General features: G+C 46.9%; 6 protein-coding genes, 4 long non-coding RNA genes and 19 other non-coding genes across 31 annotated transcripts; 18 read left to right on the top strand and 11 right to left on the bottom strand.

Moving 5' to 3' along the window:
• The first annotated feature begins 1,900 nt into the window (after positions 1-1,900).
• LOC140422264 (uncharacterized) lies at positions 1,901-6,450 on the top strand. The gene is made up of 2 exons (XM_072507312.1): positions 1,901-1,936; positions 4,331-6,450. The coding sequence occupies exon 2, from the start codon at positions 4,687-4,689 to the stop codon at positions 5,386-5,388; it is 702 nt and encodes a 233-aa protein (XP_072363413.1). The 5' UTR covers positions 1,901-1,936; positions 4,331-4,686; the 3' UTR covers positions 5,389-6,450.
• Positions 6,451-12,948: 6,498 nt separating this feature from the next.
• LOC140420334 (uncharacterized) lies at positions 12,949-20,293 on the bottom strand. The gene is made up of 2 exons (XM_072504352.1): positions 20,131-20,293; positions 12,949-18,684 (listed from the first exon to the last, which is right to left on the bottom strand). Exon 2 carries the CDS (start codon positions 18,317-18,319, stop codon positions 17,306-17,308), a length of 1,014 nt encoding a protein of 337 aa, XP_072360453.1. The 5' UTR covers positions 18,320-18,684; positions 20,131-20,293; the 3' UTR covers positions 12,949-17,305.
• Positions 20,294-45,612: 25,319 nt separating this feature from the next.
• On the bottom strand, positions 45,613-53,008 carry LOC140422291 (uncharacterized). Its single transcript, XR_011947365.1, has 3 exons — positions 52,828-53,008; positions 52,633-52,709; positions 45,613-46,087 (listed from the first exon to the last, which is right to left on the bottom strand). It is a non-coding gene; the product is annotated as an uncharacterized lncRNA (long non-coding RNA).
• On the top strand, positions 49,065-174,604 carry LOC140422266 (uncharacterized). The gene is made up of 4 exons (XM_072507313.1): positions 49,065-50,322; positions 67,069-67,881; positions 152,622-152,634; positions 167,134-174,604. The coding sequence occupies exons 1-4, from the start codon at positions 49,466-49,468 to the stop codon at positions 168,154-168,156; spliced, it is 2,706 nt and encodes a 901-aa protein (XP_072363414.1). The 5' UTR covers positions 49,065-49,465; the 3' UTR covers positions 168,157-174,604.
• On the bottom strand, positions 86,014-93,107 carry LOC140422286 (uncharacterized). Its single transcript, XR_011947360.1, has 2 exons — positions 92,909-93,107; positions 86,014-88,355 (listed from the first exon to the last, which is right to left on the bottom strand). It is a non-coding gene; the product is annotated as an uncharacterized lncRNA (long non-coding RNA).
• On the bottom strand, positions 126,043-126,114 carry trnae-cuc (transfer RNA glutamic acid (anticodon CUC)). The gene has a single exon. It is a non-coding gene; the product is annotated as a tRNA-Glu (tRNA).
• On the bottom strand, positions 131,080-131,151 carry trnae-cuc (transfer RNA glutamic acid (anticodon CUC)). The gene has a single exon. It is a non-coding gene; the product is annotated as a tRNA-Glu (tRNA).
• trnae-cuc (transfer RNA glutamic acid (anticodon CUC)) lies at positions 136,107-136,178 on the bottom strand. The gene has a single exon. It is a non-coding gene; the product is annotated as a tRNA-Glu (tRNA).
• Positions 141,137-141,208, bottom strand: trnae-cuc (transfer RNA glutamic acid (anticodon CUC)). The gene has a single exon. It is a non-coding gene; the product is annotated as a tRNA-Glu (tRNA).
• On the bottom strand, positions 145,597-145,668 carry trnae-uuc (transfer RNA glutamic acid (anticodon UUC)). Its single transcript has one exon. It is a non-coding gene; the product is annotated as a tRNA-Glu (tRNA).
• Positions 146,812-146,883, bottom strand: trnae-cuc (transfer RNA glutamic acid (anticodon CUC)). The gene has a single exon. It is a non-coding gene; the product is annotated as a tRNA-Glu (tRNA).
• Positions 174,605-180,724: 6,120 nt separating the features above from the next.
• On the top strand, positions 180,725-186,303 carry LOC140422289 (uncharacterized). The gene is made up of 2 exons (XR_011947363.1): positions 180,725-180,827; positions 182,091-186,303. It is a non-coding gene; the product is annotated as an uncharacterized lncRNA (long non-coding RNA).
• Positions 186,304-190,806: 4,503 nt separating this feature from the next.
• LOC140422252 (uncharacterized) lies at positions 190,807-193,509 on the bottom strand. 2 transcript variants are annotated; one of them, XM_072507284.1, is made up of 2 exons: positions 193,417-193,509; positions 190,807-192,819 (listed from the first exon to the last, which is right to left on the bottom strand). In XM_072507284.1, exon 2 carries the CDS (start codon positions 192,461-192,463, stop codon positions 191,546-191,548), a length of 918 nt encoding a protein of 305 aa, XP_072363385.1. In that variant the 5' UTR covers positions 192,464-192,819; positions 193,417-193,509; the 3' UTR covers positions 190,807-191,545. The 2 variants fall into 2 exon arrangements, with proteins under 2 accessions (XP_072363385.1, XP_072363384.1); XM_072507283.1 differs by lacking the exon at positions 193,417-193,509 and adding an exon at positions 192,970-193,354.
• A 16-nt stretch (positions 193,510-193,525) lies between these two features.
• LOC140422246 (uncharacterized) lies at positions 193,526-215,430 on the top strand. Of its 2 annotated transcripts, none has more exons than XM_072507271.1 (2): positions 193,526-193,633; positions 213,874-215,430. In XM_072507271.1, the coding sequence occupies exon 2, from the start codon at positions 214,232-214,234 to the stop codon at positions 215,180-215,182; it is 951 nt and encodes a 316-aa protein (XP_072363372.1). In that variant the 5' UTR covers positions 193,526-193,633; positions 213,874-214,231; the 3' UTR covers positions 215,183-215,430. The 2 variants fall into 2 exon arrangements, with proteins under 2 accessions (XP_072363372.1, XP_072363370.1); XM_072507269.1 differs by lacking the exon at positions 193,526-193,633 and adding an exon at positions 207,881-207,972.
• Positions 215,431-232,894: 17,464 nt separating this feature from the next.
• LOC140422259 (uncharacterized) lies at positions 232,895-235,107 on the bottom strand. The gene has a single exon (XM_072507304.1). The coding sequence runs from the start codon at positions 234,281-234,283 to the stop codon at positions 233,462-233,464; it is 822 nt and encodes a 273-aa protein (XP_072363405.1). The 5' UTR covers positions 234,284-235,107; the 3' UTR covers positions 232,895-233,461.
• Positions 235,108-240,498: 5,391 nt separating this feature from the next.
• Positions 240,499-240,570, top strand: trnae-uuc (transfer RNA glutamic acid (anticodon UUC)). The gene has a single exon. It is a non-coding gene; the product is annotated as a tRNA-Glu (tRNA).
• A 1,185-nt stretch (positions 240,571-241,755) lies between these two features.
• On the top strand, positions 241,756-241,827 carry trnae-cuc (transfer RNA glutamic acid (anticodon CUC)). The gene has a single exon. It is a non-coding gene; the product is annotated as a tRNA-Glu (tRNA).
• A 1,185-nt stretch (positions 241,828-243,012) lies between these two features.
• On the top strand, positions 243,013-243,084 carry trnae-uuc (transfer RNA glutamic acid (anticodon UUC)). The gene has a single exon. It is a non-coding gene; the product is annotated as a tRNA-Glu (tRNA).
• A 1,186-nt stretch (positions 243,085-244,270) lies between these two features.
• trnae-uuc (transfer RNA glutamic acid (anticodon UUC)) lies at positions 244,271-244,342 on the top strand. The gene has a single exon. It is a non-coding gene; the product is annotated as a tRNA-Glu (tRNA).
• Positions 244,343-246,797: 2,455 nt separating this feature from the next.
• Positions 246,798-246,869, top strand: trnae-uuc (transfer RNA glutamic acid (anticodon UUC)). The gene has a single exon. It is a non-coding gene; the product is annotated as a tRNA-Glu (tRNA).
• Positions 246,870-248,082: 1,213 nt separating this feature from the next.
• Positions 248,083-248,154, top strand: trnae-cuc (transfer RNA glutamic acid (anticodon CUC)). Its single transcript has one exon. It is a non-coding gene; the product is annotated as a tRNA-Glu (tRNA).
• Positions 248,155-249,339: 1,185 nt separating this feature from the next.
• On the top strand, positions 249,340-249,411 carry trnae-uuc (transfer RNA glutamic acid (anticodon UUC)). Its single transcript has one exon. It is a non-coding gene; the product is annotated as a tRNA-Glu (tRNA).
• Positions 249,412-251,865: 2,454 nt separating this feature from the next.
• Positions 251,866-251,937, top strand: trnae-uuc (transfer RNA glutamic acid (anticodon UUC)). The gene has a single exon. It is a non-coding gene; the product is annotated as a tRNA-Glu (tRNA).
• A 2,466-nt stretch (positions 251,938-254,403) lies between these two features.
• On the top strand, positions 254,404-254,475 carry trnae-uuc (transfer RNA glutamic acid (anticodon UUC)). The gene has a single exon. It is a non-coding gene; the product is annotated as a tRNA-Glu (tRNA).
• A 2,466-nt stretch (positions 254,476-256,941) lies between these two features.
• Positions 256,942-257,013, top strand: trnae-uuc (transfer RNA glutamic acid (anticodon UUC)). Its single transcript has one exon. It is a non-coding gene; the product is annotated as a tRNA-Glu (tRNA).
• Positions 257,014-259,475: 2,462 nt separating this feature from the next.
• On the top strand, positions 259,476-259,547 carry trnae-cuc (transfer RNA glutamic acid (anticodon CUC)). Its single transcript has one exon. It is a non-coding gene; the product is annotated as a tRNA-Glu (tRNA).
• Positions 259,548-264,598: 5,051 nt separating this feature from the next.
• trnae-cuc (transfer RNA glutamic acid (anticodon CUC)) lies at positions 264,599-264,670 on the top strand. The gene has a single exon. It is a non-coding gene; the product is annotated as a tRNA-Glu (tRNA).
• Positions 264,671-278,019: 13,349 nt separating this feature from the next.
• trnae-uuc (transfer RNA glutamic acid (anticodon UUC)) lies at positions 278,020-278,093 on the top strand. The gene has a single exon. It is a non-coding gene; the product is annotated as a tRNA-Glu (tRNA).
• Positions 278,094-278,557: 464 nt separating this feature from the next.
• Positions 278,558-280,315, top strand: LOC140422293 (uncharacterized). Its single transcript, XR_011947367.1, has 2 exons — positions 278,558-278,831; positions 279,913-280,315. It is a non-coding gene; the product is annotated as an uncharacterized lncRNA (long non-coding RNA).
• The last annotated feature ends 7,150 nt before the right edge of the window (positions 280,316-287,465 follow it).

Below are 287,465 nucleotides of genomic sequence, written 5' to 3'. Positions count from 1 at the left end.
ATTCCAGACATTATTGACATCACTATACATATTGCAGACACACATTTATTCATCTTTGATCACAGAATCTCACCACACAGGTCATTCGGCCCATCGTGCCTGTGCTGGCTCTTTGAAAGAAGTACTCAATTAGTCCCACTATCCTTCCTTTCCCCATGAACCCTGAAAACTAGTCCCTTTCTAATATTTATCCAACTCCTGGTGTTGAATCTGCTTCCACCAGCCTGTCAGATAGTGCATTCCGGATCACAGCACCTCACTGTGTACAGATTCATCGTCCTCATTTCCCCTCTGGCTTTTTTGTGAATAACCTTAAATCTTGTCCTCTGGTTAACAATCCTTTTGTCAGTGGAAACAGTTTCTCTTTATGTACTCTATGCAAACCATTCATGATTTTGTCTGAACTCAGATATTAGAAAGATCCTGAACAGTCCCATTATTCTGCTCCATGGAACAATTTACATCAATGGTTAAATCCAATAAAATTAACCCAGTGACAATCATGACCAATTGTCTGATTACAACAGGTCTTATTCAAGATGAGGTCATGTTAATTCAAGAGGTAAAAGTGGGATTTGTGAGTGATCCTGGGTTTTGTAAGTTGGACTCTAGTCGCGGAGACACTGAGTGCTCCTGGGCAGGAATTTAGGAAATCACTGTTGGGTCAGGAACCTGAAGAAGATTCACACTTCTACCAGAACAGGTTACCCAATTTTGGTGGTGAACGTCACTTGTGTACTTCATCAGTATACTGCTTTAAAAAAATAAACATTGACATTTCAGAGTCCTCTCTTGCCTGATTGTTAAGCCTCTTTCGAATTGAAGCATTTTAGAGGGTCAGTTTGGAACTGAGTAAATAAGGCACCTTCAACCAAATTAAACCAAATCTAAATATTAATTATATACCCTTTAAAACAGAGATAGGGTCTCCAGGATGTGCAAGAAAGATTAACAAGGATGATATCAGAACTGAGAATGTTTAAGTTTCAGGAGATATTGAACAGGTTGGGGATATTTCCCCTGGGGAAGAGAAGGTTGAAGACTGACCTGATAGAGACTTTAATGGGTGTGATAGGATTGACATCATCAGGGTGGCATAGTGGTCAGCACTGCTGCCACACGGTGCTGAGGACCCGGGTTCACTCCCGGCCCTGGGTCACTGTCCATGTGGAGTTTGCACATACTCGCCGTGTCTGCGTGGGTCTCACCCCCACAACCCAAAAAGATGTGTAGGTTAGGTGGATTGGCCATGCTAAATTGCCCCTTAATTGGAAAAAAATAATTAGGTACTCTAAATCTATATTAAAAAATGTTTTTTTTAAAAGTCATCGCTGTGATTACAGAATAGAAATTCACAACTGACAATTCTAGTTGTTACGGAAAATCCTTCTTCCTCTCAAACTATAAATATTTGACCCCCACCCATGCTCTCCTCATTATTGATTTTAACACTAATTTATCCTTCTGTCCTCCTGCTTTCCCCCAAGTCTCCTCCCGTGAAGATGCTGACTCTCGGATTCAGTTTCACACTCACCTATTCCCCTCCCCAGGTGCTAAGGGCGAACGTTACAATCAATCCCCGTGACTACTAACATGTACTTTGTGTCAGGGTGAGGTCACTGCCCCTCCTCCACTTTTCATCCCAGTCCCAGGAGTTTGGACAGTGTCGGCCGCAGCTCCCACAATCCCCGCGCTAGGGAAACCGCTCTATTCACCGCACGGGCGGGTGATCAGGTACTGCGCATGTCCAAGGCTGAGGGGAAGCTGCGCATGTGTGGAGGAAAGCCCGCCCCTGGCCTTCCTGCTGAGGTATTAATCAATGGGAAACTGGGAGGACCGGAAGGACTCTGGTCCTCCAGCCAATCAGAAGGCAGACGTTGTGTTAATGAAGATTGACCATGACACTGACTGAAACCTCTTCCTGTCTCCAACATCTGTGAGTAAAACACTTTCCTTTCTCCCCCTTTCCATTTCTTTTCTCATTCTCACCTTCAATTGGTCACTTGCAGCAACTGAAGGGAAAGGAAGTGAATCCGGGGAGGGTGCAGACTCTGGAAAGCTTGGCCCAGATCTCTCTCTCTCAAAGACATTGACATCCTTTGCTCCCTCAGCTTGACACATCTATTTGTTTGGCTAAAAGGGTGGTTTCTTTCCTAATGTTCACAATTAAAAGGGTTGGTTTCCCCTGTGTCTATGCGGGTTTCCTGCAAGTGCTCCGGTTTCCTCCCACAAGTCCCGAAAGACGTATGTCTGGTAATTTGGACATTTTGAATTTTCCCTCTGTGTACCGGAACAGCACGGCAGCATAGTGGTTGGCACAATTGTTTCACAGCTCCAGGGTCCCAGGTTCGATTCCCGGCTTGGGTCACTGTCTGTGCGGAGTCTGCACGTTCTCCCCGTGTATGCATGGGTTTCCCCTGGGTGCTCCGGTTTCCTCCCACAATCCAAAGATGTGCAAGTTAGGTGGATTGGTAATGCTAAATTGTCCTTAGTGTCCAAAATTTCCCTTAGTGATGGGTGGGGTCACTGGGTTATGGGAATAGGGTGGAGGTATAGCCTTGGGTAGGGTGCTCTTTCCAAGAGCCGGTGCAGACGCGATGGGCCGAATGGCCTCCTTCTGCACTGTAAATTCTATAACAGGCGCCGGAATGTGGCGACTCGGGGCTTTTCACAATAATTTCATTGCAGTGTTAATGTAAGCCTACTTGTGACAATAAAGATTATTATTATTATTGGAGATGGCTAAAATTTAAAGGAACAGTAAATACATGTCGGACAGAGATATGTCGAGTGTTTTTACATGGTACAGATTAGATATATTATGAAAATAAATTACTGTGGATGCTGGAATCGTAAACAAAAACAGAAAATACTGGACAATCTCAGAAGGTCTGACAGCATCTGTGGAGAGAAAAGGGAACTAATGTTTCGAGTCTGCATGACGCTTTGTGACAGTTAGAGAGAACTGGAAATGGGGTCAGATTTGTACTGTAGTGGGGGAGGGGTGGAATGGAGCGGTGGGGGTGGAATGGAGCGGTGGGGGTGGAATAGAGCGGTGGGGCTGGATATGGACCAGCAATAGGTGGAGATATAGACAAAGATGTCGAGAACAGAAGATAAAAGGAATGCAAATGGTGGTAATTAAGGCTAAGAAGGGTGCTGATAGTGGTACATAAAAAGGTTAGAATGTGTGAATGGCAGAATAAAGGTGAGCAGTGTGTAAAGGGCAACTTGAAATAATTCGAATGGGGGAGGGGAGAAGAATAATGGGGAGGGAAAAAACGATCAATGGAAGAAATTAAAACAAAAATAAATTGATAGATAAAAATGGGGTAAAGGTGGTGGAGAGTCTGAGGTTGTTGAACTCAATGTTAAGTCCGGAAGGGTGGAACATGCCTAATCGGAAGATGAGGTGCTGTTCCTCCAGTTTGCGCTGGGCTTCACCTCAACATTGCAGCAGGCCAAGGACGGACATGAGGACTGAGAGCAGGGCGGTGAGTTGAAATGGCAAACGACAGGAAGGTCTGAGAACTGCTTGCGGATGGACCGGAGGTGTTCTGCAAAGTCTGGAAAAATATATTCATTTTGCTTCGGTTTGCACCCCTCTATCACCTCCACATGGTCTGTCTCCGACACTTCCCTTTCCTTCCTTGACCTTTCTATTTCAATTTCTGAGATAGACTGTCCACTAATATCCACCACAAACCTACCGACTCCCACAGCTACGCCGACTACAGCACTTCACATCCCACATCCTGGAAGGACTTCATCCCATTCTCTCAGTCCCTTCACCTCCATCGCATCTGTTCCGATGATGCCACTTTCCAAAACGGTGCTGCTGACGTGTCTTCATTCTTCCTTAACCGTGGCTTCCCACCCACTGTGGTCGACGGGGCTCTCAACCGTGTCCGACCATCACCCACACCTCTGCCCTCCCCCTCACTCCTCTCCCAGAACCAGGGAGTGAAGGTATCGAGAGATATGGGGGATAGTTTTGGAAAATGATGCTGAGGTAGATCGGCCAATGCTCTCATTGAATGGTTGAGCAGGTTCAAATGGCCGACTGCAGCTCCGATTTGTTGTGGTCCCTGTGTCCAGGCCAGGAAGCAGTGAGCATGGATCTGTCAATCAGCCTGAATCAGCACCTTCAGGAGAATTGGGAGGGTGAATATTAGGTACAGCAGAGTGAGAATGGAGGGAGAGTGTGTGGGACGGAGATTTACAGATGTTGCGGAATGCAAGAGAAAAGAAAGTTCCAGAGAAACTAGAATAGTTTGTTCTGAATTTCTATCCTGTACTGACAGTGATATCTTTGTAAATTGTTCAACAGGTGATTCAAAGAGGCCAAATTACAGACAGAAATCTAATACATGTCGTCTGGATCTGACAGTCCCTCAATTCCTTGGGACCTGAATATCATTGGCCTTCGAATCTAAAGGAGAAATGTTTGCCTCATCTGTCAACTTGAAAAGATTTTAAACACCATTGTGACTGGAAAAGCACCGAGACACACACACCCGAGTGAGAGTGTTCCAGAGCACTGACTGTGGAAAGAGCCTTAACCAGTTACACAGCCTGAAAAAACATCGCACCATTCACAGCGGGGAGAGACTGTACACGTGTTCTGTGTATGGACGAAGCCTCAACTGATTGGCCGAACTGGACAGACATGAGGAGACCCAAAACATGGAGAAACCATGGAAATGTGAGGACTGTGGGAAGGGATTCATAGCACCGTCTGTGCTAGAAATTCATCGACGCAGTCACACTGGTGAGAGGCCGTTCACCTGCTCTCAGTGTGGAAAAGGTTTCACTCTATTATCTGACCTGCAGAGACACCAGCGAGTTCACACTGGAGAGAGGCCGTTCACCTGCTCTCAGTGTGGGAAGGGATTCACTCAATTATCTGACCTGCAGAAACATCAGCGAGTTCACACTGGGGAGAGGCCGTTCACCTGCTCTCAGTGCGGGAAGGGATACACTCAGTTATCCCACCTGCGGAGCCACCAGTGGGTTCACACTGGGGAGAGGCCGTTCACCTGCTCTCAGTGTGAGACGGGATTCACTCAATTATCTGACCTGCAGAGACATCAGCGAGTTCACACTGGTGAGAGGCCGTTCACCTGCTCTCAGTGTGGGAAGGGATGCACTCAGTTATCCCACCTGCAGGCACACCAGCGAGTTCACACTGGGGAGAGGCCATTCACCTGCTCTCAGTGTGAGAAGAGATTCTCTCGGTTATCCACCCTGCAGCGCCATCAGCGAGTTCACACTGGGGAGAGGCCATTCATCTGCTCTCATTGTGGGGAGGGATTCACTTGGTTATCCAGCCTGCGGACACACCAGCGAGTTCACACTGGGGAGAGTCCGTTCACCTGCTCTGAGTAGGTGAGATATTCAGTGATCCATCCCAACTATGGAGACACCGCCAAGTTCTCAATGGGGCGAGGCCGTTCTTCTGCTCTCAGTGTGGGAGAGACTTTGTGTTTCATCGCACATGCTCACACACCAAGTTCACAATTGATTACAGGGGTTGGATTCCGCTGGTCTGCTCTCAATCGCATCCAGGACTGCATTTTGTTAATTGTGTCAGTTGATCAATAGGGATGGGCGGAGGGTTTCTTCTTGCTGGACTGGTTTGTCTCACAAAATTGCCTCCAGTCGGCTGATGATCATTGAGCCATGTTGTGAATTCCTGGCTTCAACTTTCACGAGGATCACAGAGCGAAATAGTGTTTGGTGGTGTAGCCATCTGGGATGGCCACTTACAAAGAAACATGGACATTTGCAAAGCCTCAAGGGAAATATGGCCAATGTAAGATTCAGGCAGGCTCAGAGCCTAAATGTATATTTGTAAGCAGAAGCAGACGGGATCGAAACCCCCAGCCGATTTGCATGCTAATGACCCATTTCCCTAAGATAAAGGAACTGGTACTCAGGTATCCAATACAATTCCAGACATTTCGGTGCCACTCCCTTTACTCGGGAAGCATAAACTCAGGACCCGCCCAGCCATCAAAGCACCCGCCCCTTTATTGGCTCAGATCGAAGGCAGTGATCGAGGACTGCCGAATTATTGGGTCCAAACCGGAGGACCGCCCAAAAGAGCGCAAAACCCCCCCAAGGATAAAGAGAGACACTGCCATGTGTTCGGTCTCTTTTGGACCTGGCGCTCCGGCAACGTCGGACTCCATCTGCAGCACCACGACCAGAAGCAAGTTCAAGTTCAATGCTCGCTACCATGCGGATGAGCCTAGCTGAACCACAGTTATTTCTCCAGACCCAGCAGATCCAGATTCGAACAAAGACCACTGTTCCTCTGACCTAAGCCGGATGCCTGAAGTTAAGTACAGGTTGTCATAGTGATAGGTGTAATTTAGCTCGTAGTGTTTATGTTGCATGTGTAAGTTAATCTTGTGTGTAAATAAAGTATTATTGATCTTGAACTAACTAACTGGTTGTTTGGGTCTTTGATCGATATCCGATTGAACCTTGTGGCGGTATCATTTGATACCTGGTGACTCTGAAAGCATATCCTATTCATATCTAGATTAAGAAGGGCAACCTTATTAGCTGCCATATTTATAGCAAGTAAATATAGCAACAGTGGTTGGAAGATATTTAGTTCCCATTTCTGTTTGGATCCCCCTAAAGCATGCCACCTTGCCATGGAGATGGGCAATGGAGGGTACATGGATCTTTTGTTTAATTTATCTCGGTGTTTCTCGCAGAAGAAAATTATCAAGCTATGGGGCAGGTTGTCTGACATGGACTGAGAAACAACATTAAATGGTGTGATGGGAGACAGGCAATAACTAATATTACAGGGATTGGTTAGCTCAGTTGGCTGGATGGCTGGTTTGTGATACTGAGCGACACCAACAGCGTGGGTTCTACTCCATACCAGCTGAGGTCATCCAAGAAGGCCCTGCCTCCTCAACATTGCCCCTCGTCTGAGGTGTGGTGACCCTCAGATTAAATCACCACCAGTCAGCTCTCTCTCTCTTTCTCACAAAGGGGGATGCTCTTACGAAATACTGACAGTGGTACCAGCCAGTAACAAGGTTAAGATAAGGGAGTTATGTATACTCAAGACCCAAGGACGGTCGATGAGGGGGTCTGGAAGGCATCATGAGTTCATGAGTAACCCCCTAGCTGTCCATGAGCTGATCACTCAGTTCCCTGCTGCCCAGTAACCACTTTCATTGGATCTACCAGTCAATGTGTGCAACCTACAATCATTGTGATTGGATCGTGTCCGGCTGAGTTGGGCTGACTAACTATTTGAAATTGTATAAAAAATGATGATTCCCTTTGTTCAGTGGAGAGGTATCTGCCTTTGCCCAGAGAATTACTCCCCGCCGGCGTTACAACAATAAACTGTGATGTTTGAAGCAGACCTGAATGTCGAGGGATTCTTTTGGATTCATTCATGCAAACAGAAGCATAACCTACTTTTGTATTCAATTCCCCCACAATAAACAATAACATTCTATTAGCTTTCCTAATTACTTGCTGTACCTGTATACTCGCCTTTTGTGATTCATGCTCTTGGACACCCAGATCCCTCTGAATCTCAGAGCTCTGCAATCTCTCACCATTCAGATAATAAGCTTTTTTATTCTTTCTGCCAACATGGACAATTTCACATTTTCCCACAATGTTCTCCATTTCCCAGATCTTTTCCCACTCACTTTCCATCCTAAGTGGCTTCCCCCTTATTTTGAAATTGTGTCCACTGGTTCCAGACTCCCCAACCAGGGGAAACATCTCACCTGCATCTCGCCTGTCTATTCCTTTATGGATTTTGTAGGTTTCATTGTGATCACTTCTCATTATTTGATACTAGAGAACACAGGCCAGGTTTCCCCAATCTCTCCTCAAAGGGCAGTCCTGCCACCCCCGGAACAAGTCTGGTGAACCTTTGTTGCCCTTTCCCTCTGGCGACCAGGGCAGTAAAACTGCACACAGTCCTCCAGCTGCGGTCTGACCAAGGTTCTATACAACAGGTACATTCTGGACAGTCTCATGACTTTGCATTTATTTTATCCTGGATAGTATGGGGGAGGCGGTGGCCTAGTGGTATTGCCGCTGGACGAGTAATCCAGAGACCCAGGTATTATTCTGGGGTTCGAATCCCACCAGGACAGATGGTGAGATTTGAATTCAATAAAAATTTGGAATTCAAAGTTTAATGATGACCATGAAACTATTATCAATTGTTGTAAAAACCCATCTGTTTTACTAATGTCCTTTAGTGAAGGAAATCTGCCATCCTGACCCGGTCTGGCCCACATGTGACTCCAGAGCCACACAGATGTGGTTGACTTTTAACTGTCCCCCACTGTAATGACCTAGCAAGCCACTCAGTTCAAGGGCAATTATGATTGGGTAACAAATGCTGACCCAGCCAGTGATGCCTACATCCCAAGAATTTTTTAAAATCATACTTCTACAGGTAGATCTAAAATAAATACATTTGTCTCTGTTCCATTGAGTCTACAGCACAGGGCCAGGCCAGTCGGCTCAATTGGTCTCTGTCAGTATTTATGTTCCACATGAGCCTCCACCCAGCCCTCTTCATCTCCCCCCATCAGCATATCCTTCTATTCCTTTCTCCCTTGTCAAGATACAGGAGTATTCATGTTGTTCACCTCAACCACTCGCTGTGGTAGCGAGTTCCACATTCTCACCACTCGCTGGGTAAAGAGGTTTCAGTTGAAATCCCTATTGGATTATTGAACCCCTGAAAATGGATTGAAAATGCACGCAGCATTTGACAGAGTTTGGATGAATTGTCAGCGCAGATGGGGCAGCACGGTGGCGCAGTGGTTAGCAGTGCTGCCTCACGGCGCTGAGGTCCCAGGTTCGATCCTGGCTCTGGGTCACTGACATGTGGAGTTTGCACATTCTCCCCGTGTTTGCATGGGTTTCACCCCCACAATTGAAAGATGTGCAGGCTAGGTGGATTGGCCACGCTAAATTGCTCCTTAATTGGACAAAATGAATTGGGTACTCTAAATTATAAAAAAAGAATTGTCAGCACAGAGAGAGATAAATGTGTGTCCCGATAGACATTACAGAGACTTGTTTGAAAGGTGACCAAGGCTGAATCTAAATGTTGAAGGGTATTTGACATATTGGAATGCATGAAGCTCGGAAAAGATGATGGGATTGCTCCTGTTCATTAAGGATTACATTAGTTCAGTACTGAGAGATCAACTTAGCCTGAAGGTTCAGGGTGTGGAATCAGCTTTGCTCGAGATAAGAAATAATAAGTTACAAGGTCTCATGTGAGTAGTTAATGGGCCTCCTAACAGTAGTTACATTGTAGCTAGAGTGTACAGGAAGTATTAAATAAGGCTTGTAATTAATGTACCACAATAATCATGGGTGACTTTAATCGAATATAGATTGGGAGAGTCAGATAGGCAGAGATAGCCTGGAACATCGGTTAATAAAGATTTTGGGGGAGAATTTCTTGGAGCAGTTCCTTCTGGAGCCAACCAGGGAGCAGTCTATCCAAGACCTCCGTGTGCAGTGAGACAGGCTTAATCAATAAATATGTGGTGATGGAGCATCTATGTAACAGTGATCATAATACTGCACATTCTCCCCGTGTCTGCATGGGTTTCGTCCGGGTGCTCCGGTTTCCTCCCACAAGTCCTGAAAGACGTGCTGGTAGGTAATTTGGACATTCTGAATTCTCCCTCTGTGTACCTGAACAGGCGGTGGAATATGGCGACTAGGGGCTTTTCACAGTAACTTCATTGCAGTGTTAATGCAAGCCTACTTGTGACAATAAAGATTATTATGTAAGTCAATGTTTATTCATTTTAATAGTTTTGTTTTAGTTATGTTCAGTTATCGCAGAATCAAAGTGTATGAATCAATTCACTCAATACGGTATCTCACTCTGAGTCTCTGTATTCAGGTGCACTCGTCCTTGACAAGTGACTTGTGCCATATTGTCTTCGGCCAAAGTAGGTTTAATTTTATGGTTTTACCACAAGACTAATGATGAATGAGAATCTCTGTTATTGCAGGATTTGACTAAACAGCTTGCTTGTAATGCAGAACAAGACCAGCAGCGCGGGGTCAATTCCCGTAACGGCCTCCCCGAACAGGTGCCGGAATGTGGCGACTAGGGGCTTTTCACAGTAACTTAATTGAAGCCTACTTGTGACAATAAGCGATTATTATTATTATTACTACGTGTCGATGCTAGAGAAATGCTGTCTTAAATTGTATTTGCTTTTTAACTTATTGCAAAATAGTCACTTTCCTTCAAATTGTACAACAGATTTTCTGCATTATTGTGGTTTTATCAGTTCCTGTAATGGTGTTGTAGTTATGTCTTTTCTGTGACTTTTATTTCTTGTGAACATGTAATTTATGAACAGAAAATGATATTTTGTAACGTGTATCTTGCTGCTCGAACTTTAGCACACCGATCACCTTCACAAATTTATTTTGTGTTCAGTAGGAATTGCTGTATTAGTTTAAGTTTGTGTATCTTGTGCACTTTCAGTTATTTGTATTTAAGTAACTTGCTTCAGTCATTGACAATCACGAAGAAGTTACACTTGACACCTGAAGATGTATCATCTCGGCACAGTGGCACAATGGCTAGCACAACCTCTTCACAGCACCAGGGATCCGGGTTCAATTCTGGCCTTGCGTCAATGTCTGTGTGGAGTTTGCACGTTGTCCCTGTGTCTGCGTGGGTTTCTTCTGGGTGCTCCAGTTTCCTCCAACAGTCCAAAGATGTGCAGGTTAGGTGGGGTTATGGGGATAGGGTGGGGGAGTGGGCCTAGATGAGGTGCTCTTTCAGAGGGCCGGTGCAGACTTGGTGGGCTGAATGGCCTCTTTCTGCACTCTAGAGATTCAGTGGTGCTATGGTATCAGTTAGGACGATGAGCCTGACGAATATTAATCATGAGAAAGTGACACCACAATGAGAAAGTGACATCACACATCAGCAAGGTGACCGATATCCTTCAGAGACCAATCAGACATTGATCGTACCCCATTTAACCAATCAGGGACTGATCATGGGCTGCTTGGGCCAATCAGAACCACAGGATACTACCAGCCATGCGTAGAGGTAGGTACTAGAAAGGGTTAATGAGCTACAATTTTCTGGAGCTCGGTGCACAACACAACATGAAGCAAGAGGATAGACTTCAGCCAATAGAACAAGAGACAGCTCCACAGTCACCTGGAAGCTGAGAGCTGGTGATCCAGAGTGAACGGACTGATCCACTGCCTTTGTTAATTATTGTGATTTTGTACTTATTACAATTAACTTAATAAATTCTGTGACAACATTCTTGTACCCGGAATGGTCTGCAACTAGTCAGGATCTGCAGGTAACTTTCACAACACAGTCTGACGTGTAATTGATTTGAGTGTTACAATTGAGATTGGAGCTAAACCCGGATCTTACAATAGGATCGAATTTCACATTCCTGCACTAAGTGATGGCTTTTGTAAACTCCTTTTACAAGATATTAGAAGGGGAGGAGTTACAGACAGAAATTTCACACCAAACATCACATCAAGATGTGACAGAGTCACTCGATTCATGGGAGCTGAATATCATCGACCTTTGAATTTAGAATGAGAAATGTTTGTCTGTTCTTCTGCTGAAAGAGATTTTTAAACATCACTCAGTGTACAGGCACTGAGCCAGGCTCATCCGAGTGACGCATCACTAAAAAAATCCATTTTATATTTTGCAGCTCACCCAAAGATGGAAATTTCAACGCACATTTCTCCATCTTGTATTTTTTAATGTTTTGTTCACCCGTTAAATATCCTCGACTTCTGGACGTTTCATTACAGAACTCAGCTCGAAGACATCAAAACTTGTATCCGGCCTTGTCTGTGTGCCCCATTCGTCAATTCAACTTTGCAGCAGCTCAGTCCCGGCTTTGGAAACATCTTCATCTTTCTGTGAGGCCCCGGCCCCATTGACTGTGACAGGGTTCATACTGTCTCCATGAGATTGTTGATGTAAAGCCACGTCAGACCCACACTGCCCGTTTTTCAATCCAATTTATTTAAAGGTCCTAGAAGCCTGACTCCAGCCTTAAATGTTGTTCTGATCCTGTCAGTAACATTGTTTTGGAACTCACTAGTACCACCACATAGGCAGTCATCAACATGCATCATAAAGTTGCCCGAGAGTTTCCTGCCATGGTACCAATAAAGCATGGCAGCTTCTGCCTTCAGGTAGAGACAACCCGACTTGAACAAAACTGATCTAACTGAGAAGCGCAAATGCAGCTTTTATGTTTCTTGACTGAAAGTTCCGGGAAAATGTCACGAAAAGGGCCAAAGAAATTTCAAAATTACCTTTCCCACTGTGGGCGAGTCCACTCTGACCTCTTTATCTCCCAAAGCTTCTTCAAATCCCCGCGCCACTAACCTCACCTTGGGCCTTATAAGCGCCATCCGGTTGGACCTTTTCTGTGCAGATCCATTGATGTGATGATGCTGGCTGACCCCGATCTGGGACCTCTGAACACACGCCAAACTCTGTCCAACTGCCAAATCTTGCTGTTTCACCTCCCGTACGGCTTTATCCCCTCATTTTTCAGCAGCTACAAAACCCTCTCGGTCACGGGGACTTCAGTATCGCCCCCAAACACATCCTTGGTGTAAAAACGACAATTCCCTGCCTGAAATGTTCCAATTATTGAAATTACATTGAATGAATGTCAAAGAAACAGACCAGAAACAGATCCCTGAGGTTCTGAGGTGTCCCCAGTGGTCAGTCAGACTGAACTAAACACGGGTGGTATAAAACAAACAATACTGTATCTGCTGTCCACTCACCCCGGTATCTGCTTTCCACGGGGACTTTCCTTTAATCAGAGCCGTCAGTGGATCCTGTTCCTGACACCAGACTGTTGTGGGACAAATGTCACTCGGAGTCCAGAGTTGGTCAAAGTTTGGGAATCTTTATTACAAACATGCAGGGAATGCTTCAGCGAACCGAAGCATCTCTGGGAGTAGTTACAATAACACACGTTTATACACAGTACAGTTGCAGCTGTTTTGTCTGTAAGTTAGTGGGAAAGTACAGGACGTCAAGGAAACAACTCGAAAACAGCTCACTTATTGGCTATAGTGACTTCATCTCTCACACAATACATCTCGGGAAACAATAGCCAGACCAGTAATCCAGAGACCCAGGGTAATGCAAGAGGGATCCAGGTTCGGCAGGTGGTGAAATTTAAATTAATTATAAATCTGGAATTAAAAGTCATCGCTGACCATGAAAGCATTGTCGATAGTTGTAAAAACCCATCTGGTTTCTTTTAGATCCACCTGTAGTGGGGGAATAACACTATTTACTATCCAGGATAAAATAAATGTACTTCAGCCTTTGTGGATCATTCCAGTGGAAATGTGCTCCCACCCAGGCTCAAAGAGCATCAGCCCACTGGAAGCAAAATCGTGAGACCGGCCAGTCCAGCAGAAAGAAACCCTCCGACCCTCCCACTTCACCAAGTGTCAGAATGAACAAAGTTTGATTTGATTAAATTTATTCACGTGCACCGAGGTACAGTGAAACATATTGTTCTGTGTACAATACAGACAGATCATTTTGTACAAGAAAAAACATAGGACATATGACAAATACACATAAATACAGAGACATCGGGTGAAGCATATGGAGTGTCGTGCTACTCAGTAGAGAAGATGTGTGGAGAGATCAGTTCAGTCCATAAGAGGGTCATTCTGGAGTCTGGTAACAGCGGAAAGAAGCTGTTTTGAATCTGTTATTACGTGTTCTCAGACTTTTGTATCTCCTGCCCAACGGAAGAGATTGGAAAAGAGAATAACCTCGGTGGGAGGGTCTTTGATTTTGCTGCCGACTTTCCCACAGCAGCGGGAGGTGTGGACAGAGTCAATGGATGGGAGGTGGGTTTGTGTGAGGGACTGGGCTGTGTTCACAACTCTCTGTAGTTTCTTACAGTCTTGGGCTGAGCAGTTGCCATACTGAGTGTCATGGGAGTGGCCCTTTAAGAAATGTTTTTGTCTTATCACATGGCTTCAGTGATGTCATTGTGTGGGTGGAGCTGGGCTGTGGCTCTGGGAGTTGGTTTTACTTCCGCTTTGGTTTGGGGCTGTTTTGTGGCTCTGAGTCTTTTGCTTTCGTTTTCACATTTTTGGCTGCTGTACTCAGAAAGAGGAGTATTTTGGCCTCTCTCTCTATCTTCATTTTAAAAGCTGTTTCCAGACTGCTTGATAACTTGAAAAGAAATAATTGCTTTCTGGAAGGAATTTAAACCTACTGTTTTGGAAAGGAAACAAGAGCATCCATACCAGGTCTTGAGTGCTGTGCGCTGGACCACACCTTTGAACAGGAGGTACTGGTTTATGGGACCTTGTTATTAAATTGGAACAGTTAAAGGGGGGAATTCATTCAGGGTTATACATAGATTACTGTAGCTGTGTGGGGTATTTATGTTTGTAATTGAGAAAAATGCTTACTGTGTGTGTTTATAAAAATGTTAACTAAATTCGTAGAATAAAGCTTGTTTTGATTAAAAGTGGTTAAGGCCTCTGTTGAATAACCCCTGAAAGGCAGGCCCTTGTGCTTATCGGAACCAAAATCAATAAACAATTGTAGGTCAGGTGAACTCCATGATATACTTTGGAGTTTTCTAAACCCTGGCCCATAACACAAGCGGTGATGCAGCCAGATAAGATGTTTTCTATGGTGTTCCTGTAAAAATTGGTAAAGGTCAATGGTAATAATCTTCATAATTGTCACAAGTAGACTTACATTAACGCTGTAATGAAGTTACTGTGAAAATTCCCTAGTCGCCACACTCTGGCGCCTGTTCGGGTTCACTGAGGGAGAATTCAGAATGTCCAATTCACCTAACAAGCATGTCTTTCGGGACTTGTGGGAGGAAACCGGAGCACCCGGAGGAAACCCATGCAGACACGGGGAGAACATGCATACTCCACACAGACAATGACCCAAGCGGGAATCAAACCTGGGACGCGGGCGCTGTGAAGCAACAATGCTAACCACAGTGTTACCGTGCCGCCCATGTGGCAATCAGTGTGGGCATGCTGAATTTCCTTAGTTTCCTGAGGAAGTATATGTTTCTTGGTCGTAGCGTTGATGTGGGTGGACCAGGACAGAATGCAGGTGATGGGCACACCTCGGAATTTGAAGCTGCTAACCATCTACACCTCGCCCCATTAATGCAGACAGGGGTGTGTACGATACTTCGCTTCCTGAAGTCAATGACCAGCTCCTTAATTTTGCTGATATTGAGGGAGAGATTGTTGTTATTACACCATGCCACTAGGTTCTCTATCTCCTTTGTGGACTCTGACTCATCGTTGTTTGATATCCAACTCATTACGGTCGTGTCATCAGCAAACTTGTAGATGGAGCGGGAGCAGATTTTGCCACACAGTCGTGTGTGTATAACAAGTGTAGTAGGGGGCTAAGTACGCAGCCTTGTGGGGCCCCGGTTTTGAGGACTATCATGGAGGAAGTATTCGAGATCCGAACCACTACGGTCGTGTCATCAGCAAACATGTGGATGGATTTGGAGCCAAATTTTACCATGCAGTCTTGTGTGTGTATAGGCAGTGCAGCCTTGCGGGGCTCCTGAAGTGAGAACTATCGTGGAGGAGGTGTTGTTGTTTATCTTTGCTGATTGTGGTCTATAGGTCAGAAAGTTGAGGATCCAGTTGCAGACGGAGGAGCCGAGTCCTTGGTTTTGGAGTTTTGATATGAGCTTGGCTGGGATTATGGTGTTGAAGGCGGAGCTGTAATTAATGAATGGAGTCTGACGTAGGAGTCCTTGGTGTCGAGATGCTTCAGGGGCGAGTATAGGGCCAGGGAGATGGCATCTTACGTGGACCGGTTGTGGCGGTATGCGAATTGCAGTAGATCAAGGAATGCTGCGAGTATGGAGTTGATGTTCAACATCTCGAAGCAATTCATAATGATCGATGTCAAGGCCACCGGATGATAGTCATTGAGGCACGTTGCCCGATTCTTCTTTGGCACCGGTATGATGGTGGTCTTCTTGAAGCAGATGGGAACCTTGGAACGGAGTAGGGAGAGGTTGAGGATTTCCGCAAACACACCTGCCAGTGGGTCAGCGGAGGATCTGGGTGCACGACCTGGGATCTCGTCAGGACCCATCGCTTTCCGAGGGTTCACTTTCAAGAAGGCCAATCTGATTTCAGAGACTGTGACGGTGGGTATGGATGTGTCCAAGGCTGCTGGGGCAGTTGACAACGGTTTGTTGGTTTACTGCTCGAAACAAGCATCGAATACATTGAGTTTGTCGGGAAGGTGTGCGCTGTTGCTGAAGATTCTACTCGGCTTTGCTTTGTAGCCCATTATGTTGTTTGAGCCTTGCCACAACCGACGAGAGTCCCTGTCGTTAGTCTGCGACTTTAGATTAGTTTGCTATTGTCACTTGGAGTCCCTGTTGGCTTTGCGGAGGTCATATATAGATTTCTTGAATAGGTCAGGGTTGCCTGCCTTGAACACCTTCAGTCGGGAGTGAATCTCCCAATTAAACCATGGATTCTGGTTGGGTAATGTACAGACTACCTTCTTTTGCACGCAATCTTCTACACATTTACTGATGAAGTCTGTGATGGTGCTGGCATACTAGTCTAGGTTGGCTGCTTGAGTTCTTGAATATGGATCAGTCCACTGACTCCAAGCAATCACGTAGGAGCTCTTCTGTAGCCTCAGACCAGCACTGCACGACCTTCTTAACCTGATTCTCCGCTTAAGTTTCTGCTTGTATGCCGGGAGAAGGAGCACCATCTTGTGGTCCAATTTTCTGAAGTGCGGTCCGGGGATGGATCATCAGGGCCCTTGATGTTTGTGTAGCAGTGGTCAAGGATGATGGGGCCCTTGTCGGGACAGGAGATGTGTTGATGGAATTTTGGTAGTACACTCTTGAGGTTGGCCTGGTTAAAGTCTCCGGCCACGATGAACAAGGCCTCCGGGTATTCTGTTTCATTGTTATTTATAGCGGTGTACAATTCATCAAGCACCTTCTTCACTTCCGCCTGGGGTGGGATGTAGACCACCGTGATGATGGCAGAAGTGAACTCCATAGAAGGTAGTATGGACCGTACTTCACAGTCGGGTATTCCAGGTCCGGGGACCAGTAGTTTGCCAGGGTCGCCACGTCCGAGCACCAGGAGGGGTTGACGAGGAGGCAAACCCCTCCACCCACTCCAGGTTCAGTCCTGGATGTGATTAACAGCAGGAATAACAGCAGAATCTAACCCGTCATCGCTTGTGAACCCTTTGGTGTCTGAGCATGTTGGACGACTGAGTGAATCCCTCCCCACAGTGAGAGCAGGTGAATGGCCTCTCCCTGGTGTGAACTCGCTGGTGTCTCAGCAATATGGATGATGTTTGAAACCTCTTTGCGCAGTGAGAGCAGCTGAACCGTCTCTCCTCAGAGTGAATGCACTGGTGGGACATCAGTAGCTGTAAGCTTTTGAAACCCATCCTGCAGTCAGAGCATTTAAAGGGCCTGCTCTTGGTGTGAGTGACATTGTGGCTACGCAGGCCAGATAATTGAGCAAATCCCTTATCACACACAGAGCAGATGAACGGCTTCTCCCCGGTGTGAAGTCGCTGGTGTGTCTGCAGGTTGGATAACTGAGTGAATCCCTTATCACACACAGAGCAGACGAATGGCCTCTCCCCGCTGTGAGCGCTCTGGTGTCTCTTCAGGTGGTGTAACCGAATGAATGCCTTATCACACACAGTGCAGGTGAATGGCCTCTCCCCGGTGTGAACTCGCTGGTGGCTCTCCAGATGGGATAACTGAGTGAATCCCTTCCCACACACAGTGCAGGTGAATGGCTTCTCCCTGGTGTGAAATCGCTGGTGTCTCTGCAGGTTGGATAACAGAGCAAATCCCTTATCACACACAGTGCAGATGAATGGCCCCTCCTTGGTGTGGACTCTCTGGTGGCTCTGCAGGCTGGATAACCGAGTGAATTCCTTCCCACAGTCAGAGCAGGTGAATGGCCTCTCCCCAGTGTGAACTCGTTCGTGTCTCCGCAGGTGGCCAATGTCAGTGAATCCCTTTTCACACTGTGAGCAGGTGAAAGGCCTCTCCCCAGTGTGACTGCGTTGATGCCTTGCCAGCTCGTGTGGGGCTCTAAATCCCTTCCCACACACAGAGCAGGTGAATGGCCTCTCTCCAGTGTGACTGCGTTGATGCCATTCCAGCCCGGAGGGGCCTTTGAATCCCTTCCCACAGTCCTCACATTTCCATGGCTTCTCCATGGTCCGGGTGATCTTGTGTCTCACCACGTTGGATGATCAGTTGAAGCCTCGTCCACACACAGAACACCTATACAGTTTCTCCCTGCTGTGAATGGTGTAGTATTTTGTCAGGCTGTGTCACTGGTTAAAGCTTTTTCCACAGTCAGTGCTCTGGAACAGTCTCACACGGGTGTGTGTGTGTGTCTCAGTGCTTTTCCAGACACTGATGTTTAAAATCTCTTGAAGCAGACAGAATAAGCAAACATTCCTCCTTCTGGATTCAAAGGCCGATGATATTCGGTTCCCAAGAATTGAGTGACTCAGTCAGTTCTTGACGTGATATTTAGTTTGAGATATCCACCTCAAACTCCTCTCATTCTAGCTTCCTGCAAAAAGATTTTACAAAAATCATCATTGTCAGTACAGGCTAGAAATTCAGAACAGACAATTCTAGATTATATTGAACATTATTTGCTCTCTCTCTTTCCCTCAAATGCTTTAAATTTCCATTCCACACACTCTCCTCCATTCTCATTCTGCTGTATCTAATATTCACCCTCCCAATTCTCCTGAAGGTGCTGATTCAGGCTGATTGACAGATCCAAGCTCCCTGCTTCCTGTCCTGGACACAGAGACCTGAAAATCTTCATGCAGGCTGCCAGACAGATATATATCTATATTACTGGATGAAAAATGTGTGTAATATACAGATTGAATTCACTTCCTTTCCCTCCCAATACTCGTGAAGGTGCTGATTGATGCTGATCAACAATCTAAACTCATTACAACCTGTACAAGAGTAGAAAATCTACATCTAAGTATATTTACTGATTAGAGATGGGGTGATTCTGAGGAAGAATTTTATTTAGTCATGGAGTGGTCATGACAGGGAACTCACTGCCCACAAGGGTTGTGGAAGTCCAGATGATCAATAATTCAAAATAAAATAGGATGGTCACTTGAAGAAAATAAACTTGCAGGGGAACAGGGATATCGAGGGGGAATGGGACTGACTGGATTGCTGTACAGAGAGTCAGTATTGACTTGAGTTACCAAATGGATTCGGTCGGTGCTGCAATGACTATGACTGGAAACACACCTCTTCATTCACCTGAGGAAGGAGCAGCGCTCCGAAAGTTAGTGACATCGAAACAAACCTGTTGGACTTTAACCTGTTGTAAAACTTCTTACTACGACCATCCTTTGTGCCAGGTATGACTCCAACCAACAGAGAGTTTTCCCCGATTCCCACTGACTCGTTTACCTGAGGCTCCTTGATGCCATACTCGGTCAAATGCTGCCTTGATGTCAAGGGTAGTGACTCTCACATCACCTCTGGCATTCAGGTCTTTTGTCCATGATTGAACCAAGGCTGTAATGAGGTCAGGAGCTGAGTGACCCTGGTGGGACCTAAACTGAGCGTCCGTGAGCAGGTTTTGCTGAGTACCACTTGATAGCGCTGTTAATGATTCCTTCCATCACTTTGCTGATGATGAAGAGTATTCTGAAAGGGAAGTCATTGGCTGGGTTTGATTTACCTGTTTACTGTTCCCTTTAATGTCAGCCATCTCCTGGGGAAATCAGCCCTTTAATTGTGAACATTGGGAAAGAGACCATCATTTTAGCCAGACAAATAAATGTGTCAAGCTGAGGGCGCAAAGGACATCAATGTCTTTAAGGCAGACAGAGAGAGAGAGACCTGGGCCAAGCTTTCCAGAGTCTGTACCCTCCCTGGATTCACTTCCTTTCCCGTCAGTTGCTGCAAGTCACCAATTGAAGGTCAGAATGTGACAATAGATGGAAAGAGGGAGAAAATAAAGTGTTTTACTCACAGATGTTGGAGAATGGAGTCTGTGTGCAGCTCAAGCTCATTCAGGGTTGGAAGTACAACAGCTTTGCTCGGCAGAAACCTCCATGTCCAACTTCCGCATTGAGACAATGGGGGAGCTCTGATTGGCCGAGGAGCAGAGTCCTTCCGGTTATTCAATCTTCCTATTGGTCAACACCTCAGCAGTAAGGTGAGCGGAAGTGAGCTCCCCTTCACATGCGCAGCTTCCCTTTTCCCTTGGACATGCGCAGTCCCGGGTCAGGGCAGATCACAGACGGCTGGAACTGTCAGCCGGTTGCTTGGAAACCTTGTCTCGAGGATGTGTGGTGGAAGGGGATCAATGGGTGGGGGCGGGGCTCCCGTGTCCGCGCGCTGGGCAGTGACGTCACCGCGGAGCGGATGTATTCTTATTGGCTGATTTAGAGGACGAGTTCCTTTGTGATGTCGCTATGTGGAGGTTCGAGAATGGGTTTCAGACTAAAATTTCCTCCTTCAGTGAGAAGTCTTACAACACCAGGTTAAAGCTCAACAGGTTTGTTTCAAACACGAGCTTTCGGAGCACAGCTCCTTCCTCAGGTGAATGAAGGAGCAGTGCTCCGAAAACTCGTGTTTGAAACAAACCTGTTGGACTTTAACCTGGTGTTGTAAGACTTCTTACTGTGCTCACCCCAGTCCAATGCCGGCGTCTCCACATCATTTCATATGTTCATAAGATATAGGAGCAGAATTAGGCCATTTGGCCCATCGAGTCTGCTCCGCCATTCGATCATCGCTGATCTCATCCTGGCCTTAACTCCACCGTCCTGCCAGTTCTCCATAACCCATCAACCTAATTAAAAATCTGTCTAACTCCTCCCTAAATTTACTCACTGTCCCAGGTCTACCGCACTCTGGGGTAGTGAATTGCACAGATTCACAGCCCTTGGGAGAAGCAGTTTCTCCTCAACTCTTGTTTTGAATTTGCTACCTCTTTTTTTCAATAATCTTTATTGTCACAAGTAGACTTACATTAACACTGCAATGAAGTTACTCTGAAAAGCCCCCCCACCCCCAGTCGCCACATTTTGGCGCCTGTTCGGGCACACTGAGGAAGAATTCAGAATGTCCAAATTATCTGAAAGCACGTCTTTCGGGGCACGTGGGAGGAAACTGAAGCGTCCGGTGAAATCATAGAATTTACAGTTCAGAAGGAGGGCATTCAGCCCATCGAGTCTACACCAGCCCCTGGAAAGAGCACCCCACCCCAGCCCACGCCCAACCCCAGCCCCGTAACCCAGTAAACCCACCTAACCTTTTTGGACAAGAAGGGCAATTTATCATTGCCAATCTACATTTTATCATGGCCAATCCACCTAACCTGCACATCTTTGGACTGTGGGAGGAAACCGGAGCACCCATACAAAACCTACGCAGACATGGGGAGAACGTGCAGACTCTACACAGCCAGTAACCCAAGCCGGAATCAAACCTGGGACCCTGGAGATGTGAAGCAACTGTGCTCACCACTGTGCTACCATGCTGCCCATCTTACCCTAAGAATATTACCTCTCGTTCTAGAATGCCTGAAAGACGTGCTGTTAGGTGAATTGAACATTCTGAATTCTTCTTCTGTGTACCCTAACGGGCGCCGGAATGTGGCGACGAAGGGAGAATTACAGTAACTTCATTGCCATGTTTTTAAAAAAATTTAAAGTACCCAATTCATTTTTTCCAATTAAGGGGTAATTTAGCTTGGCCAATCCACCTGGGCTGCACATCTTTGGGTTGTGGGGGCAAAACCCACACAAACAAGGGGAGAATGTGCAAACTCTGCATGGTCAGTGACCCAGATCCTGGATCGAACCTGGGACCTCGGCCCCATGAGGCGGCAGTGCGAATCACTGTGCCACCGTGCTGCCCCATTGCGGTGTTAATGTAAGCCTTCTTGTGACAAAAATGAAGATTATTATTATTAAGAGGTAATAGCCTCTCCAAGGCAGCCTTCAGGACGTGCGACAATGCAGAATCGCCAAGCAGAAACATACAGCCAAGTTCTGCACACATGAGTACAGCCTCAAGGGGGACCTTGGATTAATGTCGCATTACATTCACCCTCCCACCATCTGGCCTGGGCTTGCGAAATCCTACCAACTATCCCTGCTTGAGACAATTCACACCTCTTCAACCTGCGATTATCCCTCTCTCCAGTCACTCTGTCTGGACCTGTAAAGACTTAATTAACTGCAAAGACTCGCATTCAAAAGTATCGTCTTGCATCATTGACTTTATCTACATATATGTTTCTGGAACCCATCTCTTCATTCGCCTGAGGAAGGAGCTGTGCTCCGAATGCTGGTGATTCGAAACAAACCTGTTGGACTTTAACCTGGTGTTGTCAGACTTCTTACTGTGCTCACCCCTGTCCAACGCCGACATTGCCACATTAAAGTAAAAGGGCAAAGAGGGCAACGTGGTGGCACAGTGGTTAGCATTGTTGCCTACGGCGCTGAAGACCCGGGTTTGAATCTCGGCCCTGGGTCACTGTCCGTGTGGAGTTTGCACATTCTCCCCGTGTCTGCGTGGGTTTCGCCCCCACAACCCAAAAGATGTGCAGGATAGGTTGATTGGCCACGCTAAATTGCCCCTTAGTTGGAAAAAATAATTGGGTATTCTTAAAAAAAAATTTTAAAGTAAAAGGGCAAAGTGGCTGCACGGTGGCGCAGTGGTCCCAGGTTCAAACCCGGCCCTGGGTCACTGTCCGTGTGGAGTTTGCACATTCTCCCCGTGTTTGCGTGGGTTTCACCCCCACAACCCAAAGATGTGCAGAGTAGGTGAATTGGCAATGCTAAATTGCCCCTTAATTGGAAAAAATAAATTGGGTACTCTAAAAAAAATGTTTTAAGTAAAAGGGCAAAGATGTTTATAGTTTAAGAGATACATTCCTAATAAAAATAATGTGTAGGCATTGTTGCTTCTAGTTTTTTTGCAGTAAAAGTCATAAAACATGAAGTTTTTGCCTTATGAGTCTTCAATTTGTTCACTGGGTTTAGAATTTATCTTTTAAAGTTACTGATCTTTTCAGAAATCTTACACAGTTGATTTAGAGCTACAAGTTTCAACTTCCCATAATGCCTCAGGCAACTTCTGTCTCTCTATTGCTCATGTCATGACAGCCCAGCAACAGAGCTGAGGGCTGGAGATGCCGTCACTCCTCGTAGGAGCTGGAATCAGTAGAAAGAAGAACCATAGTTTCTGGTTGAGCTTTGCGTTAGCTGTCTGACCATGATGACCATATATAAATAGCTAACCAGGTAATATGTTGTGATGAGGATTTAGAAACAGACCCTGGGTAGACGAGTTCACTGAAGCTGTGGGCTTATCAGCTGTACAGTGACACCAGGCATCCAACAGCCAGTGAGACCTGTAATATTGGACACTGGGTTTAACCCTGTTCTGTATTAAACAGACCTATCTGATACTGGGGGTGATATAGATAATCTGACCCTTAATTAATTCAATTCCAAAAGTGAATAACATTGATTCAAGTACAGTGAGTACTCTGTTAATCTGTGAACAAAGTGGTGTCAGTTCATGCAAATCTGTCTTATTTCATTACTTATTTTTGTTACTGACTAGGGTCTCTCCCATTCTCCTCTCACCTCTCTGTCTCTGGTGCCTCGCTCTCCCTCTGTCTCTCTCAGCTGCCTCTCACTCTGTTATTAGTGCCTCGGAAGACAGGTGGGATAGTTTCCTTTGGTAGCCAAGGGCCAAGAATATAAGAACAGGGAGATTGTGCTGGAACTGTATAAAACACCAGTTAGACCACAGCCGGAGCACTGTGGACAGTTCTGGTCACGACATTACAGGAAGGATGTGATCACTCGAGAGAGGCTGCAGAGGGGATTTATGATGATGTTACCCAGGATGGAGAATTTTAACTATGAGGAAAGATTGGAGAGGCTGGGGTTGTTCTCATTGGAACAGAGGAGGCTGAGGGGAGATTGAATTGAGTTGTGTGTAATTCTGAGGGGCTCACATAGAGTGAATATTTCCATCAGCAGAGCCGAACCCCTGCAGTCAAACATGAAGTCGCTGGTGTGTCAGAAAGTGGGATGAGTGAGTGACTCTCTATCCGCACAGAGAACATGGAAACAGCAGCTCCCCAGTTTCAACTCGCTGGTGTGTCAACAGGCTGGCGGATTGGCTGAATTCCATCCCACTCCTGGAACATTTTTCAATGTCCACTCCCCAGTGCCAGCAGGCTGCCTGACTGAGAGAGCCTGTCGTTAATATGTTGATGGTGGTGTCATATTGATATTGTTCATTCCGGGGACTTCCGGTGACAACATAGGTGGATGGCACGCGTTAGGTGGCTCCTGCGAGAATCTCGGATTTTTGGACATTTATGTCCAGTTTAGGGACAGTTTTTAGATGAGTTGTTGAGGGAAGTCATAAGGAGGCTGACGAATGTCGAAGTCCGAGAGGAAAGGTGCTGGAAAAAAGGGGGTGAGCGAAAGTGCGCCGGCGAGTGCTGCTGTGAGTCCTGCAGGAAGGAAGATGGCCGGGGCTGGGTCATCGGGTGGGGCCGCTCCCCTCACCGGGGAAACTCTGACCGAGGTGATGTCAGAGCTTCAGACATAAGTAGATATTACCCCTTTGAACTGAATTGGCCACATTCCTCTTGGAGGTCTGTTCTATTCTCTGAGCCATCACCCATTTGTCCCGACCAATCCTCGGTCGTCGCTGAAACGGAATCTTCGATGCTTGGTTCTTATACTCCTTCTGACCAGTGTCCCAGACAGGTCAATTTTACTCTACTTCGAACTGTTGAATGACATCTTTCTTCTAACCATAGATCCATTCTTCAGACATTGTAGTTAAAGGTGTCAACTCAGGTTCTGCTCGGCATTTCACCATCTTTTCCATCAGTGCATTGCAGACTCTAAATAGGTCACCAGTCAAAAGGTACCAGGCCTCATTTCAAATTGACCAAAAGCTTCCCATCATGGCTGCAATCAGTCATTTTAGCACAAACAGGGTCTTATCGCTACAGTGGAGTTGGAAAGGCTGTTTGCCAAGCATTTAAAGGTGCTTCGGAGGGGGATGACAGCTTCACTTTAGAGTGGGTGAAGGAGGCGATTGCCCTGGTAAAGACAGCAGAGATGAAGACGTCTGTTGAAGTGCGGGAGCAAGGACAGAAGTTGAAGAGGGTGGAGGAGACACTGTCGCAACACAGTGACCAGTTCACCTCGATGGGTGAGGAGCTGTGGAGGGTGACGGAGGTCAACAAAAGGCTCAGAGCTAAGGTAGGGGACCTGCAGAACTGGTCAAGGAGGCAATTTTTGGGAATGGTGGGCCTGCTTGAGGGGCGGAGGGCCTGAGGCCAACCGAGTACTTTGCAAAGATTTTTGCTGTGTTGATGGGGGAGGGGGGAGAACCCTCCGCTCTGAGTGGGACAGGTCACATTGGTCACTCAGGCTAAAGTCTGGAGTGAATGAGTCACCAAGGGCGGTTACAGTCTGCTTCCACAGCTACCACGTGAAGGAGAAGGTTTTGAGCTAGGCACCCGAGCAATGCCATGTAGGCACCCTGGCAGTGCCACCCAGGTGCCAGCCTGGCACCCTGGAGTTCCCAGGTAGCACTGTCAGGTTGGCAGGGGTATTGCCAGGGTACCACACGGGCAGTGCCAAGGTGTCAGGCTGGCATTTTGCTCGCACCGGGGATCAAGCCTGGGGGTGCACTGCCCATGTGCGGTGGTATGGGGAGGCCCGAGGAACCCTTATAGGTGAGTTGGGACATTGGGGGTTCCAGGAGTCAAGTCAGGTGGTCAAGAGCTCGGGACACCATTTAAAAATGGCATCCCAATATCATCCTGCACTGAGGAGATCCTTAGTGCAGGAATAATGCTAAGTGCAGCCTCGGGTGGCATTCCCCACCAGAGCAGTAAAAGAGCAGAATGCCATTAGTTAGCGGATATTAAGTGGGAAGGTGTTGGTAGATGCAGATACCAAGATCTGACGGAGTAGTTGACGAGAAGGGGGTGGCCTTTGGACGGGTGAAGGGGACATTGGACGGCAGCAGAGTGAGATTTGGAGTGGTCTACTCAGCAAAGCTGAGAGTCACTCATAACTCGAAGGACTTTTATTTTGAGATGGCGGATGCGTTCGTTAAGGCTGAAGGACTGAGACTGAGATGAGAGTTGGGACTTGGGCTTGGTTGGTGGGATGGGGATTGTGTTCTCTTATTGAGGGTTTTCTGTTTGATTGGGGTTTTGTTTCTGACTCTTGAATGGGGCGGGGGAGGGGGGGGATGGGGGTTGTGGTTTTTTTCCTTATGTGTGCGGTTCTGTATTGTTTCTTGGCTTCAAGGAGGTGGGTTTTGAGCACGTGGGGCTGGGTTACTGAGGAAGGGGTGGCGAGGAGGGGGCTCTGGCAGGGATTACCACACGAGGAAATGTAGGGTGATTAGTGAACGGGAGTGTGATGGGAGCCTGGTCAAACAGGTTTCAATGGACCTGGGAGTTGTGAATAGTGGGGGGAGGGGATCGATACTGGGTTAGGTGTTTACAAGAGGAAATGGATGGGAGGATTCTGGGAAGGGGTGAGGGGACTACCCACATGTTACTCCGCTCGCCCCCGTTCCATCCCAGTACCAGGCGTTTGGAGACTGGGCTCTGGATGAGTAATGGCGCCCGGGGCTCCCACAATCCGCCGCGCCCTGGAAACCGCATCCATCGGCTGATCGGGCCTGTGGCCCGGTACTGCGCATGTTCAAAGGAGAGGGAAACTGCGCATGTGCTGAAAGAACCCGCCTTCTGACTTCCGACTGAAATCTTGACCTTCACACAAACTGAAACCTCCTCCTGTATCAAACATCTGTGAGTAAAACACTTTCTTTTCTCCCTCTTTCCATTTCTTTTCTCATTCTCACCTTCAATTGGTCACTTGCAGCAACAGAAGGGAAAGGAAGTGAATCCAGGGAGGGTGCAGACTCTGCAAAGCTTGGCCCAGGTCTCTCTCTCGCTTAAAGACATTGCCATCCTTTGCTCCCTCAGCTTGACACAATTATTTGTCTGGCTAAAAGGATGGTTTCTTTCCCAATGTTCACAATTAAAGGGCTGCTTTCCCCAAGAGATAGTTGACATTTAAGGGGCAGTAAATTAATGTCGGACAGAGATATGTCTCGTGTTGTTATGGTACAGATTCTTTTTGGATTCTGGAATAAAGTATATTTATTAATATTTCTAGTATTGTAATATAGTACTGTAGCTATGTTATATATTTCCAGACATAGAATCTGAATTCTCTGTTCCGCTACACCCGTTTTCTGCTGTGGTGCACCCCCGCTGGCAGCGGGATGCTCTGTCCGGGCAGACGGCCAATGGGGTTTCCCATTGTGAGCACCCCCATGCCATTGGGTAACCCGCGGGCGTGAGTGCGCTGCCAGCTAAATGGAGGATCCCGCCCAGAGTCATTACGGCACAGAACAGGTCCATTCAGTAACTTGTCCATTCCGATTCAGTAGACTGATACAATCAGTACCATTTCCCCTTGATATTCCTGTTCCCCTGAAAGTTTATTTACTTCATGTACATATCTAATTTCCTTTTGAAATTGTTAATCATCTCTGCTACCGTCAGGGCGGCATAGTGGTTAGCACTGCTGCTTCACGGCGCCAAGGACCCGGGTCATTGACCGCATGAAGTTTGCACATTCCCCCCCATGTTGTGTGTGTCTCACCCCCACACCCAAAAAGATGTGCAGTGTAGGTAAATTGGCCATGCTAATTTGCCCCTTAATTGGAAAAAACTGGATACTCTGAATGTTTTTCATTTTTAAGATGTGGAGATGCCGGCGTTGGACTGGGGTGAGCACAGTAAGAAGTCTTACAACACCAGGTTAAAGTCCAACAGGTTTGTTTCGATGTCACTAGCTTTCGGAGCGCTGCTCCTTCCTCAGGTGAATGAAGAGGTATGTTCCAGAAACATATTTTTAAATCACTGCTACCATCAACTTCAGAGGCAGGCAGTTCTATGTTTCGTGCAGAAGTTCTCCCAAGTCGCTTTGTGTTGCAGCTTTCTGCAGTTTTTCATCATTTAAGTAATACTGTTCTTTTGTTCTCCCTTCCAAAATGAACTTCACAATTTCCCACATTATGCTCCATGTGGCAACTTTTTGTCCACTTGCTCAACCTCTCAATATCTCTTTGCAAACTGTTTATATCCCCCTTGCAACTTGCCTTTCCACCTATTTTTGTCTTCAAATTTGGGCACAGTACATTCACTTCCTTCCTCCAAGTCATTAATATAAATTGTACACAGTTGCGATCCCAGGACTGATCCCTGTGGAACCCCACTGGTTACAGGTCACCAACCTGAAAAAGAACCCCTTATCCCCACTCTCTGTTTCCTGCTCATTAGCCAATTCTCTATCCATGCCAACACCATGGGTTCTTATCTCATGCCTTAACGTTTTGAGATACCTTGTCAAAGGCCTTCTGGACGTTTAAATACAACACATCTACTGGTCCCCCTCTATCCACTCTGGTTGAGACTTCCTTGAAACACTCTGATAAATTAATCAGACACGGTTTCCCTTTCACAAAGCCATGCTGACTCTGCTTGATTAGATTATGATTTTCTCAATGTGCTGCTGTTACTTCCTAATAATTGATTCCAACATTTTTTCAATAATAAATGTTAGGCTATTCGTCCTAGAATGTCTCGTTGTTTTCCTCCCTCCCATTTTGAATTGGGGGGCTGTCACATTGGCAGTTTTCCAATCCTCTGGTACTTCTACAGAATCCAAGGATTTTGGGAAAATTACAATCAATGCACCCACTATCTCTGTAGCCATTTCTTTTAGGATCCTAGGATGCAGCCATCCAGGGGACTAATCTTATTCGATTAGTTTGTCCAATACAACTTCTCCAACGATGGTATTTAATTGCTTCCGCCATATTCTTTAGTATTAATGGGATATTCGAAGTATCTTCCACCGTAAAGACTGATGCAAAATATCTGTTTAACTCCTCTGCCATTTCCTTGTTCCCCATAACTGACACAGTGGCATGGAGGCACAGTGGTTAGTACTGTTGCTTCACAGCTCCAGGGACCCGGGTTCAATTCCCTGCTGGGGTCACTGTCTGTGCGGAGTCTGCACGTTCTCCCCAAAACTGAGTGGGTTTCCTCCGGGTGCTCCGGTTTCCTCCCACATGTCCCAAAAGACGTGCTTGTCAGTTGAATTGGACATTCTGAATTCTCCCTCCGTTACCTGAACAGGTGCCGGAGTGTGGCGACTAGCGGATTTTCACAGTAACTTCATTGCCGTGTTAATGTAAGCCTACTTGTGACAATAATAAAGATGATTATAATAAAGAATATTATTACGACCTCCCAAGATTTATTTTCTAAGGAGCCTCTGTGGAGTTGAGGTTTCAATCAGATCAGCCGGGAACTTATTGAATGGTGGAGCAGGTTTGAGGGGCCGAGTGGCCTACTCCTGCTCCTAATTTGTATGTTATCACATCCTTTATAATAGATTGTAGCATTTTCCCTCCTACTGATGTCAGGCTAATGGGTCTGTGGTTCCCCATTTTCTCTCTCTCCTTAAATAGTGGGGTTACATTTACCACCTTCCAATCTGCAGGAACCATTCCAGAATCTATAGAATTTTGAAAGATGACAACCAATGTATCCACTACAGCCGCCTCTGTCAACACTCTGGGATGGAGAGAAGCTTTTGGGGATTTATTAACTTTCAATCCCATTATGGGCAGCAGGGTAGCATTGTGGATAGCACAATTGCTTCACAGCTCCAGGGTCCCAGGTTCGATACCGGCTTGGGTCACTGTCTGTGCGGAGTCTGCACATCCTCCCCGTGTGTGCGTGGGTTTCCTCTGGGTGCTCCGGTTTCCTCCCACAGTCCAAACATGTGCGGGTGAGGTGGATTGGCCATGATAAATTGCCCTTGGTGTCCAAAATTGCCCTTAGTGTGGGGTGGGGTTACTGGGTTATGGGGATAGGTTGGAGGTGTTGACCTTGGGTAGTGTGCTCTTTCCAAGAGCCGGTGCAGATTCGATGGGCCGAATGGCCTCCTTCTGCACTGTAAATTCTAAGATAATCTATGATTTTCTCCAGTCCTGCTTTTTCACTAATACTAATCTCTTTCAGTTCCTCGTGTTCACTAGTCCCTTGGTTCTCTCGTGTTTTTGGGACAATTTCTGTATCTTCCTCTGTGAAGACAGACACACTGTTGTTTAGTTTCTCTGCCATTTCCTTATTACCCATTATAAACTCTCCTGCCTCTGCCTGGAATGGACCCTTTTGTCTTTGCTAATCTTTTCCAATAGGAACTTTTCCAGTTCTCCCCAATTTGCTCTCATATTCTATTTTCTCTTTATCAGATTCTTGGTCCTCCTTTGCTGAATTCTAAAACAAGTTCCCAATCCTCAGGCTCCCTACTATATTGTCCCCTCCATTGATCTAATGGAATCTTTAACTTTTCTTGTTCGCCACGATAGCTTCACTTTTGCTTCTGAAAGGAATCTATATTTTATGTAAATAAAATGCGAGTGGTTGCCTATCTATTGTCTATCGTCATACAAAGAACAACAAAGAACAAAGGACAGTACAGCACAGGAACAGGCCCTTCGGCCCACCAGGCCTGCTCGGATCATGATGTCTGTTTAAACTAAAACCTTCTGTGCTTCCAGGGTCTGTATCCGTCTATTCCCATCCTATTCATGGATTCGTCAAGATGCCTCTTAAAACGTCACTGTCGTACCTGCTTCCACCACCACCTCCGGCAGCGAGTTCCAGGCACTCACCACCCTCTGTGTAAAAAATGTCCCTCGCACATCTCCTCTAAACTTTGCCCCTCGCACCTTAAATCTATGTCACCTGGTAATTGACTTTTCCAACCTGGGAAAAAGCTTCTGACTATCCACTCTGTCCGTGCCACTCATAATTTTGTAAACTTTTATCAGGTCGTCCCTCAACTCCGTCGCTCTAGTGAAAACAATCCGAGTTTATCCAACCTCTCCTCATAGCTAATACCCTCCAGGCCAGACAACATCCTGGTAAACCTCCTCTGTACTCTCTCCAAAGCCTCCACATCCTTTTGGTAATGTGGTGACCAGAATTGTCAGCAATATTCCACGTGTGGCCTAACTAAGGTTCTGTACAGCTGCAGCATGACTTGCCAATTTTTATGCCCCGACCAATGAAGACAAGCATGCCGTCTGCCTTCTTAGCTCCTTATCCACCTGCGTTGCCACTTTCAGTGATATGTTTCTTGTAATTTCCCAATCTACCAGACAACTTACCCCTCATACCATGACAGTTTCCTTCTGCGAGAAACACCCAGATAAATTAGACAAAAGAACCCTGTAACCACCATAGCCCATCTTCATGGCAACATGGCTGCTTTGGGAACTAAATATCTTCCAACGTGCAAACACCTTTTCATTCTGTGCTCCTCGTCAAATTTGGAACCAGGTAATCGCAACTAGCCTCAAAAATGGTCAGCCCACCGGAGGCAGAGGTGTTAGACCGGCCAGTCCAGCAGAAAGAAACCCTCCAATCATCACCATTCACCAGATGTCAGAATGAACAAAATGCAGTCCTGGCTGTAAGTGAGAGCAGAAACAATAACAACGGAGCCAACATCTGTAATTTATTGTGAACTTGTTGGAGTCACAACAGGTGTGATGAATCACAAAACCCTTCCCCACATTGAGAGCAGATGAATGGTCTCTCCCCAGAATTAACTCGCTAGTGTCTCCGGAGTTGGGATGGTTCATTGAATGTCTCCCCTGCTCAGAGCAGGTGAATGGCTTCTTCCAGGTGTGAACTCGCTAGTGTTCCTGCAGTGTGTATGGATATCTGAATACCTTCTCTCACTAAGAGCAGGTTAACGCCTTCTCCCCTGTGTGAACTCGCTGGTGTCTCTGCAGGTGACATAACTGAGTGAATCCTTTTTCACACTGAGAGCAGGTGAACGGCCTCTCCTCAGTGTGAACTCGCTGATGTCTCCGCAGGTCCGATGATTGAGTGAATCCCTTCTCACACTGAGAGCAGGTGAACGGCCTCTCCTCAGTGTGAACTTGCTGATGTCTCCGCAGGTCGGATGATTGAGTGAATCCCTTCTCACACTGAGAGCAGGTGAATGGCCTCTCCCCAGTGTGAACTCGCTTGTGTGCCAGCAGGCTCGATGAAGTAGTGAATCCCTTATCACACTGAGAGCAGGTGAACGGCCTCTCCCCAGTGTGAACTCGCTGGTGTGTCAGCAGGCTGGATAACCGAGTAAATCCCTTTTCACATTGAGAGCAGGTGAATGGCCTCTCCTCAGTGTGAACTCGCTGATGTCTCCGCAGGTCCGATGATTGAGTGAATCCCTTCTCACACTGAGAGCAGATGAACGGCCTCTCCCCAGTGTGAACTCGCTGGTGGATCTGCAGGCTCGATGAAGTAGTGAATCCCTTCTCACACTGAGAGCAGGTGAATGGCCTCACCCCAGTGTGAACTCGCTGATGTATCCGCAGGGTGGATGAATCACCGAATCCCTTCTCACATTGAGAGCAGGTGAACGGCCTCTCCCCAGTGTGAACCCGCTGGTGTTTCTGCAGGGCGAATAACCGAATGAATCCCTTCTCACACACAGAGCAGGTGAACGGCCTCTCCCCAGTGTGACTGCGCCGATGAGCTTCCAGCAGAGATGGGGCCCTGAATCCCTTCCCACAATCGACACATTTCCACCGTTTCCCTAGGGTGTGCGTCTCCACGTGTCTCTCCAGGCTTGTCGATCAGTTGAAGCCTCGTCCACACACAGAACACGTGTAACGTCTCTCCCGCTGTGAATGGTGTGATGTTTTTTGAGGCTGCGTAACTGGTTAAAGTCTTTCCACAGTCAACGCTCTGGAACACTCTCACCCGGCTGTGTGTGTGTCTCGGGGCTTTTCCAGTCACACTGATGTTTTGAAGCCGACAGAAAAGACAAACATTTCTCCTTCTCGATTCAAAGTCCGGTGATATTCAGTGCCAAGGAATTGAGATACTCAGTCAGATTGACACATGACGTTTGAGATTTCTGTCTGTAATTCCTCCTCTTCTAATATCCTGTAAAAACAATTTATAAAAGTTACTTTTCTTCTCCTCATTTTGGAGAAGGTATCCTGAGGGGAACGACAGTCTGGCCGTGGGGTTAATCCTCCGGGTCCTCAGTCTTATTGAGGAATGTCCCCTTGGATCTATGGTGGTGGTGATTCTTTTGTATTTTTGTTATTATGGGAGGGTTTATGTGTTGTTGACTTTATCCTACTCTGGTACAGACGGGGCTTTTATCTGTGAAAGGAGCAGGTTGGGGAGACTTTGGTAAAGAGAGTTGGAGGAGGGGGTAATGGCGCACGTCCAATTGTGGCGTGAAAACCTGTTCCTGTCTCTCTGTCGCCTAACTAATGGCGGCAGTTAATCTGCAAATTTTCTCAGGGAATGTACGGGGCATCCATCACCCTATCAGAAGGAAAAAGAGCCTCTCCTTTCTGAAGGAGAAAGTCAATATAGTTTTATTACTGGAAACGCATCTGGATGATGAGGAACACTTTAAATTGAGGCGGGATTGGATGGGCAGATTTTATCACCTCTTTTTCATTGAGTCGCAGACTTGTGGCAAACCTTATTATACACTATCCAAGCAGTCAGGGTAACTCTGCCGATTACAATGTGCATGTCAATTTCCTTTGTGCCGGTCCCCCCCATCTCCAGTCCCTCCCATCCGCCCCCTTCACTCGTCGTTTCTGGGTTCTTTCCTGCGCCCTTCACTGTACAATGGGAGTTATCTGCTATTTACAAGTGGACGGTGCCCTCCCTTCCCCCTTCCACCCTGCGCACTCCCTGTCCTGTTTTAAACCTTCCCTTGGGGGTTCCTCTTCTTGTATTTTTGTTCTAGGCTCTCTGGTCTCTGTGTCAGTTGGTTTCTGGTTCTCCCTCCTTTTCCCAGTAGCCCCCACCCTCCCCCACTTTTCCTGCCTGCTCCGTGATCCCGTTGGCCCCCGTATGCCCACCTCCCTCCCCAGTGTTCCATTGGCCGCTGGCTTCAAACAGGTCCTGGAACAAGTTGGTGAATGGCCTCCACACTTTGTGGGAACCATCCTCTGACCCTCGGACGGTGAACTTGTTCTTCTCCAGGTGGAGAAATTCCGATAGGTCTGCCAGCCAGTGTGCAGCTGTGGGCGGTGCTGCTGATCACCAGCCGAGCAGGATTCTCCAGCGGCCGATGAGAGAAGCAAAGGCAAGGGCGTCGGTCCTCTTCCCCATGAATAGTTCTGGCTGGTCCAATACCCTGAAGACTGCCATTTGTGGGCACGGCTCCACGCTCATAACCATGGACATTGCGTCTAAATAGTCTGTGCAGAATTCGACAAGTCTGGGGCATACCCAGAACATGTGGGCACGGTTTACCAGGCCCCGTTGGCTCCATTCACATTTGTCCTCCATCTCCGGGAAGAACCTGCTCATTCGGGTTCTTGTCAGGTATGTTCTGTGCACAACATTCAACTGCATGAAGCTTCGCCTTGCGTAGGAGAAGGTGGAGTTGGTCCCGTTCAGTGCTTCGCTCCAGAGTCCCCACCCTATTTCCGTCCCTCGCTCTTTCTCCCATTTGTCCTGGGTTTTGTCAAGTAAGGAGCGCATCCTTATTAAGAGTTGTCTGGACAGGTCCCCACAGTTTCCCTTCCCCAGACTGTCTGCGTCCAGTAACTCCTCTTGCATTGTGCTTCTCAGGGTTCCTGGGTATGCTGGTGTCTCCTTGCAGAGAAAGTTTTTGATCTGGAGTTCATCCCTGTTTGGTAGGTCCAGTCTCTCTGTCAGCTCCTCTAAGGTCACTAGTCTATTTCCTGTGTAAAAGTCCCTAACCATCAGTGTTCCCCCATCCTTTCTTTACCTCTTGAAGGTGGCGTCGAGAATGGCTGGTGCAAACCTATGGTTGCCGCAGATGGGGGCCATGAAGGACACATCGGTCAGACTGAAATGCTGCCACATCTGGTTCCAGGTTCTCAGGGTAGCTACCACCACTGGACTGGTGCTGGCGGGGATGGGAGTGTTGCCATGGCGAAGGCCCGGAGGATCATTCCTGTACATGAGGACTCGTCCATCCTCACCCATTCCATGTCAGGGTCCTTTACCCATCTCCTCACTCTTTCGGCCATGGCTCCCCAGTGATAGTATTGCAAGTTCGGGAGGGCCAGGCCTCCCATGTTTCTTCTCCATTGTAGTACTGTTTTAGGGATTTTTGAAATCTTGCCCCTCCGCACAAACGATGTTAGGTTAGGTGGGTTGACCATGATCAATGCACCGGATTATGGAAATAGGATGGGGAGTCTGCCTCTGTGAGTGCTTTTTCTGAGGGTCAGTGCAGACTTGAAGAAGCGAATGGCCTCCTTCTGCACTATAGAGATTCTATGTCATCTATGTTATTTTAATTCGACTATGCTTTAGTCTGTTTTGCAATATTTTGGGGTATGCGCACTGCATTGTTATTCTTCTGTTTTTATATAATCTTACCATCTTTCCCCACTCACTATGTTTACCTGTTAACTGATCTGGCATTTCAACTAGAGGCTCTGGTCGCTCAAATATCCTGCTATGAATTAATTCTGCAATGTGTTGCTTGTATTTATGCTGGCAGTATCAGTTGTTCTACACTGTACCCATTTTCCATCAATATTTCTGTAATTCAGTTGCATTCATTATTTAAAAAATGGTTAAAAAAACATAAAAGAAATATTAAAAATATGTCCAACTCATCCTTGAATATATTCAGTGATCCACAGACTCCACTGATCGCTGTGGAAGAGAATTCCATAGACTAATAGCTTTTTGAGGGAAGAGATGACTGGAAATATATAAATAGCAACAGTACAATATTACACAACAAGAAATAATAGTAAATGTACTTTATTACAGACCATAAATAATATGTCTAGTATTTTTAAACTAGATATATCTCTAGCCGATATTAATTTACTGTCCCATTAAATGTCAGCCATCTCCTGGAGAAACCAGCCCTTTAATTGTGATAAAAGAAAATTACTGTGGGTGCTGGCTTCTAAAACGAAAGAGAAAATGATGGAAAAGCTTTGTCAAAGAGTCATCGGACTCGCAACGTCAGCTTTTTTCTCTCCCTACAGATGCTGCCAAACCTGCTGAGATTCGCCACCAATTTCTCTTCCTTTAATTGTGAACATCAGGAAAGAGACCATCCTTTTATTTATTAATTATTTTTTTAATGCATTTTATTCAAACTTGTATCAAAGTAGGTAACAGCAAATAAACACCCCGGAAAACATTCTTCCCAACAATCAACTATACAGTTTGTACAGATTTTTCTCCTTTTTCACTCCCCCGCCCCCGGCGACAAACAGCTCCTCAAACATGGTCACAAACATCCTCCGCCTTTTCTCAAACTCCACTGCTGCACCCTTAAGTCATACTTTATCTTCTCTAACTGCAGGAAGTCGTGCAGGTCACCCAACCGCGCTGCTACCCCCGGTGGCGAGAGACCATCCTTTTAGCCAGACAAATAAATGTGTCAAGCTGAGGGAGCAAAGGATGTCAATGTCTTTAAGAGAGAGAGAGAGAGAGAGACCTGGGCCAAGCTTTGCAGAGTCTGCACCCTCCCTGGATTCACTTCCTTTCCCTTCAGTTGCTGCAAGTCACCAATTGAAGGTCAGAATGAGAAATGGAAAGGGGGAGAAAAGAAAGTGTTTTACTCACAGATGTTGGAGACAGGAGTTTTTTTCCTTCACTTCCGCTGTGACATCACAATAGGGCCCTGCCTGAATCAGCCAATAGGAATTACTCTATTCCGCGCTGTAGTCACCGGGTTCCAGTGCGCAGGCGCGGCGCTTCCCGCCCCACCCGTTGTTTCGCCCGCCCCCTGAACAAGGCAGAAAAAAACCCGACAACAGAACCTCCTCGAGACAAGATTTCCAGGCAACCGGCTGACGGCCAGAGCGAGAAGCCGCTCGGTGATCTCCCCCTGCCCACGACTGCGCATGTCCAAAAAAAGGGGCGGCTGCGCATGTCCAAAAAAAAGGGGCGGCTGCGCATGTGCAAAGGGTAGCCCGCCTCCTGACCTTTTACCTGAGGTATTGACCAATGGCAAGAGTTGGAGGACAGAAGGACTCTGGTCCTCCAGCTAATCAGCGCGGGCTTTGTGTGACTGCCCAGCTTGTAATGTAATTAGGAGCCAATTTAGCTCAGCTGGTTAGTGATGCAGAGCGAGGTCAGACTGGTCCTCCCTCATGATTATTGGAAGGAGGGCAGCACGGTGGTGCAGTGGTTAGCACTGCTGCCTCACGGCGCCGAGGTCCCAGGTTTGATCCCGGCACTGGGTCACTGTCCGTGTGGAGTTTGCACATTCTCCCCGTGTTTGTGTGCGTTTCACCCCCACAACCCAAAGATGTGCAGGGGACGTGGATTGGCCAAGCTAAATTGTCCCTAAATTAGAAAAAATGTATTGGGTACTCTAAATTTTTTTAAAAAATGATTGTTGGAAGGATGCCCTCAAGATTTCTTGCCAAAACTTTAGATAGCAGTTTCAAGTCAGCATTCGAGAGATTGGCTGATAAGAGACACGCTCCCGTGATCCTTGTCCGCTTCAGAATCAAACAGACATAAGCCTCACAAAGAGTCGATGGCAGCATACTTGAGTCAAAGTGATAATACATACCCACAAATAGATCCAACAGTAAATCCTCAAATCCCCTGTAAAACCCACACGCACAGCCATGTGGTCCCAGCGCTTTACCTGGCTGAAGCTCCTTCATGGTCTTTGACATCGCTCCCCTAGAAAGAGTAGCATTAAGAGCCTCACGCTGGCTTTCTGAGGCCGCCGGGAGATTCAAGGAAGAGAAATAATGCTCCACACCGCCAATACATCACCAGACTGCTCAGACTTGTATAATCCTGCATAGAATTCCCAACATTTCGGTTTATTTCCTCCGTCTACATGACCCTTTTCCGTCCGCCAAGCCGCACAGAGAAAACCGCTCCAAAGTCAGCGTTTGTATTTGCTCGTGTTACTCCCAAACTCGTACAACTTCTACCTCGCAAAGTTTCAACTTTCCCCAACCTGCTGAGTCTTACTGCGTTAACCTCCTTCAGCAATAGCTTACTTGGGCCTTATAATGCTCCTCGGCCTTCGCCAAACAAACCTCCAGACGCCGATGGTTCTCCAGCACCTGGACCTTTTATTAGCAATGTAAGAAATGAACCCCCCCTGCCGCCCCCCCCCCCCCCCCAACCCCCCAACCCGGCATGAACTTCACACGTCTAGAGGGTGAAATACCAGGGGCCGAGTTAAAGAAAAGGAAGAACTCAAACTCTTCCTTAAAATGTGTAGTAAATTAAGTACCTCTTATCAAGAAGGCATCAAACCTCCACCTTCTTGACCTGGGAGTGAGCCCTCGAGCAGAAGTTCATGAAAAATGGGGGGGTGGGGGTGGGGGGGGGGGGTGCTGGTGAGGTGGATTGGCCCAAAATTATAATGTTTTCTGTGGTGCAGCAGGACACCAGGTGTCGGATCGTCTTTGGCAGAAAAAAGTCGTTGATTCTAGTATGACATTGATGTGGGGCTGGAAAGAACGTAAAAGCTCCGCCCCTCAGGTGCAAAGTTCTCCAAACATCCATATAACCCACCTCCTCACAAGCCGAGGCTATGCCCTAGCTTGAAACATGGGGGGTTCTTGGTAACGGGGGGCTTATCTACCAGAGGATACAAGTGGCAGTTGAAGTCGCCAACCACAAAAATGTTAGTTGAAGCTAACTTTTGAAATCCGCAAAAGCCTTCGTAATTAACTCCGGGAGTAATTCGGGGATCCATAAACATTCATTATTGAACCAACATCTCCATGCACCGAACCTCTAATGATCACATATCTATCTGCTTTGTCCTTGGTGCAGGTTTCAACTTTAAAAGGGATATTTTTATTAATAAAGATTGCCACACCTGTTACTTGATGAAAAAGAGGCGAAAAAAACCAACCTCACCCAATCCCTCAATTTAATGTATTCCTCATTTCAGAATCTTGACAGTGCAGGAGGCCATTCGGCCCGTCAAGACTGCACCTGCCTTTGAAAGAGCACTCTCCTTGAGCCCTTGCCTCCAGCCTATCCCAGTTACCCAGTAATCCTACCAAATCGTTTTGAACACTAAGGGGCAATTTAGCATGGCCAAGCCACCTAATCTGCACATCTTTGGACTGTGGGAGGAAACCGGAGATCCCGGAGGAAATCCACAAAGACACTGGGAGAATGTGCAAACTCTACACAGCCAGTCACCTGAGGCTGGAATTGAACCTCGGTCCCTTGGAGCTGTGATGCAGCAGTGCTAACCACCGTGCCACCGTGTCGACCCCAATTGAGTTTAATCTAGATGCATTTCCTGAAATGAAGCTATGTCAACTTTCTCCTTAAGAAGGGAGACAATCATTTTCCTTCTGATAGGGCGATGGATGCCCTATACATTCCCTGAGAAAATTTGAAGATTAACTGTCACCATTAGTTAGGCGACAGAGAGAACAGGAACAGATTTTCACCCCACAATCGGGCATGCTCCATTACCCCCTTCTCCAACTCACTTTACACCAGAGGCACCAAAGTTTCCCCAAACTGCTCCTTTCACAGATAAAAGCCCTGTCTGTACCAGAGTAGGATAAAGTCAACAACACATAAACCCTCCCATAATAACAAAAATACAAAAGAATCACAACCACAATAGATCCGAGGGGATATTCCTCAATAAGACTGAGGACCCGAAGGATTAACCCCATGGCCAGACTGTCGTTACCCTCAGGATACCTTCTCCAAAATGAGGAGAAGAAAATAAGGGCCAACAAAGGATTGGGGATCGAATGTCCCTCTCGCATTTTAGACCCATTTTAGTCCGGATTAGAGCCTGAATTAGTCCGAGCTGCAAACCATCCCTCCAAATCCTTGTCCTTCATGAATTTAACAAAGACCAAGGCAGTAGTCAGATTATCGATAGACTTGACGGAGTTGTCGGATACAATTTACAGGGTCTCAGGATAAAGCGACAGAATTCACTCCCGCAGCCTTGAGTTCCCTTCAAACTTCATCGAAGCCTCGATGCTTCATTTTCTTCGCTGCCGAAAAGCCCTGGAAGAAGGAAATCCCTCATGGAGCCAGGTCCCACCTCGTCTTTCCTGTCCCCAGGACCTTCTGGTGATCTATCAAGTTGTGGAAGTGAATGATTACAGGCCTGGGATGAAAACTATCCCTCGGCCTCAAAGACAGGACCTGATGTTCTTTCTAATTGGAATCGCCCAGGCTTCACATCCAGCTTAGGAAAACGTGGCAGCCGGTCCTCGAAGAACTAACGGGAGCAACACCTTCTGGCAGGCCGACGGCTCGGATGTTCTTTCTCTGACCCTCGGTTCTCCAAGTCCTCCACGACTTCTGCCACTGGCCAGTTTTCCAAGGTTTAAATTCTTGCCTCTGTCAAGGAGGCAACTTGCTCAACGTTCAGGATTCTCTCCTCGGGATCATCGAGCCTCTTCATGGTGTTTTGCAGCTCGGCCTCATGAGTTCACAGATATTGAGTCAGCACACTCAGCCTCTGGTCGGTAACACGGATGATAGTAATAATAATAATCTTTATTGTCACAAGTAGGCTTACATTAACACTGCAATGAAGTTACTGTGAAAGTCCCCTAGTCGCCACACTCCAGCACCTGTTCGGGTACACAGAACGAGAATTCAGAATGTCCAATTCACCAAACAGCACGTCTTTCGGGACTTGTGGGAGGAAAACTGGAGCATCCAGAGGAAACTTACACAGACACAGGGAGAACGTGCAGACTCGGCACAGACAGTGACCCAAGCTGGGAATCGAACCCGGATCCCTGGTGCTGTGAAGCAACAGTGCTAATCACTGTGCTACATTGCCTCAGTCGTCAAGTATTTTCAGGACCAACATTGATCCATTTCTAGATATTGAAGATATCGACGAATATGGGGATTAGTTTGGGAAAATGGTGCTGAGGTAGATTGGCCAATGAGCTCATTGAATGGTTGAGCAGGCTTGATGGGCTGAATGGCTGACTGCAGCTCCTATTTGTTATGGTCTCTGTGTCCAGGACAGGAAGCAGTGAGCAGGGATCTGTCAATCAGCACCTTCAGGAGAATTGGGAGGGTGAATATTAGATACAGCAGAGTGAGAATGGAGGGAGAGTGCGTGGGATGGAGATTTACAGCTTTTGGGGAATGAGAGAGGAAAGAATGTTCTCTAGGAACTAGAATTGTCTGTTCTGAGTTTCTATCCTGTGCTGACAGTGATGTCTTTTGTAAATTGTTTTTACAGGATATTAGAAGAGGAGGAATTACAGACAGAAATCTCAAACGTCACATCTCAATCTGACTGAGTATCTCAATTCCTTGGAACTGAATATCACCGGACTTTGAATCGAGAAGGAGAGATGTTTGTCTTTTCTTTCGGCTTCAAAACATCAGTGTGACTGGAAAAGCACCGAGACACACACACCCAAGTGAGAGTGTTCCAGAGCACTGACTGGAAAGAGCTTTAACCAGTTACCAACATAGCGATGATAAGGAAATGGATGGTGTGTGTGGGGTCAGTTTGGGAGCGGATGGAGGTTGCTTCGTTCAGGGGCACTAGCTTAGCAGCCCTGGTCACAGCACCTCTGCCGCTTTCGCCGGCACGGTACTCCACCAGCCCGATAGTGGTGGCGGCTCTTCGGATCTGGGGCCAGTGGAGGAGGCATGTAGGGGAGGTAAGAGCATCAGTGTGGACCCCAGTATGCGGCAACCACCGATTTGCCCCGGGGAACATGGACGGGGGTATCGATTGTGGAGGAGGGCGGGGATTGTGAGGGTGGGGGTTCTGTTCCTGGAAAGGAGCTTTCCGAGCATGAGGGCGCTGGAGGAGAAGTTTGGGCTGGCGAGTGGGAACGACTTTAGATACTTGCAGGTGAGGGATCGTGTACGCAGACTGGTGCCATCCATCCCACGTCTCCTGCCGAAGGGGAGGCAGGACAGGGTAGTTTCTAGGGGAGAGGTGGGAGAGGGTAGAGTTTCAGACGTCTACAAGGAGCTAATGAGAGCTGAGGATACGCAGACTGAGAGCCTGAAGCTTAAGTGGGAGGAGGAGGAGCTCGGGGAGGTGGGGAGGGAGGGGGGGGGGGGGGGGGATGCTGGAGGATGGTATGTGGGCAGAAGCCCTGAGAAGAGTAAACCTGACCACAACATGCGCCAGGCTCAGCCTGATCCAGTTTAAGGTCGTGCACCGGGCCCACATGACGGTGGCCCGGATGAGCAGATTCTTCGGGCTGGATGAACCGGAGGGCCGGCTAACCATGTACACATGTTCTGGTCATGCCCTAAACCCGGAGGGTATTGGCAGATGTCATGTCCTGGGTGTTGAAATCTGGGGTGGTAATGAGCCCGGAGGTGGCAATCTTTGGGGTTTCGGAGGACCCGGGAGTCCAGGAAGAAAGGGAGGCCGATGCTCCGGCCTTTGCTTCCCTGGTAGCCTGGCGACGAATACTGTTAGCATGGAGGGACTCAAAGCCCCCGAGGGCTGAGGTATGGCTATCGGACATGGCGAGCTTTCTTGGCCTAGAGAAAGCCAAGTTCGCCTTGAGAGATTCGCTACTATTAGGGTTCGCCCGAAGGTGGCAGCCATTTATTGACTTCTTCGCAGAGGAGTAAGCGTCAGCAGGGGGGGGGGGGGGGCTGGCGGCTAGGGTAGAGTAGGGGGATATTGAGGCAGGTCCGTGCATGAACAGCGCCGTGGTTTGCAGTATGTAATTTGCGTCGACTTCTTTTTTTGTTTGTACTGTACAATGCCATTTTTTCTTTCTGCTTAAAATACCTCAATAAAATTGTTTGTTAAAAAAAAAGTAAATCAACCATTCTTGAACACCAGCTGATTCTGTACAGTGGGTCGCACTCTCGCCTCTGAGTCAGGAGGTGGGGGGTTTGAATCTCCTCTCCAGAGACTTGAGCCCCCATAGTCCACTCTCCCGGTGTCAGTATTGAGGGAGTGTTGTCCTGTCAGAGGGACCATCTTTAGTGTGAGACATTAACCGTGCCGCCCCTTTAAAATATGCCCCTCCTTCAAAACTGACAGAGGGCCTCAAGAAGGTGCAAGAAAGCTTCACAAGGATGATAGCAGGACTGAGTGTTTAAATTACATGATAGCTTGAATAGGTTGAGGATATTTTCTCTGGGAAAAAGAAGGCTGAGGACTGACCTGAGAGAGACTTTAATGGGTGTGATTGGATTGACATAATCAACTCATCACTGTGATTGCAGGATGGAAATTCAGAACTGACAATTTTATTTGTCACAGAAAATCCTTCATCTCAAACTATAAATCTCTGTCTCCCAGAGACTCCCTCCTCCCTATTGACTGTAACACTAATTCATCCCACTATCCTCCTCCTGCTTTTCACCCAATTCTCCTCCCCTGAAGATGCTGACTATGGGGTTCAGTTTCACTCGCCCCTGTTGTCGTCCTCGATATGTCACCCAGGTGCCTAAATCTTTACACCTGAAGTTAACAAACTGTTTTGCTCAGGGGGACATCACAATGAAATCCAGTGACTATCCACATGTACTTTTCCTGCAGTCCAGATGTGGAGGTGTTGTGGGGCAGGGTTGATGAGTTGGATATCCCGCCTCCTCCGAGTCTGTCTGTGTATTTCTAACGGTTGTGTGAGATTGGTGACGGTTACTAATGGCGATGACATTACCCATAATCCGTTGCAGTTCAGAAAGCACTCTTTCTGTCACATTGAGGGAGTCTGTGTCGGGGCCGTGGTGTGGGGTCGGGGAGGGGGTATCACTCTGGTGGCATCATCAATAATGTCACATGAACCAGTGACTCCGCAGGTGTCTCTGCAACTTGTGATTCAGAGGCCGGTCTGGGATCCTCAGTTAGGGTTATCAGAGGCCAGTGTGTATCCAGGGTTAGGGTTGCTGTTGGTTTAAGGTTGTGTTTAAGGTTAGAGTCATATTTGGCATTAGTATATATTCGGTTTGAGGGTTTGGGTTATAAGGAGTTAATGTTAGGTTATGGTTCGGATTTGTTTATGCTTGTATGGTTATAGGCGATTCGGGGTTAGGGTTTGGATTATAAAGAGTTAGGGTTAGTTGATAATCAGTGTTTGTTTTAAGAATTTTTATGATCAGTGGATACTTCAGGTGATGAGTGATTAAAGTGAATGGATATTTACAGTGGTGATAGTGGGCATTCACAGGTAAAGTTATTGAGGATGTTAGTTAATTTTAATTAATAATAATCTTTATTGCCACAAGGAGGCTCACATTAACACTGCAATGAGGGCAGCACAGTAGCATAGTGGTTAGCATAATGGCTTCACAGCTCCAGGGTCCCAGGTTCGATTCCCGGCTTGGGTCACTGTCTGTGCGGAGTCTGCATGTTCTCCCCGTGTGTGCATGGGTTTCCTCCGGGTGCTCCGGTTTCCTCCCACAGTCCAAAGATGTGCAGGTTTGGTGGATTGGCCATACTAAATTGCCCTTAGTGTTGGGTAGGGTTACTGGGTTGTAGGGTGGAGGTGTGGGCTTGGGTAGGGTGCTCTTTCCAAGAGCCAGTACAGACTCGATGGGTCAAATGGCCTCCTTCTGCACTGTAAATTCAATGAAATGAAGTTACTATGAAAAGCCCCTAGTCACCACATTCTGGCGCCTGTTCGGGTAAACTGAGGGAGAATTCAGAATGGCCAATTCACCTAACAAGCACATTTTTTGCGCAGTGTGGGAGGAAACCGAAGTACCCGGAGGAAACCCACGCAGATACAGGGAGAACGTGCAGACTCCACACAGGCAGTGACCCAAAATGGAATCGAACCTGGCACCCTGGAGCTGTGAAGTAACAGTGCTACCCATTGTGGTTGTTATGATTAGGTTAAGAGTATTCGGTGTTATGATTTGGATTATTAGAGGTTAGGATTAGTGTTGTTAAGGTTAGTGCTATTATGGGTTCAGGTGATTTTGGGTTATCAGAAAGCATTGAGCTTATGGTTTTGGGGACTGAGAGTCAGAAACTGTGATTGGCAACATCCAACATCACTCTATGTTGTTTCCCCTGTCATTGTTAACCATCCTTTTCACCAACAATATGTATATAAGAACCATACGTGCTGTAAATATTGAACATAAAGTGTTACTGTGTGTCAATTGAAAATGCGAATAAAAATATTTTTTATAAAAAAACATTTTTACAATATGTGACTTCTAACTAATCAGTTTCCTCAAAGCCTAATCCTAATCACTGAGAGTCACAACTTGTATCTATTGAATGTCTTTAACCAGTAAATGTTTCAAGAGAAATTAAAACACCCAGTAGTTAACTGAAAGAGCTAAACCACAAGGCTTAATGTCTTTAAACAAAATCAAATTTTAATGTGATTTTTTTTAAAAGCACATAATGAAACACTACATTTTGTAATTACATAAGTTGTAAAGTCCGAACTGTATTGTCGTTCGACCGAAGAGATTCTTTACACATTGTGAGATCTTGAAGGTTTGTTTACTTTTTCAGGGATTAACCCAAAGGTATGCCACAGCCCTCTGGAATACACATCATTTTCTTCTCAATATTTCAGCAACTCTTCTCAGGCCCAACGATTCGTCCACATCTTTCCATTAGCTTTTGGTAAATTGAGCCTCCAATACTTGATGTCTCTGGATTACTCAGCACAAGATTGAGCCTCACTGCCTTGTTGTGACTTTGGGCAGACAGATTTCTTTTTCCAACCAGCGCCCAGATCTTCTTCACTCCTCATTTCAAGCTCACTGTTGAAGCTGATTGCTTCCACAACCAGAGAAACCAACTGTGCCGGTCACTGTAGGTTTCTTCATCTAGCTCCAAGCTAGGTAAACCTTCCAGCTTTTTTTCCCCTCACGAAATCCAAGGAAACTTGAAAATACAGTAGACCAAATCTTCAATTGCCTTCTGTGAGAAATGCCCAGATAAATCCAACAAAAGAACCTCCCAAACCCTACAACCCACCTTCATGGCAATGTGATATGTTCATAGAGGTTCCAAACACAAAAGCAAAGTAAATATGATTTACCTTCAAAGCAACCTTTCATTCTATGATCCACATTAAATATGAATTAGATTTTCACAACAACTCTCAAAGAGAATAAGTGGGCTGGAAGCAAACTTATGAGATCAACCAGTCCAGCAGGAATGAACCGTCCCACTTCTATTAGCTGTCAGATTGAACATGATCCAGTGATGGGAGTGAGAAACAACAGAAATAACAGCAAAATTCGAACCCTGTAATCACTGGTGAGCTTGCTCAGGTCTCAGTTCAGATAACCGACTGAATCTCTACCCACACAGGGAGCTGGAGAATTGTCTCTCCCCAGTGTGAACTCGTTGGTATGTCAGCAGACTGGATGACCAGGTGAATCCCTGCCCCCACACATAGGCAACTGGTCAAGAACCTCTCCCCGGTGTGAACTCACGGATGTGTTAGCAGATTGTACGAACTGTTGCTAACACAATTATATCTTTGTTTTTCAAACAAGGTGAAGAAGCAGTGCACAATATTTTAGATGTGGCCTCGCCAAGGCCCTGCGCTGCTTCCATTCCCCTTCTACTAGCAAACCAACGTTTTGTGATTCCTGTACCAGGACACCCAGATCTCTCTGTACCACTTAGTATTGCAATCTCACTCCATTTAAATAGGATGCTGTTTCTCTACTCCTCTTGCCAAAGTGAAAAAGTTCATATTCTCTCACATTATATTCCATCTGCATTTTCCCCCACACACTTAACCTGCCTGCATCTTTTTGTAGACATAGCATCATAGAATTTACAGTGCAGAAGGAGGCCATTCGGCCCATCAAGGCTGCACTGGCCCTCCGAAAGAGCACCTACTTATCCCCACCCTTCCACCCTATCCTTCTAACCGTTCTAACCAAGCAGTTAAACTGGGACTCACTAACATCTCATCTGAAAGATGGTACCTCCAGCAGAGCAGCACTACCGCAGTGCTGCACTGCAGTATCAGCCCTGAGTTTTGTTCTACAGTCCTGAATGGGAAGATGAGCTCAGAACTTTGGAACTCAAGAGGTAGGAGAATTACCCACTGAGTTCTGACTGACAGTGAAGGTGAAGAGGACTGGGAGGAGGTATGTGTGGAGCATCAAAACCATCGCAGACCAGGTGGGCCGAATGGCCTGTTTCTTTGATGTCCATTCTATGTCATTTCAACCAGTGGAACATTTCAGACACGGAATGATCAATTTCATATTAAGGATTGTTTGGGTGTAATGCTGAAAGCAAACTTTTTTTGTAAAATAATTTCAGCTGAGTTGCCCTGAATGAATGAGGAGAGATCACAGGCAGCAGTTCTTAAAGAGACAGCAGTTCTGAAAGAGACACCTATCACCCAGAAAATCTGCACTCAACTGATCCCACATCAATGATATCACGCAGGTTGTTCAATCCAAATCTGGTTTATTTGACCTAAATCGAGAATATTAAACTCCAGTCCAGTTCCAGTCCTGTAACTTCAGCAGAATGAAACTCCAAGTGGCAGACTGAATATGGTTTGGTCCTGAATAGCAGCAACAACAGTAAAATCCTTCTCCCTCTCAAATGTTTGTTCCCCACACACTCCCTCTTCCTTGTTGATTTTGACACTGATTCATCCGAATATCCGCCTCCTGCTTTTCCCCAATTCTCCTCCCCTGAAGGTGCTGACTCCCTGGTTCAGTTTCACTCTCATCTATTGCCCTACCCAATGTGTCACCCAGGTGTCTAAATCTTTACACCTGAAGTTAACAAATTGTTTTCGAGGGGGAACCTCATAATCAAATCCAGTGATTTCATTTTCATTTCATTTCAGTGACTACCGACATGTGCTTTGTGTCAGGGTGGGGTCACTGCGTCTCCCCCTCCTCTCCCCTCCCGCCCCTTTCCATCCCAGTCCCAGGAGTTTGGAGGCTGGGATCCGGGTGAGAAATGGCAGCCGTAATTCCCACAACCCCCCGCGCTGGAGAAACCGCTCGACCACTGCGCGGGCAGCCTGGAACTGCGCATGTCCAAGGGTGATGTAAAATGGCGCATGTGCAGGAATGGACCTTTTACATTGGCCAAATGGTCGGCGCATCTGGAGGTAAATGTGCTTCCAGTGCCACATGACTTCCGTTGCCCATTGTTCTTTGGCGGCGCGGAGCCAATAGCAAGCTTTGACAGACCGGAAGGACATTGGCTCTCCAGCCTATCAGAGCGCGGGCATTGTGTGAATGAAGATTAAGCTTCACACAGTCTGAACCCTCCTCCTGTCTCCAATATCTGTGAGTAAAACACTTTATTTTCACCCCCTTTCCATTTCTTTTCTCATTCTGGCATTCAACTGTGGCCTTGCAGGAACATTCTGCTGTATCTTAACCAACTGAAACATCTATTAGATATATTTGTATTTTGATGGGGGAAGAGCTAACTGGTGGCGATTTAACCTGAGAATCACCACACCTCAGGCGAGGGGCAAAGTTGAGAAGGTGGGCCCTTCATGAATAACCTCAGCCAGCACAGGAATTTAACCACCTCTGTATCACAAACCAACTGTTCAGCCAACAGATCGAAACAAAATATCTAAACATGTATCAGTCTGGCAGCCTACATGAAGATTTTCAGTCTGTGTCCAGGACTGGAAGCAGAAGCATGGATCTGTTAATCAGCCTGAATCAGCATCTTCAGGAGAATTGGGAGGGGTAATACCAGAGTGAGAATGGAGGGAGAGTGCGTGGGGCGGACTTTACAGCTTCTGGGGAATGAGAAAGAGGAAAGAATGTTCCATAGAAACTAGAATTGTCTGTTCTGAATTTCTATCCTGCACTGACAGTAATGAATTTTGAAACTCTTTTTACAGGATACTTCAAGGGGAGGATTTACAGGCAGGAAACGAAGACGAAATATCACATCAAGATCTGACTGTCACTCAATTTTTCGGGTCCTGAAAATCATCAGTCTTTGAATAGAGGAGAAATATTTGACTGTTCTGACAAAGGGTCATCTGGACTCAAAACGTTAGCTCTTTTCTCTCCCTACAGATGCTGCCAGACCTGCTGAGATTTTCCAGCATTTTCTCTTTGGTTTTTGGCTGTTCTGTGTTCTTCAAAAGATTTTAAACATTCGTGTGATTGGAAAAGCAACAGGACACACACACACACCCGAGTGAGAGTGTTCCAGCTTTAACCATTTACACAGCTTGAAAAAAACATTATCATATGGAGCCACATTTGTTCGGTGCGTGAAGACTTCATTTGATGGTCTAACATGGGGAGACACAAGGACACCTGCACCATGGAGAAACCATGGAAATGTGGAGAATGTGGGAAGGGATTCATATCCCCATCGAAGCTGGAAATTCATCGACGTAGCCACACCGGGGAGCGACCATTCACCTGCTCTGACTGTGGGAAGGCATTCACTCAGTTATCTAGCATGCTGATGCACCAGCGAGTTCACACCGGGGAGAGACCATTCACTTGCTCAGAGTGTGGGAGGGGTTTTGCTCAATTATCCAAACTGCAGAGGCACCAACAAATTCACACCAGGGAGAGACCGTTCACCTGCACTGAGTGTGGGAAGGGATTCAGAGATTCATTCACCTTGTTGGCCCACCAGCGAGTTCACACTGGGGAGAAGCCGTTTACCTGTTCTGACTGTGGGAAGGGATTTACTTATTTATGCAACCTGCTGACACACCAGCGAGTTCACACTGAGGAGAGACCATTCAGCTGCTCTCACTGCACAAAAAGGTTTAGAACGTCATCTAACCTGCTGGAACATCAGCGAGCTCACACTGGGGAGAGGCCATTCACCTGCTCTGACTGTGGGCAGGGGTTTACCCGGTCATCCAAACTGCAGAGACACCAACAGATTCACACTGGGGAGAGACCATTCACCTGCGGTGATTGTGGGAAGAGATTCAGAGATTCATCTGCACTGCTGACACACCAGCGAGTTCACACTGGAGAGAGACCGTTCACCTGCTCTGAGTGTGGGAAACGATTCAGAGATTCATCCAACCTGATGAGACACCAGCGAGCTCATTCTGGGGAGAGACCGTTCACCTGCTCTGAGTGTGAAAAGGGATTCACTCAATTTTCACACCTGCTGAGACACCAGCGAGTTCACCAGTGATTACAGAGGTTGGATTCTGCTGTTATTGCTGCTGTTGATCACACCCAGGACTGAACCATGTTCATTCTGACACTTGGTGAAGTGGGAGGTTCGGAGGGTTTCTTCCTGCTGGACTGGCCGGTCTCACAACTTGGCTTCCAGTGGGCTGATGCTCTTTGAGCCTGGGAGAGAACATGTCCACTGAAATGATCCACAAAAGCTGATAAAGGATATTTATTTTATCCTGGACAGTAAATAGTGTTTTTCCTACCACAGTTGAATCTAAAATAAATATATTTGTCTCTGTTCCATTGAGTCTGCAGCACAGGGCAAGGCCAGTCGGCTCAATTGGTCTCTTAGTATTCATGCTCCACATGAAAAGACAGCACGGGTGAGTACGGTAGCATAGTGGTTAGTACAATTAGTTCACAGCTCCAGGGTCCCAGGTTTGATTCCCGGCTGGGTCACTGTCTGTGCGGAGTCTGCACGTTCTCCCCCTGTGTGCGTGGGTTTCCTCCGGGTGCTCCGGTTTCCTCCCACAGTCCAGAGATGTGCAGGTTAGGTGGATTGGCCATGATAAATTGTCCTTAGTGTCCAAAATTGCCCTTAGTGTTGATTGACTGGGGTTACTGAGTTATGGGAATAGGGCGGTGTGGGCTTGGGTGGGATGCTCTTTCCAAGAGCCGGTGCAGACTCGATGGGCCGAATGGCCTCCTTCTGCACTGTAAATTCTATGATTCTATGAACCTCCACCCATCCCTCTTCATCTCCTCCATCAGCATATCCTTCTATTCCTTTCTCCCTCATGTATTTCTAGCTTCCCCTTCAATGTATTCATGCTGTTCACCTCAACCACTCGCTGAGTAAAGAGGTTTCTCATTGAAATCCCTATTGGATTATTGAACCCCTTCATCATCTTAAAGACTTCCATCAGGTCACCCTTCAGTCTTCTCTTTTCTAGAGAAAGGTAGCTCCAGCCTTTCCTGAGGGTTAAATGCTCTCAGTTCTGGTATTATTCTTGTGAATCTTTGGTGTACCTTCTCCAGTGCCTCGATTTCCTTTTACTATCTGTGGGCTCCATATTTGAGGAAAGATGTGATATTCTCAGAGAGGATGCGGAGGAGATTTACGAGAATGGCACCAGGGATGAGGGACTTCAGTGAGTTGGAAAGACTGGAGCAGCTGAAATTGTTCTCTTTAGATTTGAGTCATGAGGACAGAGTAGGAGGCCATTCAGTCCATTGATTCCCTGTTGGCTCTGGAGCCAGCGAGTCAGTCTCATTGCCCCGTTCTAACCCTGTAGCCCTGCAAGTTCATTTCTCTCAAATGTCAATCCAATTTCCGTTTTAAATCCTCCCTTGTCTTCATTTCCAACCCCCTCACAGGCAGCGAGTTCCAGGTCATTACCATTCGCTTCATCAAAATATCCCCCCTCCCCACCACCTCCCAGCATTAATCTCTTACCTGAGACCTGAAATCTGGCCCTTCTATTCCTTTCTCTCTCATGTATGTATCTAGCTTCCCCTTCAATGTATTCATGGTGTTCACCTCAACCACTCGCTGTGGTAGCGAGTTCCACATTCTCACCACTCGCTGGATAAAGAGGTTTCTCATTGAAATCCCTATTGGATTATTGAACCCCTTCATAATCTTAAAGACTTCCATCAGGTCACCCTTCAGCCGTCTCTTTTCTTGAGAAAAGCAGCCCCAGTCTTTCCTGAGGGCAGCACGGTAGCATAGTGGTTAGTACAGTTGCTTCACAACTCCAGGGTCCAAGGTTCGAGTCCCGGCTTGGGTCACTGTCTGTGTGGAGTCTGCACATCCTCCCCGTGTGGGCGTGGGTTTCCTCCGGGTGCTCCGGTTTCCTCCCACAGTCCAAAGATGTGCAGGTTAGGTGGATTAGCCATGCTAAATTGCCCCTACTGGGGTTACTGGGTTAGGGTGATGGACTGGAGGAGGCGTGTGCTTGAGTGGGGTGCTCTTTCCAAGGGCCTGTGCACTCGATGAGCCGAATGGCCTCCTTCTGCACTGCAAATTATATGATCTATGCATACATGATATGATCTGAGGGTGAAATGCTCTCAGTTCTGGTATTATTCTTGTGAATCTTTGTTGCAACTTCTCCAGTGCCTCTATTTTTCTAAATGGAGATGACAAATGTTGACAGTGCTCCCAGTGACCCTGGTTCTAAACAAGTTGAACATAACCTCCCTGCTTTTCAAATCTATCTCTCTAGATTGGAACCCTTTTGATAACCCTACACCCCCTCATCCTTGTCCCATCAGCGAATGGGAACAGCTTTTCTTTATCCGTCTTACCTAAACCTGTCATAATCTTGTCCACCTCTCTCAAATCTCCCCTTGACCTCCTTTGCTCCAAGGTGAACAATCCCAGCCTGACATGAACAAACAAACAGAATATGTTAATAACTGGGATCGGACGGGACTGTTTAATTTCTGTTTTAAAGATACTGGGAATATTGTTCTGGACAATAAATGAATTGGAATATTTACCTTGGGTGTGAGTGAATGGAATCAATCTGGTATCCTCCTACGTTCTATTCATAACAGGGCAGATAAGACAGCCAGACACTCCCTTTGATCTTTTCATCAGCGTATCTGAGAGTTAAGAATATGTGACATGATTTTGGGATACCGGTGTGGGTGTGCAGATGTGATTTGTTACATGTGAAAAATAACAAGCCTAAATTCATGGTGAAATGGAATGAAGACTGGGTCCCAAACACACACAGCTACTGGAGACACAGCAGGAGATGAAATGGTTAATGTGGCCAGGGGATTGAGACACCATTGTGACATCATCAAGACATTGACACACTCCAGAGAGAAACTGACTTTAAAACAATCAGGATAGAATTAAACACACTGGACATGGTCAAAGTGGGAGTGAAATTAAAGCGATGATGGGATAAGGAAGGACTTGGGAGAAATAATACTGAGTAAGAACTGTCCACAAAGAGAGAGCTGGAGAATCTTGTACATCCATGCTTGATCTGTTGCTTGAAGCATCTGTCCTAATGTGCCAGTGACCTAGAACTCACGGTGTTCCTTCAGGAGAAGAAAATATCAAGTAGATGTTACCCCAGGCGGAGCCAGAACAGAACTGGAAAATAATGCGTCAGAGAGAGTGTTCTCCTCCCCCTCTAGGTGTGGACTCTAAGAATCCTGGGGGACTCCCTACTTCAGGTTTTCTTGCTAATTAGCGAACATTAAATTAAATTCTATGACTGGCTGGATTTATTATGAATTTGATTGTTACACTTCTCCTGTTTTTATTCCTGTTGTGATTACGCTCTGGGTAAGGATGGTTGACAGGTGACAGGATGGGAAATTGTGGTTTGGGTCTTCACTGACCAAATGTTTTATTGATCCGAAAGGTGTAATAAGGACCAAACTCCAACTGAATTAGAGCAGAGCTGAGAACAGACGACTTGCTGTGTGGGAAGAGGGAGATCAACAGCTCCCAGAGGACAGAGAAAACAAGAGTGCCTGGAATCCTAGACAACACCTGGCTGTCAAGGCCACCATGTTTTCACTGCTTGGCATGGGAATGCTGACTCCCTGTACCGGGGACGGAGCGTGGGGAAGACAATTGTTTGAGAGTTGGACGTGGCTTGGGTGGGTACAGATGGTTCAATGACAGGCTTTGTAATTGGTCTGTTCAAATATTAGTTCGGCAATGATTGGGTTAAATCAGTCTCCATAGACTTTGTGATGTAATAAAGTATAAGAAGGGATTCCCCGAGCACAGAGATTTGTTGAGGTTTTACATATTCCACTGACTGGGACCATGGCATCTGGGGCAGAACAGGGAGCATTAACCTGGAGATGGTGCTTCTACCCAGAGTGTAATGGGAATGCTGCTGCACTTTGATATTACTGCTCAGACATTAACATGTGTCAGCTCTTATTTATACGGAATAAAATCTAACCACGGTCACCAATAAAGGTTATGTGAATAATTTCAGAGTTTGGGGAAGCGGGTGTTAAGGATCAAAACATTCAAATTAGGAGGAGTAGGCCATTCGGCCCCTCAAGCCTACTCCACCATTCAATAAGATCAGGGCTGATCTGATTGTGGTCCCAACTCCACCTTCCTTCCTCCACCCTTTCTCTCCCACGTCAATCAAGAATTTATCAAACTCAGCCTTAAAACGTATTCACTGCCCCTCCACTCTCTGGGGAAGAGAGATCCACAGACCCACAGCCCTCAGAACAAATATCCTCATCAGCATCTTAAATGGGAAACCCCTTGGGCTGGATTCTCCGCCTTGCCAACAGTGCACCCATGCTGGGGATTTCCTGGTGGCATGGGGCTGCCCACAATGGGAAACCCCATTGACCGGCTGGTGAGACGGAGAATCCCGCAGCCAGCGGGGCGCACTGCACCAGAAAACAAAATCACAGCCCGGTTTTTAAACAGTGTCCCCGAGCTCTAGTCTCTGCCACAAGGGGAAACATCCTCCCAGCATTCTCTCTGTCAATTCCACTCAGGACCTCGTGTTTCAATAAGATCATCTCTCATTCTTCTCAACAGCAATGGATACAGTCCAAAGCTGTCAAACCTTTCCTCAGAGGATAACCCCCTCATTCCATGAATCCGGGGAGTCAACCTCTAAATTGTTTCTAATGCAACTATCTCATTTCTGAAATAAGGAGACCCAAACTGTACACAGTGCTCTAAATATGGTCTCTCCAAGGCCCTGTACAACTGCAGCAAAACATCCCAACTTTTATGTTCCAGTCCCCTTGCAATAAACAACAATATTCCATTGTGCTTCCCAATCACTGGCTGTACCTGCAAACTAATTTACTGAGATTCCTGTATCAGGACACCCAGATCCCTCTGTACGTCACAGTTCTGAAATCTTTCTCCATTTCTATAATATGCTGTTTTATTTAATCCTTCCTGCCAAAGTGGACAAGTTCACGTTTTTCCACGTTATGCTCCATCCGTAACATTTTTGTCCATTCACTTAACCTATTTGTTGTCCTTTGCAGACTCCTTAAGTCCACGTCACAAATTACTTTCTGGCCTATCTTTGTGTCATCAGCAAATTTCGTTGTCAAGGACGTCACGGTGGTGCAGTGGTTAGCACTGCTGCCTCACAGCTCTGAGGACCCGGGTTTGATCCAGGCCGGGTCACTGTCCTTGTGGAGTTTGCACATTATCCCCGTAATTGCGTGAGTCTCACCCCCACAACCCAAAGATGTGCAGGGTAGGTGAACTGGCCACACTAAACTGCCCCTTAAGTGGAAAAAATAAGAGAATTGGGTACTTTAACTTTATTTTTTTTTTAAATTAGCCGCCATGCATTCGATTCCATCGTCCAACTCATTATAACTAGAAACAATACTAACTAAACATTACTTTTGTCGGAAACCTACACATTAAAGTCTAAAATAGAACTTTGCCCTTTACACAATCAAAAACTGCACTTCACAATTATATTTTACTCTACCCCGGAAGTCGAAACTTAATCGTTTCAGAATCAGTCCAAAGTGATGATTCATTCCCCAGGGTTCCATTCTTTTCTGTCTGGCAGCCTTTAACCCCAGAACTGTCTTTCATGGTGAATGATTGGCGAGATACCAGAAAACCGAGAGTAGGCATAAATCAGTCATTTTCTGGTTGGCAAGATGTAATGAGCTGTGTGTCACCGGGATCAGTGCTGGAGCCTCAACTTTTTATAATTTATATCAATGACTTGGACAACGGGACCGAAGGTATGGTCATTAAGTTTGCTGATGATGCAGGCAAAAAGGAAAAGGAGGTGATGCTGTGCTGATAATAAGGGATGGAATCAGTACATTAGTAAGGGAGGATCTCAGTCAGGAATCTGTTTGGGTGGAGCTAAGAAACAGCATGGGGCAGCAAACATTGGTAAGAGTTGTTTATAGACCACCAAACAGTAGTGGTGGGGCATGAGATTAATCAGGAGATCAGGGAATCTTGTAGCATGGGTAAAACAGTTATCATGGGTGACTTCAATCTGCATATAGACTGTGTAAACCTAATGAGCACTGATGCTGTGGAGGACAAGTCTCCGGACTGTGTAGGGACGGTTTTCTAGAACAGTAAGTTGAGGAACCAACTAGAGAACCAACTGTTTTAGATCCAGTATTATGTAGCAATAAAGGGTTAATTAATAATAATAATAATATTTATTGTCACGGGGCTGGTATAGCACAGTGGGCTAAGACATCTGGCTTGTAATGCAGAACAAGACCAGCAGCTTTGGTTCAATTCCCATTCCAGCCTCCCCGAACAGGCGCCGGAATGTGGCGACTGGGGGCTTTTCACAGTAACTTCATTGAAGCCTACTTGTGACAGTAAATTATTATTATTACAAGCAGGCTTACATTAACACTGCAATAAAGTTACTGTGAAAAGCCCCAGGTCGACACATTCCGGAGCTTGTTCGAGTACACAGAGGGAGAATTCAGAATGTCCAAATTACCTAACCGCACGTCTTTTGGGAATTGTGGGAGGAAACACGAGCACCCGGAGGAAACCCACACAGACACGGGGAGAACATGCAGACTCCACACAGACAGTGACCCAAGCCGGGAATCGAACCTGGGACCCTAGCGCTGTGAAACAACAGTGCTACCCATAGTGCTACCGTGCCGCCCAAATAATCTTGCTGTAAAAGAACTTTTTTGGATGAATGACCACACTGACAGAATTTTACATTAAGTTTGAACGTGAGGTATTTCAATCTGAAGCCAGGGTGTTAAATTTGAACAAAGGAAATGATGACGGTGTGAGGGACAAATTGGTTGAGGTGGATTGGGGGAAATACATTAAAGGTGTGACAGTACACAGGAAATGGAGAGACTTTATAGAATTATTACACAGTTTACATTCTTTCAAGGCACAAGAACCCCAAAAAGTCAATCAACCGTGGCTAACAGAGGAGGTTTAAAAAAACATTAAAAATTTAGAGTACCCAATTCATTTTTTCCAATTAAGGGCAATTTAGCGTGGCCAATCCACCTACCCTGCACATCTTTGGGTTGTGGGGGCGAAACCCACGCAAACACGGGGAGAATGTGCAAACTCCACATGGACAGTGACCCGGGGCGGGATCAAACCTGGGACCTCGGTGCCGTGATGCAGCAGTGCTAACCACTGTGCCACCGTTCTGCCCGCTGGTAGAGGAAGTTAAAGACAGTATAAGATTGAAAGAAAAGGCCAATAAAGTTACCAGAAATAGTAAAGCTGAGGATTGGGAGGATTTTATAATTGTGCAAAGGAGGGCGAAGACACTCATAAAGAAAGGGAGAATAGAATATCAATGTAAACTAGAAAAAAAACCATAAAAATGGACTGTAAAAGCCTCTGTCGGTACATAAAAAGGAAACATTTGGTGAAGATAAACATGGGTCTTTTATAGGTAGAGACAGGAGAATTTTATAATCGAGCATAGATCTTTAAAATGTCATAAACAAGTGCAGAAAGTCATCGAGAAGACTAATGAAATGCTGGCCTTTATATTTAGAGGACTGGAGTATAAGGACACAGACGTTATGCTGCAGCTTTACAAAACTCTAGTTAGACCCCACTTGGAGACTGTGCGTAGTTCTGGGCACTAAACCTGGAGGTGACCAGCTGTGTAGATGAGGGAAATGCATTTGACGGAGTCTATTTGGACTTCAGCAAGGCTTTTGATAAGGTCCCACATGGGAGACTGATAGCGAAGGTAAGAGCCCATGAGATCCAAGGAGATTTGGATCCAAAATTGGCTGAATGGCAGGAAGCAGAGGGTGATAGTTGAGGGGTGTTTTTCTGACTGGAAGACTGTGTCCAGTGAGGTCCCACAGAGATCAGTGTTGGGGCCCTTGCTGTTTGTGGTTTATATAAATGACTTGGACATGAATGTAGGGGGGTTGATCAGTAAGTTTGCGGATGACATGAAAATTGGTGGGGTGGTAAATAGTGAGGAGGATAGCCTTTCATTACAGGGGGGTTGGTCAGATGGGCTGATCAGTGGTAAATGAAATTCAATCTGGATAAGTGATGCACTTGGGCAGGTCAAACAAGGCAAGGGAATACATGGTAAACGGCAGGACCCTGGGAAGCACCGAGGATCAGAGGGACTTGGTGTGCATGTACACCAGTCTCTTAAGGTGGCAGAGCAGGAGGATCCAGTGGTTAAGAAGGCATATGGCATACTTGTCTTTATTAGCTGAGGCATAGAGTTTAAGAGCAGGGAGGTTATGCTTGAACTGTATTAAACATTGGTTAGGCCACAGCTAGAGTATTGTGTGCAGTTCTGGAATCCACATTTTAGGAGGGATGGGATAGCACTGGAAAGGGTGCAGAGGAGATTTACCAGGATGTTTCCTGGGATGGAGAGTTTTAGTTATGACGAGAGATTGGATAGACTTGGATTGTTTTCCTTGGAGCAGCGGAGACTGAGGGGAACATGATTGAGATGTAAAAAATTATGAGGGACATAAATAGAGTAGACAGGAAAAAAACTTTCCCTTTCGTGGAGCGATCAGTGACCAAGGGGCATAGGTTTAAGAGGCAGGAAGTTTAGAGGGGATGGGAGGAAAAGTTTTTTTACCCAGAGGGTGGTGGGAGTTTGGAACTCGCTGCCTGAAAGGCTGCTGGAAGCAGAAACCCTCATAACATTTAAGAAGCATTTAGATCGGCGCTTGCGATGCCCAGGCTATAGGCCAAGTGCTGGAAAATGGGATTAGAATGGTTAAGTGGTTGTTTTGGACTGGCGCAGACTCGATGGGCCGAAAGGCCTTTATGTGCTGTATGACTCTATGACCTATGTGAAGTTGAGGTTACAATCAGATCAACTGGTGTCTCTGATGGTGCCTGTGAAGGTTGGATAACTGAGTGAATCCCTTCTTACACTGAGAGCAGGTGAACGGCTTCTCCCCAGTGTGAATGCGTCGATGAGCTTCCAGCAAACATGGGACTCTGTATCCCTTCCCACAATCCGAACATTTCCACGGTTTCTCCATGTTTTGGATCTCTTTGTGTCTCCACAGATTGGATAATTGAAGCCTTGATCACACACAAACACGTGTAGTCTCTCCCCTCTGTGAATGGTGCAATGTAACTGTTTAAAGCTCTTTCCACAGTCAGTGCTCTGGAACACTCTCACTCGGGTGCGTGCGTGTCCCGGTACTTTTCCAGTCACACTGATGTTTAAAATCTTTTGAAGTCAACACATGAGGCAAACATTTCTCCTTCTAGATTCAAAGACTGATGATATTCAGGTCCAAAGGAATCGAGTGACTCTGCCAGATTGAGACGTGACGTTTGAGATTTCTGTCTGTAATTCGTCCTCTTCTAATATCCTGCAGAAACAATTTACAAAAGACATCACTGTCAGTACAGGATAGAAATTCAGAACAGACAATTCTAGTTTCTATGGAACATTCTTTCCTCTTCCATTCCCCAAAAGCTGTACATCTCTGACCCCCACAGACCCAAAACATGGAGAAACCGTGGAAATGTTCGGGTTGTGGGAAGGGATACAGTGCCCCATGTTTGCTGGAAGCTCATTGACGCATTCACACTGGGAAGAAGCCGTTCACCTGCTCTCAGTGTGAGAAGGGATTCACTCAATTATCCAGCCTGCTGAGACACCAGCGGATCCAATCCAATCCATATTTTCTCAGAGAATGTATAGGGCATCCATCACCCTATCAGAAGGAAAATGATTGTCTCCTTTCTTAAGGAGAAAGTCGACATAGCTTTATTCCAGGAAACTCATCTAGATTAAACTCATTTGGGGTGACACAGTGGTAACACTGCTGCCTCACATCTCAAGAGTCCCAGGTTCAATTCTGGCCTTGGGTGACTGGCTGTGTGGAGTTTGCACATTCTCCCAGTGTCTGTGTGGGTTTCCTCCGGGATCTCCGGTTTCCTCCCACAGTGCAAAGATGTGCAGATTAGGTGGATTGGCCATACTAAATTGCCCCTTAGTGTTCAAAAAGGTTTGGTAGGGTTACTGGGTGAATGGGATAGGCTGGAGGTGTGGGCTTAAGGAAGTGCTCTTTCAAAGGCAGGTGCAGACTTGATGGGCCGAATGGCCTCCTTCTGCACTGTAGGGATTCTGTGATGAGGAACACTTTAAATTGAGGAGGGATTGGGTGAGGCAGGTTTTTTCGCCTCTTTTTCATCAAGTAGCAGGGGTGTGGCAATCTTTATTAATAAAAATATCCCTTTTAAAGTTGAAACCTGCACCAAGGACAAAGCAGATACATATGTGATCATTAGAGGTTCGGTGCATAGAGATGTTGTTTCAATAATGAATGTTTATGGATCCCCGAATTACTCCTGGAGTTAATTACAAAGGCTTTTGTGGATTTCGCAGAGTTAGCTTCAACTAAAATTTTTGTGGTTGGCGACTTCAACTGCCACTCCTCTGGTAGATAAGCTCCCCGTTACCAAGAACCCCCCACGCTTCAAGCTAGGGTGGAGCTTCGGCTTGTGAGGAGGTGGGTTATGTGGATGTTTGGAGAACTTTGCACCCGAGGGGCGGAGATTTTATGTTCTTTCCAGCCCCACATCAATGTCAGACTAGAATCAACGACTTTTTTGTGCCGAAGACGATCCTACACCTGGTGTCCTCCTGCAACATCAGAAACATTATAATTTTGGACCAATCCACCCACCTCCCCCATTTTTCTGGAGCTTCTGCTCGAGGGCTCACCCCCAGGTCAAGAAAGTGGAGGTTTGATGCCTTCCTGATAAGAGGACTTCATTTACTACACATTTTAAGGAAGAGTTTGAGCTCTTCCGTTAACTCGGCCCCTGGCATTTCCCCCTCCAGACGTGTGAAGTTCATTCCGGTGGGGGGGGGGATGATCATTTCTTACACTGCTAATAAAAGGTGCAGGTGCTGGAGAAGCAGCGGCGTCTGGAGGTTTCTTTGGCGAAGGCCGAGGAGAATTATAAGGAGGCCTGAGTAAGCTATTGCTGAAGGAGGCTAACGCAGCAAGACTCCCTATTTACTCAGCAGGTTGAGAAACGTTGAAAGTTTGCGAGGTAGAAGTTGTACGAGTTTGGGAGTAACCCGAGCAAATACAAACACCGACTTTGGAGCGATTTTGTGCGGCTTGGCGGAGGGAAAAGGATCATGAAGACGGAGGAAATAAACCAAAATTTTGGGAATTCTATGCAGGATTATACAAGTCTGAGCAGTCTGGTGATGTATTGGCGGTGTGGAGCATTATTTCTCTTCCTTGAATCTCCCGGAGGCCTCAGAAAGCAAGCATGAGGCTCTTAACGCTACTCTTTCTAGGGCAGCGATGTCAAAGACCATGAAGGAGCTTCAGCCAGGTAAAGCGCTGGGACTACATGGCCGTGGGTGTGGGTTTTACAGGGGATTTGAGGATTACTGTTGGATCTATTTGTGGGGATGTATTATCACTTTGACTCAAGTATGCTGCCATCGACTCTTTGTGAGGTTTATGTCTGTTTGATTCTGAAGCGGACAAGGATCACGGGAGTGTGTCTCTTATCAGCCAATCTCTCTTTTGAATGTTGACTTGAAACTGCTATCTAAAGTTTTGGTGAGAAAGTTGGAGGGCATCCTTCCGACAATCAATTTCTCCTTTAAATTTACAGTACACAATTCATTTTTTCCAATTTAGGGACAATTTAGCTTGGCCAATCCACCTACCCTGCACATCTTTGGGTTGTGGGGGTGAAACCCACACAAACACGGGGAGAATGTGCAAACTCCACACGGACAGTGACCCAGACGCCGGGATCAAACCTGGGACCTCGGCGCCATGAGGCAGCAGTGCTAACCACTGCACCACCGTGCTGCCCTCCTTCCAACAATCATGAGGGAGGACCAGTCTGACCTCGCTCTGCATCACTAACCAGCTGAGCTAAATTGGCTCCTAATTATATTACAAGCTGGGCAGCGGCAGGGTTCATGAATGTCGTATTTGGGCTTCTGAGAAGATCTCGACAAATAAATGTGTCAAGCTGAGGGAGCAAAGGATGTCAATGTCTTTAAGAGAGAGAGAGAGACCAGGGCCAAGCTTTGCAGAGTCTGCACCCTCCCTGGATTCACTTCCTTTCCCTTCAGTTGCTGCAAGTGACCAATTGAAGGTCCGAATGAGAAAAGAAATGGAAAGGGGGAGAAAAGAAAATGTTTTATTCACAAATTTAGAGACGGGAGGAAGTTTGCGTTCTTGTGAAGTTCAGTCGAGCAGTCACACAAAGCCCGAGCTGATTAGCTGGAGGACCAGAGTCCTTCTGGTCCTCCCACTCTTGCCATTGGTCAGTACCTCAGGTAAAAGGTCAGGAGGCGGGCTACCCTTTGCACATGCGCAGTCGTGGGCAGGGAGAGATCACTGAGCGGTTTATCGCTCTGGCCATCAGCCGGTTGCCTGGAAACCTTGTCTCGAGGCGGTTCTGTTGTCGGGTTTTTTTTCTCCCCTGTTCAGGGGGCGGGCGAAACAACGGGTGGGGGCGGGAAGCGCCGGGCCTGCGCACTGGAACCCGGTGACGACAGCGCGGAATAGAGTAATTCCTATTGGCTGATTCAGGCAGGGCCCTATTGTGATGTCACAGCTGAAGTGAAGGAAAAAAACTCCTGTCTTCAACATCTGTGAGTAAAACACTTTCTTTTCTCCCCCTTTCCATTTCTTTTCTCATTCTCACCTTCAATTGGTCACTTGCAGCAACTGAAGGAAAAAGGAAGTGAATCCAGGGAGGGTGCAGACTCTGCAAAGCTTGGCCCAGGTCTCTCTCTCCCTCCCTTAAAGACATTGACATCCTTCGCTCCCTCAGCTTGACACATTTATTTGTCTGGCTAAAAGGATGGTCTCTCGCCACCGGGGGTAGCAGCGCGGTTGGGTGACCTGCACGACTTCCTGCGGTTAGAGAAGAGAAAGTCTGAGTTAAGGGTGCAGCAGGGGAGTTTGAGAAAAGGTGGGGGATGTTTGTGAACATGTTTGAGGAGCTATTCGTTGCAGGGGAAGAAGGGGGGGGGGGGGTGAAAAAGGAGAAAAATCTGTACAAACTGTATAGTTGATTGTTGGGAAGAATGTTTCCCGGGGTGTTTATTTGCTGTAACGTTGATACAAGTTTGAATAAAATGAATTAAAAAAAAATAATTCATAAATAAAGGGATGGTCTCTTTCCTGATGTTCACAATTAAAGGAAAAGAAAATGCTGGAAAATCTCAGCAGGTCTGGCAGCATCTGTAGGGAGAGAAAAAAGCAGACGTTTAGAGTCCGATGACTCTTTGACAAAGAGTCACCAGACTCGAAACATTACCTCTTTTCTCTCCCTGCAGATGCTGCCAGACCTGCTGAGATTTTCCAGCATTTTCTCTTTCGTTTCAGATTCCAGCATCCGCAGTAATTTTCTTTTATCACAATTAAAGGGCTGGTTTCTCCAGGAGATGGCTGACATTTAATGGGACAGTAAATTAATATCGGCTAGAGACATGTCTAGTATTTTTAAATTCGATATATTATTTATGGTCTGTAATAAAGTACATTTACTATTATTTCTGGTTGTGTAATATTGTACTGTCGCTATTTATATATTTCCAGTCATCTCTTCCCTCAAAAGGCTATTAGTCTATGGAATTCTCTTCCACAGGGATCAGTGGAGTCTGTGGGTCACTGAATGATATCAAGGATGAGTTGGACAGATTTTTAATATTTCTTTTGTTATTTTTTTTTAAACCATTTTTTAAATAATGAATGCAACAGAATAACAGAAATATTGATGGAAAATGGGTACAGTGTAGAACAACTGATACTGCCGCATAAATACAAGCAACACATTGCAGAATTAATTCAGAGCAGGATATTTGAGCGACCAGAGCCTCTAGATGAAATGCCAGATCAGTTAACAGGTTAACATAGTGAGCGGGGAAAGAGGGTAAAATTATATAAAAACAGAAGAATAACAATGCAGGGCGCATACCCCAAAATATTACAAAACACACTAACAGCATAGTCGAATTAAAATAACATAGATGACATAGATAGTGCAGAAGGAGGCCATTTGCTTCTTCAAGTCTACACTGACCCTCAGAAAAAGCACTCACAGAGGCAGACTCCCCATCCTATTCCCATAATCCGGTGCATTGATCATGGTCAACCCACCTAACCTAACATCGTTTGTGCGGAGGGGCAAGAATTCAAAAATCCCTAAAACAGTACTACAATGGAGAAGAAACATGGGAGGCCTGGCCCTCCCGAACTGGCAATACTATCACTGGGCAGCCACGGCCGATAGAGTGAGGAGATGGGTAAAGGACCCAGACATGGAATGGTTGATGATGGACGAGTCCTCGTGTACAGGAATGACCCTCCTGGCCCTCGCCACAGCAACACTCCCATCCCCGCCAGCACCAGTCTAGTGGTGGTAGCTACCCTGAGAACCTGGAACCAGATGTGGCAGCATTTCAGTCTGACCGATGTGTCCTTCATGGCCCCCATCTGCAGCAACCATAGGTTTGCACCAGCCATTCTCAACACCACCTTCAAGAGGTGGAGACAGGACGGGGGAACACTGATGGTTAGGGACTTTTACACGGGAAATAGACTAGTGACCTTAAAGGAGCTGACGGAGAGACTGGACCTACCAAACAGGGATGAGCTCCAGGTCAAAATATTTCTCCGCAAGGAGACACCAGCATACCCAGGAACCCAGAGAAGCACAATGCAAGAGGAGTTACTGGACGCAGACAGTCTGGGGAAGGGAAACTGTGGACCTGTACGGACAACTCTTAATAAGGATACGCTCCTTACTTAACGAAACCCAGGAAAAATGGGAGGAAGAGCGAGGGACGGAAATAGGGTGGGGACTCTGGAGCGAAGCACTGAACGGGACCAACTCCACCTTCTCCTACGCAAGGCTAAGCTTCATGCACCTGAATGTTGTGCACAGAACATACCTGACAAGAACCCGAATGAGCAGGTTCTTCCCGGAAATGGAGGACAAATGTGAATGGTGCCAGTGGGGCCCGGCAAACCATGCCCACGTGTTCTGGGTATGCCCCAGACATGTCGAATTCTGGACAGCCTATTTAGAGGCAATGTCCATGGTTATGAGGGTGGAGTCGTGCCCACAAATGGCAGTCTTCGGGTATCGGACCAGCCAGAACTATTCATGGGTTAGAGGGTGGACGCCCTTGCCTTTGGTTCTCTCATCGGCCGCTGGAGAATCCTGCTTGGCTGGCGATCAGCTGCAGACTGGCTGGCAGACCTATCGGAATTTCTCCACCTGGAGAAGAACAAGTTCACCGTCCAAGGGTCAGAGGATGGTTCCCACAAAGTGTGGAGGCCATTCACCAACTTGTTCCAGGATCTGTTTGAAGCCAGCGATCAATGGAAAACTGGGGAGGGAGGTGGGCCAACGGGATCACAGAGAGTAGGCAGGAAAAGGGATGTGGGGAGGGTAGGGTGAGGCTACTGGGAAAAGGAGGGAGAGGCCAGAATCCAACTGACACAGAGAGCCGAGAACAAAAACACAAGAAGAGGAACCCCCAAGGGAAGGTTTAAAACAGGACAGGGAGTGCGCGGGGTGGAAGGGGGGAGGCCCATCAATGGGGGGGAAGGGAGGGCACCGTCCACTTGTAAATAACAGATAACTCCCATTGTACAGTGAAGGGCCCAGGAAAGGACCCAGAAACGACGAGTGTCGGGGGCGGTGGGAAGGGACGGGTGATGGGGGGACCGGCACCAAGGAAATTGACATGCACATTGTAATCTGCAGTTACCCTGACTGCTTGGATCGTGTATAATAAGCATTGCCACAACCCTGCTACTCGATTGGAAAAAAAACTGCCCCAACCAATCCCGCTTCAATTTAAAGTGTTCCTCATAATCCAGATGCGTTTCCTGTAATAAAGCTATGTCGACTTTCTCCTTAAGAAAGGAGAGGATCTTTTTCCTTCTGATAGGGTGATGGATGCCCCGTACATTCCCTGAGAAAATTTGCAGATTAACTGCCGCCATTAGTTAGGCGACAGAGAGAACAGGAACAGATTTTCACACCACAATCGGGCGTGCGCCATTACCCCCTCCTCCAACTCTCTTTACCAAAGTCTCCCCAAACTGCTCCTTTCACAGATAAAAGCCCCGTCTGTACCAGAGTAGGATAAAGTAAACAACACATAAACCCTCCCACAATAACAAAAATACAAAGGAATCACGAGCACAATAGATCCAAGGGGACATTCCTCAATAAGACTGAGGACCCGGAGGATTAACCCCACGGCCAGACTGTCGTTACCCTCAGGAAACCTTCTCCAAAATGAGGAGAAGAAAAGTAACTTTTGTAAATTGTTTTTACAGGATATTAGAAGAGGAGGAATTACAGACAGAAATCTCAAACATCACGTCTCAATCTGACTGAGTCTCTGAATTCCTTGTAACTGAATATCACCGGACTTTGAATCTAGAAGGAGAAATGTTTTTCTTTTCTGTCGGCTACAAAACATCATTCTGACTGGAAAAGCACCGAGACACACACACCCGAGTGAGAGTGTTCCAGAGCACGGACTGTGGAAAGAGTTCGAACCAGTTGCACAGATTTTTTAAAAATCACACCATTCACATGGGGGAAAGACCGTACATGTGTTCTGTGTGTGGACGAGGCTTCAACTGATCGACAAACCTGGAGAGACACGAGGGCACCCCCACCCTGGAGAAACAGTGGATATGTGGGGACTGTGGGAAGGGATTCAGAGCTCCATCTGCACTGGAAGCTCATCGGCACATTCACACTGGGGAGAGGCCGTTCACCTGCTCTGTGTGTGAGAAGGGATTCATTCAGTTATCCGCCCTGCAGTCACACCAGCGAGTTCACACTGGGGAGACACCGTTCAATTGCTCTGTGTGTGGGAAGGGATTCGGTGATTCATCCAACCTGCGGATACATCAGCGAGTTCACACTGGGGAGAGGCCATTCATCTGCTCTCAATGTGAGAAGGCATTCACTCAGTTAGTTCACCTGCAGTCACACCAGCGAGTCCACACAGGGGAGAGGCCGTTCACCTGCTCTGTGTGTGGGAAGGGATTCGGTGATTCATCCAACCTGCGGATACATCAGCGAGTCCACACTGGGGAGAAGCCGTTCACCTGCTCTCAGTGTGAGAAGGGATTCACTCAATCATCCGACCTGCAGAAACACCAGCGAATTCACACTGGGGAGCGGCTGTTCACCTGCTCTCAGTGTGAGAAGGGATTCACTCAATCATCCAGCCTGCTGACACACCAGCGAGTTCACACTGGGGAGAAGCCATTCACCTGCTCTCAGTGTGAGAAGGGATTCACTCAGTTATCCAGCCTGCGAAGACACCAGCGAGTTCACACTGGGGTGAGGCCGTTCACCTGCTCTCAGTGTGAGAAGGGATTCACTACTTCATCGTGCCTGCTGATACATCAGCGAATTCACACTGGGGAGAGGCCGTTCACCTGCTCTCAGTGTGAGAAGGGATTCACTACTTCATCGAGCCTGCTGACACACCAGCGAGTTCACACTGGGGAGAGGCCGTTCACCTGCTCTCAGTGTGGGAAGGGATTCACTCGGTTAGCCCACCTGCAGAGACACCAGCGAGGTCACACTGGGGAGAAGGCGTTAACCTGCTCTTAGTGAGAGAAGGGGGTTCAGATATCCAGACACCCTGCAGGAACACTAGCGAGTTCACACCTGGAAGAGGCCATTCACCTGCTCGGAGCAGGGGAGACATTCAATGATCCGTCCCAACAACGGAGACACTAGCGAGTTAATTCTGGGGAGAGACCATTCATCTGCTCTCAATGTGGGGAGGGGGTTTGTGATTCATCACACCTGTTGTGATAGTTCACAATAAATTACAGATGTTGGCTCCATTGTTATTGTTTCTTCTCTCACTGACATGCAGGACTGCATTTTGTTCATTCTGACATCTGGTGAATGGTGATGATTGGAGGGTTTCTTTCTGCTGGACTGGCCGGTCTAACACCTCTGCCTCCGGTGGGCTGACCATTTTTGAGCCTCGTTGCGATTACCTGGTTCCAAGTTTGACGAGGAGCACAGAATGAAAAGGTGTTTGCACGTTGGAAGATATTTAGTCCCCAAAGCAGCCACGTTGCCATGAAGATGGCTATGGCAGTTACAGGGTTCTTTTGTCTAATTTATCTGGGTGTTTCTCGCAGAAGGAGACTGTCATGCTATGAGGGGCAAGTTGTCTGGTAGACTGGGAAATTACAATAAACGTATCACTGAAAGTGGCAACGCAGGTGGATAAGGAGCTAAGAAGGCAGACGGCATGCTTGTCTTCATTGGTCGGGGCATTGAGTATAAAAATTGGCAAGTCATGCTGCAGCTGTACAGAACCTTAGTTAGGCCACACGTGGAATATTGCTGACAATTCTGGTCACCACATTAACAAAAGGATGTGGAGGCTTTGGAGAGAGTACAGAGGAGGTTTACCAGGATGTTTCCTGGCCTGGAGAGGTTGGATAAACTCGGATTGTATTCACGAGAGTAACTGAGTTGAGGGACGACCTGATTAAAAAAGTGGATAGTCAGAAGCTTTTTCCCAGGTTGGAAAAGTCAATTACCAGGTTGTGGTAATACCAGGTATGGCAGTACCTGAGAGGTGAATCACCATTGGCTAGACCTAGGAGTCTACCATTGGCTAACGTACGTAGCTCCGCTCTGAGAGGCGGGGTATAAGAACCAATGCCATCCCAGCAGCCTTCACTTTCTGTATCGAAGCTGCTAGGTACAGTTCTAGCTGATTAAAGTCGATTAGTATGACTCTCCTTGTCTCGAGTGTAATTGATTGTGCATCACAGGTGACAAAGGTTTAAGGTGCGAGGGGCAAAGTTTAGAGGGGATGTGCGAGGGAAGTTTTTTTACACAGAGGGTGGTGAGTGCCTGGAACTCGCTGCCGGAGGAGGTGGTGGAAGCAGGTACGATAGTGACGTTTAAGAGGCATCTTGACGAAAACATGAATCGGTTGGGAATAGACGGATACAGACCCTGGAAGCACAGAAGGTTTTTTTTTAATGTTTTTATTCTCCATTTTCACATTTTCCTTCAAAATTTACACCCCACCCACAAACAGTAAACGTAACATACAAAATCAATCCCCTTATCAACAACGATTTCATCCTCCCACCACCCCACCCAATGGCCCACCTGTCAATATATGCATCCAATAAAACAAACCCTCCCACGGTGGCAACAAAAAACTAAGGAGAAAAAGAAAATGGAGTCCGGGGCCGCCCATGGTCACCACTAACCTATAGAGTCCACTCCCCTCCCCCCCCCTTATACTCAACACCATCCAACCTCTGAAAGAGCAGTACATGATACCTAAGAGTTGTAAACAACGCCCCCCCCCCCCCCCCCCCCGCACCTCTCTCTCTCTCTCGCTCTCTCTCCAACTCCTTCCATCCACTGCCTTCTGTAAAACTCCTCCCCCCAAACTCGGTTCCTTTCCCCCAACTTTCCACCCCAGCTAGACCACTCGGACCCTGTTCTGCCAGGCTCCGATGGCCGCAGCCCCTCCCCCCACCTCACTCCCGTTCACTGGCCAGCTTAAACCGGCCAGCGCGGAGGCCCCCTCCCGGGTCCCTTTCCCCTTGCTGGCCCTAGGAAAGCCCAGAAATCCCCTTTTAGCACACAAACCCCGCATATCCACCTACACCCCAAAGAACCCTCATTACGACTGAAAGTCCCATTTCTTCTCTTGTCCAAATATATACAACATTGGCTCCTTTAGCCCATACACCCGCACGCAGTGAAACAAAAAAGAAGAAAATACAGTCATGAGGTTACATCGGCACATGGCCATTCCTCAGTTTGTCAGTTCTGCCACAGTCCTGCCTTCGCAAACTCCTCCGCTGCATCCGCCATTCCAAAATAAAGGTCCTTGAGCTTGTAAGTCACCCTCAGCTTCGTTGGATATACAATGCCACACTGCACCTTGCTAATGTACAGTGCCCTCTTCACCCGGTTGAAGGCAGCCCGCCTCCTCGCCAGCTCCACCGTAAAGTCCTGGTATACACGTATACCAGCCCACTGCACCACCCGCTTCTGCTTGGCCCAGCTCAGGACCTTCTCCTTCACACTGTACCTACGGAAGCACAGAGTCACTACCCTTGGCGGCTCACTCGCCTTTGGTACAGGCCTCCACGACCGATGAGCCCGATCCAGTTCATATCGGGAGGGATCCTCCCCCTCCCGCAATAGGTTCACCAGCATCGCGGCAAAATACTCAGTCGGCCTCGGTCCTTCAACTCCTTCGGGCAGCCCCAAAATCCTCAAATTCTGTCGCCTGGATCTGTTTTCCAGGTCTTCCATTTTTCCTCGCAGATCCTTGTTAATGTCCATCACCTTCCGCATCTCCTTCCCCATCGAGGTAAGTTGATCACCGTGCTGCAATAATGTCTCCTCCACTTCCTTCAGCGCCTCCCCTTGCTCTCGCACCTCCGCCACTGCATTCGTCACCGGGGAAATCGCCTCCTCCACCAGCACACTCAACCTCTCTCATCTCCTTTCTCATTGTCTCCATGTATTTTGTAAACTGCCTTTCGAATTCCACAGCCATCACCTTAGTTATTTCTTCAGCCGTAAGCAATACGGCCTCCCTTGGTGCTTCAGCCTCCATTTTCCTTAGTGACCCCGCGGTGACCTTTCCACTCCCTGACGGACCTTCAGCTGTTTTCTTTACGGCCGTTATTTTGCTCACCCTTGATATTTTTCTTCACTGTGCCTTCACTGCCGCCTCTGTGCCTTCTCCTTGCTTTTGCCGCCTCCGTGGACCCTGGGACCGGGCTTAAAGCCCCGAAAATGCTGTTCCCAAATGGGAGCCCTCCATTGTGCGGCTGCCTCCCGCCCGCCATCACCGGAAGTCCCAGAAGATTTTAGTTTATACCGCTATCACGATCCGAGAAGGCTTGGTGGGCCGAAGGGCCTGTTCCTGTGCTGTACTGTCCTTTGTTCTTTGTTCTTTGTATGACAACAGACAATAGACAGGTAACCACTCGCATTTTATTTACATAAAATATAGATTCCTTTAAGAAGCAAAAATTAAACCGCAAAAGTGAAGCTATCATAGCTAACAAGAAAAGTTAAAGATTCCATGAGATAAATGGAGGAGACTCAGAAAGTGGCCCAAATAGTAGTGAGTCTGAGGATTGGGAACTTGTTTTAGAGTTCAGCAAAGGAGGACCAAGAAACTGATAAAGAGAAAATAGAATATGAGAGCAAACTGGGGAGAAACATCATAACCAACAGGAAAAGTTCCTATAGGAATGTGAAAAGGTAAAGATTAGCAAAGACCAATGTGGGTCCATTCCAGAGACAGGAGAGTTTATAATGGTGGATAAGGAAATGGCAGAGAAACTAAACAATGTGTGTCTGTCTTCATGGAGGAAGATCCAGAAATTGTGCCCAAAACACGAGAGAACCAAGTGACCAGTGAGCACGAGGGACTGAAAGAGATAGTGGATGCATTGATTGTAATTTTCCAAAAATCCTTGGATTCTGGAGAAGTACCAGAGGATTGGAAAACTGCCAATGTGACGATTAGCCTAACATTTATTGTTGAAAAAAATGTTGGAATCAATTATTAGGAAGTAATAGCAGCACATTGAGAAAATCATAATCTAATCAAGCAGAGTCAGCATGGCTTTGTGAAAGGGAAACCGTGTCTGACTAATTTATCAGAGTGTTTCGAGGAAGTCTCAACCAGAGTGGATAGAGGGGGACCAGTAGATGTGTTGTATTTAAACTTCCAGAAGGCCTTTGACAAGGTACCTCACAAAACGTTGTCATGAGATGAGAACCCATGGCGTTGGCGTGGATAGAGAATTAGCTAATGAGCAGGAAACAGCAAGTGGGGATAAGGGGTTCTTTTTCAGGTTGGTGACCTGTAACCAGTGGCGTTCCACAGGGGTCAGTCCTGGGATTGCAACTGTGCAATTTACATTAATGACTTGGAGGAAGGAAGCAAATGTACTGTGCCCAAATTTGAAGACAAAAATAGGTGGAAAGAAAAGTTGCGAGGGGGATACAAACAGTTTACAAAGAGATATTGAGAGGTTAAGCAAGTGGACAAAAAGTTGCCACATGGAGCATAATGTGGGAAAATGTAAAGTTCATTTTGGAAGGGAGAACAAAAGAACAGTATTGTTTAAATGGAGAAAAACTGCAGAAAGCTGCAACACAAAGGGACTTGGGGGAACTTGTGCACGAAACACAGAAAGCTCACAGACAGGTGCAGCAGGTAATCAGGAAGGCGAATGGAATGTTGGCCCTGATTCCAAGGGGGTTGGAGTATAAGAGTCGGGAAGTCTTGCTGCAGCTGTACAAGGTGCTGGTGAGGCCACATCTGGAGAACTGTGAGCAGTTTTGGTCCCCTTATTTAAGGAAAGATATTTTATTGGAGGCTGTTCAGAGAAGGTTCACTGTGATGATCCCCATTATGGAGGGATTGTCTTCGGCTCAAAGGTTAAACAGATTGGGACTCTACTCATTGGAATTTAGAAGAATGAGAGGTGATCTTATTGAAACATCCAGGATTCTTAAGGGGTTTGACAGGGTAAATGCTGAGAGGATGTTTCCCTTCGTGGGAGAGTCTAGGACCAGAGGGCATAGTCTCAGAATAAAGAGATGTCAATTTAAGACTGAGATGAGGAGGAATTTCTTCTGAGAGTCTTTGGAACTGAGAGAGTTGTGGGGACAGAGTCCTTGTGTATATTTAAGGCTGAGATAGATTATTATTTTTTTTTTTTAAATGTGAATTTGGAGTGCCCAATTCATTTTTTTCCAATTAAGGGGCAATTTATTGTGGCCAATCCACCTACCCTGCACATCTTTGGGTTGTGGGGGCGAAACCCATGCAAACAAGGGGAGAATGTGCAAACTCCACACGGACAGTGACCCAGAGCCGGGATCGAACCTGGAACCTTGGCGGCGTGAGGCAGCAGTGCTAACCACTGCACCACTGTGTTGCCCAGCTGAGATAGATTCTTGATCAGTGAGGGAACCGAGGATTACGGGGAAAGGGCAGGAAAGTGAACGTGAGGAATGTTGGTTTCAGTCATGTCCTATTGAAATGTGGAGCAGGCTGGAAGGGCCGAATGGCCTACTCCTATTACTTATAAGACCATAAGACATGGGAGCAGACTTCCGGGTGCGGCGATGACCAGCTGAGTCGCACGTTTCGGCAGCTCCCGGTGAAACGGACTTTTGGGCTCTTGATAGGAGCCCCAACGGCAATTTTGACGGCTAAAAACACTGTACGGTAAACCAGAAGGGAATCCCCCCTGGATACGGATGAAAAAAGGAGGAGAAAGTGGCCGGATTGCAGTGGATCCTTTAGAACAGCGGCAAGGAAGGCAAGCAAAAACCAAGATGGCGTCGGAAGGTGGCAGTTTAACATGGGGCCCTGAACAACAAGAGTTCTTGAAATGCTGTGTGGAAGAGCTCAAAAAGGAAATGAAGAAAGAGCTGTTGGCCCCGATACTACAGGCGATCGAAGGGCTAAAGGAGGAGCAAAAGACCCAGGAGCGGGAGCTTCGGGTCGTGAAGGCAAAGGCAGCCGAGAATGAGGACGACATACAGGGCCTGGTGGTGAAGACGGAGATGCATGAGGCACATCAGAAACGATGTGTGGAAAGGTTGGAGGCACTGGAGAACGCAAGGAGGAACAACCTGAGGATTCTTGGTCTTCCTGAAGGTGCGGAGGGAGCGGACGTCGGGGCATATGTGAGCACGATGCTGCACTCGTTAATGGGAGCGGAGGCCCCGGCGGGTCCGTTGGAGGTGGAGGGAGCATACCGAGTGATGGCGCGAGGACCGAGAGCAGGAGAAATTCCCAGAGCCATAGTGGTGAGATTCCTCGTTTATCAAGATTGGAGTGCGGAGGTGGCGAGAAGGAGGGCGAGCTTTAATCGGGCCAAGGCGGTGCTTCATAAAAGGAAGATAAAATTTGGAATGCTGCAACCGGCAAGACTGTGGGTCACATATCGAGGGAGGCACCACTACTTTCAGACGGCGGATGAAGCGTGGACTTTTATTGTGGAAGAAAAACTGGAATGAGCGGGTTATTAAAAAGAACGTTTGAACAAAGTGGTGGGGCGAAAAGGGGGGAAAGAGGAGTTTTATGTACTAATCCTGCGATGTGGTAACTTTTCTCTCTTCCACAGGTGGTGATGGGGGGAGGAGGGGAGGTGGAGGAGATGGGGTGTTGGCCATTGGGGGCGGGGCCAAGGGAGAAGCGCGGGCTTGGTTCCCGCGCTATGATAATCATGGCGGGAATAGAGAAGCAGGAAGGACGGGGCGTCGCACGGTGCGAGCCGAGGTCACGGGGGGAAGCCGAGGTCGGCCAGAGTTTGCTGACTTCTGGGAGCAACATGGGGGGAGTAATTACGCTAGCGGGGGATCTAGCGGGGGGGGGGGGTGGGAGGGGGGAATTACTGGGCTGCTGCTGCTGGGGAGAGGGGGGAGCTGGTATGGGAGGGGATGGGCGGGGGGGGGCACCGCCTGGGGGAGATACAGCTGCGTGGGAACCGGGTGAGGAGCTGGAAAAAGGGGATGGCTAATCGACAAGGGGGGGGGGGGTAGGAAGCCCCCCAACCCGGCTGATCACGTGGAACGTGAGAGGGCTGAACGGGCCGATAAAGAGGGCACGGGTACTCGCACACCTTAAGAAACTTAAGGCAGATGTGGTTATGTTACAGGAAACGCACCTGAAACTGATAGACCAGGTTAGGCTACGCAAAGGATGGGTGGGGCAGGTGTTCCATTCGGGGCTAGATGCGAAAACAGGGGGGTGGCTATATTAGTGGGGAAGCGGGTAATGTTCGAGGCAAAGACTATAGTGGCGGATAACGGGGGCAGATACGTGATGGTGAGTGGCAAACTACAGGGGGAGACGGTGGTTTTGGTAAACGTATATGCCCCGAACTGGGATGATGCCAATTTTATGAGGCGGATGCTAGGACGCATTCCGGACCTCGAGATGGGAAAGCTGATAATGGGGGGAGATTTTAATACGGTGTTGGAACCAGGGCTGGATAGGTCGAAGTCCAGGACTGGAAGGAGGCCGGCAACAGCCAAGGTACTTAAAGATTTTATGGAGCAGATGGGAGGTGTAGACCCATGGAGATTTAGCAGACCTAGGAGTAAGGAGTTCTCGTTTTTCTCCTATGTCCATAAAGTCTACTCGCGAATAGACTTTTTTGTGCTGGGAAGGGCACTGATCCCGAAGGTGAGGGGAACGGAGTATACGGCTATAGCCATTTCGGATCACGCTCCACACTGGGTAGACTTGGAGATAGGGGAGGAAACAGGAGGGCGCCCACCCTGGAGAATGGACATGGGACTAATGGCAGATGAGGGGGGGTGTCTAAGGGTGAGGGGGTGCATTGAAAAGTACTTGGAACTCAATGATAATGGGGAGGTCCAGGTGGGAGTGGTCTGGGAGGCGTTGAAGGCGGTGGTTAGAGGGGAGCTGATATCAATAAGGGCACATAAAGGGAAGCAGGAGAGTAAGGAACGGGAGCGGTTGCTGCAAGAACTTTTGAGGGTGGATAGACAATATGCGGAAGCACCGGAGGAGGGACTGTACAGGGAAAGGCAAAGGCTACATGTAGAATTTGACTTGCTGACTACGGGCACTGCAGAGGCACAATGGAGGAAGGCACAGGGTGTACAGTACGAATATGGGGAGAAGGCGAGCAGGTTGCTGGCACACCAATTGAGGAAAAGGGGAGCAGCGAGGGAAATAGGGGGAGTGAGGGATGAGGAAGGAGAGATGGAGCGGGGAGCGGAGAGAGTGAATGGAGTGTTCAAGACATTTTATAAAAAATTATATGAAGCGCAACCCCCGGATGGGAGGGAGAGAATGATGGGCTTTTTGGATCGGCTGGAACTTCCCAAGGTGGAAGAGCAGGAAAGGGTGGGACTGGGAGCACAGATCGAGGTAGAAGAAGTGGTGAAAGGAATTAGGAGCATGCAGGCGGGAAAGGCCCCGGGACCGGATGGATTCCCAGTCGAATTCTATAGAAAATATGTGGACTTGCTCGCCCCGGTACTGACGAGGACCTTTAATGAGGCAAAGGAAAGGGGACAACTGCCCCCGACTATGTCTGAAGCAACGATATCGCTTCTCTTAAAGAAGGAAAAGGACCCGCTACAATGCGGGTCCTATAGACCTATTTCCCTCCTAAATGTAGATGCCAAGATCCTGGCCAAGGTAATGGCAATGAGAATAGAGGAATGTGTCCCGGGGGTGGTCCAGGAGGACCAAACTGGGTTTGTGAAGGGGAGACAGCTGAACACGAATATACGGAGGCTGTTAGGGGTAATGATGATGGCCCCACCAGAGGGGGAAACGGAGATAGTAGTGGCGATGGATGCCGAGAAAGCATTTGATAGAGTGGAGTGGGATTATTTGTGGGAGGTGTTGAGGAGATTTGGTTTTGGAGAGGGGTATGTTAGATGGGTGCAGCTGTTGTATAGGGCCCCGATGGCGAGCGTGGTCACGAATGGACGGGGATCTGCATATTTTCGGCTCCATAGAGGGACAAGGCAGGGATGCCCTCTGTCCCCATTATTGTTTGCACTGGCGATTGAGCCCCTGGCGATAGCGTTGAGGGGTTCCAAGAAGTGGAGGGGAGTACTTAGAGGAGGAGAAGAACACCGGGTATCTTTGTATGCGGACAATTTGCTACTATACGTGGCAGACCCGGCGGAGGGGATGCCAGAAATAATGCGGATACTTGGGGAGTTTGGGGATTTTTCAGGGTATAAATTGAACATGGGGAAAAGTGAGTTGTTTGTGGTGCATCCAGGGGAGCAGAGTAGAGAAATAGAGGACCTACCGTTGAGGAAGGTAACAAGGGACTTTCGTTACCTGGGGATCCAGATAGCCAAGAATTGGGGCACATTGCATAGGTTAAATTTAACGCGGTTGGTGGAACAAATGGAGGAGGATTTCAAGAGATGGGATATGGTATCCCTGTCACTGGCAGGGAGGGTGCAGGCGGTTAAGATGGTGGTCCTCCCGAGATTCCTCTTTGTGTTTCAGTGCCTCCCGGTGGTGATCACGAAGGCTTTTTTAAAAAGGATTGAAAAGAGCATCATGGGTTTTGTGTGGGCCGGGAAGACCCCGAGAGTGAGGAAGGGATTCTTACAGCGTAGCAGGGATAGGTGGGGGACTGGCACTACCGAGCCTAAGTGAGTATTATTGGGCCGCTAATATTTCAATGGTGAGTAAGTGGATGGGAGAGGAGGAGGGAGCGGCGTGGAAGAGATTAGAGAGGGCGTCCTGTAGGGGGACTAGCCTATAGGCTATGGTGACAGCCCCATTGCCGTTCTCACCGAGGAACTACACCACAAGCCCGGTGGTGGTGGCTACACTGAAGATTTGGGGACAGTGGAGACGGCATAGGGGAAAGACTGGAGCCTTGGGGGGGTCCACGATAAGAAACAACCATAGGTTTGCCCCGGGGGGAATGGATGGGGGATATGGAATGTGGCAAAGAGCAGGAATAACGCAACTGAAAGATCTGTTTGTGGATGGGAAGTTCGCGAGTCTGGGAGCGCTGACCGAGAAATATGGGTTGCCCCAAGGGAATGCATTCAGGTATATGCAACTGAGGGCTTTTGCGAGGCAACAGGTGAGGGAATTCCCGCAGCTCCCGACACAAGAGGTGCAGGACAGAGTGATCTCAAAGACATGGGTGGGGGATGGTAAGGTGTCAGATATATATAGGGAAATGAGGGACGAAGGGGAGACTATGGTAGAAGAACTAAAAGGGAAATGGGAAGAAGAGCTGGGGGAGGAGATCGAGGAGGGGCTGTGGGCAGATGCCCTAAGCAGGGTAAACTCGTCGTCCTCGTGTGCCAGGCTAAGCCTGATTCAGTTTAAGGTATTACACAGGGCGCATATGACTGGAGCACGGCTCAGTAAATTTTTTGGGGTGGAGGATAGGTGTGCGAGGTGCTCGAGAAGCCCAGCGAATCATACCCATATGTTTTGGTCATGCCCGGCACTACAGGGGTTTTGGATGGGGGTGACAAAGGTGCTTTCAAAAGTAGTGGGGGTCCGGGTCGAACCAAGCTGGGGGTTGGCTATATTTGGGGTTGCACAAGAGCTGGGAGTGCAGGAGGCGAGAGAGGCCGATGTTTTGGCCTTTGCGTCCCTAGTAGCCCGGCGCAGGATATTGTTAATGTGGAAAGAAGCCAAGCCCCCGGGGGTGGAGACCTGGATAAATTACATGGCAGGGTTTATAAAGCTAGAGCGGATTAAGTTTGTTCTAAGGGGGTCGGCTCAAGGGTTCACCAGGCGGTGGCAACCGTTCGTCGAATACCTCGCAGAAAGATAGATGGAATGGAAAAAAGAAGGCAGCAGCAGCAGCCCAGGATCGGGGGGGGGGAGGAGGAGGAACCAGAAGGACTCTCAGGGTTGTTAATATATACTGTATAGTATGTATAGGTCGTTGCTACAGATAATTATATATTGGACTGTTAAATTATATTTTTGGAGAGTGTTACTTGTGATAAGGCAGTTGCCAATTAGGGTTAGTTTTCATTTTTGTTATTTATTATTTATTCATTTTTTTAAAAAAAATTTGTTTGTTTATAAAATATGTCATTGTTATTTGTGTTGTTATAATATTGTGTAAAGGATGCACAATGTACTGTGTTGGTTGACCAAAAATTTTCAATAAAATATTTGTAAAAAAAAAGACATGGGAGCGGAAGGCCATTCGGCCCATCGAGTCCACTCCACCATTCAATCATGGCTGATTTCAACTCCATTTACCCGCGCTCTCTCTCCATAGCCCTTAATTCCTCGAGAAATCAAGAATTTATCAACTTCTGTCTTAAAGACACTCAACGTCCCGGCCTCCACCGCCCTCTGTGGCAATGAATTCCACAGACCCACCACTCTCTGGCTGAAGAAATTTCTCCTCATCTCTGTTCTAAAGTGACTCCCTTTTATTCTAAGGCTGTGCCCCCGGGTCCTAGTCTCCCCTGGTAATGGAAACAACTTCCCTGCATCCACCCTATCTAAGCCATTCATTATCATGTAAGTTTCTATTAGATCTCCCCTCAACTTCCTAAACTCCAATGATTATAATCCCAGGATCCTCAGACGTTCATCGTATGTTAGGCCTACCATTCCTGGGATCATCCGTGTGAATCTCTGCTGGACCCGCTCCAGTGCCAGTATGTCCTTCCTGATGTGTGGGGCCCAAAATTCCTCACAGTATTCTAAATGGGGCCTAACTAATGCTTTATAAAGCTTCAGAAGTACATCCCTGCTTTTATATTCCAAGCCTCTTGAGATGAATGACAACATTGCATTTGCTTTCTTAATTACGGACTCAACCTGCAAGTTTACCTTTAGAGAATCCTGGACTAGGACTCCCAAGTCCCTTTGAACTTCAGCATTATGAATTTTGTCACCGTTTAGAAAATAGTCCATGCCTCTATTCTTTTTTCCAAGTGTAAGACCTCGCACTTGCCCACGTTGAATTTAATCAGCCATTTCTTGGACCACTCTCCTAAACTGTCTAAATCTTTCTGCAGCCTCCCCACCTCCTCCATACTACCTGCCCCACCACCTATCTTCGTATCATCGGCAAACTTAGCCAGAATGCCCCCAGTCCCGTCATCTAGATCATTAATATATAAAGAGAACAGCTGTGGCCCCAACACTGAACCCTGCGGGACACCATTCGTCACCGGTTGCCATTCCGAAAAAGAACCTTTTATCCCAACTCTCTGCCTTCTGCCTGACAGCCAATCGTCAATCCATGTTAGTACCTTGCCTCGAATACCATGGGCCCTTATTTTACTCAGCAGTCTCCCGTGAGGCACCTTATCAAAGGCCTTTTGGAAGTCAAGATAGATAACATCCATTGGCTCTTCTTGGTCTAACCTATTTGTTATCTCTTCAAAGAACTCTAACAGGTTTGTCCGGCACGACCTCCCCTTACTAAATCCATGCTGACTTGTCCTAATCCGACCCTGCACTTCCAAGAATTTAGAAATCTCATCCTTAACAATGGATTCTAGAATCTTGCCAACAGCCGAGGTTAGGCTAATTGGCCTATAATTTTCCATCTTTTTCCTTGTTCCCTTCTTGAACAGGGGGGTTACAACAGCGATTTTCCAATCCTCTGGGCCTTTCCCTGACTCCAGTAACTTTTGAAAGATCATAACTGATGCCTCCACTATTTCTTCAGCTATCTCCTTTAGAACCCTAGGATGTAGCCCATCTGGGCCCAGAGATTTATCAATTTTTAGACCTCTTAGTTTCTCTAGCACTTTCTCCTTTGTGATGGCTACCATATTCAACTCTGCCCCCTGACTCTCTGGAATTGTTGGGATATTACTCATGTCTTTTACTGTGAAGACTGACGCAAAGTACTTATTTAGTTCCTCAGCTATTTCCTTGTCTCCCATCACTAGATTACCAGCGTCATTTTGGAGCGGCCCAATGTCAACTTTTGCCTCCCGTTTTTAATGTATTTAAAGAAACTTTTACTATCATTCCTAATGTTACTGGCTAGCCTACCTTCATATTTGATCCTCTCTTTCCTTATTTCTCTCTTTGTTATCCTCTGTTTGTTTTTGTAGCCTTCCCAATCTTCTGACCTCCCACTACTCTTTGCCACATTATAGGCTTTCTCTTTTGCTTTGATGCATTCCCTAACTTCCTTTGTCAGCCATGGCTGCCTAATCCCCCCTCTGATAACCTTTCTTTTCTTTGGGATGAACCTCTGTACTGTGTCCTCAATTACTCCCAGAAACTCCTGCCATTGCTGTTCTACTGTCTTTCCCACTAGGCTCTGCTCCCAGTCGATTTTCATCAGTTCCTCCCTCATGCCCCTGTAGTTACCTTTATTTAACTGTAACACCTTTACATCTGATTCTACCTTCTTTCTTTCAAATTGGAGATTGAATTCGACCATATTATGATCACTGCCTCCTAAGTTCAGCCTTACTTTAAGATCTTTAATCAAGTCTGGCTCATTACATAACACAAAGTCCAGAATGGCCTGTTCCCTCGTGGGCTCCATCACAAGCTGTTCCAAAAAGCCCTCCTGTAAACATTCGATGAATTCCCTTTCCTTGGGTCCACTGGCAGCATTATTTACCTGCATATTGAAGTCCCCCGTGTTCACTGTGACCTTGCCTTTCTGACATGCACTTTCTATTTCGTGGTGCATTTTGTGCCCCCGGTCCTGACCACTGTTAGGAGGCCTGTACATAACTCCCATTATGTTTTTTTTGCCTTTGTGGTTCCACAACTCTACCCACACAGACTCCACATCATCTGGCCCTATGTCGTTTAGTGCTATTGATTTAATTTCATTCCTAATTAACAAGGCAACCCCACCCCCTCTGCCCACCTCCCTGTCTTTTCGATAGGTTGTGAATCCCTGGATGTTTAAATGCCAGTCCTGAACCCCCTGCAACCATGTCTCTGTGATGCCTACCACATCATACCTGCCAGTCACAATCTGGGCCACAAACTCATCTACCTTGTTCCGTACACTGCGCGCATTTAAATATAGCACCTTTAATTCTCTATTGACCGTCCCTTTTTGTTTTCTTAGTGTGGTGGACCTTGGTTTACTGAACCTTTCCATACACTGTGTCATATTTTGTGGGATGGGGACTATCGTAACCTCTCCTGAGTTTTGTCTTTTCGTGCTTTTTTGTATTCCTAAGCAGCTACGCTTCCCACTGATTACTTCACCTCTTGGTTCCCTGACTTTCCCTTCCCCCCCAATCTTTAGTTTAAAGTCCTATTGACCACCCTATTTATTCTTTTCGCCAGAACACTGGTCCCAGCTCGGTTCAGGTGGAGACCATCCCAACGGTATAGGTCCCCCCTGTCCCAAAACTGATGCCAGTGTCCCATGAAAAGGAACCCCTCTTTCCCACACCACTCTTTCAGCCACGTGTTAACTTCCCTTATTCTTGCCTCCCTATGGCAATTTGCACGTGGCTCGGGCAGTATTCCAGAGATTATGACCCTTGAGGACCTGTTTTTAAAATTTGAATTCTAGCTCTTTATAATCTCTAAACAGGTCCTCTTTCCTAGACTTGCCTATGTTGTTGGTACCGACATGGACCACAACAACTGGATCCTCCCCCTCCCTCTCCAGTATCCTTTCAAGCCGGTCAGAGATGTCCCGCACCCTAGCACCGGGCAGGCAACATACCATGCGGGACTCTTTATCCTGCTCACAAAGGATACTATCTATCCCCCTGATTATGGTCTTAGTGTGGTCTTATTCCCACCTACCCCTGATAAAGATTCACCCCCTTGATTTTCAAGAATCTATCCAGCTTTGCCTTAAAAATATTCAAAGACTCTGCTTCCACTGCCCTTTGAGGAAGAGAGTTTAGAAGACTCCCAACCCTCTGAGAGATAAAGTTCTCCTCTGCCTAAATGGGCAAGTTATTACTTTTGTAGTGACCACAATTTCTAGATTCTCCCACAAGAGGAAACATCCTTTCCACATCCACCCTGTCAAGGTCCCTCAGCATCTTATACGGTTCAATCAAGTCACCTAAACTCCATCGGCCACAAGCCCAGCCTGTCCAATCATTCCTCATAAGACCAGCCTCCAATTCCAGGTATGAGTCCAGTAAACCTTCTTTGAACTGCTTCCAACACATTTACATCATTCCTTAAATGAGAGTAATACTGTACACAGTGCTCCAGATGTGGTCTCGCCAATATAGTACATAGAACATATAGTGAAGAAGGAGGCCATTCAGCCCATCGAGTCTGCACCGACCCACTTAAGCGCTATCCCCGTAACCCAATAAGCCCTCCTAACCTTTTTGATCACTAAGGTCAATTTATTGTGGCCAATCCACCTAACCTGCACGCCTTTTGACTGAGAGCACCTGGAGGAAACTCACGCAGAAACGGGGAAACGTGCAGACTCCACAGACAGTGATCAAGTGGGGAATCGATTCTCGGACCCTGGAGCTGTGAAGCCACAGTGGTATCCACTTGTGCTACCGTGTATAACTGAAGCAGAACCTCCCTACTTTTGTATTCAATTCCCCCACAATAAACAATAACATTCTATTAGCTTTCCTAATTACTTGCTGGACCTGTATACTCGCCTTTTGTGATTCATGCTCTTGGACACCCAGATCCCTCTGAATCTCAGAGCTCTGCAATCTCTCACCATTTAGATAATAAGCTTTTATATTCTTCTGGCCAACATGGACAATTTCACATTTTCCCACGTTCCCCATTTGGCAGATCTTATTCCACTCATTTAATATCTACCTTTTTAACCTCCTTATGTCCTCTTCATAATTTCCTTTCCTGCTTATCTTTGTATCATTGGAACATAGGAGGAGTTGGCCATTCAGCCCATCGAGCCTGCTCCACCATTCAATATGATCATGGCTGATCATCCACTTCAATGCCTTTCCCCCCACACTATCCCCATATCCCTTTGTGTTATTGGGATTTAGAAATCTGTCAGTCTCTGCTTTAAACACACTCAATGACTGAGCTCCCACAGCCCTCTGGGGTAGAGAATTCCAAAGATTCACAACTTGTAGATCTCTGTAGATCAAACCATTGCCCCGTTCTATCCCCGTATCCCTGTCAGTTTATTTCCCTTAAAAGCCCATCCAATTTCCTTTGGGTAACATGCCATCATCTCTGCTTCTACCCGCATCGTAGGAAGTGGCTTCCAGATATTTCCCACTTTCTTCAAATGCAAACGAGTCTCAGTCAGCACAGAAAGAGGCCATCCCGCCCATTGTTCCCATGCTAGCTCTTTGAATTAACTAATTAGTCCCATCGCCCGGCAAGTTTCTTTTCCTCCAGAATCTGTCCAGTTAACTTGTGAAAGTTACAGTTGAATTTCCTTCCTGCACCTTTGTCAGGCAGTGAATCCCAACAACTCGTTCTGTTTTAAATCTAATAATTTCACAATACATTGTGTTTGGATTTTCACAGGGGATTTGAAATGGAGAGAAAGACAAGGGGCGAAATTCTCCGATATCGGCGCGATGTCCGCCGACTGGTGCCCAAAACGGCGCAAATCAGTTGGGCATCGCGCCGCCCCAAAGGTGCGGAATGCTCCGCATCTATGGGGGCCGAGCCCCAACCTTAAGGGGCTAGGCCGGCGCCGGACGAATTTCCGCCCCGCCAGCTGGCGGAAAAGGCCTTTGGTGCCCCGCTAGCTGGCGCGGAAATTACATCTCCGGGCGGCGCATGCGCGGGAGCATCAGCGGCCGCTGACGGCATTCCCGCGCATGCGCAGTGGAGGGAGTCTCTTCCGCCTCCACCATGGTGGAGACCGTGGCGAAGGCGTAAGGGAAAGAGTGCCCCTACGGCACAGGCCCGCCCGCGGATCGGTGGGTCCCGATCGCGGGCCAGGCCACCGTTGCCCCCCCCCCCCCCGGGACCAGATCGCCCCACGCCCCCCCCCCCCCCCCCAGGACCCCGCCCGCACCGCCTTGTCCTACCGGTAAGGTAGGTGGTTTAATCTACGCCGGCGGGACAGGCATTTTAGCGGCGGGACTTCGGCCCATCCGGGCCGGAGAATCGCGGGGGGGGGGGGGGGCACGCCAACCGGCGTGATTCCCGTCCCCGCCGAATATCCGGTGCCGGAGAATTCGACAACCGGCGCGGATGGGATTTACGCCAGCCCCCGGCGATTCTCCGACCCGGCGGGGGGTCGGAGAATCTCGCCCATGGTTGTTGCACAAAATCAAGACTCAGTCTTTATGAGTGATCTTCATGAATGGGCAGAGTGTGAAATACCCAGGTTTGCGGTGCCAAGATGCACACGTCCCAGGGGCTGTGCCGTGGGGCACCTTGCCCTATCCCTGACCATTCGGGGGCATCCATGGCCCAGGAACCCCTCGGGTACCGTGATGCCTGGCCCATGTCTGTGTGGGGCCAATACTCATCGGCGTCCATGTGACCGACTGGGGAGTCGCTTAAATCAAGCTTTGCCTTTAGATAGGGGGTCCTTCCCGTTAACGGGATGGAGATTGGCCTTCATCCGGCCAGTGGGAATAGGCCGGTTAGATCGGAAACCGATTGGCGCTTGGTGCCCAATTTCGGACTCTCCTGCGATCTAACTGGTGCCCTTGGATTCGCGCCTTGCGCATCGTGGCCATTCGATCGTGCCCCGATTCTCATTTGCTGTAAAAATGTCAAAGGTTAATTGCTGTGTACAAAGAAAGTGCAATGAGGATAAATGTACTGGCAAGAGAGACCTTCAAACTCTGATTAGCCTCAACATTTGAAACTGTATGAATAAGGGTTTGTATGGAATCAGATAAAGTAATAGTATGAAACAGTTCTATTGTATTCCTGTCTGAGATAATGAGAAGGTGGAGTCAGTAATTGGGGATCCAATTAAATTAATCTAGTGTCCAAATTGACCAATTATCATGTCACAACAGACCCAACTCTGACGTGAGGTAATGGTCACTTTGGGGATAAAAGTAGAGGTTCTGAAGATCTTCCTTGTTGGCCAAGTACTGAAGACTCCTGAGGCCGAGTTCCAAATAAATTACTGTGAAAGAAGGAGCTAGACTCCCGAGGCTGAATTCCACAAGAATTACTGTCAAAGGAGCCAGAGAGGGTTACGCTTCTACAGACTGATCACCCACATGAAGTTGGAAAAGTCAATGTCTTAAACTTGTTCAGTAAACATTTTCATTTAATAAACTTATTTTTAAATTTACTATCCAGACAATTCTGATTTTGTCTTAATTGGTTAAAGTCTTGTCTGAACCAAAGTGAATTTATTAAATCGCAAGTTGGGTGTGGCTCAAATCAATAAAGTTCCAGATAACAAGATCAGAAAACATAAACCTTCAATTCAAAAAATTACATGTCTATAGCGCCTTTCACAACCACAGAACGTCCCAAAGTGCTTTACAGCCAATGAAGTTCTTTTAAGTGTAGTCACTGTTGTAATGTAGGAAGCGCGGCAGCCAATTTACACACCGCAAAATCCCACACACAGCAAATGATAATGAGCAGATGATCTGTTTTTAGTGATGTTGATTGAGGGATAAATATTGACCAGGACACCGGGGATAACTCCCCTGCTCTTCTTCAAAATAGTGGCTGTAGGAACTTTTGCATCCACCTGAGAGGGGCAGACAGGGCCTCAGTTTAACATCTTGTTTGGAAGACAGTGCAGCGCTCCCTCCGTGCTGGGACCAGGAATGTTGGAATTGGTTTTTGTCCACAGGTCCCTAACTGGGTCTTAACCTTCTGATCCAGAGGTGATAGTGCTGCCCACTGACCTATGACTGACACTAGCTAGAAAGGAAAAGTTACGCTTTAAAACCCTCCACCCTTTGCCTCCGATGCCTAAATCTAATAATTAAAACCCAGTATAAATAGCATATATTTCACTGACAAATGTTGAAGTGTTGATTTTGAGCCACAAGTTTTAACTTCTCATTTCCTCCTCTGCCCCTTTCTGTCTCTGTCGCTTGTATCAATGACAGCCAGGTGACGGAGCTGAGGGCTGAATTTAGCTGAGAAATACAGGAGCTGTGCCTCATTTGGGAAACTGCCATGGACGTCGCACTAATAGAGAGACAGGAAGGTGCTGGAGGACTGACTGGGAAATGGACCTCCAACCAATTGTTACATTGGTCACTATTCCGATCCCAGACCAGACCCCAACAGAGGCTCGGATACTGGACCAAAGCCCCAATATTTCAGTTTATTTGTCAGACTGTGCGGAAAGAATGATTCGCTCCAGGAGTGATCGCATGAAGAAATAGGGCTTGGTTGTTTTTAAAATAAAACTTTCTTATGACTACAATTTAAACTTTTTAACTTCACACCCAAAAACAACAGCTTACAATTACCCATTTAAACGTCACTACTCAATCTCCCATTAAACAACAGGAAAAGAAAGATACAGCTCTCAATCTATCTTACTGTGGGAGAATTGTGGACCCAGAATTCAACTCCTCTCTCCAAATCTTTCTCCAAAAACTGCTCTCTAAAGACTTTTTAAATGTCTTTCTGCCTTCCTCGGTTCCACCCAGCAATGCCCTCATCTCCCCAAGCTGGAAAACAAATGAGCTCTGACGGTTGCAAAGTACAGTAATTCCACAAGTACTTTCCCAGTCAAACCACAGTCCATTAGCCCAGACTGAAAACACATTCCTTTGACAATTTCACCTTCTGGCTACTAAAAACACCCAGGCCCTGCAAAACAGGATCCTTCTTTAAAATAAAAAAAGGGCCAATGCAGTGAACCGCACTCTAACCCCACGCTTTTAACCCTTAAATTGCCCAATACATTTATAATCAAATTTTCCTAAAATCTTCCAATCGTCACACCTCCCCCTTTAAAAAGATGAACCAGCGATGTACGCAGATGGCTTTATTTTTCTAAAAACTTTTTGAATTTTAAACATTTCTTATGATTACATGAAATGAAATGAAAATTGCTTATTGTCACAAGTAGGCTTCAAATGAAGTTACTGTGAAAAGCCGCTAGTCGCCACATTCCGGCGCCAGTTCGGGGAGGCTGGTACGGGAATTGAACCGTGCTGCTGGCCTGCCTTGGTCTGCTTTCAAAGCCAGCGATTTAGCCCTGTGCTAAACCATGCTAAGCTATGTGCTAAACTAAACATGCAACTTATACTCTGTAATATCGTTTTACATTTTTCAACAGGCAAACATACATGCGAGTGTAGTAAGTATAGTCCATTTTAGTCTTCTCACATGTCACCATCGCGAGCATAAATTTATCCACTCCTAGATTTCCAAAGACTGGGACGCCCTCCAAGATTACACAAGAAAAGCTTCAACAATTCAGTGATATGTAGTTGCCTGGCTCTGACAGCAGAATTCTTCACTTGATGGTCAGACAGGTTGCTATCGATGCTGCAGCATTCATCATCTGTTCTTCACATTTATCAGCTGCTTTGTATTCTGTGTCTGTTGAGGATAGCCAAAAATAATTGGCAATAGATGCAGGTGAGATGTTTCCCCGGGTTGGAGAGTCTAGAACCAGGGGACAGAATTTCAAAATAAGTCACTTTGGATCGGTCTCGGAGGAGACATTTCTTTACTCAGAGGGTTGTGAATCTTTGGAATTCTCTACCCCAGAGGGCTGTGGAAGCTCAGTCATTGAGTGTGTTAAAAGCAGAGGCTGACAGATTTCTAAATACCAATAACATGAAATGAAAATCGCTTATTGTCACAAGTAGGCTTCAAATGAAGTTACTGTGAAAGGCCCCTTGTCGCCACATTCCGGCACCTGTTCGGGGAGGCTGGTACGGGAATTGAACCCTCATTGCTGGCCTTGTTCTGCTTTACGAGCCAGCTGTTTTAGCCCACTGTGCGAAACCAGCCCCTACACAAAGGGATATGGGGATAGTGTGGGGGAAAATGCATTGAAGTGGATGATCAGCTATGATCGTATTGAATGGTGGAGCAGGCTCAACGGGCTGAATGGCCAAGTCCTGCTCCTATGTTCCAATTATACAAAGATAGGAAGGAAAGTAAATTGTGAAGTGGACATAAGGAGACTAAAGTGATATAGATAGGTTAAGTGAGTGGGGAAAAAAATCAGCTAAATGGAGAATCATGTGGGAAAAGGTGTAATTGTCCATCTGGGTAGAAAGAATAAAAAAAGCTTATTATCTAAATGGTGAGAGATTGCAGAGCTCAGATTCAGAGGGATCTGGGTGTCCAAGAGCATGAATCACAAAAGGCGAGTATACAGATACAGCAAGTAATTAGGAAAGCTAATAGAATGTTATTGTTTATTGTGAGGAGAGTTGAATACAAAAGTAGGGAGGTTATGCTTCAGTTGTATAGGACATCGGTGAGACCACATCTGGAGCACTGTGTACAGTATTACTCTCATTTAAGGAATGATGTAAATGTGTTGGAAGCAGTTCAGAGAAGGTTTACTGGACTCATACCTGGAATTGGAGGCTGGTCTTATGAGGAATGATTGGACAGGCTGGGCTTGTGTCCAATGGAGTTTAGGTGAGTTGATTGAACTGTAAAAGATCCTGAGGATCTTTGACAGGGTGGATGTGGAAAGGATGCTTCCTCTTGTGGGAGAATCTAGAAATTGGAGTCACTTTAAAAGTAATAACTTGCCCATTTAAGGCAGAGGAGAACTTTTTTTCTCTGAGGATCGTGAGTCTTTGGAACTCTCTTCCTCAAAGGGCAGTGGAAGCAGAGTCTTTGAATATTTTGAAGGCAGAGCTGGATAGATTCTTGGTAAGCAAGGGGGTGAAAGGTTATCGGGAGGGTGGCCGGTATGTAGATTTGAGGTTACAATCAGAGCAGCCGTGAACTTATTGAATGGTGGAGCAGGCTCGAGGGGCCGAGTGGCCTACTCCTGCTCCTAATTTGTGTGTTATCACATCCTTTATAATAGATTGTAGCATTTTCCCTCCTACTGATGTCAGGTTAATGGGTCTGTGGTTCCCCGTTTTCTCTCTCCCTCCTTAAATAGTGGGGTTACATTTACCACCTTCCAATCTGCAGGAACCATTCCAGAATCTGTAGAATTTTTGAAAGATGATCACCAATGTCTCCACGATCTCTACAGCCACATCTTTCAGCACTCTGGGATGTAGAGCATCAACTTTGTGGGATTTTATTAACTTTCAACCCACATGAATTTCTCCAATACTACTTTGTCACTAATACTAATCTCTTTCAGTCCCTATTGCTCACTAGTTCCTTGGTTCCCTTGAGTTTTTGAGAGATTTTCTGTATCTTCCTCCATGTAGACAGACACACATTGTTTAGTTTCTCTGCCATTTCCTTATTCCCCATTATAAACTCTCCTGTCTCTGCCTGGAATGGACCCACATTGGTTTTTGCTAATCTTTTCCTTTTCACATTTCGATAGGAGCTTTTACAGTTCTCCCCAGTTTGCTCTCAGATTCTATTTTTTTGGTTTAGCAGTTTCTTGGTCCTCCTTTGCTGAATTCCAAACAAGTTCCCAATCCTCAGGCTTACTACTGTTTTGGCCACTTCAAGAGGCGCTTCCTTTGATCTAATGGGATCTTTAACTTTGATTTGTGTTCCTTAAAGGAATCTAGATTTGCTGTATTCTGGAAAATGAAAGTCACCAAAGGACCATGGGCTGCTCTCCCCTTTGAGAGAGAGAGAGCTTACTGGTGATGACTTACTTGAGGGTCACCAGACTTCAGGTGAGGGGCAATGTTGAGAAGGCTGGGCCTTCATGGATAACCTCTGTACGGGAATTGAACACATGCTGTTGGCGTATCTCCGCATCATGAACCAGCCAACTGAGCTAACTGACCAGCTGGTAAATATGTAACATTTCCTTTAATATTAGCTATTCTCTGTTTCCCAATCCACCTCAAACAACTTGCCACTCTGCAGGGGCTGTTTAGCACAGGGCTAAATCGCTGGCTTTGATAGCAGACCAAGGCAGGCCAGCAGTACAGTTCAATTCCCGTAACAGCCTCCCCGAACAGGTGCCGGAATGTGGCGACTAGGGGCTTTTCACAGTAACTTCATTTGAAGCCTACTTGTGACAATAAGTGATTTTCATTTTATACCCTCGTAGTTTTCTTCTGTAAGGAACACCCAAATAAATTAAACAGGAAAAAACATTTAACCACCACAGTCCATCTCCATGGCAAGGTGGCGTGCTTTGGGGGTTCCAAACAGAAATAGGAACTAAATATCTTCAAACTTACAAATACTCTTTCAGTCTGTGATCCTCGTGAAATTTAGAACCAGGCAATTGCAACAAATATCAAAGACCATCAGCCCACTGGCGGCAATGTCGTGAGACCGGCCAGTCCAGTAGAAAGAAATCATCTGACCATCTCCATTGACCAACTATCAGAATGAACAAAATGCAGTCCTGGATGTCATTGAAGCAGAAACAATAACAGAATCCAACCCCTGTAATCAATTGTGAATTTGGTGGCGAATCAGCAGGTGCGATGAATCACAGATTTCTTTCCCAGGCTGAGAGCACGAGTGGCCTTTATCCAGTGTGAAGTCGTTGGTGTGTCCACAGGCTGGATGAGTGAATGAATCCTTTCCCACACTGAGAGCAGGTGAACGGCCTCTCCCCAGTGTGAACTCGCTGATGTGACCGTAGGCTGGTTGAAACTCGGAATGCCTTCCCACACTGAGGGCAGATGCATGGCCTCTCCCCAGTGTGAACTTGCTCGTGTGACTGCAGGGTGTCTGACCGAGTGAATTTCTTCCCACACTGAGAGCAGGTGTATGGCCTCTCCCCATTATGAACTCGCTGGTGTTTCTTCAATATGGATAGCTCAGTAAATCCCTTCCCACAAGCAGAGCAGGTGAATGGCCTCTCTCCAGTATGAACTCGCTGATGTTTCACTAGTACGGATGAAACACGGAATCCCTTCCCACACTGAGAGCAGGTGAATGGCCTCTCCCCAGTGTGAACTCGCTGATGTTTCTTCAGGCTGCATAACTCAGTGAATCTCTTCCCACACTGAGAGCAGATGAACAGTCGCTCCCCAGTGTGAATTAGCTGATGATTCCGCAGGTTGGATGAATCACTGAATCTGTTCCCATATTGAGAGCAGGTGAATGGCTTCTCGCCGGTGTGAATTCGCTGGTGTGCCCGCAGGTTGGATAACACAGCAAATCCCTTTCCACACAGAGCAGGTAAAGGGCCTCTCCCCCATGTGAATGCATCGATGAGCTTCCAGCACAGATGGGGATCTGAATCCCTTCCCACAGTTCCCACATTTCCACGGTTTCTCCATGTTTTGGGTCTCCTTGTGTCTCTCCCGGTCGGACAATCAGTTGAAGCCTCCTGCACAGAACACGTGTACGATCTCTCCCCGCTGTGAATGGTGTGATGTTTTTTTCAGGCTATGTAACTGGTTAAATGAATGAATGAATGAAAATCACTTATTGTCACAAGTAGGCTTCAATGAAGTTCCGGTGAAAAGCCCCTAAGCTCTTTCCACAGTCAGTGCTCTGGAACACTCACTCGGGTGTGTGTGTCTCGGTGCTTTTCCAGTCACACTGATGATTAAAATATTTTGAAGCCAACAGAACAGACAAATATTTCTCCTTCTAGATTCAAAGGCTGATGATATTCAGGTCCCAAGGAATAGAGTGGCTCCGCCACATCGAGAGGTTACGTTTGAGATTTCTGTCTATAATTCCTCTTCTAATATCCTATAAAAGGAGTTTACAAAATGAGTTTACAAAAGTGTAGGATAGAAATTCAGAATCGACAACTCTCATTTCTATGGAACATTTTTTCCTCTCTCATTCCCCAATACCGAGTCTCCAAAAACTACCCCATACGTCATCTTCAGGGAGCGGATTCGGAGGGGCGGAGTGACAGAGCTGTGAGCATTGAGAAAGAGACCATTCTTTTAGCCAGACAAATAAATGTGTCAAACTGAGGGAGCAAAGGATGTCAATGTCTTTAAGAGAGAGAGAGACCTGGGCCAAGCTTTCCAGAGTCTGCACCCTCCCTGGATTCACTTCCTTTCCCTTCAGTTGCTGCAAGTCACCAATTGAAGGTGAGAATGAGAAAATAAAGTTTTACTCACAGATGTTGGAGACGGGAGGTGTGAAGCTCAAGCTCATTCTGAGTGAGGAGCAGCAGCTTTGCTGGGTCGGAATGAGCAGGTTAACAAGCTCAATTTCCAAAGTCCGCAGGCAGACAATGAAGGAACTCTGATTGGCAGGCGGAGAAGAGTCCTTCCGGTCCTCTCAGTTTGCCATTGGTCAATACCCCTGCATGTGGGTCAAGGGGCGGGGCCTCCCCGCACATGCGCACCTACACCGCCCTTTGAACATGCGCAATCCTGGACCTCGGGGGAGATCACCGAGCGGCTTCTCACTCTGGCGGGAGCAATCAGCCAGTTGCCTGGAAACCTTGTCTGGAGGAGGTGTCGGGGGAGGGGGAACAATGGGGACGGGACTGCGCACTGGAACCCGCAGACGTCACCGTGGAGCAGAGTGATTTGGTATTGGTTGATTCAGGCACGGCTCCGTTGTGACGTCACAATTCGGAAGTTGGACAATGAGTTTCAGACTAAAACTTCCTCCTCATCTGGGAGCTCAGTGTTTCCCCCTTTCCATTTCCTTTCTCATTCTGGGGAGACATTGGTGACTTGCAGCAACTGTAGGAAAGGAAGCGAATCCAGGGAGGGTGCAGACTCTGAAAAGCTTGGCCCAGGTCTCTCTCTCTCTCTCTCTCTCAAAGACATTGACATCCTTTGGTCCCTCAGCTTGACACATTTATTTGTCTGGCTAAAAGAATGGTCTCTTTCATACTGTTCACATTAAAGTGATTAAGCCATTTATTATTATTTCTTGTCTTCTGATATAGTTCTGTGAATAAGTTCTCTATTTTATTACAGCACAGAAGGAGTCCATTCAGTCACTTGAGTCCATGCCGACTCTCTGCAGAACAATTCAGGCTGTCACATTTCCTCTCGATATCACCATACCTCTGCAAGTTTATTTCCTTCACGTGCCCTTCTACATTCAGTTTCAAATAATCTTATCGTCTCAACTTGCACCACGAGGTAATGAGTTCCAAGTCATCAGCACTCACTGCTGAAATAAAGTTCTCCCCCACTGCCCCATATGTCTAATCATGGGTTAATATTAGATACAGCAGAGTGAGAATGGAGGGAGTATGTGGGATTGAGATTTACAGCTTTAGGGGAACAAGGGAAGAAAAATATTCCATAGAAACTAGACTTGTCTTCTGAATTTCTGTTTTATTTGACAGTGATGATATTTATAATCTCCTTTTCCAGTACATTAGAAAGTGAGGATTTACAGACAGAAATCTGAAAGTAAATGTTGCATCTGGGTCTGACAAAATCACTCGATTCCTTGGGACCTGAATATGATCGGACTTTGAATCTAGATGTAGAAATGTTTGTCTGTCTCAAGAGATTTTAAAGCACCAAGACACACAGACACCTGGGTAATTGTGTTCCAAGGAACTGACTGGAAAAAGCGTCAACCAATTACTTTGTTTTATAAATTTAGAATACCCAATGATTTTGTCCAATTAAGGGGCAATTTAGTGCGACCGATCCACCTAACCTGCACATCTTTGGGTTGTGGGGGTGAGACCCACGCAGACATGGGGACAATGTGTAACTCCACACAGACAGGGGGCCGGGATTGAACCCGGGTCCTCAGCGCCCTAGGCATCAGTGCCAACCACTGCACCACCGTGCCGCCCTGATGTTAACCAATTACACAGCCTGAAAAAACATCGCACTATTCAGAGTGGAGAGAAATCCTGCATATTTTTGCTGTGGACGATGCTTCAACTGATTATGAAACCTGGAGAGTCTCAAGGACGCCTGCACTATGGAGAAACCCTGAAAATGTGGGCACTGTGGGAAAGGATTCAGATCCCCATCTGTGCTGAAACTCATCAATGTCGTCACACTGGGGAGAGGCCACTCACCTGCTCTGTGTGTGGGAAGGGATTCACTCAGTCATCCCACCTGCTGCCACATCAAAGAGCTCAAACCGGGGAGAAGCCATTCACCTGCTCTGAATGTGGGAAAGGATTCAGTAATTTATCCACCCTGCAGACACAGTAGTAAATTCACACTCGGGAGAGGCCTTTCAAATGATCTGCATGTGGACAGGGATTCACTAAGTCATTCAGCCAGATGATAGACCAGTGTGTTCACACTGGGGAGAAAGTGTTCACCAGGATGTGGTGTTCACCTGCTCTGCTTGCAGAAAAGGATTCCGTGATTCGTATAGCTTTCTGATTCATCAGCGAGTTCATACCAGGGATCGGATTCACTCAATTATCCAGCAGTTGACACTCCAATGAGAGAGTGTCATTGGAGAGACCGTTCACCTGACTGACTGCGGGAAGGGATTCACTCGGTTATGGGAAGCGACTTTTTGTGGATCATTTCAAAGGAGATGTACTCTCCCAGACTCAAAGAGCATCAGCCCACTGTCAGCAAGGTCGTGAGAACGGCCAGTGCAGCAGAAAGAAACCCTCTAACCATCCCACCTCACCAAGTGTCAGAATGAACATGGTTCAGTCCTGGGTGTGATTAACAGCAGCAAAAACAGCAGAATCCAATCCCTGTCATCACTTCTGAACACTCTTCTGTCTCAACAGGATGCATAGCAGAGTGAATCCTTTTCCACAAATAGATCAGATGAACAACCTCTCTCTGCTGGTGTGTCTTCAGGGTGGATGAATCACAGAATCCATTCCCACAATCAGAGCAAGTGAATGGCCTCTGTCCGATGTGGATTCATTGGTGCATCTGCAGTTTGGATAATTGAATAAATCCTTTCTCACACTCAGAGCAGGTGAATGGCCTGTCCCTGTGTGAACCCGCTGGTGTTCCAACATGTTGGATGACCTTCTAAACCTCTTCCCAAGGTCAGAGCAGCTGAACGGTCTCTCCTCAGTGTGAGTGCACTGGTGGGACATCAGTTCTTGAGAACTTTTGAAGCCACTCCCACAGGCAGAGCATTTAAAGGGACTCTCATTGGTGTCAGTGACTTGGTGTATTCACAGGTTAGAAGAACGAGTGAATTGCTTCCCACACACAGTGCAGGTCAAAGGCCACTCCCCGGTGTGAACTCACTGGTGTGCCAGAAAATTGAATGACTCACTGAATCCCTTCCCACACTTTTTGCAGGTGAACGGTCTCTCCCCAGTGTGAACTCGCTAATGTGTCAGAAGGGTGGATGAATGTTTGAATCTCTTCCCACAGTGAGAGCACATGAACGGTTTGTCCCCAGTGTGAGCTCATTTGTGTCTCTGTAAGTGGGAATCCCTTCCCACACACAGAGCAGGTGAATGGCCTCGCCCCAGTGTGACTGTGTTGATGAATTTCCAGCTTCGATGGGGATATGAATCCCTTCCCACAGTCCCCACATTTCCATTGTTTCTCCATGGTGCAAGTGCCCTTGTGTCTCTCAACATTTAATCATTTGTCCACACACATAACACGTGTTGGGTCTTGAACCCAAAAGAGAAAATGCTGGAAAAACTCAGCAGGTCTGGCAGCATCTGGAAGGAGAGAAAAGAGCTAACGTTTCGAGTCCAGGTGGCCCTTTGTTGGGTCTTTCCCTGCACCAATTCTTTATGTTTTCTTCAAGCTGTATAACTGATTAAAGCTCTTTCCACATTCAGTGCACTGGATGTCCTCTGTCCTGCTAGTGGGACAGGACATATCAGCAGAGGTGGTGGCACAGTGGTACACAGTCGGGAGGGAGGGAGTTGTCCTGGGGTCCATTCACTCTGGACCCCATGAAGTCTCATGTCTTCAGGTAAACATGGGCAAGAAATCCTCCTGCTGATTTCCACATACTGTCCAGCCTCAGCTGATGAATGAGTATTTCTCTATGTTAAACACCATCAAGGGCACAGAATGGACTCTGGGTGGGGGACTTCAATGTCCATCACCAAGAGTGGCTCAGTAGTATCATTACTGACCAAGCTGGCCGGGTCCGAAAGGACGTAACTGCTAGACTGGGTCTGTGATAGGTGGTGAGGCAAAAAATTACCAGACCTCATTATCACCAACCTGCAGATGCTCTGTCCATGACAGTCTCGGTAATAGTGATCACTGCACAGTCCTTGTGGAGACAAAGTCCTCTTTACAGATTGACTTTACAGGTTGTGTGGCACTACCACTGTGCTAAATGGGATAGGCTTTGAACAAATCTAATAACCCAAGACTGGGCATCCATGAGACGCTGTGGACCATCAGCAGCAGAATTGTACTCAATCATAATCTGCAGCCTCATGGACCGGCACATCCCCCACTCTACCATTACCAGCAAGCCAGGGGATAAACCCTGGTTCAATGAACAGTACAGGAGGGCAAGCCAGGCGCAACACCAGGCATACCTAAAAATGAGGCATCAACCTAGAAGCCAAACAGCATAAGCAGCAAATAATAGACAGAGCTAAGCAATTCCACAATGAATACATCAGTTCTAAGCTCTTCAGTCCTGCCACATCCAACTGTGAATGGAGGTGGACAATTAAACAACTCACTGGAGGAGGAGGCTCCACAAATATCCCCATTCTCAATGATGGATGAGCCCAGAACATCTGTGCAAAAGACGTTTGTAACAATCGTCAGCCAAACATGCGAGTAGATGATCCATCTCGATCTATTCTGGAGGTTCCCAGCATCACAGATGTCAGTCTGTAGTGCCCTCGGCACGACTATCTCCAGCTGCTTCATCAATTACCTTCCTTCCATCATAAGGTCAGAAGTGGGGATGTTTGCGGATGACTGCACAATGTTCAGCACCATTTGTGACTCCTCAGACACTGAAGTAGTCCACATTCAAATGCACTAAGACCTGGACAATATCCAGACTTGGGCTGACAAGTGACAAGTAACATTTACACCATACAAGTGCCAGGCAATGACCATCTCCAATAAGAGTGAATCAAACTATTCCCCTTTGACATTCAATAGCACTACCATCACAGAATCGGCCAATAATGGGATTGAAAGTTTCAAATCTCCAGGGCCTGATAATCTTCATCCCTGAATACTTAAGGGAGTGCTCCGAGAAATAGTAGATCTATTGGTGGTCATTTCCCAAAATTCTTTGGACCGGGAATGGTTCCTACAGATTGGAGGGTAGCTAATATAACCCCAGTATTCAAAAAGGGAGAGAGAGAGAAAACAGGGAACTATAGGCCAGTGAACCTAACCTTGATAGGACGGAAGTTGCTGGAGCCATGGTAGCACAGTGGTTAGCACAGTTGCTTCACAGCTCTAGGGTCCCAGGTTCAATTCCCGGCTTGGGTCACTCTGTACGGAGTCTGCACATTCTCCCCATATCTGCGTGGGTTTCCTCCAGGTTCTCCGGTTTCCTCCCACAATCAAAAGATGTGCAGGTTAGATGGATTGGCCATGTTAAATTGCCCTTAGTGTCCAAAAAGGTTGGGTTGCTGGGTTACGGGGATGGGGTGGAGGCGTGGGGTGCTCTTTCCAGGGGCCGTTGCAGACTCGATGGGCTGAATGGCCTCCTTTTGCACTGTAAATTCTGTGAGTCCATTATCAAGCATTTCATAGCACAGCATTTGGAAAGCAGTGATGCAATCAGACAAAGTCAGCATGGATTTACAAACAAAAATCATGCTTGACATATCTACTAGAATTCTTTGAAGATTTAACTAGTAAAATTGACCAGGCAGAACCATTGGATGTGGTTTATTCAGACTTTCAGAAGGATTTCGACAAGGTCTCCCTGAACAGGTGCTGGAATATGGCGACTAGGGGCTTTTCACAGTAACTTCATTGAAGCCTCCTTGTGACAGTAAGCGATTATTATTAGAGCCACGGGGCACATATGAACATGACCCGGATGAGCAGGGGTGGAGGATAGGTGTGGGCCGTGCACGGGTGGGCCCGCAAACCATGTCCACATTTTCTGGGTGTGTCCAGGGCTTGTGGGACTCTGGCAGGGGTTTGGTGACATCATGTCGGAGGTACTGAAGGTAAGAGTGGTCCTGAGTCCAGAGGTAGCGATCTTTGGTGTGTCAGAAGGCCAGGAAGTCCAGGGGGTGAGAGGAGGCGTTGCTGGGGAGCTGTTTATGTCAGATGTTGGCTGGGCTTTGGGTGTGTCATTGTTCATTGTGTTAAAATTTATAATATAAATGCCTCAATAAAATATTTAAAAACAAAAGAAAATGTGTCAGGTTTAAACCGCATGTCACTCTCCAGGGAGACAATTAAATATTTGATCAATTAAATTAAATAAACTAATGGAAACAAACTGATTAGTGCAGCTGCTGCCAGACTTTCCAGCTGTTCTGACACAGCTGCAATGTGAAATAGATCCCAATTACATCCCTTCATTAACTATAACAGAATAATAAACGTTGGGTTGGAATGATGAAAACGGGACGTGTGCGCGGCTTCAAGCCGATAATGTCGAGTTAGTGGTTTAATGGATGATTGACCAGAGCCCTAATGGGAAACACGGTCAGGTTCTCCCCGTGATTATTTACTCAGTGCCAGTGATGTGATGGCATCACAGCCCCTTTTACAAATATCTCTGAAACTGTGCACCCAGCTTCATTCAAACATCTGTATATTCATCAGGAGTGTTTTGTTATGCTCTTGACGTAGCATAACTGCTTCCTTGATGTGCACTCTGACAAAGGAAGGCTCAGACTTGGAGATAGCTTTAACACATTTATTACTGTTAACGATTCTCCTACTTGGATTCAACGCTATTGCTAATCCTTCTATGGCTACTCAGACTGACGAACCAGTCTGCTACAATCCACATGGTGGGTGTGATGTTCAATCAACCCTGTGTCTGTACCCACTGAGTGTCTGGAAGGAGGAAGATCATGTGTGCTGTGTCCTTATATATGGGTTGGTGTAATGCCCCCCTGTATTAGTGTCACCTCTGTGTGTATCGTGAATGCCCATTGGTCGTGTCCTATCTTACTGGCCTATTGGTTGATTGTCTGTGTGTCATGTCTCTGGTGCTCCCTCTAGTGTCTATCTAGTCTACATGTATTTACATTAACCCCTTGTGTATTTACAGTGATGGATAGCACCACAAGGAGCATTTCCAGTTCCGTCCAGTTGGTTTCAATGTGGGAAGTTCAAGTTCAGCGCCGTTACTTTTAATGAATCCTCGCCCAAATCAGAAAGGTTACATTGAGTCCAGTTCTGCAGGACAGCGTTCATTATAGACAGTCCCAAGTCAATGTGATTACATTCAGTGAGAGGTCCAGTTACAGACGGACACATTGAGGAAAATCACGTTTAAATAACCGACATAGTAGGTCCAGTTCATCATGGTTACTTTCACTTTAGTGCCCAGCACAGAATCAATGAAGTGTTACTGCACGGAAGGAGGCCATTTGCTCCATGGTGTCTGAACCGGCTCTCCAAATGAGAATCATGATTTAGGGCCATTCCCCTGCCTTTTACCCGCCCCCCTACACATTGTTGTCCATTCCCGCAGAAACGTGGCAGCCTCCACTGTGTCTGAGCTAATTCCACATCAGAAAGAAAGCCCTGAACATGTCCAGTTAATTGTGGTTAACTTGAGCTTGGGAGGAAAGTTCAGCAAGTCTCCGATCCATGTTCAGAAATCAGGTCAGTCCAGAGCCCCAGGGGGGTGGACATTAGTGTGAGCGGATCCAATTCAGTGATAAGAAATCAGTGTGCCGATATCTAATTTAGTTTTATTAACGCGCACCACGTCCATTCAGCAAGTTTAGACATTGTGGGAGGCGGAGATGAACCCGGTTGAATGCAATGTGCACGGCTCCAGTTAAACTAATAGATTGAGTGTGGACAGAGCTGTCAACACAGTGTCCACAATACATTCATATTCTTCTGCTTCTCTTTCTGCATCTGCTCCTTCTTCTTCTCTTCTTCTTGTGGTGTTATGCAACACTGTAAATACACAAGGGGTTATTGTAAATACACTACGACTAATGAAATACGAGAGGGAGCACCAGAGACGTCATGACATGCAGACATACAGCTAATGAACACATAGAGTAGGACACGACCAATGGGCAGTCAAGACACCCAGAGATGACACTACCACAAGGGGCCATTACACAACCCATATATAAGGACAGGGCACATGCTCTGTCTCATTTCCACAGGCGGCACTTAGAGAGTAGGACAGGGGCAGATGAACTGAAAATGAAATGAAAATCGCTTATTGTCACAAGTAGGCTTCAAATGAAGTTACTGTGAAAAGCCCCTAGTCGCCACATTCCGGCGCCTGTTCGGGGAGGCTGTTACGGGAATTGAACCGTGCTGCTGGCCTGCCTTGGTCTGCTTTCAAAGCCAGCGATTTAGCCTTGTGCTAAACAGATCAGAAGCATCACACCACCACGTGGCTTAGAGCAGACTGGTTAGTTAGACTGAGTTACTATAGCAAGATTAGCAGGTGAGTCAAACTCACAGGGAACTGTGCTAATGGTTCAATAAATCACATTGAACTTGCTTCAAAGTCTGGAGTATCTTTTGGTCAAAGCTGCATCGAGTTGCAGCATATGTTATCCCAGAGTACATAACACAACACTTCTTATTTAACATTACTGTCTCCTGGAACCTCCGGGTGGTGGGACGGGCACGGCCGTGGCTGGGGGGGGGGGGGGGGGCGAGGGAGTGAAGGGGGGAGGGTTTCCAGGTTTGGGGGTTGGCGTGGGAAGGACAGTCCCGTCGGCTGGGAACAGCCCGCCATGGTAGGGCGGCGCCTAGGCCACGGCCGCCATTAGGGCAGCCAGGCTGATGGGCACCGGCCCTGGGCGCTGGCTGACCGCAAGCCCCCGGCAGTGCGGTTGGTTGCCGGACCCACCCTCCCGGGGGGGGCGGGTAACCCAGCCAGCGGCACTCACCGGTGGGTAGGTCCAGGGCTTCATCCATTGCATCAGTGAGGACACTGCCATCCATCGATGGCGCTAGCAAGAGGGTCAGGCAACAGGAGACAGGGCACAGAGGGTGCAGCAGGAGTGGGTGTGTGTGGCGCAAGCGTGGCATAACCGGCCAACCAGGGCGGCTATGTAGCCCATGGCATTTGGTTGTAGGGGGGGGGACATGCGCACTGGTTAAACCTGTCGTCTACCCCCCACCCCCTACAGATCATAATGTTTGGGCACCAGCCAGCGATGTTGGCCGCCGTGGTGGGGGCCGCTGTCCTGCCTGCAGCCCTGTGGCAACATTGGCGCAGGCTGCTCAGAGAGGTGGCTGCTGCAGAGGGACAGGCTGGCGAAGGCCAGGTGGCACCCACTTAGGCTGGAGGGCTGCCCACCCGCTAGGGGCAGAAGGAGGAGAACAATGACGGGGGTGGGGCACAGAATGGGGATATCGATGTGGATGGATGGGGGAGGAGGAGGTGGTGCCATGGCGCCGGAGGTGCCCGATGAGGCCTCGGGTCTACTGGCGCCGCATGTCCTTCGAGGACCTGCCACACAGGGCATGCAGGAGGAGACTCTGGATGAGCCGGGAAACTGTATATCTGCCACCTGATGGCACACCTGGCAACGCGTGGAACTGGGGGAGGGCATGCTATCCCGGGGGCCGTCACGGTTATGGTGGCCCTGAACTTTTATGCCACAGGGTCGCTCCAGTCGCCGAGTCGGGACCTGACCGGCATCTCCCAGGGATCGGTACACCGCTGCATTCGAGCAGTGACGGACGCCCTGTACCTCATCGCGTACCGCTACATCCAGTTCCCTGTGGACCAGGCCCACCAGAATGCCCAGGCGGCAGGCTTCGCAGCCGTGGCCAAGATACCCATGGTCCAGGGGGCGGTCGATGGGCTTCACGTTGGCATGCGACCACCAGCGGATAATAGGAACGTCTTCATGAACAGGAAGGGGTCCTACTCCATGAACATTCAGATGGTCTGCGACCACCAGATGAAGATCCTGCACATCTGCGCCCAGTATCCAGGCCAATCGTTCATCCCCGCCATGTTTGAGGGACCCCCTCGAGAAAAATTTCTCGCCACACAATTACTAACCTCTGAGCTGAGCGCAGCAGTTTCAGTGTGGATAGCTTCAGTACAACACAGTTCAATTCGCTGTGGATCTCCTCACTTGTGCTCTGCAGCATTCAGTGTGGTCAAGAGAAGTCACTAGAGCGGGACTGGCAGCCGCTCTCACAGTTATCTGCTCAGCTGACATGGTCCAAGCCAGACACGCTGCTTTCAGTGGATATTTTCCCACTGGACTGCACGTGGATTCAGTGTGGACGGGTCCACTTCAACGCTTAAACAATAGACAAAAGTGTTGAAATTCTGAGCAGGTCAGAAAGTACCTTTGGAGAGGAATGGATTGTATTTTCTTGTCGTGAAGACCCTGCACCAGTTAACTTCAGCCAGTTTGCACTGGGTTACCACAAGAACAGTTCAGCAGGGTTCTATTCACAGTGAACATGGTTAGATCAGCACATTCAGTCTGGACAGGACTAGCTGTGCTCTGATACACCACACCAACTGGCTCTGTCAGAATATTTACATAGATTGTCTAAACATTACATGTAGATTCTGCCCAACTGCATCCGTGACAGTCCTCACACCGCCACCTTGCTCTTTTCACACTGAGGAAAACATCGTTTAGCATCAATCAAAGATTTTTAAAATTCCTTTCACATGAATGCTGACTGGGTCAGTATTTATTGCACATCCGTCCTGCCCTCCATTGCAGGCGGCAGGCAAGGGTGGGCATTAGTGAATCAGATGGCTTTTACCAGAATCGTTGCTTGGCCATTGTTTGACTTTGAATTCCAGATATTTATTGATTTCTAATTTCACCCCTACCTTGGCTGGATTTGAACCCTGGATTTGCTCTGGGTCACTGGGCCAGTGACAACATCACCGCGTCACTGTCTCCCCAGTGTCTGCCAGCAAAATAATGGATACATCTGAGTTCGAACGCTTGCGTTCCCCTAGGGTATTTGAAATATTATTTTTGTTACTAGTTTTCCCAGGTCACCGACCGCATCTCGTTCCCCACAAGCTGGTGACTCGTTCAGCGCCGTTTCCTCTTCTCGCCATGAAATGGAACCTTTCATCAATATTGTCTGAGATCTGCAGCCTTTCATCGCCGTTATATTTATTTATGTCTCCCGTACTCGACGTTCATGTGTTTATTTCTGTGTTAGGCCATCGAATAATAAACCAAATGCCCACCCCAGCTGCTACTTGCTGGATGAGATGAATCCAGTGATGTTGATGGCAGTAAGAGTTCAAATTCAGTGGCGCTGGAGATAATCTTTCTGTTTTATCCCGACTTAGAGAAGGTGCAACACAGCTGGAGAATTGCAAATGTCAGGCCTTTGTTCAAAAACAAAAGATTTTACGAATAAGCTCAGCAATACAGACCACTCAGTTTAACTTCGGTGCTGCGAAATTCCTGGAAACAATTATTCGGGATAGAATTAGTAGTCACGTGGAAAAATGTCGATTGATTAGAAAGAGGCAGCATGGATTTCTAAAAGGGATAATTGTGTTTAAATGAATTGATTGAGTTTTATGAAGAGGTAACGGCGAGTTCTGGTGAGGGTATCGATATTGAGATGTTGTACATGGACTGTAAAAAGCCATTCGATACAGCGCCAGACACAATACTTGCGAGTAACAGGAAACAGAATAATGGCCACTGGGTATGTTTTAGGCTTCAGGAAGGTGGAGTTCCCCAGGGGTACATATCGCGACTCTTGCTGTTCCTGATGTACATTAATGTTCTCGATCTTGGTGTGCACGGACAATTTTCATTGTTACGGAGCATTCGGAATTTGGAACATTGTAAACCTTTAGGGGGCAAAAAGGCACAGACAAGTTGTTGGAGTGGGCAGAAAGGTGTCAGCTGGAGTAGAATGTGGAGAAGTGTATGGTGATGTTTTATATTAGGAAGAAAATGGAGTGAAAATATAAAATAATGAGTGCAACTGTAAAGGGAGGTGTGCAGGAGCAGAGGGTAAAAGGTGTCTATGTGTATAGATCATTGAAGGTGGCAGGAAGGTGGTGAGAGCAGTTCAGAAAGCAGATATCGTCCTGGGCTTTATTAAAAGGAGCATCGTGTTAAACAGCAACGAGTTTATGCTGAACTGATACAAGACACTAGTTAGACCTCAGGCCTACACCACAGATTGCGACCTCATTGGAGAGATCTTTCATGTTTAGCAAAACTACGACAAATATCCTATTTTATTGATCCATAGGAAAAGTGTCACCTCCATCAATATATTTTCTCCCGGCGCCCTGGAAAAGCAATGTCATTATTCTATTGTTTCCGTACAGGAAACAATGCTGGCCGCACGGTACCCATGCTGTCTTACTGCAATCTATCATTATTGCTCTTAGACCACAGTATTTTCACCAACAACAAATGTGAAACAGCTGCATTTTCAAAACCAAGGACTTAACATGGCAATGGTGTGATTTTAATTAAAGCTTAGCCAAGGACACATGTGTTAGGATAGAAATGTCTCTGTTAATTTGGATATTGTCTGGGGAACTTTTCGAATTGGCTTAAATATCAAGGTATATTGTATTGTCAGTATGTATGTCTAGAGCGTCTATGAAGGTTATGGGCATGAACTAATTTGATCCGTGTATGATAGAACAGGGTTGGATCAGCATCTGGAAGCACTGATCGAAATGATTAGTAACTTGAAGGGATTGAGATAATTTGAATGTCCTTAATGGCCAGCAGAAAGCAGAAAGAACAACACTAAAACTCTTCTAAATTCAGCCTTGTGGAATGGCAAATCTTGCCGAACAAACTCCTTCAAGGTAAGTAATGGTTTAACATGAAGATAAAGAAGACAATTGCTGTCAGGCTCCTTCCCACCAGTATTGCAGATGGAAATGTCCAACATGAAGATCAACTATTCCTGAACTATCGCACTCGGCTCTCAAGGCAATGCGGGGTGCACCGTGAATGCTGGAATTGCCAGACACACACACACTCTGTGATGCAATGACAAAGCGAGTGTCAGACATGGATAGGGAGTTGCAATTACTGAAAGGAACAATTGTACAATAATTTCAAGCCACATCTTAAGGAAATTGCTGCCTCCAATATAGGCTCAGATTGATTTAATTATTCCAGATCACAATCCTGATTACGGTTGTAACTCCTGGAGCTGGAATCCTCCTGTGGTCGGGATTCCCCTTTCCCGCCGGCAGCGCACCCCGGCCCACGGCTTTCCCGGAGGCTTCAATGGGAAATACCATCGACAAGCGGCGGGAGGATAAAATCCCGCCTCGGCAAATGTTCCAGTCTGGAACTGTGGATATGATTCAAGAAGTCTCCATGTTGCTGCACAATCTAATTGTTTGCATTATGGATGCAATTCCATTGACCATCAAATCCGGCGAGTGCACAGGAAACAAGAACTCGCGGGTTAGCCACATCTACGGGGACACAGTTGCAGGATAACACGGATTGGATGCTGAAGTTTGAGGGGATTGTGGGATTCGAGCAGATTAGGAAGAGGAACATATTTGGAGCGGGTCCTATTGAATATCAAGGATGGAATCGGTGTCACAGTTATCCATGACCTTGGTTCAGGAGATTAGGACGATGAATTCGGTTGGGTGGAGATGAGGAATATTTGGCGAAATAAGTCACTAGTGGGAGAGGTGTAAATGCCCCAGATGGTAATAAACATGCGAGACAAAGCAGACAACATAAACAGTAGATGCACGTGTGAAGGGATGACAATAATCATGGACAACTTTAATAGACATTTAAGCTGGACAAATCAGATTGGCTGTAGGAATTTGTTGGATGAGTTAATGGAAAGATTTTGAGATTGTTCCTCAGAGCAAGTTATTGAACAAACCAGCTAACATATATTAGTCATGATGTGGAGATGCCGGCATTGGACTGGGATGAGCACAGTAAGAAGTCTTCCAACACCAGGTTGAAGTCCAACAGGTTTGTTTCAAACACTAGCTTTCGGAGCACTGCTCCTTCCTCAGGTGAATGAAGAGGTAGGTTCCAGAAACATATATATAGACAAATTCAAAGATACAAGACAATGCTTTGAATGCGAGCATTTGCAGATAATTAAGTCCTTACAGATCCAGAGAGAGGGCTAATCCCTCTTTAACCAGGGATTCACACCTCTATAACCTGGGATTACCCCTATCTCTGGATCTGTAAAGACTTAATTATCTGCAAATGCTCGCATTCTTAGCATTGTCTTGTATATTTGAATTTGTTTCTATTTATGTTTCTGGAACCTACCTCTTCATTCACCTGAGGAAGGAGCAGCGCTCCAAAAGCTAGTGTTTGAAACAACCCTGTTGGGCTTTAACCTGGTGTTGTCAGACTTCTCACTATATTATATTAGAGTTGGCACCGTGTAACGTAAGGAGGATGAGTGAGTCCAAGACTCGTGTCTGAAACTGAAATAAGAGTAGCAATGTGGGTGTGAAAGCTGAGCGAGCTGGAGTGAAGCTGAGAATAGGCCGGAGAATAGATCAATTGAGACAGAGTGGCAGACATTAAAGGGGATATTTCAGAATATCCAGGAGAAGTAGATTCCCATTAGAAAGAACAATTCCAAGCACAGGACCCGCATTCCGCGGTTTAATAAATCGTCAGGGAAAGAACAATTATCTAACTGTGCAATGGTGAATGACAGGCCTGGCGATTGGTCGGAATATAAATAACGACAGAGAATAACTAAAAGGCGAACGAGAATAAATGAAATAGTTTGTGAGATGACGGTAGCTGGAAATGTAGCAAGAGTTTGGACAGTGTTTGAAGACAGAGAAAGTGAAGTGAGTGTTAATCCTCTGCACAGTGACGGTGTGAAGATTATAGCAGATCACCGGGAACCCGCCGGTGAATTAGGAAAAAAACACTTTCTATTTACAGTAGAAGGTGCAAAAAACATCCCAGTTAAACATTTAAGTGAGGGATTAGATGACAGAGAGAGGGGGGGGGGGGGGGGGGGGGGGTTACTGGTTGTGAGCACTCACCAGGGGAGCGTCAGGGACAATTTGACGGAGCTGCGGCTGCCAAGTCCATGGACACTAGTGAAGGTCATTTTCGGATCTGAAAAGCTGTGGCTACTGAGACAGCAGATGTGTTCACAGAATCACAGAAAATGCAGTGCAGAAGACGCTATTCAGCCCATCGACTCTGCACCGACATGTGAAAAACACCTGACCTACTTACCTCATTCCATTCCATTCCATTACCTCATGCCAGCAGTTGGCCGATAGCCTTGAATGTTCTGCTGGGCCAAGAGCTCGGCCGGGTTCGTGTTGGTGTCAATTTCCCAACATGGACTGGATTCTGGAAGGACTGCATCAGACATCAAAGGAGCAAATTTCACCCAATATCCAAGAAGGAAGGAGGTAAAAAGCAGGAAACCAAATTCCAGGACGTCTATCAGAGTGGGGGTTAGAATCAGTCAGCAGAGAGGTTACAGCCGAACACTGAGAATAACAGAAGGTAATAAAGAACAAAGTACAGTACTGCATCACGAATGAGACTTCTTACTGTGCCCACCCAAGTCCACCACCGGCATCTCCACGTCAAAGAAAAGTACAGCACAGGAACTGTGAACACAGAAGCCTGATCATGATGCCCTAACTAAAAACAAATCCTACTGCCCTTACTCGGTCCGTATCAATCTCTTTCTTCCCTATTCACGTACCTATCTAGATGCCTCTTAAATGTTGCTAATGTGTCTACTTCCACCACATCCTCTGGCAGCCATTCCAGGCACCCACCACTCTGAGTGAAGAACTTACCATGCACATCTCCCTTCAACGTTCCCCCTCTCACCTTGAACCTGTGCCTCCTTGTAATTGACACTTCCACCCTTGGAAAAAACATCTGACTATCCACCCCTATCTATGTCTCTCACTATTTTGTAGACCTCTATCAGGTCTCCACTCAGCCTCCGTCTTTCCAGTGAAAACAATCCTAATTTATTCAACCTCTCCTCATATCAAACAACATTCGAGATCAGGCAACATTCTGGTGAACCTTCTTTGCACTCTCTCCAAAGCTTCCCCGTCTTTCTGATAATGTGGTGACCAGAACTGGACACAACACTCCAAATGCAATGTAACCGAGGTTTTCTAAAGCTGCAACATGATTTCCCAGCTCCTGTACTCAATGCCCGGCTGATGAAGGCAAGCATGCCATATGCCTTCTCAATCACCTTGGCCACCTGTGTTGCCACATTTAGGCAACTGTGGGCTTGCACGCCCAGATCCCTCTGTATGTTAATGTTCCTTAGGGTTCTGCCATTTACAGAATAATTCATAGCTAGATTTGATCATCCAAAATGCATCACCTCGCATTTGTCCGGATTAAATTCCATCTGCCATTTCTGTGACTAAAGTCTCCAATCGGGAAGAGTCAGTATGGTTTATGCGGAAGTGCGATCATGTTTTAGGGATTTGATTATGTTCTCTGACGGAATGAGATGCTCGGTGGAGAAGGTGGAATGTGGGCTTCCAGAAGGCATTTGTCAAGATGTTTTATACGAAAATTAAAATTCGTGTTATAGTGGGTAACATGTCAGCCTAGATCAAAGATTGGCTGGCTGACAGGAAACAGAGTGTGGACATTTCTCTCTGATCGGCAGGGTGTGGAGGGTAGTGCCCACCGGAGGCTGCGCTGCAGTCGGAACTTTAAAATAAATATGAATGAATTAGACGAGGGGAGCAAAGGCAGAAGAGGCCATTCGGCCCATTGAGTCTGTACCGACCCTCTGAAAGAGCACCCAGCCTAGGCTCACTTTCTCTGCTTGTCTGCGTGGGTTTCCTCCGGGTTCTCCGGTTTGCTCCCACTGTCCAAATATGTGCAGGTTAGGTGGGTTGGCCAAGCTAAATTCCCCATAGAGTCCATCGATGTGCGGATTAGGTGGGGTTATGGTGTTACGGGGATAGGGCAGATAAGTGGGTCTTGGTGGGAGCTCTTTCAGGCGGTCGGTGCAGAACTGATGGGCCAAACGGCCTCCTTCTGCACTGTCGAATTCTCTGGTTCTCTGGAATGTAACTGTGCTGAAATAGACCATTTTGCCCGAATTTTCGACATACTAACAGCGATTTGCGAAACCGAATGCATGATTGCTAAACTGAACATGCTAATACCGAAGGTAACTGTTGGATTGGAACTGCTCTTCCAACACCAGCTTAAAGTCCAACAGGTTTGTTTCGAATCGAACAAACCAGTTGGACTTTAAGCTGGTGTTGGAAGACTTCTTACTGTGCTCACCCCAGTCCAAGTCCGGCATCTCCACATCATCACATTCAATATAACAGCCGTGAACTGGGCAAGTCGGCACAGCGTAACATATCTGAAGTGGGTGGACACACTCCCAATGTGAGATGATTAAACTGTTTCTGTCACAGTGAACACATTGAGCAGTTGGTGATGCTGAATCCTCCCACTGTTATAACAATGTACATGGGGGTATCCTGTGTCATTGGCGCTCTTGGAGTGATTTCCAACTGTTAACATGGGGCATATGTAGCTTTGTGTTAAAGTGGGTGGAAAGTTTGAAAGCGATTTATAACCAAAGTGCAGCCAATTCCTGACCGCAGGGAGAGAATAATCATCAGTGGCGAGGACGTGGACGTGTTTTTTTCTTGGGCGATTTACATTTCTCAGGTTTGTTAATGGTGAAAACCCTTCTTTAGCCTAAACACGATATTCGGGCAGTCACCGTTTCTATTAAAGAAACAGAATGTGTTTTCCTTCATAGTCTCTGGGTATTTCACCTTAGAGCTGTGTCAGATCACATGAAAAAAACATTCGATTTCATCAGAACAAAAACAGCTGTTGCACTAATCTGTGTTTTACAGTAACTTTCATTAAAGTTTAATTTAATTAAGGCTGAATTTGCAGCCCGCTAATTGGTCCCCTGGAGGCTGACATGAGGTATAATAGTGACCATTTTCAGTGAGTTTCAGACCGCTCACAGCTTCTGTTAGAAATGCACGGGGTCCCCAAAGGTCTGGTGTTTGCTGTCTACTATCCGGTGATTGCAGCAATCGGAATTCCAGGTAGAGCGCTCTGGTTAGTTCGTAGCGGCGAGAATTGTTATTTCGCTGTGTGAATTCCCTACTCTTATCAGGAGCGCTTCTCCAATTTACAGTTCTGTTTTCTCCAGTTTAATTAAATATCATTTCATTTCCAACGCCATGAAGTGTTTATTTTACAGAGTTTAGGTTCACTTCTATTACATTATAATGGTTCCACTCTAACAGTGTTTAATTGTAATTTAATATGATGTGATGTAATTTCACAATAACAATGTTGCAATTCATCCCCTTCAATGTTATGATTTCTCCAATTTACCATCAAAGTTTATTTATATTATTGGTAATGCATTATTTGCCGCCTTTATACCATCTTGCTTTGACGGTTACCTCACATCGCTTTCATTGTGTATTTTAATTCGTCCTCACTTGGTGCTCACATTTAACCCAGTAACTTCTTTCCAATTGTGTTATTGACGCTGTTATTGTGGGTAGATATTCACCGTTATCACGGCGTAAATGCAAATCTGTATCATTAATATGTGTGGCTGAATGAACAATAAGTTATATTGGTCTGAATGAGGTTGTGGCGTGGCATTGAGGTAGTAGCTGGTGCTGGAGTCTCACATTGTTATGACAATGTGCATGAAGGTGTATTGTCTGATTGATGCTCTTGGAGTGAAATACCAAACTGTTGTCAGGGGACAGATGGAGATTTTCTGTTAGTGACTTTGTCAGTGACGGTGTGATTCCCACAGATAAGGCATTGTGTGAGAGGATTTAACTGCTGAATAAACACGGCTGAATTGAATGAATTGATTCATTAAAGCAATCCTATTACCCTCTAATGTTGAGACATGTTGGCAGTTTTATCGATGTCCTTGAATGGGTGATGTTATTCTTTGCTGGAACTCCCCGAGCTCAGAGCTCATGTCATCCGTCTCTAACAGTCTCTACATCAGTTTATAATCGCCCGTATTTCGCTGTTATTGGATTTCTAAATTGGTGATTGTTAAAAAGTGATTTTATTTTCTGTTGCTACAAAATCTCTCGGACTGTTTTCATCTTTATAACTTTGTCTACATTGCGTGAAGCCCCCATGCCTGGTGTTATTTCTCTCAGCCAGTGTAAAATGTTTTCATTTCAAACAGCAACTACACAACAGAGTTCCTGCTCAGAGTGCAGTGCATCAATAATAACAGGGCACATTCCGGCAGGGCGTCTTTCTGCAAAGGTGACAGGATCACGGATCAATGAAATAATATCGATGCTATCAGTGATTTTCATGTGAAGAGTTCTGATTTCCCATTACATCTTATCTATTTGGATTCTTCTGCCTCCCCCGCCCGGCGGCTGCAAGATCGCCCTGGGCGGGACGGGGACCACGTTAAGGTCCATTGACCTTGGGTGGGAGTTCCCGGTGGCCGGGCGGGCGGGGCCGGACAATCCCGATTTATTCATGTTATCTGCAGCTTCCTAGACACATGGCCATTGTTCCGTCCCCTCCTTCCGCTTCAGGGTTACTGTATTCGGAGAAGATTGAAACTGGGACAGTGGTAAAGATACTGACCCAATGTCATGGGCCAGTTGGAATCTTTGCATCGTTTTTGTCAAATTAAAACATATCCCAGAATATATCGCAGACATGGCGTTAATAGAACATAGAACATTACAGCGCAGTACAGGCCCTTCGGCCCTCGATGTTGCGCCGACCTGTGAAACCACTCTAAAGCCCATCTACACTATTCCCTTATCGTCCATATGTCTATCCAATGACCATTTGAATGTCCTTAGTGTTGGCGAGTCCACTGCTGTTGCAGGCAGGGCATTCCACGCCCTTACTACTCTCTGAGTAAAGAACCTACCTCTGACATCTGTCTTATATCTATCTCCCCTCAATTTAAAGGTATGTCCCCTCGTGCTAGACATCACCATCCAAGGAAAAAGGCTCTCACTGTCCACCCTATCCAATCCTCTGATCATCTTGTATGCCTCAATTAAGTCACCTCTTAACCTTCTTCTCTCCAACGAAAACAGCCTCAAGTCCCTCAGCCTTTCCTCATAAGATCTTCCCTCCATACCAGGCAACATTCTGGTAAATCTCCTCTGCACCCTTTCCAATGCTTCCACGTCCTTCCTATAATGCGGCGACCAGAATTGCACGCAATACTCCAAATGCGGCCGCACCAGAGTGTTGTGCAGCTGCAACATGACCTCATGGCTCCTAAACTCAATCCCTCTACCAATAAAAGCTAACACACCATACACCGTCTTAACAACCTTCTCAGCCTGGGTGGCAACTTTCAGGGATCTATGTACATGGACACCGAGATCTCTCTGCTCATCCACACTGCCAAGAATCTTACCATTAGCCCAGTACTCAGTCTTCCTGTTATTCCTTCCAAATTGAATCACCTCACACTTTTCTGCATTAAAATCCATTTGCCACCTCTCAGCCCAGCGCTGCAGCTTATCTATGCCCCTTTGTAACTTGTAACATCCTTCCGCACTGTCCACAACTCCACCGACTTTAGTGTCATCTGCAAATTTACTCACCCATCCTTCTACAATCCTCCAGGTCATTTATAAAAATGACAAACAGCAGTGGCCCCAAAACAGATTCTTGTGGTACACCACTAGTAACTGGACTCCAGTCTGAACATTTCCCATCAACCACCACCCCTTTGTCTTCTTCCAGCTAGCCAATTTCTGATCCAAACTGCTAAATCACCCTGAATCCCATGCCTCCGTATTTTCTGCAGTAGCCTACCGTGAGGAACCTTATCAAACGCTTTACTGAAATCCATATACACCACATCAACTGCTTTACCCTCATCCACCTGTTTGGCCACCTTCTCAAAGAACTCTATAAGGTTTGTGAGGCACGGCCTACCCTTCAAAAAACCGCGTTGACTATCTCTAATCAAATTATTCCTTTCCAGATGATTATACATCCTATCTCTTCTAAACCTTTCCAAGATTTTTCCCACAACAGAAGTAAGGCTCACTGGTCTACAGTTACCGGGGTTATCTCTACTCCCCTTCTTGAACAAGGGGGACAACATTTGCTATCCTCCAGTCTTCTGGCACTATTCCTGTAGACAAAGATGACTTAAAGATCAAAGCCAAAGGCCCAGCAATCTCCTCCCTCGCTTCCCAGAGAATCCTAGGATAAATCCCATCCGGCCCAGGGGACTTATCTATTTTCACACTTTCCAGAATTGCTAACACCTCCTCCTTATGCACCTCAAGCCCTTCTAGTCTAGTAGCCTGAATTTCAGTATTCTCCTCGACAACATTGTCTTTTTCCTGTGTGAATACTGACGAAAAATATTCATTTGGCACCTCTCCTATCTCCTCGGACTCCAAGCACAACTTCCCACTACTGTCCTTGACTGGCCCTACTCTTACCCTAGTCATTCGTTTATTCCTGACATATTTATAGAAAGCTTTAGGGTTATCCTTGATCCTACCTGCCAAAGACTTCTCATGTCCCCTCCTGGCTCTTCTTAGCTCTCTCTTTAGGTCCTTCCTAGCTAACTTGTAACTCTCGAGCGCCCTAACTGAACCTTCATGTCACATCTTTACATAAGTCATCTTCCTCTTGGCAAGTGTTTCGACTGCTTTAGTAAATCACGGTTCCCTCACTCGACCACTTCCTCCCTGCCTGACAGGTACATACTTATCAATTCAGCACTTCTGGATGATTCTTACTGATGCCCCATTGAAACACGGGTATAGTGTCCAGGCGGGGTGAGCGCTCACTGCTTTATCAACACTTCTGGATGATTCTCACTGATGCTCCATTGAAACACGGGTATAGTGTCCAGGAAGGATGAACGCCAACTGCTTTATCCTCTGTGTTGAGGTATAAGTTCAGTAAAGTTTCGCCATTGAGTTTAACCAAACGCAGTTTTAGACATTTTAATGAACAGGGGTTGTTTCCACGATTTAGCTCAGTTAAATTGGTAGAGAATTAATGTAATTCCTTCTGCACCAGATGAATGTCCCTTTTTCAAGTTCCTTTTAGCCAGATTATTAATAAATATGCACCAATGAAGGAGTTCAGAATGAAAAGATAAAGCGGAGAAGCCCCGGTTTAATTTCTGTGCCTCTACCCGGCTTCAGCAAAGTAATTTAACCTGGCCGACGGCAACGACTAGTAAAACCCATAAAGAGCAGTTTTTCTTCAGGGAAATGATGAATATATATGTGCTCAGGCCATAAGGAAGTCAACCAGAGGTTATTCCAAACAGCAATTTAATATTTGGGGATGTAATCTCCCCCACTCCGCAGATTGGCAAACTGTGTAAATTATAGAGAAAAAAAGCTTCCTCTTCTCCGTTACCTGTTATTATGATGGGCGTGGTGCGCGTTAATAAAACTAAAATAGATATCGACACACTGATTTCTTATCACTGAATTGGATCCGCTCACACTGATGTCCACCCCCTGGGGCTCTGGACTAACCTGATTTCTGAACATGGATCGGAGACTTGCTGAACTTTCCTCCCAAGCTCAAGTTAACCACAATTAACTGGACATGTTCAGGACTTTCTTTCTGATGTGGAATTAGCTCAGACACAGTGGAGGCTGCCACGTTTCTGCGGGAATGTACAACAATGTGCAGGGGTGCGGTTAAAAGGCAGGGGAATGGCCCTAAATCATGATTCTCATTTGGAGAGCCGGTTCAGACACCATGGATCAAATGGCCTCCTTCTTTGCAGTAACACTTCATTGATTCTGTACTGGGCAGTTAAGTGAAAGTAACCATGGTGAACTGGACCGCCTATGTCGGTTATTTAAACGTGATCTTCCTCAATGTGTCCGTCTCTAACTGGACCTCTCAACACTGAATGTAATGGCAATGACTTAGGACTCTCTATAATGCACGCTGTCGTGTAGAACTGGGCTCAGTGTAACCTTTCTGATCTGGGCGATTATTCACAATATGTATTGATGATTTAGATGAAGAAAAGAAATGTCATATTTCTAAATTTACAGATGACACCAAGTTGAGTGGGAGGGTGAGCTGTGAGGAGAATGCAGAGATCCTTTAGTGTGAATTGCACAAGTTGAGTGAGTGGGTAAATGAATGGCAGATGCAGTATAATTTGGAAATCTGCGAGATTATCCACTTTGGTTGTAAAACAAGAAGGCAGATTATTATTTGAATGGCCATAAATTAGAAGAGGGGAATGTGCAATGAGACCTGTGTCCTCATACACCAGTCACTGAAGGTAAGCATGCAGGTACAGCAGGCGGTAAAGAAGCCAAATGGTATGCTGGCCTTCAGAGTGAGAGGAATCGAGTACAGGAGCAGGGATGTGTTGCTGCAATTATACCTTGGTAGGCAACATCTAGAATATTGTTTGCAGTCTTGGTCTCCTTATCTGAGGAAGGATCCTCTTGCTGTAGAGGGAGTGCAGCGAAGGTTTACCAGACTGATTCCTGGGATGACATGACTGACTTACGAGGAGAGATTGAATCGGTTAGGATTGTATTCGCTGGAGTTCAGAAGAATAAGGGGGGAATCACATAAAAACCTGTAAAATTCTAACAGGACTGGACAGGGTAGATGCAGGAAAGATGTTCCTAATGGTGGTTGTCCAGAACCAGGGATCTGAGGATACCGGGCTGTCCATTTAGGACAGAGATGAGGAGAAATTTCTCCACAGAAAGAGTGGCAAGCCTGTGGAATTCATTACCGCAATTGAGTCCAAAACATTGTGTGGCTTCGAGAAGCAGTTAGATATAACGCTTAGGGCGAAGGGACCAAAGGGAATATGGGGGAAGGAGGGATTAGGCTCCTGAGTTGGATGATGAACCATGATCATACTGAATGGTGGAGTGGGCTTGAAGGGACGAATGGCCTCCTCCTCCTGCTCCTATTTTTTCTTTGTTTCTATGAATGTAACGGCGCAGAACTCGAACTTCTCACATTGAAACCATCTGGACATAACTGGAAATGCTCCTAATTAAAAGACAGATGTTTGAATGAAGCTGGGTGCACAGTTTCAGAGATATTTGTAAAAGGGGCTGTGATACCATCTCATCACTGGCACTGAGTAAATAATCACGGGGGAGAACCTGGCCGTGTTTCCCATTAGGGCTCTGGTCAATCATCCATTAAACCACTAACTCGGCATTATAGGCTTGAAGCCGCACACACGTCCCGTTTTCTTTATTCCAACCCAACGTTATTATTCTATTATAGTTAATGAAGGGATGTAATTGGAGCAGTCTGTCTCTCTGTCTATTTTACATTGCAGCCGTGTCAGAACATCTGTAAAGTCTGGCAGCAGCTGCACTAATAAGGCATAAGACCATAAGACATAGGAGCAGAATTAGGCCACTCGGCCCATCGAGTCTACTCCACCATTCAATCACGGCTGATATTTTTCTCATACCCATTCTCCTGCCTTCTCCCCATAACCCTTGATACCCTTATTAAGAACCTGGGCAGCACCGTGGCGCAGTGGTTAACATTGCTGCCTCATGGCGCCGAGGTCTCAAGTTTGATCCCAGCTCTGGGTCATTGTCCATGTGGAGTTTGCACATTCTCCCCGTGTTTGTGTGGGCTTCGCCCCCACAACCCAAAGATGTGCAGAGTAGATGGATTGGATACGTTAAGTTGCCGCTTACTTGGAAACAATTAATTGAGTACACGACATTTAAAAAAAAAAAATTAATCAACAACCTATCTATCTCTGTCTTAAAGACACTCAGTGATTTGACCTCCACAAACTTCTGTGGCAAAGAGTTTCACAGATTCACCACCCACTGGCTGAAGAAATTCAACCTCACCTCTGTTTTTAAGGATCGTCCCTTTAGTCTGAGATTTGTCCTCTGGTTTTAGTTTTCCCTACAAGTGGAAACATACTCTCCATGCCCACTCTATCCAGGCCTCGCAGTATCCTGTAAGTTTCAATAAGGTCCACCCTCATCCTTCATCAGAGTGGCAGGAAGTGACTGGTGAGGTACTGCAGAGTTCAATGCTGGTACCCCCGCTGTTCACAAAATACACTAATGATTTGGACGAAGGAATTGCATGCAATATCTCCAAATGTGCAAATGGCACTAAGCTAGGTGGCAGAGTGTGCAGTGAGGAGGATGCAAAGAGGCTGCAGGGTGACTTCGACAGGCTGGCTGAGTGGGCATATACTTGGCAAATGCAATATAACATGAGTAAATGTGAGGTTATCCACTTTGGTGGCAAAAACAGGAAGACAGATTATTATCTGAATGGTGGCGGTTTAGGGACAGTGGAAGTGTAACGAGACCTGGGTGACATGGTGGAACAGTCGCTGAAGGTTGGCATACAGGTACAGCAGGCGGTGAGGAAAGCTAATGGCATGCTGGCCTTCATAGCGAGAGGATATGAGTATAGGAGTAGGGATGTCTTGCTGCAGTTATACAGGGCCTTAGTGAGGCCACACCTTGAGTATTGTGTGCAGTTTTGGTGTCCGAGTTTGAGCAAGGACATCCTTACTATTGAGGGTTTCCAGCGAATGTTCATCTTACTAATTCACAGGATGGCAGGACTGACATTTGAAAGACAGGATCGACTGGGCTTGTACTCACTGGAGTTTAGAAGAACGGGAGGGGATCTCATAGAAACATAGAAAATCCTGATGGGACTGGACAGGCTAAATGCGGAAGAATGTTCCCGATGTTCGGAACTTCCAGAACTAGGGGGTCCCAGCCTAAGAATAAGGGGTAAGCCACTCAGGACTGAGGTGAGGAAGAACGTCTTCTCTCGGAGAGTTGTGAGCTTGTGGAATTCTCTGCCACAGAAAGCTGTTGGGTCCAGTTCATCGGATATATTCAAGAGGGAGCTGGGATTGACCCTTGCAGCTAAAGGGATCAAGGGTATGGAGAGAGAGTGGGAGTGGGATACTGAATTAATATGATCAGCCATGATCGTATTGAATGGTGGTACAGGCTCGAAGGGCCGAATGGCCTACTCCTGCACCTATTTTCTATGTTTCTATGTCGGGGTTGAGCATTGACAAGAAAGTACCAAGAGAAAAGGTGGAGATTTCACACATAAGCCACTAGAATTATGATTTTTCTTTGGATGTAAGTGTAATTTAGCTGCTGTCGTAATCTCACCAGCACACATTCTACGCATCCATCTATCTCTCTTTATTTTCTAATTGTTGCAGCAAACTTGGCAGCGATCGTGATCCTGTCCCGAGGAAGATGTGGCTTCTCCCGATGTATCACCTGCTACTTGGTGTCTATGGCAGTGTCAGACTTCACAGTCATTGTTAGCTCTGTAATACTAAACCGGATTGCTGGCATTTATTTCCCATTCACTTTCCTGTCCATCACACACGTATGTCGTTGCCGGGCTGTCCTAAACTGCACAGTGTTTGGAGTTTCTGTATGGCTAACAGTGGCTTTCACCTTTGACAGATACGTGGCAATTTGTTGCCAAAATCTGAAAACAAAATATTGCAGAGCGAAGACAGCGGCAGTTGCCATCGTGGCAATTTGTATATGTTGCTTTTTTGCATCTTCTTTCCTGTATTTGATTTATAAACCGTTGTACGTAATTAATGACGTGCCCTGGTTCTGCGGTGTAAAGGTCATGTTTTACACATCACCAGTATGGATCGCATATGACTGGATAATCCACATTTCCATTTGGCTCTCATTCATTCTGATTATATTGCTCAATGCTCTGACCATCAGACACATCCGAGTGGCCAACAGAGCCCGCAGGAGACTCAGGAGCCAGAAGAATGGAGAGAATGAGAGTGACCCGGAGATGGAGAAGCGGAGAAAGTCCATTGTTTTACTGGTCGCCATCTCGGGCAGCTTCATCCTGTCCTATGTGTTAACTGTGATTGCCTTCCTCTACGTTAGGATTGCGGGAACTACTTATTTCTCTGGCTCCAACTTCGAGGAATCAAATTATATTCTGGAGGAAAGCGGAATTATCTTGCAGGTGCTCAGTTACTGCAGCAACCCGTTTATTTATGCTGGGACACAGAGTAAATTCCGAGACGAGTTAAGGAATGGGGTGAAATATCCATTCATTCTGATCCGGAAAATATTTAAATAATGCCAACAGTCCAATGCTGTAATAATTCACCGTTATCGTCCACGTATAAATATTATCCAATCCCAGTTACATTGTCATATTTTGTGTCGTTTATCCTCTGAACGATTTTAGAAATATACAAGCCTGATCACCGCACAATTCAGATTTATAACCACTTTTCAGTTAGTTGCCAATTCTCTGCCCGTTCCAATAAATATTTTGACATTCCAACCATATGTTGATCTCTGCGGTGTCCGTGCAAAATGCAGGAGAGAGATTCTGGCCACTCAGCTGCCATTGAACAGGAAACAATTCTGTGTAATGTGGGGGCCTCGATATCTCTCTGGGTGTGGATTGAATGCTAACGTTGAGCCCTCAATGTATTCTCCCAGTAACTTCACTGTAGTGTTAATGTAAGCCGACTTGTGACAGGAGGAAAGATTATTATTATAACGAGAATGTGGACTGCCCCACGCACTGCTCTTTCCTCAAAAAACGCCCAGGCACACTTGTAACCTTGTGTAGCCAAGCTGTGCCCATATTCATAAGAGCAGGGCAATTTATTGAAGAAAAAGATGAATTCACGTCCAACCCACTGCCCACTCTGCTAGTTTCTCTGTTCGGGCCTGCATCCCATCTGTTATCGGGCAGGATAAACTAAACTGAACAACCAGTAACCCCAACCCCCCACCCACACCCCCAGCCATCTCCGCCCCCTTAAATGGGAATGATGTGGAGATGCCGGCGTTGGACTGGGGTGAGCACAGTATGAAGTCTTACAACACCAGGTTAAAGTCCAACAGGTTTGTTTCGATGTCACTAGCTTTCGGAGCGCTGCTCCTTCCTCAGGTGAATGAAGAGGTCTGTTCCAGAAACACATATATAGACAAATTCAAAGATGCCAAACAATGCTTGGAATGCGAGCATTAGCAGGTGATTAAATCTTTACAGATCCAGAGATGGGGTAACCCCAGGTTAAAGAGGTGTGAATTGTACCAAGCCAGGACAGTTGGTAGGATTTTGCAGGCCAGATGGTGGGGGATGAATGTAATGCAACATGAATCCCAGGTCCCGGTTGAGGCCGCACTCATGTGTGCGGAACTTGGCTATAAGTTTCTGCTCGGCGATTCTGCGTTGTCGCGGGTCCTGAAGGCCGCCTTGGAGAACGCTTACCCGGAGATCAGAGGCTGAATGCCCTTGATTGCTGAAGTGTTCCCCGACTGGAAGGGAACATTCCTGCCTGGTGATTGTTGCGCGATGTCCGTTCATTCGTTGTCGCTGCGTCTGCATGGTCTCGCCAATGTACCACGCTTCGGGACATCCTTTCCTGCAGCGTATGAGGTAGACAACATTGGCCGAGTCGCACGAGTATGTACCGCGTACCTGGTGGGTGGTGTTCTCACGTGTAATCGTGGTATCCATGTCGATGATCTGGCACGTCTTGCAGAGATTGCCATGACAGGGTTGTGTGGTGTCGTGGTCACTGTTCTGAAGACTGGGTAGTTTGCTGCAAACAATGGTTCGTTTGAGGTTGCGCGGTTGTTTGAAGGCAAGTAGTGGGGGTGTGGGGATTACCTTGGCAAGATGTTCATCATCATCAATGATGTGTTGAAGGCTGTGAAGAAGATGACGTAGTTTCTCCGCTCTGGGGAAGTACTGGACGACGAAGGGTATTCTGTCGGTTGTGTCCCATGTTTGTCTTCTGAGGAGGTCGGTCCGGTTTTTCGCTGTGGCGCGTTGGAACTGTCGATCGATGAGTCGAGTGCCATATCCCGTTCGTACGAGGGCATCTTTCAACGTCTGTAGATGTCTGTTACGCTCCTCCTCGTCTGAGCAGATCCTGTGTATACGGAGCGCTTGTCCATAGGGGATGGCTTCTTTAATGTGTTTAGGGTGGAAGCTGGAGAAGTGGAGCATCATGAGGTTATCCGTAGGTTTGCGGTAAAGCAAAGTGCTGAGGTGACCGTCCTTGATGGAGACGAGTGTGTCCAAGAATGCAACTGATTTTGGAGAGTAGTCCATGGTGAGTCTGATGGTTGGATGGAACTTATTAATGTCATCGTGTAGTCATTTCAGTGATTCTTCGCCGTGGGTCCAAAGGAAAAAAATGTCATCGATGTATCTGGTGTATAACATCGGTTGAAGGTCCTGTGCGGTGAGTAGGTCCTGTTCAAACTTGTGCATGACGATATTGGCGTATCGGGGTGCGAATTTGGTCCCCATGGCTGTTCCGTGCATCTGGATGAAGAACTTGTTGTCGAAGGTGAAGACGTTGTGATCCAGAATGAAGCGGATGAGTTGCAGAATTGAGTCTGGAGATTGGCAGTTGTCGGTGTTGAGTACTGAGGCTGTTGCAGCAATGCCGTCGTCATGGGGGATGCTGGTGTAGAGTGCCGAGACGTCCATTGTGACGAGGAATGTTCCTGGTTCAACTGGTCCATGGGTGCTGAGTTTCTGTAGGAAGCCCGTCGTGTCGCGACAGAAGCTGGGTGTACCTTGGACGATGGGTTTCAAGATGCCCTCGATGTAGCCAGAGAGGTTCTCACACAGGGTCCCATTGCCTGAAACGATAGAGCGGCCTGGTGTGTTGGCCTTATGTATTTTCGGGAGGCAGTAGAGATCTCCAATGCGGGGAGTACGTGGGATGAGAGCACGTAGGGTGCTCTGAAGATCTGGATCCAAGGTCTTGATCAGTCTGTTAAGTTGGCAGTTGTGTTCCTTGGTCGGATCTGCAGGTAACTGTCTGTAGTGTTCTTGGTTGTTCAGTTGTCGGTATACTTCTTTGCAGTAGTCCGTTCTGTTCAGTACGACAGTGGCCCCCCCTTTGTCTGCTGGTTTGATGACGATGCTGTGGTTGGTCTTGAGAGCGCGGATGGCATTGCGTTGTGCTTGGGTGACGTTCGGGGTTGTCTTGTGAATGCGACTGATGAATCTGGCATTGACGCGACTCCTGACGGCTTGAGCATACATGTCGAGTCTAAGGCAGCGGCCTTCCGGAGGGGTCCAATTCGACTCTTTCCTCTTCGGTTGCCGCACCGCAGATCTCTCGGTCTGCTGTTCCGGTTCATTGGTAGTCTGCTTGGGTTCGCTGTTGGCCTCTTGGGGTCTGTGTAAGAATTCCCGGAGCCTCATTCGCCTGATCAATTCCTCCGTGTCTGCCGCGAGACTGATGGGGTCCATTTTGGTGGCGGTGCAGAAATTGAGCCCTCTGCTGAGGACTTCGATTTCGTCTGGTTGAAGGGTGTAGTCTGACAAGTTGACAATAGATTTCCCTGTATTGTTTTCTACTGTGACACCGGGGGTGGCTTGGTTGCTGCCGGTGGTGATGCCAAGTTTCTCAAGCTTTCTGTTCTTGGTATGCATTTAGGTGGCATCGTATTGTTGTCTCATCTGTTTGGCGGTGTTCCGCAGCTGGTCTGCTGCATCCTGAGCGCAAGTTGAGAATATGGCCTCTATCTTGGTTTCCAGGTTGTGTCGTCTGCTGTAGAGCTGGCGGACGAGGTGGTTGAGGAGTGTGAGAGAGGTGCGACGGCAGAGTCTCTCAGCGAAGTCTGTGTTGTAGGTCGACTTGAGTGGGTTTGTGATCTGTAGCCCTTTCGGGATCTTGTCTGCTTTCTTGCATCTTTGTAGAAACTTAATGTCAGTGTCTATATGCGCGATCTTCCTGGAGATCCTCTCCACTTTGAGCCGGCAGTTTGCGGTGTCGTTGGTAGCCATGATGTGGAGATGCCGGCGTTGGACTGGGGTGAGCACAGTACGAAGTCTTACAACACCAGGTTAAAGTCCAACAGGTTTGTTTCGATGTCACTAGCTTTCGGAGCGCTGCTCCTTCCTCAGGTGAATGAAGAGGTCTGTTCCAGAAACACATATATAGACAAATTCAAAGATGCCAAACAATGCTTGGAATGCGAGCATTAGCAGGTGATTAAATCTTTACAGATCCAGAGATGGGGTAACCCCAGGTTAAAGAGGTGTGAATTGTCTCAAGCCAGGACAGTTGGTAGGATTTTGCAGGCCAGATGGTGGGGGATGAATGTAATGCGACATGAATCCCAGGTCCCGGTTGAGGCCACACTCATGTGTGCGGAACCTGGCTATAAGTTTCTGCTCGGCGATTCTGCGTTGTCGCGGGTCCTGAAGGCCGCCTTGGAGAACGCTTACCCGGAGATCAGAGGCTGAATGCCCTTGATTGCTGAAGTGTTCCCCGACTGGAACATTAAATGGGAATGTACAGGAAGGAACATTTAAAAAATACATTTATGAAATTAAATTTGAATAGAATCCTCATTATTGATTGTTTACGCTTTCTGCCCTCTTGTTGTCTGAATGTTTGGTTTTGCTAATCAGACGGGGAAATTATCAATATTTGTCCGCAGCGACCCAGACAGGCAGTCCCAGACAGGCAGAGCCAGACAGGCAGTCCCAGACAGGCAGACCCAGGCAGGCAGTCCCAGACAGGTAGACCCAGACAGGCACTCCCACGCACGCACACCCAGACAGGCAGTCCCAGACAGGCAGAGCCAGGCAGGCAGAACCAGACAGGCAGACCCAGACAGGCACTCTCACACACGCACACCCAGCCAGGCAGTCCCAGACAGGCAGACCCAGACAGAGGCTGAATGCCCTTGATTGCTGAAGTGTTCCCCGACTGGAACATTAAATGGGAATGTACAGGAAGGAACATTTAAAAAATACATTTATGAAATTAAATTTGAATAGAATCCTCATTATTGATTGTTTACGCTTTCTGCCCTCTTGTTGTCTGAATGTTTGGTTTTGCTAATCAGACGGGGAAATTATCAATATTTGTCCGCAGCGACCCAGACAGGCAGTCCCAGACAGGCAGAGCCAGACAGGCAGTCCCAGACAGGCAGACCCAGGCAGGCAGTCCCAGACAGGTAGACCCAGACAGGCACTCCCACGCACGCACACCCAGACAGGCAGTCCCAGACAGGCAGAGCCAGGCAGGCAGAACCAGACAGGCAGACCCAGACAGGCACTCTCACACACGCACACCCAGCCAGGCAGTCCCAGACAGGCAGACCCAGACAGGCAGTACCAGACAGGCAGACCCAGACAGGCAGTCCCAGACAGGAAGTCCCACACAGGCACTCCCACACACGCACACCCAGACAGGCAGTCCCAGACAGGCAGACCCAGACAGGCAGTCCCAGACAGGCAGACCCAGACAGGCACTCTCACACACGCACACCCAGACAGGCAGTCCCAGACAGGCAGAGCCAGGCAGGCAGAACCAGACAGGCAGACCCAGACAGGCAGTCCCAGACAGGCAGTCCCAGACAGGCAGACCCAGCCAGGCACTCCCACACAGGCAGACCCAGAGGGCAGTCCCAGACAGGCAGACCCAGACAGGCAGTCCCAGACAGGCAGAACCAGACAGGCAGACCCAGACAGGCAGAACCAGACAGGCAGTCCCACACAGGCAGACCCAGACAGGCAGACCCAGACAGGCAATCCCAGACAGGCAGTCCGCACTGGTGATGGTGGGGAACTGGAGAGAGCTTGATTGTGCGGGGCCACGTTTGTCAATTGGCTCTTTGTTGCTGCTCGAAGCTCCCGCTGCCGGATCGCCGTCATGTCTTTGGTAGCGTCCCGGAACACTCACTGTGTGTGTGGGACGCGCTGGGATGTCACGGGACACTCACTGTATGTGTGGGACACTCTGGGCTGAGGCAGCGTCCCGGGACAGTCACTCTGTGTGTGGGGCGCTCTGGGCTGAGGCAGCGTCCCCGGAGACTCACTGTGTGTGAGACGCTCTGGGACACTCACTGTGTGTGTGGGATGCTCTGTATTGAAGTGATCCTGAATTCACACAGTTAAACCTCTGGTGTGACCCAGGAACCAACTTCCACCAAACAATGGCATTTACCAAATTCAAATAAAATCTGTCCTAATACCACCCAGATTTTCGCTTGCGTCAACACCTCTCTCACTTTGCAGCCAATCACTGTCCGTTTCTTCCTGCCTCTGGGTTTGTTCTCCACCTGCTGCACTTGTGACTTTTTCAGCTCTGATGTGAAACAACAAATGTCACTGAACTGATTCTGGCACAGCTCTTTTCTGTGAAACTGCGATTCAGCTTCATTGAACATTCTGCTGGACAACAATAATTCATCATTCCCTGACCGGGAATCGAACCCGGGCCGCGGCAGTGAGAGCGCCGAATCCTAACCACTAGACCACCAGGGAAACAAACGAGGAAGGTTTTAACCCGGGTTGACAGTATATCACTCACCTTTTATTTTGGTTTCCGAGTTTTCATTAGAAGTATACAAAATTACATGTTTAAAATGAACACAAGTGACACCTTCAGCCAATCACAACATCGATTGTTGTTCGCTGTAACATGAAATCGACAGTGAGGTGAAATAGTCCCAAAAGCTGCTCATGTGTAACTTCCAATTTCCTAAACCCACCAACTTGATCACTGTGGCTGCTGTGAAACTTACAACGCAACATCCGGCGGACATTCATCAGTAATTTCAAATAACTCATTTCAATCTACCAACTTTGATAGTTAATCTTTTTCGCAATTACGTTGTGATCAATAATTGAATAGTTTCCAATTTTTGTTGATCTTTTTCTGAAGTGAAACTACCACGTTTGCTGAACATACACAAACTCCCCTGTTTCATACTGGGCAGAAACAGTAATTTTGTAATTATGAGGCAAAGCTTTCTGGTTCCTATTTGTTGTTAATCATTAACACAACACGTCATCTCACAGCCTTGTGACATTTACACTTCCACAGGTTTGGAATGTGTTTCTCTCTTCCCCGGCTCCACAGTGGGTGAGAGAGGGACAAGCAGCTGGATTTTACCCGAACTCTCCATTCACCCGCTGCCATACAGTACAAAAAAAAGAAGTCAAGACACAAATTACAAATTAAACATAGTGCAAACCACGGCTCTGTTCACGCACGGACCTGCCTCAATATCCCCCGAATCTACCCTAGCCCCGCCCACCCCTACCCCCTGCTGACGCTTAGTCGTCTCCGAAGAAGTCAATAAATGGCTGCCACCTTCGGGCGAACCTCTCAAGGCGAACGTGACTTTCTCTAGGCCAAGAAAGCTCGCCATGTCCGATAGCCATACCTCAGCCCTCGGTGGTTTGGGGTCCCTCCATGCTAACAGTATTCGTCGCCGGGCGACCAGGGAAGCAAAGGTCAGAACGTCGGCCTCCCTCTCTTCCTGGACTCCCGGGTCCTCCGAAACCCCAAAGATTGCCACCTCCGGGCTCATTACCACCCCAGTTTTCAATACCCGGGACATGATATCTGCAAATCCCTGCCAGTACCCCCCCCCCCCCCCCCCCCGAGTTTCGGGCACGACCAGAACATGTGTACATGGTTAACCGGCCCTCCGGCACATCTAGCACACTTGTCCTCCAGCCCGAAGAGTTTGCTCATCCGGGCCACCGTCATGTGGGCCCGGTGCACAACCTTAAACTGGATCAGGCTGAGCCTGGCGCATGTTGCGGTCATGTTTACTCTGCTCAGGGCTTCTGCCCAGACACCGTCCTCCATCTCCCCACCCCGAGCTCCTCTTCCCACTTAAGCTTCAGGTCCTTGATCTTCATATCCTCAGCTCTCATTAGTTCCTTGTAGACGTCTGAGACTCTACCCTCTCCCACCTCTCCCCTAGAAACTACCCTGTCCTGCCTCCCCTTCGGCGGGAGGTGTGGGTAGGACGGCACCAGTCTGCTTACAAAATCCCTCACCTACAAGTATCTAAAGTCATTCCCTCTCGCCAGCCCAAACTTCTCCCCCAGCGCCCTCATGCTTGGAAAGCTCCCTTCCAGGAACAGATCCCCCATCCTCACAATCACCACCCTCCTCCACAGTCGATACCCCTCGTCCATTCCTCCTGGCAAATCGGTGGTTGCTGCACATTGAGGTCCACACCGATGCTCTTATCTCCCCTACATGCCTCCTCCACTGGCCCCAGATCCGAAGAACCGCCACCACTATCGGGCTGGTGGAGTACCATGCCGGCGGAAGCTGCAGAGGCGCCGTGACCCGGGCTGCTAAGCTAGTGCTCCTGCATGAAGCAGCCTCCATCCGCTCCCAAACCGACCCCACACCCACCATCCATTTCCCTATCATCGCTATGTTGGTCGCCCAGTAATAGTTGCTGAAGTTCGGCAATGCCAGCCCCCCTTCTCCTCTGTTCCTTTCAAGCATCGCCCTCTTCACCCGTGGGACTTCCCTGCCCATACAAATCCCAGAATAATTTTATTCAGCCTCTTAAAGAAGGACTGTGGGATAAAGATGGGGAGACATTAAAAAACAAACAAGAACCGCTGGAGAATCGTCATCTTAACAGTCTGCACCCTCCCCGCCAATGACAGCGGGAGTGCATCCCACCTCTGGACCTCTTCCCTCACTCGTTCGACCAGTCGGGACAGGTTGAGCTTATGCAACCTGCCCCAGTCCCGTGCCATCAGAATCCCCAAATATCGGAAGCTCCCCCCCACTAGCTTGAACGGCAACCCCTTCAGCCTACTCTCCTGCCCCCTCGCCTGAATTACAAACAACTCACTCTTAGCCATGTTCAATTTGTATTCGAAGAACCGGCTAAATTCCCTCAGGGTTGCCATAATACCGTCCATCCCCACCATTGGGTCTGATACATATAACAGCAGATCATCCGCATATAACGAGACTCTATGTTCCACTCCCCCCCTGATCAGCCCTTTCTAGCCCCTAGAAGTTCTCAGTGCAATTGCCAGCGGCTCTATGGCCAGCACAAACAGTAGTGGGGAGAGAGGGTAGCCCTGTCTTGTCCCACGGTGCAGTCTAAAGTAGTCCGATGTTGTCCTGTTCGCCTCCGGCGCCTGATACAATAGCCTAACCCAGTCGATGAACCCCGCCCCGAACCCTAACCATCCTAGTACCTTCCACAGATAATCCCACTCGACCCGGTCAAAAGCCTTTTCAGCATCCATGGCTACCACTATCTCTACCTCCCTACTCTCCGGGGGGCATCATAATCATGTTGAGCAGCTTTCTTATGTTGGCCACCAGCTGCCTCCCCTTTACAAACCCGGTTTGGTCCTCCACAGTTACATCCGGTACACAGTCCTCAACTCTGGTCACCAAAAATTTGGCCAGTAGCTTGGTGTCTACGTTTATCAAAGAGATCGGCCTGTATGACCCACAGGCCTCCATGTCCTTATCCCGTTTCAGAATGAGCGAGATGGTGGCCTGCGACATCGCCAGGGGTAAACTCCTTCTGTCTGTTGCCTTGTTAAAGACCCTGACCAGCACCAGCCCCACTATCCTGGCAAATTTTTTGTAAAACCCTACCGGATACCCGCCCGGCCCCGGGGCTTTACCCAACTGCATGACCTTCTGGCCCCCCAATACCTCTTCGATCCAGACCAGGGCCCCCAGTCCATCCACCAACGTCTCCCCACTCTTGGGAAGGTCAGTCCATCCAGGAATCGCCTCATCCCCCCAGTCCCCCAGGTGGTTCCGAAGTGTACAGCTTCCTACAAAAGTCCTTAAAGACCTTGTTCAGCCCTGCTGGAACACCCACTAGATTACCTTCCCCATCCACTACCCTCCCTATTTCCCTAGCCGCTTCCCTCTTCCTCAGTTGCTGTGCAAGCATTCTACTGGGCTTCTCCCCATGCTCATAAATCGCACCTTTTACCTTTCTAAGCTGCTCTACAGCCTTGCTTGTAGTCAGCACCCCAAATTCGGCCTGCAGCCTCTGTCGTTTCCTGAGTAACTCTGGCCTCAGGGATTCCGTGTAACTCCTGTCCGTCCGTAGAATTTCCTTAATGAGTCGGTCCGTCTCTGCCCTATCAGTCCTGTCCCTGTACGCTCGGGTTGAAACCAGCTCCCCTCTCACCACTGCCTTCAGTGCCTCCCAGAGCACCGCTGCCGAGACTTCTCCAGTATTGTTCACCTGCAGGTAATTCTGCATGCATTTCCTCAGCTTCGCACACACCGCCTCGTCCGCAAATAGTCCAACTTCCAGCCTCCATGGTGGGCGCTAAAAGCCGTCCTTACAAAACTGCTGGTCTACCCAGTGCGGAGCATGGTCCGATCTGGCAATTGCCGAATATTCTGCCCCCACCATTCCGGCCAGCAGGTCCCTACTCACAACAATGTAGTCAATTCGGGAGTACACCTTGTGGACGTGGGAGTAGTACGAGAACTCCCTCGCCGTCGGCCGGCTAAATCTCCACGTATCTGCTCCCCCCATTTCCTTGAAGCTTCTTTCGCTGTATTCAGCTCCTGTGACCTCAATGGACTGAATAATTTCAGTTAGAAGTTTTCTTGTCATCACGCTGGAGATTTGCACCGAGATCGGGGAGATATTTCTGTCTGAGTGAGCAATAAAATCTGGCCCAATACCACACAGATCTGCGCTTGCGTCAACATATCTCTCACTTGCAGCCAATTTCTTCCTCCCTTTGTATTTGTTCCCGACCTGATGCACTTGTGACTTTTTCAGCTCTGATGTGAAACAACAAAGTCACTGAACTGATTCTGGCAGAGCTCTTTTCACACACCACCTCATCTGCAAATAGTCCAACTTCCAGCCTCCATGGTGGGTGCCGAAAGCTGTCCTTACAAAACTGCTGGTCTACCCAGTGCGGAGCATGGTCCGATCTGGCAATTGCCGAATATTCTGCCCCCACCATTCCGGCCAGCAGGTCCCTACTCACAACAAAGTAGTCAATTCGGGAGTACACCTTGTGGACGTGGGAGTAGTACGAGAACTCCCTCGCCGTCGGCCGGCTAAATCTCCACGTATCTGCTCCCCCCATTTCCTTTGAGCTTCTTTAGGTATATTCAGCTACTGTGACCTCCAATGGACTGAATACTTTCAGTTAGAAGTTTTCTTGTCATCACGCTGGAGATTTGCACCGAGATCGGGGAGATATTTCTGTCTGTGAGAGCAATAAATTCTGGCCCGATACCACCCAGATTTGAGCTTGCATCAGGATCTCTCTCACTTGCAGCCAATCACTGACCGTTTCTTCCTGCCTCTGTATTTGTTCCTGACCTGATGCACTTGTGACTTTTTCAGCTCTGATGTGAAACAACAAATGTCACTGAACTGATTCTGGCACAGCTCTTTTCTGTGAAACTGCGATTCAGCTTCATTGAACATTCTGCTGGACAACAATAATTCATCATTCCCTGACCGGGAATCGAACCCGGGCCGCGGCGGTGAGAGCACCAAATCCTAACCACTAAACCACCAGGGAAACAAACGAGGAAGGTTTTAACCCGGGTTGACAGTATATCACTCACCTTTTATTTTGGTTTCCGAGTTTTCATTAGAAGTATACAAAATTACATGTTTAAAATGAACACAAGTGACACCTTCAGCCAATAACAACATCGATTGTTGTTCGCTGTAACATGAAATCGACAGTGAGGTGAAATAGTCCCAAAAGCTGCTCATGTGTAACTTCCAATTTCCTAAACCCACCAACTTGATCACTGTGGCTGCTGTGAAACTTACAACGCAACATCCGGCGGACATTCATCAGTAATTTCAAATAACTCATTTCAATCTACCAACTTTGATAGTTAATGTTTTTCGCAATTACGTTGTGATCAATAATTGAATAGTTTCCAATTTTTGTTGATCTTTTTCTGAAGTGAAACTACCACGTTTGCTGAACATACACAAACTCCCCTGTTTCATACTGGGCAGAAACAGTAATTTTGTAATTATGAGGCAAAGCTTTCTGGTTCCTATTTGTTGTTAATCATTAACACAACACGTCATCTCACAGCCTTGTGACATTTACACTTCCACAGGTTTGGAATGTGTTTCTCTCTTCCCCGGCTCCACAGTGGGTGAGAGAGGGACAAGCAGCAGGATTTTACCCGAACTCTCCATTCACCCGCTGCCATACAGTACAAAAAAAAGAAGTCAAGACACAAATTACAAATTAAACATAGTGCAAACCATGGCTCTGTTCACGCACGGACCTGCCTCACTCTCCCCCGAATCTACCCTAGCCCCGCCCACCCCTACCCCCTGCTGACGCTTAGTCATCTCCGAAGAAGTCAATAAATGGCTGCCACCTTCGGGCGAACCTCTCAAGGCGAACGTGACTTTCTCTAGGCCAAGAAAGCTCGCCATGTCCGATAGCCATACCTCAGCCCTCGGTGGTTTTTGGTCCCTCCATGCTAACAGTATTCGTCGCCGGGCGACCAGGGAAGCAAAGGCCAGAACGTCGGCCTCCCTCTCTTCCTGGACTCCCGGGTCCTCCGAAACCCCAAAGATTGCCACCTCCGGGCTCATTACCATCCCAGTTTTCAATACCCGGGACATGACATCTGCGAATCCCTGCCAGTACCCCCCCCCCCCCCCCCCCCCCCCCGAGTTTCGGGCACGACCAGGACATGTGTACATGGTTAACCGGCCCTCCGGCACATCTAGCACACTTGTCCTCCAGCCCGAAGAGTTTGCTCATCCGGGCCACCGTCATGTGGGCCCGGTGCACAACCTTAAACTGGATCAGGCTGAGCCTGGCGCATGTTGCGGTCATGTTTACTCTGCTCAGGGCTTCTGCCCAGACACCGTCCTCCATCTCCCCACCCCGAGCTCCTCTTCCCACTTAAGCTTCAGGTCCTTGATCTGCATATCCTCAGCTCTCATTAGTTCCTTGTAGACGTCTGAGACTCTACCCTCTCCCACCTCTCCCCTAGAAACTACCCTGTCCTGCCTCCCCTTCGGCGGGAGGTGTGGGTAGGACGGCACCAGTCTGCTTACAAAATCCCTCAACTACAAGTATCTAAAGTCGTTCCCTCTCGCCAGCCCAAACTTCTCCCCCAGCGCCCTCATGCTTGGAAAGCTCCCTTCCAGGAACAGATCCCCCATCCTCACAATCCCCACCCTCCTCCACAGTCGATACCCCTCGTCCATTCCTCGGGGCAAATCGGTGGTTGCTGCACATTGGGGTCCACACCGATGCTCTTATCTCCCCTACATGCCTCCTCCACTGGCCCCAGATCCGAAGAACCGCCACCACTATTGGGCTGGTGGAGTACCGTGCCGGCGGAAGCTGCAGAGGCGCCGTGACCCGGGCTGCTAAGCTAGTGCTCCTGCATGAAGCAGCCTCCATCCACTCCCAAACCGACCCCACACCCACCATCCATTTCCCTATCATCGCTATGTTGGTCGCCCAGTAATAGTTGCTGAAGTTCGGCAATGCCAGCCCCCCTTCTCCTCTGTTCCTTTCAAGCATCGCCCTCTTCACCCGTGGGACTTCCCTGCCCATACAAATCCCAGAATAATTTTATTCAGCCTCTTAAAGAAGGACTGTGGGATAAAGATGGGGAGACATTAAAAAACAAACAAGAACCGCTGGAGAATCGTCATCTTAACAGTCTGCACCCTCCCCGCCAATGACAGCGGGAGTGCATCCCACCTCCGGACCTCTTTCCTCACTCGTTCGACCAGTCGGGACAGGTTGAGCTTATGCAACCTGCCCCAGTCCCGTGCCATCAGAATCCCCAAATATCGGAAGCTCTCCCCCACTAGCTTGAACGGCAACCCCTTCAGCCTACTCTCCTGCCCCCTCACCTGAATTACAAACAACTCGCTTTTAGCCATGTTCAGTTTGTATTCGAAGAACCGGCTAAATTCCCTCAGGGTTGCCATAATACCGTCCATCCCCACCATTGGGTCTGATACATATAACAGCAGATCATCCGCATATAACGAGACTCGATGTTCCACTCCCCCCCGGACCAGCCCTTTCTAGCCCCTAGAAGTTCTCAGTGCAATTGCCAGCGGCTCTATGGCCAGCACAAACAGTAGTGGGGAGAGAGGGTAGCCCTGTCTTGTCCCACGGTGCAGTCTAAAGTAGTCCGATGTTGTCCTGTTCACCTCCGGCGCCTGATACAATAGCCTAACCCAGTCGATGAACCCCGCCCCGAACCCTAACCATCCTAGTACCTTCCAGAGATAATCCCACTCGACCCGGTCAAAAGCCTTTTCAGCATCCATGGCTACCACTATCTCTACCTCCCTACTCTCCGGGGGCATCATAATCATGTTGAGCAGCTTTCTTATGTTGGCCACCAGCTGCCTCCCCTTTACAAACCCGGTTTGGTCCTCCACAGTTACATCCGGTACACAGTCCTGAACTCTGGTCACCAAAAATTTGGCCAGTAGCTTGGTGTCTACGTTTATCAAAGAGATCGGCCTGTATGACCCACAGGCCTCCGTGTCCTTATCCCGTTTCAGAATGAGCGAGATGGTGGCCTGCGACATCGCCAGGGGTAAACTCCTTCTGTCTGTTGCCTTGTTAAAGACCCTGACCAGCACCAGCCCCACTATCCTGGCAAATTTTTTGTAAAACCCTACCGGATACCCGCCCGGCCCCGGGGCTTTACCCAACTGCATGACCTTCTGGCCCCCCAATACCTCTTCGATCCAGACCAGGGCCCCCAGTCCATCCACCAACGTCTCCCCACTCTTGGGAAGGTCAGTCCATCCAGGAATCGCCTCATCCCCCCAGTCCCCCAGGTGGTTCCGAAGTGTACAGCTTCCTACAAAAGTCCTTAAAGACCTTGTTCAGCCCTGCTGGAACACCCACTAGATTACCTTCCCCATCCACTACCCTCCCTATTTCCCTAGCCGCTTCCCTCTTCCTCAGTTGCTGTGCAAGCATTCTACTGGGCTTCTCCCCATACTCATAAATCGCACCTTTTACCTTTCTAAGCTGCTCTACAGCCTTGCTTGTAGTCAGCACCCCAAATTCGGCCTGCAGCCTCTGTCGTTTCCTGAGTAACTCTGGCCTCAGGGATTCCGTGTAACTCCTGTCCGTCCGTAGAATTTCCTTAATGAGTCGGTCCGTCTCTGCCCTATCAGTCCTGTCCCTGTACGCTCGGGTTGAAACCAGCTCCCCTCTCACCACTGCCTTCAGTGCCTCCCAGAGCACCGCTGCCGAGACTTCTCCAGTATTGTTCACCTGCAGGTAATTCTGCATGCATTTCCTCAGCTTCGCACACACCGCCTCGTCCGCAAATAGTCCAACTTCCAGCCTCCATGGTGGGCGCTGAAAGCCGTCCTTACAAAACTGCTGGTCTACCCAGTGCGGAGCATGGTCCGATCTGGCAATTGCCGAATATTCTGCCCCACCATTCCGGCCAGCAGGTCCCTACTCACAACAATGTAGTCAATTCGGGAGTACACCTTGTGGACGAGAACTCCCTCGCCGTCGGCCGGCTAAATCTCCACGTATCTGCTCACCCCATTTCCTTTGAGCTTCTTCTGTTGTATTCAGCTCCTGTGACCTCAATGGACTGAATAATTTCAGTGAGAAGTTTTCTTGTCATCACGCTGGAGATTTGCACCGAGATCGGGGAGATATTTCTGTCTGAGTGAGCAATAAAATCTGGCCCAATACCACACAGATCTGCGCTTGCGTCAACATATCTCTCACTTGCAGCCAATTTCTTCCTCCCTTTGTATTTGTTCCCGACCTGATGCACTTGTGACTTTTTCAGCTCTGATGTGAAACAACAAAGTCACTGAACTGATTCTGGCAGAGCTCTTTTCACACACCACCTCATCTGCAAATAGTCCAACTTCCAGCCTCCATGGTGGGTGCCGAAAGCTGTCCTTACAAAACTGCTGGTCTACCCAGTGCGGAGCATGGTCCGATCTGGCAATTGCCGAATATTCTGCCCCCACCATTCCGGCCAGCAGGTCCCTACTCACAACAAAGTAGTCAATTCAGGAGTACACCTTGTGGACGTGGGAGTAGTACGAGAACTCCCTCGCCGTCGGCCGGCTAAATCTCCACGTATCTGCTCCCCCCATTTCCTTTGAGCTTCTTTAGGTATATTCAGCTACTGTGACCTCCAATGGACTGAATACTTTCAGTTAGAAGTTTTCTTGTCATCACGCTGGAGATTTGCACCGAGATCGGGGAGATATTTCTGTCTGTGAGAGCAATAAATTCTGGCCCGATACCACCCAGATTTGAGCTTGCATCAGGATCTCTCTCACTTGCAGCCAATCACTGACCGTTTCTTCCTGCCTCTGTATTTGTTCCTGACCTGATGCACTTGTGACTTTTTCAGCTCTGATGTGAAACAACAAATGTCACTGAACTGATTCTGGCACAGCTCTTTTCTGTGAAACTGCGATTCAGCTTCATTGAACATTCTGCTGGACAACAATAATTCATCATTCCCTGACCGGGAATCGAACCCGGGCCGCGGCGGTGAGAGCACCAAATCCTAACCACTAAACCACCAGGGAAACAAACGAGGAAGGTTTTAACCCGGGTTGACAGTATATCACTCACCTTTTATTTTGGTTTCCGAGTTTTCATTAGAAGTATACAAAATTACATGTTTAAAATGAACACAAGTGACACCTTCAGCCAATAACAACATCGATTGTTGTTCGCTGTAACATGAAATCGACAGTGAGGTGAAATAGTCCCAAAAGCTGCTCATGTGTAACTTCCAATTTCCTAAACCCACCAACTTGATCACTGTGGCTGCTGTGAAACTTACAACGCAACATCCGGCGGACATTCATCAGTAATTTCAAATAACTCATTTCAATCTACCAACTTTGATAGTTAATGTTTTTCGCAATTACGTTGTGATCAATAATTGAATAGTTTCCAATTTTTGTTGATCTTTTTCTGAAGTGAAACTACCACGTTTGCTGAACATACACAAACTCCCCTGTTTCATACTGGGCAGAAACAGTAATTTTGTAATTATGAGGCAAAGCTTTCTGGTTCCTATTTGTTGTTAATCATTAACACAACACGTCATCTCACAGCCTTGTGACATTTACACTTCCACAGGTTTGGAATGTGTTTCTCTCTTCCCCGGCTCCACAGTGGGTGAGAGAGGGACAAGCAGCAGGATTTTACCCGAACTCTCCATTCACCCGCTGCCATACAGTACAAAAAAAAGAAGTCAAGACACAAATTACAAATTAAACATAGTGCAAACCATGGCTCTGTTCACGCACGGACCTGCCTCACTCTCCCCCGAATCTACCCTAGCCCCGCCCACCCCTACCCCCTGCTGACGCTTAGTCATCTCCGAAGAAGTCAATAAATGGCTGCCACCTTCGGGCGAACCTCTCAAGGCGAACGTGACTTTCTCTAGGCCAAGAAAGCTCGCCATGTCCGATAGCCATACCTCAGCCCTCGGTGGTTTTTGGTCCCTCCATGCTAACAGTATTCGTCGCCGGGCGACCAGGGAAGCAAAGGCCAGAACGTCGGCCTCCCTCTCTTCCTGGACTCCCGGGTCCTCCGAAACCCCAAAGATTGCCACCTCCGGGCTCATTACCATCCCAGTTTTCAATACCCGGGACATGACATCTGCGAATCCCTGCCAGTACCCCCCCCCCCCCCCCCCCCCCCCCCCCGAGTTTCGGGCACGACCAGGACATGTGTACATGGTTAACCGGCCCTCCGGCACATCTAGCACACTTGTCCTCCAGCCCGAAGAGTTTGCTCATCCGGGCCACCGTCATGTGGGCCCGGTGCACAACCTTAAACTGGATCAGGCTGAGCCTGGCGCATGTTGCGGTCATGTTTACTCTGCTCAGGGCTTCTGCCCAGACACCGTCCTCCATCTCCCCACCCCGAGCTCCTCTTCCCACTTAAGCTTCAGGTCCTTGATCTGCATATCCTCAGCTCTCATTAGTTCCTTGTAGACGTCTGAGACTCTACCCTCTCCCACCTCTCCCCTAGAAACTACCCTGTCCTGCCTCCCCTTCGGCGGGAGGTGTGGGTAGGACGGCACCAGTCTGCTTACAAAATCCCTCAACTACAAGTATCTAAAGTCGTTCCCTCTCGCCAGCCCAAACTTCTCCCCCAGCGCCCTCATGCTTGGAAAGCTCCCTTCCAGGAACAGATCCCCCATCCTCACAATCCCCACCCTCCTCCACAGTCGATACCCCTCGTCCATTCCTCGGGGCAAATCGGTGGTTGCTGCACATTGGGGTCCACACCGATGCTCTTATCTCCCCTACATGCCTCCTCCACTGGCCCCAGATCTGAAGAACCGCCACCACTATCGGGCTGGTGGAGTACCGTGCCGGCGGAAGCTGCAGAGGCGCCGTGACCCGGGCTGCTAAGCTAGTGCTCCTGCATGAAGCAGCCTCCATCCACTCCCAAACCGACCCCACACCCACCATCCATTTCCCTATCATCGCTATGTTGGTCGCCCAGTAATAGTTGCTGAAGTTCGGCAATGCCAGCCCCCCTTCTCCTCTGTTCCTTTCAAGCATCGCCCTCTTCACCCGTGGGACTTCCCTGCCCATACAAATCCCAGAATAATTTTATTCAGCCTCTTAAAGAAGGACTGTGGGATAAAGATGGGGAGACATTAAAAAACAAACAAGAACCGCTGGAGAATCGTCATCTTAACAGTCTGCACCCTCCCCGCCAATGACAGCGGGAGTGCATCCCACCTCCGGACCTCTTTCCTCACTCGTTCGACCAGTCGGGACAGGTTGAGCTTATGCAACCTGCCCCAGTCCCGTGCCATCAGAATCCCCAAATATCGGAAGCTCTCCCCCACTAGCTTGAACGGCAACCCCTTCAGCCTACTCTCCTGCCCCCTCACCTGAATTACAAACAACTCGCTTTTAGCCATGTTCAGTTTGTATTCGAAGAACCGGCTAAATTCCCTCAGGGTTGCCATAATACCGTCCATCCCCACCATTGGGTCTGATACATATAACAGCAGATCATCCGCATATAACGAGACTCGATGTTCCACTCCCCCCCGGACCAGCCCTTTCTAGCCCCTAGAAGTTCTCAGTGCAATTGCCAGCGGCTCTATGGCCAGCACAAACAGTAGTGGGGAGAGAGGGTAGCCCTGTCTTGTCCCACGGTGCAGTCTAAAGTAGTCCGATGTTGTCCTGTTCACCTCCGGCGCCTGATACAATAGCCTAACCCAGTCGATGAACCCCGCCCCGAACCCTAACCATCCTAGTACCTTCCAGAGATAATCCCACTCGACCCGGTCAAAAGCCTTTTCAGCATCCATGGCTACCACTATCTCTACCTCCCTACTCTCCGGGGGCATCATAATCATGTTGAGCAGCTTTCTTATGTTGGCCACCAGCTGCCTCCCCTTTACAAACCCGGTTTGGTCCTCCACAGTTACATCCGGTACACAGTCCTGAACTCTGGTCACCAAAAATTTGGCCAGTAGCTTGGTGTCTACGTTTATCAAAGAGATCGGCCTGTATGACCCACAGGCCTCCGTGTCCTTATCCCGTTTCAGAATGAGCGAGATGGTGGCCTGCGACATCGCCAGGGGTAAACTCCTTCTGTCTGTTGCCTTGTTAAAGACCCTGACCAGCACCAGCCCCACTATCCTGGCAAATTTTTTGTAAAACCCTACCGGATACCCGCCCGGCCCCGGGGCTTTACCCAACTGCATGACCTTCTGGCCCCCCAATACCTCTTCGATCCAGACCAGGGCCCCCAGTCCATCCACCAACGTCTCCCCACTCTTGGGAAGGTCAGTCCATCCAGGAATCGCCTCATCCCCCCAGTCCCCCAGGTGGTTCCGAAGTGTACAGCTTCCTACAAAAGTCCTTAAAGACCTTGTTCAGCCCTGCTGGAACACCCACTAGATTACCTTCCCCATCCACTACCCTCCCTATTTCCCTAGCCGCTTCCCTCTTCCTCAGTTGCTGTGCAAGCATTCTACTGGGCTTCTCCCCATACTCATAAATCGCACCTTTTACCTTTCTAAGCTGCTCTACAGCCTTGCTTGTAGTCAGCACCCCAAATTCGGCCTGCAGACTCTGTCGTTTCCTGAGTAACTCTGGCCTCAGGGATTCCGTGTAACTCCTGTCCGTCCGTAGAATTTCCTTAATGAGTCGGTCCGTCTCTGCCCTATCAGTCCTGTCCCTGTACGCTCGGGTTGAAACCAGCTCCCCTCTCACCACTGCCTTCAGTGCCTCCCAGAGCACCGCTGCCGAGACTTCTCCAGTATTGTTCACCTGCAGGTAATTCTGCATGCATTTCCTCAGCTTCGCACACACCGCCTCGTCCGCAAATAGTCCAACTTCCAGCCTCCATGGTGGGCGCTGAAAGCCGTCCTTACAAAACTGCTGGTCTACCCAGTGCGGAGCATGGTCCGATCTGGCAATTGCCGAATATTCTGCCCCACCATTCCGGCCAGCAGGTCCCTACTCACAACAATGTAGTCAATTCGGGAGTACACCTTGTGGACGAGAACTCCCTCGCCGTCGGCCGGCTAAATCTCCACGTATCTGCTCACCCCATTTCCTTTGAGCTTCTTCTGTTGTATTCAGCTCCTGTGACCTCAATGGACTGAATAATTTCAGTGAGAAGTTTTCTTGTCATCACGCTGGAGATTTGCACCGAGATCGGGGAGATATTTCTGTCTGAGTGAGCAATAAAATCTGGCCCAATACCACACAGATCTGCGCTTGCGTCAACATATCTCTCACTTGCAGCCAATTTCTTCCTCCCTTTGTATTTGTTCCCGACCTGATGCACTTGTGACTTTTTCAGCTCTGATGTGAAACAACAAAGTCACTGAACTGATTCTGGCAGAGCTCTTTTCACACACCACCTCATCTGCAAATAGTCCAACTTCCAGCCTCCATGGTGGGTGCCGAAAGCTGTCCTTACAAAACTGCTGGTCTACCCAGTGCGGAGCATGGTCCGATCTGGCAATTGCCGAATATTCTGCCCCCACCATTCCGGCCAGCAGGTCCCTACTCACAACAAAGTAGTCAATTCAGGAGTACACCTTGTGGACGTGGGAGTAGTACGAGAACTCCCTCGCCGTCGGCCGGCTAAATCTCCACGTATCTGCTCCCCCCATTTCCTTTGAGCTTCTTTAGGTATATTCAGCTACTGTGACCTCCAATGGACTGAATACTTTCAGTTAGAAGTTTTCTTGTCATCACGCTGGAGATTTGCACCGAGATCGGGGAGATATTTCTGTCTGTGAGAGCAATAAATTCTGGCCCGATACCACCCAGATTTGAGCTTGCATCAGGATCTCTCTCACTTGCAGCCAATCACTGACCGTTTCTTCCTGCCTCTGTATTTGTTCCTGACCTGATGCACTTGTGACTTTTTCAGCTCTGATGTGAAACAACAAATGTCACTGAACTGATTCTGGCACAGCTCTTTTCTGTGAAACTGCGATTCAGCTTCATTGAACATTCTGCTGGACAACAATAATTCATCATTCCCTGACCGGGAATCGAACCCGGGCCGCGGCGGTGAGAGCACCAAATCCTAACCACTAAACCACCAGGGAAACAAACGAGGAAGGTTTTAACCCGGGTTGACAGTATATCACTCACCTTTTATTTTGGTTTCCGAGTTTTCATTAGAAGTATACAAAATTACATGTTTAAAATGAACACAAGTGACACCTTCAGCCAATAACAACATCGATTGTTGTTCGCTGTAACATGAAATCGACAGTGAGGTGAAATAGTCCCAAAAGCTGCTCATGTGTAACTTCCAATTTCCTAAACCCACCAACTTGATCACTGTGGCTGCTGTGAAACTTACAACGCAACATCCGGCGGACATTCATCAGTAATTTCAAATAACTCATTTCAATCTACCAACTTTGATAGTTAATCTTTTTCGCAATTACGTTGTGATCAATAATTGAATAGTTTCCAATTTTTGTTGATCTTTTTCTGAAGTGAAACTACCACGTTTGCTGAACATACACAAACTCCCCTGTTTCATACTGGGCAGAAACAGTAATTTTGTAATTATGAGGCAAAGCTTTCTGGTTCCTATTTGTTGTTAATCATTAACACAACACGTCATCTCACAGCCTTGTGACATTTACACTTCCACAGGTTTGGAATGTGTTTCTCTCTTCCCCGGCTCCACAGTGGGTGAGAGAGGGACAAGCAGCAGGATTTTACCCGAACTCTCCATTCACCCGCTGCCATACAGTACAAAAAAAAGAAGTCAAGACACAAATTACAAATTAAACATAGTGCAAACCATGGCTCTGTTCACGCACGGACCTGCCTCACTCTCCCCCGAATCTACCCTAGCCCCGCCCACCCCTACCCCCTGCTGACGCTTAGTCATCTCCGAAGAAGTCAATAAATGGCTGCCACCTTCGGGCGAACCTCTCAAGGCGAACGTGACTTTCTCTAGGCCAAGAAAGCTCGCCATGTCCGATAGCCATACCTCAGCCCTCGGTGGTTTTTGGTCCCTCCATGCTAACAGTATTCGTCGCCGGGCGACCAGGGAAGCAAAGGCCAGAACGTCGGCCTCCCTCTCTTCCTGGACTCCCGGGTCCTCCGAAACCCCAAAGATTGCCACCTCCGGGCTCATTACCATCCCAGTTTTCAATACCCGGGACATGACATCTGCGAATCCCTGCCAGTACCCCCCCCCCCCCCCCCCCCCGAGTTTCGGGCACGACCAGGACATGTGTACATGGTTAACCGGCCCTCCGGCACATCTAGCACACTTGTCCTCCAGCCCGAAGAGTTTGCTCATCCGGGCCACCGTCATGTGGGCCCGGTGCACAACCTTAAACTGGATCAGGCTGAGCCTGGCGCATGTTGCGGTCATGTTTACTCTGCTCAGGGCTTCTGCCCAGACACCGTCCTCCATCTCCCCACCCCGAGCTCCTCTTCCCACTTAAGCTTCAGGTCCTTGATCTGCATATCCTCAGCTCTCATTAGTTCCTTGTAGACGTCTGAGACTCTACCCTCTCCCACCTCTCCCCTAGAAACTACCCTGTCCTGCCTCCCCTTCGGCGGGAGGTGTGGGTAGGACGGCACCAGTCTGCTTACAAAATCCCTCAACTACAAGTATCTAAAGTCGTTCCCTCTCGCCAGCCCAAACTTCTCCCCCAGCGCCCTCATGCTTAGAAAGCTCCCTTCCAGGAACAGATCCCCCATCCTCACAATCCCCACCCTCCACAGTCGATACCTCTCGTCCATTCCTCGGGGCAAATCGGTGGTTGCTGCACATTGGGGTCCACACCGATGCTCTTATCTCCCCTACATGCCTCCTCCACTGGCCCCAGATCCGAAGAACCGCCACCACTATCGGGCTGGTGGAGTACCGTGCCGGCGGAAGCTGCAGAGGCGCCGTGACCCGGGCTGCTAAGCTAGTGCTCCTGCATGAAGCAGCCTCCATCCACTCCCAAACCGACCCCACACCCGCCATCCATTTCCCTATCATCGCTATGTTGGTCGCCCAGTAATAGTTGCTGAAGTTCGGCAATGCCAGCCCCCTTTCTCCTCTGTTCCTTTCAAGCATCACCCTCTTCACCCACGGGACTTCCCTGCCCATACAAATCCCAGAATAATTTTATTCAGCCTCTTAAAGAAGGACTGTGGGATAAAGATGGGGAGACATTAAACAACAAACAAGAACCGCTGGAGAATTGTCATCTTAACAGTCTGCACCCTCCCCGCCAATGACAGCGGGAGTGCATCCCACCTCCGGACCTCTTCCCTCACTCGTTCGACCAGTCGGGACAGGTTGAGCTTATGCAACCTGCCCCAGTCCCGTGCCATCAGAATCCCCAAATATCAGAAACTCTCCCCCACTAGCTTGAACGGCAACCCCTTCAGCCTACTCTCCTGCCCCCTCACCTGAATTACAAACAACTCGCTTTTAGCCATGTTCAGTTTGTATTCGAAGAACCGGCTAAATTCCCTCAGGGTTGCCATAATACCGTCCATCCCCACCATTGGGTCTGATACATATAACAGCAGATCATCCGCATATAACGAGACTCTATGTTCCACTCCCCCCCCCCCCTCCCCCCCGGACCAGCCCTTTCTAGCCCCTAGAAGTTCTCAGTGCAATTGCCAGCGGCTCTATGGCCAGCACAAACAGTAGTGGGGAGAGAGGTAGCCCTGTCTTGTCCCACGGTGCAGTCTAAAGTAGTCCGATGTTATCCTGTTTGCCTCCGGGGCCTGATACAATAGCCTAACACAGTCGATGAACCCCACCCCAAACCGTTCTAGTACCTCCCACAGATAATCCCACTCGACCCGGTCAAAAGCCTTTTCAGCATCCATGGCTACCACTATCTCTACCTCCCTACTCTCCGGGGGCATCATAATCATGTTGAGCAGCCTTCTTATGTTGGCCACCAGCTTCCTCCCCTTTACAAACCCGGTTTGGTCCTCCACAATTACATCCGGTACACAGTCCTGAACTCTGGTCGCCAAAAATTTGGCCAGTAGCTTGGTGTCTACGTTTATCAAAGAGATCGGCCTGTATGACCCACAGGCCTCCGTGTCCTTATCCCGTTTCAGAATGAGCGAGATGGTGGCCTGCGACATCGCCAGGGGGTAAACTCCCTCTGTCTGTTGCCTTGTTAAAGACCCTGACCAGCACCAGCCCCACTATCCCGGCAAATTTTTTGTAAAACCCTACCGGATACCCGCCCAGCCCCGGGGCTTTACCTGACTGCATGACCTTCTGGCCCCCAATACCTCTTCAATCCTGACCAGGGCCCCCAGTCCGTCCACCAACGTCTCCCCACTCTTGGGAAGGTCAGTCCATCCAGGAATCGCCTCATCCCCCCAGTCCCCCAGGTGGTTCCGAAGTGTACAGCTTCCTACAAAAGTCCTTAAAGACCTTGTTCATCCCTGCTGGAATACCCACTAGATTACCTTCCCCATCCACTACCCTCCCTATTTCTCTAGCCGCTTCCCTCTTCCTCAGTTGCTGTGCAAGCATTCTACTGGCCTTCTCCCCATGTTCATAAATTGCACCTTTTACCTTTCTAAGCTGCTCTACAGCCTTGCTTGTAGTCAGCACCCCAAATTCGGCCTGCAGCCTCTGTCGTTTCCTGAGTAACTCTGGCCTCAGGGATTCCGTGTAACTCCTGTCCGTCCGTAGAATTTCCTTAATGAGTCGGTCCGTCTCTGCCCTATCAGTCCTGTCCCTGTACGCTCGGGTTGAAACCAGCTCCCCTCTCACCACTGCCTTCAGTGCCTCCCAGAGCACCGCTGCCGAGACTTCTCCAGTATTGTTCACCTGCAGGTAATTCTGCATGCATTTCCTCAGCTTCGCACATACCGCCTTGTCCGCAAATAGTCCAACTTCCAGCCTCCATGGTGGGCGCTGAAAGCCGTCCTTACAAAACTGCTGGTCTACCCAGTGCGGAGCATGGTCCGATCTGGCAATTGCCGAATATTCTGCCCCACCATTCCGGCCAGCAGGTCCCTACTCACAACAATGTAGTCAATTCGGGAGTACACCTTGTGGACGTGGGAGTAGTACGAGAACTCCCTCGCCGTCGGCCGGCTAAATCTCCACGTATCTGCTCACCCCATTTCCTTGAAGCTTCTTTAGCTGTATTCAGCTCCTGTGACCTCAATGGACTGAATAATTTCAGTTAGAAGTTTTCTTGTCATCACGTTGGAGATTTGCACCGAGATCGAGGAGATATTTCTGTCTGAGTGAGCAATAAAATCTGGCCCAATACCACACAGATCTGCGCTTGCGTCAACATATCTCTCACTTGCAGCAAATTTCTTCCTCCCTTTGTATTTGTTCCCGACCTGATGCACTTGTGACTTTTTCAGCTCTGATGTGAAACAACAAATGTCACTGAACTGATTCTGGCAGAGCTGTTTTCTGTAAAACTGCGATTCAGCTTCATTGAACATTCTGCTGGACAACAATGATACATTATTCCCTGACCGGGAATCGAACCCGGGCCACGGCGGTGAAAGCGCCGAATCCTAACCACTAGACCACCAGGGAAACTGACAAACCGTGTTTTAACCCGGGTTGACAGTATATCATTCGCCTTTCATTTTGATTTCCGAGTTTTAATTAGAAATATACAAAATTACATGTTTGAAATGAACACCAGTGACATCTTCAGCCAATCACAACACCGATTGTTGTTCGCTGTAACATGAAATCGACAGTGAGGTGAAATAGTCCCAAAAGGTGCTCATGTGTAACTTCCAATTTCCAAAACCCAATGTATCAATGTGGCTGCTGTGAAACTTATCCGGCGGACATTCATTCGTAATTCCAAATAACTCATTTCAATTTTTGAAAACATTGATAGTTAATCCTTTTCGCAATTAAGTTTTGATCAAAATTCGAATAGTTTCCAATTTTTGTTGATCTTTTTCTGAAGTGAAACTATCACGTTTGCTGAACAGACACAAACTCCCCTGTTTCAGACAGGGCACGAACATTAAAACCTACTCATCTGTAATTATGAGGCAAAGTTTCCTTGCTTCGATTTGTTGTTAAACATTAACACAACACGTCATCTCACAGCCTTGTGACATTTACACTTTTGGAATGTGTTTCTCTCTTCCCCGGCTCCACAGTGGGTGAGAGAGGGACAAGCAGCAGGATTTTACCCTAATTCTCCATTCACCCGCTGCCAGCAGAACGCGGGGACTTCAATCAGCGGCTAACTGCCCATCCCGGGGGCACTCCAACCAGGAGCAAAGCTCCCAATACACCGAGCACAGGCTCAGAAACATGCAGGTAGATTATACCCCGCTCACTTAACCTCCACAGTGAGTGGAACCTCCTTTGAGCTTCTTTCGGTGTATTGAGCTCCTGTGACCTCAATGGACTGAATAGTCTTGTCATCACGTTGGAGATTTGCTCCCAGATCGGGTAGATATTTGTGCCTGTGTGAACAATTAAATCTGGCCCAATACCACGCAGATTTTCACTTGCATCAACATCTCTCGCACTTTGCAGCCAACCACTGTCCGTTTCGTCCTGCCTCTGGATTTGTTCTCGATGACTTGAGACTTTTTCAGCTCTGATGTGAAACGACAAATGTCACTGAACTGATTCTGGCAGAGCTGTTTTCTGTGAAACTGCGATTCAGCTTCGTTGAACGGTTTGGTGGACAACAATAAAGCATCATTCCCTGACCGGGAATCGAACCCGGGCCGCGGCGGTGAGAGGGCCGAATCCTAACCACTAGACCACCAGGAAAACTGACAAGGAAAGCTTGAACCCGGGTTAACAGTACATCACTCACCTTTCATTTTGATTTCCGTGTTTTGATTAGAAGTATACAAAATTACATGTTTGGAATGAACACAAGTGACATTTTCAGCCAATCGCAACACCGATTGTTGTTCGCTGTAACATGAAATCGACAGTGAGGAGAAATAGTCCCAAAAGCTGTTCAATTGCCCTTAGGGTCCAAAAAGGTTAGGTGGGGTTACTGGGTTAAGGGAATAGGGTGAAGGTGTGGACTTAAGTAGGGTGCTCTTTCCAAGGGCCGGTGCAGACTCGATGGGCCGAATAGCCTCCTTCTGCACTGTAAATTCTATGATTCTATGTGCAACTTCCAATTTCCAAAGCCCATCTGATGCACGATCAATGACCACTAAAGCGAGGTTGTAGTCCAACTGAAGGCTAATAAGCTAGATGTTTCCCTCAGCAGCTCAGGTACAGAATGAAGGCTGCTGGGGCGACACGGGTTCTTGTACACCGCCTAGCAGGGCGGAGCATCCTAACCAATAGGAAGCATACAGTTTCCACCAATGGTGCTTTAGCCTATTAGGTACCGTAATATCTATAATACCACATTCACCCCTTGTTAAAAAAGAGTCCAGCGGGGGTAGTGGCCTGAAACTACAAACTATGGCAACGTGGTATAATTAGTTATGAAGGTATCGTAATACCTCCGTACAGTGTTTAGTAACTATTTACAATTCTGATAGCTATGTACATTTGATGGTTTATATTTACAGGTTACAATTAAAATGAAGCAATCAGTCGATCAGGGGCCTTGGTCGTCCTCTGTGATCGTCGGAGCTTCGGTGGTGACTCCGGTGGAGGCTCGGGCGTCTGTGACTCCGGGAACGTGGCTTCGATCTCCATGGCAGCTTCGGCACCCCTAGACGGAGCTGGTGGGGAAAACAGTTGTCCTGGGAAGTGAGTGCCTGCGGGGGGGGCATCGGTGGGTAGGGGGGCTTAGACGGGGTGGGGGGAAGGACCGATCCTCCTGTAAGGTGCTGCGGTGGAGTGGAGGGTGGGACAGGTGGCTGGGATGTGCATGGGGTTCCGGCAGGCGCCAGGTCCCGTAGGGAGACCATATCTTGTTGGCCATCGGGGTACGCCACGTAGGCGTACTGGGAGTTAGCAAGGAGCAGATGGACCCTCTCGACCAACGGGTCCGACTTGTGCGCCCGCACGTGTTTTCGGATCAGGTTGGGTCCGGGTGCTGCCAGCCAGGTCGGGAGCGAGGTCCCAAAGGAGGAGTTCCTAGGGAAGACCAGGAGACGTTCGTAGGGTGTCTGATTGGTGGTCGTACAAAGCAGTGACCGGATGGAGTGGAGGGCATCCGGGAGGACTTCTTACCAGTGGGAGACTGGGAGGTTCCTGGACTATAGGGCTTCCAGGACGGTCTTCCAGACCATTCCGTTCTCCCTCTCTACCTGTCTGTTACCCCGGGGGTTGTAACTGGTCGTCCTGCTCGAGGCGATGCCCTTGCTGAGCAGGAATTGATGCAGTTCGTCGCTCATAAAGGAGGACCCCCTATCACTGTGTATGTAAGCGGGGAACCCGAACAGTGCCAAGATGCTATGGAGGGCCTTGATGACGGTGGTTGTGGTCATGTCGGGGCAGGGGATGGCGAATGGGAACCGGGAGTACTCGTCAATCACATTCAGGAAGTACGTGTTGCAGTCGGTTTGGCGGAGGGGGCCTTTGAAGTCCATGCTGAGGCGTTCAAAGGGACGGGAAGCCTTTATCAGGTGCGCTTTCTCTGGTCGGTAGAAGTGCGGTTTGCACTCCGTGCAGATTTGGCAGTCCCTAGTGGCTGTCCTGACCTCCTCGATGGAGTCGGGCAGGTTGCGGGTCTTGACAAAATGGAAAAAGCGAGTGACCCCCCAGGTGGCAGAGGTCCTCGTGGAGGGCTCGGAGGTGGTCCACTTGTGCGGTGGCACATGTGCCGTGGGACAGGGCGTCAGGAAGCTCGTTTAGCTTCCCAGGAAGATACAAGATCTCGTAGTTGTAGGTGGAGAGTTTGATCCTCCACCGCAAGATCTTATCGTTTTTTATCTTGCCCCGCTGTGCATTATCAAACATAGTACGAAGTCTTACAACACCAGGTTAAAGTCCAACAGGTTTGTTTCGATGTCACTAGCTTTCGGAGCGCTGCTCCTTCCTCAGGTGAATGAAGAGATCTGTTCCAGAAACACATATATAGACAAATTCAAAGATGCCAAACAATGCTAGGAATGCGAGCATTAGCAGGTGATTAAATATTTACAGATCCAGAGATGGGGTAACCCCAGGTTAAAGAGGTGTGAATTGTCTCAAGCCAGGACAGTTGGTAGGATTTCGCAGGCCAGATGGTGGGGGATGAATGTAATGTGACATGAATCCCAGGTCCCGGTTGAGGCCGCACTCATGTGTGCGGAACTTGGCTATAAGTTTCTGCTCGGCGATTCTGCGTTGTCGCGGGTCCTGAAGGCCGCCTTGGAGAACGCTTACCCAGAGATCAGAGGCTGAATGCCCTTGACTGCTGAAGTGTTCCCCGACTGGAAGGGAACATTCCTGCCTGGTGATTGTTGCGTGATGTCCGTTCATTCGTTGTCGCAACGTCTGCATGGTCTCGCCAATGTACCACGCTTCGGGACATCCTTTCCTGCAGCGTATGAGGTAGACAACGTTGGCCGAGTCGCACGAGTATGTACCGCGTACCTGGTGGGTGGTGTTCTCACGTGTAATAGTGGTATCCATGTCGATGATCTGGGATATGGCACTCGACTCATCGATCGACAGTTCCAACGCGCCACAGTGAAAAACCGGACCGACCTCCTCAGAAGACAAACATGGGACACAACCGACAGAATACCCTTCGTCGTCCAGTACTTCCCCGGAGCGGAGAAACAACGTCATCTTCTTCACAGCCTTCAAAACGTCATTGATGACGATGAACATCTTGCCAAGGTAATCCCCACACCCCCACTACTTGCCTTCAAACAACCGCGCAACCTCAAACGAACCATTGTTTGCAGCAAACTACCCAGTCTTCAGAACAGTGACCACGACACCACACAACCCTGTCATGGTAATCTCTGCAAGACGTGCCAGATCATCGACATGGATACCACTATTACACGTGAGAACACCACCCACCAGGTACGCGGTACATACTCGTGCGACTCGGCCAACGTTGTCTACCTCATACGCTGCAGGAAAGGATGTCCCGAAGCGTGGTACATTGGCGAGACCATGCAGACGCTGCGACAACGAATGAACGGACATCGCGCAACAATCACCAGGCAGGAATGTTCCCTTCCAGTCGGGGAACACTTCAGCAGTCAAGGGCATTCAGCCTCTGATCTCCGGGTAAGCGTTCTCCAAGGCGGCCTTCAGGACCCGCGACAACGCAGAATCGCCGAGCAGAAACTTATAGCCAAGTTCCGCACACATGAGTGCGGCCTCAACCGGGACCTGGGATTCATGTCACATTACATTCATCCCCCACCATCTGGCCTGCGAAATCCTACCAACTGTCCTGGCTTGAGACAATTCACACCTCTTTTACCTGGGGTTACCCCATCTCTGGATCTGTAAATATTTAATCACCTGCTAATGCTCGCATTCCTAGCATTGTTTGGCATCTTTGAATTTGTCTATATATGTGTTTCTGGAACAGATCTCTTCATTCACCTGAGGAAGGAGCAGCGCTCCGAAAGCTAGTGACATCGAAACAAACCTGTTGGATCCTGGTGTTGTAAGACTTCGTACTCTGCTCACCCCAGTCCAACGCCGGCATCTCCACATCATTATCAAACATGAAAGCAACCGACCGTTGGTCCGTGAGGAGAGTGAATCTCTTGCCAGCCAGGTAATGCCTCCAATGTCGCACAGCTTCTATTATGGCCTGGGCCACCTTTTCGACTGAGGAGTGGCAGATTTCAGAAGCATAGAGCGTACGAGAGAAGAAGGGCACGGGTCTGCCCGCTTGGTTGAGGGTGGCCGCCGAGCTACATCAGACGCGTCGCTCTCGACCTGGAAGGGGAGAAACTTGTCGATGGCGTGCATCGTGGCCTTTGCAATGTCTGCTTTGATGCAGCTGAAGGCCTGGCGGGCCTCTATCGACTGCGTAAAAGCTGTGGATTGGATCATGGGACGGGCCCAGTCCGCGTAGTTGGGGACCCACTGGGCGTAGTAGCTAAAAAAACCAAGGTAACGTTTCAGGGCCTTGGAGCAGTGAGGGAGGGGGAGCTGGTGGTAGGTGAACTTGAGATCCACCATGGAGAAGACCTTGTAATGCGCGATCCTGTTTACCAGGTTGGATATGCGGGGGAGAGGGTACGCGTCCAGCTGCGTAAACCTGTTGATGGTCTGACTGTAGTCGATGACCATCCTATGCTTCTCCCGGTCTTTACCACCACTACTTGAGCTCTCCAGGGGCTGTTACTGGATTCAATGACCCCTTCCCTCAGTAGCCTTTGGACCTCTGACCTAATAAAGACCCGGTTCAGGGCACTGTAGCGTCTGCTCCTGGTGGCGACGGGTTTGCAATCCGGGGTGAGATTCGCAAACAGGGAAGGCGGGCCGACCTTAAGGGTTGCAAGGTCGCAGACAGTAAGGGGGGGTATAGGGCCGCTGAATTTGAAGGTCAGACTTTGAAGGTTACACTGGAAGTCTAAACCCAGTAATGTAGCCGCGCAGAGGTGGGGAAGGACGTAGAGACGGAAATTTTTGAACTCCCTTCCCTGGACTGTGAGGTTTGCTACACAAAACCCCTTTATCTCCACTGACTGTGAATCGGAAACCAGGGAGATTTTTTGATTAACGGGGTGAATGAGGAGAGAACAGCACCTTACCGTGTCAGGGTGTATGAAGCTCTCCGTGCCCCCAGAGTCGATTAGGCAGGACGTCTCGTGCCCGTTGATGAATACGGTCGTCGTAGCAGTTGAGAATGTTCGAGGCCGAGACTGATCCAGAGTCACCGAGGCTAATCGCAGCAGTTGAGAGTTCTCTTCGAGCAGTGAGTGGTCAGCCGAGCTGGGGTCCTGGGGGTTCATTCAAGATGGCGGCTCACATTGGTCGCACATGGCTGGGGGTGCGCAAAATGGCAGTGCCCATCCCTCCAACGTGGCGTCCGCAGAACAAGATGGCGGAGCCTGGGGTCCGCACGTGGCCCTGGAATATGAAGATGGCGGCGACCGCTGGCCGCATGGGGCCCGTGGAGAAATTTGTGGTTGCGGTCCGCATTCACCGCCGGAGACCACGGCAACCGCACGGGCCTGACATAACCCCACAAAATGGCCCTTTTTGCCGCATCCCTTGTAGGTGGATGCGCGGGCTGGGCAGCGCTGGCGGGGGTGCTTGGCCTGCCCGCAAAAGTAGCAGCGGGGCCCCTCGGGGTTGCCAGGCTGCCTTGCAGCGCAGGACTGTGGGGGAATGGGGGTAGTCTCGGGGTCGGCCGCGGAGGGGTTCCACGCTGCCCATGGGGCTGACGCGTGGTCGGGAATGTAAGCGCGGGCATTCCTGGAGGCCACGTCCAGCGAGCCTGCAAGGGCCCATGCCTCGCTGAGACCCAGGGTGTCCTTTTCTAACAGACGCTGGCGGATTTGTGAAGATAGCATACCTGCCACGAAAGCGTCCCGGACCAAGAGTTCTGTGTGTTCGCTCGCCAAAACCAGTGGGCAGCTGCAGCTTCTTCCCAACACCAGGAGTGCACGGTAGAATTCCTCCAGCGATTCCCCAGGTGTTTGTCGCCTTGTTGCAAGCAGGTGCCAGCATTAGACCTGGTTCACTGGGCAAACATAATGTCCTTTTAGCAGTTCTATTGCTGCATCAAAGTCTTCTGCTTCCTCGATGAGGGTGTAAATCTCCGAGCTCACCCTTGAGTGCAGGACGTGCAGTTTCTGCTCTCCCGTTCATGCGTTTTTGGCCCTCCCGAGATACCCTTTAAAGCACGCCAGCCAGTGCTTAAAGATTGCCGCTGAGTTCGCCGCATGGGGGCTAAGTCGCAGACACTCCGGCTTGATTCGGAGCTCCTTCCTTTCTTCTTAAAAAAACGAGCTTATTAAATAGATGCATGATCAATGACCACTAAAGCGAGGTTGTAGTCCAACTGAAGGCTTTAATAAGCTAGATGTTTCCCCCAGCAGCTCAAGTACAGAATGAAGGCTGCTGGGGCGGCACAAGTTCGTATACCCCGCCTAGCAGGGCGGAGCTTTCATACATTCTAACCAATAGAAAGCATACAGTTTCCACCAATGGTGCTTTAGCCTATCGGGTACCGTAATACCTATAATACCACACCCTCAACCTTGTCTCTGCGGTTCCTGTGAAACTTTACAACACATCATCCGGTGGACATTCATTCGTAAATTCAAATCATTCATTTCAATTTTTGAAAACATTGATCGTTAATCTTTTTCGCAATTAAGTTTTGTTCAAAATTTGAATAGGTTCCAAATTTTGTTGATCTTTTTCTGAAGTGAAACTATCACGTTTGCAGAACATACACAAACTCCCCTGTTTCATACTGGGCAGAAACAATAAAACTTACTCATCTGTAATTGTGAGGCAAAGCTTCATGGTTCCGATTAGTTGTTGAACATTAACACAATACACCATCTCACAGCCATGTGACATTTACACTTCCACAAGTTTTGAATGAGATTATTTCTTCCCCGGCTCCACAGTGGGTGAGAGAGGGACAAGCAGCAGGATTTAACCCAACTCTCCATTCACCCGCTGCCAGCAGAACGCGGGGACTGCAGCTTCAATCAGCGGGTTACTGCCCATCCCGGGGACACTCCAACCAGGAGCAAACCTCCCAATACATCGAGCACAGGTTCAGAAACATGCAGGAAGATTATACCCCGCTCACTTAACCTCCGAGCAGCATTTACACAATGTCTCAGTAAGTGGCATTTGAGCTTCTTTAGGTGTATTCACATCCCGTGACCTCAATGGACTGAATACATTCAGTGAGAAGTTTTCATAGAATTTACAGTGCAGAAGGAGGCTATTCGGCCCATCGAGTCTGCACCGGCTCTTGGAAAGAGCACCCTACCCAAGGTCCACATTTCCAACATATCCCCATAACCCAGTAACCCCACCCAACACTAAGGGCAATTTTGGACACTAAGGGCAATTTATCATGGCTATCCACAATGCTACCGTGCATTGTGGATAGCATTTCTTGTCATCACATTGGAGATTTGCACCCAGATCTGGGAGATATTTGTGTCTGTGTGAGCAATCAAATCTGGCACAATACCACCCAGATTTGCGATTGCGTCAACCTCTCTCTCTCTTGCAGCCAATCACTGTCCGTTTCTTCCTGCCTCTGGATTAGTTCTCGATCTGCTGCACTGATGACATTTTCAACATAGAACATTACAGCGCAGTACAGGCCCTTCGACCCTCAATGTTGCGCCGACCTGTGAAACCACTCTAAAGCCAATCTACACTATTCCCTTATCGTCCATATGCCTATCCAATGACCATTTGAATGCCCTTAGTGTTGGCGAGTCCACTACTGTTGCAGGCAGGGCATTCCATGCCCTTACGACTCTCTGAGTAAAGAACCTACCTCTGACATCTGTCTTATATCTATCTCCCCTCAATTTAAAGCTATGTCCCCTTGTGCTAGACATCACCATCCAAGGAAAAAGGCTCTCACTGTCCACCCTATCCAATCCTCTGATCATCTTGTATGCCTCAATTAAGTCACCTCTTAACCTTCTTCTCTCTAACAAAAATAGCCTCAGGTCCCTCAGCCTTTCCTCATAAGATCTTCCCTCCATACCAGGCAACATTCTGGTAAATCTCCTCTGCACCCTTTCCAATGCTTTCACATCGTTCCTATAATGCGGCGACCAAAATTGCACGCAATACTCCAAATGCGGCCGCCCCAAAGTTTTGTACAGCTGCAACATGACCTCATGGCTCCATCCCTCGATCCCTCGACTAATAAAAGCTAACTTACCGTATGCTTTCTTAACAACCCTCTCAACCTGGGTGGCAACTTTCAGGGATCTATGTACATGGACACCGAGATCTCTCTGCTCATCCACACTGCCAAGAATCTTACCATTAACCCAGTACTCTGTCTTCCTGTTATTCCTTCCAAAATGAATCACCTCACACTTTTCTGCATTAAACTCCATTTCCCAGCACTGCAGCTTATCTATGTCCCTCTGTAACTTGTAACAACCTTCCGCACTGTCCACAACTTCACCGACTTTAGTGTCATCTGTAAACTTACTCACCCATCCTTCTACGCCCTCCTCCAGGTCATTTATAAAAATGACAAACAGCAGTGGCCCCAAAACAGATCCTTGTGGTACACAACTAATAACTGGACCCCGGGCTGAACATTTCCCATCAACCACCACCCTTTGTCTTCTTCCAGCTAGCCAATTTCTGATCCAAACTGCTAAATCACCCTGAATCCCATGCCTCCGTATTTTCTGATGTAGCCTACCGTGGGGAACCTTATCAAATGCTTTACTGAAATCCATATACACCACATCAACTGCTTTACCCTCATCCACCTGTTTGGTCACCTTTTCAAAGAACTCAATAAGGGTTGTGAGGCACAACCTACCCTTCACAAAACGTGTTGACTATCTCTAATCAAATTATTCCTTTAAAGATGATTATACATCCTATCTCTTATAAACCTTTCCAAGATTTTGCCCACAACAGAAATAAGGCTCACTGGGCTATAGTTACCGAGGTTGTCTCTACTCCCCTTCTTGAACAAGGGGACAACATTTGCTATCCTCCAGTCTTCTGGCACTATTCCTGTAGACAAAGATGACTTAATGATCAAAGCCAAAGGCTCAGCAGTGTCCTCCCTAGCTTCCCAGGGAATCCGAGGATAAATCCCATTCGGCCCAGGGGACTTATCTATTTTCACTCTTTCCAGAATTGCTAACACCTCCTCCTTATGAACCTCAAGCCCTTCTAGTCTAGTAGCCTGAATCTCAGTATTCTCCACGACAACATTGTCTTTTTCCTGTGTAAATACTGACGAAAAATATTCATTTAGCACCTCTCCTATCTCCTCGGACTCCAAGAACAACTTCCCACTACTGTCCTTGACTGGCCCTACTCTTACCCTAGTCATTCGTTTAGTCCTGACATATCTATAGAAAGCTTTAGGGTTATCCTTGATCCTACCTGCCAAAGACTTCTCATGTCCCCTCCTGGCTCTTCTTAGTTCTCTCTTTAGGTCCTTCCTAGCTAACGTGTAACTCTCGAGCGCCCTAAATGAACGTTCATGTCTCATCTTTACATAAGCCTCCTTCTTCCTCTTGACAAGTGTTTTGACTGCTTTAGTAAACCACGGTTCCCTTGCTCGACCACTCCCTCCCTGCCTGACAGGTACATACGTATCAAGGACATGCAGTAGCTGTTCCTTGAACAAGTTCCACATTTCCATTGCGCACTCCGGCCAACCAACTGCACATCTTTGTACTGTGGGAGGAAACCAGAGCACCTGGAGGAAACCCACACAGACACGAGTAGAACATACAAACTCCGCTCAGACAATGACCAAGGCCTGCATTCAACCCAGGTCCCTGGGGCTGTGAGACAGCAGAGCTAACCACTGTGCCACCATGCTGCCCCTCGACTCTTCTCAGCAGCTTGAAAATGGTGCAGGATTCAAATTAAACTATAGGTTGTAAAGGGAACTGGCCAGATTCTGAAAAAGAAAATAAATTTGAAGAATGATGAAAAGCTTGTTCCAAGAGTAAGAATGGGAACAATGAATGAAATGGCCTCTTTCTGTGCTCTCCGAATTTCGTTTACATTTAAAGCAAGTGGTAAATAGCTGGAACCCCTCCTTACAAGGGGAGTAGAAGCAGAGATGATGGAATGTTTCCCATCATGGACGGGCATTTGAGGGAAATAAACCCATAGGGTTACAGGTCTAGAATGGGGCAATGGTTTGATCTACAGAGAGCCGCAATGGACTCAATGGGCCGAATGGCCCCATTTCTGACCCTAATTCCTGTCTGATCCAAAGAGAGAAATTTCAGCTGCTCCAATCTCTCTAAATAACTGAAGTCCCTCATCCCTGGTGCCATTTTCGTAAATCTCCTCTGTACCCTCTCTGAGAACTTCACACCTTTCCTAAAGTGTGGAGTCCATATATAAGGTTCCAATCTAGAGGGATAGAATTGAAAATCAGGGAGGTTATGTTCAACTTGTTTAGAACCAGGGTTAGACTACACTGGGAGTCTGTCAACATTTGTGACCTCCATTTAGAAAAAGGAAATAGAGGCACTGGAGAAGGTGCAACAAAGGTTCACAAGAATAAGACCGGAACTGAGAGTATTTCGCCCTCAGGAAAGACTGGGGCTGCTTTTCTCTAGAAAAGAGAAGACTGAGGGGTGACCTGATGGAAATCTTTAAGATTATAAAGGGGTTCAATAATCCAATAGGGATGTCATGAGAAACCTCTTTACCCAGCAAGTGGTGAGAATGTGGAACTCGCTACCACAGTGAGTGGTTGAGGTGAACAGCATGAATACATTGAAGGGAAGGCTAGATACATAGATGACGGAGAAAGGAATAGAAGGATATGCTGATTGGGGAAGATGAAGAGTGGTGGATATTGTCTCATGTGGAGCATTAATACTGTCAGAAACAAATTGAGTCGACTGGCCTGATCCTGTGCTGTAGACTCAATGGAACAGAGACAAATGTATTTATTTTAGATCTATCTGCAGTGTGGGAAAATACGAATTATTACCCAGGACAAAATAAATGTCCTTCATCAGATTTTGTGGATCATTTCAGGCTCAAAGAGCATCAGCCCACTGGGAGCAAAGTCATGAGACCGGCCAATCTAGCAGAAAGAAACCGTCCAACCCTCCCACTTCACCAAGTGCCAGAATGAACATGGTTCAATCCTGGATGTGGTTAACAGCAACAATAACAGCAGAATCCAATCCGATAATCACTTATGAACTCGTTGGTGTCTCCACAGGTGGACTGAGTCACTGAAGTCCTTCCCAGACTCTGAATCTCTCCCCAGTGTGTCCACAGGCAGGATGACCTTCTAAACCACTTGGCACCATGAGAACAGGTGAAAGGCCTCTCCCCAGTTTGAATGTACTGGTAGATCATGAGGGGCAGCACGGTAGCATTGTGGATAGCACAATTGCTTCACAGCTCCAGGGTCCCAGGTTCGATTCCCAGCTTGGGTCACTGTCTGTGCGGAGTCTGCACATTCTCCCCGTGTGTGCGTGGGTTTCCTCCGGGTGCTCCGGTTTCCTCCCACAGTCCAAAGATGTGCAGGTTAGGTGGATTGGCCATGCTAAATTGCCCGTAGTGTCCAAAATTGCCCTTAGTGTTGGGTGGGGTTACTGGGTTATGGGAATAGGGTGGAGGTGTTGACCTTGGGTAGGGTGCTCTTTCCAAGAGCCGGTGCAGACTCGATGGGCTGAATGGCCTCCTTCCGCACTGTAAATTCTATGATAATCTATGATGAGATGCGTAGATTTTTAAAGACGCCACCACAATCAGAGCATTTTTTTTTTTTTTTTAAATAATATTTTATTGAAAGTTTTTGGTCAACCAACACAGTACATTGTGCATCCTTTACACAACATTGTAACAATACAGATAATAATGACCTTTTTAAAATTTAAACAAAAACAACAACAAATAAATAAATATTAAATAACAAAAAATAAAAACTAGCCCTAATTGGCAACTGCCTTGTCTCAGGCCACACCCCCCCCCCCATCCCTCCCCCCCCCCCCCCCCCCCCAAGTCCTGGGCCGCTGCTGCTGCCTTCTTTGTTCTCCCCTATCTATCTTTCCGCAAGATATTCGACGAACGGTTGCCACCGCCTAGTAAACCCTTGAGCCGACCGCCTTAGGACGAACTTAATCCGCTCTAACTTTATGAACCCCGCCATATCATTTATCCAGGTCTCCACCCCCGGGGGCTTGGCTTCTTTCCACATTAGCAATATTCTGCGCCGTGCTACTAGGGACGCAAAGGCCAAAACATCGGCCTCTTTCGCCTCCTGCACTCCCGGCTCTTGTGCAACCCCAAATATAGCCAACCCCCAGCTTGGTTCGACCCGGACTCCTACTACTTTCGAAAGCACCTTTGTCACCCCCATCCAAAACCCCTGTAGTGCCGGGCATGACCAAAACATATGGGTATGATTCGCTGGGCTTCTCGAGCACCTCGCACACCTATCCTCCACCCCAAAAAATTTACTGAGCCGTGTTCCAGTCATATGTGCCCTGTGTAATACCTTAAACTGAATCAGGCTTAGCCTGGCGCACGAGGACGACGAGTTTACCCTGTTTAGGGCATCTGCCCACATCCCCTCCTCAATCTCCTCCCCTAGCTCTTCTTCCCATTTCCCTTTTAGTTCGTCCATCATAGTCTCCCCTTCGTCTCTCATTTCCCTATATATATCCGACACCTTACCGTCCCCCACCCATTTCTTTGAGATGACTCTGTCCTGCACCTCTTGTGTCGGGAGCTGCGGGAATTCCCTCACCTGCTGCCTCGCAAAAGCCCTCAATTGCATGTACCTGAATGCATTCCCTTGGGGCAACCCATATTTCTCGGTCAGCGCTCCCAGACTCGCAAACTTCCCATCCACAAATAGATCTTTCAATTGCGTTATACCTGCTCTTTGCCACATTCCATATCCCCCATCCATTCCCCCCGGGGCAAACCTATGGTTGTTTCTTATCGGGGACCCCCCCAGTGCTCCGGTCTTTCCCCTATGTCGTCTCCACTGTCCCCAAATCTTCAGTGTAGCTACCACCACCGGACTCGTGGTATAGTTCCTTGGTGAGAACGGCAATGGGGCTGTCACCATAGCCTGCAGGCTGGTCCCCCTACAGGACGCCCTCTCTAATCTCTTCCACGCCGCTCCTTCCTCCTCTCCCATCCACTTACTCACCATTGAAATATTAGCGGCCCAATAATACTCACTTAGGCTCGGTAGTGCCAGCCCCCCCCTATCCCTACTACGCTGTAAGAATCCCTTCCTCACTCTCGGAGTCTTCCCGGCCCAAACAAAACCCATGATACTCTTTTCTATCTTTTTGAAAAAAGCCTTCGTGATCACCACCGGGAGACACTGAAACACAAAAAGGAATCTCGGGAGGACCACCATCTTAACTGCCTGCACCCTCCCTGCCATTGACAATGCTACCATATCCCATCTCTTGAAATCTTCCTCCATCTGTTCCACCAACCGCGTCAAATTTAGCCTGTGCAATGTGCCCCAATTCTTAGCTATCTGGATCCCCAGGTAACGAAAGTCTCTTGTTACCTTCCTCAACGGTAGGTCTTCTATTTCTCTACTCTGCTCCCCTGGATGCACCACAAACAGCTCACTCTTTCCCATGTTCAATTTATACCCTGAAAAATCCCCAAACTCCCCAAGTATCCGCATTATTTCTGGCATCCCCTCCGCTGGATCCGCCACATATAGTAGCAGATCATCCGCATATAAAGATACCCGGTGTTCTTCTCCTCCCCTAAGTATTCCCCTCCATCCCTTGGAACCTCTCAGCGCTATCGCCAGGGGCTCAATCGCCAGTGCAAACAGTAATGGGGACAGAGGACATCCCTGCCTTGTCCCTCTATGGAGCCGAAAATATGCCGATCCCCGTCCATTCGTGACCACACTCGCCACTGGGGCCCTATACAACAGCTGCACCCATCTAACATACCCCTCTCCGAGCCCAAATCTCCTCAACACCTCCCACAGATAATCCCACTCCACTCTATCAAATGCTTTCTCGGCATCCATCGCCACTACTATCTCCGTTTCACCCTCTGGTGGGGCCATCATCATTACCCCTAACAACCTCCGTATGTTCGTGTTCAGCTGTCTCCCCTTCACAAACCCAGTTTGGTCCTCATGAACCACCCCCGGGACACATTCCTCTATTCTCATTGCCATTACCTTGGCCAAGACCTTGGCATCTACATTGAGGAGGGAGATTGGTCTGTAGGACCCGCATTGTAGCGGATCCTTTTCCTTCTTTAAAAGAAGCGATATCGTTGCTTCTGACATAGTCGGGGGCAGTTGTCCCCTTTCCTTTGCCTCGTTGAAGGTCCTCGTCAGTAGCGGGGCGAGCAAGTCCAAATATTTTCTGTAAAATTCAACTGGGAATCCGTCCGGTCCCGGGGCCTTTCCCGTCTGCATGTTCCTAATTCCTTTCACCACTTCTTCTACCGTGATCTGTGCTCCCAATCCCATCCTTTCCTGCTCTTCCACCTTGGGAATTTCCAGCCGATCCAAAAACTCCATCATTCTCTCCCTCCCATCCGGGGGTTGAGCTTCATACAATTTTTTATAAAATGTCTTAAACACTTCATTCACTCTCTCCGCTCCCCGCTCCGTCTCTCCATCTTCGTCTCTCACCCCCCCTATTTCCCTCGCTGCTCCCCTTTTCCTCAATTGGTGTGCCAGCAATCTGCTCGCCTTCTCTCCATATTCATACTGTACACCCTGCGCCTTCCTCCATTGTGCCTCTGCAGTGCCTGTGGTCAGCAAGTCAAATTCCACATGCAGCCTTTGCCTTTCCCTATACAGTCCCTCCTCCGGTGCTTCCGCATACTGTCTGTCCACCCTCAAAAGTTCTTGCAACAACCGCTCCCGTTCCTTACTCTCCTGCTTCCCTTTATGTGTCCTTATTGATATCAGCTCCCCCCTAACCACCGCCTTCAACACCTCCCAGACCACTCCCACCTGAACCTCCCCATTGTCATTGAGTTCCAAGTACTTTTCAATGCATCCCCTCACCCTTAAGCACACCCCCTCATCCGCCATTAGTCCCATATCCATTCTCCAGGGTGGACGCCCTCTTGTTTCCTCCCCTATCTCCAAGTCTACCCAGTGTGGGGCATGATCCGAAATGGCTATAGCCGTATATTCCGTTCCCCTCACCCTCGGGATCAATGCCCTACCCAACACAAAAAAGTCTATGCGTGAATAGACTTTATGGACATAGGAGAAAAACGAGAACTCCTTACTCCTAGGTCTACTGAATCTCCACGGGTCCACCCCTCCCATCTGCTCCATAAAATCCTTAAGCACCTTGGCTGCTGCCGGCCTCCTACCAGTCCTGGACTTCGACCTATCCAGCCTTGGTTCCAACACCGTGTTAAAGTCTCCCCCCATTATCAGCTTTCCGGTCTCTAGGTCTGGGATGCGTCCTAGCATTCGCCTCATAAAATTGGCATCGTCCCAATTCGGGGCATACACGTTTACCAACACCACCATCTCTCCCTGTAATTTGCCACTCACCATCACGTATCTGCCCCCGTTATCCGCCACTATAGTCTTTGCCTCGAACATTACCCGCTTCCCCACTAATATAGCCACCCCCCTGTTTTTCGCATCCAGCCCCGAATGGAACACCTGCCCTACCCATCCTTTGCGCAACCTAACCTGATCCATCAGTTTCAGGTGCGTTTCCTGTAACATGACCACATCTGCTTTAAGTTTCTTAAGGTGTGCGAGTACTCGTGCCCTCTTTATCGGCCCGTTAAGCCCCCTCACGTTCCACGTGATCAGCCGAGTTGGGGGGCTTCCCACCCCCCCCCTTGCCGGTTAGCCATCATCTTTTTCCAGCTTCTCGCCCAGTTCCCACGCGGCTGTATTTCTCCCAGACGGTGCCCCCCCGCCCATCCTTTCCCGCACCCACTCCCCCCTTTCCCCAGCAGCAGCAACCCAGTAATTCCCCCCTCCCCCCCCCCCCCGCTAGACCCCCCGCTAGCGTAATTACTCCCCCCATGTTGCTCCCAGAAGTCAGCAAACTCTGGCTGACCTCGGCTTCCCCCCGTGATCACGGCTCGCCCCGTGCGGCGCCCCCTCCTTCCTGCTTCTCTATTCCCGCCATAATTCTCATAGCGCGGGAACCAAGCCCGCGCCTCTCCCTCGGCCCCGCCTCCCATGGCCAACGCCCCATCTCCTCTCCCTCCCCACCTCCCCCCATCACCACCTGTGGGAGAAAGAAAAGTTACCATACCGCAGGATTAATCATACAATCCCTCTTCGCCCCCCCCCCCCCCACTCGTCCCACCACTTTGTCCAAACGTTCATTTTCGTAGTCCAATCATTCCAATTTTTCTTCTACAATAAAAGTCCACGCTTCATCCGCCGTCTCAAAGTAGTGGTGCCTCCCTTGATATGTGACCCACAGTCTTGCCGGTTGCAGCATTCCAAACTTTATCTTTTTTTTGTGAAGTACCGCTTTGGCCCGATTAAAGCTCGCCCTCCTTCTCGCCACCTCCGCACTCCAATCTTGATAGACGCGGATCACCGCGTTCTCCCATTTACTACACCGAGTTTTCTTCGCCCATCTAAGGACCATTTCTCTATCCTTAAAACGGAGAAATCTCACCACTATGGCTCTGGGAGCTTCTCCTGCTCTCGGTCCTCGCACCATAACTCGGTATGCTCCCTCCACCTCCAACGGACCCGTCGGGGCCTCCACTCCCATTAACGAGTGCAGCATCGTGCTCACATATGCCCCGACGTCCGCCCCCTCCACACCTTCAGGAAGGCCAAGAATCCTCAAGTTGTTCCTCCTTGCGTTATTTTCCAGTGCCTCCAACCTCTCCACAGATCGTTTCTGGTGTGCCTCCTGTATCTCCGACTTCACCACCAGGCCCTGTATGTCGTTTTCATTCTCTGCTGCTTTCGCCTTCACGACCCGAAGCTCCTGCTCCTGGGTCTTTTGTTCCTCTTTCAGCCCTTCAATCGCCTGTAATATCGGGGCCAACAACTCTTTCTTCATTTCCTTTTTTATCTCCTCCACGCAGCGTTTCAAAAACTCTTGTTGTTCAGGGCCCCATATGAAACTGCCACCTTCCGACGCCATCTTGGTTTCTGCTTGCCTTCCTTGCCGTTGTTCCAAAGGATCCGCTGCAATCCGGCCACTTTCCTCTCCTTTTTCCATCCGTGTCCAGGGGGAACACCCTTCTGGTTTACCGCACGGTGTTTTCAGCCGTTAAAATTGCCGTTGGGGCTCCTATCAAGAGCCCAAAAGTCCGTTTCACAGGGAGCTGCCGAAACGTGCGACTCAGCTGGTCATCGCCGCACCCGGAAGTCCTCCAATCAGAGCATTTAAAAGGTTTGCCATTGGTGTGACTGCGCTGGTGTCTTAGCAAGTTGAATGGCTGAGTGAATCCCTTCCCACACATTACATTTGAACCGTCTCTCCCCAGTGTGAACCCGTTGGTGTGTTAGCAGGGCTGATGACATTCAGAACCTCTTTGGACAGTGAAAGCAGCTGAACGGCCTCTTCTCAGTGTGGATGCACTGGTGGACCATCGGGCCTGCAGTGCGTTGAAAGTTACTCCCACAATCAGAGCATTTAAAGGGTTTCTTGTTGGTGTGTCTGCCCCGGTGTCTCAGCAGCTCAATGACTGAGTGAATCATGTTCCACACAGAGAGCAGGTGAACAGTCTTTCCCCAGAGTGAACTGGCTGGTGTCTCAGCAGGTTGGATAACTGAGTGGATCCCTGCCCACACTCAGCGCAGGTGAACAGCTTCACCCCCGTATGACCTCTCTGGTGTTTCCAAAGGGCTGATAAATCACTGAATACCTTCCCACACTCAGAATAGGTAAAAGGCCTCTCTCTGGTATGAACTCCTTGGTAGTTTTGCAAGATGGATAACTAAGTGAATCCCTTCCTGCACACAGAACAGGTAAATGGGTATCTCGCCTGTGTGAATACAGTGATCAATGTCCAGCTCACATGGACATCGGAATCCCTTCCCTCAGTCCCCACAGTGGCAGGGTTTCTCCAGCCAATCAGAGTGAATGGTGGGGGGGGGGGGGGAAGAGGCTGGTTGATTGTTCCACTTCCCCAATTGAATCAGTAGAATCGAGGGGCGGGGCTGCAGGACGGCTGGTCCTCCAGACAATAAGAGTGAATGGGGGATAGGGGGGAGGACGGTGGGCTCTCCAGCCATTCAGAATGAATGAAGAGCGGGGCTGTAGCACGCGTGGTCTTCCAGCCAATCAGAGTGAATGGGGGGGGGGGCAGGACATGGGGGAGGACGGCGGGCTTTCCAGCCAATCAGAATGAATGAGGGCGGGGCTGTAGCACGCCTGGTTCTCCAGCCAAACAAAGTGAATGAGGGGCGGGGCTTAATCCGATGTTTCCCCTCCCCATCATCCACTCGCTCAACCAACATGGCGATCGTTAACCTGGGCTTGGTGCCAGGAGGACAAGCCTCGCAGCTGCGAACCAAGGAGCTGAAAATTATTAATAAGGTCTCGCGGATCCACAACGTGTGTCCAAAGCCTCCCATCCACATCCTAATTTTCCCACGGATTCTCTGGGACGAACAAGGCCACAAATCCCAATGCGCCTGCTCCAAACAACCATTACCGCCTGCGTGCTCGTGTCCAAGCCCAGAAGTGGTGATGCGCATGTCATAAGGAGAGGAGCAGCTGCGCATGTGCAGGGTGGCCCTCCATAACCATCAACCAATGGTAAGAGTGGGAGGACCGGAAGGATTATTCGCCTTCATCCAATCAGAGCTCCCCATTGCCTCCATGCGGAAGTTGGACAAGAAGCTTGTTCACCCCATTCCTGTCCACCAAAGCTTCTGCTCTCCGAATGAAGATTGAACTTTACACAGACTAAAACCTCCACCTGTCTCCAACATCTGTGAGTTTTCTCCTCCTTTCCATTTCTCTTATCATTCTGACCTTCAATTGGTGACTTGCAGCAACTGAAGGGAAAGGAAGTGAATCCAGGAAGAGTGCAGACTCTGGAAAGGTAGGCCCAGGTCTCTCTCCTAAAGATTGACACATGTATTTGTCTGGCGAAAAGGGTGAGCTCTTTCCTAATGTTCAAAATTAAAGGGTTGGTTGCCAGGAGATGGCTGACATTTAAGGGGATAGTAAAGTGATATAGGGCAGAGATATGTCAAGTGTAGATTGGTGCAGATTAGATACATTTGTTTTCCAATGAAGGGGCAATTTAGTGTGGCCAATCCAACTACACTGCACATCTTTGGGTTCTGGAGGTGAGACCCACGCAGGCACAGGGAGAATGTGAGAACTCCACGCAGACAAGGGAACGGGATCGAACCCAGGTCTCCGGTGCCAAAAAGCAGTAGTGCTAACCACTGCACCACTGCTCTGCCCAGATATGTTTCTTATGGTTAATAATAATAATCTTTATTGACACAAGTAGGCTTAAATTTATACTGCAATGAAGTTACTGTGAAAAGCCCCTAGTCGCCACATTCTGGCGCCTATTCGGCTACACAGAGGGAGAATTCAGAATATCCAATTCACCTGACAGCACGTCTTTCGAGACTTGTAGGAGGAAACCGGAGCACCCAGGGGAAACCCATGCAGACACAGGGAGAACGTGCAGACTCCACACCGACAGTGACCCAAGCTGGGAATCGACCTAGGATTCTGGAGTAGTGAAGCAACAGTGCTACCCACTGTGCTACCATGTGGGAAAATGTGCTGAGGTAGATCGAACAATGATCTCATTAAATGGTTCAGCAGGATCGATGGGCCGAAAGGCTGACTCCCTCTCCCATTTGTTATGGTCTCTGTGCCCAGGACAGGAAGCAGTGAGCATGGATCTGTCAATCACCCTGAATCAGCACTTTCAGGAGAATTGGGAGGGTGAATATTAGAAAGAGCAGAGTGAGAATGGAGAAAGAGTGTGGGATGGAGATTTACAGCTTTTGGAGAAAAGAGAGGAAATAATATTGCATAGAAACTAGAATTGTCTGTTCTGAATTTCTATCGTATACTGACTGTGATGTCTTTTGTAAATTGTTTTTACAGGACATTAGAAGAGGAGGAATTACAGATATAAGTCTCAAACGTCACATCTCGATCTGACAGAGTCACTTCAATCATCGGTACCTTCATATCATCGGCCTTTAAATCTAGAAGGAGAAATGTTTGCCTGATCTGTCAGCTACAAAATATTTCAAATATCAGTGTGACAGGAAAAGCACCGAGACACACACACCCGAGTGAGAGTGTTCCAGAGCACTGACTGTGGAAAGAGCTTTAACCACTTCCACAGCCTGAAAAACATCACACCATTCACAGCGGGGAGAGACCGTACACGTGTTCTGTGTGTGGATGAGGCTTCAACCAATTGTCTGACCTGGAGAGACATCAGGACACCAAAACCATGGAGAAACTATGGAAATGTGGGGACTGTGGGAAGGGACACAGAGCCCCATCTGAGCTGGAAGCTCATCGACGTATTCACACAGGGGAAAAGCCATTCACTTGCTCTAAGTGTGGGAAGGGATTCAGTCGTTCATTCAATCTGCTGATACATCAGCGCGTTCACACTGGGGAGACGCCATTTATTTGCTCTCAGTGTGGGAAGGGATTCAGACATTCATCCACCCTACAGAGACATCAGCGAGTTCACACTGGGGAGAGGCCGTTCACCTGCTCTCAGTGTGGGAAGGGATTCCCTCAGTTTTCCCACCTGCGGACACACCAGCGAGTTCACACTGGGGAGAAGCCGTTCATCTGCTCTCAGTGTGGGAAGGGATTCAGTCGTTCATCCACCCTGACGACACACCAGCTAGTTCACACTGGGGAGAGGCCATTCACTTGCTCTCAGTGTGGGAAGGGATGCAGTGATTCCTCCACCCTACAGAGACATCAGCAAATTCATATCAGGGAGAAGTCTTTCACCTGTTCTCAATGTGGGAAGGGATTCACTAGGTTACATATCCTGCAGGCACACCAGCGAGTTCACTCTGGGGAAAAGCTATTCACCTGCTCTCAATGTGGGAAGGGATTCAGTCGTTCATTCAATCTGTTGACGCATCAGCGAGTTCATACTGAGGAGAGGCCATTCACTTGCTCTCAGTGTGGGAAAGGATTCAGACATTCATCCACCCTTCATAGACATCAGCGAGTTCACACTGGGGAGAAACCATTCACCTGCTCTCGGTGTGGGAAGGGATTCACTCAATTATCCAGCCTGCAGACACACCAGCGAGTTCACACTGGGGAGAGGCCATTCATCTGCTCACAGTGTGGGAAGGGTTTCACTCAATTATCCACCCTGCAGAGACATCGGCAAGTTCACACTGGGGAGAAGCCGTTCATCTGTTCTCAGTGTGGGAAGGGATTCATTCAATTATCTGCCCTACGTACGCACCAGCGAGTTCACACTGGGGAGAGGCCATTCAATTGCTCTCAGTGTGGGAAAGGATTTTGCGATTCATCGCATCTGCAGAGACACTAACAAGTTCACAAGTGATTACAGGAGTTGGATTCTGCTGTTATTATTTCTGCTCTCAATTACATCCAGTACTGCATTTTATTCATCCTGACGGTTGTCAATAGAGATGGTTGGAGAGTTTCTTTCTGCTGGACTGGCTGGTCTCCTGACTTTGCCTCCAGTAGTCTACTGTTCTTTGAGCTTTGTTGTGAATAGTTGGTTTCAAATTTCACAAGGATCACAGACTGACAAGGTGTTTAGAAGTTAAAAGATATCTGGTTCCCTTTTCTGTTTGTAAACTCCCCAAATCATGCCATGTTGCCATATAGATAGGCTATGGTGGTTCCATGGTTATTTCGTTGAACTTATCTGGGTGTCTCTCCCAGAAAGAAACCTTCAAGGTATGAGGGAAAAGTTGTCTGTGGTAGATTGGGAGATTACAATAAAAGGTATGATGGTAGACAGGCAATTGCTAGCATTTAAGGAATTATGGCACATTGACAACAAATATAGATTCCTTGAAGGAACAAAAATCCAACAAGAAAAGTCATGCAACCGTGGCTAACAAGTAAAGTTAAAGATTGCATTAGATCAGGGCAGCACAGTAGTGCAGTGGATAGCACTGCTGCCTCACGGCACCAAGGTCCCAGGTTTGATCCCAGCTCTGGGTCACAGTCCATGTGGAGTTTGCATATTTTCCCCGTGTTTACGGGGGTTTCGCCCCCACAACCCAAAGATGTGCAGGATAGGTGGATTCCCCTTAATTGGAAAAAATGAATTAGGTACTCTAAATTTATTTTGAACAAAGATCGGATTAGATCAAAGGGAGGCGATCAAATGGGCCAACATAGGAGTAAGCCTGAGGATTGGGAACTAGTTTTAGAATTCAACAAAGGAGGACAAAGAAACTGATGGAGGGAAAATAGAATGAGAGCAAACTGGCGAAAAACATAAAAAACAACTGGAAAAGCTCCTATAGGAATGTGAAAAGGAAAAGATTAGCAAAGACCAATGTGGGTCCATTCCAGGCAGTGACAGGAGAGTTTATAATGGGGAACAGGGAAATGACAGAGAAACTGAACAATGTGTGTCTGTCTTCATGGAGGAAGATACAGAAATCATCCCCAAAACACTAATTGAGCACAGTGGGCGAAATAGCTGGCTTGTAATGCAGAACAATGCCAGCAGCGTGGGTTCAATTCCCGTACCAGCCTCCCCGAACAGGCAACAGAATGTGGCGACTAGGGGCTTTTCACAGTAACTTCATTAAAGCCTACTTGTGACAATAAACAATTATTATTATTACTATATGTTGATTATCAAGAATCTATCCAGCACTGCCTTCAAAATATTCACAGACTCTGCTTCCACAGCCCTTTGAGGAAGAGAGTTGCAAAGACTCACAACCCTCTGAGAGAAAAATGTTCTCCTCTACCTTAAATGGACAAGTTATTACTTTTAAAGTGACTCCAATTTCTAGATTCTCCCACAAGAGGAAACATCCTTTCCACATCCACCCTGTCGAGGCCCCTCGGGATCTTATATGGTCCAATCAAGTCACTAAAACAGCATTGGACTGAAGACCAGCCTATCCAATCATTCCTCATAAGACCAGCCTCCAATTCCAGGTATGAGTCCAGTAAACCTTCTCTGAACTGCTTCCAACACATTGACATCATTCCTTAAATGAGAGCAATACTGTACACAGTGCTCCAGATGTGGTCTCACCAATGTCCTGTATAACTGAAGCATAACCTCCCTACTTTTGTATTCAATTCCCTTCACAATAAACAATAACATTCTATTAGCTTTCCTAATTACTTGCTGTACCTGTATACTCGCCTTTAGCGATTCCTGCTCTTGGACACCCAGATCCCTCTGAGTCTCAGAGCTCTGCAATCTCTCACCATTTAGATAATAAGCTTTTTTATTCTTCTGGCCAAAATGGATAATTTCACAGTTTCCCACATTATGCTCCATTTGGCAGATCTTTTCCTACTCACTTAACTTATCTATATCATTTTGTAACTTCCGTATGTCCTCTTCACAATTTACTTTCCTACATATCTTTGTATCATTGGAACATAGGACAGGAGTTGGCCATTCAGCCCGTCGAGCCTGCTCCACCATTCAATACAATCATGGCTGATCATCCACGTCAATGCCTTTTCCCCACACTGTCCCCATATCCCTTTGTGTTATTGGGATTTAGAAATCTGTCAGTGTCTGCTTGAAACACACCCAATGACTGAGCTCCCACAGCCCTCTGGGGTAGAGAATTCCAAAGATTCACAACCCTCTGAGTAAAGAAATGTCTCCTCTGAGACCGGTCCTAAGTGGCTTGCCCCTTATTTTGAAATTGCGTCCTCTAGTTCTAGACTCCCCAACTAGGGGAAATATATTACCTGCCTAGCCTTTAGGTATTTTGGAAGTTGCAATGCAATTCTTCACAACTTCGAGACTACAGGCCCAGTTTCCCCAATCTTTCTTCATAGGAGAGTTCAACCATCCCAGGAACAAGTCTGGTGAACCTTCGTTGCACTCCATCTGTGAAGCAATAATATATTTTCTGAGGTAAGGGTAGTAAAACTGAACACACTGCTTCAGCTGGGGTTTAACCACGGTTCTATACAATGGGTATATTCTGGCCAGTCTTATGACTTTGTTTTCAGTGGGCTGATGCTCTTTGAGCCTGAAAGAGCACATTTCCACTAAAATAATCCACAAAAGCTGAAATGAAAATGAAATGAAAATCGCTTATTGTCACGAGTAGGCTTCAATGAAGTTACTGTGAAAAGCCCCTAGTCGCCACATTCCGGCGCCTGTTCGGGCAGGCTGTTACGGGAATTGAACCGTGCTGCTGACCTGCCTTGGTCTGCTTTCAAAGCCAGCGATTTAGCCTAAATGATGATGAAGGACATTTATTTTATCTTGGATAGTGAAGTGTTTTTCCCCCACTACAGGTAGATCTAAAATAAATACATTTGTTTCTGTTCCATTGAGTCTACAGCACAGGGCCAGGCCAGTCGGCTCAATTGGTCTCTTTCAATATTAATGCTCCACATGAGCCTCCACTCACCCCTCTTCATCTCTCCCATCAGCATCTCCTTCTATTCCTTTCTCCCTCATGTATGTATCTAGCTTCCCCTTCAGTGTATTCACGGTGTTAACCTCAACCACTCGCTGTGGTAGTGAGTTCCACATTCTCATCCCTCGCTGGGTAAAGAGGTTTCTCATTGAAATCCCTATTGGATTATTGAACCCCTTCATAATCTTAAAGATTTCCATCAGGTCACCCTTCAGTCTTCTCTTTTGTAGAGAAAAGCAGCCCCAGCCTTTCCTGAGGGTGAAATGCTCTCTGTTCTGGTATTATTCTTGTGAATCTTTGTTGCACCTTCTCCAGTGCTTCTATTTCCTATTTCTAAATGGAGATCCAAATGTTGACAGTGAGGGCAGCACGGTGGCGCAGTGGGTTAGCTCTGCTGCCTCACGGCACCGAGGTCTCAGGTTCGATCCCGGCTCTAAGTCACTGTCCTTGTGGAGTTTCCACATTCTCCCCGCGTTTGCGTGGGTTTCGCCCCCACACTCCAAAAGATGTGCAGGCTAGGTGGATTGGCCACGCTAAATTGCCCCTTAATTGGAAAAAATGAATTTGGTACTCTAAATTTTTTTTTTTATGTTCCCAGTGTAGTCTAATCCTGATTCGAAACAAGTTGAACATAATCTCCCTGCTTTTCAATTCTATCCCTCTAGAATGGAACCCTATATAGGGGTCCCCCACTTCAGGAAAGATGTGAAGTTCTCAGAGAGGGTGCAGAGGAGATTTAAGAGAATGGCACCAGGGATGAGGAACTTAAAGGGGTTGGAGAGATGAGAGCAGCTGAAATTTCTTTTCTTATCTCACAGCATCTGGAGAGTGGGGAATGTGGCCATTCAACCCATTGAATCCATGCCAGCTCTTTATGGAACCAACCAGTGAATCCCATTGTCCCGAATCCCTGAGCATTCATTTCCCTCAAGTGCCATCCAACTTCCTTTTGAAATTCTTCAAATTGCTGCCCTCATAGGAAGTAGGTTCCGGGTCATTAACACTCTACATGTACACAAGGCTCCCAGAGCAGAGAAGAAATCCACTTGGCCCATGCTTCCCATGCCAGCTCTTTCCAAAGCTACCCATTTAATCCCATTGTTCGACTACTTTGTTTTCTTTTCATGAATGCATTAAATTTCTTTTTTGACGGTACAGTTCAATCAGCTTCCAGCATCGTTTGTAGACAGTGCATTCCAAATCGCAACACCTCGCTATGTTTTACAACAAATAGTTGTGGATATAGTGTTCCTGGAGTTTCACAGAGTGATCGAAATGGTGTCAAAAACATGGTTATTACGAGAATTAAGATTAAATGTTTATCAATGATTTTGGTGAGGACACCGAGTGTAATATATACTAGTTTGCTGACAATTGGATCAGGTGCATTTCAAGAGCACCTCTCATGACCTCTGAACCTTTTACAGCCAATGTAGTACTTTTGAAACATTTACTGCTGTAATGTAGGAAACTAATAACACGTGTAATCAAATATAGTTTTAAAATTGGTATTTTCATAGTGTTTTTTTGAGTCATAAGTAACAAGATCAAGGAAGCCCTTTTAACTTCTAACTTGTGGCTCCTTGTAGCCATTTCACATTTTGTATCTTTTCTAGATTAACTATTGATTTCATATCAAAAGTCAGTCATTAAACCAATGATTATTCAGTAGTGAACAATAATTATCAGTAGTGAATTGGTGTATTCAGAAATTATATTGTAAAAACTAGATCTTTATTTTAAAAATTAACACTATCAACCAAAATGTTTCTAGAAACTGCAGAGTTAGCAGAATTTGTTTGAATAAATAAAGTATTTTAGAAGTTTGAGAAGATACTCGGCATAATATTCTGCCAATGGTATGTGGATGAGGCAGTGGCGTAGTGGCATTGTCACTGGGCTAGTAATCCAGGGACCCAGGTTAATGCTCTGGGTTCAAAACCAGCTGCAGCAGATGGTGAAATTTAGATTTAATACAAGTCTTGAATTAAAAGTCGAATTGTTGTAAAAACCCATCTGTTTTACTAATGTCCTTTAAGGAAGGAAATCTGCTATCCTTACGTGGCCTGGCCTACATGTGACTCCAGATCCACAGCAATGTTGTGCTTGACTTGTAAATGTCCTCTCAGATGGGCAAGCAAACCACTCAGTTCAAGGGTAATTAGAAATGGGCAATAAATGGTGGCCTCACCAGCGACGTCCACGTTCCCATGAATAAATAATTTAAAAAAATAAGGCTCAATGTTCCATCTGAAGATGAGTAAGAAACTATCTCTTTGAACGAGTGTGTCTTGTATTTAACAAATATATTAATTAAATATTTCTGTATTAATTAGCGACTTGTCAGGAACAGATGATTGAATAAGTAATGAGCCTAATTGTGTTACAGTTAATCAATAATGAATCAGTAGTTATCGTGTAAGACTGAGTTTTATTTGCTGTAAAAATGTAAACACTTAATTGCTGTGTATATAAAGAATGTGCAATGAGGATAACTGTTCTGGCAAGAGAGATCTTCAAGCTCTGATTTGCCTCAACATTTGAAACTGTATGAATAAGGGATTGTATCGAATCAGATAAAGGGATAGTATGAAACAGTTCTATTGTATTCCTGTCTGAGATAATGAGAGAAGGTGGTGTCCGTAATTGGGGATCCAATTCAATTAATCCAGTGACCAAATTGAGCAATGGTCATGTACAATGAAGTGGGTGGCATGGTGGTGCAGTGGTTAGCACTACTGCCTCACGGTGCCGAGGACCTGGGTTTGATCCCCGCTCCGGGTCACTGTCTGCATGGGTCTCACCCCCACAACCCAAAAGATGTGCAGGGTAGGTGGATTTGCCACGCTAAACTGTCCCTGAATTAGAAAAAAAAAGAATTGGATACTCTAAATTTATTTTTAAAAAGAATGTGCAATGAGGATAAATGTACTGGCAAGAGAGACCTTCAAGCTCTGATTAGTCTCAACTTGGAAACTGTCTGAATAATGGGATTGTATAGAATCAGATAAAGGGATAGTATGAAACAGTTCTATTGTATTCCTGTCTGAGATAATGAGAAAAGGTCGTGTCAGTAATTTGGGGATCCAATTAAATTAATCCAGTGACCAAATTGACCAATGGTCATGTAACAACAGGCCCAACTCTGATGTGAGGTAATGGTCACTTTGGGGATAAAAGTAGAGATTCTGAAGGTCTTCCTTGCTGGCCAAGTACTGAAGACTCCCGAGGCCGAGTTCCAAGCAAATTACCGTCAAAGAAAGAGCCAGACTCCCGAGGCTGAATTCCACAAGAATTACTGTCAAAGAAGGAGCCAGAGAGGGTTACGCTTCTACAGACTGATCATCCACATGAAGTTGTAAAAGTCAATGTCTTAAAGTTGTTCAGTACACATTTTTCATTTAATAAATTTATTTTGTAAATTTTCTCAACAGTGAGTTCTGTCTTTGCCTCAATTGATGAAAGCCTTATCCGAACCAAAGTGAATTTATGAAATGGTAAGTTCGGGGTGGCTGAAATTAATTAAGTCCCAGATAACAAGATCAGATAACAGAAATCTTCAATTGAAAAACTTGCATTTCTATAGCGCCTGTCACACCCACAGGGCGTCCCAAACTGCTTTGCATTCAATTAAGTACTTTTGAAGTGTAGTCACTGTTGTAATGTAGGAAACGCATTAACCAGTTTACACACAGCAAGATCCCTCAAACAGCAATGTGATAATGAGCAGATGATCTGTTTTTAGTGATTGAGGGATAAATATTGACCAGGACACCGGGGATAACTCCCCTGCAAAATAGTGGCTGGGGGAACTTTTACACCCACCTGAGAGGGGCAGACAGGGCCTCAGTTTAACATCTTATTTGAAAGAAGGCTGTTCTGACAGTGCAGCACTCCCTCAATGCTGGGACGAGGAATGTTGGAACTGTTTTTTGTCCTCATGTCCCTGGACTGGGATTTGAATCCACAACCTTCTGACTCAGAGGTGAGAGAGCTGCCCACTGAGCCACAGCTGACACTATAGACAATGCAAAGTTAGGAAGGGAAAGTTACCCGTTAAAACTCCCACCCTTTGCCTCCAGTGCCTAAATCTAATAATAAAACCCCCAGAATAAATAACATGGATTTGACTGACAAATGTTGAAGTGTTGGTTTAGAGCCACAAGTTTTGACTTCCCATTTGAGCCTTGGGCACCTTTCTGTCTCTATTGCTCGTGTCAATGACAGGCAGGAGACGGAGCTGAGACTGAATGTCGCTGAGAATAACGGGGCCTGGGCCCCAGTTGGGAAACTGCCATGGGCGTCACACTAATAGAGGCAGGAAGATGCTGGAGGACTGACTGGGAAATGGGCCTCCAACCAATTGTTATATCGGTCACTCAGAGCTAAAGAGAAACCCGTCTCTTTAAATACATATACAGGGAAGAGGCTGCAATGAAATCTGTCCCTTTTAACCTGCACAAAAGCAGGAGGCTCAGATTCACAGGGTGCTGGAGGAGACCATTTGGCCCATCATGACCCTGCTATCTCTTTGAAAGGACTCACTGATTCATCCAATTGCTCTGCTCTTTCCCACAGCCCTGCAAATTCTTCCCTTTCAAGTATTTACCCTTTAGAAAGATACCGATTGTGGCGTGAAAATCTGTTCCTGTTCTCTCTGTCACCTAACTAATGGTGGCAGTTAATCTGCAAATTTTCTCAGGGAATGTACGGGGCATCCATCACCCTTTCAGAAGGAAAAAGATCCTCTCCTTTCTTCAGGAGAAAGTCGACATAACCTTAGTGCAGAAAATTCATCTGGATGATGAGGAACAGTTCTGGTCAGCCTATTATAGGAAGGATATTATTAAACTAGAAAGAGTGCAGAAGAGATTTACCAGGATGCTGCCAGGACTTGATGGTCTGAGTTATAAGGAGAAGCTGGATCGGCTGGGACTTTTTTCCCTGGAGTGTAGGAGGCTTAGGTGTGACCTTATAGAGGTTTATAAAATAATAAGAAGCATAGATAAGGTATACAGTTGACATCTTTTCCATAAGATAGAGGAGTCTAGAACTAGAGGGCATGGTTTAAGGTGAGAGGAAAGAGATACAAAAGAGACCAGAGGGGAAATTTCTTCAGACAGAAGGTGGTGAGCATCTGGAACGGCTGCCAGAGGCAGTGGTATGGGCGGGTACAATTTTGTCCTTGAAAAAGCAGTTAGACAGTTACATGGGAAGGGTGGGTATAGAGGGATATGGGCTAAATATTGGCAAGTGGGACTAGCTTAGTGATAGAAACTGGGCGGCATGGACAATCTGGGCTGAAGAGCCTGTTTCCATGCTGAAAAAATCTATGACTCTATGACTACTGAATCAGCTTTCAGGCAGATCAGAACAGCTCGCTGTGTCAAAAAATAAAATCTCATCTACCCCACTGGCTCCTTTGCCAATTACCTTGGAGCAGTCATTTTCAAATCCAGCGGCTCGACCCATGGGTGGGTCCTGGGCGGGTATTGGGAAGGTCGTGTCGTGGCATTCCGGATCATGAGAATCGGTGCTCAACGGTGCAACCGGCTTTTAGAATGCCAGCTGTGCCCCGCATGGGTGCCCCCTCAGCAGTGTGCAGGCCCGGAGCCCAGCGGGGTAGAAAGCAGCCTCCTGATGTCAGTACGCTGACCCAGGAGCAGAATTTTTTTTTAATAGCTGGAGTCTTCTGCCTGGAGTGGTGGCAGACAGCAGGCCACACTGACATCACGTGCTCTGGGCGCGCGAGAGTGATTCCTCCATTTTGAGCTCCAGGGCCTCTGGTGAACAACCCATGAAGAAGAAGCTGCGAACAGGAACAAAGCAGCATAAAGATGATTACTTGAGGGATGCGTTATTCATTGTACCACTGCAAATCAGGATTCAAAGTATGTTATATGCAGGGAAGCACTGGGAAATGAAAGTTTAAAACTCTCAAAACTTCAAAGACATTTGAAGACAAAACATGGTGAGTTTGAGGATAAATCTCTTCATTTTTTTCAACGGATGCAGTGAGATCTTAAATCATCAGCTGAAGTCATTGTCAGGAACATAACATTGAATAACGAAGCAAGTGAGATCGTGACGACCAAGCAGACTCACCTGTCACATTAAAGGTCAGTGAAAATGGTGGATCGCGAAGGTCGGCTAGCGAGGGTCACATAGGTCAGCCGGCGTGGCTCGCAATGATTGCCGACGTGGTTCACAAAGTTCGGCCGATGTTGGTCGTGAAGGTCGACCGCTTGGCAAAAATGGGTACTAAGTAAAAACGTTTGAAAAACACTGCCTTAGAGTGGCTCACTTTCTGTTAAAGAGCCTGTCAACCCCTCTTACCCACTATCCTTAATGTGCATCAGTCTAATCAAGAAAAGTCACCAAAAATCAAATATTTTTCCTGATAAAAGTTTATTAATGAAACTGAACATGGTTATAAAAAGCAGAAAATTAGTTGAGGCTCAAAGACAGCCAGAGTAAATGGATATTTACAATGTTCTGCACCCAAATGGTTTCTCTTTGGCTCCTCTGTTAGCTGTTCCTGTGACTCCCCACTTTGGGTGTCGGGCACATTCAGCCTGTTTGGGGATCGATGAGCATGGAAGCTCTATGTGTTTAGGTCTGGTGATGTCAGTACATTGTAGTCACTAAAAAGAGTGATGATTCCATAGAGAATAGTTGGAGTCAGCCACTTTATCATAATTGGCTGTTGGACTTCACCTCATTAACACATTTTTGTAATTAATAATTTGTACTGTACATAAGCTCGGTAATGAAATATCTTCAATAGCGTCTCCCTTTAAGGGTCAGGTACTCTAACATAGATTTAGACTTGTACAACAGCTTTCAGGGCCATTGGATTTCTCGATGCACTTTCCAGCCAATGATGTACTTTCTGAAATGTAGTCACTGTTGTGTAGGAAACGTGGCAGCAAATTTAGGGAAAACAAGATAAGAACATAGGAACAGGAGTATGCCATTCAGCTCTTTGAACCTGCTGCACAATTCTATAAGATCATTGCTAATCTGGCTGTGATCTCAACTCCATTTTCCTGTCTCACCCCCATAACCCTCGTCTCCTTTGTTAATAATCTGTCTAACTCTGCCTTGAATATATTCAATGACCCAGCCCCACTGCTCTCTAGTGAAGAGAATTCCACAGACTAAACACCCTCTGTGAGAAAGACATTCTCCTCAATCATCGTCTGAATGGTGGACCTCATATTGATAAACTGTGTCCCCTGGTTCTAGTCTCTCTCATATTTGGAAACATCACCTAATTTCCACCCTATTAAATCACCTCAGGATTGTAAATGTTTCTATAATATTACCTCTCCTTCCTCTGAACTCCACTGGCTAAGGACCTAACATGTTCCACCTTTCTGCATAAGAGAAGCCCTTCATCCTGAGAATGAGTCGAGTGAACCTTCTCTGAACTGCTGTTAACACAATTATATTTTTGTGTTTCAAACATAGTGAAGAAATAGTGCACACTATTCCAGATGTGGTCTCACCAAGGCCCTGCACAGCTGTAACTTTCATTCCCCTTGTGGGAAACACTAATGTTTCAGTTGTTTTCCTAATCACTTAATGTACCTTCATATTAACTTTTTCTGAATCCTGTACCAGGACACCCAGATCCCTCTGTAACACTGAGTATTGAAATCGCACTCCATTTAAATAGAATTGTGTTTCTCTCTTCTTCTTGCAAAAGTGAACACAGTCAAGCTTCCCCACATTATATTCCATCCTGCAAATTGTTGCCCACTCACTTAACCTGTTTGTATCTGTTTGTAGTCTCCCTACAACCTATTGACAGTTAACAAAATCCCACAAACAACAATAGGATAATAATGATCTGTTTTAGTGATGTTGATTGAGGGATATATATTGACCAGGACACCGAGGTTAACTCCCCTGCTCTTCTTCAAAAAGAATGATGTGGCATATTTTATATTCACCAAAGGAGGAAAATTGGACCATAGTTTCACACATCATTTGAAAGATGGCACCTCGAAAAGAGCAGCACTCCCTCAGCACTGCACTAGAGGGCAGCCGTGGGTTTTGTTCTCCAGTCCTGATTGAGAAATGAGCCCAGAACCTTTGGAACTCAGAGCAAGGAGTGTTATCCACTGAGCCCAGACGGACAGTGAAGGTGAAGACGACTGGGAGGAATCGTATGTGGAGCATCAAAACCGTCACAGGCCAGGTGGACCTTATGGCCTGTTTATTTGATGTCAATTCTATGTCATTTCACTCAGTGGAACACTTCAGACTTGGAGTTGTTGATTTCACTCCAATGGGTTTGTTTGGGTGCGATGCTGAAAGTGAACTGTTTTATTGTAAAATAATTTCAGCTGAGAGTCCCTGAATGAATGTGGAGAGATCACAAACTGCAGTTCTTAAAAAGACACTGATCACCCAACAATCAGCAGACCCAACTGAACTACCGGAAGGACATGAAACAGGGTGTGCAATTCAAATTTGGTTCATTTGACCTAAATCCAGAATTTTAAACTCCATTTCAGTTACAAGGGTCCCTAACATCAGCAAAAATAAGCCTCAACCTTCAGCATCAATAAGGTTTGGTACAGCAACAACAGCAGAATCATTCATCGTCTCAAACAATAAATCTGTGTCCCAATCTCTACCTCCTCCCTGCTGGTTGTAACACTACTTCATCCCACTATCCTCCTCCTGATTTTCCCTCAATTCTCCTCCCCTGAAGGTGCTGACTCTCGGTTTCAGTTTCACATTCACCTATTCCCGCCCCAATATGTCACCCAGGTGTACGGTGTCCTGGAGTCAGCCACTGGTTATTTCACAGAATTTACAGTGCAGAAGGAGGCCATTCGGCCCATCGAGTCTGCACCGGCTCTTGGAAAGAGCACCCTACCCAAAGTCAACACCTCCACCCTATCCCCATCACCCAGTAACCCCACCCAACACTAAGGGCAATTTTGGACACTAAGGGGCAATTTATCATGGCCAATCCACCTAACCTGCACATCTTTGGACTGTGGGAGGAAACCGGAGCACCCGGAGGAAACCCACGCACACACGGGGAGGATGTGCAGACTCCGCACAAACAGTGACCCAAGCCGGAATCGAACCTGGGACCCTGGAGCTGTGAAGCAATTGTGCTAACCACAATGCTACCGTGCTGTCTAAATCTTTACACCTGAAGTTCACAAACTGTTCTGCAAAGCGAGATGTCACAGTCAAATCCAGTGACTTTGTGTCAGGGTTGGGCCACTGCTCCCTCCCGTACCTCCATTTTTCATCCCAGTCCCAGGGGTTTGGAGATTGGGCTCCAGATGAGTAATGGCGGTCGCAGTTCCCACAATTCCGTGCACTGTGGAAACGGCTCTATCCGCTGCGTCGGTAGGCGGCCCGGGACTACGCAGGACCAAGGGAGAGGGGAAGCTGCGCATGTGCGGGGAAGAGTCATCAACCTTACCTTCCTGCAAAGGTGTTGCCCAATGGGAAAAATTGGAGGACCGGAAGGACTCTGGTCCTCCAGTTGGTCCTCCAGTCAATCAGTGCGCGGGATTTGCATGAATGAAAATTGAGCTTCACAGACGGAAACTGCCTCCTGTCTCCAACATCTGTGAGTAAAACACTTTCTTTTCTCCCCCTTTCCATTTCTTTTCTCATTCTCACCTTCAATTGGTCACTTGCAGCAACTGAAGGGAAAGGAAGTGAATCCAGGGAGGGTGCAGACTCTGCAAAGGTTGGCCCAGGTCTCTCTCTCTTAAAGACATTGACATCCTTTGCTCCCTGAGCTTGACACATTTATTTGTTTGGCTAAAAGGATGGTCTCTTTCCCAATGTTCACAATTCACGGGCTGATTTCCCGAGGAGATGGCTGACATTTAAAGGGTCAGTAAATTAATATCGGACAGAGATATGTCTAGTGTTATATAATACAGATTAGATATATTGATGGTTCTGTAATAAAGTGCATTTAATATTATTTCTAGTTGTGTAATATTGTACTGTAGAGGGCAGCACCGTGGCGCAGTGGTTAGCACTGCTGCCTTCCGACATTGGGGACCCGGGTTTGGTCCCAGCCCTTGAGTCACTGTCCGTGTGGAGTTTGCACATTCTCCCGTGTCTGCGTGGGTCTCATCCCCATAAACCCAGAAAGATGTGCAGGATAGGTGAATTGACCATGCTAAATTGCCCCTTGATTGGAAAAAAATAATCGGGTACTCTGAATTTAAAAAATTTAAAATACATATATTGTACTGTAGCTACATTATATATTTCCAAGCATCTCTTTCCTCGGAGGGTTGTTTGTCTCTGGATTTCTCTTCCACTGGGATCAGTGGAATTGAATATTTTCAAGTATGAGTTCTACCAATTTCTGATTGACAAGGGAGTCGAGGGTTATGGGGAACAGGCCGGAAAATTAAGGATTCTCTCCCCCAGAAGAGTGTGGAGCCTCAGTCATTAAGGATTTGCAAGATAGAGATTGATAGGTTTCTAGATATTAAAGATATCAAGGGATATGGGGCATAGTGTGGGAAAATGGTGTTTATGTAGATCGTTCAATGATCTCATTGAATGGCTGAGCTGGTCCGAAGGGAAGAATGTCCGATTGCAGCTCCTATTTCTTATGAACCTCTCGGTCCAAGAGATGAAGTGGTCAGCGTGGATGTGTTGATCAGCCTGAATAAGCATCTTCAGGAGAATTGGGATGGCGAATATTAGATACAGCAGAGTGAGAATGGAGGGAGAGTGTGTGGGATGGAGGTTTACAGCTTTTGGGGCATGAGAGAGGAAAGAATGTTTCATAGAAACTAAAATTGTCTGTTCTGAATTTCTGCCCTGCACTAAATGTGATGTCTGTTGTGAATTCTACTTACAGGATATTAGAAAAGGAGGAATTACAGACAGACATCTCAAACCAAATGTCCAGATCTCACAGAATCACTCGATTATTAGGTTTGTGATTATCAACAGCCTTATAATCTGGAAGGAGAAATGTTTGTCCGCTTCAAAATATTTTAAACATCAGTGTGACTGGAAAGCACTGAGACACACAGGCATCTGAGTGAGAGTGTTCCAGTGCACTGACTGTGGAAAGAGCTTTAACCGATTTCACAACCTGATTAGTCATCATACCATTCACAGCGGGGAGAAATCATCCACATGTGAGTGGTAAAGGCTTCAACTGCTTGTCCAACCTGCAGAGACATTAGGGCAAGTGTACCATGGAGAAACCGTGGAAATGTGGGGATTGTGAGAAGAGATACAAAGCACCATCAGAGCTGGAAGCTCATCGACGCAGTCACACCGGGGAGAGGCCATTCACCTGCTTTCAATGTGGGACGGGATTCATTCTGCAATCCCACCTGCACAGACATCAGAGAATTCACACTGGGGAAAAGCCATTCACCTGCCCTCAGTGTGGGAAGGGGTTCAGTGATTCAACCACTCTGCAGAGACGCCAGCGAGTTCACACTGGGGAGAAGCCATTCACCTGCTCTCAGTGTGGGAAGGGATTCACTCGGTTATCCAGCCTGCAGATACACCAGCGAATTCACACTGGGGAGAGACCATTCATCTGCTCTCAGTGTGAGAAGGGATTTCGTGATTCATCGCACCTGCGGAGACACCAACAAGTTCACAAGTGATTACAGGGATTGGATTCTGATGATTTTGTTTCTGCTCTCATTTACATCCAGGACTGCATTTCGCTCATCTGACAGTTGGTAAATGGGATTTGTCGGAACTTTGCTTTCTGCTGGACTAACCGGTCTGACTAATTTGCCTCCAGTGGGCTGATGCTTTTTGGGCCTTGTTGCGATTTTGGCTTCAAATTGCACATGAACCACAGAGTGAAAGGGGTCTGGAAGTTCGAAGATAATTATTTCTCATTTCTGTTTGGAAACCCCCAAAGCATGCCATGTTGCCATGAAGATGGCTATGGTGTTTTCATGTTTTTTTTGTCTAATTTATCTGGGTGTTTCCACAGAAGGAAGCTATCAGCATGAGAGGCACTTTGTCTGAGGTGGACTGAGAAACTACAATAAATGGTATGTTCGGAGATAGACAGTAGCTAATATTTAAGGAATTATTACATATTTACCAAGGGGTCAGTTAGCACAGCTAGCTGGCTGTCTGTTTCATGATGTGGCACAACGCCAACAGCGTGGCTTCACCCCCGTAGCGGCTTTGGTTATCCATGAAGGCCCAGCCTTGTCAACATTGCCCCGCAACTGAGGTGTGGTGACCCTCCGTTTAAATCATCACCAGTCAGCTCTCTCTCTCTCTCAAAAGGGAGAGCAGCCTATGATATTTTGGAAATTTTAGCGACTTTAAATTCAAATATTTACATCAAATATAGATACCTTTCAGAAACAAAACTCAAACAGGAACAGCAAGCGTGGCTACAGGAAAGTTAAAGATTCCTTTTGATCAAAGGAAGGGACCCATAAACTGGACAAAATAGTAGTAAGCCTGAGGTTTTGGGGGCAGCGCGGTGGCATATTGGTTAGCACTGCTGCCTCACGGCACCGAGATCTCAGGTTCGATACTGGCTCTGGGTCACTATCTGCGGAGTTTACACATTCTCCCGTATTTCCGTGGGTTTCATCCCCACAACCCAAAGATGTGCAGGCTAGGTGGATTGGCCATGCTAAATTGCCCCTTAATTGGAAAAATGAATTGGGTACTCTAACTTTAACTTTAAAAAAATAAAAGCCTGAGGTTTCGGAAATTGTTTAGAATTCAGCTAAGGAGGATCAAGAAACTGATCAAGAGAAAATAGAATATGAGAGCAAACTGGTGAGAAACATAAAAACCGCCTGGAAAAGCTCCTATAGGAATGTGAAAAGGAAAAGATTAGCAAAGACCAATGTGGGTCCATTCCAGGCAGTGACAGGAGAGTTTATAATGGGGAATAAGGAAATGGCAGAGAAACTAAACAATGTGTATCTGTCTTCATGGAGGAAGACACATTAATTGTCCCACGGGTCTAGTGAGCACGAGGGACTGAAAGAGGTTAGAATTGGTGAAAAAATAATATTGGAGAAATTAATGTGATTGAAAGTTAATAAATCCCCAAAAGCTGATGCTCCACATCCCAGAGTATTGAAAGAGGCGGCTGTAGAGATAGTGGATACATTGGTGATCATCTTTCAACATTTCAACATTCTATAGATTCTGGAACGGTTCCTGCAGATTGGAAGGTGGTAATTGTAACCCCAATATTTAAGGAGGGAGAGAGAAAACGGGGAACCACAGACCCATTAGCCTGACATCAGTAGGAGGGAAAATGCTACAATCTATTATAAAGGATGTGATAAGGTACGAATTAGGAGCAGCAGTAGGCCACCCGGCCCCTCGAATGGCCGACTGCTGCCCCATTTCATCTGATTGTAGTATTTTTGTGAATCTTTGTTGCACCTTCTCCAAGGCCTCTATTTCCTTTTCCTAAATGGCGATCACAAATGTTTACAGTACTGCCTTTGTAATCTAACCCTGGTTCTAAACAAGTTTAACGTATTGAACAATTTGATCCCTCGAAAATGGAACCTTACTTTGGGGCCCCACACTTTCGGAAAGATGTGAAGTTCTCAGAGAGGGTGCAGAGGAGATATACGAGAATGGCACCTGGGATGAGGGACGTCAGTTAATTGGAGAGACTGGAGCAGATGACATTTCTCTCTATAGATCTATCCCTTTTCATTTATATCCCTCAGGTGCCCCTCCACCTTCCTTTGGGAAACATTCCAATGACTCTGCTTCAAATCCACTCATAGGAAGTGGATTCCTGGTATTTACCACTTTTCGTTAAGTGCAAATGAGGTTCAGAAAGCACAGAAGGAGCCCAATCCACCCCTCGTGCCCATGCTGACTCTGAACATTATACATAACAAGGTCAAGGAAGCCATTTTTAACTCTAATATGTGACAGGAACTTTATTTCAAAAGTTAACACTGTATCAACCTAAATGCTTGAATAAGCTGCATAGCAACAGAAATTGTTTAAACTAAGGATTTCTTTTATCATTTTGATCAGCTACACATTATGTTTTGTCCAATCTGGCATCAAGTATAAGGCTGACACTTCAATCCGATCACGATGAGTAAGAAAGAAAGCTATTGTCTTCCAAAATTGTCTTTTTGAATCAGTGGATCTTGTAGTAACCAAATGTATTAATTAAAGATTACTGTACTAATTAGCTAATTAGCTACCTGTCACTAACAGATGATTGAATAAGTACTCAGCCTTAATTGAGATACAATTAATGAATCAGTAATTATAGTAAAAGGCTGAGTTTTATTTGCTGTAAACATATAAAACCTTAATTGCTGTGTATGTAAAGAATGTACAATGAAGTGGGTGGCATGGTGGTGCAGTGGTTAGCACTACTGCCTCACGGTGCCAAGGACCCGGGTTCGATCCCCGCTCCGGGTCACTGTCTGCATGGGTCTCACCCCCACAACCCAAAAGATGTGCAGGGTAGGTGGATTTGCCACGCTAAACTGTCCCTGAATTGGAAAAAAAAGAATTGGATACTCTAAATTTATTTTTAAAAAGAATGTGCAATGAAGATAAATGTACTGGCAAGAGAGACCTTCAAGCTCTGATTAGTCTCAACATTGGAAACTGTCTGAATAATGGGATTGTATAGAATCAGATAAAGGGATAGTATGAAACAGTTCTATTGTATTCCTGTCTGAGATAATGAGAAAAGGTTGTGTCAGTAATTTGGGGATCCAATTCAATTAATCCAGTGACCAAATTGACCAATGGTCATGTTACAACAGGCCCAACTCTGATGTGAGGTAATGGTCACTTTGGGGATAAAAGTAGAGATTCTGAAGGTCTTCCTTGCTGGCCAAGTACTGAAGACTCCCGAGGGCGAGTTCCAAGCAAATTACTGTCAAAGAAGGAGCCAGACTCTCGAGGCTGAATTCCACAAGAATTACTGTCAAAGAAGGAGCCAGAGAGAGGGTTACGCTTCTACAGACTGATCACCCACATGAAGTTGTAAATAGTCAATTTCTTAAAGTTGTTCAGTAAACCTTTTTCATTTAATAAACTTCTTTTAAAATTTTCTATCCAGAGAATTCTGCCTTTGTCTTAATTGTTTAAAGTTTTGTCTGACCCAAAGTGAATTTATTAAATGGTAAGTTGGGGGTGGCTGAATCAGTTAAGTTCCATAAAACAAGATCAGATGACAGAAGTCTTCAATTTAAAAACTTTCATTTCTATAGCGCCTTCCACAACCACTGGATGTCCCATAGTGCTTTGCAACCAATGGAGTGCTTTTTGAAAAACTCTTTATTTTAATTTTCTCACGGCACACAGAAACAAAAGGTTAAAATGGTTCGAATTGTCCACATCAATCATTGGCATTGTTGACAGAAATATAAAAGACACAGTATAACAAAGACACTTTTGGTTTTGAGAATCAAGTTACACGTACAGACAGGTGTCGATACAGCAGATAAACAAGAGTTTGATGATGATAACTGGTCCGTATAAAAGTTGCTTCCTTACATCGAGCATCAGTAAAAAATGACCACGGAAATAGATGGGAAAACACGTTTTTTTTTAAAAAGGCAAATAAAATGTATATAATGAGTGGGGCTGGGTTGGGGGCTCTCTGTGGTTTAATTCATATGAATAATCCCGTTACTGGCAATCACCTTTGAAATAATGTTTGGCTCTGGGAGCGGAATGCATGCGGGATTCTGTCCATCTCAAATCGCTCTCTGACTTCGGATCACCAAGTTTCACAGGTTGGGGGAATGGGTTTCAGCTATTTGAGGACAACACCCTTCATGACAGCAAAACTTGTAAAAGATTGTGTTGTTTTCTTCGTTCCATCTCTTCTGGAATTGTCCCTCACAGAGCAGCTGGAGGAGGGTCTGTGGGATGTCCATGTGCAACACCTCAGCCAATGTTTTGAATATCTTATCCCAATCTCTCTCAAATTTGGCCACGATCAGAATGTGTGGAAGTAATGATTTCCTGCAGTCTTTCCAGTAACTACTTGTAGAGGAGGAACCAATTCTTACAGTAATATGTGGTCTTCTGAAGTAGCTCGGAATGAGCTTCCATTTATATTCCCTCCGGATATTTGGGTCGGTGACGAGATTGGTCTCAGGACAAGTTTGATCCCAGTCTTCCACTGCTATCTCCTGTTGCAGTTCAACCGCTGCAAGCGCTGAAAACCATCCTGTTAAACAGGCCCAAAATGGGACTCTGTTTCTTTTCCATGAAATTGCCCCCTTCATGTTTGCAAAGAAAATGTTGTATCAGTACGTATGCTAAAATGTTAGTATTTGGAAGGCCAAATTCCCCTCTGATCTGCTCAAAAGATTTTGGAGTATCTGCTGAAATATCTGGTGAAGGTGAGGCAATATTCAGACCATTTCTTAAAAAGTCCTTATCGGGCGTGGAGAGTATTAAATGTTTTATAGACCCAATGGTGGTCAGAGCCGAGATTGAACCAGGTAAATCAAATGATTTCTGAATTTCTTTCCAAATATTGTTAGTCAATCTGGCATTCACTCATTCTGCAATCGTTTATGCTGTTACCCAGAAATGGCAGTGCTGTTAATGGAAGTTGGGACACATGTTTCTCCAGGTTCAGCCATCATGTGTCTACGCTGCCTGTTAACCAAGCTGTCACAGATTATAGTTGAGCTGCCCAGAAACGGGAGATCGGACAATGTAGCAAATTGAATGTAGATTCTGGAATCTGAACAGGTAACATCTGGAACAGGGACAACAATCTGGGGAGGACATTCATCCGAATACCTTCAATCCGTCCTGACAGAGAGAGTGGTCGGCTCAGCCACTCATCCAGCCCACTCTTCATACAGTTAACGATGCGAGTGTAATTTGCTCCATATATTCTATCGATTGTTGGTGGGACAAGAATACTGAGATATTTAGTGTCCGACTGAGCCATTTAAAGGCACGTTGTTTCTCCATATGGTTGGGATTTGTCCACCATTGCTTCAAACTTTTTAACATTAACTTTATAACCCGAGTCACAGCCTACCTTTTAAATACTCTCTTTCATAGAAAATATGGATGTTGCAGGATCTGATAAGTAAAGCAGGACGTTATCAGCATAGAATGACAACTTGTGCTTTTCTTCTCCAGCTAGAACGCCTTTACGTCTGTCTTGTCTCTCACCATTTGGGCTAAGGGTTCTATACATAAGTGAACAGAAGAGGGGGACAGAGACCAACCCGGTCTTGTTCCCCTCTCTAGCCCAAAGACTTCAGCAATATGACTGTTCACACGAACAGAAGCCCGTGGATTTGAATAGAGGATCTTGAGTCCAAACTCCAGGCTGGTGTAAAGTCTGAAATAGGTACACCCATGATATTCGATCAAATGCCTTTTCAGCATCTAAAGATAAGATCATGGCCTCAACTCCATTCCCTTGGTCATGAGTCATGATGTTAAGGAGCCTGTGGAGATTGTCTCCAGAGTAACACCCAGTTTGGTCTGGGTGTTAACACCTCAGTTATTATTCTGTTTACTCTATGGGCCAGTATTGATGTTAGAACCTTCAGGATACAATTAAGTTATGATATGGGGCGATGTGACCCACACTCTGTTGGGTCTCTCCCCTCCTTATGAATGACCGTTATAATTGCATCTCTCCATGAAGGAGCCAATGATCCAGTTTCTAATGAGTGACGATAGGCCTGCTGAAGTAAAGGTGGATGTATGTCTTTAACGGTCTTATAAAATTTGTTTATGTCGCCACCAAGGCTTGCTTTTTAAAATATAAATTTAGAGGACATAATTATTTTTTCCAATTAAGGTGCAATTTAGCCTGATGCACGAGAGGATAAGAATCCCTGGTTTGCCCAGGATCTGCCCAGCTTACTGTGGTCTATGTCTGACAAATGTGTTTCTTGTAAAAATGCAGTTTTGCAGCTCAGATGTTTCAACTGACAGAGCATCTTTTTTCTCTCAATGGGTTTATGTCACCCTTTCACATTAAAAAAAAAAAAAAAATTTAGAGTCTGCAATTAATTTAACATTTTCATCTGGAGCTGAGAAATTTCACCACAAATGATCTTGGGGTGAATTAGCATCTGACGGCTTTTGTTGCAGTGATCTGTGAGCCCACTCTCGTTGCAGTGGGAAATCGATCGGGAGTTTAAGCAGGTTCTTGAGAAAGCTTTCGACCCAGCGGATAATGTCCCGCCTACTGAGTTTTCTGGCACCTCATAAATTCACAGGTTGTTCCATCTCATGAAATGTTCGAGGTTCTGACATCTGTCCTCTAACCGTCTGTCTCTCTGGTGTAAATAACAAAGGAGCCTGTATCTGTGAATGTTACTATCATTAACCACACTAATTCTGTTCTCAGGCTCCACTACTCTCTTTCCCAAACCGCTGACAGCTTGTTCCAGTTCTGAGACTGAATTTTTCATTGTCCCAAGGGTGTCACTAATGTCTTTTCTGAATTTTCTCAGCTCAGTCAGGATAGTCTCAGCTCAGACTTTTCCAGACCTGAATGTGGTGTTGGGACGGGCCCGTTGCTGCCATATGAAGAGGGGCTGAGGCTTCTTACTGAGTGAATCTCTTCCCACACTCAGAGCAGATGAATGGCCTCTCCGCAGCGTGTACTCGCTGGTGCTTCCGCAGGTGAGATGAATTAATGAATGCTTTTCCACACTCAGGACAGGTGAACAGTCTCTCCCCAGTGTGAACCCGTCGGTGTATCAGTAAATTTGATGAATGACTGAATCCCTTCCCACACTCAGGACAGGTGAACAGCCTCTCCCCAGTGTGAACTCTTCGGTGAGTCAGCAAGCCGGATGAATTAATGGATCCCTTATCACACTCAGGACAGGTGACTGGCCTCTCCCCAGTGTGAACGTGTTGGTCTGTCAGTAAGTTGGATGAATGACTGAATCCCTTCCCACACTCAGTGCAGGTGAACAGTCTCTCCCCAGTGTGAACCCGTCGGTATATCAGTAAATTTGATGAATGACTGAATCCCTTCCCACACTCAGGACAGGTGACTGGCCTTCTCCTAGTGTGAAGCTGCAAGTGCTTCAGGAAGCTGGATGAATTAATGAAACCCTTCTCACACTCGGAGCAGGTGAATGGTCTCTCCCCAGTGTGACTGCTTTGATGAATTTCCAGCACAGAAGGGGATCTGAATCCCTTTCCACAGTCACCACATTGCCACGGTTTCTCCATGGTGTGGGTCTGACTGTGACTCTCCAGGTTGGACAACCAAGCCTCATGCACACACACAACACATGTACGGTCTCTCCCTGCAGTGATTGGGATGCTGTTTTTCTGGCAGTCTAACTGGTAAAATCTCATTCTACAGTCAGTGCACTGGGACACACATGTCGGGTATGTGCATCTTGGTGTTTTTCCAGTTATACTGATGATTAAAATATTTTGAAACGCTTAGAATGCACAAACATTTTCTCGATTCAAAGGCCGATGATATTCAGGTCCTGATGCAACGATGACTGGCAGATCTAGACTCAACATCCAATCTAATGTCCTGTAAAAGGAGATGACAAAAGTCATCACTGTCAGTCAAGGATAGAAATTCAAACACACAATTCTAGTTTATAATAATAATAAATCTTTATTGTCACAAGTAGGCTTACATTAACACTGCAATAAAGTTACTGTGAAAAGCTCCTAGTCGCCACATTCTGGCTTGTTTGGGTACACGGAGGGAGAATTCAGAATGTCCAAATTACCGAACAGCACGTCTTTTGGGACTTGTGGGTGGATACCGGAGCACCCGAAGGAAACCCACACAGACACGGGGAGAACGTGCAGATTCTGCACAGAAAGTAACCAAAGCCAGGAATCCACATTATAGAAAGGATGGGATAGCACTGGAAAGGGTGCAGAGGAAATTTACCAGGATGTTTCCTGGTTGGAGAGTTTTAGTTATGAAGAGATAGACTTGGATTGTTTTCCTTGGAGCAGCGGAGACTGAGGGGGACATGATCAGCAAAATTATGAGGGGCATAGATAGAGTAGACAGGAAAAAACTTCTCCCTTTGGTAGAGGGATCAGTGACCAGGGGGCAGAGATTTAAGGTAAGAGGCAGGAGGTTTAGAGGGGATGTGAGGAAAACCTTTCTCACCCAGAAGGTGGTGGGAGTTTGGAACACGCTGTCTGAAAGGGTGGTGGAGGCAGAGACCCTCATGACATTTAAGAAGTATTTAGATAGGCACTTGTGAAGTCCAGGCTATGGGCCAAGCACTGGAAAATGGGATTAGAATAGGCAAGTGGTTGTTTTGGACTGGCGCAGCCTCGAGGGGCCGAAAGGCCTTTACTGTGCTGTATGACCTATGTGAAGTTGGTTACAATCGGATCAGCTGGTGTCTCTGATGGATAATCGAGTGATTCACTTCTCACATTGAGAGCAGGTGAACGGCTTCGCCCCAGTGTGAATCCGCTGGTGTCTCTGCAGGGTGGATGAATGTCTGAATCCCTCCCCACACTGAGAGCAGGTGAACGGCTTCTCCCCAGTGTGAATCCGCTGGTGTTTCCGCAGGGTGGATGAATGTCTGAATCCCTTCTCACATTGAGAGCAGGTGAACGGCTTCTCCCCTGTGTGAACTCGCTGGTGTGACAGTAGATTGTATAACCGAGTGAATCCCTTCCCACACTGAGAGCAGATGAATGGCCTCTCCCCAATGCAAATTTGCTGATGTTTCTGCAGGCTGAATAACTCAGTGAATCCCTTCCCACACTGAGAGCAGGTGAATGGCCTCTTCCCAGTGTGAACTCGCTGATGTTTCTGCAGGTTGGATAACTGAGTGAATCCCTTCTCACACTGAGAACAGGTGAATAGCCTCTCCCCAGTGTGAACTCGCTGATGTAACTGCAGGTTGCATAATTGAATGAATCCCTTCCCACACTGAGAGCAGGTGAACGGCCTCTCCCCAGTGTGAACACGCTGGTGTCTCTGTAGATGGAATAACTGAGTGAATCTTTTCTCACACTGACAGCAGGTGAATGACTTCTCCCCAGTGTGAATTTGCTGGTGTCTCTGCAGATGGGGTAACTGAGTGAATCCCTTCTCACACTGAGAGCAGGTGAATGGCTTCTCCCCTGTGTGAATGCGTCGATGAGCTTCCAGCAAACATGGGGCTCTGTATCCCTTCCCACAGTCCAAACATTGCCAAGGCTACTCCATGTTTTCGGTCTCCTTGTATCTCTACAGAATGCACAATTGAAGCCTTGACCACACACAGAACACATGTACGGTCTCTCCCCGCTGTGAATGGTGTGATATTTTTTCAGGCTGTGTAACTGGTTAAAGCTCTCTCCACAGTCAGTGCTCTGACACACTCTCACTCAGGTGTGTATGTGTGCCTCGGTGCTTTTCCAACTGATGTTTAAAATCTTTTGAAGCTGAGAGATGAGAGAAACCTTTCTCCTTCTAGATTCAAAGGCTGATGATATTCAGGTCCCAAGGAATTGAGTAAAACTTTTGTTGGATTTTTGTTTCTAAAGGAGTCTAAGTTTTGTATAGATTTAGACTGTCAGATCTAAATCTCTCAGATCGAGATGTGTCGTTTGAAATTTCTGTCTGTAATTCCTCCTCTTCTAACATCCTGTCAAAACAATTTACAAGAATTATCTATCAGTACAGAATAGAAATCTAGTCTCTCTGGAACATTCTTGTTCTCTCATTCTGCAAAAACTGTAAATCTCCATCCCACACACTCTCCCTCCATTCTCCCTCTGCTGTATCTAATATTCACCCTCCCAATTCTCCTGAAGGTGCTGATCCATGCTCACTGCTTCCTGGCCTGGATACAGACTGAAAATCTTCATGAATTACTACACAAAAAATGTGTAATATACAGATTGGATTCAGTTCCTTTCCCTTCAGTTGTTGCAAGTCGCCAATGTCGTCCCCGCCCCCGAATGAGGAAAGAAGGAAACATTGATTTCCTCGCACAGAAGAGGAAGCTCAATGTCCAACTTCCGGGCTGTGACGCCACAATATAGCCCAGCCTACATCAACCAATAGGAATCAGTCTGTTTCTCGGTGACGTCATAGGGTTCCAGTGCGCAGGGGCGTCACGGGGTCACGGGTGCCCGCCTCCACCCATTGTTCTCCCTCCGCTGGCACCTCCTCGAGACAAGGTTACCGGGCAACCATCTGACGGCTCCGGCCAGAGCGAGAAACCGCTCGGTGACCTTACCCTCTCGCCTCGTCCGGGACTGCGCATGTCCAAGGGAGAGGTGAAGCTGAGCATGTGCGGGGTAGCTCCCACCTCCTGACTGTCAGGATGACGCGTTGGCCAATGGAACGCCTGGGCGACCGGATGGACTCTCGTCCTCCAGCCAATCTTCGCGGATTTTGTGAGAACGAAAACTGGGCTTCACACAGACCGAAGCTTCTTCCTGTCTCCAACATCTGTGAGTAAAATGCATTTTCTCCCCCTTTCCATTTCTTTTCTCATAATAAATGCACTTTATTACAGAACCAATAATAATATGTAATCTGTACCATAATGCACCAGGTAGCATTTAAACACGTGGCTACAGGGATGGTGCAGGCGGGAGGGATTCAGATTTTTGGATAACTGGCGCTCTTTCTGGGGAAGGTGGGACCTCTACAGACAGGATGGTCTACATCTGAACCTGAGGGGCACAAATATCCTGGGGGGGAGATTTGTTAGTGCTCTTTGGGGGGGTTTAAACTAATGCAGCAGGGGCATGGGAACCTGGATTGTAGTTTTAGGGTAAGGGAGAATGAGAGTATAGAGGTCAGGAGCACAGATTTGACATCGCAGGAGGGGGCCAGTGTTCAGGTAGGTGGTTTGAAGTGTGTCTACTTCAATGCCAGGAGTATACGAAACAAGGTAGGGGAACTGGCAGCGTGGGTTGGTACCTGGGACTTCGATGTTGTGGCCATTTCGGAGACATGGATAGAGCAGGGACAGGAATGGATGTTGCAGGTTCCGGGGTTTAGGTGTTTTAGTAAGCTCAGAGAAGGAGGCAAAAGAGGGGGAGGTGTGGCGCTGCTAGTCAAGAGCAGTATTACGGTGGCGGAGAGGATGCTAGATGGGGACTCTTCTGCCGAGGTAGTATGGGCTGAAGTTAGAAACAGGAAAGGAGAGGTCACCCTGTTGGGAGTTTTTTATAGGCCTCCTAATAGTTCTAGGGATGTAGAGGAAAGGATGGCGAAGATGATTCTGGATATGAGCGAAAGTAACAGGGTAGTTATTATGGGAGATTTTAACTTTCCAAATATTGACTGGAAAAGATATAGTTCGAGTACAATAGATGGGTCGTTTTTTGTACAGTGTGTGCAGGAGGGTTTCCTTAAACAATATGTTGACAGGCCAACAAGAGGCGAGGCCACGTTGGATTTGGTTTTGGGTAATGAACCAGGCCAGGTGTTGGATTTGGAGGTAGGAGAGCACTTTGGGGACAGTGACCACAATTCGGTGACGTTTACGTTAATGATGGAAAGGGATAAGTATACACCGCAGGGCAAGAGTTATAGCTGGGGGAAGGGCAATTATGATGCCATTAGACGTGACTTGGGGGGGATAAGGTGGAGAAGTAGGCTGCAAGTGTTGGGCACACTGGATAAGTGGGGCTTGTTCAAGGATCAGCTACTGCGTGTTCTTGATAAGTATGTACCGGTCAGACAGGGAGGAAGGCGTCGAGCGAGGGAACCGTGGTTTACCAAGGAAGTGGAATCTTTTGTTAAGAGGAAGAAGGAGGCCTATGTGAAGATGAAGTGTGAAGTTTCGGTTGGGGCGATGGATAGTTACAAGGTAGCGAGGAAGGATCTAAAGAGAGAGCTAAGATGAGCAAGGAGGGGACATGAGAAATATTTGGCAGGAAGGATCAAGGAAAACCCAAAAGCTTTCTACAGGTATGTCAGGAATAAGCGAATGACTAGGGAAAGAGTAGGACCAGTCAAGGACAGGGAAGGGAAATTGTGTGTGGAGTCTGAAGAGATAGGCGAGATACTAAATGAATATTTTTCGTCAGTATTCACTCAGGAAAAAGATAATGTTGTGGAGGAGAATGCTGAGCCCCAGGCTAATAGAATAGATGGCATTGAGGTACGTAGGGAAGAGGTGTTGGCAATTCTGGACAGGCTGAAAATAGATAAGTCCCCGGGACCTGATGGGATTTATCCTAGGATTCTATGGGAGGCCAGGGAAGAGATTGCTGGACCTTTGGCTTTGATTTTTATGTCATCATTGGCTACAGGAATAGTGCCAGAGGACTGGAGGACAGCAAATGTGGTCCCTTTGTTCAAAAAGGGGAGCAGAGACAACCCCAGCAACTATAGGCCGGTGAGCCTCACGTCTGTAGTGGGTAAAGTCTTGGAGGGGATTATAAGAGACAAGATTTATATTCATCTAGATAGGAATAATATGATCAGGGATAGTCAGCATGGCTTTGTGAAGGGTAGGTCATGCCTCACAAACCTTATTGAGTTCTTTGAGAAGGTGACTGAACAGGTAGACGAGGGTAGAGCAGTTGATGTGGTGTATATGGATTTCAGCAAAGCGTTTGATAAGGTTCCCCACGGTAGGCTATTGCAAAAAATACGGAGGCTGGGGATTGAGGGTGATTTAGAGATGTGGATCAGAAATTGGCTAGCTGAAAGAAGACAGAGGGTGGTGGTTGATGGGAAATGTTCAGAATGGAGTACAGTCACAAGTGGAGTACCACAAGGATCTGTTCTGGGGCCGTTGCTGTTTGTCATTTTTATCAATGACCTAGAGGAAGGCGCAGAAGGGTGGGTGAGTAAATTTGCAGACGATACTAAAGTCGGTGGTGTTGTCGATAGTGTGGAAGGATGTAGCAGATTACAGAGGGATATAGATAAGCTGCAGAGCTGGGCCGAGAGGTGGCAAATGGAGTTTAATGTAGAGAAGTGTGAGGTGATTCACTTTGGAAGGAATAACAGGAATGCGGAATATTTGGCTAATGGTAAAGTTCTTGAAAGTGTGGATGAGCAGAGGGATCTAGGTGTCCATGTACATAGCTCCCTGAAAGTTGCCACCCAGGTTGATAGGGTTGTGAAGAAGGCCTATGGAGTGTTGGCCTTTATTGGTAGAGGGATTGAGTTCCGGAGTCGGGAGGTCATGTTGCAGCTGTACAGAACTCTGGTACGGCCGCATTTGGAGTATTGCGTACAGTTCTGGTCACCGCATTATAGGAAGGACGTGGAGGCTTTGGAGCGGGTGCAGAGGAGATTTACCAGGATGTTGCCTGGTATGGAGGGAAAATCTTATGAGGAAAGGCTGATGGACTTGAGGTTGTTTTTGTTGGAGAGAAGAAGGTTAAGAGGAGACTTAATAGAGGCATACAAAATGATCAGGGGGGTTGGATAGGGTGGACAGTGAGAGCCTTCTCCCGCGGATGGATATGGCTGGCACGAGGGGACATAACTTTAAACTGAGGGGTAATAGATATAGGACAGAGGTCAGAGGTAGGTTCTTTACGCAAAGGGTAGTGAGGCCGTGGAATGCCCTACCTGCTACAGTGGTGAACTCGCCAACATTGAGGGCATTTAAAAGTTTATTGGATAAACATATGGATGATAATGGCATAGTGTAGGTTGGATGGCTTTTGTTTCGGTGCAACATCGTGGGCCGAAGGGCCTGTACTGCGCTGTATTGTTCTATGTTCTATGTTCTATATAACAACACGATACATATCTCTGTCCGATATTCCTTTATTGTCCCCTTAAATGTCAGCTATCAACTGGGAAACCAGTCCTTTAATTTTGAACATTGGGAAAGAGACCATCCTTTAGCCAGACAAATAAACGTGTCAAGCTGAGGGAGCAAAGGATGTCAATGTCTTTAAGAGAGAGACCTGGGCCAAGCTTTCCAGAGTCTGCACCCTCCCGGGATTCACTTCCTTTCCCTTCAGTTGCTGCTAGTCACCAATTAAAGGTCAGAATGATAAATGAAATGGAAAGGGGGAGAAAAGAAAGTTTTTTATTCCCAGATGTTGGAGCGAGGACGAGGTTTCAGTCTGTGTGAAGCTCAATCTTCATTCACACAAAGCCCGCGCGCTGATTGGCTGAGGGACGGGTCCTTCCGGTCCTCCAATTCTTCCCATTGGTCAACACCTCAGCAGGAAGGTCAGGTTGTTGACTCTTCTCGCACATGCGCAGCTTCCCCTCTTCCTTGGACATGCGCAATTCCGGGCCGACCGCGCTGCGGATCGAGAGGTTTGCCCAGCGCGGGGGATTGTGGGAACCGCGGCTGCCATTACACATCTGGAGCTGTCACCAAACTCTTGGGACTGGGATGGAAAGTGGGGAGGGCGGACGTCAGCCTGGCACAAAGCACATCTGGGTGGTCACTGGATTGGATTGTGACGTCCCCCTCAGCAAAACAGTTTGTTAACTTCAGGTGTAAAGATTTAGACAACTGGGTGGCACATTGGGGAGGGCAATAGGTGAGAGTGAAACTGAACCCGAGAGTCAGCACCTTCAGGGGAGGAGATTTTGGTGGATATTGGGATGAATTAGTGTTACAATTAGAGTGTGTTGTGGGGGGGGGGGGGGGCAGAGATTTATTGTTTGAGGGAGATGAATGTTTTATGACAACTTGAACTGACAGCTTTAGGTTTCTATCCTATACTTGGTGATTTAATACAGACAGAAACCACAAACCAAACATCAAGTCACGATTCAAAGGAGTCACTCGATATTATTGGCTTTTGTGGACAGTGAAATGTTTTGTCAGTTGGGTCTGCGGTAAAGGCTTCAGTTGTCAGTCTGAGGCTTCCACTAATCATGCAGCCTCGTTGATAGACAATCAGAGTGGGAATGAACCGGTCGCCGAAACTGGTCGGACAGTCCCTGTTTCCAATGAAATCGGAGGCGGCGCTGCTTTCGCGATGCGCTGCCCCCTCCAAAGCAGCGTACTCTAGGAGTTCGGCACTCACCATATCGACACCCTCCGGATGTTGCCGGAGGCCAGCCCCAATGCTCCAGCCTCGACCAGCCAAGTTCCCGACGGCGTGGGTCTCTCATGGTCTTACCTGTCGGGAACTCGGCGTGGCGGCTGCGGACTCAGTCCAGCGTCGCCACAGTCGGCCGAGGGCCGATCCGCGGGCAGGGGGGACTTTGTCAGGGGCTGGGGGCACTATTAGAACATAGAACAGTACAGCACAGAACAGGCCCTTCGGCCCTCGATGTTGTACCGAACATTGTCCGAAACCAAGATCAAGCTATCCCACACCCTGTCATTCTGGTGTGCCGTTTTGCCCCAAATATTCGGTTGGAAAAGAACACCGTTACCACGCTGGCAACAGGACATAGCCTGAGAATCGGAGAATCCAGCCCAACCTTTGTAATCTCCTTTCCCAGGTGATGAGTAGAGAGGTTTTTGCAGACAGGAAACACAAACCAAACATCCCTACTCTGAGATGTGTCCTTTTAGATTGGACTCTAGACTTGGGACTTGGTTCTTAGGCTATGGACTTACTCCGGTGTCTGCTTAACACTTGTTTATTAGTTCTACATCTAAACAAGTTACAGAGTAGGCATGTTACTCCTCGGCGCGATTTCAACCCTCCGTGAGTCTAACACATGTTAATAAATCAGCATCCACGTCATACAGTAGCATGTGCCATCTCTTAACCTGTTACACTACATCTCTTCCCACCCCCCTCCCCACTCCCAAATATACTATCCAGGGGTTCTGTAGCTGTCTAAAATACATGTCAACAGTTTTGAGAAGGTACACAAAGTCTGCAGTGCCGCCTGCACACCTGCCTTTGAGAACGTTGATGCTGTCGGTCCAGTAACAGACAAGAAAGGTGCTGACGAAGCTTTTGCTTCATTTCATGAAGACCTGATGCAGCCGGTACCAGAGAAAATGGTGTTTCCACAACCTGCACTGCTGGCCTCTCTGCGGGTGGAGCAATGACAGGGACTGCTCAGCAGGGAGGGGCATCATTACCTCTCCCTCCAGTGAACCTCCTCCTTCAGGACAAGGACAGGGTCTGCTCAGCAGGGAGGGTCATCATTACCTCTCCCTCCAGTGAACCTCCTCCTTCAGGACAAGGACAGGGACTGCTCAGCAGGGAGGGTCATCATTACCTCTCCCTCCAGTGAACCTCCTCCTTCAGGACAAGGACAGGGACTGCTCAGCAGGGAGGGCCATCATTACCCCTCCCTCCAGTGAACCTCCTCCTTCAGGACAAGGACAGGGACTGCTCAGCAGGAAGGGTCATCATTACCTCTCCCTCCAGTGAACCTCCTCCTTCGATATGGCCAAAATGTTTTTTACATCAACATCATCAGTGCTGCCACCCTGTTCTTTGATGTGTCCTTCTATATTGGACTATAGGCAAGGGCCTCGGCTCTGAGACAAACTGCAGACGTATTCTGATATCTGCTTAAAAATAGATTATTAGTACTATATTGGAACAGTTACAGAACAGGCATGCTGCTCAGAGACAGGATTCCAATTTCTCGGAGTCTAATACACGACTGGCTGATGCCACTGGTACATCATCATCAGTGTCATACATTAGCGCATTCCAGCTGTTAATCCTTTATGTTTGGAGTGGCACTATGGCACAGGGACGGCACGGCGGCACAGTGGTTCGCACTCCTGCCTCACAGCACCAGGGACCGGGGTTCAATTCCGTTCACAGTGACTGTCTGTGTGGAGTTTGCACTTTCTCCCTATATCTGCATGGGTTTCCTCCGGGTGCTCTGGTTTCCTCCCACACTCCAAAGATGTGCAGGTTAGGTCGATTGGCCGTGCAAAATTGTCCCCAAGTGTCCAAGAGAGTTAAGTGAGGTTACTGGGTTACAGGGATAGGGGTCAGGGAGTGGGCCTAAGTGGGATACTCTTTCCAAGGGTCGGTGCAGACTTGATGGGCCGAATGGCCTCCTTCTGCACTGCAGAGATTCTATGTTACAATTCAATCATGGATGTGATTAACAGCAGCAGTAACAACAGAATTCAACCCCTTTAATCACTCGTGAACACACTGGTGCCTCAGCAGGTTGGACACCTGAGTGAATCCCCTCCCACACTCAGAGCAGGTGAATGGTCTCGCCCCAGTGTGAACTCGCCGGTGCTTCTGCAGTGCGGATGAGTCACTGAATCCCTTCTCACATTCGGAGCAGATGAATGGTCTCTCCATTGAGTGAACTCGCTGGTGTGTCTGCAGTTGGGATAACCGACTGAATCCGTTCCCCACACTCAGAGCAAGTGAATGGCCTTTCATCAGTGTGAACTCGCTGGTGTGTCACAAGGTGGGATAACTGACTCAATTCCTGGCTACACACAGAGCCGATCAATGGCCTCTCCCCAGTGTGAACTCGCTGCTGTGTTTGCAGGCTGGATAACTGAGTAAATTCTTTCCCACAGTGAGAACAGGTGAACGGCCTCTCCCCAGTGTGAACTTGCTGTTGTTACAGCAGAGAGAATGAACGAGTGAATGCCTTCCCACACAGAGCAGTTGAATAGCCTTTCCCTGGTGTGAACTCGCTGGTGCAACAGCAGGTTGGATGAATCACTGAATCTCTTCCGACACTCAGAGCAGGTGGACGCCTCTGCCCAGTATGATTGTGTCAATGAGTTTCAAGTGCAGATGGGGACTGGAACCCTTGCCCACAGTCACCACCTTTCCATGGTTTCTTCATGGTGCAGGTGTACTTGTTACCATCGAAGATCGATGATGAGTTGAAGACTCGTTGACACTCCGAACACGTGTACGGTCTCTCCCCGCTGTGAATGGTGCAATGTTTTTTCAGGCTGTTAAACTGGTTAAAGCTCTTTCCACAGACAGTGTCTGGAACACTCTCACTCAGATGTGTGTCTCGGTCCTTTTCCAGTCACACTGATATTTAAAATATTTTGAAGCAGACAGATCGGGCAAACATTTCTCCTTCTAAATTCAAAGGCCGATAATATTCAGGTCCCAAGAAATCAAGTGAGTTCAAGGCATGCCGTTTGAGATTTCTGTCTGTAATTCCTCCTCTTCTAATATCCTGTAAAATTAGTTTACAAAAGTCATCACTGTCAGTACAGGATAGAAATTCAGAACAGTCAATTTTAGATACAATGGAACATTCTTTCCTCTCTCATTCCCCAAAAGCTGTAAATCTCCATCCCACACACTCTCCCTCCATTCTCACTCTGCTGTTTCTAATATTCACCCTCCCAATTCTCCTGAAGGTGCTGATTCAGACTGATTGACAGATCACTGCTTATCCCTTTCTTTTCAAACCTGAAAATCTACTGTTACCAGGAATGATTCTCCAAATTTAGAGTACCCAATTAATTTTTTCCACTTAAGGGGCAATTTAGCATAGCCAATCCACCTCACCTGTACATCTTTGAGTTGTGGGGGTGAACCCCACGCAAGCATGATGATAATGTGCAAACTCCACATAGACAGTGACCCAGAGCCGGGATCGAACCTGGAACCTCGGTGCCGTGAGGCAGCAGTTCTAACAACTGCACCACTGTGCTGCCCTTTAAGGAAATAAACTTGCAGTGGATTGGGGATATCAAGGGGGAATGGAACTGACTGGATTGTCCACAGAGAGTCGGCATGAGCTCCAGTTGCTGACCGCACTCGTTCTGTGCCATAATGACTGGAACTATATAACACAGTCACAGTACATATTGTCATAATATACACACAGGTATATGATTGTGCACAGACAGGCAGTGATTGACATACAGGATGACCAGTGAACACACAGAACACAGCAGCCAATCACCAGACAGGACACGACCACTATAAGGCACTAGTTTTCCCACTCTTTTGGGATCCAGTCTCTGAGACAGTCAGAGCCCATGAGCAGCAACTAGAACATACACCATGTGGTAGTAAGATAGTCTGGTCAGGTTAGCCTCAGGTCTCCAGTCAAGTCAGCATAGTATCAACCCACAGTTAAAGTATGTATGATAGTTAAGAGTTCAATAAAATCAAGTTGCATTTCTTCAAGTGTTGGAAGCCTGTCTCTCTCTGCTGCAGCAAACGCAGTGGTTGCAGACCTGGCATACCCAACACATCATGATACCAGTGAGTTATGCTCGAGTTTGACGGACCTACCTTGAGATAGTCATCCTTTGACCAGCGATCAGCCATCCGGTAACATGGACCGCGTCCGCCCTCCCCTGTAGCTCCGCATCGGCGGCAACCTCATTGCTAACTGGAAGATTCTCAAGCAGAAGTTCCAGCTGTATCTTGACGCCACCGACCTGGAAACCGCATCGGATGCCAGGAAGATCAATCTCTTCCTCTCTACAGCCGCGGACCACGCTATCCACATCTTCAACTCCCTCACCTTTGCTGAAGGCGAGGACATGACAAAGTTTAAAACAGTCCTGCTGAAGTTCGACAGCCACTGTGACATTGAAGTCAACGAGAGCTTTGAACGCTATGTGTTCCAGCAGAGGCTGCAGGGTAAGGAGGAACCTTTCCAGTCCTTCTTAACCCACCTCTGTATCCTCGCGCAGTCCTGCAACTATGGCTCCATGGTCCGCGACCAGATCATTTTCAGGGTCCACTCCGATCCCCTTCGCCAGCAGCTCCTTAAAGTTAAGCAGTTCACCCTTACCATCGCCATCAAAACCTGTGTCCTCCACGAGCACGCTAACAACCAGTACTCCCATATCAAGGCGGCAGAGATGGCACGGCAAGGCCCCCACGATGCGGAGCGGGTGCAGGCTATATACCCAACACATCACATATTACACTGGAGCTAATAATAAATGTACTTTATTACAGAGCCATAAATAATTTATCTAATCTGTACCATACAACAACACTGGACATCCTATATTAATTTACTGTCCCTTAACCAAGGACACGGACATGGGAAAACTGGATAGACTCTGTGACTTGGGAAAGAAGATCTCTTGGGAAGGTTCAACCAATAGTAAAATAGACTCTTGTTGACAAGAGCACTGGGACTCTCAAGCAAGCTGAACTTTAAAACCTCATTGTCACATTGGGTTAGTTTTGGTCAGGTTTAAGCTTATAGTTTTGCCAAAGTGATATGTTTCATTGTAAAATGGGAAAAAGAGAAACCATTATCTGTACAATGTGTAATAACGTCGTTGTTACAGTGTTTATAATGTTCAAATGTGTTGTAGCATGAAAGGATTCTGAAAACATGCTTACTTCAGAAGCTTTATTCCTTGGGGATGGGCAGGCATGTGATGACCCAGGTACTTTGGGAAAATTTGTGCAATGACCCCTTTAAGACCCAAAGTGAAACTGGAGATTCTTCTGAAGGAAAGGAATTGATTTCCTGGTTCTGAGGTCATCAGATCCAAGACATGACCATGTGACCTGAGGTTGTTCTGGGAATGAAAAGCTGGAGAAGCTAAGCGTAAATAGACAGATTCTATATAACTATATTCAGTTACACGTTCCATCCTACTAAAGCAGGTTCAGTTGCTGGGGGGTAAGAAGAGTTAAGAAGATAACCTGCAGTTCAAAACAGAGCATGGAGCTTCCAACAGGTCCAGGTGTTGAAGCAGTTCACTGAGAATACAGCAGGGACTGTGTTACATCGTGTGTTACACAGTTGGAAAGGACAGCGAGCTGAAGTCTAGGAGAGCAGGGGGTTGTGGATCGGAAGACACCACTTGATTCTATTTCAGTTATGCAAAATCCAACCATACTGTTGAAAGAGGTCATAAAATGGAGTCTCTGGAGACATCGGAGCCTCACAACCCGAAAGAGAGAGTATTTGCAAGCGTGCACTTTGTTGGTGTTCATCCTATTCATGGATCTTGGATATAATTCGGCTGTTGGTGGAAGTGACTCGAAGGCCAAGTCCATTGGATGGGAAGTGAGGGATCCGACATTGCAGAGGGAGATTGGGAAGAGTGTGAGATTGTCCATGGTGCAACATTTCGACAGGAAGTAATGTGAGAACTCAGAACAACGTGAGATGGATCTTTGTTGTACTGACTAGTAAAGTGAAATTTCTCTTGTTCTGTGAAATATCCAGTCCATGTTAATTAAAGTTTGTGTCGATTTTTGTTGGTTTGTTACAGTGAAAGTTTGAAAATGTGAAATGTTGTCCATTGGTTTTCTTTCCAGTGGAGATTCCTTTCATTTAATAAGTTATCAATCTCTACAGAGATGGTAACAAGAGACAGTCATTAGGGCAGTGGAGGAGGCCATTCTACCCATGCTAACCCTGTGTAGATCATCCATTCAGTCCCATTCGCGCCTTCTATCCCCGTACCCCAGTATGTTTATTGCCTTCAAGTCCCCATCCAATTTCGTTTTGATATCTGGGAAAGGTGGGAGGAACCAAAGGAAATCCAGCTTACTCTGGCACATCCGCTGTTTATTATTAAGACCTGGAAGATAATACGGTTAGTTAATAAAGAAGTCGAACCTGGATCAGGTCAATAAAATGGGGACATTCAGTGGGTTTGGTGTATAGCTGAGATGATGAAGCTTTATGTAAACACGTTAAAATCTTTGAGTGAGAGAGAGAGACAAACATGAGAACGGGTCCCAGTCCCCATTACACTCAAATAAACGGGAAGGTTAGTTAGGGAATCTCCACTCAATCAGTTCCTGGCTGATCTACACCTCGACTCCGTCCTCCTGTCTTTGCTGCTCTTTGCACAGGGTTGGGTCGATGAGGGGCAGAAGCTGGCGAGGTGAGACTGGGAGAGGGGAACCACAGCCAGATGAACACACACGTGAACTCTGCAGGAGGCAGGTCCTCCCCGAAAACTGACCCACCCAGAAGGACGAGAGCATCCTGAAATGTAACAATAATTCTGTCAGTTAGTGGCTAACTAGACAATATGTTGTGATGAGGTTTTAGAAATAGACCCTGGGCAGACGAGTTCACTAAAGCTCCCACAGTGAATCTGTTTAACAGCCACAGCGACCTCTAACGTTGGGAAATGGGTGTAACTCTTTGGATGCTGCCGTCAAAGGATGCTTGATAAGTCGATGCAGAGCTTCTTTATAATAATAATCTTTATTAATGTCACAAGGAGGCTCACATTAACACTTCAATTAAGTTACAGCGAAAATCCCCTAGTCGCCACACTCCAGCACCTGTTCGGGTATACTGAGGGAGAATTCAGAATGTCCAATTCACCTAACAGCACATCTTTCAGGAACCGTGGGAGGAAACCAGCACACCCAGAGGAAACCCGCGCAGACACTGGGAGAACGTGCAGACGCCTCACAGACAGTGACCCAAGCCGGGAATCAAACCCGGGTCCCTGGCACTGTGAAGCAATGGTGCTAACCACTGTGCTACCGTGCCACTTGTAGATGGCGAATGGGGTGCTGATCGCAGTGTTTGCTTTAAGAACATAAGAACTAGGAACAGGAGTAGGCCATCTGGCCCCTCGAGCCTGCTCCGCCATTCAATGAGATCATGGCTGATCTTTTGTGGACTCAGCTCCACTTTCCGGCCCGAACACCATAACCCTTAATCCCTTTATTCTTCAAAAAACTATCTATCTTTATCTTAAAAACATTTAATGAAGGAGCCTCTACTGCTTCACTGGGCAAGGAATTCCATAGATTCACAACCCTTTGGGTGAAGAAGTTCCTCCTAAACTCAGTCCTAAATCTACTTCCCCTTATTTTGAGGCTATGCCCCCTAGTTCTGCTTTCACCCGCCAGTGGAAACAACCTGCCCGCATCTATCCTATCTATTCCCTTCATAATCTTATGTTTCTATAAGATCCCCCCTCATCCTTCTAAATTCCAACGAGTACAGTCCCAGTCTACTCAACCTCTCCTCATAATCCAACCCCTTCAGCTCTGGGATTAACCTAGTGAATCTCCTCTGCACCCCCTCCAGTGCCAGTACGTCCTTTCTCAAGTAAGGAGACCAAAACTGAACACACTACTCCAGGTGTGGCCTCACTAACACCCTATACAATTGCAGCAGAACCTCCCTAGTCTTAAACTCCATCCCTCTAGCAATGAAGGACAAAATTCCATTTGCCTTCTTAATCACCTGTTGCACCTGAAAACCAACTTTCTGCGACTCATGCGCTCGCACACCCAGGTCTCTCTGCACAGCAGCATGTTTTAATATTTTATCATTTGTCTTGTATAAAACAAACTCTCCGATTTGAGTAAGACTGATAATTAAGCACTTTTAAGAATTGATTGAAACATATTAAATTTAACTGATCCAGCCCATTTGAAAAAAAAAATCTGCTCTTCAAAGATATATTGGTACAAATTACAGGAGATCTTTGTAGTTGAATTGAATACCTTGACTCTTCACACGGACACCTGGCTGACAAGAGGCATTAATTGGACAATAGCTGGAAATAATAAGCTGAAATGTTTTTCTGGAAGACTCTCTGTTTCTTGTTAACCCGGAATCGACTATGTGAGAGTTAAAGGCAATACCAGGCTAAATTACATTGAATATACAACATAGAAACACCCAACCAATCCATGCCAGTGTTTATACTCCTTTGAGCTTCCTCTCATGCTTTCCCATCTGACTCTATCAATATATCCATCTGTTTCATTTCTCCCTCATGTTCATCCAGCAACCCATAAATATATCGATGATATTTACCTCCACCAATCCCTGTGGTAGTGAGTTCCACAATCCCACCACTCACTGGGGAAGAAATTTCTCCTGAATTCCTGATTAGATTGTCTCACATTGATAGCCTCTCATTTTGCTCTTACTCTTACAAGTGAAAACATTCTCCATGTGTATCAAAATCTTTCATAATTTACAGGCCTCCATTAGTCCCTCAGCACTGTATTTTGAAGAGAGGAGTGACCCGGCCTATTCATCGTTCCTGATAGGTTTAACCTCTCACACTAAAAATCTGAAGACAAAAATGCTTTGTTTGCACTTGAGCTCAGTGCAGTGAGAGCAGAGATAGAGTTGCAAGGGAGCCTGAGAACAGCAGATTCACTGAGAATGGGTGGGCTGGGCTGGTCTGTGTAAATGAGATGGTTAAATAGACTGTTCATGACCGTCTAGCAGGTGTTCAGGATAGTGGAGGAGCTCAAGTGTCAGTCTTCAACAACACAGTAATTTGCATTTATACAGCACATTTAATGTAATTCAATTTTCCAAGGTGTTTCACAGGGACATTGTAAATCCAAGTTTCACAAATGATTTGAAAAAATTGTCCAAGCTCATGATCATGTGACAGAAAATGCTACTTCTCTCTGCCTCTGCCTCCACACACTCCCTCCCTATTGATTGCAACACTAATTCGTCTCAATATCCTCCTCCTGCTTTTCCCCCAATTCTCCTCCCCTGAAGGTGCTGACTCTCGGGTTCAGTTTCACACTCACCTATTGCTCTCCCCAATATGTCTAAATCTTTACACCTGAAGTTAACAAAAAAATGTGCTAAGGGGCGTCACAATAAAATCCAGTGACTACACACATGTACTTTGTGTCCGGAATGGGGGCACTGCTACTCCACCCCCACTTTTCACCCCAGTCCCAGGGGTTTGGAGACTGGTTTGGAGATGGTTAATGGCGGCTGAATCTCCCATAGGCCCCCTCGCCAGAGACACCGCTCCGGTGGCGGCCAGGGACTGCGCATGTTCAAAGGAGAGAAGATGCGCGTGCGCAGTAACGGTTCTTCCCATTGAGGTCAAACGGGCATCCTTGACACGTGACATCCGTTGCCCATTGTTTTCAGGCGGCCAGCAACCAATGGAAAGATTGGAGGACCGGAAGGACTCTGGTCCTCCCGCTTTGTGTGAATGAAATTTGAGCTTCAGACAGTGTGCCCAACATCTGTGAGTGAAGCACTTTCTTTTCTTCCCCTTTCCATTTTTTTCTCTCATTCTCACCTTCAATTGGTCACTTGCAGCAACTGAAGGGAAAGGAAGTGAATCCAGGGAGGGTGCAGACTCTGCAAAGCTTGGCCCAGGTCTCTCTCTCTTAAAGACATTGACATCCTTTGCTCCCTCAGCTTGATACATTTATTCGTCTGGCTAAAAGGATGGTCTCTTTCCCAATGTTCACAATTAAAGGGCTGCTTTCCCCAGGAGATGGTTGACATTTAAGGGGACAGTAAATTAATGTAGGATAAAGATATGTCTGGTGTTTTTATATGGTGCAGATTAGATATATTATTAATGGTTCTGTAATAAAGCACATTTATTATTATTTCTAGTTGTGTAATATAGGACTGTAGCCACGTTGTATATTTCCAGAAGAGAAATGCTGGAAAATCTCAGCAGGTCTGGCAGCATCTGTAAGGAGAGAAAAGAGCTGACATTTCGAGTCTAGATGACCCTTTGTCAATGATAAAGGGCATAGAAAGTGGGAAATATTTATACTGTAGGGTGAGGGAATGAAAGATGAGTCATAGCCACAGAAACAAAGGAAAAATTGTGCAAATAGCAGTCCCCAGGGAGAATAAAAGGTGTGAAAGGTCAAACAGCAGAGAAACTAAAATCTGAGGGACAGATACAGATGGGGGGAGAAGGGGGTCATGGGGGGTAAATAGGTAAAATGAGGGGAAGGGGGAAGCAAAGGGGAGAAATGATAAGGAAAGTGGGGATAAGGTTGGGGAGGAAAATATATATCAAGAAGGAAAGAAAAATTAAAAGACAGGTAAAATGAAATGTAATGAAAACATAGTAGAGCTAATCATCTGAAGTTGCTGAATTTGATGTTGAGACTGGAAGGCTGTAGCATCCCTTACCGGAAGATAAGATGCTGTTCCTCCAGGATGTGATGAGCTTCTCTGGAACATTGCAGCAGACCAAGGACAGAAATGTGGGCATGGGAGCAGGGTCTTGTGTTAAAATGGCAAGCTACGGGAAGGTCTGGGTTCTGAATGCGCACAGATCAAAGGTGCTCAGCAAAGCGATCACCCAGTCTGCGTTTGGTCTCTCCGATATAGAGGAGACCACATTGGGAACTGTAAATGCAATAGACCAAATTGAAAGAGGTGCAAGTGAAACACTGCTTAACCTGGAATGAGTGTTTTATGCCTGGGATGTTAAGAATGGAAGAGGTAAAGGGGCAGATGTCACATCTTCTGCAATTGCATGGGAAGATGCCGTGGGTGATGGGAGAGGTGGTGGGTATGGTGGGGGAGTGGACGAGATTATCCCGAAGGGAACGGTCTCTGCAGAATGCTGACAGCGGGAGTGAAGGAAAGATATGTTTAGTGGTGGCATCATGCTGGAGTTGGCGAAAATGGCGGAGGATTATGCTTTACATACGGAGGCTGGTGGGGTGAAATGTGCAAATAAGGGGGACTCTATCCTTGTTCTGGGAGAGAGTGCAGGGGGCGAGGGAAGTGGCACGAAAGATGGGCTGCACACTGTTGAGGTCCCTGTCAACAACTGTAGGTGGGAAATCACGGTTGAGGAAGAAGGAACACATTTTCGAAGCACCACTTTGGAAAGTGGCATCGTCGGAACAAATGCGACGGAGGCGAAGGAGCGGAGAGAAAGGGATGGAGTCCTCACAGGATGTAGGGTGTGAAGAGCTGTAGTCCAGGTAGCTATGGGAGTCAGTGGGCTTGTAATGGATGTTAGTAGATAGTCTATTCCCGGAAATGGAGACAGAAAGGTCAAGGGAAGTGAAGTGTCTGAGATGGATGGGGTGCAAGTGATGAGAGGGGTGGAAACTGGAAGCGACGTTGGTGAATTTTTCCAGGTCCAGACGAGAGCCTGAAGTGGCACCAAAATAGTCATCGATGTACCAATAAAAGAGTTGTGGGAGGGGACCTGGGTAGGCCTGGAACAATGAATGTCCACATACCCCATAAAAAAGGCAAGCGTAGCGAGGACCCATTGCTACACTTTTGATTTGTAGAAAGTGGGATGAGTTGAAGGAGAAGTTATTGAAAGATAAAACAAGTTCAGCCTGGTGGAGAAGAGTGGTGGTGGATGGGAATTTTTAAGGCCACTTTTTGAGAAAGAAGTGAAGAGCTCTCTACACCTCCATCCCACACCAGGATGGGCTGAGATCTCTTTGGGAATCGCCCGAATGTCGGCCTTTTTCTTTGTCAAACGGGCCAAGTATTTGCTCGGCTTTTCCCAAACTCGTACAACTTCTGCCTCACAAACTCTCAACTTTACTCGACCTGCTGAGTCAACAGGGAGTCCACAGCTCCTCTTGCCATGTTAACCTCCTTCAGCAAAGCTTACTCGGGCCCTCCATATGATTCTCCACCGCCTTCACCAAAGAAACCTCCAGAAGCCGCTGGTTCTCCAGCATTCTGCATCTTTTATTAGCAGTGTAAGAAATGATCAGCCCCGAGCATAAACTTTACACGTCTCCCACAAAATGGAGGGGGGAATTCGGGGGTCGGGTTAGCCAAAAGGAAGAACTCAAAATGCGCAGTGAATGAAGCGTCTCTTATCCGGGAAGCATCAAACCTCCACATTCTCGACCTGGGGGTGAGCCCTCGAGCAAAAAGTGCAGACAAACGGGGGGAAGGTCTGCGATTACGATGCTCCCGGCACAAGAAAGTCATTGATTCTGGTGTGACGTTGATGTAGGTCTGGAAAGAAGGTAAATTCTCTGCCCCTTGGATGCAAAGTTATTTCAAACATCCACATAACCCACCCCCTCACAAGCCGATGCCAAGCCCTCGCTTGCAGTGTTGGGGGGGTTCCTGGTAACCGGTAGCTGATCAGCCAGAGGATAGAAGTGGCAGTTAAAGTCGCCAACCACAAAAAAGAGTTAGTCGAAGCTAACTTTGCAAAATACACAAAAGCCTTTGCAATGAACCCCGGGGAGTAATTCGGGGATCCATAAACATTCATTATTAAAACAACATCTCCATGCACCGAACCTCCAGTGATCACATATCTACCTCCTTTGCCCTTGGTGCAGGTTTCAACCTTAAAAGGGATATTTTTATTAATAAGGATTGCCACACCCCTGCTACTTGATGAAGAAGTTGAAAAAACCTGCCCCACCCAATCCCACCTCAATTTAAAGCGTTCCTCATAATCCAGCTGAGTTTCCTGTAATAAAGCTATGTCGACTTTCTCCTTAAGAAAGGAGAGGATCTTTTTCCTTCTGATAGGGTGATAGATGCCCCGTACATTCCCTGAGAAAATTTGCAGATTAACTGCCGCCATTAGTTAGGCGACAGAGAGACAGGAGCAGATTTTCACACCACAATCGGGCGTGCGCCATTACCCCCTCCTCCAAGTCACTTTACACCAGAGGCACCAAAGTCTCCCCAAACTGCTCCTTTCACAGATAAAAGCCCCGTCTGTACCAGAGTGGGATAAAGTCAACAACACATAAACCCTCCCGTAATAACAAAAATACCAAAGAATCACCACCACAATAGATCCAAGGGGACATTCCTCAATAAGACTGAGGACTCGGAGGATTAACCCCACGGCCAGACTGTCATTACCCTCAGGATACCTTCTCCAAAATGAGGAAAAGAAAAGAAGGGCCAACAAGGGAATGGGGATCGAATGTCCCTCCCGCATTTTAGACCCACCCGTGAAGACCTGCATCCACCACTTTCCACCCTTTGGCAATGGCGCCACGCGGTTCTGCCATGATTAACGCTCAGATAATAGAAGACAACGGATCATAAGCACACGGCACTTCTACCATAACTGGGATGAGATAATCCGAGTCCCTGGGACACTCGAGGAGAAGAAGACATTCAATCAGCGCTCACAGAATAACAACTCCCTTCAACAGGATAAAAGATAACAAATTCAGACAACACCATGATAGGGAAAGAGTCCAGATTAGAGCCTGAGTTAGTCCGAGCTGCAAACCATCCCTCCAAATCCTTGCACTTCATGGATTTAATGAAGGCCAAGGCAGTAGTCGGATTATCGAAAGTCTTGACGGAGTTGTCGGATACAATTTTCAGAGTTGCTGGGTAAAGCGACAGAATTCACTCCCGCAGCCTTCAGTTCCCTTCGAACTTCATCGAAGCCTCGATGCTTCGTTTGCATAGCTGTTGAAAAATCCTGGAAGAAGGAAAATCCTCATTCCTTATGGAGCCAGGCCCCACCTCACCTTACCCGTCTCCAGGACCTACTGCTGTCTTTCAAGTTGTGGAAGTGAATGATCACAGGCCTGGGATGAAAACTATTCCTCGGCCTCAAAGACAGGATCCGATGCCCTTTCTAATTTGAAACGCCCAGGCTTCACATCTAGCTTGAGAAAACGTGGCAGCTGGTCCTCGAAGGACCTGACGAGAGCCTCACCCTCCACACCTTCTGGCTGGCCGATGACTCGGATGTCCTTTCTCTGACCCTTGGTTCTCCAAGTCCGCCAGGCTTCTCCCACGCCACTCAGCTGGTTCTCAAGGATTTAATTCTTGCCTCCGCCGAGGAGGCATCTCGCTCAACGTTCAGGATTCTCTCCTCCGGATCATCGAGCCTCTTCATGGTGTTGTTCAGCTCGGCCTCCTGAGCTCACAGATATTGAGTCAGTACACCCAGCCTTGTTGCTCTTATTAGCCTTAGTTTTATTAGCTCTAATTCTGTCACCTTTGCTCACGAGTCGCCAGGTATCTTTCTGATACCACCACGTGGTTCAAGCTCTAGTTATGATTAATAAGACAGCACACCGCTTAGTAAGAGTAAAATCAACGGTCATTTATTATATACAGCAATAAATACTTATACAATAATCCTACTTTCTAGACTACTACCTACCACTACTGGCCAATACTTAACTTTGGGAATGGCCCACCAGGCCAGGGAAACGAATGGCTTATCGAATTGGGTCTGGCCTGCGGGATTCAAAGGCTGATACAGGTCGATGGCTAGGAGTCTCTATCGGGTAGCGATCGCTGGAGTCAAACTTACGGTTTCTGGTCGATGGTTCTTGCGAAGGTTGCGAGCAGGAGAAGAAGGGAGAGAAGGGTCGATCTGAACTTGGCCCCTATCTTTATAGTTCCCAGGGGCCTCCCGCCTCTCGGGGCGGACCTTGACCCTGGTCCCAAGTGATTGGACTTGGTCCCAATCACTGGGTTCGATATGCTCCAATAATGGGGCGATTCCTTGATCGGGGGGTGGTCGTTCACCTTTCTTTGTCTCGGCCACTGCTGGCGCCGAGAGGTCTAGATCGGCTTTCAATTGCTAATTTGTTGCAATTATTCCCGGGGATAGCCCATTAAACTGCAGATGGCTGGGTTGATGTGCTGTTAATGGTTGCAGGTATCGATCTGGGCCGACTTCCCCAGAGCCGAATACACTGTTCTGTCTGCAGCTGTCCGTTTGTGCCCTGTTGGCTGCTTTTCCCATCAGCCTTTTCGGTTAGCCATTTTACATCGGGTTTTGGCCAAATTAATCTGGAATCAGCCATTTTAGGTGGCTACAGCCTCTGGTCAATAACACGGAGAATGTTGCTGACATAGATCGACCAATGATCCCACAGAATAAATGAGCAGGTTCGATGGGCCGAGTGGCCAACTGCAGCTCCTATTTGTTATGATCTCTGTGCCCAGGACAGGAAGCAGTGAGCAGGGATCTGTCAATCAGCCTGAATCAGCACCTTCAGGAGAATTGGGAGGGTGAATATTAGATACAGCAGAGTGAGAATGGAGGGAGAGTGTGTGGGATGGAGGTTTACAGCTTTTGGGGAATGAGCGAGGAAAGAATGTTCTCTAGGAACTAGAATTGTCTGTTCTGAATTTCTATCCTGTACTGACAGTGATGTCTTTTGTAAATTGTTTTTAACAGGATATTAGAAGAGGAGGAATTACAGACAGAAATCTCAAACGTCACGTCTCAATCTGGCTGAGTCTCTCAACTCCTTGGAACTGGATATCACCGGACTTTGAATCGAGAAGGAGAAATGTTTGCCCAATCTGTCGGCTTCAAAAGATTTTAACTATCAGTGTGACTGGAAAAGCACCGAGACACACACACCCGAGTGAGAGTGTTCCAGAGCACTGACTGTGGAAAGAGCTTTAACCAGTTACACAGCCTGAAAAGACATCACACCATTCACAGTGGGGAGAGACTGTACACGTGTTCTTTGTGTGGACGAGGCTTCAACTGATTGTCAAACCTGGAGCGACACAAGGACACCCAAAACATGGGGAAACCGTGGAAATGTGGGGACTGTGGGAAGGGATTTAGTGCTCCATCTCAGCTGGAAGCTCATCGACACAGTCACACTGGGGAGAGGCCGTTCACCTGCTCTGTGTGTGAGAAGGGATTCACTCAGTTATCTGCCCTGAAGTCACACCAGCGAGTTCACACCGGGGAGAAGCCGTTCACCTGCTCTCAATGTGGGAAGGGATTCACTACTTCATCGAACCTGCGGAAACATCAGCGAGTTCACACTAGGGAGAGGCCGTTCATCTGCTCTCAGTGTGGGAAGGGATTCGGTCAGTTATCCCACCTGCATATACACCAGCGAATTCACACTGGGGAGAGGCCGTTCACCTGCTCTCAGTGTGAGAAGGGATTCACTACTTCATCCAACCTGCTGACACACCAGCGAGTGCACACTAGGGAGAGGCCGTTCACCTGCTCTCAGTGTGAGAAGGGATTCACTCAGTTATCCTACCTGCAGAGACACCAGCGAGTTCACACTAGAGAGAGGCCGTTCACCTGCTCTCAGTGTGAGAAGGGATTCACTACTTCATCGAACCTGCTGACACACCAGCGAATTCACACTGGGGAGAGGCCGTTCACCTGCTCTCAGTGTGAGAAGGGATTCACTACTTCATCCAACCTGCTGACACACCAGCGAGTGCACACTAGGGAGAGGCCGTTCACCTGCTCTCAGTGTGAGAAGGGATTCACTCAGTTATCCCACCTGCAGAGACACCAGCGAGTTCACACTAGAGAGAGGCCGTTCACCTGCTCTCAGTGTGAGAAGGGATTCACTACTTCATCGAACCTGCTGACACACCAGCGAGTGCACACTGGGGTGAGGCCGTTCACCTGCTCTCAGTGTGAGAAGGGATTCACTCGGTTATTCAACCTGCAGAGGCACCAGCGAGTTCACACAGGGGAGAAGGTGTTAACCTGCTCTTAGTGACAGAAGGGATTCAGATATCCATACACCCTGCAGGAACACGAGCGAGTTCACACCTGGAAGAAGCCATTCACCTGCTCTGAGCAGGGGAGACATTCAATGATCCGTCCTGAGTACGGCGACACTAGCGAGTTAATTCTGGGGAGAGACCATTCATCTGCTCTCAATGTGGGGAGGGGTTTTGTGATTCATCACACCTGTTGTGACTCCAACAAGTTCACAATAAATTACAGATGTTGGCTCCGTTATTGTATCTGCTCTCACTGACATCCAGGACTGCATTTTGTTCATTCTGACATCTGGTGAATGGTGATGATTGGAGGGTTTCTTTCTGCTGGACTGGCCGGTCTAACACCTCTGCCTCCGGTGGGCTGACCATTTTTGAGGCCAGTTGCGATTACCTGGTTCCAAGTTTGACGAGGGGCACAGAATGAAAAGGTGTTTGCACGTTGGAAGATATTTAGTTCCCAAAGCAGCCATGTTGCCATGAAGATGGGCTATGGTGGTTACAAAGTCCTTTTGTCTAATTTATCTGGGTGTTTCTAGCAGAAGGAAACTGTCACGGTATGAGGGACAAGTTGTCTGTGGTAGATTGGGAAATTACAATAAACATATCACTGAAAGTGGCAACGCAGGTGGATAAGGAGCTAAGAAGGCAGACGGCATGCTTGTCTTCATTGGTCGGGGCATTGAGTATAAAAATTGGCAAGTCATGCTGCAGCTGTACAGAACCTTAGTTAGGCCACACGTGGAATATTGCCTACAATTCTGGTCACCACATTACCAAAAGGATGTGGAGACTTTGGAGAGAGTACAGAGGAGGTTTACCAGGATGTTGCCTTGCCTGGAGGGTATTAACTGTGAGGAGAGGTTCGATAAAGTCAGATTGTTTTCACTAGAGCGACGGAGTTGAGGGACGACCTGATAAAAGTTTACAAAACTTTGAGTGGCACGGACAGAGTGGATAGTCAGAAGCTTTTTCCCAGTTTGTAAAAGTCAATTACCTGGTGACATAGGTTTAAGGTGCGAGGGGCAAAGTTTAGAGGAGACGTGTGAGGGACGTTTTTGACACAGAAGGTGGTGAGTGCCTGGAACTCACTGCCGGAGGAGGTGGCGGAAGCAGGTACGATAGTGACGTTTAAGAGGCATCTTGACGAATACATGAATAGGATGGGAATAGACGGATACAGACCCTGGAAGCACAGAAGGTTTTAGTTTAGTCAGACATCATGATCCGAGCAGGCTTGGTGGGCCGAAGGGCCTGTTCCTGTGCTGTACTGTCCTTTATTCTTTGTTGTTCTTTGAATGCCGATAGACAATAGACAGGGAACCGCAAGCATTTTATTTACATAAAATATAGATTCCTTTAAGAAGCAAAAATTAAACAGCAAAAACGAAGCTTTCGTGGCTAACAAGAAATGTTAAAGATTCCATTAGATCAATGGAGGAGACAGTTTTGTAGTGAGCCTGAGGATTGGGAACTTGTTTTAGAATTCAGCAAAGGACCAAGAAACTGATGAAGAGAAAATAGAATATGAGAGCAAACTGGGGATAACTGGAAAAGCTCCTATAGGAATGTGAAAAGGAAAAGATTAGCAAAGACCAATGAGGGCCCATTCCAGGCATAGACAGGAGAGTTTATAATGGGGAATAAGGAAATGGCAGAGAAACTAAACAATGTGTGTCTGTCTTCACCTAGGAAGAGACAAAAATAATCCCAAAAATACTAGAGAACCAAGGGACTAGAGAGCAGGAGGAACTGAACGAGATTAGTATTAGTGAAAAAGTAGTACTGGAGAAATTAATGTGGTTGAAAGTTAATAAATCCCCAAAAACTGATGCTCTCCATCCCAGAGTGTTGAAAGAGGTGACTGTAGAGATAGTGGATACATTGGTGATCATCTTTCAAAATTCTGTAGATTCTGGAATGGTTCCTGCAGATTGGAAGGTGGTAAATGTAACCCCACTATTTAAGGAGATAGAGAGAAAATGGGGAACCACAGACCCATTAGCCTGACATCAGTAGGAGGGAAAATACTACAATCTATTATAAAGGATGTGATAAGATACAAATTAGGAGCAGGAGTAGGCCACTCGGCCCCTCGAGCCTGCTCCACCATTCAATAAGTTCCTGGCTGATCTGATTGTAACCTCAACTCCACAGAGGCCCCTTAGAAAATACATCTGAGATGGATTTCAGAGCTGGTACCAGTTGGGAATTAGGAGGGGGGGAGATTTATTTATAGATGGGACTTTTGCGAGCTTGGGAGCATTGGAGGAAAAGTATAAGTTGCCCCGGGGAAATTTCTTGAGATATATGCAGGTGAGGGCGTTTACTAGACAACAGGTGAGGGAATTTCCGTTGCTTCCGACACAGGGGATACAGGACAGAGTGCTTTCAGGGGTGTGGGTCGGAGAGGGCAAGGTGTCAGAGATTTACCGAGAGATGAGGGAAGAAGGGGAGGAGTCAGTGGGCGAACTAAAAGGAAAGTGGGAAGACGAACTAGGGGAGGAGATAGAGGAGGGTATGTGGGCTGATGCCCTAAGCAGGGTAAATTCCTCTTCCTCATGTGCCAGGCTTAGCCTGATTCAATTTAAGGTGCTACATAGAGCACACATAACGGGAGCAAGATTGAGCAGGTTCTTTGGAGCGGAGGACAAATGTGGGAGGTGTGGCGGGAGCCCGGCAAACCACGCACATATGTTTTGGGCGTGCCCGGCACTGGAAGGGTATTGGAAGGGAGTGACGGGAGTGATTTCGCGGGTGGTGAAGGCCCGGGTCAAACCAGGCTGGGGGTTAGCTCTATTTGGAGTTGCGGAAGAGCCGGGAGTGCATGAGGCGAAAGAGGCCGATGTCGTGGCCTTTGCGTCCCTAGTAGCTCGGCGCAGGATCCTACTCATGTGGAAGGAGGCGAAACCCCCCGGACTGGAGGCCTGGGTAAACGATATGGTGGGGTTCATTAAACTGGAGCAGATAAAGTTTGCCCTGAGAGGATCGGCTCAAGGGTTCACCAGGCGGTGGCAGCCATTTCTCGACTACCTAGGGGAACGTTAGAGGGAAGACAGATGACCAGCAGCAGCAACCCAGGGGGAGGGGGGGGGGGGGGGGGGTTAGTTTAGTTTAGGTCAAAGATAAAGGGGTTTTGTTACTTGTGTATTGTTAAAAATTTCTGTATTGTTATTGTTGCGTTTGCTTTGTAAGAGGGGAAAAATTGTTGTTTGGGAAAAAAATTTCAATAAAACATATTTAAAAAAAAAAAGAAAATACATCTGAGGAGATAGTAATAATATTCTTTATTATTATAATCTTCATTATTGTCACAAGTAAGCTTACAATATCACTGCAATGAAGTTACTGTGAAAATCCGCTAGTCGCCACACTCCGGCACCTGTTTGGGTACACAGAGGGCGAATTCAGAATGTCCAATTCACCTAACAAGCACGTCTTTTGGGACTTGTGGGAGGAAATCCACGCAGTTTTGGGGAGAATGTGCAGACTCCGCACAGACAGTGACCCAAGCCGGGAATTGAACCCGGGTCCCTGGAGCTGTGAAGCAACAGTGCTAACCACCATGTGCCTCCATGCCGCTGTGTCAGTTGTGGGGAACAAGGAAATAGCAGAGGCGTTAAACAGATATTATGCATCAAGATACTTCGAATATCCCATTAATATTAAAGAATACGGAGGGAGCAATTAAATACCATCACTGGAGAAGTCGTATTGGACAAACCGATGGGGATAAGATAAGTCCCCTGGATGGCTGCATCCTAGGATCCTAAAAGAAATGGCTGCAGAGATAGTGGATGCATTGATTGTAATTTTCCAAAAGTCCTTGGATTCTGGAGAAGTACCAGAGGACTGGAAAACTGCCAATGTGACAACCCCCTGATTCAGAATGGGAGGGAAGCAAAAAATGCGACACTATAGGACGATTAGCCGAACATTTATTATTTATTTGGGTTTTTTTTAGCCTAACATTTATTATTGAAAAAAATGTTGGAATGAATGAGGAAGTAATAGCAGCACATTCAGAAAATCTGAAGATATTTAGGCTGAGATATATTTTTTTATGTATATTTAGAGTTCCCAATTCATTTTTTCCAATTAAGGGGCAGTTTAGCATGGCCAATCCACCTACCCTGCACATCTTTTGGGTTGTGGGGGCGAAACCCACGCAAACACGGGGAGAATGTGCAAACTCCACACGGACAGTGACCCAGAGCCGGGATCGAACCTGGGACCTCGGTGGCGTGAGGCAGCAGTGCTAAACACTGTGTCACCGTGTTGCCCAGCTGAGAAAGATTCTTGATCAGTCAGGGAACCGAGGATTATGGGGAAAGGGCAGGAAAGTGAACGTGAGGAATGTTGGTTTCAGCCATGATCCTATTGAAATGTGCAGCAGGCTGGAAGGGCCGAATGGCCTACTCCTATTCCTTATGGTCTTAGTGTGGTCTTATTCCCACCTACCCCTGATAAATTTTCACCCCCTTGCTTTTCAGGAATCTATCCAGCTCTGCCTTCAAAATATTCACAGACTCTGTTTCCACTGCCCTTTGAGGAAGAGAGTTCTAAAGATTCACAATCCTCTGAGAGAAAAAAGTTCTCCTCTGCCTTAAATGGGCAAGTTATTACTTTTAAAGCGACTCCACTTTCTTGTTCTCCCACAAGAGGAAACATCCTTTCCACATCCACCCTGTTGAGGCCCCTCAGGATCTTAAACGGTTCAATCAAGTCACCGAAACTCCATCGGACTCAAGCCCAGCCTGTCCAATCATTCCTCATAAGACCAGCCTCCAATTACAGGTATGAGTCCAGTAAACCTTCTCTGAACTGCTTCCAACACATTTACATCATTCCTTAAATGAGAGCAATACTGTACACAGTGCTCCAGATGTGGTCTCACTGATGTCCTGTATAACTGAAGCATAACCTCCCTACTTTTGTATTCAATTCCCCTCACAATAAACAATAACATTCTATTAGCTTTCCTAATTACTTGCTGTACCTGTATACTCGCCTTTTGTGATTCATGCTCCCAGATCCCTCTGAGTCTCAGAGCTCTGCAATCTCTCACCATTTAGATAATAAGCTTTTATATTCTTCTGGCCAACATGGACAATCACACATTTTCCCACATTATTCTCCATTTGGCAGATCTTATTCCACTCATTTAACATCTACCTTTTTAACCTCCTTATGTCCTCTTCACAATTTACTTTCCAACCTATCTTTGTATCATTGGAACATAGGAGCAGGAGTTGGCCATTCAGCCCGTCGAGCCTGTTCCATCATTCAATACGATCATAGCTGATCATCCACTTCAATGTCTTTTCCCCACACTGTCCCCATATCCATTTGTGTTATTGGTATTTAGAAATCTGTCAGTCTCTGCTTTAAACACACTCAATGACTGAGCTCCCACAGCCCTCTGGGGTGGAGAATTCCAAAGATTTACAACTTGTAGATCTCTGTAGATCAAACCATTGCCTCGTTCTATCCCCGTATCCCTGTCAGTTTATTTCCCTCAAAAGCCCATCCAATTTCCCTTTGGAAACATTCCAACATCTCTACTTATACCCGCATTGTAGGAAGTGGCTTCCAGGTATTTCCCACTTTCTTCAAATGCAAATGAGTCTCAGAGAGCACAGAAAGAGGCCATTCTGTCCATTGTTCCCATGCTAGCTCTTTGAATGAGTTATCTAATTAGTCCCATCGCCCGGCGAGTTTCTTTTTCTACAGAATCTGTCCAGTTCCCTTGTTAAAGTTACAGTTGAATTTACTTCCTGCACCTTTGTCAGGCAGTGAATCCCAACAACTCGTTCTGTTTTAAATCAAATAATTTTACAATATGCTGTTTGGATTTTCACAGGGGATTTGAAATGGAGAGAAAGACATGGTTATTACACAAAATCAAGACTCAGTCTTTATGAGTGATCTTCATGAATGGGCAGAGTGTGAAATACCCAGGTTTGCGGTGCCAAGGTGCACACGTTCCAGGGGCTGGGCTGGGGAGCCACCCTGCCCTATCCCTGACCACTCGGGGGCCTCCAATGGCCCGGGAACCCCTCGGGTACCGTGACGCCTGGCCCATGTCTGTGTGGGCCAATACTAATCGGCGTCCATGTGACCGATGGGGACTCGGACTCTCCTGTGATTTAACTGGCGCACTTGGATTCGCGCCATGCGCATCGTGGCCATGAGATCGTGCCCTGATTCTCATTTGCTGTAAAAATGTAAAAGCTTAATTGCTGTGTATGTAAAGAATGTGCAATGAGGATAAATGTACTGGCAAGAGAGACCTTCAAGTTCTGATTAGCCGCAACATTTGAAACTGTATGAATAAGGGATTGTATAGAATCAGATAAAGGGATAGTATGAAACAGTTCTATTGTATTCCTGTCTAAGATAATGAGAGAATGTGGAGTCAGTAATTAGGAACCAATTAAATTTATCCAGTGACCAAATTGACCAATTGTCCTGTTACAACAGGCCCAACTCTAACATGAGGTAATGGTCACTTTGGGGATAAAAGTGGAGGTTCTGAAGGTCTTCCGTGCTGGCCAAGTACTGAAGATTCCCGAGGCTGAGTTCCAAGGAAATTACTGTCAAAGAAGGAGCCAGACTCCCGAGGCTGAATTCCACAAGAATTCCTGTCAAAGAAGGAGCCAGAGAGGGTTACGCGTCTACAGACTGATCACCCGCATGAAGTTGTAAAAGTCAATGTCTTTTGTTCAGTAAACCTTATTTATTTAATAAACCTATTTTTAAATTTACTATCCAGCGAATTCTGCCTTTGTCTTAATTGGTTAATTTATTAAATGGTAAGTTGGGTGTGGCTGAAAACAATTAATTTCCAGATAACAAGATCAGATAACAGAAAACTTCAATTTAAAAACTTGCATTTCTATAGCGCCTTTCACAGCCACAGGACGTCCCAACATGCTTTCCAGCCAATTAAATATTTTTGAAGTGTCACTGCTGTAATGTAGGAAAAGCAGCAGCCAATTTACACACAGCAAGATCCCACACACAGCAATGTGATAATGAGCAGATGATGTGTTTTTAGTGATATTGACTGAGGGATAAATATTGACCAGGACACCGGGGATAACTCCCCTGCTCTTCTTCAAAATAGTGGCTGTGAGAACTTTTACACCCACCTGAGAGGGGCAGACCGGGTCTCAGTTTAACATCTTATTTGAAAGAAGGCTGTTCTGACAGTGCAGCACTCCCTCAGTGCTGGGGTGAGAAATGTTGGATGTGATTTTTGTCTTCAGGTGCCTGGACTGGGATTTGATCCCACAACCTTCTGACCCAGACTTAGAGCTGCCCACTGAGCCATGGCTGACACTATCGACAATTCAAAGTAAGAAAGGGAAAGTTACCCTTTAAACCCCCACCCTTTGCCTCCAGTGCCCAAATATAATAATAAAAACCCCAGGATAAATAACATATTTGACTGACAAATGTTGAAGTGTTGATTTAGAGACACAAGTTTTAACTTCTCATTTGAGCCTCGGGCACCTTTCTGTCTCTATTGCTCGTGTCAATGACAGGCAGGAGCTGAGGACTGAATTTAGCTGAGAATAACGAGACCTGCACCCCAGTTGAGAAACTGCCAAGGATGTCGCACTAATGGAGGACTGACTGGGAAATGGGCCTCTAAACATTTGTTATATTGATCCCTCAGAGCTAAAGAGAAACCCGTCCCTTTAAATACATATACAGGGAAGAGGCTGCAATGAAATCTGTCCCTTTTAACCTGCACAAAAGCAGGAGGCTCAGATTCACAGACTGCAGGAGGAGTCCATTCAGCCCATTGTGTTCCTGCTATCTCTTTGAAAGGACTCTCTGATTTATTCAACTGCTCTGCCCTTTCCCCACATCCCTGTAAATTCTTCCCTTTCAAGTATTTACTCTTTGGAAATATACAATTGAATCTGATTTCAGACAGATCAGAACAACTCACTGTGTCAAAAAATAAAATAAAATCTCATCTCCCCTCTGGCTCCTTTGCCAATTACCTCAGAGAGACTCACTTTCTGTTAAAGAGCCTGTCAACCCCTCACCCACTTTCCCTAAAGTGCGCATCAAACTAATAATGAAAAATCCAGAAAAATCTAATATTTTTACTGATAAAAGTTTATTCATGAAACAAAACATGGTTAAAAGACAACCAGAGTAAAAGATATTCACAATATTCTGGACCCAAATAGTTTCTCTTTAATTCATCTGGAGCTTGTTCCCTGCCCTCTTTGTGGAACACCTCCGCTCAGTCCACAAGCACGACCCTGACCTTCCGCTTGCTGCCATTAGAATTCGCCACCTTGCTCTCAGGCTCACATTTCTGTCCTCGGCCTGCTGCAATGTTCTGGAGAAGCCCAACACAAGCTGGACGAACAGCTCCTCATCTTCTGATGAGGCACTTTACAGCCTTCTGGACTCAACATTGAGTTCAACAACTTCAGACCGGAACTCGCTCCTCCATTTTGATTTGTTTTTTTTACCGGGTGGCAGTCTGCATCACTTCCGGAAGGAGCTGTCCTTTATTCTGCCATTAACATTTACTCTGGACCAATGCTTTGATTCTTTACGACAACCATTACCTCTCCCTTTATCTTTTGTTCCAGGACATTTTTGTCATTTAATCTCAGCCACCCTCGAACCAGTCCCTGACTTTCTCTTTTGTTCTGCCTGACCCTCCCCCAATGAACATTCACCTGAAGAAGGAGCAGTGCTCCGAAAGCTAGTGTTTGAAACAAACCTGTTGGACTTTAACCTGGTGTTGTAAGACTTAAACTCATTCGTGGAAATACACAGGATTCCCCAGGTTCATTGTTCTTTGGGACATTCCTGTCAAACCAACTGTTCACCCACGACACAGTCTGATGGCCTCTGTCCGTCAATGAGAGGTCAGTTGCACATCAATATCATAGCTCTGTTCTTCTGCATAAGGAGCTTGGCAGCGGTTAGAGAGAGAGAGAGAAAGAATGCGGTTCTGAATAGTTACATACAAGAAGGCTTTGGAAATTGACCAAGAGAGGTCATGAAAGTTGCCACCGAGGCAGGCTTTCGAAAACGGTTATGAACGAATATCCCCAACAGAAGAAAAATTGCTTTGTTAAATGGAAGTATTGCCTTTGCCTGTTTGTGTCAGGGGAAAGAGAGCTGCATGTTCACGTAAAGTGTTGCTTAATGAGAACTGACACCTTACATTTAAGAAACTATATGTAATGGGGGGGGGGGGGGGGGAATGGAAGGTTAAAACTACAAGAAGTATAACCAAAGCAGGTCAGCATGTGAGGAGAGGATAGAGGTTAATAAGATGAGCATACAGGACCAGTCTGACGACGATGGCGGGGAAAGGAAACATGAAAAATCAAATTGTAAGGTGACTGTTGGAGTGAAAGTTGGGCATGAGGTTAAGTGTTATCAGAGATTGGACTTCCGGTGATGGTAGGCGGGGATATAAAGAGGAGGAGACTAGGTAAAGTAAATATTGGCCCTTTGGAGGATGAAACTGGTGAGGTAATAATGGGGAACACAGATGGCAGAGGCAGTGAACCAATATTTTGCCTCTGTCTTCACAGTAGAAGATAATAAACATTTTCCAAAAACTACAGTAAATGCAGGGGAACTTGGTGTAATAAACATCACTAGGGAGACGGTATTGAATAAACTGATGGAATTAAAGGCAGATAAGTCTCTGGGACCTGATGGCTGCATCCTAGGGAATTAAAGAGATCATGGATGCATTGGTTATGATATTAAAGAATTCCCTGGATGCTGGAAGAGTCCTGTAGATTGGAAATACGCTAATGTAACTCCCCAACTCAAAAAGGGAGAGAGGCAAAAAGTAGGAAACTATTACCAATTAGCTTGACCTCTGTGGTGGGGAAGTTGCTGGAATCAATCATTAAGGATAGATGACTGAACATTTGGAAAGACAAAGCTCAATTGTCGGCATGGTTTTATGAAGGGAAGTCATGGCTGACAAACTTGCATGAGTTCTTTGAGGACGTAACCAGCGAGGTGGATGATGGGGATGTGGTATGTTATGGCTGGCATGGTAGCACAGTGGTTAGCACTGTCGCGTCACGGCGCCAGGGACCGGGGTTCGATTCCTGGCTTGGGTCACTGTCTGTGAGGAGTCTGAGTGAGTTTACCCCGGGTGCTCCGGTTTCCTCCCACAAGTCCCGGAAGACGTGCTTGTTAGGTAAATTGGACATTCTGAATTCTCCCTCAGTGTACCCGAACATGCGTGGAGTGTGACGACTCGGGGATTTTCACAGTAACTTCATTGCAGTGTTAATGTAAGCCTACTTGTGACACTAATAAAGATTATTATTATATCTAGACTTCCAGAAGGTGTTAGAAAAGGTGCTGCATAAAAGATTGATCCAGAAAGTTAGATCGCAGGGGGTTGGGGGTAGAAAACTAGATTGGATTGAGGATTGACTGACTGACAGAAAGCAGAGGGTTGGGATAAATGGGTCCTCCTCTGACCGGAGAACTGTAACTGGTGGGGTGCCGCAGGGGTCAGTCCTCAACTGTTTACAATCTATATAAATGATCTGCAAGCAGGGACAGAGTGCAACATTGCAACATTTGTGGATGATACTAAAGCAGGTGGGAAAGCAGGCAGTGAAGAGGAGATAACAATGTTACAGACGGATATGGATAGGCTAGGAGATTGGGCCAAATATTGGCAGATGGGGTTTAATATAGATAAATGTGAGGTTATCCATTTTGGCCGAAAAAAATAGAATGACAATTTATTACCTAAATGGAAAGCAGATTCAAAATGCTTCTGGGCAGAGAGATCTGTGTGTCTTTGTTCATGAATCGCAGAAAATCAGTATATAGGTACAGCATGCAATTAAACAGGCAAATGGAATTTTAGCATTTACTACAAAAGGACTGTTGTATAAAAGTAGAGAAGTGTTGTTGTAATTGTCTTGGGTGAGACTTCCGGGTGCGGCGATGACCAGCTGAGTCGCACGTTTCGGCAGCTCCCTGTGAAACGGATTTTTGGGCTCTTGATAGGAGCCCCAACGGCAATTTTGACGGCTAAAAACACTGTGCGGTAAACCAGAAGGGAATCCCCCCTGGATACGGATGGAAAAAGGAGGAGAAAGTGGCCAGATTGCAGTGGATCCTTTAGAACAGCGGCAAGGAAGGCAAGCAAAAACCAAGATGGCGTCGGAAGGTGGCAGTTTAACATGGGGCCCTGAACAACAAGAGTTCTTGAAATGCTGTGTGGAAGAGATCAAAAAGGAAATGAAGAAAGAGCTGTTGGCCCCGATACTACAGGCGATCGAAGGGCTAAAGGAGGAACAAAAGACCCAGGAGCGGGAGCTTCGGGTCGTGAAGGCAAAGGCAGCCGAGAATGAGGACGACATACAGGGCCTGGTGGTGAAGACGGAGACGCAGGAGGCACATCAGAAACGATGTGTGGAAAGGTTGGAGGCACTGGAAAACAACGCAAGGAGGAACAACCTGAGGATTCTTGGTCTTCCTGAAGGTATAGAGGGAGCGGACGTCGGGGCATATGTGGTTTAGAGTAGATGTACGAGGCAAGTTTTTTACGCAGAGGGTAGTGGGTACCTGGAACTCGCTACCGGAGGAGGTAGTGGAAGCAGGGACGATAGGGACATTTAAGGGGCATCTTGACAAATATATGAATAGGATGGGAATAGAAGGATACGGACCCAGGAAGTGTAGAAGATTGTAGTTTAGTCGGGCAGTATGGTCGGCACGGGCTTGGAGGGCCGAAGGGCCTGTTCCTGTGCTGTACATTTCTTTGTTCTTTGTTCTTTGTTTGTTGAGCACGATGCTGCACTCGTTAATGGGAGCGGAGGCCCCGGCGGGTCTGTTGGAGGTGGAGGGAGCATACTGAGTGATGGCGCGAGGACCGAGAGCAGGGGAAATTCCCAGAGCCATAGTGGTGAGATTCCTCCGTTTTAAGGATAGAGAAATGGTCCTTAGATGGGCGAAGAAAACTCGGAGCAGTAAATGGGAGAACGCGGTGATCCGCGTTTATCAAGACTGGAGTGCGGAGGTGGTGAGAAGGAGGGCGAGCTTTAATCGGGCCAAGGCGGTGCTTCATAAAAAGAAGATAAAATTTGGAATGCTGCAACCGGCAAGACTGTGGGTCACATATCGAGGGAGGCACCACTACTTTGAGACGGCGGATGAAGCGTGGACTTTTATTGTGGAAGAAAAACTGGAATGAGCGGGTTATTAAAAAGAACGTTCGAACAAAGTGGTGGGGCGAATGTGGGGGGCAAAGAGGGGTTTTATGTACTAATCCTGCGATGTGGTAACTTTTCTCTCTCCCACAGGCGGTGATGGGGGGAGGAGGGGAGGTGGAGGAGATGGGGTGTTGGCCATTGGGGGCGGGGCCAAGGGAGAAGCGCGGGATTGGTTCCCGCGCTATGATAATCATGGCGGGAATAGAGAAGCAGGAAGGAGGGGGCGTCGCACGTTGCGAGCCGAGGTCACGGGGGGAAGCCGAGGTCAGCCAGAGTTTGCTGACTTCTGGGAGCAACATGGGGGGAGTAATTACGCTAGCGGGGGATCTAGCGGGGGGGGGGGGGTGGGAGGGGGGAATTACTGGGTTGCTGCTGCTGGGGAGAGGGGGGAGCTGGTATGGGAGAGGATGGGCGGGGGGGCACCGCCTGGGGGAGATACAGCTGCGTGGGAACCGGGTGAGGAGCTGGAAAAAGGTGATGGCTAATCGACAAGGGAGGGGGGGGGGAAGGAAGCCCCCCAACTCGGCTGATCACGTGGAACGTGAGAGGGCTGAACGGGCCGATAAAGAGGGCACGGGTACTCGCACACCTTAAGAAACTTAAGGCAGATGTGGTTATGTTACAGGAAACGCACCTGAAACTGATAGACCAGGTTAGGCTACGCAAAGGATGGGTGGGGCAGGTGTTCCATTCGGGGCTAGATGCGAAAAACAGGGGGGTGGCTATATTAGTGGGGAAGCGGGTAATGTTCGAGGCAAAGACTATAGTGGCGGATAACGGGGGCAGATACGTGATGGTGAGTGGCAAACTACAGGGGGAGACGGTGGTTTTGGTAAACGTATATGCCCCGAACTGGGATGATGCCAATTTTATGAGGCGGATGCTAGGACGCATTCCGGACCTAGAGATGGGAAAGCTGATAATGGGGGGAGATTTTAATACGGTGTTGGAACCAGGGCTGGATAGGTCAAAGTCCAGGACTGGAAGGAGGCCGGCAGCAGCCAAGGTACTTAAAGATTTTATGGAGCAGATGGGAGGTGTAGACCCGTGGAGATTTAGCAGACCTAGGAGTAAGGAGTTCTCGTTTTTCTCCTATGTCCATAAAGTCTACTCGCGAATAGACTTTTTTGTGCTAGGTAGGGCATTGATCCCGAAGGTGAGGGGAACGGAGTATACGGCTATAGCCATTTCGGATCACGCTCCACACTGGGTGGACTTGGAGATAGGGGAGGAAACAGGAGGGCGCCCACCCTGGAGAATGGACATGGGACTAATGGCAGATGAGGGGGTGTGTCTAAGGGTGAGGGGGTGCATTGAAAAGTACTTGGAACTCAATGATAATGGGAGGTCCAGGTGGGAGTGGTCTGGGAGGCGTTGAAGGCGGTGGTTAGAGGGGAGCTGATATCAATAAGGGCACATAAAGGGAAGCAGGAGAGTAAGGAACGGGAGCGGTTGCTGCAAGAACTTTTGAGGGTGGACAGACAATATGCGGAAGCACCGGAGGAGGGACGGTACAGGGAAAGGCAAAGGCTACATGTAGAATTTGACTTGCTGACTACAGGCACTGCAGAGGCACAATGGAGGAAGGCACAGGGTGTACAGTACGAATATGGGGAGAAGGCGAGCAGGTTGCTGGCACACCAATTGAGGAAAAGGGGAGCAGCGAGGGAAATAGGGGGAGTGAGGGATGAGGAAGGAGAGATGGAGCGGGGAGCGGAGAGAGTGAATGGAGTGTTCAAGACATTTTATAAAAAATTATATGAAGCTCAACCCCCGGATGGGAGGGAGAGAATGATGGGCTTCTTGGATCGGCTGGAATTTCCCAAGGTGGAAGAGCAGGAAAGGGTGGGACTGGGAGCACAGATCGAGGTAGAAGAAGTGGTGAAATGAATTAGGAGCATGCAGGCGGGAAAGGCCCCGGGACCGGATGGATTCCCAGTCGAATTCTATAGAAAATATGTGGACTTGCTCGCCCCGGTACTGACAAGGACCTTTAATGAGGCAAAGGAAAGGGGACAACTGCCCCCGACTATGTCTGAAGCAACGATATCGCTTCTCTTAAAGAAGGAAAAGGACCCGCTACAATGCGGGTCCTATAGACCTATTTCCCTCCTAAATGTAGATGCCAAGGTCCTGGCCAAGGTAATGGCAATGAGAATAGAGGAATGTGTCCTGGGGGTGGTCCACGAGGACCAAACTGGGTTTGTGAAGGGGAGACAGCTGAACACGAATATACGGAGGTTGTTAGGGGTAATGATGATAGCCCCACCAGAGGGAGAAACGGAGATAGTAGTGGCGATGGATGCCGAGAAAGCATTTGATAAAGTGGAGTGGGATTATTTGTGGGAGGTGTTGAGGAGATTTGGTTTTGGAGAGGGGTATGTTAGATGGGTGCAGCTGTTGTATAGGGCCCCAGTGGCGAGCGTGGTCACGAATGGACGGGGATCTGCATATTTTCGGCTCCATAGAGGGACAAGGCAGGGATGCCCTCTGTCCCCATTATTGTTTGCACTGGCGATTGAGCCCCTGGCGATAGCGTTGAGGGGTTCCAAGAAGTGGAGGGGAGTACTTAGGGGAGGAGAAGAGCACCGGGTATCTTTGTATGCGGACGATTTGCTACTATACGTGGCGGACCCGGCGGAGGGGATGCCAGAAATAATGCGGATACTTGGGGAGTTTGGGGATTTTTCAGGGTATAAATTGAACATGGGGAAAAGTGAGTTGTTTGTGGTGCATCCAGGGGAGCAGAGTAGAGAAATAGAGGACCTACCGTTGAGGAAGGTAACAAGGGACGTTCGTTACCTGGGGATCCAGATAGCTAAGAATTGGGGCACATTGCATAGGTTAAATTTAACGCGGTTGGTGGAACAGATGGAGGAGGATTTCAAGAGATGGGATATGGTATCCCTGTCAATGGCAGGGAGGGTGCAGGCGGTTAAGATGGTGGTCCTCCCGAGATTCCTCTTTGTGTTTCAGTGCCTCCCGGTGGTGATCACGAAGGCTTTTTTTAAAAGGATTGAAAAGAGCATCACGGGTTTTGTGTGGGCCGGGAAGACCCCGAGAGTGAGGAAGGGATTCTTACAGCGTAGCAGGGATAGGGGGGGGCTGGCACTACCGAGCCTAAGTGAGCATTATTGGGCCGCTAATATTTCAATGGTGAGTAAGTGGATGGGAGAGGAGGAGGGAGCGGCGTGGAAGAGATTAGAGAGGGCGTCCTGTAGGGGGACTAGCCTACAGGCTATGGTGACAGCCCCATTGCCGTTCTCACCGAGGAACTACACCACAAGCCCGGTGGTGGTGGCTACACTGAAGATTTGGGGACAGTGGAGACGGCATAGGGGAAAGACTGGAGCCTTGGGGGGGGGGGTCCCCGATAAGAAACAACCATAGGTTTGCCCCGGGGGGAATGGATGGGGGATATGGAATGTGGCAAAGAGCAGGAATAACGCAACTGAAAGATCTGTTTGTGGATGGGAAGTTCGCGAGTCTGGGAGCGCTGACCGAGAAATATGGGTTGCCCCAAGGGAATGCATTCAGGTATATGCAACTGAGGGCTTTTGCGAGGCAACAGGTGAGGGAATTCCCGCAGCTCCCGACACAAGAGGTGCAGGACAGAGTGATCTCAAAGACATGGGTGGGGGATGGTAAGGTGTCAGATATATATAGGGAAATGAGGGACGAAGGGGAGACTATGGTAGATGAACTAAAAGGGAAATGGGAAGAAGAGCTGGGGGAGGAGATCAAGGAGGGGCTGTGGGCAGATGCCCTAAGCAGGGTAAACTCGTCGTCCTCGTGTGCCAGGCTAAGCCTGATTCAGTTTAAGGTATTACACAGGGCACATATGACTGGAGCACGGCTCAGTAAATTTTTTGGGGTGGAGGATAGGTGTGCGAGGTGCTCGAGAAGCCCAGCGAATCATACCCATATGTTTTGGTCATGCCCGGCACTACAGGGGTTTTGGATGGGGGTGACAAAGGTGCTTTCAAAAGTAGTAGGGGTCCGGGTCGAACCAAGCTGGGGGTTGGCTATATTTGGGGTTGCACAAGAGCCGGGAGTGCAGGAGGCGAGAGAGGCCGATGTTTTGGCCTTTGCGTCCCTAGTAGCCCGGCGCAGGATATTGCTAATGTGGAAAGAAGCCAAGCCCCCGGGGGTGGAGACCTGGATAAATGACATGGCGGGGTTTATAAAGCTAGAGCGGATTAAGTTCGTCCTAAGGGGGTCGGCTCAAGGGTTCACCAGGCGGTGGCAACCGTTCGTCGAATACCTTGCGGATAGATAGACGGAATGGGAAAAAGAAGGCAGCAGCAGCAGCCCAGGATCGGGGGGGGGGGGGGGGGGGGTGGGGGGAGGAACCAGAAGGACTCTCAGGGTTGTTAATATATACTGTATAGTATGTATAGGTCGTTGCTACAGATAATTATATATTGGACTGTTAAATTATATTTTTGGAGAGTGTTACTTGTAACAAGGCATTTGCCAATTAGGGCTAGTTTTCATTTTTGTTATTTATTATTTATTCATTTTTTGTTTATAAAATAGGTCATTGTTATTTGTGTTGTTATAATATTGTGTAAAGGATGCACAATGTACTGTGTTGGTTGACCAAAAATTTTCAATAAAATATTTAATTTAAAAAAAAGTAATTGTCTTGGGTGTTGGTGAGACCACATCTGGAGTATGTTGTGCAGTTTTGGTTTCCTTATTTGAGGAAGGATGTGGTGGCATTGGAGGCAGTTCAGAGGAGGTTCATCAGATTGTTTCCGAGGAGAGATTAAACAGTTTGGTCTTTTACTCGCTGGAGTTTAGAAGAATGAGAGGGGATCTGATTGAGGTATTTAAAATACTAAAAGGGATTGATAAAGTAAACGTAGACCAAATGTTCCCCCTTGTGGGGCAATCTAGAACGAGAGGTCATGGATATAGGTTGAGGCGCAATAGATTTAGAACTGAGATGAGGAGGAACTAACTCTCGCAGAGGGTGGCAAATTTGTGGAACTCACTGCTTCATAGTGCGGTGGAATCTGAGTCATTAAATGGTTTCAAGGAGATAGATATATTTCTGATCAAAAATGGGTGAAAGGGATATGGGGAGCAAGTAGAGAGGTGGATTTGAGACCAGGAAGAGATCAGCCATGATCTGGTTGAATGGCGGAGCAGGCTCGAAGGACTGATTTGCCCACTTCTGCTCCTAATTCCTGTGTTCTATGTAAATCAGTTAACCTTAGAGTTAAAGTTTAAATATTGTTTTTGTTTGTTTTAACAAAGTTTGTTTATAAAATAACCAAGCCCTATTTCTTACATCATCACTACTGGAACAAATCGATCTTTCCACACAATCTTAAAACTTTAAAATGTTATGGTTCTGGTTCAGTCTCTTAGCTACCAGGTGTCCAGAACAATTGGACGTGAAACATTAACTTTGTTTCTCACTCCACAGATGGTGTCCGACTTGCTGCGTTTTTTCAGTTCTTTCTGTGTTTATTTTAGATCTACCTGTAGTGGGGGAAAAACAGTAACTTCATTTGAAGCCTACTGGTGACAATAAGTGATTTTCATTTCATTTACTGTCCAGGATAAAATAAAAGTCCTTCCTCAGCCTTTGTGGGTCATTTCTGTGGAAATCTGCTCTCCCAGGCTCAAAGAACACCAGCCCACTGGAAGCAAACTTTTAAAAAAATTTTGAGTACCCAACTCTTTTTTCCAATTAAGCGGCAATTTAATGTGGCCAATCCACCTATGCGGCACATGTTTTTGAGTTGTGGGGGTGAGCCCATGCAGACAAGGAGAATATGCAAACTCCACACAGACAGCGACCTGCAGCTGGCATCGAACCCGGATCCTCGGCGCCGTGAGGCAGCAGTGCTAACCACTGCATCACGTGCTGCCTCTTACTGGAAGCAAACTGTGAGAGTCCAGCAGGAAGAAACCCTCTGACCACCCCACTTCATCGACTGTCAGAATGAACATAGTGCAGTCCTGGATGTGATTAACAGCAGCAATAACAGCAGAATCCAGCTCCTGTAATCACTTGTGAACTCTCTGATGTGTCAGCAGATGGGATAACTGAGTGAATCTCTTCCCACACACGGAGCAGGTGAACGGTCTCTCCCCAGTGTGAACCCGCTGATGTGTCAGCAGGTGGGACAACTGAGTGAATCCCTTTCCACACACTGAGCAGGTGAATGGCCTCTCCCCAGTGTGAACTCGCTGATGTGTCAGCAGGTTGTCTAACCGAGTAAATCCCTTCCCACACTCAGAGCATGTGAACGGCCTCTCCCCAGTGTGAACTCGCTGGTGTCCCTGCAGGTCAGATGATTGAGTAAATCCCTTCCCACACACTGTGCAGGTAAACGGCCTCTCCCCGGTGTGAACTCGCTTGTGTCTCAGCAGGTTGGATGAATCACTGAATCCCTTCCCACAGTCAGAGCAGGTGAATGGCCTCTCCCCGGTGTGAACCTGCTGGTGTCTCTGCAGTGTGGATGACCGTCCAAACCTTTTGGTGCAGTGAGAGCAGCTGAATGGTCTCTCTTCAGTGTGAATGCGCTGGTGGACCATCAGTTCCTGAGACCTTTTGAAACAACTCCCACAGTCGGGGCATTTAAAGGGTCTCTCATTGGTGTGAGTGACATTATGTCTCAATAGGCTGGATAACTGAGCGAATCCCTTAGCACACACAGTGCAGGTGAATGGCTGCTCCCCAGTGTGAACTCGCTGGTGTGTCTGCAGGTTGGAAGAATCACTGAATTTCTGCCAACACTCAGTGCAGGTGAACAGCCTCTCTTCAGTGTGACTGTGTCCATGGGTTTCCAGCTCTGATGGGGATCCGAATCCCTGTCCACAGTCCATGGTTTATCCATGGTGAGGGTTTCCTCGTATCTCTCCAGGTTGGACAATCAGTTGAAGCCTTGTTCACACACAGAATACAGGTACGGTCTCTCCCCGCTGTGAATGGTGCAATGTTTTTTCAGCCTGTGCAACTGGTCAAAGCTCGTTCCAGTCAGTGAACTGGAACACTCTCAATCAGCTGTGTCTTGGTGCTTTTCTAGTCACACTGATGTTTAAAACCTTCTGCAGGCAGAACGGACAAAATGTTCCTTCTCGATTCAAAGGCCGAGGCATCGAGTGACACTGTCAGAGTTTGATGTGACGTTTGGTTTGAGATTTCTGCCAGTAATTCCTCACCTTCTAATATCCTTTAAAAGTTCACAAAAATCATCACCATCAGTACTGGATTGAAATTCAGGACAGACAATTCTCATTTCCATGGAACATACTCTCATTTTGCAAAAGCAGTAACTCTCACTGCATTCTCACTCTGCTGTATCTAATATTGACCCTCCCAATTCTCCTGAAGGTGCTGATTCAGGCTGATTGACAGATCCCTGCTCACTGCTTCCTGTCATGCAGGCTGCCAGACAGATATATGTTTACATTACTGGACTGAAAACATGTGTAATCTGCAGATTGGATTCAGTTCTATTCCCTTCAGTTACTGAAAGTCATAATGCCCTCCCCGAATGAGGAAAGAAATGGAAAGGGGTAAACATTGATTTGCTCCCAGATATTACACAGAGTTTTACTCTGAAGTCCAACTTCCGCTGACGTCACAATGGTTTCACTCTGCTCCGCGGTGACATCTCAGGCTTATAGGGCGCAGGCCCGGAGATGGCGGCCCCGTCCCCACCCCTTGATCGCTTCTCCCCCCTCACCACCTAGAGACAAGCCAGGCAAACAGACGACGGCTCCGGCCAGAGCGTGAAGTCGCACGGTGACCTCCCCCCTCCCTCCCCCCCGCCCCGGGACTGCGCATGTGCAGAGGTGCCTTTCTTGACCTTCCTGCTGAACAGTACGAAGTCAGATGAAGGAGCAGCGCTCTGAAAGCTTGTGACATCGAAACAAACCTGTTGGACTTTAACCTGGTGTTGTAAGACTTCGTACTGTGCTCACCCCAGTCCAACGCCGGTATCTCCACATCATGGCTTCCTGCTGAAGGTATTGACCAATGGGAACTGTTGGATAACCGGAAGGACTCTGGCCCTCTAGTCAATCAGAGCGCGGCCTTTGTGTTAATGAAGAGCGAGCTTCACACAGACTGAAGCTTCCTCATGTCTCCAACATCTGTAAGTAAAAAACTTATTTTCTCCCCCTTTCCATTTCTTTTCTCATTCTCACCTTCATTTGGTCACTTGCAGCAACTGAAGGGAAAGGAAGTGAATCCAGGGAGGGTGCAGACTCTGGAAAGTTTGACCCAGGTTTCTCTCTCTCTTAAAGACATTGTGTGGAGATGCCGGTGTTGGACTGGGGTGGGCACAGTAAGAAGTCTTACAACACCAGGTTAAAATGCAACAGGTTTGTTTAGAATCAATAGCTTTTGAAACGCAGCTCCTTCCTCGGGTGGCATTAAAGACATTGACATCCTTTGCTCCCTCAGCTTGACATATTTATTTGTCCGGCTAAAATGATGGTCTCTTTCCCAATGTTTCCAATTAAAGGCCTGGTTTCCCCAGGAGATAAGAACATAACAAAATAAGAACTACACGGGTTGAGACGGGTCAGAATCTCAGGAAAAGCCAGTCTTATTCAAGTGAGAATGCAGAGTGCTGGACCGCGCCCTTGAAAAGGGGTTTTTGGTTAATGGGATTTTGTTTATGAATAGTAACAGTTAAGGGGGAATTCATTCAGTGTTATACATAGATAAGTGTCGCTGTGGGGTGTCTTTATGTTTGTAATTGATAAAAATTCTTGCTGTGGGTGTATATATTTGTTAACTATGTTCTTAGAATAAAGCTTGTTTTGATTAAAATTGCCCCAATTAAGGGGCAATTTAGCATGGCCAATCCACCTATCCTGCACATCTTTTTGGTTTGTGGGGGTGAAACGCATGGGGAGAATGTGCAAACTCCTCATGTGCAGTGACCTGGGGCCGGGATCGAACCCGGATCCTTGGCGCCGTGAGGCAGCAGTGCCACTGCACCACCGTGCCATCCAACACTCGGTATTTCAGTGGGAGACTATTTAATGTTAACTAGAACTGGGTGAAAGTCAAGATTCCCTTCCCATACAGCCCTCCTGAAGTCAGGTTCTATTTCACCGAGTGAGTGTCCCTCTCCAGTTCTCAGCTTCACTCTGGGAACATACAGCTGGGTGAAGCTGTTTCAGGTCCTCCTTCTCTAACTCAGCATGGGACGTTTAAAATGTTTTTAATATTGTGGTGAGGATGAGGGGGGCTGGTGTCCATATTCACTGTCACCCCGATTCCTGTTTCAGAGACATGAAAAGGGAGAAAGGGGTCTGTGATTGGTCGGGTGGTGACCTTTTCCCTGAGCCTAGTGGATGAGGATAGTTCTCCACCGATTTACCCCCCCCCCCCCCCCCCCCCCACCTCCTCCCCTTTCTGCCTGGGTCTCAGCCTATCCTGTATCCCTGGCCTGGGTGACCACACACACACAAACCAGCATTTCCTCATTGCATAGAAGAGGCAGAGCAGAGGGGGAAGTGCTTTCAACTTGACTGACCCAGCAAGAGCCAGAGGCCACCTCCTCTGGTTTCGGAGACAGCAGCTACGAGGGTCACGGTTTCAGAGACAGCAGCCATGAGGGTCACCTCCTCTGGTTTAGAATACAGCAGCTATGAGGGTCACCTCTGGTTTCGGAGACAGCAGCTACGAGGGTCACCTCCTCTGGTTTCGGAGACAGCAGCTACGAGGGTCACCTCTTCTGGTTTCGGAGACAGCAGCTACGAGGGTCACCTCCTCTGGTTTCGGAGACAGCAGCTACGAGGGTCACCTCCTCTGGTTTCGGAGACAGCAGCCATGAGGGTCACCTCCTCTGGTTTCGGAGACAGCAGCTATGAGGGTCACCTCCTCTGGTTTCGGAGACAGCAGCTATGAGGGTCACCTCCTCTGGTTTCGGAGACAGCAGCCATGAGGGTCACCTCCTCTGGTTTCGGAGACAGCAGCTACGAGGGTCACTGCCTCTGGTTTCGGAGACAGCAGCTACGAGGGTCACCTCCTCTGGTTTCAGAGACAGCAGCTACGAGGGTCACCTCCTCTGGTTTCGGAGACAGCAGCCATGAGGGTCACTGCCTCTGGTTTCAGAGACAGCCACCACGAGGGTCACCTCCTCTGGTTTTGGAGACAGCAGCCATGAGGGTCACCTCCTCTGGTTTCAGAGACAGCAGCCACGAGGGTCACCTCCTCTGGTTTCAGAGACAGCAGCTACGAGGGTCACCTCCTCTGGTTTCGGAGACAGCAGCCATGAGAGTCACCGCCTCTGGTTTCGGAGACAGCAGCTATGAGGGTCACCTCCTCTGGTTTCGGAGACAGCAGCCATGAGGGTCACCTCCTCTGGTTTCGGAGACAGCAGCTATGAGGGTCACTGCCTCTGGTTTCGGAGACAGCAGCCACGAGGGTCACCTCCTCTGGCTTCGGAGACAGCAGCCATGAGGGTCACCGCCTCTGGTTTCGGAGACAGCAGCTACGAGGGTCACCTCCTCTGGTTTCGGAGACAGCAGCTATGAGGGTCACTGCCTCTGGTTTCAGAGACAGCAGCTACGAGGGTCACTGCCTCTGGTTTCAGAGACAGCAGCCACGAGGGTCACCTCCTCTGGTTTCGGAGACAGCAGCCATGAGAGCTGTTGCTGCTGATTTGTTCCCGAAGCTGTCGGATTTGATCTAAACCGAGGATGTGGTCTGCTTCAGGGGAGGTGACAGTTTTTTGTTGAACTAATTCCTTTAACAGCCTCCTTACATCTTCTAATTCCTCACCCAGTCGGTATTATGTCTGTAATTCAATATTTTATTCCAGAGTTTGGTAAAGTTTTTTTTCTGATATAACTCTTACTTGTGACAATAAAGATTATTATTATTATTGACATGTGCCTCCTGTTTCAATCGTTTTTTTAAATTTAAAACATTCAATTCTGTTTTTCCCAATTAAGGGGCAATTTTAGTATGGCCAATCCATCTAACCTGCACATCATTTTGGGTTCTGGGGGTGAGACCCACGCAGACAAGGGGAGAATGTGCAAACTCCACACGGACAGTGACCCAGAGTCGGGATCGAACCTGGGACCTCGGCGCCGTGATGCAGCAGTGCTAACCACTCTCCACCGTGCCGCCCCTCCTGTTTCAATCATAACTGATTGTGTCGGACAGCATATGGACGCATAATTCCCAGGTACCCTGGATGACAATGGCTGAGAATTTTACGGCCTATAACGAAGTGTAAGACAGCTGTGTCAGCTAAGTGCCAAGTTCAGACCCTGACAAACTAGACAAAGCTAAGAATCCACATAATCGTATCATACAAGACCAGAAGAGGGAAAATAGTGCCTGACCTTAGTAAAACCTGATAACAAAGCCACGATCCAGGAATGTCCCAATAACACAACCTCCTCATGACCTAGGTCCATCTGCGTCAAGGCATCATGAGGGCAGAGGTGAAAAACAAAATAGGACCACGTCTTAAATCCTCTAAAGACAAAATACTGCAAATAAGCCGAGTCAAGGTCTTTCTATGACAACATGGTTGATCAGAAGTTATGACTGTATTGACATTTTTGAACAAGTTCTGTTTTTGTAAAATGATACAGCTTTTGTATAAATATTGAACGTTTTCTCCATGTCTTTGCGAGCTTGAGAAAGAATGAGCAGGTTTACCTTAACAGCTCTCTCTCTCTCTAACCTGTAGCCATCTGCATGCAGACTTTGGTCAATAAAGACGAAGTTAGTTTTATCGAAACCAAGGTGTAAAGTTGTTTTTTTCACAGTCTTGAAGGAGGAAAAATTTTAAAAGACGACAGTCAGCATGGATTTATGAAAGGGAAAATCATGCTTGACAAATCGACTGGAATTCAGCAAAATGAGGGAGATGTTGACGCGGAGCTGGGTTCGATTCCCGGGCAGGGAATGATGCTTTATTGTTGTCCAGCAAACCGTTCAACGAAGCTGAATCGCAGTTTCACAGAAAAGAGCTCTGCCAGAATCAGTTAAGTGAGATTTGTTGTTTCACATCAGAGCTTAAAAAGTCCAAGTGCAGCAGGTCGAGAACAAGTACAGATGCTGGAAGAGACGGAGAGATGTTGACGTCAGCCAAAATGTGGGTGGTAATGGGCCAGATGTTATTGCTCACCAGACACAAGTATCTCCCAGATTTGGGTGCAAATCTCGGGTGTGGCATCAGGAAAATTTCTCACTCAAATTATTCAGTGCATTGAGGTCTCAGGAGCTGAATACAACGAAAGAAGCATAAGTCATTTAGGGATTATGTAAATGCTGCGCGGAGGTTAAGTGAGAGGGGTATAATCTACCTGCATGTTTCTGAGCCTGTGCTCGGTGTATTGGGAGGTTTGCTCCTGGTTGGAGTGTCCACGGGATGGGCAGTAACCCGCTAATTGAAGTTGCAGTCCCCGCGTTCTGCTGGCAGCGGGTGAATGGAGAGTTTGGGTAAAATCCTGCTGCTTGTCCCTCTCTCACCCACTGTGGAGCCGGGGAAGAAAGAATCTCATTCAAAACTTGTGGAAGTATAAATGTCACAAGGCTGTGAGATGACGTGTGTTAATGTTTAACAACAAATCGGAACGTGGAAGCTTTGCCTCATAGTTACAGATGAGTAAGTTTCTTGCTTATGCCCAGTATGAAACAGGGGAGTTTGTGGATGTTAAGCAAACGTGAGTTTCACGTCAGAAAAAGATCAACAAAAATTCTAATATTGATCAAAACTTAATTGCGGAAAGGATTAACTGTCAATGTTTTGAAAAATTGAAATGAGTTATTTGGAATTACTAATGAATGTCCGCCGGATAAGTTTCACAGCAGCCACAGTGATAAGGTTGGTGGGTTTAGGAAATTGGAAGTTACACATGAGCAGCTTTTGGGACTATTTCACCTCACTGTCGATTTCATGTTCCAGCGAACAACAATCGGTGTTGTGATTGGCTGAAGATGTCACTTGTGTTCATTTAAAACATGTAATTTTGTATACTTCGAATGAAAACTCGGAAATCAAAATAAAAGGTGAGTGATATACTGTCAACCCAGGTTACATTTTTTGTCGTTAGTTTCCCTGGTGGTCTAGTGGTTAGGATTCGGCGCTTTCACTGCCGCGGCCCGGGTTCGATTCCCGGTCAGGGAATCATCAATTGTTGTTGTCCAGCAGAATGTTCAATGAAACTGAATCGCAGTTTCACAGAAAAGAGCTCTGCCAGAATCAGTTCAGTGACATTTGTTGTTTCACATCAGAGCTGAAAAAGTCACAAGTGCAGCAGGTCGAGAACAAAGACAGGGGCAGGAAGAAACGGACAGTGATTGGCTGCAAAGTGAGAGAGATTATGAAGCAAGCGAAAATTTGAGTGGTATTGGGCCAGATTTTGATGCTCACACAGACACAATAATCCCCCCTCCCCCCACGTGACAAGAAAACTTCGAACTCAAATTATTCAGTCCATTGAGGTCACAGGAGCTGAATACAACAGAAGAAGCTCAAAGGAAATGATACTCACTGAGGGATTGTGTAAATTCTGCGCGGAGGTTAAGTGAGCAGGGTATAATCTACCTGCATGTTTCTGAGCCTGTGCTCGGTGTATTGGGAGCTTTGGTCCTGGTTACAGTGTCCCCGGGATGGGCAGTTAGCCGCTGATTGAAGCTGCAGTCCCCGCGTTCTGCTGGCAGCGGGTGAATGGAGAATTAGGGTAAAATCCTGCTGCTTGTCCCTCTCTCACCCACTGTGAAGCCGGGCAAGAGAGAAACACATTCCAAACTTGTAAAAGTGTAAATGTCACAAGGCTGTGAGATGACGTGTTGTGTTAATGTTTAACAACAAATCGGAACGAGGAAGCTTTACCTCATAATTACAGATGAGTAAGTTTTAATGTTCGTGCCCTGTCTGAAACAGGGGAGTTTGTGTCTGTTCAGCAAACGTGATAGTTTCACTTCAGAAAAAGATCAACATAAACTGGAAACTTCAAATTTTGATCAAAACTTAATTGCGACAAAAAATGTTTTTAACAATTGAAATGAGTTATTTCTATTTACTGATGAATGTCTGCCGGATGTTGCGTTGTGAGTTTCACAGGAGCCACAGTGATCAAGTTGGTGGGTTTTGGAAATTGGAAGTTACACATGAGCAGCTTGTTGGGCTATTTCACCTCACTGTCGATTTCATGTTCCAGCGAACAACAATTGCTGTTGTGATTAGCTAAAGATGTCACTTCTGTTCATTCTAAATATGTAATTTTGTATATTTCTAATTAAACCTGGGAAATAAGAATGAAAGGCGAATGATATGCTGTCAGACGGGTTAAAACCTTGTTTGTCAGTTTCCCTGGTTGTCTAGTGGTTAGGATTCGGCGCTCTCACCGCCGCGGCCCGGGTTCAATTCCCGTTCAGGGAACGATGAATTATTATTGTCCACCAAACTATTCAACGAAGCTGAATCGCAGTTTCACAGAAAATAGCTCTGCCAGAATCAGTTAAGTGATATTTGTCGTTTCACATCAGAGCTTAAAAAGTCACAAGTGCATCAGGTCGAGAACAAATACAGAGGCAGGAAGAAACGGACAGTGATTGGCTGCAATGCAAGTGAGAGAGATGTTGACGCATCGCAAATCTGCGTGGTGTTGGGTCAGATGTTATTGCTCTCACAGACAGAAATATCTCCCCGATCTCGGTGCAAATCTCCAACGTGACGACAAGAAAACTTCTCACTGAAATTATTCAGTCCATTGAGGTCACAGGATCTGAATACAACAGAAGAAGCTCAAAGGATGTTCCACTGACTGAGGGATTGTGTAAATGCTGTTCGGAGGTTAAGTGAGCGGGGTATAATCTACCTGCATGTTTCTGAGCCTGTGCTCGGTGTATTGGGAGCTTTGCTCCTGGTTGGAGTGTCCCCGGGATGGGCAGTAACCCGCTGATTGAAGCTGCAGTCCCCGCGTTCGGGGAAAATCCTGCTGCTTGTCCCTCTCTCACCCACTGTAGAGCCAGGCAAGAAATAATCTCATTCAAAAGTTGTGGAAGTGTAAATGTCACAGGGCTGTGAGATGACGTGTTGTGTTAACGTTTAACAACATATCGGAACCAGGAAGCTTTCCTCATAGTTACAGATGAGTACTTTTTAATATTCCTGCCCAGTGTGAAACAGGAGAGTTTGTGTTTGTTCCGCAAACGTGATAGTTTCAGTTCAGAAAAAGATCAACAAAAATTGGAAACTATTCTAATTTTGATCAAAACTTAATTGCGAAAAGGATTAATTATGTTTTCAAAAATTAAAATGAGTTATTTGAAATTACGAATGAATGTACGCCGGGTGACGTGTTGTCAGTTTCACGGGGGCCACAGTGATAAGGTTGGTGGGTTTAGGAAATTGGAAGTTATACATGAGCAGCTTTTGGGACTATTTCACCTCACTGTCGATTTCATGCTACAGCGAACAACAATCAGTGTTGTGATTGGCTGAAGATGTCACTTGTGTTCATTTTAAACATGTAATTTTGTATACTTCTAATGAAAACTCGGAAATCAAAATAAAAGGTGAGTGATATACTGTCAACCCAGGTTACATTTTTTGTCGTTAGTTTCCCTGGTGGTCTAGTGGTTAGGATTCGGCGCTTTCACCGCCGCGGCCCGGGTTCGATTCCCGGTCAGGGAATGATCAATTGTTGTTGTCCACCAAACTATTCAACGAAGCTGAATCGCAGTTTCACAGAAAATAGCTCTGCCAGAATCAGTTAAGTGATATTTGTCGTTTCACATCAGAGCTGAAAAAGTCACAAGTGCATCAGGTCGAGAACAAATACAGAGGCAGGAAGAAACGGTCAGTGATTGGCTGCAGTGCAAGTGAGAGAGGTGTTGACGCAAGCGCAAACCTGCGTGGTATTGGGCCAGATGTTATTGCTCTCACAGACAGAAATATCTCCCCGATCTCGGTGCAAATCTCCAACGTGACGACAAGAAAACTTCTCACTGAAATTATTCAGTCCATTGAGGTCACAGGATCTGAATACAACAGAAGAAGCTCAAAGGATGTTCCACTGACTGAGGGATTGTGTAAATGCTGTTCGGAGGTTAAGTGAGCGGGGTATAATCTACCTGCATGTTTCTGAGCCTGTGCTCGGTGTATTGGGAGCTTTGCTCCTGGTTGGAGTGTCCCCGGGATGGGCAGTAACCCGCTGATTGAAGCTGCAGTCCCCGCGTTCGGGGAAAATCCTGCTGCTTGTCCCTCTCTCACCCACTGTAGAGCCAGGCAAGAAATAATCTCATTCAAAAGTTGTGGAAGTGTAAATGTCACAGGGCTGTGAGATGACGTGTTGTGTTAACGTTTAACAACATATCGGAACCAGGAAGCTTTCCTCATAGTTACAGATGAGTACTTTTTAATATTCCTGCCCAGTGTGAAACAGGAGAGTTTGTGTTTGTTCCGCAAACGTGATAGTTTCAGTTCAGAAAAAGATCAACAAAAATTGGAAACTATTCTAATTTTGATCAAAACTTAATTGCGAAAAGGATTAATTATGTTTTCAAAAATTAAAATGAGTTCTTTGAAATTACGAATGAATGTACGCCGGGTGACGTGTTGTCAGTTTCACGGGGGCCACAGTGATAAGGTTGGTGGGTTTAGGAAATTGGAAGTTACACATGAGCAGCTTTTGGGACTATTTCACCTCACTGTCGATTTCATGTTACAGCGAACAACAATCGGTGTTGTGATTGGCTGAAGATGTCACTTGTGTTCATTTTAAACATGTAATTTTGTATACTTCTAATGAAAACTCGGAAATCAAAATAAAAGGTGAGTGATATACTGTCAACCCAGGTTACATTTTTTGTCGTTATTATCCCTGGTGGTCTAGTGGTTAGGATTCGGCGCTTTCACCGCCGCGGCCCGGGTTCGATTCCCGGTCAGGGAATGATCAATTGTTGTTGTCCAGCAGAATGTTCAATGAATCGCAGTTTCACAGAAAAGAGCTCTGCCAGAATCAGTTCAGTGACATTTGTTGTTTCAGAGCTGAAAAAGTCACAAGTGCAGCAGGTCGAGAACAAAGACAGGGGCAGGAAGAAACGGACAGTGATTGGCTGCAAAGTGAGAGAGATTATGAAGCAAGCGAAAATTTGAGTGCTATTCGGCCAGATTTTGATGCTCACACGGGCACAATAATCCCCCCCCCCCCCCCCACGCCCGATCAGGGTCCGAATCTCGGGCGTGATGACAAGAAAACTTCGAACTCAAATTATTCAGTCCATTGAGGTCACAGGAGCTGAAGACAACAGAAGAAGCTCAAAGGAAATGATACTCACTGAGGGATTGTGTAAATGCTGCTCGGAGGTTAAGTGAGCGGGGTATAATCTACCTGCATGTTTCTGAGCCTGTGCTCGGTGTATTGGGAGCTTTGGTCCTGGTTACAGTGTCCCCGGGATGGGCAGTTAGCCGCTGATTGAAGCTGCAGTCCCCGCGTTCTGCTGGCAGCGGGTGAATGGAGAATTAGGGTAAAATCCTGCTGCTTGTCCCTCTCTCACCCACTGTGGAGCCGGGGAAGAGAGAAACACATTCCAAAAGTGTAAATGTCACAAGGCTGTGAGATGACGTGTTGTGTTAATGTTTAACAACAAATCGGAACGAGGAAGCTTTACCTCATAATTACAGATGAGTAAGTTTTAATGTTCGTGCCCTGTCTGAAACAGGGGAGTTTGTGTCTGTTCAGCAAACGTGATAGTTTCACTTCAGAAAAAGATCAACATAAACTGGAAACTTCAAATTTTGATCAAAACTTAATTGCGACAAAAAATGTTTTTAACAATTGAAATGAGTTATTTCTATTTACTGATGAATGTCTGCCGGATGTTGCGTTGTGAGTTTCACAGGAGCCACAGTGATCAAGTTGGTGGGTTTTGGAAATTGGAAGTTACACATGAGCAGCTTGTTGGGCTATGTCACCTCACTGTCGATTTCATGTTCCAGCGAACAACAATTGCTGTTGTGATTAGCTAAAGATGTCACTTCTGTTCATTCTAAATATGTAATTTTGTATATTTCTAATTAAACCTGGGAAATAAGAATGAAAGGCGAATGATATACTGTCAGACGGGTTAAAACCTTGTTTGTCAGTTTCCCTGGTTGTCTAGTGGTTAGGATTCGGCGCTCTCACCTTCGCGGCCCGGGTTCAATTCCCGGTCAGGGAATGATGAATTATTTTTGTCCACCAAACTGTTCAACGAAGCTGAATCGCAGTTTCACAGAAAATAGCTCTGCCAGAATCAGTTAAGTGATATTTGTCGTTTCACATCAGAGCTGAAAAAGTCACAAGTGCATCAGGTCGAGAACAAATACAGAGGCAGGAAGAAACGGTCAGTGATTGGCTGCAATGCAAGTGAGAGAGATGTTGACGCATCGCAAATCTGCGTGGTGTTGGGTCAGATGTTATTGCTCTCACAGACAGAAATATCTCCCCGATCTCGGTGCAAATCTCCAACGTGACGACAAGAAAACTTCTCACTGAAATTATTCAGTCCATTGAGGTCACAGGATCTGAATACAACAGAAGAAGCTCAAAGGATGTTCCACTGACTGAGGGATTGTGTAAATGCTGCTCGGAGGTTAAGTGAGCGGGGTATAATCTACCTGCATGTTTCTGAGCCTGTGCTCGGTGTATTGGGAGCTTTGCTCCTGGTTGGAGTGTCCCCGGGATGGGCAGTAACCCGCTGATTGAAGCTGCAGTCCCCGCGTTCGGGTAAAATCCTGCTGCTTGTCCCTCTCTCACCCACTGTAGAGCCAGGCAAGAAATAATCTCATTCAAAAGTTGTGGAAGTGTAAATGTCACAGGGCTGTGAGATGACGTGTTGTGTTAACGTTTAACAACATATCGGAACCAGGAAGCTTTCCTCATAGTTACAGATGAGTACTTTTTAATATTCCTGCCCAGTGTGAAACAGGAGAGTTTGTGTTTGTTCCGCAAACGTGATAGTTTCAGTTCAGAAAAAGATCAACAAAAATTGGAAACTATTCTAATTTTGATCAAAACTTAATTGCGAAAAGGATTAATTATGTTTTCAAAAATTAAAATGAGTTATTTGAAATTACGAATGAATGTACGCCGGGTGACGTGTTGTCAGTTTCACAGGGGCCACAGTGATAAGGTTGGTGGGTTTAGGAAATTGGAATTTACACATGAGCAGCTTTTGGGACTATTTCACCTCACTGTCGATTTCATGTTCCAGCGAACAACAATCGGTGTTGTGATTGGCTGAAGATGTCACTTGTGTTCATTTAAAACATGTAATTTTGTATACTTCTAATGAAAACTCGGAAATCAAAATAAAAGGTGAGTGATATACTGTCAACCCAGGTTACATTTTTTGTCGTTAGTTTCCCTGGTGGTCTAGTGGTTAGGATTCGGCGCTTTCACCGCCGCGGCCCGGGTTCGATTTCCGGTCAGGGAATGATCAATTATTGTTGTCCAGCAGAATGTTCAATGAAACTGAATCGCAGTTTCACAGAAAAGAGCTCTGCCAGAATCAGTTCAGTGACATTTGTTGTTTCAGAGCTGAAAAAGTCACAAGTGCAGCAGGTCGAGAACAAAGACAGGGGCAGGAAGAAACGGACAGTGATTGGCTGCAAAGTGAGAGAGATTATGAAGCAAGCGAAAATTTGAGTGGTATTGGGCCAGATTTTGATGCTCACACGGGCACAATAATCCCCCCCCCCCCCCCCCCCCCCCCAACGCCCGATCAGGGTCCGAATCTCGGGCGTGATGACAAGAAAACTTCGAACTCAAATTATTCAGTCCATTGAGGTCACAGGAGCTGAAGACAACAGAAGAAGCTCAAAGGAAATGATACTCACTGAAGGATTGTGTAAATGCTGCTCGGAGGTTAAGTGAGCGGGGTATAATCTACCTGCATGTTTCTGAGCCTGTGCTCGGTGTATTGGGAGCTTTGGTCCTGGTTACAGTGTCCCCGGGATGGGCAGTTAGCCGCTGATTGAAGCTGCAGTCCCCGCGTTCTGCTGGCAGCGGGTGAATGGAGAATTAGGGTAAAATCCTGCTGCTTGTCCCTCTCTCACCCACTGTGGAGCCGGGGAAGAGAGAAACACATTCCAAAAGTGTAAATGTCACAAGGCTGTGAGATGACGTGTTGTGTTAATGTTTAACAACAAATCGGAACGAGGAAGCTTTACCTCATAATTACAGATGAGTAAGTTTTAATGTTCGTGCCCTGTCTGAAACAGGGGAGTTTGTGTCTGTTCAGCAAACGTGATAGTTTCACTTCAGAAAAAGATCAACATAAACTGGAAACTTCAAATTTTGATCAAAACTTAATTGCGACAAAAAATGTTTTTAACAATTGAAATGAGTTATTTCTATTTACTGATGAATGTCTGCCGGATGTTGCGTTGTGAGTTTCACAGGAGCCACAGTGATCAAGTTGGTGGGTTTTGGAAATTGGAAGTTACACATGAGCAGCTTGTTGGGCTATTTCACCTCACTGTCGATTTCATGTTCCAGCGAACAACAATTGCTGTTGTGATTAGCTAAAGATGTCACTTCTGTTCATTCTAAATATGTAATTTTGTATATTTCTAATTAAACCTGGGAAATAAGAATGAAAGGCGAATGATATACTGTCAGACGGGTTAAAACCTTGTTTGTCAGTTTCCCTGGTTGTCTAGTGGTTAGGATTCGGCGCTCTCACCGCCGCGGCCCGGGTTCAATTCCCGTTCAGGGAACGATGAATTATTATTGTCCACCAAACTATTCAACGAAGCTGAATCGCAGTTTCACAGAAAATAGCTCTGCCAGAATCAGTTAAGTGATATTTGTCGTTTCACATCAGAGCTTAAAAAGTCACAAGTGCATCAGGTCGAGAACAAATACAGAGGCAGGAAGAAACGGTCAGTGATTGGCTGCAATGCAAGTGAGAGAGATGTTGACGCATCGCAAATCTGCGTGGTGTTGGGTCAGATGTTATTGCTCTCACAGACAGAAATATCTCCCCGATCTCGGTGCAAATCTCCAACGTGACGACAAGAAAACTTCTCACTGAAATTATTCAGTCCATTGAGGTCACAGGATCTGAATACAACAGAAGAAGCTCAAAGGATGTTCCACTGACTGAGGGATTGTGTAAATGCTGTTCGGAGGTTAAGTGAGCGGGGTATAATCTACCTGCATGTTTCTGAGCCTGTGCTCGGTGTATTGGGAGCTTTGCTCCTGGTTGGAGTGTCCCCGGGATGGGCAGTAACCCGCTGATTGAAGCTGCAGTCCCCGCGTTCGGGGAAAATCCTGCTGCTTGTCCCTCTCTCACCCACTGTAGAGCCAGGCAAGAAATAATCTCATTCAAAAGTTGTGGAAGTGTAAATGTCACAGGGCTGTGAGATGACGTGTTGTGTTAACGTTTAACAACATATCGGAACCAGGAAGCTTTCCTCATAGTTACAGATGAGTACTTTTTAATATTCCTGCCCAGTGTGAAACAGGAGAGTTTGTGTTTGTTCCGCAAACGTGATAGTTTCAGTTCAGAAAAAGATCAACAAAAATTGGAAACTATTCTAATTTTGATCAAAACTTAATTGCGAAAAGGATTAATTATGTTTTCAAAAATTAAAATGAGTTATTTGAAATTACGAATGAATGTACGCCGGGTGACGTGTTGTCAGTTTCACGGGGGCCACAGTGATAAGGTTGGTGGGTTTAGGAAATTGGAAGTTATACATGAGCAGCTTTTGGGACTATTTCACCTCACTGTCGATTTCATGCTACAGCGAACAACAATCAGTGTTGTGATTGGCTGAAGATGTCACTTGTGTTCATTTTAAACATGTAATTTTGTATACTTCTAATGAAAACTCGGAAATCAAAATAAAAGGTGAGTGATATACTGTCAACCCAGGTTACATTTTTTGTCGTTAGTTTCCCTGGTGGTCTAGTGGTTAGGATTCGGCGCTTTCACCGCCGCGGCCCGGGTTCGATTCCCGGTCAGGGAATGATCAATTGTTGTTGTCCAGCAGAATGTTCAATGAAACTGAATCGCAGTTTCACAGAAAAGAGCTCTGCCAGAATCAGTTCAGTGACATTTGTTGTTTCAGAGCTGAAAAAGTCACAAGTGCAGCAGGTCGAGAACAAAGACAGGGGCAGGAAGAAACGGACAGTGATTGGCTGCAAAGTGAGAGAGATTATGAAGCAAGCGAAAATTTGAGTGGTATTGGGCCAGATTTTGATGCTCACACGGGCACAATAATCCCCCCACGCCCGATCAGGGTCCGAATCTCGGGCGTGATGACAAGAAAACTTCGAACTCAAATTATTCAGTCCATTGAGGTCACAGGAGTTGAATACAACAGAAGAAGCTCAAAGGAAATGATACTCACTGAGGGATTGTGTAAATGCTGCTCGGAGGTTAAGTGAGCGGGGTATAATCTACCTGCATGTTTCTGAGCCTGTGCTCGGTGTATTGGGAGCTTTGGTCCTGGTTACAGTGTCCCCGGGATGGGCAGTTAGCCGCTGATTGAAGCTGCAGTCCCCGCGTTCTGCTGGCAGCGGGTGAATGGAGAATTAGGGTAAAATCCTGCTGCTTGTCCCTCTCTCACCCACTGTGAAGCCGGGCAAGAGAGAAACACATTCCAAACTTGTAAAAGTGTAAATGTCACAAGGCTGTGAGATGACGTGTTGTGTTAATGTTTAACATCAAATCGGAACGAGGAAGCTTTGCCTCATAATTACAGATGAGTAAGTTTTAATGTTCCTGCCCTGTCTGAAACAGGGGAGTTTGTTTATGTTCAGCAAACGTGATAGTTTCACTTCAGAAAAAGATCAACATAAACTGGAAACTTCAAATTTTGATCAAAACTTAATTGCGACAAAAAATGTTTTTAACAATTGAAATGAGTTATTTCTATTTACTGATGAATGTCTGCCGGATGTTGCGTTGTAAGTTTCAAAGGAGCCACAGTGATCAAGTTGGTGGGTTTTGGAAATTGGAAGTTACACATGAGCAGCTTGCTGGGCTATTTCACCTCACTGTCGATTTCGTGGTCCAGCGAACAACAATTGCTGTTGTGATTAGCTTAAGATGTCACTTCTGTTCATTCTAAACATGTAATTTTGTATATTTCTAATTAAAACTGGGAAATAAGAATGAAAGACAAATGATATGCTGTCAGACGGGTTAAAACCCTGTTTGTCAGTATCCCTGGTGGTCTCGTGGTTAGGATTTGGCGCTCTCGCGGCCCCGGTTCAATTCCCGGTCAGGGAATGATGAATTATTATTGTCCACCAAACTATTCAACGAAGCTGAATCGCAGTTTCACAGAAAATAGCTCTGCCAGAATCAGTTAAGTGATATTTGTCGTTTCACATCAGAGCTGAAAAAGTCACAAGTGCATCAGGTCGAGAACAAATACAGAGGCAGGAAGAAACGGTCAGTGATTGGCTGCAGTGCAAGTGAGAGAGGTGTTGACGCAAGCGCAAACCTGCGTGGTATTGGGCCAGATGTTATTGCTCTCACAGACAGAAATATCTCCCCGATCTCGGTGCAAATCTCCAACGTGACGACAAGAAAACTTCTCACTGAAATTATTCAGTCCATTGAGGTCACAGGATCTGAATACAACAGAAGAAGTTCAAAGGATGTTCCACTGACTGAGGGATTGTGTAAATGCTGTTCGGAGGTTAAGTGAGCGGGGTATAATCTACCTGCATGTTTCTGAGCCTGTGCTCGGTGTATTGGGAGCTTTGCTCCTGGTTGGAGTGTCCCCGGGATGGGCAGTAACCCGCTGATTGAAGCTGCAGTCCCCGCGTTCGGGGAAAATCCTGCTGCTTGTCCCTCTCTCACCCACTGTAGAGCCAGGCAAGAAATAATCTCATTCAAAACTTGTGGAAGTGTAAATGTCACAGGGCTGTGAGATGACGTGTTGTGTTAACGTTTAACAACATATCGGAACCAGGAAGCTTTCCTCATAGTTACAGATGAGTACTTTTTAATATTCCTGCCCAGTGTGAAACAGGAGAGTTTGTGTTTGTTCCGCAAACGTGATAGTTTCAGTTCAGAAAAAGATCAACAAAAATTGGAAACTATTCTAATTTTGATCAAAACTTAATTGCGAAAAGGATTAATTATGTTTTCAAAAATTAAAATGAGTTATTTGAAATTACGAATGAATGTACGCCGGGTGACGTGTTGTCAGTTTCACGGGGGCCACAGTGATAAGGTTGGTGGGTTTAGGAAATTGGAAGTTACACATGAGCAGCTTTTGGGACTATTTCACCTCACTGTCGATTTCATGTTACAGCGAACAACAATCGGTGTTGTGATTGGCTGAAGATGTCACTTGTGTTCATTTTAAACATGTAATTTTGTATACTTCTAATGAAAACTCGGAAATCAAAATAAAAGGTGAGTGATATACTGTCAACCCAGGTTACATTTTTTGTCGTTATTATCCCTGGTGGTCTAGTGGTTAGGATTCGGCGCTTTCACCGCCGCGGCCCGGGTTCGATTCCCGGTCAGGGAATGATCAATTGTTGTTGTCTAGCAGAATGTTCAATGAATCGCAGTTTCACAGAAAAGAGCTCTGCCAGAATCAGTTCAGTGACATTTGTTGTTTCAGAGCTGAAAAAGTCACAAGTGCAGCAGGTCGAGAACAAAGACAGGGGCAGGAAGAAACGGACAGTGATTGGCTGCAAAGTGAGAGAGATTATGAAGCAAGCGAAAATTTGAGTGCTATTAGGCCAGATTTTGATGCTCACACGGGCACAATAATCCCCACCCCCCCCCCCCCCCCCCCCCCACGCCCGATCAGGGTCCGAATCTCGGGCGTGATGACAAGAAAACTTCGAACTCAAATTATTCAGTCCATTGAGGTCACAGGAGCTGAAGACAACAGAAGAAGCTCAAAGGAAATGATACTCACTGAGGGATTGTGTAAATGCTGCTCGGAGGTTAAGTGAGCGGGGTATAATCTACCTGCATGTTTCTGAGCCTGTGCTCGGTGTATTGGGAGCTTTGGTCCTGGTTACAGTGTCCCCGGGATGGGCAGTTAGCCGCTGATTGAAGCTGCAGTCCCCGCGTTCTGCTGGCAGCGGGTGAATGGAGAATTAGGGTAAAATCCTGCTGCTTGTCCCTCTCTCACCCACTGTGGAGCCGGGGAAGAGAGAAACACATTCCAAAAGTGTAAATGTCACAAGGCTGTGAGATGACGTGTTGTGTTAATGTTTAACAACAAATCGGAACGAGGAAGCTTTACCTCATAATTACAGATGAGTAAGTTTTAATGTTCGTGCCCTGTCTGAAACAGGGGAGTTTGTGTCTGTTCAGCAAACGTGATAGTTTCACTTCAGAAAAAGATCAACATAAACTGGAAACTTCAAATTTTGATCAAAACTTAATTGCGACAAAAAATGTTTTTAACAATTGAAATGAGTTATTTCTATTTACTGATGAATGTCTGCCGGATGTTGCGTTGTGAGTTTCACAGGAGCCACGGTGATCAAGTTGGTGGGTTTTGGAAATTGGAAGTTACACATGAGCAGCTTGTTGGGCTATTTCACCTCACTGTCGATTTCATGTTCCAGCGAACAACAATTGCTGTTGTGATTAGCTAAAGATGTCACTTCTGTTCATTCTAAATATGTAATTTTGTATATTTCTAATTAAACCTGGGAAATAAGAATGAAAGGCGAATGATATACTGTCAGACGGGTTAAAACCTTGTTTGTCAGTTTCCCTGGTTGTCTAGTGGTTAGGATTCGGCGCTCTCACTTTCGCGGCCCGGGTTCAATTCCCGGTCAGGGAATGATGAATTATTTTTGTCCACCAAACTGTTCAACGAAGCTGAATCGCAGTTTCACAGAAAATAGCTCTGCCAGAATCAGTTAAGTGATATTTGTCGTTTCACATCAGAGCTGAAAAAGTCACAAGTGCATCAGGTCGAGAACAAATACAGAGGCAGGAAGAAACGGTCAGTGATTGGCTGCAATGCAAGTGAGAGAGATGTTGACGCATCGCAAATCTGCGTGGTGTTGGGTCAGATGTTATTGCTCTCACAGACAGAAATATCTCCCCGATCTCGGTGCAAATCTCCAACGTGACGACAAGAAAACTTCTCACTGAAATTATTCAGTCCATTGAGGTCACAGGATCTGAATACAACAGAAGAAGCTCAAAGGATGTTCCACTGACTGAGGGATTGTGTAAATGCTGCTCGGAGGTTAAGTGAGCGGGGTATAATCTACCTGCATGTTTCTGAGCCTGTGCTCGGTGTATTGGGAGCTTTGCTCCTGGTTGGAGTGTCCCCGGGATGGGCAGTAACCCGCTGATTGAAGCTGCAGTCCCCGCGTTCGGGTAAAATCCTGCTGCTTGTCCCTCTCTCACCCACTGTAGAGCCAGGCAAGAAATAATCTCATTCAAAACTTGTGGAAGTGTAAATGTCACAGGGCTGTGAGATGACGTGTTGTGTTAACGTTTAACAACATATCGGAACCAGGAAGCTTTCCTCATAGTTACAGATGAGTACTTTTTAATATTCCTGCCCAGTGTGAAACAGGAGAGTTTGTGTTTGTTCCGCAAACGTGATAGTTTCAGTTCAGAAAAAGATCAACAAAAATTGGAAACTATTCTAATTTTGATCAAAACTTAATTGCGAAAAGGATTAATTATGTTTTCAAAAATTAAAATGAGTTATTTGAAATTACGAATGAATGTACGCCGGGTGACGTGTTGTCAGTTTCACAGGGGCCACAGTGATAAGGTTGGTGGGTTTAGGAAATTGGAATTTACACATGAGCAGCTTTTGGGACTATTTCACCTCACTGTCGATTTCATGTTCCAGCGAACAACAATCGGTGTTGTGATTGGCTGAAGATGTCACTTGTGTTCATTTAAAACATGTAATTTTGTATACTTCTAATGAAAACTCGGAAATCAAAATAAAAGGTGAGTGATATACTGTCAACCCAGGTTACATTTTTTGTCGTTAGTTTCCCTGGTGGTCTAGTGGTTAGGATTCGGCGCTTTCACCGCCGCGGCCCGGGTTCGATTTCCGGTCAGGGAATGATCAATTATTGTTGTCCAGCAGAATGTTCAATGAAACTGAATCGCAGTTTCACAGAAAAGAGCTCTGCCAGAATCAGTTCAGTGACATTTGTTGTTTCAGAGCTGAAAAAGTCACAAGTGCAGCAGGTCGAGAACAAAGACAGGGGCAGGAAGAAACGGACAGTGATTGGCTGCAAAGTGAGAGAGATTATGAAGCAAGCGAAAATTTGAGTGGTATTGGGCCAGATTTTGATGCTCACACGGGCACAATAATCCCCCCCCCCCCCTCCCCCCCACGCCCGATCAGGGTCCGAATCTCGGGCGTGATGACAAGAAAACTTCGAACTCAAATTATTCAGTCCATTGAGGTCACAGGAGCTGAAGACAACAGAAGAAGCTCAAAGGAAATGATACTCACTGAAGGATTGTGTAAATGCTGCTCGGAGGTTAAGTGAGCGGGGTATAATCTACCTGCATGTTTCTGAGCCTGTGCTCGGTGTATTGGGAGCTTTGGTCCTGGTTACAGTGTCCCCGGGATGGGCAGTTAGCCGCTGATTGAAGCTGCAGTCCCCGCGTTCTGCTGGCAGCGGGTGAATGGAGAATTAGGGTAAAATCCTGCTGCTTGTCCCTCTCTCACCCACTGTGGAGCCGGGGAAGAGAGAAACACATTCCAAAAGTGTAAATGTCACAAGGCTGTGAGATGACGTGTTGTGTTAATGTTTAACAACAAATCGGAACGAGGAAGCTTTACCTCATAATTACAGATGAGTAAGTTTTAATGTTCGTGCCCTGTCTGAAACAGGGGAGTTTGTGTCTGTTCAGCAAACGTGATAGTTTCACTTCAGAAAAAGATCAACATAAACTGGAAACTTCAAATTTTGATCAAAACTTAATTGCGACAAAAAATGTTTTTAACAATTGAAATGAGTTATTTCTATTTACTGATGAATGTCTGCCGGATGTTGCGTTGTGAGTTTCACAGGAGCCACAGTGATCAAGTTGGTGGGTTTTGGAAATTGGAAGTTACACATGAGCAGCTTGTTGGGCTATTTCACCTCACTGTCGATTTCATGTTCCAGCGAACAACAATTGCTGTTGTGATTAGCTAAAGATGTCACTTCTGTTCATTCTAAATATGTAATTTTGTATATTTCTAATTAAACCTGGGAAATAAGAATGAAAGGCGAATGATATACTGTCAGACGGGTTAAAACCTTGTTTGTCAGTTTCCCTGGTTGTCTAGTGGTTAGGATTCGGCGCTCTCACCGCCGCGGCCCGGCTTCAATTCCCGTTCAGGGAACGATGAATTATTATTGTCCACCAAACTATTCAACGAAGCTGAATCGCAGTTTCACAGAAAATAGCTCTGCCAGAATCAGTTAAGTGATATTTGTCGTTTCACATCAGAGCTTAAAAAGTCACAAGTGCATCAGGTCGAGAACAAATACAGAGGCAGGAAGAAACGGTCAGTGATTGGCTGCAATGCAAGTGAGAGAGATGTTGACGCATCGCAAATCTGCGTGGTGTTGGGTCAGATGTTATTGCTCTCACAGACAGAAATATCTCCCCGATCTCGGTGCAAATCTCCAACGTGACGACAAGAAAACTTCTCACTGAAATTATTCAGTCCATTGAGGTCACAGGATCTGAATACAACAGAAGAAGCTCAAAGGATGTTCCACTGACTGAGGGATTGTGTAAATGCTGTTCGGAGGTTAAGTGAGCGGGGTATAATCTACCTGCATGTTTCTGAGCCTGTGCTCGGTGTATTGGGAGCTTTGCTCCTGGTTGGAGTGTCCCCGGGATGGGCAGTAACCCGCTGATTGAAGCTGCAGTCCCCGCGTTCGGGGAAAATCCTGCTGCTTGTCCCTCTCTCACCCACTGTAGAGCCAGGCAAGAAATAATCTCATTCAAAAGTTGTGGAAGTGTAAATGTCACAGGGCTGTGAGATGACGTGTTGTGTTAACGTTTAACAACATATCGGAACCAGGAAGATTTCCTCATAGTTACAGATGAGTACTTTTTAATATTCCTGCCCAGTGTGAAACAGGAGAGTTTGTGTTTGTTCCGCAAACGTGATAGTTTCAGTTCAGAAAAAGATCAACAAAAATTGGAAACTATTCTAATTTTGATCAAAACTTAATTGCGAAAAGGATTAATTATGTTTTCAAAAATTAAAATGAGTTATTTGAAATTACGAATGAATGTACGCCGGGTGACGTGTTGTCAGTTTCACGGGGGCCACAGTGATAAGGTTGGTGGGTTTAGGAAATTGGAAGTTATACATGAGCAGCTTTTGGGACTATTTCACCTCACTGTCGATTTCATGCTACAGCGAACAACAATCAGTGTTGTGATTGGCTGAAGATGTCACTTGTGTTCATTTTAAACATGTAATTTTGTATACTTCTAATGAAAACTCGGAAATCAAAATAAAAGGTGAGTGATATACTGTCAACCCAGGTTACATTTTTTGTCGTTAGTTTCCCTGGTGGTCTAGTGGTTAGGATTCGGCGCTTTCACCGCCGCGGCCCGGGTTCGATTCCCGGTCAGGGAATGATCAATTGTTGTTGTCCAGCAGAATGTTCAATGAAACTGAATCGCAGTTTCACAGAAAAGAGCTCTGCCAGAATCAGTTCAGTGACATTTGTTGTTTCAGAGCTGAAAAAGTCACAAGTGCAGCAGGTCGAGAACAAAGACAGGGGCAGGAAGAAACGGACAGTGATTGGCTGCAAAGTGAGAGAGATTATGAAGCAAGCGAAAATTTGAGTGGTATTGGGCCAGATTTTGATGCTCACACGGGCACAATAATCCCCCCACGCCCGATCAGGGTCCGAATCTCGGGCGTGATGACAAGAAAACTTCGAACTCAAATTATTCAGTCCATTGAGGTCACAGGAGCTGAAGACAACAGAAGAAGCTCAAAGGAAATGATACTCACTGAGGGATTGTGTAAATGCTGCTCGGAGGTTAAGTGAGCGGGGTATAATCTACCTGCATGTTTCTGAGCCGGTGCTCGGTGTATTGGGAGCTTTGCTCCTGGTTGGAGTGTCCCCGGGATGGGCAGTTAGCCGCTGATTGAAGCTGCAGTCCCCGCGTTCTGCTGGCAGCGGGTGAATGGAGAATTAGGGTAAAATCCTGCTGCTTGTCCCTCTCTCACCCACTGTGGAGCCGGGGAAGAGAGAAACACATTCCAAAAGTGTAAATGTCACAAGGCTGTGAGATGACGTGTTGTGTTAATGTTTAACAACAAATCGGAACGAGGAAGCTTCACCTCATAATTACAGATGAGTAAGTTTTAATGTTCGTGCCCTGTCTGAAACAGGGGAGTTTGTGTCTGTTCAGCAAACGTGATAGTTTCACTTCAGAAAAAGATCAACATAAACTGGAAACTTCAAATTTTGATCAAAACTTAATTGCGACAAAAAATGTTTTTAACAATTGAAATGAGTTATTTCTATTTACTGATGAATGTCTGCCGGATGTTGCGTTGTGAGTTTCACAGGAGCCACGGTGATCAAGTTGGTGGGTTTTGGAAATTGGAAGTTACACATGAGCAGCTTGTTGGGCTATTTCACCTCACTGTCGATTTCATGTTCCAGCGAACAACAATTGCTGTTGTGATTAGCTAAAGATGTCACTTCTGTTCATTCTAAATATGTAATTTTGTATATTTCTAATTAAACCTGGGAAGTAAGAATGAAAGGCGAATGATATACTGTCAGACGGGTTAAAACCTTGTTTGTCAGTTTCCCTGGTTGTCTAGTGGTTAGGATTCGTCGCTCTCACCTCCGCGGCCCGGGTTCAATTCCCGGTCAGGGAATGATGAATTATTTTTGTCCACCAAACTGTTCAACGAAGCTGAATCGCAGTTTCACAGAAAATAGCTCTGCCAGAATCAGTTAAGTGATATTTGTCGTTTCACATCAGAGCTTAAAAAGTCACAAGTGCATCAGGTCGAGAACAAATACAGAGGCAGGAAGAAACGGTCAGTGATTGGCTGCAATGCAAGTGAGAGAGATGTTGACGCATCGCAAATCTGCGTGGTGTTGGGTCAGATGATATTGCTCTCACAGACAGAAATATCTCCCCGATCTCGGTGCAAATCTCCAACGTGACGACAAGAAAACTTCTCGCTGAAATTATTCAGTCCATTGAGGTCACAGGATCTCAATACAACAGAAGAAGCTCAAAGGATGTTCCACTGACTGAGGGATTGTGTAAATGCTGCTCGGAGGTTAAGTGAGCGGGGTATAATCTACCTGCATGTTTCTGAGCCGGTGCTCGGTGTATTGGGAGCTTTGCTCCTGGTTGGAGTGTCCCCGGGATGGGCAGTTAGCCGCTGATTGAAGCTGCAGTCCCCGCGTTCTGCTGGCAGCGGGTGAATGGAGAATTAGGGTAAAATCCTGCTGCTTGTCCCTCTCTCACCCACTGTGGAGCCGGGGAAGAGAGAAACACATTCCAAAAGTGTAAATGTCACAAGGCTGTGAGATGACGTGTTGTGTTAATGTTTAACAACAAATCGGAACGAGGAAGCTTTACCTCATAATTACAGATGAGTAAGTTTTAATGTTCGTGCCCTGTCTGAAACAGGGGAGTTTGTGTCTGTTCAGCAAACGTGATAGTTTCACTTCAGAAAAAGATCAACATAAACTGGAAACTTCAAATTTTGATCAAAACTTAATTGCGACAAAAAATGTTTTTAACAATTGAAATGAGTTATTTCTATTTACTGATGAATGTCTGCCGGATGTTGCGTTGTGAGTTTCACAGGAGCCACAGTGATCAAGTTGGTGGGATTTGGAAATTGGAAGTTACACATGAGCAGCTTGTTGGGCTATTTCACCTCACTGCCGATTTCATGTTCCAGCGAACAACAATTGCTGTTGTGATTAGCTAAAGATGTCACTTCTGTTCATTCTAAATATGTAATTTTGTATATTTCTAATTAAACCTGGGAAATAAGAATGAAAGGCGAATGATATACTGTCAGACGGGTTAAAACCTTGTTTGTCAGTTTCCCTGGTTGTCTAGTGGTTAGGATTCGGCGCTCTCACCGCCGCGGCCCGGGTTCAATTCCCGGTCAGGGAATGATGAATTATTATTGTCCACCAAACTATTCAACGAAGCTGAATCGCAGTTTCACAGAAAATAGCTCTGCCAGAATCAGTTAAGTGATATTTGTCGTTTCACATCAGAGCTTAAAAAGTCACAAGTGCATCAGGTGGAGAACAAATACAGAGGCAGGAAGAAACGGACAGTGATTGGCTGCAAAGTGAGAGAGATTATGAAGCAAGCGAAATTTTGAGTGGTATTGGGCCAGATTTTGATGCTCACACAGGCACAATAATCCCCCCCCCCCGCCCCCCCCCCCCCCCCCCCCCCCCACGCCCGATCAGGGTCCGAATCTCGGTCGTGATGACAAGAATACTTCGAACTCAAATTATTCAGTCCATTGAGGTCACAGGAGCTGAATACAACAGAAGAAGCTCAAAGGAAATGATACTCACTGAGGGATTGTGTAAATGCTGCTCGGAGGTTAAGTGAGCGGGGTATAATCTACCTGCATGTTTCTGAGCCTGTGCTCGGTGTATTGGGAGACTTGCTCCTGGTTACAGTGTCCCCGGGATGGGCAGTTAGCCGCTGATTGAAGCTGCAGTCCCCGCGTTCTGCTGGCAGCGGGTGAATGGAGAATTAGGGTAAAATCCTGCTGCTTGTCCCTCTCTTACCCACTGTGAAGCCGGGCAAGAGAGAAACACATTCCAAAAGTGTAAATGTCACAAGGCTGTGAGATGACGTGTTGTGTTAATGTTTAACAACAAATCGGAACGAGGAAGCTTTGCCTCATAATTACAGATGAGTAAGTTTTAATGTTCGTGCCCTGTCTGAAACAGGGGGGGTTGTTTATGTTCAGCAAACGTGATAGTTTCACTTCAGAAAAAGATCAACATCAACTGGAAACTTCACATTTTGATCAAAACTTAATTGCGACAAAAAATGTTTTTAACAATTGAAATGAGTTATTTCTATTTACTGATGAATGTCTGCCGGATGTTGCGTTGTAAGTTTCACAGGAGCCACAGTGATCAAGTTGGTGGGTTTTGGAAATTGGAAGTTACACATGAGCAGCTTGCTGGGCTATTTCACCTCACTGTCGATTTCGTGGTCCAGCGAACAACAATTGCTGTTGTGATTAGCTTAAGATGTCACTTCTGTTCATTCTAAACATGTAATTTTGTATATTTCTAATTAAAACTGGGAAATAAGAATGAAAGACAAATGATATACTGTCAGACGGGTTAAAACCCTGTTTGTCAGTATCCCTGGTGGTCTCGTTGTTAGGATTTGGCGCTCTCGCGGCCCCGGTTCAATTCCCGGTCAGGGAATGATGCTTTATTGTTGTCCACCAAACCGTTCAACGAAGCTGAATCGCAGTTTCACAGGAAAGAGCTCTGCCAGAATCAGAAAAGTGATATTTGTCGTTTCACATCAGAGCTGAAAAAGTCACAAGTGCATCAGGTCGAGAACAAATACAGAGGCAGGAAGAAACGGTCAGTGATTGGCTGCAGTGCAAGTGGGAGAGATGTTGACGCAAGCGCAAACCTGCGTGGTATTGGGCCAGATGTTATTGCTCTCACAGACAGAAATATCTCCCCGATCTGGGTGCAAATCTCCAACGTGATGACAAGAAAACTTCTCACTGAAATTTTTCAGTCCATTGAGGTCACAGGATCTGAATACACCTAAAGAAGCTCAAAGGATGTTCCACTGACTGAGGAATTGTGTAAATGCTGCTCGGAGGTTAAGTGAGCGGGGTATAATCTACCTGCATGTTGCTGAGCCTGTGCTCGGTGTATTGGGAGCTTTGCTCCTGGTTGGAGTGTCCCCGGGATGGGCAGTAACCCGCTGATTGAAGCTGCAGTCCCCGCGTTCGGGTAAAATCCTGCTGCTTGTCCCTCTCTCACCCACTGTAGAGCCAGGCAAGAAATAATCTCATTCAAAACTTGTGGAAGTGTAAATGTCACAGGGCTGTGAGATGACGTGTTGTGTTAACGTTTAACAACATATCGGAACCAGGAAGCTTTCCTCATAGTTACAGATGAGTACTTTTTAATATTCCTGCCCAGTGTGAAACAGGAGAGTTTGTGTTTGTTCCGCAAACGTGATAGTTTCAGTTCAGAAAAAGATCAACAAAAATTGGAAACTATTCTAATTTTGATCAAAACTTAATTGCGAAAAGGATTAATTATGTTTTCAAAAATTAAAATGAGTTATTTGAAATTACGAATGAATGTACGCCGGATGACGTGTTGTCAGTTTCACAGGGGCCACAGTGATAAGGTTGGTGGGTTTAGGAAATTGGAAGTTACACATGAGCAGCTTTTGGGACTATTTCACCTCACTGTCGATTTCATGTTACAGCGAACAACAATCGGTGTTGTGATTGGCTGAAGATGTCACTTGTGTTCATTTTAAACATGTAATTTTGTATCCTTCTAATGAAAACTCGGAAATCAAAATAAAAGGTGAGTGATATACTGTCAACCCAGGTTACATTTTTTGTCGTTAGTTTCCCTGGTGGTCTAGTGGTTAGTATTCGGCGCTTTCACCGCCGCGGCCCGGTTCGATTCCCGGTTAGGAAATGATCAATTATTGTTGTCCAGCAGAATGTTCAATGAAGCTGAATCGCAGTTTCACAGAAAAGAGCTGTGCCAGAATCAGTTCAGTGACATTTGTCGTTTCACATCAGAGCTGAAAAAGTCACGAGTGCAGCAGGTGGAGAACAAATACAGAGGCAGGAAGAAACGGACAGTGATTGGCTGCAAAGTGAGAGAGATTATGAAGCAAGCGAAATTTTGAGTGGTATTGGGCCAGATTTCGATGCTCACACAGGCACAATAATCCCCCCCTCCCCCCCCCCCCCCCCCCCCCCCCCCCCACGCCCGATCAGGGTCCGAATCTCGGGCGTGATGACAAGAAAACTTCGAACTCAAATTATTCAGTCCATTGAGGTCACAGGAGCTGAATACAACAGAAGAAGCTCAAAGGAAATGATACTCACTGAGGGATTGTGTAAATGCTGCTCGGAGGTTAAGTGAGCGGGGTATAATCTACCTGCATGTTTCTGAGCCTGTGCTCGGTGTATTGGGAGCTTTGGTCCTGGTTACAGTGTCCCCGGGATGGGCAGTTAGCCGCTGATTGAAGCTGCAGTCCCCGCGTTCTGCTGGCAGCGGGTGAATGGAGAATTAGGGTAAAATCCTGCTGCTTGTCCCTCTCTCACCCACTGTGAAGCCGGGCAAGAGAGAAACACATTCCAAAAGTGTAAATGTCACAAGGCTGTGAGATGACGTGTTGTGTTAATGTTTAACAACAAATCGGAACGAGGAAGCTTTGCCTCATAATTACAGATGAGTAAGTTTTAATGTTCGTGCCCTGTCTGAAACAGGGGGGGTTGTTTATGTTCAGCAAACGTGATAGTTTCACTTCAGAAAAAGATCAACATCAACTGGAAACTTCACATTTTGATCAAAACTTAATTGCGACAAAAAATGTTTTTAACAATTGAAATGAGTTATTTCTATTTACTGATGAATGTCTGCCGGATGTTGTGTTGTAAGTTTCACAGGAGCCACAGTGATCAAGTTGGTGGGTTTTGGAAATTGGAAGTTACACATGAGCAGCTTTTGGGACTATTTCACCTCACTGTCGATTTCATGTTCCAGCGAACAACAATCGGTGTTGTGATTAGCTTAAGATGTCACTTCTGTTCATTCTAAACATGTAATGTTGTATATTTTCTAATTAAAACTGGGAAATAAGAATGAAAGGCGAATGATATACTGTCAGACGGGTTAAAACCCTGTTTGTCAGTTTCCCTGGTGGTCTAATGGTTAGGATTCGGCCCGTTCACCGCCGCGGCCCGGGTTCAATTCCCGGTGAGGGAATGATGCTTTATTGTTGTCCGCCAAACCGTTCAACGAAGCTGAATCGCAGTTTCACAGAAAAGAGCTCTGCCAGAATCAGTTCAGTGACATTTGTCGTTTCACATCAGAGCTGAAAAAGTCACAAGTGCAGCAGGTGGAGAACAAAGACAGGGGCAGGAAGAAACGGACAGTGATTGGCTGCAAAGTGAGAGAGATTATGAAGCAAGCGAAAATTTGAGTGGTATTGGGCCAGATTTTGATGCTCACACAGACACAATAATCCCCCCCCCCCCCCGATCAGGGTCCGAATCTCGGGCGTGATGACAAGAAAACTTCGAACTCAAATTATTCAGTCCATTGAGGTCACAGGAGCTGAATACAACAGAAGAAGCTCAAAGGAAATGATACTCACTGAGGGATTGTGTAAATGCTGCTCGGAGGTTAAGTGAGCGGGGTATAATCTACCTGCATGTTTCTGAGCCTGTGCTCGGTGTATTTGGAGCTTTGCTCCTGGTTGGAGTGTCCCCGGGATGGGCAGTTAGCCGCTGATTGAAGCTGCAATTCCCCACGTTCTGCTGGCAGCGGGTGAATGGAGAATTAGGGTAAAATCCTGCTGCTTGTCCCTCTCTCACCCACTGTGGAGCCGGGGAAGAGAGAAACACCTTCCAAAAGTGTAAATGTCACAAGGCTGTGAGATGACGTGTTGTGTTAATGTTTAACAACAAATCGGAATGAGGAAGCTTTGCCTCCTAATTACAGATGAGTAAGTTTTAATGTTCCTGCCCTGTCTGAAACAGGGGAGTTTGTTTATGTTCAGCAAACGTGACAGTTTCACTTCAGAAAAAGATCAACATAAACTGGAAACTTCAAATTTTGATCAAAACTTAATTGCGACAAAAAATGTTTTTAACAACTAAAATGAGTTATTTCTATTTACTGATGAATGTCCGCCGGATGTTGTAAGTTTCACAGGAGCCACAGTGATCAAGTTGGTGGGTTTTGGAAATTGATAGTTACACATGAGCAGCTTGTTGGGCTATCTCACCTCACTGTCGATTTCGTGTTCCAGCGAACAACAATTGCTGTTGTGATTGTCTGACGATTTCACTTCTGTTCATTCTAAATATGTAATTTTGTATATTTCTAATTAAAACTGGGAAATAAGAATGAAAGGCGAATTATATACTGTCAGACGGATTAAAACCCTGTTTGTCAGTTTCCCTGGTAGTCTAGTGGTCAGGATTCGGCGCTCTCACCGCCGCGGCCCGGGTTCAATTCCCGGTCAGGGAACGATGCTTTATTGTTGTCCACCAAACCGTTCAACGAAGCTGAATCGCAGTTTCACAGAAAAGAGCTCTGCCAGAATCAGTTAAGTGATATTTGTCGTTTCACATCAGAGCTGAAAAAGTCAGGTCGAGAACAAATACAGAGACAGGAAGAAACGGACAGTGATTGGCTGCAAGTGAGAGAAATGTTGACGCAAGCGCAAATCTGCGTGTTATTGGGCCAGATTTTGTTGCTCACACCGACACAATTATCCTCCAGATCAGGGTCCGAATCTCGGGCGTGATGAAAAGAAAACTTCGAACTGAAATAATTCAGTCCATTGAGGCCACAGGAGCTGAATACAACAGAAGAAGCTCAAAGGAAGGGCCACTCACTGAGGGATTGTGTAAATGCTGCTCGGAGGTTAAGTGAGCGGGGTATAATCTACCTGCATGTTTCTGAGCCTGTGCTCGGTGTATTGGGAGCTTTGCTCCTGGTTGGAGTGTACCCGGGATGGGCAGTAACCGGCTGATTGAAGCTGCAGTCCCCGCGTTCTGCTGGCAGCAAGTGAATGGAGAGTTCGGGTAAAATCCTGCTGCTTGTCCCTCTCTCACCCACTGTGGAGCCAGGTGGAGAACAAATACAGAGGCAGGAAGAAACGGACAGTGATTGGCTGCAAGGTGAGAGAGATGCTGACGCAAGCGAAAATCTGGCTGATATTCGGCCAGATTTTGTTTGAATTTGGTAAATGCCATTGTTTGGTGGAAGTTGGTTCCTAGGTCACACCAGAGGTTGAACTGTGTAAATTCAGGATCACTTCAATACAGAGCATCCCACACACACAGTGAGTCTCCGGGAAAGAGAATTGGCAACTAACTGAAAAGAGGTTAAAATCTGAATTGTGCGGTGATCAGGCTTGTATATTTCTAAAATCGTTCAGAGGATAAACGACACAAAATATGACAATGTAACTGGGATTGGATAATATTTATACGTGGACGATAACGGTGAATTATTACAGCATTGGACTGTTGGCATTATTTAAATATTTTCCGGATCAGAATGAATGGATATTTCACCCCATTCCTTAACTCGTCTCGGAATTTACTCTGTGTCCCAGCATAAATAAACGGGTTGCTGCAGTAACTGAGCACCTGCAAGATAATTCCGCTTTCCTCCAGAATATAATTTGATTCCTCGAAGTTGGAGCCAGAGAAATAAGTAGTTCCCGCAATCCTAACGTAGAGGAAGGCAATCACAGTTAACACATAGGACAGGATGAAGCTGCCCGAGATGGCGACCAGTAAAACAATGGACTTTCTCCGCTTCTCCATCTCCGGGTCACTCTCATTCTCTCCATTGTTCTGGCTCCTGAGTCTCCTGCGGGCTCTGTTGGCCACTCGGATGTTTCTGATGGTCAGAGCATTGAGCAATATAATCAGAATGAATGAGAGCCAAGTGGAAATGCGGATTATCCAGTCATATGCGATCCATACTGGTGATGTGTAAAACATGACCTTTACACTGCAGAACCAGGGCACGTCATTAATTATGTACAACGGTTTATAAATCAAATACAGGAAAGAAGATGCAAAAAAGCAACATATACAAATTGCCACGATGGCAACTGCCGCTGGCTTCGCTCTGCAATATTTTGTTTTCAGATTTTGGCAACAAATTGCCACGTATCTGTCAAAGGTGAAAGCTACTGTTAGCCATACAGAAACTCCAAACACTGCAGTTTAGGACAGCCCGGCAACGACATACGTGTGTGATGGACAGGAAAGTGAATGGGAAATAAATGCCAGCAATCCGGTTTAGTATTACAGAGCTAACAATGACTGTGAAGTCTGACACTGCCATAGACACCAAGTAGCAGGTGATACATCGGGAGTAGCCACATCTTCCTCGGGACAGGATCACGATCGCTGCCAAGTTTGCTGCAACAATTAGGAAATAAAGAGAGAGAGATGGATGCGTAGAATGTGTGCCGGTGAGATTACGACAGCAGCTAAATTACACATACATTCAAAGAAAAATCATAATTCTAGTGGCTTATGTGTGAAATCTCCACCTTTTCTCTTGGTACTTTCTTGTCAATGCTCAACCCCGACATAGAAACATAGAAAATAGGTGCAGGAGTAGGCCATTCGGCCCTTCGAGCCTGTACCACCATTCAATACGATCATGGCTGATCATGCAAATTCAGTATCCCACTCCCACTCTCTCTCCATACCCTTGATCCCTTTAGCTGCAAGGGCCAATCCCAGCTCCCTCTTGAATATATCCGATTAACTGGACCCAACAGCTTTCTGTGGCAGAGAATTCCACAAGCTCACAACTCTCCGAGAGAAGACGTTCTTCCTCACCTCAGTCCTGAGTGTCTTACCCCTTATTCTTAGGCTGGGACCCCCTAGTTCTGGAAGTTCCGAACATCGGGAACATTCTTCCCGCATTTAGCCTGTCCAGTCCCATCAGGATTTTCTATGTTTCTATGAGATCCCCTCTCGTTCTTCTAAACTCCAGTGAGTACAAGCCCAGTCGATCCTGTCTTTCAAATGTCAGTCCTGCCATCCTGTGAATTAGTAAGATGAACATTCGCTGGAAACCCTCAATAGTAAGGATGTCCTTCCTCAAACTCGGACACCAAAACTGCACACAATACTCAAGGTGTGGCCTCGCTAAGGCCCTATATAACTGCAGCAAGACATCCCTACTCCTATACTCAAATCCTCTCGCTATGAAGGCCAGCACGCCATTAGCTTTCCTCACCACCTGCTGTACCAGTATGCCAACCTTCAGCGACTGTTCCACCATGTCACCCAGGCCTCGTTACACTTCCCCTGTTCCTAAACTGCCACCATTCAGATAATAATCTGCCTTCCTGCGTTTGCCACCAAAGTGGATAACCTCACATTTACCCATTTTATATTGCATTTGCCAAGTATATGCCCACTCAGCCAGCCTGTCGAAGTCACCCTGCAGCCTCTTTGCATCCTTCTCACTGCACACTCTGCCACCCAGCTTAGTGTCATTTGCACATTTGGAGATATTGCATGCAATTCCTTCGTCCAAATCATTAGTGTATTTTGTGAACAGTTGGGATCCCAGCACTGAACCCTGTAGTACCCCACTAGTCACTTCCTGCCACTCTGAAAATGACCCATTTATTCCCACTCTCTGATTCCTGTCTGCCAACCAGTTCTAATCCACGTCAATACATTGCCACCGACCCCCCCCATCCCCCCCCTAACACCCCCCCCCCCCCCGCCCACCCCCAACCTGCCGCCCCATACCATGAGTTTTAATTTTGCTCACTAATCTCGTATGTGGGAGCTTGTCAAAAACCTTTTGAAAGTCCGGATACACAACATCCACTACTTCACCATTGTCCACTCTGGTCACATCCTCAAAAATTCCAGAAGGTCTGTCAAGCATGATTTCCCTTTCGTGAATCCATCTTGACTTGGACCGATCCTGTCCCACTTTCCAAATGGTTCAGTTATTTCATCCAGAGTAATTGACTCCAGTATTCTCTCCACCACTGATGTCAGGCTAGCCGGTCTATGATTCCCCGTTTTCTCCCTCCCTCCCTTTTTTAAAATTGGGCTTACATGACCAACTCCTTTTCTGTGCTAAAAATCGCCGCGAATGTATTTTATTATCACTGAACTGTGTGAATGATACAACAATGTACAATAATCTAGTAGACCATGCCGGAGAACATAACGGTTACCAGAAATAACATGAACCAAACTCATGGGCACCACATCAAGTAGAAAAAATAAAATCAATAACGTATTACACAACATCTCTAAATACTTTATACTTTACAGAATAGAATCCCTACAGTACAGAAGAAGACCATTCGGCTCATTGAGTCTGCACCAACCCTCTGAAAGAGCACCCAGGCCCACTCCCCCAGCCTATCTCCATAATCCTGTAACCCCATCTAAACCTTTCAGATTCAGGGACAATTTAGCATGGCCAATCCACCTAACCATCACATCTTTGGACTGTGGGAGAAAACCGTGCACCCACAGGAAACCCATGCACTATGGGGAGAACAACCTCCACACAGGGCGGAACTGAACCTGGGGCCATGGCGCTGTGAGGCAGCAGTGCTAACCACTGTGCCGCACGAATAATATATGCAATAACAGAGCCCAAAAATAAATTAATAACAACACTTGTATTTAAAATGTGTTATATCCGGCTCGGACTTTAAGCGATCTCTTCATGTGAATGAATTGAAAACTATCATTAGAGCGGAGCTGCTGATTGGCTGATTGGCTGTTGCGGGGGAAATTTGCATACGCCGTTGTGCTCACCCTAACTTGAAGGTGTACCTGAGAAAGAGACCCTAGCTGTTCAAGTGAAGACAAGCATCCAACAGAGGTCAGTAGAGCGGAGCTGCTGATTGGCTGTTGCGGGGAAAATTTGCATACGCCGTTGTGCTCACCCTAACTTGAAGGTGGTTTGTGGAGGAGTTGTTGTCAAGTGACACTTAAACCCAAAACACTTCTTCACTCATCTAACCCCAAAAAAACAACCGCTTTAAAGATCAAGAGGAAGGCTCGACAGCAGGCAGAAGTAGAAAGAAGTTGAACTGTGATGTCACGGCCTGCAGGTAAGGGATTGGCTGGTGACTGGTAAGTAGTTTTTATTTTATTTTCCCTCAGGTATTATTGTGCGGGGCGCAGTGGTTGCTGAGTGAGTGCTTGCTGAGAAGGGGAGTGAATAACAGGTAAGCTCTTTCTTTCTTTTTCTTTTTTTATCTAAAGGGGATGGCAGCGAAGGTAGTGCAATGTTCCTCCTGCAGAATGTTTGAGGTGAGGGACGCCGTCAGTGTCCCTCCTGATTTCATCTGTGGGAAGTGCACCCATCTCCAGCTCCTCAGAAACCGCGTTAGGGAACTGGAGCTGGAGCTGGATGAACTTCGGATCATTCAGGAGGCAGAGGTGGTCATAGATAGAAGCTTCAGGGATGTAGTTACTCTGAAGAATAAAGATAAATGGGTGACGGTGAGAGGGGCTGGGAGGAAGCAGTCAGTACAGGGATCCCCTGTGGTCGTTCCCCTTAGTAACAAGTATACCGCATTGGACACTGTTGGGGGGAGGGGCCATACCAGGGGTAAGCCATGGGGTACAGGTCTCTGGCACAGAGTCTGCCCCTGTTGCTCAGAAGGGAAGTAGGGAGAGGAGTAGAGCATTAGTCATTGGAGACTCCATAGTTAGGGGGATAGATAGGAGATTCTGTGGGAACGAGAGAGACTCGCGGTTGGCGTGTTGCCTCCCAGGTGCCAGGGTGCGTGATGTCTCGGATCATGTTTTCGGGATCCTTAAGTGGGAGCAGCCCCAAGTCGTGGTCCACATAGGTACCAACGACATAGGTAGGAAAAGGGATAGGGATGTAAGACAGGAATTCAGGGAGCTAGGGTGGAAACTTAGATCTAGGACAAACAGAGTTATTATCTCTGGGTTGTTACCCGTGCCATGTGATAGCGAGACTAGGAATAGGGAGAGAGAGGAGTTGAACACGTGGCTACAGGGATAGTGCAGGAGGGAGGGTTTCAGAATTCTGGATAATTGGGGCTCATTCTGGGGTTGGTGGGACCTCTACAAACGGGATGGTCTACACCTGGACCAGAGGGGTTCCAATATCCTGGGGGGGGGAAATTTGCTAATGCTCTTCGGGAGGGTTTAAACTAGTTCAGCAGGGGCTTGGGAACCTGAATTGTAGCTCCAGTATACATGAGGTTGAGAGTAGTGAGGTCATGAGTAAGGTTTCAAAGTTGCAGGAGTGTACCAGCAGGCAGGAAGGTGGTTTAAAGTGTGTCTTCTTCAATGCCAGGAGCATCCAGAATAAAGTGGGTGAACTTGCGGAATGGGTTGGTACCTGGGACTTCGATGTTGTGGCCATTTCGGAGACATGGACAGAGCAGGGCCAGGAATGGTTTGTTGTTAACTTTGCCTTAATTCAATTGCTCTGTTTTATTACCTTTGCTCCTGAGTCGCCAGGTATCTTTATGATACCGCCACGTGGTTCAAGTCCGAGTAATGATCAATAATCCAACACACCGATTAGTAAGGTTTAAATCATAGCACATTTATTATACACAGTAATCGCTACTCATGCACAAATTCTATGTCTAAGCTACTTCTACAACTAACAGGCCTATACTTAACTTGAAACTGGCCCACCAGGTCAGGGAAACAAATGGCCTTTCATTCGGGTTCTGAGCCTGCGGGATTCGAAGTTGGTACAGATTGGTAGCTAGGAGCGCCTATCTCATAGAGCGCATTGAAGTAAGACTTACAGGTTCGATCTTCACTGCGCCAGTCATGGTCACTGTTGGTTCGTTGTTGCTGGGTGACCCGGGCAGGACGAAGAGCTGAAGAGGAGCTGCTGAAGCGTGAAGCTGGAGAGGACGTGGAGAAGACAGCGACTTGAACTTGGGGCTCAATTCTTATAGTTCCCAGGGGCTTCCCGCCTTTCGGGGCGGACCCTGTACCTGGTCCCAAGTGATTGGACTTTGTCCCAATCGCTTGGTTCGATTTTCTCCAACGCTGGAGCGGTTCCCTGATCGATGGGCGGTCTTGAGGTGCTCGTTCACCTCCTTTTGTATAGGCTTCTGCTGGCGCCGAAGAGTCTGGTTTTGCTTTATGTGTCTAAGTGTTGCTTATTGTTCCCGGGGATTGCTCATTAGTATGCAGGTGGCTGTTGTTTTGTTATGCTGATGGTTGCAGGTATCGATAGTGTCTGGCCTTTCCAGAGGTAAATACACAGCCAACCTGCAGCTGCTCGTTTTAGTCTTGTTGCCTGATTTTCCCATCGGCCTTTGCCGTTCGCCATTTTGAATCGGGAGTTGGCCATTTTAAGTGGCTACAGGTTGTTGCAGGTGCCGGGGTTTAGATATTCCAGTAAGCGCAGGGAAGGTGGTAAAAGAGGGGGAGGAGTGGCATTGTTAGTCAAGGACAGTATTACGGTGGCAGAAAGGACGTTTGATGAGGACTCGGCTACTGAGGTAGTATGGGCTGAGGTTAGAAACAGGAAAGGAGAGGTCACCCTGTTAGGGGTTTTCTGTAGCCTCCGAAAAGTTCCAGAGATGTAGAGGAAAGGATTGCAAAGATGATTCTGGATAGGAGCGAAAGCAACAGGGTAGTTGTTATGGGGGACTTTAACTTTCCAAATATTGACTGGAAACTCTATAGTTCGAGTACTTTAGATGGGTCCGTTTTTGTCCAATGTGTGCAGGAGGGTTTCCTGACACAGTATGTAGATAGGCCAATGAGAGGCGAGGCCATATTGGATTTGGTACTGGGTAATGAACCAGGACAGGTGTTAGATTTGGAGGTAGGTGAGCGCTTTGGTGATAATGACCACAATTCGATTACGTTTACTTTAGTGATGGAAAGGGAAAGGTATATACCGCAGGGCAAGAGTTATATCTGGGGGAAAGGCAATTATGATGCGATGAGGCAAGACTTAGGATGCATTGGATGGAGAGGAAAACTGCAGGGCATCGGCACAATGGAAATGTGGAGCTTGTTCAAGGAACAGCTACTGCGTGTCCTTGATAAGTATGTACCTGTCAGGCAGGGAGGAAGTGGTCGAGCAAGGGAACCGTGGTTTACTAAAGCAGTCGAAACATTTGTCAAGAGGAAGAAGGAGGCTTATGTAAAGATGAGACATGAAGGTTCAGTTAGGGCGCTCGAGAGTTACAAGTTAGCTAGGAAGGACCTAAAGAGAGAGCTAAGAAGAGCCAGGAGGGGACATGAGAAGTCTTTGGCAGGTAGGATCAAGGATAATCCTAAAGCTTTCTATAGATATGTCAGGAATAAACGAATGACTAGGGTAAGAGTAGGGCCAGTCAAGGACAGTAGTGGGAAGTTGTGCTTGGAGTCCGAGGAGATAGGAGAGGTGCTAAATGAATATTTTTTGTCAGTCTTCACACAGGAAAAAGACAATGTTGTCGAGGAGACTACTGAGATTCAGGCTTCTAGACTAGAAGGGCTTGAGGTTCATAAGGAGGAGGTGTTAGTAATTCTGGAAAGTGTGAAAATAGATAAGTCCCCTGGGCCGGATGGGAGTTATCCTAGGATTCTCTGGGAAGCTAGGTAGGAGATTGCTGAGCCTTTGGCTTTGATCTTTAAGTCATCTTTGTCTACATGAATAGTGCCAGAAGACTGGAGGATAGCAAATGTTGTTCCCTTGTACAAGAAGGGGAGTAGAGACAACTCCGGTAACTATAGAGCCTTACTTCTGTTGTGGGCAAAATCTTGGAAAGGTTTATAAGAGATAGGATGTATAATCACCTGGAAAGGAATAATTTGATTAGAGGTAGTCAACACGGTTTTGTGAAGGGTAGGTCTTGCTTCACAAACTTTATTGAGTTCTTTGAGAAGGTGACCAAACATGTGGATGAGGGTAAAGCAGTTGATGTGGTGTATATGGATTTCAGTAAAGCGTTTGATAAGGTTCCCCACGGTAGGCTACTGCAGAAACCACGGAGGCATGGGATTCAGGGTGATTTAGCAGTTTGGATCAGAAATTGGCTAGCTGGAAGAAGACAAAGGATGGTGGTTGATGGGAAATGTTCGGACTGGAGTCCAGTTACTAGTGGTGGCCACAAGGATCTGTTTTGGGGCCACTGCTGTTTGTCATTTTTATAAATGACCTGGAGGAGGGTGTAGAAGGATGGGTGAGTAAATTTGCAGATGATACTAAAGTCGGTGGAGTTGTGGACGGTGCGGACAGATGTTACAAGTTACAGAGGGACATAGATAAGCTGCAGCACTGGGCTGAGAGGTGGCAAATGGAGTTTAATGCAGAAAAGTGTGAGGTGATTCATTTTGGAAGGAATAACAGGAAGACAGAGTACTGGGCTAATGGTAAGATTCTTGGCAGTGTGGATGAGCAGAGAGATCTCGGTGTCCATGTACATAGAACCCTGAAAGTTGCCACCCAGGCTGAGAGGGTTGTTAATAAGGCGTACGGTGTGTTAGCTTTTATTGTTAGAGCGATTGAGGTTCGGAGCCTTGAGGTCATGTTGCAGCTGTACAAAACTGGTGCGGCCCCATTTGGAGTATTGCGTGCAATTCTGGTCGCCGCATTATAGGAAGGATGTGGAAGCATTGGAAAGGGTGCAGAGGAGATTTACTAGAATGTTGCCTGGTATGGAGGGAAGATCTTATGAGGAAAGGCTGAGGGACTTGAGGCTGTTTTCGTTAGAGAGAAGAAGGTTAAGAGGTGACTTAATTGAGGCATACAAGATTATCAGAGGATTGGATAGGGTGGACAGTGAGAGCCTTCTTCCTCGGATGGTGATGTCTAGCACGAGGGGACATAGCTTTAAATTGAGGGGAGATAGATGTAAGACAGATGTCAGAGGTAGGTTCTTTACTCAGAGAGTAGTAAGGGCGTGGAATGCCCTGCCGTCAACACTAAGGGCTTTCAAATGGTCATTGGATAGACATATGGACGATAAGGGATTAGTGTAGATGGGCTTTAGCGTGGTTTCACAGGTCGGTGCAACATCGAGGGCCAAAGGGCCTGTACTGTGCTGTAATGTTCTATGTTCTATCACCCCGTTCGTAAACTCGTCAATCACATTGTTTGATAAAATTCTCAAGCTGAGAGCAGCGAAGGGACAATTATTGATTTAAGAATTTGAGTAGTGATGTTGTCTGAACCCACTGTTAACTCTGAGACCTTCTCCTCATAGCTGCCTGAGTCTTTTGGTGTCAACCTGAGCCAGAAGAACTGACAGATGATAAAGGGCCATTTGGAGCAAGATGCCCGCAATGACCATAAGACCATAAGACATAGGAGCAGAATTAGGCCACTCGGCCCATCGAGTCTGCTCCGCCATTCAAGCATGGCTGATATTTTTCTCATCCCCATTCTCCTGCCTTCGCCCATAACTCCTGAACCCCCTATTGATCAAAAATCTATCTGTCTCTGTCTTAAAGACCAGAGGACACCATCTCAGGCTAAATGGATGATCCTTTAAAACAGAGATGAGGAAGAATTTCTTCAGCCAGAGGGTGGTGAATCTGTGGAACTCTTTGTCGCAGAAGGCTGTGGAGGCCAAATCACTGAGTGTCTTTAAGACAGAGATAGATAGGTTCTTGATTAATTTAAAAAAAAATTAGAGTAGTCAATTCATTGTTTACAATTAAGCGGCAATTTAGCTTGTCCAATCCACCTACCCTGCACATCTTTGGGTTGTGGAGGTGAAACCCGCACAAACACGGGGAAAATGTGCAAACTCCACATGGGCAGTGACCCAGAGCTGGGATCGAATCTGGGACCTCGGCGCTATGAGGCCTAACCACTGCGCCACCATGCTGCCCAGGATCCTGATTAATAAGGGTATCAAGGGTTATGGGGAGAAGGCAGGAGAATGGGGATGAGAAAAATATCAGCCATGATTGAATGGCGGGTAGACTCGATAGGCCGCGTGGCCTATTTCAGCTCTTATATCTTATGGTCTTATTAGTGCAGCTGCTGCCAGACTTTACAGATGTTCTGACACGGCTGCAATGTAAAATAGACAGAGGGACAGACTGCTCCAATTACATCCCTTCATTAACTATAACAGAATAATAACATTGGGTTGGAATGATGAAAACGGGACGTGTGCGCGGCTTCAAGCCGATAATGCCGAGTTAGTGGTTTAATGGATGATTGACCAGAGCCCTAATGGGAAACACGGTCAGGTTCTCCCCCGTGATTATTTACTCAGTGCCAGTGATGAGATGGCATCACAGCCCCTTTTGCTACCAATATCTCTGAAACTGTGCACCCAGCTTCATTCAAACATCTGTATATTAATTAGGAGCATTTCCAGCTACGTCCAGTTGGTTTCAATGTGGGAAGTTCGAGTTCAGCACCGTTACATTCATAGAAACATAGAAAAAATGGGAGCAGGAGGAGGAGGCCTTTCGTCCCTTCAAGCCCACTCCGCCATTCAGTATGATCATGGTTCAACATCCAACTCAGGAGCCAAATTCCTCCTTCCCCCATATCTCCTTTGGTCCCTTAGCCCAAAGCGTTATATATAACTGCTCCTCGAAGCCATACAATGTTTTGGACTCAATTGCGGTAACGAATTCCACAGGCTTACCATCTTTGTGTGAAGAAATTTCTCCTCATCTCTGTCCTAAATCGATAACCTCGTAACCTCATACCCCTGGTTCTGGACAACCACCATTAGGAACATCTTTCCTGCATCTACCCTGTCCAGTCCTGTTAGAATTTTATAGGTTTCTATGCAATCCCCCCTTATTCTTCTGAACTCCATTGAATAAAATCCTAACCGATCTCTCCTCATACTTCAGTCCTGCCATCCCAGGAATTAGCCTGGTAAACCTTCGCTGCACTTCCTCTATAACAAGAACATCCTTCCTCAGATAAGGAGATCAAAGCTGCAGACAATATTCTAGGTGTTGCCTACCAAGGCCCTGTATAATTGCAGCAACACATCCCTGCTCCAGTACTCGATTCCTCTCGCTCTGAAGGCCAGCATGCCATTTGGCTTCTTTACCGCCTGCTGTACCTGCATGCTTACCTTCAGTGACTGGTGTATGAGGACACCCAGGTCTCATTGCACATTCCCCTCTTCTAATTTATGGCCATTCAGATAATAATCTGCCTTCTTGTTTTACAACCAAAGTGGATAACCTCGCAGTTATCCCAATTATACTGCATCTGCCATTCATTTACCCACTCACTCACCTTGTACAATTCACACTATAGGATCTCTGCATTCTCCTCACAGCTCACCCGCTCACCCAACTTGATGTCATCTGCAAATTTGGAAATATTACATTTTGTTCCTTCATCTAAATCATCAATATATATTGTGAATACTCGCCCAGATCAGAAAGGTTACACTGAGCCCAGTTCGACACGACAGCTTTCATAATAGACAGTCCCAAGTTATTGCGATTACATTCAGTGTTGGGAGGTTCAGTTACAGACGGACACATTGAGGAAGGTCAGGTATAAATAACGGACATAGGCGGTCCAGTTCACCATGGTTACTTTCACTTTAGTGCCCATCGCAGCTTCAATGAAGTGTTACTGCACAGAAGGAAGCCAATTGATCCATGGTGTCTGAACCGGCTCTCCAAATGAGAATCATGATTTAGGGCCATTCCCCTGCCTTTTAACCGCCCCCTATTCATTGTTGTCCATTCCCGCAGAAACGTGGCAGCCTCCACTGTGTCTGAGCTAATTCCACATCAGAAAGAAAGTCCTGAACATGTCCAGTTAATTGTGGTTAACTTGAGCTTGGGAGGAAAGTTCAGCAAGTCTCCGATCCATGTTCAGAAATCAGGTTAGTCCAGAGCCCCAGGGGGGGGGGGGGGGGGGTGGGGCGGGGGGGGGGGGGGGGACATCAGTGTGAGCGGATCCAATTCAGTGATAAGAAATCAGTGTGTCGATATCTATTTCAGTTTTATTAACGCGCACCACGCCCATTATAGCAACAGGTAACGGAGAAAAGGAAGCTTTTTTTTCTCTACAATTTACAGTTTGCCAATCTGCGGAGTGGGGGAGATTACATCCCCAAATATTAAATTGCTGTTTGGAATAACCTCTGGTTGCCTTCCTTAAGGTCTGAGCACATAATTTCCCTGAAGAAAAGCCGCTTTTTATGGGGTTTACTAGTCGTTGCCATCGGCCAGGTTAAATTACTTTGCTGAAGCCGGGTAGAGACACAGAGTTCTGCTGGCAGCGGGTAAATGGAGAGTTCGGGTAAAATCCTGCTGCATGTCCCTCTCTTACCCACTGTGGAGCCGGGGAAGAAATAATCTCATTCAAAACTTGTGGAAGTGTCACAAGGCTGTGAGATGACGTGTTGTGTTAATATTGCCTCATAATTACAGATGAGTAAGTTTTATTGTTCATGCCCAGTGTGAAGCAGGGGAGTTTGTATATGTTCAGCAAACGTGATAGTTTCACTTCAGAGAAAGATCAACAAAAATTGGAAACTATTCAAATTTTGATCAAAATTTAATTGCGAAAAAGATTAACTATCAATGTTTTCAAAAATTGAAATGAGTTATTTCCAATTACTGATGAATGTCCGCCGGATGTTGTGTTGTCAGTTTCACAGGGGCCACAGTGATAAGGTTGGTGGGTTTAGGAAATTGGAAGTTACACATGAGCAGCTTTTGGGACTATTTCACCTCACTGTCGATTTCATGTTACAGCGAACAACAATCGGTGTTGTGATTGGCTGAAGATGTCACTTCTGTTCATTCTAAAAATGTTATTTTGTATATTTCTCATCAAAAGTTCGAAATGAAAATAAAAGGTGAATGATATTCTGTAAACCCGGGTTAAAACTTTTCTTGTCAGTTTCCCTGGTGGTCTAGTGGTTAGGATTCGGCGCTTTCACCGCCGCTGATTCCGGGTTCGATTCCCGGTCAGGGAATGATGAATTATTGTTGTCCACCAAAACCTTCAATGAAGCTGAATCGCAGTTTCACAGAAAATAGCTCTGCCAGACTCAGTTCAATGACATTTGTCGTTTCACATCAGAGCTGAAAAAGTCACAAGTGCAGCAGGTGGAGAACAAATACAGAGGCAGGAAAAAACGGACAGTGATTGGCTGCAAATGGGAGAGATGTTGATGCAAGTGAAAATTTGGATGGTATTGGGCCAGATTTTATTGCTCACAGACACAAATATCTCCCAGATCTGGGTGCAAATCTCCAACGTGATGACAACAAGACGTCTAACTGAAAGTGTTCAGTCCATTGAGGTCACAGGAGCTGAATACAACAGAAGAAGCTCAAAGGATGTTCCACTGACTGAGGGATTGTGTAAATGCTGCTCGGAGGTTAAGTGAGCGGGGTATAATCTACCTGCATGTTTCTGAGCCTGTGCTCGGTGTATTGGGAGGTTTGCTCCTGGTTGGAGTGTCCCTGAGATGGGCAGTAACCCGCTGATTGAAGCTGCAGTCCCCGCGTTCTGCTGGCAGCGGGTGAATGGAGAGTTGGGGTAAAATCCTGCTGCTTGTCCCTCTCCCACCCACTGTGGAGCCGGGGAAGAAAGGATCTCATTCAAAACTTGTGGAAGTGTAAATATCCCATGGCTGTGAGATGACGTGTTCTGTTAATGTTTAACAACAAATCTGAACCAGGAAACTTTGCCTCATAATTACAGATGAGTAAGTTTTAATGTTTCTGCCCGGTATGACTCAGGGGAGTTTGTGCATGTTCAGCAAACGTGATAGTTTTACTTGAGAAAAAGATCAACAAAATTTTGGAAACTATTCAAATTTTGATCAAAACCTAATTGCGAAAAAGATTAACTATCAATGTTTTGGAATTTGAAATGTGATATTTCGAATTACTGATGAATGTCCGCCGGATGTCGTGTTGCAAGTTTCACAGGAACCACAGTCAGTGGCGGACCTACATTTTTGGGGCCCTGAAGCTTGAACTGTTATGGGGGCAATCAGCAACGGGGTCTGGGTAACCACTGTTATCTTCTTCAATGGGGTTGTTCCTCGACAGATCACCACAATTTCTTAAAACTTTAACCACTATATCTCAGATTTTGATTAAAATTGCTATACTGGATTATCTCACATGTCAAAGTCACTGGTGTGAATAAAAAATTCCTATGCTTATAGTTTTCGAGTTCTGGTGGGATGAAAATTAGGGAAATGTTATATACATGCATGATGCATCTTAGAATGATGAAATAAAACATAGAAAAGACCACGGTCAATATAATCTTTTATTTTAGACACCTATGAGAATACATACTACATGAAGCACATTTTACAAAATACTCTTTTTTCTGTTTTTTCTAGCAACATATTTACGTACAGCTTTGTCATATGAGAGCTTCCTTGCAATGTTATTTTCTAGAGACAATATGCATAAAGAATTTAAGCGCTCTTCAGTCATGGTAGACCAAAATTTGTTCTTTATAAATGATAGCTTTGAAAAATTCCGTTCTGCTTCATAGCTCGTGATCTGCTTCATAGCTCGTGATAGGCATTGTAAAGTACAGCTTAAGCACAGTAGTAATATTGAGGAACACTTCAATGAGGTGTTGCTCACAAATAAGCTGAAGAACTTGTGCGCATTGCATTTTAGATGGCGTGTTTGCTTCTGTGTGCTGGGATTTCCTAAGGTGCAAATATTCTTTGAACTGATAACACTTGTTTACTAATTTGTGGTCAATATCATCTTTGTAATACGATATTATAAGTTTAATACTGTCCTCATCAATTTCAGAATCGTTCACCATTCTGAGAGGAACTCTAACCTTTTCGCAATCTGCTCATATGGGTCAATCCTCTTGCGTAACTGGATTATCAAGCAGCCATAGAGTTGATATAGAACTTCTACCCTAAATTTGTAAGCTCCTCTCAAAGAAGCAATACCACTTGTTCCATCTCAAAATTTCCTTGTAACAATGCGTTTGGAAGAATCAGAATAACTTGTGTGATATCTTCACACTAACCTTTTGCTTCTGATTCATAGTGTGCAATCCTATCGGCTGAATTTTCTCTGAGTTCTTTAACAAACGAAAGTAAAGATGATAGCAGAAGATAACCTTCAAATACATGTCTATAATGAACATTGGTGCTGTGAGACCTGTGCCACTGACTCTACAATAAACACTGGTACAGTGAGACCTGTATCTCTGACTCTATAATGAACATTGGTACAGTGACACCTGTCTGTATAATGTTTCACCGGATACATTGTGGTTTGCTCTCACGCACAGGACTGCAAAGGTTTTTTTTCTTTTGTCTGTTTATCATTGATTGTCAAGTGCAGCAATCATAACATGTTACGGCAAACCTGAAAACTCATGAAACAAAAGCAGAGGCTGCATGGGCTACCGTACACACTCACAACATCCCAAGTGCCGGAGAGCAAAATGAAATATGTGCATTCAAAAACATATCTCGGCATATTGGAGCTGACAGCACAGGACCAGGGTGTCAGCACAGCACATCGCACTGGTGTACGAATTAGACAGCAACAGAGAGTTCTGCTGGTAAAAACTGAGTTGAAGGCTGGGAGAGTGAAATAGCAAACCGGCAAAGGGGGGCATCTGAATTCACACCGTGAGTTCCCAGGCTGAGTGAGCTTTGCGTTTCAAAGAAGGCAGAGAAAGGGCCTTGGGACAGAATGTATCAACACTATGGCTGAAGACAAAACTAGCAAAGCAGGGCGCCAGTGTTTGTGCTGAGGTTTGGAGCCAGCTCTTTCTCATTCCTCCGATACACAGCTGCAAAATATGTGACCCGAGTGAAATTGACCAAGTGAAGAGTGCATGAGGGGAGAGCAGTCCCGTGAGCCAGGCCACATCAGCATTCTTTGAATACCCAATCACACACACACTGGCATTAACCCAAACACTTACGCGGGGTGACACTCTTCATCGAGACACAGCTACATTAGGAAGAGGAGGCAAATTTTGATCCTCAGCATTTCCTGATCGCATTTTTGCAGCAGAATAATCACTTTCCTTTTAACCTGGGACCCAGCACTGACTTATCTGCTTTAGTGAAGTCCTGCCAATTAATTTAAGACTGCCTTGTAAAGTCGCTTCTGGGGCCCCTCTGGGATTAGGGGCCCTGAAGCTGAAGCTTCATTAGTCTCATAGTAGATCCGCCCCTGCCCTGAGAGGATCAACGTTAGGGTTCGTTTGGAGGTGGCAGCCGTTTATCGACTTCTTCAGAGAAAACTAAACTGTCAGCAGAGGCAATAAAGGGGAGGGTGGGGGTGATGGGATAGGGGGGGGGGGGGGGAAGTGTTAGGCTATTTTGTGTCCAGATAAGGCGGGAGCAGTGGGAGATGGAGGCATGTTTACACACTGAACTATGTTTACATTTGTATTGCTTATTGTTATAAAAGCATAAATGCCTTAATAAAATATTTTTAAAACTTTGCCCCTCGCACCTTAAGCCTATGTCATCTGGTAATTGACTTTACCAACCTGGGAAAAAGCTTCGGACTATCCACTCTGTCCGTGCCACTCAGAATTTTGTAAACTTTTATCAGGTCGTCCCTCATCCTCCATCACTCGAATGAAAACAATCCGAGTTTATCCAACCTCTCCTGACAGCTAATACCCTCCAGGCCAGGCAACATCCTGGTAAACCTCCTCTGTACTCTCTCCAAAGCCTCCACATCCTTTTGGTAATGTGGTGACCAGAATTATAGGCAATATTCCACGTGTGGCCTAACTAAGGCTCTGTACAGCTGCAGCATGACTTGCTCAATTTTCATACTCAATGCCCCGACCAATGAAGACAAGCATGCCGCCTGCCTTCTTAGCTCCTTATCCACCTGCGTTGCCACTTTCAGTGGTATGTTTATTATAATTTCCCAATCTACCACAGACAACTTGCCCCTCATACCATGACAGTTTCCTTCTGCGAGAAACACCCAGATAAATTAGACAGAAGAACCATGTAACCACCATAGCCCATCTTCATGGCAACGTGGCTGCTTTGGGAACTAAATATCTTCCAACGTGCAAACATCTTTTCATTCTGTGCTCCTCGTCAAACTTGGAACCAGGTAATCGCAACTAGCCTCAAAAATGGTCAGCCCACCGGAGGCAGAGGTGTTAGACCGGCCAGTCCAGCAGAAAGAAACCCTCCAATCATCACCATTCACCAGATGGCAGAATGAACAAAATGCAGTCCTGGATGTCAGTGAGAGCAGAAACAATAACAACGGAGCCAACATCTGTAATTTATTGTGAACTTGTTGGAGTCACAACACGTGTGATGAATCACAAAACCCTTCCCCACATTGAGAGCAGATGAATGGTCTCTCCCCAGAATTAACTCGCTAGTGTCTCCGTAGTTGGGACGGATCATTGAATGTCTCCCCTGCTCAGAGCAGGTGAATGGCCTCTTCCAGGTGTGAATTCACTAGTGTTCCTGCAGGGTGTATGGATATCTGAATCCCTTCTCTCACTAAGAGCAGGTTAACGCCTTCTCCCTGTGTGAACTCGCTGGTGCCTCTGCAGGTTGGATAACCGAGTGAATCCCTTCCCACACTGAGAACAGGTGAACGGCCTCTCCCCTGTGTGAACTCGCTGATGTGTCCACAGGATCGATGAAGTAATAAATCCCTTCTCACACTGAGAGCAGTTGAACGGCCTCTCCCCAGAGTGAACACGCTGGTGTTTCCGCAGGTGGGATAACCGAGTGAATCCCTTCTCACAATGAGAGCAGTTGAACGGCCTCTCCCGAGTGTGAACTCGCTGGTGTCTCTGCAGGGCGGATAACTGAGTGAAGCCCTTCGCACACTGAGAGCAGGTGAACGGCCTCTCCCCAGTGTGAATTTGCTGGTGTGTCCGTAGGTTGGATAACCAAGCGAATCCCTTCTCACACTGACAGCAGGTGAACGGCCTCTCCCCAGTGTGAACTCGCTGGTGATTCCGCAGGGTGGATAACTCAGCGAATCCCTTCTCACACACAGAGCAGGTGAACGGCCTCTCCCCAGTGTGAATGCGCCGATGAACCTCCAGCTGAGATGGGACCCTGAATCCCTTCCCACAGTCTCCACATTTCCACGGTTTCTCCATGTTTTGGGTGTCCTCGTGTCTCTCCAGGTTTGACTATCAGTTGAAGCCTTTTATTTCTCACAAATATTCTCCTTCGAGATACAAAGTCCGGTGATATTCAGTTCCAAGGAATTGAGAGACTCAGCCAGATTGAGACGTGAAGTATGAGATTTCTGTCTGTAATTCCTCCTCTTCTAATATCCTGTAAAAACAATTTACAAAAGACATCACTGTCAGTACAGGACAGAAATTCAGAACAGAAAGTTCCAGTTTCTAGAGAACATTCTTTCCTCTCTCATTCCCCAAAAGCTGTAAATCTCCGTCCCACACACTCTCCCTCCATTCTCACTCTGCTGTAGCTAATATTCATCCTCCCAATTCTCCTGACGGTGCTGATTCAGGCTGATTGACAGATCCATGCTCACTGCTTCCTGTCCTGAACACAGAGATCATAACAAATACGAGCTGCAGTTGGCCATTCGGCCCATCGAGCCTGCTCATCTATTCTGTAGGATCATTGGCCGATCTATGTCAGCGACATTCTCCGTGTTATTGACCAGAGGCTGAGTGTGCTGACTCAATATCTGTGAGCTCATGAAGCCGAGCTGTAAAACACCATGAAGAGGCTCGATGATCCGGAGGAGAGAATCCTGAACGTTGAGCAAGATGCCTCCTCGGCGGAGGCACAAATTCAATCCTTGGAAACCGGCCAAGTGATGTGGGGGACTCCTGGAGAACTTGGAGAACCGAGGGTCAGAGAAAGAACATTCGAGTCGTCGGCCTGCCAGAAGGTGTGGAGGGTGAGGCTCCCGTTCAGTTCTTCGAGGACCGGCTGCCACGTTTTCTCAAGCTGGATGTGAAGCCTGGGTGTTTCAAATTAGAAAGGGCATCGGATCCTTTCTTTGAGGCCGAGGGACAGTTTTCATCCCAGGCCTGTAATCATTCACTTCCACAACTTGAAAGATTACCAGAGGGTCCTGGAGAAGGGTCAGGTGAGGTGAGACCTGGCTCCCACCTCACCTTACAGTAAATTATGTCGCTTTATCCTGTGACCCTGAAAATTGTATCCGACAACTCCGTCAAGTCTTTCGATAATCCGACTACTGCATTGGCCTTCGCTAAATCCATGAAACGCCTGAATTTGGAGGAATGGTTTGCAGCTCGGACTAACACGGGCTCTAATCCGGACTCTTTCCTATCATGGTGTTGTTGTCTGAATTTGTTATATTTTATCCTGTTGAAGGGAGTTGTTATTCTGTGAGCGCCGACTGAATGTCTTCTTCTCCTCAAGTGTTGCAGGGACTCGGATTATCTTATCTAGGGTCGTGTCTTTCTATTATTATCCAAGCGTTAACCATGGCAGAACCGAGTGGTGCCATTGCCAAAGGGTGGGTGGTGGTGGATGCAGGTCTTCATGGGTGGGTCTAAAATGCGGGATGGACATTCAATCCCCATTCCCTTGTTGGCCCTTTTCTTCTCCTCATTTTGGAGAAGGTATCCTGAGGGTAACGACAGTCTGGCCGTGGGGTTAATCCTCCGGGTCCTCAGTCTTGTTGAGAAATGTCCCCTTGGATCTATTGTGGTGGTTATTCTTTTGTATTTTTGTTATTATGGGAGGGTTTATGTGTTGTTGACTTTATCCTACTCTGGTACAGATGGGGTTATCATCAGTGAAAGGAGCAGTTTGGGGAGACTTTGGTGCCTCCGATGTAAAGTGAGTTGGAGGAGGGGGTAATGGGGGCACGCTCGATTATAGGTGAAAATCTGTTCCTGTTCTCTCTGTCGCCTAACTAATGGCGGACGTAAATCTGCAAATTTTCTCAGGAAATTTACGGGGCATCCATCACCCTATCAGAGGGAAAAAGATCCTCTCCTTTCTTAAGGAGAAAGTCGACATAGCTTTATTATAGGAAACTCATCTGGATGATGAGGAATACTTTAAATTGAGGCAGGATTGGGTGGGCCACGTTTTTTGCCTCCGTTTCGTCAAGTAGCAAGGGTGTGGCAATGCTTATTAATAAAAATATCACTTTTAAGGTTGAAACCTGCACCAAGGACAAAGGAGGTAGATATGTGATAATTAGAGGTTCGGTGAATGGAGGTGTTGTTTCAATAATGAATGTTTATGGATCCCCGAATTGCTCCCCCGAGTTCATTATAAAGGATTTTGCAGTTAGCTTCAATTAACTCTTTTGTGGTTGGTGACTTCAATTGCCACTTAAATCCTCTGGTAGATAAGCTCCCGGTTACCACCAACATCCCCACGCTGCAGGCCTGGGCGTTGGCCTTGGCTTGTAATTTGATGACTGTAGGAATTTCAGAATTTTTGTATTCTGGGGATTTGGCGCAGTAAGGGCTAAAAGCCTGAGTTAGTGTGTGTGACTGCTGCAGCCATGTTTCTAAAAGAAATCCTAGTTTGAAAGACAACTGGGTTCTGGAGCCAGAGGTGCAATTAAAGCATCGTACAAAGCGTGGGCTCATGGTAAGTTGTTTGGATGAAGGGGATTCCCTGTGGAGTTAATTAGATATCAGCTTGGTAAGATGATGTCAGTTCTGGGAGGAGCCACGGTATCAGGCGTTTTGCATGCAAGAAGTGTTTTAGTTGAGAATTAGTTCAAGATATGAGCAGAGGTCAAGCATCTCAGTTCAGTCTGGAGCTAGATTCGCAGTTTATTTCCAAGCAGTTCAGAAGGTGAGCTGAAACAAGCTCACGTAGGCAGTAGGTAGCATAGTGGTTAGCATAATTGCTTCACACCTCCAGGGTCCCAGGTTTGATTTCCGGCTGGGTCACTGTCTGTGCGGAGTCTGCACATTCTCCCTGTGGCTGCATGGGTTTCCTCCGGGTGCTCCGGTTTCCTCCCACCATCCAAAGATGTGCGGGTTAGGTGGATTGGCCATGCTAAATTGCTCTTCGTGCCCAAAAAGGTTAAGTGGGGGTTATGCTGATAGTGTAGATGCGTAAGCTGGAGTAGGGTGCTCTTTGTAAGGGCCGGTGCAGACTCGATGGGGTGAATGGCCTCCTTCTGCACTGTAAATTCTATGGTCTATGGTCTAAGCTGAAACAACTTCCCAAGTTTCTTCATGGTTCTGACAGGATTGAGACCTTGTCTTTTAAGTGGTGACACAAGATCTCTCTCAAAGAACATCTGTGTAACGCAGGTATTGCTGAGGGCTAACTGTGTTTAACGGTGGATTGAGAGCTGAGATGTGTTTTTGCTGTTTGAGTGGGAATAAAGGGAGCAGTTAACGGTATTGATTAGCATTGTTTAAGGACTAATTGTCAGCGGTTTCCTGGTGTGGTGCTAAATTTATTTTAATATTGTGTCAGTAATAAAGTTTGTTTTCATACAGCATGGCCCTATTTTTTGTAAAATCACTCCTGGAGTGAGGTATACTTTCCTCACTGTCTTACAAAACACAAATAAAATATTGGGGTTTGTGTCCAGTATCCGAGCCACTGTTGGGGTCTGGTCCGGGATCATAACAGTGAGGAGGTGGGTTATGTGGATGTTTAGAGAACTTTGTACCCGAGAAGCAGAGATTTTACGTTCTTTCCAGCCCCACAGCAATGTCAGAGTAGAATCGACGACTTCTTTGTGCCGAGGATGATCCTCCACCTGGTGTCCACTTGCACCACAGGGAGCATCGTAATCGCAGACCTTCCCCCGTTTGTCTGGAGTTTCTGCTCGAGGGCTCACCCCCAGGTCGAGAATGTGGAGGTTTGGAGCCTCCCCGAGTTCATTTATTATGCACTTTCAGGAAGAGTTTGAGTTCTTCCTTTTGGTTAACTCGACCCCTGGGATTTCCCCCTCCATTTTGTGGGAGACGTGTAAAGTTTATGCTCGGGGGATGATCATTTCTCACACTGCTAATAAAAGGTGCAGGATGCTGGAGAACCAGCGGCTTCTGGAGGTTTGTTTGGCGAAGGTGGAGGAGAATCATCGACGCAGTCACACTGGGGAGAGGCCGTTCACCTGCTCTCAGTGTGGGAAGGGATTCACTCAGTTATCCAGCCTGAAGAAACACCAGCGAGTTCACACTGGGAAGAGGCCGTTCACCTGCTCTCGGTGTGGACAGAGATTCACTCAGTTATCTAACCTGAAGTCACATCAGCGAGTTCACACCAGGGAGAGGCCATTCCCCTGCTCCCAGTGTGGGAAGGGGTTCACTGAGTTATCCGGCCTGAAGAAACATCAGCGGGTTCACACTGGGGAGAGGCCGTTCACCTGCTCTCAGTGTGAGAAGGGATTCA

This window comes from Scyliorhinus torazame, chromosome 5, assembly GCF_047496885.1.
Source record: "Scyliorhinus torazame isolate Kashiwa2021f chromosome 5, sScyTor2.1, whole genome shotgun sequence".
Classification (NCBI taxonomy): Eukaryota; Metazoa; Chordata; class Chondrichthyes; order Carcharhiniformes; family Scyliorhinidae; genus Scyliorhinus; species Scyliorhinus torazame.
This window is presented reverse-complemented; position numbering and strand designations above follow the sequence as displayed.

What these genes read in the sequence shown, in the direction of transcription:
- LOC140422246 (XM_072507271.1), top strand. Translation starts at nt 214,232, where the DNA reads ATGGGGAAACCGTGGAAATGTGGGGACTGTGGGAAGGGATTTAGTGCT.
- LOC140422264 (XM_072507312.1), top strand. Translation starts at nt 4,687, where the DNA reads ATGGAGAAACCATGGAAATGTGAGGACTGTGGGAAGGGATTCATAGCA.
- LOC140422259 (XM_072507304.1), bottom strand. Translation starts at nt 234,283, where the DNA reads ATGGACTGTGGACAGGGATTCGGATCCCCATCAGAGCTGGAAACCCAT.
- LOC140422252 (XM_072507284.1), bottom strand. Translation starts at nt 192,463, where the DNA reads ATGTGTTCTGTGTGTGGTCAAGGCTTCAATTGTGCATTCTGTAGAGAT.
- LOC140422266 (XM_072507313.1), top strand. Translation starts at nt 49,466, where the DNA reads ATGGGGAGACACAAGGACACCTGCACCATGGAGAAACCATGGAAATGT. An exon ending in CACCTGCTGAGACACCAGCG is followed by an intron (nt 50,323 to 67,068) that starts AGTTCACCAGTG and finishes AGCTCATCGGCA; the next exon opens with CATTCACACTGGGGAGAGGC.
- LOC140420334 (XM_072504352.1), bottom strand. Translation starts at nt 18,319, where the DNA reads ATGGAGAAGCCATGGAAATGTGAGGACTGTGGGAAGGGATTCAAAGGC.